A 243,127-nucleotide genomic window follows, 5' to 3' on the forward strand; every position below is an offset into this window, starting at 1 on the left:
TAATTTTTGAACATGGTTTATAGTGTTTTGAGTTAATTATACAACTATTATCAAACCAAACAATCTTATTTATTCACTTCAGAAGGTTTTATTACATTGTTGGTCTTCTTACCATTCAATTGTACAATAAACTCTTTTCAACTTCGCATTCTATAGGTCTCTTATTTATCCTCTTACTCTTGTTAAGTAAAGAAACACTCTTTTTCTTTTAATTTAATTGCAGCTAACAAAGTCAAACCTTAGTGATAGTTTTTTCAGCTAATTATTCCTCTTATAAACTTTTACGCCGTACCAACGAATGGAAATCAAATAAACATCAAGGTTTACGAAGGATGCTTTGTCTCATAATGGTGCAAATGTATCAATTATCAGGTGTTAATGCCACAAATGCTGACAACGGGGTGACTTTACAACCCAAGAATGTGGCCCAACTGGCTGCTCTGGAATGTTCACCATGGATTCAGGTACATAAATAATAACCGTTTTGTTGCATACTCCGGATGATAACTTCTTTCTTGACTACCTCTTGTATGTGACCAGTTGCAGCGCTCCTAAGCAGACGAGTCCAGAAATCGACATTCCAGTCCACAAAGACATTGTTAAACATTCCGGTGGACCTTATCTTTGTACCTTTTTGAGGCATGCATCTACCAACAGCATTTTAATTGGTGAAACAACGGCATAAAATAGCACAACTAACTACCGACACCATATCAGAACTATTCTCCTAAGCTATATATGGTTCCCCTAAATGCTCAAATTAAGATCAGTTGGAAAAAAAACCCTGCAATCCCGCAAACCCGCAACCAGGACGCTCCCTAAATCTAAATCTCTTTTGTCAGCATTAATTGATACATCATGTACCTGTTTGTCGGTGTGCGACAAAGTGTGGCATCGCTGTGAAACCGCACAGTACAACAACAAGGTGCTAACAGCAAAACAATAGCAGTCAAATTTGGTCGTCCTCAACAAGTCCCCCCGGCTTGGTCGTGCAGGCTTTGATGGAGAGGCCCATGCCCATGCCCCTGCCAAACTCCAAAACTTGAGCAGCAAAAGGCAACGCTTTACACACTACGTCCGTACGTACGTCGTCCGATACAATGTGCGCTTTGTCGGATCATCATCAGCCGGTAATGGCAAGTGGGAACCCACAGCAAAACCCACTCCGAGGAAGAGAAGGAACCATCGAGTGCGAACATCAACACCGAGATTCTAAGATAACAACTATCACATTCCTTACATCGTCTTTCGGGATGGGTCGTTTTGGGAAGGCTTTCGGATGGTCCACACCATCGGGCTCGGTCGTTGGACATGCTCGATCTCTTTCTTGCACCCTCGCCCGCTTGCATCCACTTGCGCTTGGGTAATCGGTTTGTATATTTATATGCAAACTCTTGCCATCTTCTCAAACGGCTTTGCAACCGGCTGGGCAACCACAGCTCACAGTGGCTCCACTTTCAAGCACAAGGAAGCTCTGACTTTTCCCATGCAGAAACACGGGGAGAGTTCGGGGGGAGTTTTGCAAATCTGAAAGGAAAACGTTTTCATTTTCGGACGACACCTACGACCGGCGGTGACGACGACGACGACGACGGTGATGATAATGATGATGATGCTGAACTCCGAGCTCTGTACACACTACGGCTTGGAAGTAGCTCAACTTTTTCACCTTTCACCATCTGGTCTGACCCTCGTGTTCGATTTCTGTTATGGTATGGTGCTGCTGCTTCGTTTGCTGCCTTTGAAGAACGGAAGAACTTTGCACCTTGACCGCATGCTCTTCGCCGTCGTCGTCGTCGTCGTTTACCGAGCAAATCGTTTTACCATTCAGCAACAACTTCATTTGGGTCAAATGGAGCACGAGAACGGAGCGTATGCATCTGTATGCTAAGAATGGCCCCGGAAACCGCCGGCCGACTGGTGAGATTGACTCCTTCGCTTCCTCTTCAAGGTTGAAGCCTTCCTTCTCCTGAACCGAACCATTTAAGAAGCGTAGCATCTTGCCCGCAAGGCTTGCCGGGCATTCCAGGCGTGTGCAGTGTGTCTGCTACAATCGTAGAAAGTGGAAGATTATTTAGAAAGCTATCTTTATCAAGCGTATCATCATCATCATCATGCTCATCATGTGTAGCACTATCAGCAGCAAGGCAACCATCATCAACACCGCTCGGTAATCGTGCAGATTGTCGGTCGGTTGTATGGATTGCAGCGAGGTGTTTGCATTTTATGAGACGGACCCGATCGTGCCTTCAGGGCAGACGGTGATGTTTATGACACAAAATGGTTCAATTAAAATGTGTAACCTTGTTTGGGTATTGAGGCAACATTAGCATGCATTACGTGTGGTTGCTGGTGCCTCTATCAACTGTCTTAATCGTTTGCGTTTCTGGAAATGGTTGCTGTGCAAGTCGCAATCTTTGTTTTCACCTCACATTAAGTTCTGGTTCGCCTTCACCACAAACCCATTAACGTTAGCGTGGCTTAAAATGAAACTCATTTTTAACCCGCTTTTCCCCTTTCTTATCCTCTGCATCCCAAAAGCCGTAGTAAGGAGAAATTATTTCTATCTTTAGTTTATATCAATAGAAGAAATATTAAAATCCCGCGGCACACTCCCCGCACTCTACGATGTTCGACACCGTCTACCGTTAGCCCTCGAAAGCCCCTGCCCGTAAGTACCGTAGTCACATAAAAATTATCTCTCACAGTGAAATGGTGATGATGATGATGATGATGATGGTGGGGGTGAGGGAAGTGTGCAGTGCGGTGCGGTGTATGTTCTCCTTACACCGAAAAGGGGTTTGTTTTATTGATGCGTACGTTTGATACAACGCCGTATTTCATTGCGTTACTTCGTTATGCTCCCATTCGCTGGCTGCAGTTAACGCTTTTTAATAGCCCGTCGTCATGCTGTTTGCTAGGATTTGTTCGTTTATGTGAGTCGATGGAGGGTTTTTTTTTTGTTGTACGAACGCGTGCTTTTCCGTACTCTCTGTACGGTTGATTGTAAATGCAGCTCACTCGTAGTCTGTGCGAAGAATAATTCAAATATTAAAACATACATGTTTTTGGGGTCGTTTCTCCGGTTTTGTTTGAAATCTATCGAACAGGAAGTTTTACATTCGCATAGAATGTAGTAGAACTTTCGATGAAATGATTTTTGGGTATAGAAAAGCCTTTCAATCTGTCTTTCATTCTCAATTTAAACCTTGAAACTTCAGACTCAATACTTCTTGGAGCTTTTGATTTTATTGATCATCTTCAATCTTCATGTTGAGACTACAAATAGAAACAGAGTTCCTGTATGATGTCATCGCATTGTTATAAGCTTCAGTCATTCTTTCCTGCTACAGCTTAATGTAAGTAATATTGCCTTTTTTCCTAATTTAAGGCTTAATATATGTGTGAGATATTGAAGATGCTTCAGAAAATCTTATTAAATAGATTTATCTTCTTTAACAGTTTATTTCTTATCGTTTACCTCAACTTATCTGCTTAAACGAGATATCGCAATCGCACCTTTATGATCCTATACCAGATAACTTTACAACTCCAAAATACAATCATCTTCAGATTCCGGTTCAACACCTCCATCCAAGCACTTGAAACAATTACAAACCTCTGTAGCAAACTTCACCCGCAAAAGAAAACACTGTTCCTGCCTAATCGTGGTCAACGATCGGCTGATCGTTGCCGTCCCAACTAACGACTCATCATCCGTAACAAAGCAGCTGCGGATGTGGCTAATTCGTTCGGTTTCTAATCCGTTTTCTACACCACCTAACCTCGCGTGGCTGTAGAAACAATGAACAATCCCCTCCGCCTCCGGGGGCGCGCAGCATTAGAATCAAACATTACGCACATATTATTATTACGTTTCCGTAACGGGCCGACGTAGTTCTGTTCTGTGGTGTTTTTTTTTCTCTTCTGGCCCCCGCGCACCATACTGCAATTGCTCGCGTGAAGTACACGGCGAAAGGAAAATAAATAATTTTCATAAAAAATGAGCTCACCACCAGCACCACCAAGTTCGGTTCGGCTGTTTCCTTTGGCTCGAGTCGAAGGGAAAAGAGGGGGCAATTTCTGTGAGAGCCGAGAGGGGAACCGAAAGGTGCGCGCACACACAAACACGTTCACAACTAGAAATAAAACAAGAAATTACGATCACAGCACTGCTTTTGCGCAAATCAAGCAGCCGGATTGTTTTCCGGTGAATGGCGGCTGGCGGTGATTATGTGCGCTGTGTTCATGTGGCTGAGGATCGGCCCGTTCGATCGGTATGTTTATGTTTATGTATTAAAACAATTCATCTGCTGGACCATCATTAGCCAGGCCGGGTTTTCCGTACGACTCCTAATGTCCTGCGCGTTCGTGGCGTTGAGTTGCATTTCTTCGAATCCAAAACGGATTCTGGTCATACACGGTACAGTCGGCATTTGGTTCGATCGATTGTAATAATACTTTGTATGCTGGGCAGCTTTTTTGCTCCTTTTATGGCATTGCCATTCCTGCATTAAGCATAGTATTTTAATAAATTATATTTCCCTCGCCCTATACTTAAGACACTTTCAATCGAACGCATTTCATCAACGCCGGAAGCTTCTGGTGCTGTTCGGTGCGCTGGCCATTCTTTCGGGGCAGCAGAATTCGGGGCAGCCTCAGACCTCTCCGTCAGGGCACGCAGGCATCATTAAAAATGTTGCAAAAATTGTAGGTCCTTTTTCGTCCCACACCGAACAGCAGCACCGCCGACCGTTCGCGCTCCAATTTCGATCGCTGCCACTGTGCCGGGGCTTTTGCATTTTATGCCTCCACTTGCAGGAAAAGGGAAGTGATCACGCACCAGGCAGGCTGCTTTTTCGCTGCGCTGGACGCTACTCCGACAGCGTTAGTAACGGCGGTTTTTGGCGGTAAAATTTGCAGCTCCCCCTTGTGCGATTGCGCAGCCTTTTCCGCTTGGAGAGTCGATTGACCAGCACATTGATTGAATGATTACCTTCAACCGGACACTGTGCAGCAGTGAAAATGAACGACCTCTTCGACCGTGTTCCGAAGCTGGCTACCGAATTTGACCGCCCACTCGGACCTTCTTCCCCCTCTAGGTTCAAGTTGCGTTCGGTACTTTTTTGCGCGCTACCTGCTTATTTCGGTAGTTCCGTTTTGAGGCGTCCTGCCTGTCCCCACTCTCTTCCCGTTCCGTTCCCGAAGGATCCGAGGGTTGGCTTGTTCCGCAAAGACCTCGAATAAATTGTTTCCGCTCCCGGGGTACCTAATTTAGATGAATTAAACGAAGAAATTGTATCGGTTGTTGAGTTTTTGGAATTTTACCCACTCGTCCCTTTACGCTCGTGTCATTCGAGAGGGGGAAGAGTGGCGGGAAGGGTCTAATGTGACCCTCCCGGCTTCTCTCTCTCTCTCCCTCCCATTCAATCATTGGAATGTGTGATCATGTAGAAAATCTATGCCTTCGGCGAGGGGCACAGATTCTTAACCCCAACGATGAAAGGCAAAATAATCGCCCACCACACATATAAACGCCCCCAGAAAGAGCGGAGGAACGAACGAAGGAACGCGCACAAAAACTAATCACCAACCTGCCCAGGAGAGACGAAAGGAGACGACGGCTAATGAACGAGCGCTCGGCAGGGGCATCTACGTCTAAAGGGACAAAGCAAGTGAGAGAAGTGTACAAGAAAAGACGTAACACAAGCACGTAAGACAAAGTACACTTAGTGTCAAAATATTGAATAGTTATTGAAAGCACGGTCGATTCGCTGGTACGATCAAGCAGCGGCCATGGTCGTGGTTGGCCGATGGAGAGCAAAAGAAATTGCTGGAAAACTAGCAAATCCTCCCAATGGAGGCTCATTAATGTTAATAAAGATTTAGCGAGCGCGACCAGACAAATCAACGCATGCAAAGGGTAGCGAGATGAAGCAAGGGAGAGACAGAGACATGGAAACTGGCACAACCGGCATGGGAAGGTGGCCCAAGGTGGGGTAGGGATGAAAGATCAATAAGATCGTAACGCTGGGACAGGAATCGGAAGTGAATCGGAAGTTCACGGTGATTATTTCAATTTTTCGATTTTATTACCCATTTTCCCATGGGACGGAGGCTGTGTGTGCTGATTTGGTGCTGGGAGAGCGCGTTTGCTGGCGCGGGCTACCGGTTGAAAGGCAGTCCAATGAAGCAGGGGGTCATCAACGTGAGAGTTTTGGCTGAATTTGAGTGTGGTGAAATTTAGGAAAAATAGTAAAACATTTTAGATTAAATTAATTTTATTTTTTAGATTGATGTTCATTAAACCACTTTAATATAAATCTGTTTTGTCTAAATGAATACAAACTAAGGAATTTTAATACATCTATAATACTTATAGACAGTGCTGCAAAATTTCACCTTCAATGTCATAAAAAATCTGATGAGAAAAATCAATCACATAAAAAAATGACTGAAACGAAATCCATCCACAACTATTGGCATGAGCAATACATGCTTAGTGACATTTTTATGACCATCGCTTGACCAGTCACTTTGTCATGACTTTTTTTTACTGTGATCAGTGGTACAAAATGTCACGGACACAGTCATGACAAATTCCGGCTGAAACAAAATAATGACTGACCAAGAGTAGGTTGCACAAAATGTCACCAAGCATGTGATTGGTCCACAAACTGTACGAGTCTCAACTCAGATCATCTCAGTTGTGTAGTCATGAATGTTGGTGACTGAAACAGTGTCATTTGGCAGCACTGTTCACAGTCAGAAAAAAAACATGATTATGTTTGCGCCGGCATTAAACTCAGCTTGTCAATCAGAGTATCGGGTTTGACTACTGCACTCGCATGCCGCATGTTCGGCATGTCATGACGCACTTTCATTGTGTATCAGCAATGAGCATCAATCAACCACGGATATGTTAATCTTGACAATTTGCAGCACTGGTTATAGGGCAGAGCAATTATCTAATGGATGATTGGATTGCTAGTATAAAGGAAAAAGTATAAATACACTGGTTATGCAAGACTGTCATGTAAATCTAGCATCATGATCATGAGCCAGCGGTTATGCCAGCCATTCAAATCGACGATAGTTTGCTAGACTTTTTGATGTTTTACAGCAGTTCAATTCGCAGCAAAATGAAGGAAAATTGGGTAATAAATGCATTTATTGATTTTGAAATATTTTTTTAATATGATCGTGTAATAATATTGTCAAAAATGTCATTCAAACGACTTGTGGTAAAGTCTTAAATTGCTATGCAACACTCATGTATCTAATTGAACCTAAAAATGAAAAAAAAAACCTAAAAACTTCAACCATTTCGCAGTTGCAGCAACAGCACAATAGGTGGAATGATATAAATGAACTTCATTGATTTGTACACAAAATGTAATATAAGATATAAGATGTAACGTCGTTTTCGATTGGCATAAACTGCGATCATCTGTCCCAAAAGCCACGGAGGGAGTGCTAGAGAGTGAAATTGATTCCTGCTCAAGTAAAGAAATGGAAAACTGAGAAACAATGCATCAGAGTATTGATTTCTAAAATAAAGCTTAATTTTTGTCTTTATGTGAGGCTATTTGTACAGTTCCTCAAATTTTTGTCATCCATTATATCGGCAGCAATTTTATTCCAATTGCATTTTTCAATCGAAAACAGTTCAATTCATAGCAATTTGCATAACTCACCAACGATCAAAGCTGTTCCATTCCATGTGCCCTAACGTGTGACCCCATTCTTTTCCCTTATTTTTTGTTCACCCGTCTTTTAAAAACGAAAAGCCGCCTAAACGCCGAATCCGCTCAACCCCATCCACCCCCCCCCCCCCCTAGCAAAGACAGATGATTAATGTTTTCTTTAAAATTTACATCAATATTTTTACGGCTCGACTAGTTCACCTTCAACCGCAAGCTCCTCTTCCCTCTTCTCTCCCCCCACACTCAGTGTTTTTCGAGCGAAGACCGTTGCCAACATGCCCGCACGGTAGTAGATTCCTGGAAAAGAAAATAAACACACTTTTCTTTCCAAAACCATCCTGGCTGTGTGTGTGTGTTTGGGGTGGCTTCCGTTTGTCGTTTTGTTTTTGTGTTCTTTAGCCGGGAGTACGGGAGTAGTGTGAAGTCGAGCCGGTGCTGCTAACGATGCACTTCCAGTGAGAAGAGTGCTACATGCAAGGGGGACCATCTCTGCCCCAGCATGGAACCGTGGAAAATGGAAAAGTTTTTAACAATCTGGTTCGATCGAAATGGTTGTTTTTTTTTTTTTGCACATCGATTATGAAGGAAAAAGATGAGAAAAAAAACGCATCAAATGCCTCATCATCGTACCTCACCAACTGTACAGTGTCTAGTGGTGATAGCAAGAGCAGAAAATTCAAACAAAATTTTGCTTTTGCTACCAACAGAGAGGAGCAAATGATTTCCATGTCATAAAAAAAAGATTCAGACACAACATTCCAATCGATCGTTACGCGATCGTTCAACACTTCCCAGCGGGGACACGAAACACGGCAGGAGCAATACCATGAAGCAATGTCCCCTCCACTCCACTCCTCAACCAGTGTGTTCGCACGTTCCTATGATTATTTCAAATGAAAAATCGATTTTCCATCCATTTTCTTACGGCCAACGAAGTAGAATAATAACATCAAGAAAGCGCGAGCACACGGTACAAAACGCAACCGGCAGCCGCGGTGAGCACAGAAAAATATCAAAGGCTAATTAATTGTGTTGATATAAACAATAACGGAGCATATTGCCGGCATGCGGTGCACGGCTCGGTTCGCGCTCGGCCGGCCCGCGGGAATGGTCCCGGCTGGCTACTGCTGCTTTTCTGTGTGCGCGCTGGTTAATATCGTTGGTGCCGGTAGCAACAGGAAGTCGACGGGTCGAAGAGCGAGATCGCGACCACTGCTGAACCACTGCACGTAGAAGAAGCAATTCCGACCGCGCATTGAGGATGACGGTTGGATGTCCATCCGTGGTGATTGTGCTGCTGCTGACGAAACATCAAGCAGTACCAACGCACCAAAAAATGACCTCCCCAGGATGTTTCCCGACGCTGGAGCAAGGCGCAGAAGGAACGGGAAGAAAGGTATTGGGGAGCCGAAAGAAGGAGGAAAGAAAACGAATATTACCAAACGTAATTGCTGCCAACGTGACCGCTCGCGGCCGGTGGTAGTTTTCTGAGGGATAAATATTTGATTATAGACCCCGTTGCTCAGCGAGCTGGGTGGTGGGGAGGAACTGCAAACAGTTGGTACTGTGGGTAGTCGCGATCGGTGCCCTGTCTTTCCCGTTTCTTTCCTTCCTGTGACTGAAAACCGTGCCAGCTCACCTAAATCTAAATATCCTTTCCCGCCTTTCACGGCTGGGAGTCGGTTTCCATAATTCACCAATCAATTTGCAATTAATAAATCAAACTTTAAAGTGAATATTCAATCGTTCCCGCTACCGAACGGGGGTCCCAGCTTGAAGGCAATGCACCATCGCCGATCGATTTGATGGAGTGATTTCAACAGTGTGCCGTTTGGGGTCCCTGCGAAGTTCAAACCGCAAATAATTTTATGTTAACGCACTGTCAGCTAGTGGTAACGTTTGGGCATGAACGACTTAATAACTGTTTCCGAGGTTCCCTATGCGCTCGTGCGGTCGTAAAAGAGGTGCAGGTGAAAGGAGTCCCACGAGCTGTCATACGGCTCGCGCTGACCGGGTGCATGTCAAAACGATTCACAATATTTTGTAATGACAATGTGAATTTTTAAAAACGTTCAGTTAATTGTTGCTTCCCCGCACAGGTAGCAAGGCCCGAATGGCTCAATGAATCGTTGAATGAATGCTGATCGCTACTTCCAGCGAGTTGAATCCGGTTCGAAGGACTAAAAGTTTCTGACGATACAGCGCTCTTTACGATCTTTTTCTTCAAGCTCCTTTTTGTATGTCTCTTTTGACGTCACTTTCCAGACATCTAAGCTGATAAATGCAATCAATTACACACTAATATCGGTGTTTTTAACCTACCAATATCGAAAACATTGCTTCCCCATCGCTAAAATTAAACTTGCCAGCCGGGCAATTAAATTGCTCAAACAATCATTCGCCCGCTGATGGGAATACATAAAATATCTCCATCATAAGCATCGAATGCAAACACGCAACCTCGCAATCGCACTCCGAAATGAGGCCGTCGAAGTTGTCGAACTGCAGGTCGGATGGGGCCGTTCAGTTTTATTCTATCCGCGATCATGTATCACTAAACCATTATCCGTTGCTCATTAAAAACAAACGATTGTATCGATCATACTTGCTCAGCGGCGGTGGCAGTTCTCAGAAGAAAACCCTTCCCCCAGTCTTCAACTCCCTCTCCCCCATTAAAATGATGTGAAAATCCTTGTCAATAATTGCTATCGACCCTCCCTTTGCCCCAAATGCGGCATTGAGGTATTGAGCAGCGTGATTGTGTGATTCGTCCATCGCATAATTACGATGTAACGAGCGCTGCTGGAATGAAATGCAAATAACAGCAAGTGCAATTAAAAGGTAAAATAAAATTCTATTGAAATTGAAAAATAAGTTATAAAAATGCTTCGTAATTGATCTAAAAACATGATTAGATGTGAAGTAAAGAAAAGGTATTCTTCAATCTTTGTATTAAAATTGTAATTTGATCAACCAAAAAAAGCGTCTTCTTTTCCCTTTTCTAACCAATCCGTTGAGAAAGAAGCTTTTCGATCGAAATCACCCTTCTCCCCAGCACAGAAAAAAGCCCACCCCTTGGCAAGCGCATCGCCAGCCGCGAAGGAGATACGCTTCCGCTGCAACGCACGCAAAACAGTGCGTATCGTTCGTTGCATATGTACTTGCTCGTGCAGCGCCTACTTATGCCCGCCGCCGGCCAAGTGCGTGTGTTTCTTTTTCTTGCCATTTCGCACGGCTGTGCGTCACTTTCTTCCTCTTCGCCCACGGGGGCATGGTGCTTTCTTTTCTTCCCACCTAGGTCCAACGCTAGGTGTGTTCTTTCTGCCGCGTTCGGTTCGGCCTGCACGGCTTTTTCGCACAAAGGCACCGCCTTCTCACCGGCGAACCCGAAACCCTGAATGGCGTGTGCGCTGCTCTCCATGCTGTTTTTTTTTTTGCTTTGTTTCTTTTCTTTCAATTTTTGCCCATTTTTGCACAGCACACGGTTCGGCTCGGGTCTTTGTGTGTGGGGGGGATAGGTGAACGAGAAACCATCGCGCTCGGCTATCGCATTGTGTGTGGCGGGTCCACCCCACCATCGCCGATAATGGTGGGGAAAGGAAGCTTTGATCGACACGCACCCGGCATCGAATGGTGCTTTCCGATTGGGGCAACGCGCTGCCGTGTGTATGGTGTGCCTGCTCTATCCACCGGCCAGCAGCGGCAAGCGTGCGAACGAGATGGAACGTGCGAGTACGCGGGCCATGCTTTTTGGCCCTGCGTGATGGAGGGGAAATAGTATTCCATCATCAGCGTCATCATCATCATCACCCTCACTGCCGTCATCGGGTAGTTTGTTCCGGGCGTTCGCGCGTGAAGAGAGCGAGAATGCGAAAAAGAGAGCGAAATACGGCGGTTTGTTTTGACAGCTTGGCTCTCTCGCTCTCCCTGCCCACAGGTGTGGGGTGTGTTTTGTTGTTGGTGTTGTTGTTGCTGCGCCCAACAGGCAACCATGTGTTTGATTCAAAATCTTTCGCTCTCTCCGCTAGGTACCGCGTGGTGGTGTAGATAAGGTAAATAAGGGAGAGAGAGAACGTGCGAGCTATTGCACGCACACGCACTCAGCAGCGGACTTTTCGAGCAGTTTCCACTCTCCCCCGGCGAATGATTGATATCTGTTTTTTTGTGGGCAACTGTCATTATTTATTTTATGCAGTTTTGTTGCTTGCTTCTCCTTATGTTTTATGTGGATTAAATGATATAATGTTGCAAGGATGCTTGTTCCATGGTTTTACTAATTTATTTAATTTATTTTATATCTTTATTCAAAATTGCTTGTTTTCTTTCAATTGATTGTTCAAAAAGAAGCATCTAAAAGAAGCGCACGTTACTTTTGAGAAGTAAAACGAAGTTATGCACTTTTATAACATTTTAATTTACATTTTAACAAAATAACACTTAAATAACACTTCTACAGCGAGTTACAAAAGATTATTAATAATTAATATACAGCTGCAACGATATTAAAAAAAAACTAGTTACACCAACCCATCATCTTCCAGCCGAGCATCTTTCCCAATTCAAATGTATCCAATTCTCACTGCCACCCTCTCCCGCGCAAACAACCAAACCGAGAAAGGAGAGCGAGCAGCGTGCTCACCAACACGAGGCCAGCACACCGTCGGGTTTTCGAGCAGTTTCGGTCCCACAGCATAGCAAACGTGTACGGCGTGCCGGTTTCTGGTTTGTTTTTGAAGCACGGTCCCCTCCTCCCACCCCAGCAGCAACCCGTCATCATCATCGCCATCATCATCGCCATCATCATCGCCGAGGCCGCGCTGGTACACAGCGGCAGCAGCAGCAGCAGCAAAACACGCACACGGGACTGCACACCAATCGAGAGAGCGGCCGCCGTAGCAGAATCGTTTGAAATGCCGTAGCGTACGGACGGTGCCCACGACACGAGCGAGCGACCGATTTCTGCTGCCCGACAGCGACCAATGTTCCGCGCGCGCAATCGCAACTTCTCCCGCCCTTTAACACGTGTGCGTTTGTGTGTATGTGTGTGCCAGTGAGTGTGTGTGTGTGTATGCAGTTTCTTAACTGTGCAGCAGGCGTCTCCGCGACAACAACGCTCGGGGTTTAGTCTTCTCGTCATCCGCGACACACAACTCCCACGGCTGCACGCGGCGCGTAAGTGCAACACGGCAGCTTCCGCGCGCGCCGCAAGTTCCCTATTTGCGTAATCCCGGGTGTAAGTGTGTGTGTGTGAATGTGTGTGTGCTTGTAAGCAGGCGTTGGAGGATTGTTGTGCTACCGGAAGTTGTCACAGTGGTACATGGGGATGTGTGTGTGTGTGATGTGCCTGTGAAGAATGTCGTTTGATCGTGGTGGGTTCGGTGGGTGGGTTTTGGTTACTTTTTCCCCCCTGTTTTCGTGAACGATCCCACAAGTGACACAGACTCGGTGCAAAACTGCACACACTACGACGGTGTGACGCTCCGGAACGGAGCGGCATGGCAAGTGGGGCCGGGACCGAGAGGTTCTTGTGTAATAATTATTAAAACGTCATCAAGCGCAAGATGTTGTACGCTGACAAATACCCCCCGCTCGGTAATGCTCGTCATTGCCACAGGTCTGTGGACTGGCGTGTGTGTGTGTCGGTGTGTGTGTGTGTGCACAGTAAATGTGAAACCGTTTAAGTCTCGTTTCGCCAAGAACACAGTGACGGCGACGAGCTTGCGGTGTGTTTTGCTTGGACCGTTTTTTTTCCTGTATATGTTTTGCTGCTGCTTGTTGCCGGTTTGAGAAATAGAGAGCAAATCTCCAGCCAACACTGGCAGGCGAACAAGTTAATTTATCTTCCTCTGGCGCACGGCGCAAACAGGTGCTTCCCCCGGCGTCTCCGATCGGGCCAACGTTTAATGAGCCAATCGTGAGCAGTTTGAGTGATTTGGAGCCAGCAATGGAGGGTTTTTGTGTGTGTGTGTGGTAGATTATTTAAATAATACAAATTTGCGACGCTGGAAAGGCAACGGCAAAGCAAAGTACTTGTTGATGGGGCGTCTGTTGGCATCATCAGTATTTTTATATAAAGATATTAAGAGGCACTTTTGTCACTGTGCAACACTTTGCCTCTTAGCGAATTCATGCTAAATGTGGTGCAATATGAAAAGAAGCAAAAAACTTCAAATTGCATAAAATATTCCCCACATTAGCCAACAACACCCTCAGTTGGGGCATTTTATTACATTCCACTCCCACAATTCTCAAAGTGTATGGCGCTCGTATTCAAATTTAGTCACACTTGACAATGCTTTAGAGAGGGAAAGAAAAGGGACAAAACAAAAAACAACTCCAATTAAAAACACCTCAAGTGCGGTCGGAAAGCCCACCGAGCATTAGCGCATTAACCGCATCTGGCGGGTTGTGTGCTGACTGTGATTATTTGACGACGAAAGCCCGAGCAAAGAGGTTGAGACCCCCGGAACGACCGGAAAGAAAGCGTTAGAAAAATGAACGGGAAAGGTAGAGGGAAGAGCCACAAACAAAACCCCTCGGACCAAAATACCAACAAAAAGGCAAAAAAAAAAACCGTAAGAAATCGAAAATAAGCAGCAAAACAGTCAGGCAAGGGCAAGGGCGAGTCGGAAACAGAACAAACTAAATCCGCACGCAGATGCGGAAACGAAGAATTAGGGAATAAAACAAGGCGAGAGAAAAAAAAAAAACAACCGACCAACACACGGGAGCAGTGGGCCACAAAATTGGAGGAAATGATGGAACCATGCTTAAGCATACACACACACACACACTGTGGTTGAGTCACGGACAATGGGGGAGGGAAAACGGGAGGCCTCAATTGCCTCACAAATGGTGTTTCTATAAGACAATTTAAGGTGTCCCCTGCCTTCCCTGTCAAAGCTCAGCTATTTTTTTATAATCGTGATTTCTTGTGGTCTATTTCTTATTTACTTCGCTCGTTTTTTTTTTGGGGAAAGAGACCTCTCCAGGCCTCACCAATTGCTTTGGTGCCGGACCGGTGAGTGAGCCGGAAAAGTGAGACATTAAAACGCGATTAACTGTCCAACGACATTTTTGGACAGCACATGAACACATTTCCGCGCTCGTACACTTCCAACTCCAAGAGCATTCAAGGTTCAGTTCATTTTGGAGGAAGGAGTTTGAAGCATTAAAGACCTCAAGGGTTACACATCAGAGTAGGCTAGAATGATCACAGACACTTGCTGCACTTTGCTGCTACAAATCAAGACCTAATCGAACCTCTAATTGACTGTCAAAAGCGGACATCTGCTTATGTGTGTGTGTGTGTGTTGTGTTGATGATAAACGAACAGTGGTTGTCGATAAGACTTACCCTCTATCCCACAAATTCACCGGCTAGCACGTGGTTTTGTTGTTAGAAGTCTCAGTGTGTGTGTGTGTGTCTGTGTGTGCCAGTGTGAGAGATTTCGAGAGTTACTGTGGGACGAAACACGGACTCAGCAGATGTGTCGAAAACGAAACTCACCGAAGACTCGCCGAAGACTCCGAGGCTCCGAGACGGCAAAGGATGTCTTGGTGCGCGCTCTCGGAACATCACTCTACGGGGCGGTGTATGCATGTGTGTTTGTGATGGTGGATGGGTGGTTTTCTCGCACAGGCACAGGACCAACGTGTTTTCGGGCTGACTTTTTGGATGATTGCGCTTTTCCCCAATTTCCCCATAGCATGCTCGAAGTAGTCGAAGAAATCCATCTCATGCATTTTTAATGCTCGTTTGGTAATGTTTGTGCAAAAAAAGCAAGCTTATGCATACTTTATTTCCATCCCTCCAAAAGCACAGGTACGCACAGCACAGTTAGGCCGTGGTGACAAACTTTAGCGTTTGGCAATCGTTCGTGTATCAGAGTTGGAGAACAAAAGGTGCGAAAAAAAGTTTAAACATAAAACTAAAGCAGAGAAGCAGAGAGTGTGTGTGTGTGTGTTTGTATGTGAGTGGAAAAAAGTGTATGTGTGTGTGTTGATCTTGAATTGAAGTGTCAAGCATGTGTCGGGAGAGGAAAGATACTGTGCGCATGCAGTTCTGTGGCGCATTTTCGCGCGTATCGCCGGTGTACAAACGTTAATTTTGAGTGTGCGTGAACGTTAAGGTGACGTAGTGAGCCTAATTTTTGTGAGGTTATAAAGCGCATCAATACACTCTCCGGCATCAAGTGAAGCTCTAAAGAGATCTAAACACAATCCAAGCAGGCGGCTCGAGCACCGTGTCCCGCTCGTGCAGCACTCCGACCAGCCGCGATGCCATCGGACACACCGCCCCCGTCCGCAACATCGGTGTCCCATCCGTCACCAGCGTCGAGCCATCACGATCCGAACGATCCGAACGCCCCGCCCAGGGACCCGGTGGACCGATCGGGCACGGGGACGCCCGGCCCCTCGGACCACCCGACCGGTGGTCACCTCGGTCACCATCAACCGCCGTCGAGCTCGTCCTCGTCCAGCTCGTCCTCGTCGTCCTCCAGCACGTCCTCGTCGCTCTCATCCCTCTCCCTGAAGCGCTCGCTGGAGGAACCACTGACCACGGCGAAACCGTCGCCCCCCTGCTCGCCCCTCACGATGGATCATCATCATCAGCACAAGGCCGCCCGCCAGTCGCGAGCCGCAAGCCCGGCCGGACGTTCCACCCAGCAACAGGCGAGCCCAGGCGCCCCCGGAACCGGCGGCTCTTCCTCCGGTGGTGGTGGCGGTGGACAGCAGTTCTGTCTGCGCTGGAACAACTACCAGACCAACCTGACGAGCGTGTTCGATCAGCTGCTGCAGAGCGAATCGTTCGTCGACGTCACGCTCGCCTGCGACGGCCAGTCGATGAAGGCGCACAAGATGGTGCTGTCCGCCTGCAGCCCCTACTTCCAGACGCTGTTCTTCGACAACCCCTGCCAGCACCCGATCGTGATCATGCGCGACGTTAGCTGGGCCGAGCTGAAGGCGATCGTGGAGTTTATGTACAAGGGCGAGATCAACGTGAGCCAGGACCAGATCGGGCCGCTGCTGAAGGTGGCCGAGATGCTGAAGATACGCGGGCTGGCCGACGTGAGCGGCGATGCGGGCGAGCCGACGGGCAGCCGGGCCGAGCGGGAAGCGGCCGGAAGTCGTGGCCCCGAGGAGCTGGATCGCGAGGAGCACGGCAAGCTGCTGAACCCGCTGGCGATCGTCGGAAGCTCGCTGCTCGCCAACGGTGCGGCTTCGGCAGCAATGGCGGGCGGCAATGGGGCGAACAGTACGGCCACGAGCGGCTCGGCCGCCGTGCAGGCGGCAGCGGCGGCTGCGGCCGCGAAGAAGCAGCGGGCGGGCCGCGACCGCGACACGACCAAAGAGCACCGGATGGACGCACGGCTGAGCGAGTTCGCGCGCGACCTTTCGCGGGCCGATCCGCACATCTCGTCGCGCGACATTAGCAGCGTGGCGGCGGCAGCGGCGGCGGCTGCCGCGGCCGCTGCCGGGCTGGCGGTAGGCGAGTGGCCGCTCGGTGCGGCCGGGCTAGAGGCGGCCGCAGCGGCCGCCGTTCAGGCCTCCACGCCCAAGAGCGCCCGCAAGCGCCGGTGGCCCTCGGGCGAGCGGAGCAGCATCGGCAGTCCGGCTGACAGTACGCCGGACCAGCTGGAGGTACCGTCGCCGATACCGCCCACCCCGTCCAGCCTGGCACAGTCGACTGGTGGAGGCGGAGGTGGTGGTGGTGGTGGCGGCGGCGGCGGTGGAGGAGGAAGTGGTGGTGGTGGTGGCGGTGGGTCGAGCAATTCGCTCGCATCGTTCCCGCTGCCACCGGCACTGGATACGGCCGCGATGGCGATGTCGTCGCTGTCGTCCTCGATCGCGAACCATCCGGACGACATGGAGATCAAGCCGGGCATCGCGGAGATGATACGCGAGGAAGAAAGGGTAAGTTTGCGGGGCAATTTCAGTAAGGACTGGGTGCGTTGAAGAAACTGAAGTCCATTTTCGGTTGTTTTCCATTGGAGTTTGCCCTCAATTTTCTCACTTTTCACACAAATGTCCACCTCAACCTTACAGCAAGCTCAAACTCAATATTTGCTCCAAGAATAAAACATACTTCCCCGTGCACCAGCGTAATGCCATCGATTGCTGGTGGGGTGGGGGCCTTCTACCTTTTAAGTAGAATTTATTCGCCTGCTTCCTTCCCTCGCTTCACAATCCACTACCACCACCCGGCCAAGCACTTAGGGTCGGATGGAAACTAGCTCAAGCACTAGCACTAGCACCCTCCCACCACCAGACGCTTAACTTATGACAGTCGTCGGGAGCAATATGTGGCCGCGATGAAAACTGCCATTAGAACTGGGAACTCGGTCCTCATTCTTCCTCCCTGCGGCACTCCGGGGTCTGCTTGGGTGGCGAGGGTGCATTTCAACCATCCGGTCCTATTTCTGGCTTTATTCTTGAGGCTATATTTCATTTAAAAATAGCAGCCACTGTGTCGTTTGCCCGTCTGTGTGTGTGGTTGCTGGAAGTATGTACCTTGTGCTCTTGCCAGCGGATGCAACTCGGGCAATGAATGTAGTTTTGCGGTGCGAGGGCTGTGACCACCAACGCTCACTCAACTCGATCGATCGGGACTTTGCAATTGGTCCCGGGGGCAGTGATTTGATTAATTCTAAATGTGCTACTTTAACAAGTCTTTATAAGGCCGCGCTGGAGAAGTTGACCTATATCCATCTTTGGGGGGGAATAGGAGATAGGATATTAGAATGCATCAATTCAATGTAGTGCCATGAAGCGCATGCAATTCTTGATGTCAATTCCCATTTTTTCGCTGAAGTGCAGTGCACCAAGCACGAAGACGATCATGATGAAGATCATGCCCCAGGGATGATTTCTTCTTTCCGTTTCGGAGAGCATATGTTCTTTCATTTCTAAACAAAACAAGCGGCCTTTAGAGTTCAGAGTTTCATTCTGAAAAAGGGTTAAAGGTGTGTGTAAAACGTGGGGGAAGCTAAAAGCAAAGTGGCTCGCCGCTCCATTTAAGGGTTGGAGAATGAAAGAGACGAGCCGGCGCGTAGGCTGGATGGAGGAGGGAAATTAAATATATATAATATTAGTGTGCTGAGTGTGTGTGTGTGTGAGAGTGCGTTTTTCTTCTATGTTTTCCTGTGTTCTTGCATCCTCTTTGCCCTTTCCCCGCTCCCATCCCATTGGCGTTAGCGAGAAAGTGAAACGAGAGCGTTAAACCGTGCGGAACACTTATGGGCAAACGGCAGCGCGACACAAAACAACACCCACGACCGCGTGTTGTGACGAGCCGCGTCTCTCTCTCTCTCTCTTGTGCGCGCGATGCAGACCAATATCAATAACGTCTTACGCCGAAGGGGGGGAGACCATTACACGCTTGCTTTAAACAATATCCGCGCTCCGTACCACAGCCCTCCAGCGTGCCATCAAACCCCGCGAAGCCGCATACGCAACGAAAAGAAAACTGTCCCGGTTGGAGTGGGAGCACGCACATTAAAATAAATAAAATGTGTACATTTCTACTTTATGCTCTTGCCCTGTCGTCTCTCCGTCCGGCCTTCCCGCCTCCACCCCCCAGAGGCTCCGACGAGCGGCCTCGTAAAAAATCATAAAAATAATAACACTAATATAAATACTCCGCCGTTTGTAGTGGCGCAAAGCCGGAGTCGCGCTCCGGTCTTTGGCTGTGGAGAAGATGTGAAGCTCCATGAAGGGAAACAGGGAGTGGAAAGAGAACCACACACACACAAACACACACGCGCGCGCGCAGTTTGGCGAATGAACCAAATACAGGGTGACGTAGCGTTGTCTTGCGGTTAAATTGTATTTTATTAACTTATCGTACAATAACTTTGGTGATTAAAACAACTCCGACAGCGAGGGACAAGCTGTGAGGGGGAAGAAATCGAAAGATTTGGTTCAAACTATATTCTGTTATCACACTGTTACGTTGTTTTTTTTCGGTGGTTTATGCAAATCGGTTGGAAGATATTCAACTTTCAGTTTCCTTATCTTTTTGCGACAAAGTGATAAATTTGCTCTTAATCTGTTCCAAATCCGTTGATTGTGCCGTAATGTTAGTAGTTCTCTAATTTACGCCTTTTCTGTTCGCTAAAATGTGGATTTTAACAGTACACGGGCAGTAATGTTCCTTGCGGTGTCCAAAGTCTCGTATCAGTGCGACGAATATGGTGTTTTTTGCATTAAGAGTTTATTTTTAAACAGTTTTTTTTATCTTTTACGCATCTCAATGTACCAAATAGTTGAACAATCGGAATCGTAACGGTTGCTGACCAAAAACCCTCGCACTTTAAATGTAAATATCAAGGTTAGCGGTGTATTCAATCATCTCGACGATGTCAGACTTTTGTTGTGATGGTTTAAAGGATAAAGCTTTTACTTCAATTTTTCAGAATTGAATACTTTATAACACAAATAAATGTTATTACTTATGAACACTTATCCATAAAAGGTATAAATGCAACGAATTATCTAAAATTCCTTAAAATTGAGCTGTTTTGACCACACATTTTTGGCAGTTTTGACGATGAATTTCGATCAATTCATCAAAAATAAACTAAGACAATACTTGTTCATATTTCATTCTTTATAAAATACCGTCAAAGGCGAGCTTACATACAGGAAATTAAAATATTAAAAATATTTCCTCCTCTGAAAGTAAACACTCTCCGATGCACCCTGTTTTCTAACCGATGTCAGAAGCCCAGAACCTAAAACCCACAAATAGAGAACCCAATTCTTCGGAACCGCTCCCCGTTCGACCTACCACCCCTGTTTCCATCCGCTCGTGGGCCGATCTTTTGCTTTTTGGGTTCTGTTTGGGTTCGATTTTGTTTTTGCGCCCGGTTTGGAAGAGCGACCGAGCAGAATGGCGCGCGCGATCGGTGTTCGAAGTGTTGGTAGGAAGTGCTCGTTAGTGTGCGGAGCTGGTGGAACTGCTCAGCTGCTCGTGAGAAGTGGAAGGCAGCTTGGGTTGTGTACGCGACGATAAAAATATATAAATTATAATTTATTATTATAACAGCAAAAAGGCGCTCTCGTTCCCCGTTTGCTTGCAGCGAGCGAGCATCAGAATTTTTGCTCAACTTTGCGTGCAGAAGGAACGCGCGGAGAAGGGTGGAAGAAATCAGTAATACGAGGAGGGAAGGAAAAGGGGAGAGGAAGCGCGCCGATGGGGTGTAATAAAATGTATGAGGTTATTAATGAAAATGCCTACGAAAGTAAGTGCTCTTATGCTGTTTTCTTGTTTCGCTGGCTGTGGCTCGCCCGGCCCGGCACAGTGTGGCAGCTTCTGCTGGAATATACTTCTTTCTATTCTGCTCCAGCACTAGACAAGCGCGTCCCTTATCGCCGCGTCTTCTTTGCTCTTCTTTGCCTGCTCTTCCGGCTTTGCTTTCAACTTCATTTATTACACTTATATTATTCTCCCTCCTCTCTCGCGTCTTTTCTTCCCAACCATCTTTCTCGGCCCCACGGCCTAAGTACACACAGAAAGTCGTTTCTTGCGTTTTAACCAGCCCCGCTCCTTCGCTTCACCGCTTCACCGAGCGGGGTCGATTGTCAATATGTATGTATGCTTTGTAACATACTTTCTGTGTCAAGATCTAGATCTGCTGATGGGTATCGCGCGCACCAGCTCCAGCGCAACCGACGCGCAACAGCGCAACCGACGACGCACGCGGTACTGCACCGCTGACTGGTGGGTCTTTTGGTGACGGCAGGTGGTGGTGAGGTGGCAAACAACAAACGGCAAAAAACAACAACAAAAGTGCGACTCATAACGGGGGTGACCGTTTTTCTTTTATTTTTATTTGCCTACCCCACTCCCTTTCCTTCCCTCTTGCCACGTGTGATCCACGAGCATTTTTTTTGGTTCCGGTGGTGGAGTGCACAGACAAATGCGACAAGTGAAAATGAGTGTCGAGTTGGGCTGGAGAAGTGGAAAACTTTAACGCAGCGAGGGTGGCACATCATGTGCACTGCTGACAACTTGCTCCCCAATGCGAGGAGGAAGAAGAGAAGAGCTTCCAAAAAAAAACAATGACATTAGCACGCATCGTTTCGTTTCGCACGCGCGTGTGACGATCGTGTTTTATATTTATATTTTATATAAATTGTATCTCCTCACAGAGTTCGCCGAAGCGACTTTACACTGTTTAGTTTTATGTTTGTTTCCTTTTTTTACGGTTGTGATTCGGGTAATGCCGTTTGTTCGGTTACATTACTGAACGACAACGCTTTGCCCAAGAGATGTCATTAGGCGATAGGGCGATGGCGAGAAAAATGAGTCACATAAAAGCCTACCTCCTAGAGCGATGTTGTGGCGAAGCATTCGGGTTGTGGGTCGGGGTTCAAAATTGCTACATTTAATTTGTCTCTTTATTGTGTTTGCCGAGCGAAAAATGTGGTTTGGTCCCGTTAGCTGAATGCGTGCGTTCAGTGGTGTGACAGTGGAATTCAAACGGAATCGTTTGGTGTTTGTTTAACCTTTTCTTTTAAATGTTTGATGCTTTCAACAATCAATACACAAGCTTTTTTGAAGCATTCATCAGGAAATGGGATAAATAAAATAAACATCCAACTCGAGGCTGTAGTAAAACTAGCAAACATCTGATCAATCATAGTCGGAGTCCCTCTTGCATCACTACGGTCGTTTTGTGCCATTCTTTGCCAGCACACTCAACCCACCACTTGCTACAGTTTGTACAGCATTGCATGCCCAGAAGCAAAAAAAAAAAATAATAATAATTTGACCGGCACTTTACAATAACACCGTATCGCGCTCCTACCGAAGGAAAATTTACAAACTGTCTGCACAAATATTGACAAGCCGCCAGTACGCAAGGTGGACGCTGTGTGTGTGTTTGTGTGTGTGTTTGTTCAGTTTTTGTGCACCATCTCTTCAAGGGTCCACCGATCGAGGTCAGCATTTTGGTTTGTATATTTTCTGTGCTTTTGAGGGGGGGGGGTGAGGCTGCCATATTCGATTATTTTCTTTATCACCACCGACGAATTATTATATTCGCCTTAACCGACACATGCGCAACAGGTGAAACCAAACAGGCGGGACGTTGATGAACGTCTCCCGGCCCCTGGCGCAAGAGGGGGAATGCGGTGCGCGTGGGAGAATGGTAACTGTTCGATGTAATAATTGAGCATAATTCGTAGATAAGATAAAATAATTGAACAACTTCACTTTTCAACCGGCACCGGCACACGATTGTCGCCGGGATGATACCGCTCGAGGTTTTGAAATGTATATTAAACCACACAACAGCATATAATAAATTTTGGAACTCGTTGGCCTCACTTGTAACCCTTTACTGGGGTGGTGGCATTTGCCCTTGGTTACAAGCTATTTTTTTTTTAAATTTTATTGTACTTATTGTGAGCTGCAAATGTAGTGCCGGTGTCACAGTCAACAGGTTTATTGCCGTTTGAAACGTTCCAGAATGTCGAGTGTCGGGCCACGCCACACACAGCATACACACACACACTCACAAGCCTTATCAAAAATGTTGTAAAATAATTGCCCCGGCGTGCTATTACACGGCGAGCCGTGGTGTTGATGCTTAAATAGAAATAAATATATTATATCAATTCACGCCGGCCCGTTCGAGGCCATCGCCAGAGAGGTTCATCGGCACCGAACGAAAGCCAGAGGGAAAGAGAGGAAGCAAGGGATGGACACACAAAAGGGCATCATTGTGTTCGCTATCGTTTCCATACCCCATGATCACATGCTTGTGCGCGTGTGTGTGTGTTTTGGGGCGGCACAAAATGTATAAAAATTTGATAAGCGACAATTAAATTCCATTCTTTAATCAATTTATTTTTTATGGTCTTTTTTCTTTCCCCCCATTTCTCTGTGTTCATTGTTGTACTGTTGTCAGTTTGTTTGGTGTCGCAAGATGAGCACGATTCGGTTGGCGATATAAACGCGGTCACGCTAGAGACAAACGATTTGCTTGTGGAGAGCCCCACAATTGGTATACGGAGAGGAGTGCATGACAGGGGTGGAAGCAATGACGTCTTTTTAATCAGGCCGTGACTATGGGGAGTTTCGGCTTTGTTTGTTTTTTTTTTTTCTTCCCAAGATTGACCCCATGAACAAAACTGGAGAGCGCTTACGAAAGTGACACTGTTTCGGCAAAAAGGTTCGGTGGATCACAGGGAGTGTGATGGGATTGAATTGGTTGTAAAACGGTTCTGCCGAGGCAATTGGTTAATCATTGATCGTTTGTGCGAGATAAAGGCAGGCGAGAAGAAGGAGGCACGGAGTGTAAAATGATAAGCGGACAAGAGGTGATCAATAAAATTATTTATTTCGGATAGGAGTGTCCGAAACTGCCCACTGGGACTCAATTTGGGCCTACCACATCTCCTCTGTTCTCGTGGACGGCCTAAAAAGACTTTACGGGCTGGGTCGTCCGTTTCTAAGTGTACACTATGACCAGCCCACCGGAGCCTGGTGAGCTTGATACGCTGAACGACAGTGAGGTCGTCGTACATCTCGTCGTTATAGCGGCTCCTCCATTGTCCTTCCACACATACGGGGCCAAGTATCCTTCTGAGCATCTTCCTTGCGAACGCGGCGAAGAGGGTTTCGTCAGATTTGGACAGTGTCCATATCTCAGAGGCGTATGTGACTAGCGGTACTATATAGGTACTATATAGTCCCAGCTTCGTACGGTGCGATAGGTTCTTTGAGGTGATCTAATTTTTCAGGCTGTAGAATGACCGGTTGGCATCCAGCATCCTTGCGCGCAACTCCAATAGCTTCCATGCTATTCTCGTTGCTGACCTTTGACCCAAGATAGGTGAATTCTGGGACGACTTCAAAAGTGCGTTCACCTATCTGCACGTCACGTCCACGTAGATTCTGATTATTTATTGGTAGGCCCGCTGATGTTGTCACCATTAGTTTGGTCTTTGTCTCGTTTATCTGCAATCCGAGTTTCTCAGCTGTCCGCTAGATCCCTTGGTAGGCTTCTGCTATATAGGAGAGCTGCAGACCAATGATGTCTTTATCATCAGCGATTGCCAGGCTCAATAGTTAGAGTTATCAACTACTCCATAATATTCAAAGACATATTACAACGACATCTTCATTATTTTGTTCCGCATTTGCTTTGTTTTAAAGGTATTTAAATTGTTTATGATAATCTTAAAAAATGGTTAGACATGCAGTAGTAGCTTGTTCATCAAGTATACGAAACAAGCAAGCAAATCTATAAGCAAAAAAAGCAATAAGCAAAATTGTACTTCCTGTACAGCATGATTTTGGACCAAAATAGTAATAGCAACAAATTTTCAGCAACTTCATGGTCAGAAATCGTATACAACTGCTAATAGGAATCAAATGAAGCTTAAGTAAATACGTTTAAGTATTAGCATCATTCATGTTTTGCAAAACAATCCTTGCCATTGGATCTGCTTGACACTGTTTTGTTTAGAAAAGCAAGAAATTCAATGAATCTATAATCAGTTGGTAGACTTCTAAGAAAGGGTATTCAATCTTGTGTCTTGTGCAATGCTTGTTATTCTGAAGTAAATAGAAGGATGACATGGAATGATGTGGTCAGAAATAAATCGCAAGCATTGACTTAGAAGAGTAATCAATGTATTTAAGATGTATTAAAAATACTGAAACACAACTGTAAAAAACAACTTCGATACTTCAAAACTCGAGCCAAACTCCAGTAGTATAAACATGTTGTTAATGTGCCGTATGCTGAATACTTGAATACTAATGTTGAATGTTTTAAATGTCAAAATGCACCATTTGATTGGACATTAGAGTGAACGAGATAAATTCTCTGGTAAACAGATTAACGAACAGTTCACAAGACTAAACATGAATGAAATCTCTTTAAATTGTAGGAAATCAACAAAAACCACAACTCTTTTTGTTTCTTTCTCTTGCACTCCAAATACGCACTCCAAAATCAGAAGCTCGCTTGCCGACGGCTTTTCTATGTGTATATTTTTTTACAACAATTTTTACTTGCCAGGCGTTACTCAATTCTGTGGCGATTGTGTTTTATTTTTAAAGCCACAAGTAAATTTTGCTCCGTCATTCTGCTCGGCCCGGTTTCGAGTTGGAATTGTGTGTTTTTTTTTTCGAGTGTATAGTATTATGCCCACCTAATCTTGCCACTCGTAAATCAGTAGCTTTATTTGGTGACAGGTTTCGGTTCAGATCGCTTCGTCGTTTATTTGATTCGTTTGCTTTTCTACTTTCCAAAAAATGTGGAAGATTATTAACGATTGTTTTAAACATTTCCCCCGTTCGCCCAAACTGTTGCTCAGTTGATTATCAGCTCACATAGTTATTTTTTATAAAGCTTTTTTTTCTCTTTTTTTTCGTGTCTGTTAGTTTCAAGGATAGGTGCTCAATTAGTGCTGAGGGTAGAGCGATGATTGCAAGTAATAGGGAGAAAATGAAGGAATTGATTTCCTGTGGATTTTTTGGTTTTTTGGAATGGAATTTTGGAATTGCCGAACAAAAACACACACCCCACATGGATGGCAGTGCCACCAAATGCCAAATGCGGTAGAGGTCAGTTTTTGTGAGAGGTCAGTTATGGCGATAATGTTATCAACACGAAGAAGCAAACACTGCAAAAGGGGGCCCGAAACTAAGCAGAAATTCATCCAATTCTCGCTGTGCAGCAACAGACACTGACGTACAAACAAACGATTTATATGTTTTTTTTTGTTATTGTTGTGTGAGTGTATAATAGCCTCGTTGCATAAGCCACGGTAGCGAACGATGCGATCGATGTTTTGTGTTATTATATTAGTTATTTTTTATCACCTTGATAAGTGAGGCTGTTGTACGTGTGTGTCTGTGTGTGTTTGTGTGTGTAGCGAGCAAACCAACTCGTCGAATCGGCCGGTGTCGAGGTCTAAGCGTAACTATAATTATTGCCCTAGCTCGAGCTCGTAATGGGTCGGGTATTGTCTATATTTGGAAAAATGAATAGCGTTGGTTGTACAATGTCGGCTGATTCCATTTGGCGGCTGAAGGTTTGCTTTTAATCGTTATTTGCCGTATGAATCATGTACAATTGTGCATGGTTGTTCGAGAGTGTTCTTAACTTCAGGGCTTAGCTTGCACTGCTTGGGGGAAGTTGGCATGATTTCATTTCAAATAAAAAAAAACTATTTGCAAATTATCCATAAGTATAATTTAGTTTCATTTTATCTCCAATGCTGCTCAGTAATTAACATGAAACCCGAAAAGCTTTGTATGACCTCCTATGCACCTTTATTTTACAGGCTGACGGCTAAGCATTTTTGACAGTGCGCATAAATGTTTGTCCCCACGGTGTGTTTTATGTCTGAAAGCGTGTGTTCCAAAATTATTAAGCTTAATTAAGGCAATGAAGAATTTTATTAATGTAACTTAGAATTCTAATTGTTACGCCGATTTTTGAAGTTTTAATGGAGTAAAAAAAAGGTTAGTTTCAATGCACAGAGCTGAAAACAACGTCTTGAAAAATTAATCACATTTAAATGTCTTTTTTCATTACTACAACAACAACAAAACAAACAAATTTTTAGTCATTCAGTATATTTGTAATGTTAAATCGTAATGAATCCTATTAGAGTCAAACATTGTTGATTTTTAGACAAATACAGATGCGTTATAGACAAAAATTGATGCCTAGAAGTCAAAATTTAGGCGGCAACGACTGTAGCGTATGATCCAAGATCTAAGGTGTAACTATTTTTTTGTAAAAACATTGTTCTTACAAGCTCAATGTAGCTTCTTGTCGCTAAAATTGTGCTCCAGTTTTAAGCGGAGAGGAAAATATTTTTTTTCTATTCGCCCGCACAGTGTGACTAACCGCTAAACCAATGAAAAAAAAAAAAAAACAAAAGAAACTGCATACCGAAAGGTGGAGGTAAAATAATTAGTTTTTTTACATAGTACATGTGTGTACCGGGGCACACACACTGACACCCACAGTACGGTCCAAATGAACCACCTATTACGTCGTTATTATTCGGTGCAGGAATGGGCAAGGGGGAAATGGCGGGCTGAAATGGCGAACACAGAAACTGCGCCCTACCAACCACCGAAACCGTATCAACAAACAACGACCGGGGTGGGGCGACTGTGGGAGCAGACCATTGAAAAGTACAAAAACATAAATAAAATGAGAAATAATTGTGCTTACAATGCAACACAATGCTGGTGGAGAGTGGGATGAAGGCAGATGGAAGGGAGATGTAAATGTTACCAAAGAGTGAGTGAGTGCGGGAATGATCATTGTAACAACAACAAAAAACGGGTTATCAGGGGAAAAGAAAAGCCTATTCACATCGATTGCCAACCATCAATGGTTTGCAATGAAAAAGCGATAATCACACACAGCGCCTAGAGAGCGCCTCGGCCAAGCTCTTTTATAATAAAGTCGTTGCTGATGGCGATCGTTACACATACACACACACGCCCCTGCATTGCATGCACCTGCCCTGGTTGCACGGTGCAATCTGTCGATGGCACTGAAGAACAATAACTGCATTATTCAAATACCGAATACCGTACATGTTTGTGTGTGTTGGAGGAATAAGTTGTGCCTTGCTCTCTTGCGCCTCCTTTCAATTTCTAAGCGTGGCCCTACTGCTGCACTGTCTACGCGCTCGTTCTTTTGCAATTACCCAGCCGGCCGCTTCTACCTCCAACATCCAGCAACATTTGCTTTGTGTGGACGCGTAGAGAGCTGGTGAAGGTGTTGGTGGGTGGTGGTGGTAGTGCTGGCACACAATAAAGCGCTTAGTTGTAAACAAAATTAATACTTTATTATTAATAATAACACATGCTCCCTTTGCTCGCGCTTCTGAGTCAGTGCAGTGGTACGTGAGCAAACCAGATCGTCGGCAAATAATAAATACACGATCGCGCGAGCTGATTACTAGCGGCTGCGGCTACCCGGCCACGCAAAACGAGCGGTGGTAGGTGGACCATGGGGGGGTTCATAGTTCGGCTGCACTTTGCACATTGTGTGTGTGTGTATAATGCAACTGCAATTGCTGCTGCTGCACGAAACCCGATCGAGAGAAAGAGAGATGCAATCGAATCGTTCATTTATTACCATTTTTTGTTGCTTTTATTTTGCCGTGTTTGTATATATGTGTGTGTGTGTGCTCGTTGTGGCCGCTATTACCTTCACAATCATTTGCACACGCTTCACCCGTCACCGGCAGAGAGGGGGCCTAGGGAGTCGCTGAGGGATGGCAATCGCAAGGGGTGAGCTGACTCTTTGATTCTTTATTATAAAGCGTGTGGTTTGCCCCTATTGTGTATCACGTGTCGTCACGTGGTGCATTGTGCAAGCAATTCTCGGAAGAAAGAACACTCTTAAAGGGGGAGGGGGGGGGGGGCTTCATGAGCCGTCCTTACCGTGCAAAACGACGGGAAGCAGGCACCGTGGTGTTGTTTATTTATTTGAAGAATCAACGATTCCCAAAGCCATGAAACCTTCAAAATGGCACGTTCTAATTGCTCGCTCATCACATCACATTTCTCTATTTATTGAAATGCAACTGTCACGAAGTGGGGCTGTCTTTCCACCCATCCCCTTCCAACTCTCCCCCTCCAGTTTTCCACACGTTACACATACGATCGACGAAACGTGTTTAGTAAGTTTTCTTTATTCAGAAAACTTCTTCACCCTGCCACGGTGAGGAGATTCTGGTGAACCGTTTTTGTCACGTTACTGGCCACCGCTTTGTTGCCACCTTTGGAGCGTTTTGACATTGATTTGCTCCACCCAAAACATGCTTTTGTGTCACTTGGCCCCCTTTTACGTAAGCTTGATTACACACACACACACACACACACTGCAGTCCGAGCTTCAAAAGAGTTTGTTTTAGTGTGCCGTTTTGCTGCAACCCATGTGGAATGGCAACTGCAGCTCGTCTGCATGACTTTTAGGGCAAATGGGGGCTACAACGGGTCGACTAGTAGGTAGGAGAGCGTGCGGGAAGCGGGAAGTTGTTTTGCAAATCAAATTAAGCTGGCTTTATATTTCATCGAGTCGTTTAATATTTGATTATTGCACAACAAAAGGCCGGATGCATATATGATAAGTGGAGTGAGCTTTTTATTTCCTCCTCTGTCCGCTGCTGTTTGTTTGCGGTGCCACTCTAGCAGAGCAAATTATGCAAATCATTTTCAAGGTTGCAGTTTTGCTGCATCTATTAATTTGCGGTGCGGTGGAAGTGGTGACAAGAGGAGCTATTCAGTAAAAATACATTTTTTTGATATTAAAATGTTACCTAAACATTACACATTTGCCTCAAATCTCTGTCCCCGAAAGACACCGTACCCCTTTCACAAATTGGTACCAAATCCGGTACCTTCGTTTAGTGTCCCCGCCAACGCCATCGTTGGTGGGAAAATCGATTTTTAATGAGCCATGAACATGCACGCTTGTGCCGTGAAGCCGAAGAGCCGCACAGCCGTGAACCGACTGGGAGGTAAATGGGCCTGCCCAATCTTGCTCTCATAATCCTTTGCCACTGTGCCCGACTGTGTAGACGAGTGTCCTGGTTTCCTGTGTTTTCCCTTGCCGGGAAGTGGGCAGCGAACATTAACTCCGCTCGGGGAAAGCTGTCGCCTGGAAGGTGCAGTAAGCGACCTGGGTGGGACAGCTTTATGCGCCTGCCTGCCTGACCGTTCGGGCAACACTCAGGCAACGGTCCAGTCCAAACCGTGTGCGCCTGGTGGGTATTTATTTGTATTGAATTTTATCTAACAAATTAATGAGGAGAAATATCGTGTTTGTGCCGCCAGATCGCCATTTCACTGAAAGAGAGAGAGAGAGAGGAAGAGAGAGCGTCTAGTGCCGGTAAATAATTATGCAAATTGTATATTTTCCAAGCTTACGGATAGGTCTCAATAACGCCGGGGTCAGAGATTTTAACTCCCGGTCGCGCCAAAAGGATTTCCTCCAACGAGAAGGTACGAACCGGCCCAGAAACCAAGGTCCCTCTTAACAGCCCGTGCCTAACTGTGAGGATATCGGTGAGGCTTACAAAACACTGCTGCCTCCATTTACACCGACACCAATGTGTCCCACTCATCCTTTCTCCCCTCCCCTCCCGATTGGTCCTGTGCTGCAGGTTCGATTTCCGCGACCAATGTCTGACACCGGTACATGCTCTTTCTAGCTCGGCAAAATCTCGCGCCACACTGGAACGCGGTGAGCTCCCTGTCGTTTTTCCTGTTATTTTTTTTTGGCGCGAAAAACCTCCCACTTCACCCCGTTGTTTGAGCCCGAGATGAAGCATCCACCCCCTTTTGCAACCGTATTGGTGAGAGTTGCTGTGTGTGTGTGTGTGTCCTTGTTTTGGGCGGGAGAGCTTCGATGATGATGATGACTGAGCGCGCTCGCCAGGAGGACAAGCGCACTTGGGTGCCGCTCGAAACGAAGGAGAAAGGATGGTGGCATATTTTCCCGCCACTTTTCACCATCACCGGAGCAAACCGGACTGACCGGCTGGTACGGTTACCCGTCCCTCCTGGGAGCCCTCCCTTTAACCGGTTGCCTTCCAATCGGCGATTTACAGAGCGAACAGCGAGCGCCGTCGCCGCCGGTTTTTGCAACATTGGCCGACATAAATTGTGCAGGATTAGTACATAAAAGATTCAACCGTGCCGCCTCGAGCGTGCTTCGTTCGTTTCCCCCCCCCCCTCCATTCCGTTTGTCGGTGTGTGTATGTGCGAAGGGCCACGTGGCTTTGTATGTAGTGGAAAGGTTTGCGCGATCCTGTGCTTTTTTTGTGTGTGTCTGTTTGGGGACGCCTTTGAATGGTTTCAACGATTTACAGCGAGCGGGTGGAAGGTATGATGTGCGCTGACGGGGAGGATATTCATTGGAAGAGCATTCGCTGAAATGTTTATGTAGACGGCGGGCTTTCGCGTTCGTTCAAGCAAGGATATGGATATGTTGGACGGTTGTATTGGTAATGTTTCTTTTATTGCATGTAAATGGTGTAAGCATACAACATATTTAGAACTGAAAGATTATAATTAGGAAAATACTAAAAAAAGAGTATAGAGTTTTATAACCGATACATAATGATCATTATTTCTCATTAATAATGTAACCTGACAAAACATGTAAAGAAAAGGGGGAAAACAAAAAGGCAACTATACAATGAAATAATTTAAACATTCTTCGAAATGAGCAGAACAAAATGATAAATCTTTAAAAAATATATTAATTTTATAGTTATGGGGGCAAAGAGTAACGAATTAAGTAAAAGACATAAAATTCAAAATAAAAAAAATGCTAACGGATGAAAAAACCGTTCTAAAAATAGAAAAAAATATATGAAAATGTTACATTAAGGAGTGTTTAAATTATTAAGTAAAATTTAAGCTCACATTTGAACATGTTTAAACAATTTGCTTCTATGAGGAATCAATACAGAGTCAAAGTAAAACAAGCAAAACATTCATGGGAGGAAAGTATATAAAGATAAAAATCAAGCAAATCGTAGCAACGCGCCTTATCTTACTATCCAAAAAATCAAAAACCGACTTCATTGAGCATTTGTGTCGAACAACACACCCATACACACACCTATACACAGACCGCAAAAGTACGAAGCGAGAAGGTTAGATTGAAATTACTATTTGGATACCGTGCATAATGTATAACATATTATCCATCCCATTTTCAGTCCGACGTGCTCTCTTCCTTGCTCGCTGCCAGTACAGCCCGTTCGAATCGAACGATCGTTACGAAGCTCTCGAAGCATACGGGGAAGCAAGGGGTACGCAGGGGCAGTGTTGGAGCAATAAAATATTCATACTATTTGCTCCCATTCCTCGCCCCCGCTCCGCTCAAAGGAACCCTTGGAGAAGCCACGGAGTCATAGCCGTACATCGTTAGCTTGTCAGGGCAGGGAGTGGCATGGATTGGAACCGTTCCAAACACTCGCTTCCCCCGGAACCTTAATGCAGCTCCCACTTGCCGGATGTTACTGTTGGCTTCAGCGTTAAGGATATTTACGCCTTTTTGGCGTAAAGTCGGGAAAATCGGAACAGCATTCATGGGCCAAAGTAAGTGCAACTGCAACACCTTGGGTTCATTTGAAAATTGGTTCCCCTGCTGCCCTCCTGGAATGTGAAATGGGTCGGTCTAGGCTGCCAATATACCCGATTGCGTGGCTTTCCTCCATCACTCTCGCGTCAAACGGTAGCAGGAACCACTTGAAACATTTGGCGGTGGTTAAATTTGGCGAGCCGGGAGCCAACATGATTGACGTTAAATTAACCAATAATTCATCACTTCATCCACTGGCTCTTGCTTGCCGGTGCACGGGCGGTGCAGGTTTTTCCCTTTTTTAAATATTTTATACATTCTGAATGAATAATTTCCAAAGGCTTTCTTCCCACCCACGGGCAGGCGCAGACCTCATACTGTAGCTCTCTTTTGCTCTCTCTCTGTTTCATCGGAATCGATTCACGCGCGAGCCTGCCTTTCATCCCGTTCCTTTTGAGCGTTACTTTTCAAATTTGACCTCTTTTTCGCTTTCGCTTGTTCGCACCGCCTTTCCCTGACTTCAGAGGAAAGAAAAGCGCGCGAAGGAGCAGCAAAAAAGCACACTCCCAGGCGCCTTTATTTTGCCAACCGAGCGAAATACATCTTCCCACTGACAGGCTGCGCCTGGCGAGCGTTCGTTAAACATTGATGGTGGTGTAATATTTATGCTCCTCCTGCACTGGCGCTCCTCTCCTCGCCCTGCTCATAAGCTTCCCTGGTGGCAGTTGGCTTTTCGTTCACCGCTTGCTGTGCTCCTACGAAAGAAAAAAGGTGAGCTAACTTGAAGTGTTTCCTGCAAACTTTCAGCTTCCTCGCGCCACGGCTTGCCGGGGCAGAGCGCGTCGCAAAACACACTGACACTTTGGCATTATAACAACAACAGCAAAAACGCACACACAAAAAAAAGCTTCATCTCATGCATACATATAAGCCAGTCACGGGTCGCAGCTGAACCGCCCTGCTTAGCCGCGCAAGAAAAAGCTGTAAACGGGACGAGAAACGAACAAAATGTCTCACCAGCATGAGCGCTCGCGCTCACACCAACAACCTTGGCTTCCGCCGTCCTTTCATGTACGTTCCCTCCTGTTCAAGTACATTCCCGTTTGCGAGATGGGTTGATGGAGGGGGGTTATGAACTCACACCCTGGTGCTACTGCTGCAACGGGGAACGCCGTTGTGCCGAGCACTGTGTTTCTAAAATAATATTTAATATTTAGAGCAGTATAAATATTAAATGAAAATGTTGCTGCTTGCTAAAATTATATGTGCATACCACCGTGCGCCTTCCGTTTCGCGAGCGTTGCCAGGAACCGTTGCGATGGAAAGCCTTTTTCCCGGCTGCTACTTTGTAAGTTGAACAGCTTGTCTCTGTGTGTGTGTGTGTGTGTGTGTATGAGCGTTTTTTTTCCTGGTGCTTTTTGTTAGTCATTCTTCGCCTGTAAAAATCGCGGAAAACACACCCGCAAGTAAAGCCACGGTACGGGCAAGTCCTTGGACTGGTTTTGACGAGGCCGCTCCGGGCCGGAACAAAGAAAAAAAAAGTCACACGTTGGTGTTAGGCTTTCTTGATGCATGCTTTATTACTCGCGTCTTGTGCTCGGGTATCATATGCATGGCTTTGCCGAATCCTGTCACCAATTTGAAGCAAAAAAGGGACGCGGGATGGCAAATTTTGAGAAAATGGTGTCATAAGTTTGATGCAGTTTTTTTTATAATAATGACAGCGTGGCGAAGAGTAAAATGTCCCTTTGTAGCGCTGCTTAAGATAAAATTTTGCTCCAGCATTTATCTTTGCTTTCTCAAGTAACCAACACTAACAACAGCTGTGAAGTTGATTAAAAAAAAAATAATGCAATTTTAATAGTTATACTTTGTGGAAATATCTAACATTTCTTTGTTTTCTTATGCCATACAGAAAAATTTTGAATGTGTAGGGAAAAGTTAATAAATAATAAAGTTTAATTTAGCAGTTATATTGACATTTTCACGTCTCTTCTATACGAGAGGGCTGCTAGTACCATGACAAGATCTTGGTCTGGTGCAACGCAACACGTTAGTTCGAATCTCGAAATCGTCTTTCATCGATCGTGCAACAATAATAAAGCTTTTCTTTATACAGTGAACGGCGTTTGGAGTGTTGAAAGAATACTTCTTCTTGTGCTGCGTGAATATGTTAAGTGTTTTCCTTGAACAGGCAAATTAAAGTATTAAACATTACAGTTCATGTTGAAAAATCCCAACCACTCACTCGATTGGTGACTATTTTATCGCAAAAGCTGTTTTGTCAATATTAACCCACTGACAGCGCTGCAGATGCGTATATATGACACTGGATGTTGCAAAAAAGTCCAGTAAAAAATCAACATCCCGAATGCATTCCTCTCAGACTTTCGCTTGCATTCGAGCTGTAGGATGCACCGGTTATTGGGGGGTTGGTCGGGCCAAATCAGTTGAAAAATCGAACAGAGCGCGGGACAAGAGGGGAGGTCAGCACATGATGACGTGTGTCGTCAGCTGCATCAGTGCGTGTGTATATACGTGCACGTCCTACTATATAGTAACGGTGTAGCACACTTGTTGATTGTCCTGCTGTCCATTGATGCAGACGGCCGCCACAGCAGCCAGTGTGCGTGTGTGTGTATGGGTCAGTCAGCATGGATGAAAACATGATTCGCGCGCGCGGTAAATATGTGCACTGGAAGCACCATCCCCGAGAGAGTGGGGGTGAGGCTGCACGACATCGCCATCAACCAATCCCCCCTTTTTACCAGCGCTTGTGGCGTGGGAATGTAGCGCGAGCAAAAGTACAATCCTGCACATAATCATCGTTCGGCTTCCGGTTTTTCCACCCACTCCACCCACCCGGTGCAGTGTGCATGTGTGTGTGTGTGTGCGCGCACGGGTTGAGTGTTTGGTTTGCCACAAATAAGCCACCACCGTTCGAAGGTGTGCAGCGATGCAACGGGCTGCAAATCGTGCCATTTTCCATGTCAATGAAGGTTAAATGCGTGTGTGTGTGTGTGTGCAAACAAAACACAAAAACGCCAAACGAACCTATGTGCGTTTGTAGCGGAGGTGTTGGGTGTGTGTGGCAACGGTTGCAATGCATTTGTGTGTTTTTTTTTTATGTTCTATTCATCCTGAAGCATCCTCGTGCAGTCGCGATGATTTTTTTTCACCCGTTTGCTGCGTGTGATGCGTGAAACCGGGTGCGGCTAGTTAGTGACGAATGAGTTAGCGCTGTAGTGGAAAACTCTCTCCGACACACAAACACACACCGGCACGCGGGTGGGTGAGTGAGCTGTTGTATGTAATTGTAGTTTCGCGTGCACCGGTGCGCCGGATGGATGGCATGCGGTTTGTAATTGTTTTAATATTGCTGTTGATTGCTTTATTAGACCAATGCATGATGCATCTTTTACCCGCTGGGAGACAATGCGCACTACAATGTAATCGTATCGCTCCCGTGCTGTTTTACATGTAAAGGAAGTGGATTCATCATTTGTGATTTGCACATTGCACATTTTGTTAGTAATTATACGATGCCCCTTGCTAGAACGGTCGCTTGCAGCGTTTCCCGCGGGTGTTTGACTGGATTAACTGGTTGCGTTTCGAGCTGGCAGCAATTACTTTTAAATAATATTTTCCATATTTTGAAGCAGCATCGACTAAACACTTCAGGAAAGGTTGTTGCTGCATCAGAAAAACGATGATTATGTTTGCGATCTGTTGGAATCATTTTTTTTACTGCTAGGCTTTACAAAAAAGTCTATTTATTTAAATTTAATTTCAAGAGAACCTCAATTTTCCTATTTTTTTATACCTGGACGACGTCACTATTAGGAGCAAGTCTCCGAAACGCATACTTATCTTCCAAAAGCAAAAACTGCAAGCGCCTTAATATTTCCCCTAGCATTTACCCTTTCATATTTACGATTCTTAATTACCGACAGTATAAGCGAAGCTTTACGATCCATGCCTTGCTATTTTTGATCCAAGCATGAAAGCTAAGCACACATCAGGCCCAAGTACCAACGCATCGGTGCCGTTTAGTCTAGTTAAAATCGCTGTTAACATAATCCACACCACTCTATTATGATTCTTAGCCACAAAGGGCTTCGTCGCAAACCATCCGTGTAAGCACATTGAAAGGCTTTCGTTGCGGATCAGTGCCGAAAAGCGGAGAGCGTTGCAACGTCTTCCCAAAAGTTTTTCCCACGGCTTTAGTGCATCCCGGGCAGTAGTGGGGGGGGGGGGGAGAACTGCATGGCGAATAGCTTTTAGCACAAAACCCGGCCCGGAAATCATCATTCACGCACAAATCATCTCTCCCCGGTCGCAAGCAAGCCAGGGGATGGAAGTGTAGCTGCCATACAGCCCGGGGGGGTGAGCCGGAGGTTGGCCGTACCGGCTTTGAGATGAATGGAAATATGTTAAGCTATCCGAGGCTGCAGGCAGCACGAGGGCATGGCACGGGGGTGAGAAACGTTGTCAAAGCATACGCACACACATTCAAATCGGGAGGAAGTGCATTCTGGATGAGGAATTTATGTTTGGGCAAGGATAATATTTCGTGACATGCCTGAGCGAGCGCTCTGGAGTGCGCTTCAAGTAGTCTGCACACAAACAAACACACACACGCAGGACATCTTCCACGTCATGCCTGTTGGCAAATGAGGACAGCGAAGGGGGAGAGGTCGGCCACCACTACACACACATAAGTTAATTAATTCACTATATTCATTATTTAATTAGGCCCGAGACCCGATAAGTAAAGGAAATACTTTGTCATTTAGCTATTATCTTAATAAATGAGAAATGTGCCCCGGGTGGACTTTGGTGCTGCGCGGTGACGGACCGGGATTACGGCGTATCTTCGATCTCAAAGCAAAGGATCTGTGCAGGAGGGTAGCAGGTGGTTATGATGAAGAGGTAGAACTACAAACAGCTCTGACGTAGGCGTTTGTGTCCTCATTTCCGAACCCGGTGGACTACAAAAGCGTTCCCTGCTAGACGTTCTAGTGTGTGTGTGTGTGTGTGTCTTTGTGTGTGGAATGGTGGATTGAGTTTGATGCTTGCCGGGTTGCGAATAATGCGCCCACAAATCTAATAAGGATGCATTTTACAGCGGCAAATGGGATAAGGCAGGGCATGGAATGGGTTGGAATTGAGAGGCTGCTTGCCAGATTAAGTTGTTTGTGGAGCAGCTACATTTACACAATTACACACACACACAATGAAACAAATCAATTGTCATGCATAAGTAAAGTACAATAACTCTAATTCACTGTCTTCCGTTTCGTTGCAGGTATGTACAAGATAGAGGCAGATGTTGGGTTACATTCTTGGAGTTCTTGGAGTTTATGGTGTAGTAAGTAAGGCTTATGTTTACGTTATATTTTGCTGTGATTCTAACGAATCAAACTCTTGTTTAATAGGTTTTATAAAAGCTCACAAAATCACTGAAAATGTATACCAAATATTAAATTCATGGAAAAAAAAAACATTTACCTTCATTGGAGGACATTTCATGGCGGTGATCCCTGGACCAATTTCGAGGGCGCCATAATCGAAAGCAAAAGCTGGGAAAGCACCATGGAGGAATTTGTCGATTGTTACTTTCCTCCTAAATCTCACTTATGATGGTGCCCCATCCTGCCCGTCCCCCATTCGCCCCCCCCATATTAGCTCGAATCGTGCACTTGCTCGAGCGGTGCCGTTGAAAATCATGAAAATGGAAAATCATACCCTCCATCCTCGTATCGCATCACGCTGGATGCACCCGCACAAGGAACGACTGTTCGGTCGTTGCGTTCTTTTTTTGTTGGACAAGCTCATCCCCCCTCGGCACACGGGTAAGATCCGAATGAGTGGATATGAACGAGAGGGCATCACCATTTGCCGAATCTCATACCGGCAACACCCACAGACACATTTGGGTGCTTTTTGCACATTTCGAGTGTGCAGTGTGCCGTTCCTTAGCCGGGTGCTGCTGCTGCTGCTGCTTAATTTCGATTTGCAAACTTCCCTTCCCCTCAAAACCCCATCCCCCGTCCCCAGAACGAAGGCATAAAATATTTGTTTTCTCGGGCGCACGAGCGAGGGGAAGGGAGTAGAGTGTCGAAATAGTTCCAGGTTTTGCAAAACAGTGCTTTCGAATGCATTTTCGCGAACGTTACGCGCGTTGCATCCTGTTTGTGCTCTTGGATCGAGATGCATCGCGATTTGGCAAAGCCTGACCCGGAATGCACAGGATCTCCTATCTCTCCATCCTTCTCACTCCGTATGCCCGGGGTTATCCTATGGGTGGGATTGAGATGGGAGCGAAGCGCACAACGTGCCTCGTGGCTGCCACAATTTACGTGCATCTACAATCCCCCTTAAAATGCATATGCAGCGTCGGTCGTTAGGGTACAGGCCTCCCAAAACCCGTTCGTTGGTGTCTTTGTTTTTCCCGTACCGCCCGGAGCCGACTTGGACTGGGGTTGTCCGAAGCCGAAAATGTTTCCCAACTTCTCCCTTTTCCTCCAGCATTTTCGGTGTACTCGTCCACGTGTATGTGTGTGTGTGTGTTGGTGCAACTGGAATTGAGCTACCAGCGAGCTTACCACAAAGACATTTTACATCCAAGCGCAAGCCCTAGCGAAGAACGGTAGCGCCCTAGCGATGACCTCGACGACGGTGATGACGATGATAGGTGCGTACGGTGTGCATGTGTGTGTATGATTTGAGCTTGGAGTGGTGAGCGAACGTCCAAACCTATCTTGCAGCGTGGGCCCACACAGTTCGGCTCTTTTCAATTTATCTTCCAGCAGAAACGGTCCGGGCCGGCATAGCCGACCGAACGATGGTTCCCCCGATTTGCGCCGAAAAGATCCAGATGGAATGATCTGTGTCTCCGGGTGCCGGGTCGGTAGCCGGTTGGTGGCCGGCCTTAAAACTGCATACGCACGAATGTACGAATGCCCTGCTGTGTTCCGCTGCCAGAGGTGCAGCAGGCTGGCAGGAAACCGAACGACGAATACCGGACGACGAGTGGCCATCGTGGTGCAGAAGAAGCGCATCCGGCGATGAGCCACGGGTGCTCAGCACTTCGATCCCGCCCGATGGCGGATGATTCACCGTACGTAGCAGTACTACGGGACACGGAATTTATATAAAATTTATCATTCGAGATTTCGATTTCGCATGCCCCCGTATGCCCCGGTGTGTCGCAGCCTGCTGAAAGGGTCTGCTCTCCGTACCTCGCGCATTCGTACCGGAATGTGAGGAAGAGGGTGTGTGCGAGTAGGAGTGGGGTATTTATTTTGTTTTGTCTTTGATAACCAAACAATACATCTCTATTGCCAGCGAGCCCGCCGTACAGTTAGCCGGACGGTTCGTCGTCGCTGTCGTCGTCGTCGTCGCCGTCATTGGATTGCGTTCGATTGGTAGAGATGTGAAACTTTTCCTGCATTTCACAGGCGGTGGCGGCTGGCGTAATTGGGATATATACATGGGACCAGTCCAATGGAAGACAGACGGGAGAGAGTGAGAGCAACCGCAACAGTCCGGGAACAGCACGGCCTAAATCCAAACCGTTGCAGCGCTGGGTTGCATTTCATCTGAGATTCAGGAACGGTCAGGAAAGAGGCAACGGTCCTAAGGTACTCTACCCCGTTTTCGCTTCAGAGTCTGAGGGGCGAATTATCCACCCAGCCCGGGGAGAGTCGTACACGGGCCTGCGTGTGTGTGTGTGTTCCCGGGGATAGGATGCAAACGAAGCGCTGGCAACGCATCTGAGCGCATTTATAAATAAATAAATAAAACCGGCAACCTTTTCGCAACCGTTCGTTCGTCCTTCGCTTTGGCAAAGGCTTTGCTGTGGCCTTTGGGGCGGTGTTTGAACTGTGTGCGTGCGTGAGCGCGAGAATAGGAGCTTTCATTTCGGGAAAGGGGGAGAGGGTTTATCCGGCGAACGGGCAAAGGATATGCAGCTCATCTTGCTCTTTCAGCAATGGAGTTTTCGCCCTCAAAAAAGCGAAGAATTGAATGGAATTGGATATTGGAATATGCCGATTCTAGGGATCATATTCAAATAGACGGATGCGTTTTTGTATGAAAACGTATTAACAGGACTTTGAAGTTGTTCCAGAAGTTCGGTGAAGAATTTTGTAAATCCTGCTCAATATTTGATACGAACAGGCTGCTCCGAAGTTGTCCCTCGCTACAAACACTGGTTTTGAATTATTTCACTTTTGCGGAGCCAACAAATCCCGAAGATGTTTAACAATCGCTTTCCAATAGAGCAATTCTATCATGTTGCATCTTCTTTCTCCATTAAATAAAATCCAATAAAATTATCCTGAAGGGTACTACTGCTCCCTTTCGATTAAAAATATGAATTTCTTTCCTGTACCCAAGAGAAAAACTCTGTGCAATTGATGCAGCAGTATGGTGTCTGTACTGCCCGAGAGTCTGATGAATTATTTAATTATACAAAGAAATCCTTGTGCGTGTGCTAAAAAAAAACTATCATCCAAAGTCTCAACTAGCTCTCCGACATTTCCCAGGCAAGATAAAGTTTTCTGAAATATTCATAGCTCAAACATAATTCTTCTAACAGGCCCTGCTGCTGGAGCATTTGGGCATTGGGAACAGCAAATAAATAAATGAGTAAAAGAACAGCTCAGACGCTTGCTCCACTGGTCCCTTCTGTTTGGAGTTAACCGAGGGAGTGTTCCGATGCGTTGTAGAAAAACGCACCGAGAACTAATTCTTGATCCCACTGGACGTGGGACTCCAAGACCGGAGTTGTCACAACTCGAGTTGGTTGCCGGGACACAGATACATACACATTTCTTTTGCAGTTTTTGCAGACAGCGCAAGAAGAGTTGTCTGCTAGTTCTTGGACTGAAATCCTCTTAAAATCAAACTCCGGTCCCGATATTCGCATTTTACGCTTACCTGGCCTGTGCATTTCGGGAAGCCGGTGGAAGACTTCATTGATTTTGCAGCCTGGTACCTCAAGCAGTCCCGGGTTTGCTATTGAAAAATTAATCAAGAATTCTATTTTCTTTCAATTAAAAAATCCACCTCTACGATGCGTTCACTCTCTCTCTCTCCCGTCTGCAAAGCAAACACTGCGTTCCGGTTCTAGGAGTTCCGCAATAATCATGGAGCCGCAGCCGTTCCGGACGCACTCAGTCACATTTCAATCACGGCGGCTCAGGCGGGGATAGTCTCATTGCCCTCACCGTCCTGAAACAAAAGACCTGCAGCAGCAGTACACACAAAAATCCATCGTCATGTGTGCGAGTGTGCGAGTGTGTGTGTGCCGTATTTGATTTGCTGCCCACCTTGCCCACACATGGAGTTGTGCAATGCCCTAGCCGAAAAAACGGGAACGGGGGAATCACTGGGAAATCGAACCGTACAAATCCTTCAACCCGAAATTGTGCTTGTGTACACCATCCGTTCGCTTCCAAGATACTGGACTCCGGTGCAATGCACCTACGGGAGGGAAGGTGAAGCTGAAGGATATTTATTTTGGATGCAGTTGCCCGGGTGCGGGTTTTTCTTTCCCGAAATCCCGGGAAGCGGGACCGAAATGCACGACGGCTGCCTGTGCGTATTTGGTCTGCATCTGATTCGGACGGGCAGCCGGGCAAACCTCGAAGTAGCATTTCCTATTTCCGAGATGCACCCTAGAGTTGCCGTCGACAACCTACCCACCTGCCCGATTTTCCCTCGGCCGACAGCTGGGCAAAAGATATTGACGAATGTTCCGATTGAAGCACGTCACTCGGCCATCGTTCGCGCCGTTCGGACGAGGCTGGAGATGGAGATCCGGTGCATAAAAGGCCTAGTCCCTAATATCCATCTTGCCGCTGCCGGTGCTCGGAGCGGAATGCCCTTTATTGTGGCAGTGTACGGCAGAAGAATGTTCGCGTCTGCGTTTTCCCAATTTCCACCCCGAGGGAAGAGCCGGGGGTAAACCACACGCATGCACGCATTTCGGAAAGAATCGATCGTTTTCGACAAGGCTTCTCGTGCCTGGACGCTGGCCGGACGCGAAGCACCAACGCACAAAAGCGGCCTCCTTGTACGGTTGCATCGAGGTGCATGGGAGACTATCCCCGGCCGGAAAAGTTGGTCTAAATTAAAAGAACCCGGTGCCCGGTGCTCGGGTGCGGATGACGTTGGTGGAGTGATGTCCTAAGTCCTAACGCGGTGCTAACGCAACGATGGCCGGGGCATGTCGGCATGGTGGTGGAGGAGTTTCTTCTGATTGACCTGTTCCTTTCCGGTGATTGCAAATCGGGAGGATGGGAAGCGAACCAGCATTGAGCTTGTTGTGAATTCGTAATATCGCAGGATGTTTCTCTGTGTACTGTCGAGTGCAGCCGGCACACCGCCGCCCCCTGTTTCTCGGAGTTCAATATAATCCAGGCTCTTTCTTTGGGTCTTTCTGCTCGTTGTCCAGGAAAAACCTCGCCAGGATCCCGAGCGAAGAATTATGCTAGTACCGGTGCACTGCCAACCGGTGCGTGTGGTGTTCGGTGGTGATATTTTTTACCAACCAATGTTGTTTTGTACCTTTCCCGGGCTACATTTCATTACGCGACTTGACCAGACTACTGGCTTCAGCAATCCTCCTGCCTCTCTGTCGGGTTTTTGGGGGAACATCTGCATGTGATGCACTGGCGCAAACCCTCCCGGACCCCTTTTTTTGCCATCGGAGACAGTGTCCACAGTCTTGCTGCGTGATGTTTACGTGCTCAACTCACTCTTCTAATGCGCACGGTGCGCATCGCCAAGGCAAAGGATCGCCCCACGAGGGTGCATCAAAACCGCGAAATTCTTGCTTCACTGACCGGGGCACTGTTGATGGCGTCGTCGTCGGCGTCGCCATGTTTGCTGCGTTTTCTCTTGTGTGTGATGTTCCCGATGCTGGCGCCACCGGGTGGGAGGGTTCTCCTCACCGTACGGAAGCAGTGAAAGCCGCCTAAACAGTGTCCGATGATGTTTCTCTACCATCGGTGCGTGCAAATACACACACACACATGTACACTTTTCGGTGCGGCGACCGCTTAGTAGCATGTTATTTGAACTGGCCTGGACATGCTGGAAGGTGCCGTTTCTTTCCGACCTTCTTTTGGGCAGGGCTGGCATTGCGGTCGTTCGGCCGGCTCGATATTGTTGTGGCCGATGGCACTGGATTGGATTACGAGTGTTGTTGGCTGAAGATGAAAGCAAGAGCAGGAGCCGTCGTGTTCTGCCGTCGAGGCGGAAGACATGCCAGTGCACGACCATCGCGCACACTTGCACACTTGCAGCTGCAGCTGGACGGTGCGAGCCATGTTTCTCAGCGATCCGTGCGCGTAGATGGTTTAGAAAATTGGTCCATTCTTTTGAAATTTCGGATGTACGCGAACTAATCGGTGTTGGGTGCGTTTTTTTTTTTTTGTGCTTCTTGTTTTTGTTTTAGTATTGGTGCGAATGGAAAAAGGGCGCTGTATCGGTTGTGGTTAGGGACAATACTGCAGCAGGAGAATTCGCTGCGTTCGGCGTTTTATGGTTCGTTTGAAGATTTTGTAGCTCGCAGGAAAGGCTTTGATTATTTCTTTGATAGTTGGATACGGATGAAGAGGCGCTGGATACGGATGAAAACCCATTTTATATTTGATCAAATGCGTTAGTTTTCATAAAGCTTTAAAATACACTAGTTGTATACTTAAGATTAGAGGAATATGAAAATTTAAGTTTTATAACAAATACTAAAAGTCTTTATAAACGAGTTCAGAGGTCAAAGATCAAACATAAATTGAACGAAACTTAACGAATCCCAATAGCTTTCCTGTTGACCTGAACAAGAGTTACCAATAAATGAGATTTGTCTGCAAAAAAACGACAATTCAACATGTGCAGATAGATGTACATTCAATCAACATTCAAATCTACCTCGTTCTGTAGCATTCCAATAGGCATGTCCGTACAGTTATGATAGCGAAAAGATTGACGGTTCAAAACGAAAAGCATCCAAAGTGCTATTCATTTCGAAAAAGATTCACACATTCCAGTGAATCGCATTTCTTCCACCCGGTTTATGAATAAGTGAAGGGATGGTTTCGCTTTTTTGAAATCAAACCCGTACGCACGTTCACCGAAGTTCACATACAAAAAGAAAAGGGAATGTAAAAGGTATTTTTGGCGGTTGTTTTAGAGCAGCTTTACATTACATCGTATCGGATAAATTACCCTGACAAGTACGGGTGGGCATGGGGCATTTGCTTACCGGGAAAACACGTACCACACCGTACCGTTGCTGTACCGCAAAGCGCTGGACACGATGCGGTATAAACAGCGGGAAGAAGGTACGACGTTACGACTTCGGTACGAACATACTAGGAGAGCTAGTTCGCAGACTCGTCTCACCATCGGTGATGATGAGAATCGATGATGCGTCTGGATACGCGAGCATCGCCGCGATTGCATACGGCCGCACACACGTGTGTTGTTGTGCATCTCCAGCGAATGGGGCGTTTTTGCAGCGGGCAACACGATCGATGGTTCTTGTTGGATTGGTTATTTAGAGCATTGGAGCTTGGCTTTATTTCACCGCGCCAGTGTACGGGCGATTTGAGCTGGGGGTGAAATATTTATGCAAATGCATCAAAGAGCACCTAGAGCAGTTCGGGAATTTTTTCCAATGCTTCCAAGCAGTCTTGAGGTAGTGTGGGTGGTGATAAATTCCATCCTAAAATGACGTCAGAAAGAAATGGAATTTTCATTAGCTTCTCCCAGAAATCCCCATCACTCTTGTTTGACTATATTGATGAAAATGTTAGATTTTCGCCATTTCAGGGTTAACTTACCTTAGTCAACTTAAAAGTCAAAAGGACTTTTGTTTTTCATATTTTGTGCTGCAGCTAAAAAAAGCCCACCCTGAAACACCATTTCTGTGCGCGGTTGCTGTTGCTGACTGTGGTTCTTTTGGTGCGCATCTTCAACGCATTTCGCACTTGTGCAACCCCAAACGCCAGAGAAGCAAACGATCAAACCTTGCTCCTGGTTGGTCCTGCCGCGGTCCAAAGCGAAAGTCTGCTGTGTGCACATTTCTTCCCGTTTGTGTATGCCTCCCTCCCCGTACCAAACAAGCCTAAAACACAATAGCCAACCGGCCACCACAAAGCACAAAATTAGAGACGGCCCTAGCTTCCGTGCTATTTGGTCCGCTTTTTTTTTGTGTGTGTGCTGTTGCTCACCGTACGTTCCTTGTCTCAGTTCGCATGATGTGCGTAACGCCTGCGGGCACTTTTGGATATGCCATACTCCCACTGCCAGTTCGAGGATCCCACTCCGTCCTTCGTTGGTTAGATTCCGGCGATTCGGTACGCAATTCGCGCCCCGATACCGAGCGAGCCGTGATTGTTTTCGCGTGCAAGTGAATCTCGACCGTGGAGCACGCTCGCTGCAGGAGGGGAGGAGGTCTTTTTTTTTTTCGGTGGCCCGAATTCTCGTACATCACATCAAGTGAGCACCATCTGGTGCAGTTTGCAGCACCCGACCCCTCTGTACCACCGTCACCGCCGCGAAGAAAGCAAAGGCACGAACGGACTCTACGGACGGAGTGGAGTCGTCCGGCCTGTTGCAAATTTAATGAGATTGAATTTTAGATTTTCGTCATCCAATTTAGATTTCTGGTGCAAAATCTCGCGGACCGCTAGAGCTTCCACGCACGCAGATGAGCACGCGGTGAAGATGGCACACTGATGAGCACACTCCAAAAAACCCGGGGGCGTGGAGGGGAAAAAAATGCAGATGAAATCTGGAAACATGAGATGAAAATGTGATTTGATAGAATGCAAACGAAAAGGGCCTGGACATACGGTATAGGAGCAATCTTGACATGTTTTAATGTCCTGCAGAAAGCCTGAGAGCTGATAATTTCAATAAAATGGATTGTCTGTTAACAAGTTGTAAATATAATGTATGATACAAGAGCAATTAGTTTAAAAAATAAGACTTCCAAGGTAGTATGGGATATTGCATCTGTACATAATTCCACACAATTTCAAAGTACAACCTCGTATCGCCTCCTATCCGCATCGTTATGCACCTCTTGATGTATCTAAATGCATCAACTCGTGGAACACAAACGTGCTGTCAGTGCCCTTGATGCTGCTTACAAAATATTCGAGAAAACTGTACCCCCAAACACAACGCTCGATGAAAAGGATACGCCACAAGAGTTGTACCACTCATCACAGCTGCGTATGTAGTGGCTGCTGTACGCATACTCCCGGGGAAACAAAAGATTAATGTAACTATTCATGATGATCGCGAACGAATGTAGATTTTCCCCCCTTTGTGGAGGAGGAGCAGGGTGACCATCAACCATCATCGTCATCTACCATGCTCTGTCTCTATCTCTCTCTCTCTCTCTTCATGCGTTCCAAACGCTTCCGGGCGCTGCAGCAAGACAACAGAGGCCGGAGAAATTTCGGACGTTTTTGTGCCAACTTTCCCCCACACCAAAAACTCCCCCGGGGTGTCGTCGTCAAACATGTGCTTGTTTGGAATTGAAGCCTTTTTAGACAGGTCGGTAACGGTGCCTGTGTAAATGAAAAAGGGAGAGAGAGAGAGAGAGAGAGCGTAGTGGATAGGTTTTTGGGGCGGCGGCAGAGGCTATCGGTTCGTAACATCGTAGGCACTGCTGCATTCTATTTCTATTCGTCGCATGATTATTTGATGACGAATTTGATTCAATATCCTTCAGCCGAATATTGTGTGTGTGAGAGTGCATTCAGCCGGTGAACCCACTCAATGTATAGGACCGGCCCCTCGGTGTCCTTTCTTCCCACTCCCACCCATAGATCGCTCGATTCGTTATCGAACCGCTCGAAGGGTGCTCACCGTAGGCCGTTTGCTTGCCAGAAAGCTTGGCATTCTCCATTCTCTCCAAAAAGGCTTTCGGGCGCCCATTCGGACAAGGATCATCTAATTCTTCTCGTAACCAGCGGTGCCCATGGCACCCAACAAAAGGACAGCTACTGATCCGACCGTCTGAAGCACCACAACACGCATAGACGCGACTCAGTTTTGGGCTGTTGTTAGGAGCACGGCTCTGGGGAGGATTTATTTTGTTTTAAATAAACATGGAATTATAAATTTGCACATTTAGGAGTTATAAAACACGCCCGTGTTTTGATGCAATATACATCTCCGGACGGTGGCGCTGCCGGGCGTTGTTTGGCGGTCGTAGGCACAGCACAGCGCACTGGTCTTGTAGCTGCATTTTACCAGCATTCTGCAGCCGGGCAAAACCGGCCCTTCACCGTTTGGTTTCTGCTGGCTGTATTCTATGCACCATGGGTTTATCTTGCTGTTTGGCACGGTTGGGTTGGGAGGTTTTTTGTGCGGGAGTGCGTGCGTGGGATGAGAGTTACGGTTCTGTACTGTTCGTTCGCTCGTCCTCGCAGCCTCATGGCTGCATCATCAGGCTGGCTCATCCTCATCGACGAGACGTTGTCGTCACATCGCAGGGGCCAACTTGGTCATCACGCTCCTTATTTACAGCAGCCAGGACTAGCGAGCTATGGTTGTAGTGGGCGCTAGAAGCAGGGATCGTGGAAGAATTCATCACCAGTAGTTTCTATGAGCCCGAGCGAGCCGCTTCCTTCTGGTGTGTGTGTGTGTGTGTCTGTATGTGGAGGAGCTAACTCAACCAGACATGATGCCCATCAGTGTGCAGATGTTAAATGTTTGTAAAACATTTTTTTGCCCTCTCCGTTGTTGCTGGGTCTATTCACCCCAAAACGCCATATGGAATCTGCGAGCATATTTCGCAAGGAGGTTGTGCATTATAAAAGTGCATCTTCCGGTGCATGTGCCGGGTCAGTTTCATTTTCTGTTCGTGGATCGTAAATTCGTGCATTTGCTAACATTTCCCCTTTGTTGGATGAAAGGGTTTGTGGTGAGATTCGCTGAATGCTTCGCTTTTAGACATTTGAAAAGGCGTTGAAGTGGCATACCTGAGTTAGAGTTCGGATATTCATAATAGGCTTCACATTGCCAGTAGTGTATAGTTAGGCTTTTACAAACAAAGAATCGAGTTTGAAAATATTTTCCTAATAGAAAAATCGTATCTTACTCATTTTGAATGCGATTTCCAGTTGATATCACATCTAGTTGGATCTAGTTGGATTTAGGGAACTGTATTAGTCGGGACCATTCAGGCGTTTTTATCTATATTTTTTCGTTTAATGCTCGTATCTCTGTCATGAATTTATAAATAACGATCAAAAGTGACTGGAAGATATTTTTTTTTCTTAAACTCATTTCAATCACGCATAATCTAACGATTGATAACGTCACTGGAGCTTTCTGTTATACGCCATGCAGAAAACAAAACACAAAGCGCAACAAACACGCAAATGTAAACATTTTTATTGCCTTTTGCGATATCATCGAGCTCATCTAACATACGACTACAACATTATAATCAATCGAATCGTATTGTTGGAAATGAAATTATGCAGCAATTATTAGGAATTCAACTAAAATCCTTTCCGAGGCTCGTTACATTTGGATTGCAAACGTCTCATTACCATAGCAACTCAAATACCATAGAAAATAATTAAATAACTTTGTTTTTTATATGTGTGCAGCGTGAATAATACATCTGAGATGCTATCGCAAACATTTTTTACAGTTATTATTTTTAATTAAAAGCTTGTAAATATATTTATTACTCGTATAATTGGTTGTTTTAAATGGAATTATATTTTGTTTCTTACAAGCTCTAGCAATTCAAACCCCTCCCTTCAGGGGATGTTTTTAACTTCCTTCCACCAAAATGCCTACGATTGATTAGTAAAGCTGAATGGATTCCACTGAAACTAACGAAATACTTGCCTGCCCTTTCTCCCGTACCAAACGCGAATAGCTCCTCCCGCAGGTTTGCCCTCCCGCCGATTATCGGTCCAAACTATTCGCGCTAACCTTCCGCGGTGCGAGCGAGCCCACGAAAGCCATTACCAGCAGCCCCCACGGTTTGCCATCACAGTAAAATGCGCTAATAATAACGAAAGGTGCGCGCACACACACTGCAAAAGGGCACAACCCTTTTGTGGCTCCCAGTGCCGATTGTGCTTCGTTACAAAATTACATTCCACTGGTTAGTTTGTGCCGTTTTTTTTCCACTACTATGCCCTTCCCGTCTATACTCATTATAAACTGCAGCGCAGCAACAAAAGGGCTGCAATTACACCTACTGCACAAGGGAAGGGTGGGGTGAAGGGGAAAAGGAACGGTTGGCGCGGTGTGCATTCCCCGGTGTGTTGCATGATGCAACGTAGGCAGGAATGGGATGTTTCTTCTGATAGAAAAACAGGGTCGGAAATGCCATGTGGTGGGGAGTTTTGTTTCGTAACGCGTAACGTAACGCTAGAATGTAACGTTTTAGCTCCATCACTGTGATGATTTTTCTCTATTTGGTTATACGATTATCATTGGATCATACATAAAAGTTCTCCCCAAATAAAGAAGGTGCTAAAACACGAACTCTCTTTACTCATATCACACGGTCGCTCTTCATTGCCGCCTTGTTGCCTAAATTGGAAACAATTTTGTTCAACGGGCGCAACGACACGGTTTTGTCTGTGTCTTCAATCAATTTGAATCCACGCTTACGATAAGGTTCACCCACCCACTGCATTCATGCTAATTCCCATTTCCAACCCGGCCACCGAACACATTTTTACTCGATCCATCCATCCATCCATCAAACTGCACTTCTGCTTCTCACTGTTTCCCACTCCCACAGCACGCCTCCTCCCCATTAGCGTGCGATAGTTTAAAGTAACACAAACACACACAGACACGAAAGGGCACTTTGGCTCAACGACACTCACATAAAATCGGCCCCACGGCCCTCCAACGACCAACGGCCAGCTGTGTGACTCCACACAGGGCTCAAGACAGAAATTAATTATTTGTTTAATTTATATCATCCGGAATTAATTTATCACAATCATCGTCGAACCGGGCCGGGGGTGGGATGCAGCTGGTTCCTCCTTCGCTTCGGCAGCCGGACAAGGAACGGGGAAAAACTATAAGCAAAGCAAACACGGCACCAACTGCTGTGTCGTTGGTGTGCGATTGAAATGTTTCGCCACTGCTACTGCTGCTCACGGGGATAGACTGAAGAAGATTCTCATAAAAGGCTGGACCGACGAAAGACGAAACGTAAAAGAACGCAAGTCGTGCGAAGAGCAAGAAGGTGAAGGTTGTTGTGACGGGTTCGAAATGGGGGAAAAAACACACACACAGAGTAAAACAAAGTGATGGAAAATGGATCGCTGTACATCATGCTGGGGGTAGCGCTCCCAACTGATTGTATTTACTTTTTGGTTCCAAATTAGGGTTAATGATCTTTTGGAGAGAAGAGGTTGATGTTCAAAAAGTGGGATAGTATTTATTGGCATTTCTATTAATTTAATTATGTATAACAAAAAATGGAACACGTATTGTCACACCCTTGGCGCGAATAATCGAACCGAGTTGAGGGAAAACGAGCAATGCCTAAAGTTTATTAGTGATCTCTTCATTGTCACATTTTCCAACACCTTTCCGTTGCATCGTCTCAAACGAACTGCTCTCCGGAGCTCTGTCTCTCTCTCTCTCTCTCTCTCTTTATTGAAAATTTATAACTTCATTCTTTCCGGAGTACGGCGCGATTGCGACAGCCGTTTCATTGGTGAAGTTTTCGGGACGAAGAAAATGAGCCTGGATGTCGGGTTGGGAAATTTCACCTTCCCGAGTGCATCAGCAAGCAAGCAAGCAACGTACCTGCCCCGTACGGGGCGGTGCATCGATAAATAGATAATTAGAATAGTTTGATTAAAATTTCGTACCCACCGGTGTGTGGTCCAACTCAATGACAATGGCACCGGTGCGTGAAAGGCGACCGTCCTCCCAATTTGTCGCGATCGTCACGGGCACGCGAAAATGCACTCCTAATGTAGAGGCCGCACTGCTGAAATTGCGACGCATCGGACACATTGACGCATCGGGTTTTGATCGGAATGATGATGGCTTGTTACCGGTGGAGGCTCTTCTTTTTTTGTGTATGCTACTGCTGCTTAGAGCTCGCAGCAGCGCTTTGGTGGTCCTTTTCTCATTCTTGTGTGGTTCGGAGAGGAACATAAAAATGTCCAAAAACCCGAGCGCCACACTAGACAGCTAGCCCTTGTAGGGCAGTTGATTTCTTATTTATTAGAACATCAGATGACGGACGGGAACTTCATTTAGATTTATGTTTCGTTTTTCCCTCTGTCCGAGCCAAAACCCGGGCCGCAAAGGACGTTTGCGTGCGTTTCGCTAAATTCGCTCTGCGCTGTGGCGGCACTGTTGTAGGCAACGTTCCGTACTGCATAGACCGGTCCTCTGTCATCGGAAAGGTGCGCAAATCATCAAAGTGATGCAAACCCGAGAGTGTCCCCGTTTTTCCTCACAAAACGCTCCCTCCGTCCACTGTTCCTCTTTCGCTAATACTAGTTGCTAGTGCTACCCTTGCGATTGGGGCCGAAACATGACGGCGGATGGCCGGTACGGTCTAGGAGCCCGGCTACGGCTACACGGACCTGCTGCAATGTGCATTGCGCTTGAATCGTCGCGATCGCGAAGAAGAGTGACGAAGATGATGAGCCCCGGGGGCGCAAGAGAGAGAGAGAGTCATTGAGTTCCGGAATGCATTTCGGGTCTAAAGTGGCCACACGGACACCCATTCACGGACACAGCACGTGTTTGAGTGGGCAAATGGGGGAGGGTATAAACATTCATTTCCACCTCATTTACTTTGTCGTTTTTGGAGCGCATTGCGATGGGAAAATTAGACGCGCAATGTTGGCTGCGTTTTTGCGAGAGCAAATTTCAGCCACACGTACACAATGTATTTGAGCTATGCTGTGAAAACATTATTGGCGTTTGAGTGTGTTTTATTATGCTTATGATGTTTAAATTTTGAATGATTTTATTTGGATTAAACATCACGAAGAATTGTGGAAATAAATGTCACAAATCGACGCTTTGTTTTAAACATTGAAAATAATACATTTTGCTTTTGATATAAAAGTATACAAACTGTGTCTAGTTGTAAGTTTTCCATACAATTGATAGACCACAAACAGCAAACAAACTATTCATAAGCTCATCATGCATCCAGCCGCTCTACATTTGATTATCATATTTTAGTTCATTTCCAACCAATTACATCGGACAGATCAACTGTTCTCACCTGTTACGCACCTTTACGATGGAAAGAGCTGCGAGAAACCTAGAACGAGACACCGATCCAGAGAGAGAGAGAGAGAGAGAACGAGAGAAATAGTCACATTGTGTGCCAAATTACACCCACCCATCAACTCCCACGCGTATCGTTCGCAAGTGCTCGAAAGTGTAAAATGCGCGCCACGGTGTCCACCACGATCGCCTCGGATCGTTCCACCCTCTTTCGGAACCGGCCGTTCGCGCTGCATCCCATCCCGTATCCCGTGATGGCTAATAATGCATAAAATTGCTAACAACGTTTTCATCGTTCGGTTTTCTTGTGCGCTCCAAAAAAGCGTTCCCCTTCTCGGGGCCCTTTTTCGAGTGCGCGAAAACCGTGTAAGACAGGGCAACCGTGGCAGAGTCGGGCCGACTCCTGGCTCTTGGCTCGCAATCCCCCGGTGGACGATAGTAAACGTCCGGCCCCGTAGTGTTGATGGTGTGTTACATAGCGATGGACAGAAATTATGCTCAAACACACACACACACACGCATGCAACAAACTGCTTCATCCGAGTTTGGTTGGCGGTGCAACGACGATCGGAATTAGATTTTCCATCCAAATGAACGCACAGACACACCAACAGAAGCATTGAGTGCAGCCTGCCCCATCGTGACATATCTTTCACCCGACATCCGGTGTAATACTTTTTCACCAATCGACCTGTGCTCGTTGCCGTCGGATGCACTTTTCCGTCCCATCTTTCCGTGTTTCGTTTGTTTTTCAGCCCAAACACCAACCAACATATCGGTACGCACCTTTTGGAAAGCGGGGTGGACCCCTCTTGGGAGGAGAACAGTGCACTTCCAAGCCAACTCCACTCTCAGATACACACACACACACATGCACACAAACATCTCGGGTGGAGAAGTTTTATCATTACGTTTTTGAAATTGCATTTTGCATAATTGATGGGCAAAGCGTACCGTAACCGAAAGGTATATACACACCGTACGCAGCCCCAGAAACGCAGCGACCAAAGCCTACTACACACCGGTGAAAGAGGTCAACACACACACACACACACACGCACAAAAGGTTTGGATGCAGTGCAGCAGGGTGGTGTTGGTGGTGAACGAATTAGGATGCTTGTTTGCTCGTAGGATGTGCCTGTTTTAAATATTTTATTGTGAAGTTTGTCTTTTTCCAAAGGAAGGGGCCTTTTTTAAATGTATAGAAAAAAGTGGGGATGGGGTGGGAGGAGGATAGCGGGTGCCAGGTGCAGTTTGGAGAGTGTGTGTTTGTATGCAAAACACATTTGCACATTCGGAAAGATGCACAGGATTGGATGTGGCCTTAAAAACAGGCTCCCAAAATCTGGCCGACTTACTTTTGGGAGTTACTAAATTGTCTGCCAGAAGAATACCTATGTCACACATTGGAGGTATTTCATTGTTCTAGAAAGAGACTGATCGGCTTCTTCCAGTTCCATCATTTCCTGGTTGCAATATGAATTGACATGCAATGTTAATTCCGCCCATTGAAGCCACTCGTCAGCCCGATAATTACATCTGTTCTAAAATTCCCAAAACCAGGACATGTGTGAAGCTTCTTTTCGGCTTCATTATTACACCAAACATGGCCTTATTCCTGCGCATATGTGCCTACACTTCCTCGGTGCCTTGGCACGCACACGTGTAACTGTTTTGGCACGACTCGAGTCCGTGTGTTTGCCCATTGCCCCGATTCGAGCTGTTTGTGCACCGCCCTCCGCATTCGGTTCGAGTGTATGTAATTTAATATTTGTTATTTCGACTCGGCACTGGATCAACGATCTGAGAGGCTGAACTCGCGCGCCCGAATCGTACAAAAATTAAATCCAAACAAAGCTGCTCCCAAGACGGGACTGGCCGTAATTGGGAAGGGGCGGAGCGGTATGATTGACGTGCCCAGTCAAAACACACACAGGCCGCAAACCACGCGCACAAACCTGCACAGTGCGTGCGCCCGCGCTCGATGGTTGATGGAAATTATGTTGCGAATTTTATGCGGCACATTCCACGCGGCCTATTACTGTGGCCGATGAGGAAGTGAAGATCGATTTCTAGAACCACAAAACCGTTCCGTGCGCGCCGCAAAGGAATGCTGCGAACCGGTGGAAACCTTCCCAAGTGGCCCTCTTGAACTGGCCGGTAAAAGATGCACCCGAATAGGCGGCCGCGCGCGAGCACTCGCGTTTTGTCCAGTGCGTCGGTACGAGTGGCGGTGAATGCGGGAAAAGAAGTTGCATAAAATCTAAAACCAACATTTTGCCACAGCCACCGTAACCGTGCCTGGTGGAGTGGGGCTCGCTTCGCCCACGGGCAGCCGATCGTAAATAAATATTTGCTAATGTTTATTGTTATTATAAATTTGAATACATGTTTCAACTGCATTCGGTACTGTTTCCATACTCATCATCCACATCCACAGTGACCGGGGGCATTATTATTGTTTTGCGGAAATCGTTTTTTGTTCCACCTCTCTCCCTCTCTCTTCCCCGCACGGGCTTCGCGAACGCATTGAAGTATGCGAAAATAGTACGTAAACACACACACACATATGGGGCCGAACTGTTGCTAAGAAGGCGGATAGCACAATAGCACGGTTCGCAACATTGCGGAAGTTGAACCGGCAGCATATGTTGGGTATGCTGTTTTTGTGCAACATACACACACACACGTGCACGCACACATTACAGTCAGTCGCCGCGGTATACGGCCACGATAGTCGATTAGTTGAGTGACTGGAAAACAATGCACAGCCAAAGAACACAATTGACCACAGCATAAAGGGGAAAACCTGACATGGTAGCTACCCCTTTTGCTCCTGCTCCTTCTGCTGCTGATGATGGAACGCAGTAAATGGGTGCAAAAATTGACCGCTACTGGTGCAGGGCTTCGTTCCGTGGGTTCAGCGTGTTGGAGTGAGGAAATGTAAGGAAGCAATCAACAGCAAATGGTACAATGTTTGGCATTTTAGTCAATGCTTTGGAGTCATATAGAGAGCATAATAGCTCTTTGAGGGAGGGTACCAGTGCAACATTGTACAAGAGATTCTTAAAAATTCTTAGTTTTTTTTTTTAATATTTTTACACATTTTGTTACATCAATTACATGTAATCTCTAGACCTATTGAATGTCCTATTTAATGGCATTATGGCACCAACATGAATTCTTCCAATTAAAATGTCTAAAACACTACGAAATCATTGATATTTTCAACTCCAAAAATGTGTCCCACCATTTGATTGCGTTGTTTCTATGAGAAGCTTCAAACATGAAGATTCAAAGGAAGTTTATCTTGCAAACATAAGTCCACTTTCTGTAATAAAATCATGTTCTTTAGAATCCACAATGCTCAGATACCTGGAACTTCAAAAACTTTTGTCGTTCTCTTATGCAGCAGAGAATAACCTTTGACCTGTTAAACCTTGGATTGCGTATCTCAATCTTTTGTGCCTAGGACACTATGCTTCTACAAAAACATGTTTAAACCATATGATAACAAGAGATTAGGCTCAAGGTGTTTGTAGGATCCCAACGTTTCAGACACGAAGCGACCAATTCCAATGTAAAACTAAACTGTTTTTGCCATTTCAATAGTGCTGCTTCGGTTTCTGTTAAAATAGAAATTTTCCCTCGATCGGGTATTTCCTTCACGCAAAGTTAAACTTCCAACCACAACAACAAGGTGGGATGTTACAACATCACCAATAAATAGTACACCGCAATAGAATTCCCCCACTCCACCCCAGGGAGCCCAGCAGCAGCAGCAGCAACACTAGAAGATCATAAACAATAATAAAGAAATAAATCACAACCACCCAACCGTAGCCGAGAGCCCCGGAGAGCAAGCGAACGGACTAGTTTAGAGGCAGCAACTCTCAGGCCATCTGAGACAGAGTACGATAAAGTAGTTTGTGAATTGTTTTTTTTTTTCGTTCGCGAAGGTTTTCTTGAAATATTGAAAAAAAACCCCTACAAGACAGCAACGTTTCAATATAATAAAAACACACCACAAACCGGTACCCCCGGTAGCCGCAAGTACTTATGCCACCAGTTTTGATATATCCATTTCTAATGCCATCCGTTAGGAGCAGCAGCGTCCACGAAAGTTGTGACTAAATGGCGCTTCTTTTTCCACACAGCTTCGCTACGGAAGGTTACCTTGTTGATAAAACCTTCCCGGTGAATGGATCGGCCCGGATGAAGATTTATGGTACAGTGACGAGCATAAATAGTATTGTACGGCGATGTGCAATGTGACGTTTGGTTCTTTTCTTTTTTTTTTTTTTGCGCTACGACGTGGAACCAGCAGTCCCCCGTGAATTGCAGCCGCAATCGTGTCTTCCGGCCTGGGGGGCGGGGGACATGGAGAGATTTACAACCGAAAGTACCGCAGCATAATCGAGCCATTTAAGAGCGCAGCAACGTTAAAGTGATGCCAACAATTTTACATCACCCGGTGGTAGGGCTGGATATTGTAAACGATCTTTACGCGTACGTTGTACGATCAAACAGCCACCAACTTCTTGGCCGGTGTGCCCACACCTTACTATGTATCACGCTTCCCACCTCTCTAACGTGCGCTACCGCAGGATCATTTGTTACGCGCATCAGCATAACGCAAATTATCCACCCCGATCGTTCCGTGGTGCATGCACCACCGACCGATCGATTCGTGTTTCTCTGTTGTGCTGTTTTTTTTTTTATTGCACCACAGCATGATCATGCCGGCGACGTCTGGCGACGTCTGCAGCGACCGAAGGCAAACACAAAGCAGCACCCCAAAAGCTACTGGAGTTTTGTTTTTTCAAGCGCAGTTGCAACGATCATCTTGTGCCAGGACTGTTAATGGAATCAGAGGAGAGAGAAGAAGGTATCATTTTCTTACTCTCGACCTTTGGGAATCAAACAAACCGCCCGTGTCTCGGTTCTTTTTTGTGTTGCTGCACACTTCTAAGATGCGTTACCGCAGAACCAGCCAGCACAGAGAGGAAGTGCAAAGGTAGTGTTTATGTGCTTATACGTAATTTACCTATCGATCGAAGGCCGGTTTGCGCCGGCTGATACGCCGCCAGAGGACCTGTCTGATTCTGGCGAAAATCTTTCGGGATTTTTTGTGCGTCTGTCAGTCGGGTCGATCGGCAGCAGCCTCAAGATGGCCCAGAATTCTCGAGACTGGTTTACTTAAAAAAAGATGCAAGATCGCTGACCTTGAGATTGATTAACCACCGGACCCCGGTATGCAAATTGCCAAACGGTGGTTTGCCCTTCCAGGCAACAAGTTTCGGGAAAAAGGGATCGACCACTTGATCATTATAATACAGCGAGATAGTATTTTGCGCCTCATTTCTCGCTGTCTCTGTCGTTCTTTCCCTCTCTCTCTCTCTCGTTGAACCATTGCAGAACCAAAGCGCGATCGAACCGATCGGGTATCATTATGCTTGATATCGATACTTCCAACATACACAGTAACAGTGACCCCGGAGCCTCGGTTTTTTTTCCAGTGAAAATGCACCCAGAAGCCCGTAGGTTATCATTTTTATTAATTTACTTCGTGCTACCGAAATGCGCAAACGGCTGTCGGGGATTTTTTCTTCCACTCTTTCCCCTGTCCGGGAAGCGAATTGATGATGTGTTTGCAAGCGTTCGTATATTTTTTGTGGACGAGTTTGTGGAGTTTGAATTTAAATTCGCTCACTTTTGCTTTACTTATCGCTTCCGTGCAAGAAGAAGTGCAAGTGAATCTCAAAGGGGGCTTTCTAATTGCCGCGGGGCATGTTTTTTGCCGTTCAGAATCGTGTGAATCCTTGGAGCATTTCAGGGTGGGATTAGGTGCTGACGGCATCATCACGCACAATTTGTGTGGAGTTTTATAATATTACATCATATTCTTTGATTGTTGGTAATAAAGAAGCTCCTTCTGCATTTCTGGAATCATTCTGGCGGCCGAATGGAAATACGAGTAACTATTGCAGTTACAAAATGAGTTCATTGGGACGGCAAAGTTAAGCCGCGAAGAATTATAAAATTTTAAATGATGATATTATTTTTTTAAGTTTTGAAACGCATTTTTGCTTAGAAAGATAGGTACATCGTTTCCTACTTTCTTTCTAAGTTTCTAACTTAACTTTACAAGTACAAATAACAGTTCTGCTAGATCATGTATTTTATCGTAAACAACCTCATCTCATAAAAACCCTTTGACAACATTAGATTTTGCAAAGAGATCGATAATGGGGCCCTTTCCGTTTTAAGTTGGTAGGCTGAAATTTCAGCCTGTCAGCTGTTTGCATTGTATAGCAGTTTTCGAGCAGCTATCTAAGTCAGTATAATATACTGGTGGGCTTATCCCAAGGTGTATGAATTTAGCAGGCTAATTTTTATCGCTTCTGTTTCTGAATGAAGATTTTAAGAGTTTTTTGTGTATTTTCCAAGCCTCCAGAAAGATTGTTTGACCAAAAGTTTTCACCCGTTCTGTCAAAAAGTTATGTTCAAATTTCGTTATAAAAACATGCTATGAGACCACCTGAACTAAATACACTTTGATTCTGGATTCCATCACCAGATCTCTTTAATGCACCTCGGGATAAATGTAAACACCACCTTGTTTAGCCATTTTTCGAGCAGGTTCTCGAATCTAATTCTAGCTTTGAGGCTAGAATAATCTTGACTGCAAAATTGCAGGTTAGTTTTATGTATGTTTTTGTATGGAGTGTTTACATGATTTCAGCCTCCAACTGTCGAACTCCATACAAAAAGCTGACTAGAATCGTAAAGGGTCCCAATAAGTTTAAAATATCGAGCTCTGCAGCAAGTAATCTATGAATACAAGTATGTATTGCTCTTCAGTAATTAAATCTGCTCTTTTCGTACTGAACCAAGGATTCACTCAACCCTGTGAATACATCGTACCATTTCTGTATTGTTGAGGGAACAAAATTATCGATTTTCTGGCCACGAATGCTGCATCCCGTAACGCGCCTCGTTTCTCACTTCACTAAACAACATTTTTGTTTTAAAATTTTCATTTGCTCGTACATTAATTTTCATCCCATCCTCAACTGGCAACCTACGGCAAAGGTACCGGGGTGCGACTCAGCTTCAAATAAAACTAAAACCTGCAGCACTCTCTTTTCGATCCGCCAGTCTGGCCGTTTCATTTCACTTCCCTGCAATACCTGGTTTGTGTGCGTGGGTGTGTGCGCTCGCTCAGTGCGATGGGTTTGTCTTTTTCTGTTGTTTTGCAATAGCGAGCAAGAAACAGAAGAAAAAATACAGCCCTGAGCCCCTCGATACGACGCATCGACCTATTATCCTGTGCGGAAAGGTGCCCTGGCGGAGAAAAACGCCTATCCATCTATCTATAGTTGCTCATCAATTCTCCGCCAAAAAAATAAAAGCAAAACAAAAACGCAAACCGAATCGCACGAGACTAGACACACACGCGGGCTCCGGTACCATGCACTCCCTTGCACACACACCGACTATAAACTCTTTTCCTATATTTTTTTCCTGCCCAAGCTTTCAATGTGTCCCTTCAGGTTTGATCATGTTCCTTGCAGCCCGGTTCCTTTCCCTTGCAAGCCATTGCGACCGTTTGCCCAAATAAAGCAACAAGGCAGTGCAGCCTCCAACTACACTGTCCCGCATTTCGCATATCGCAAAAGGATTGCCCGCACACACACATACAGACACACATACAAAGAGTGCAAAATAGAACAGGGAATGGCAAAATTTGGTGCAGAAAAATCGCAACCAGCAGTGAAGCAGAAGATAGATACGCGAGTGAAATGGGGTCTAAAAAATGGATCCGTTCTCTCGTGCGCGTTGCGAAATGAGGCCCTTCCAGCAGCAACGGAACCAAACAACACAAAAAAAAGTTGCCAAAAAACGCAACAAAATCGGGAAATATCCTTCCCTTCGCCTATTTCCCGATGAGTCTTTACCCATCATCACACTCCACACGCCAGGCCAGGAACTATGCGGAGGTGGGTTTGGGCATGTAAGCAAATGCAATGAGGAAAAGATCCACAAACGAACGGTGGGGCATTTTTTTTAAACACGAGAAGGGTGAACACACACACATAAAGAGTGATTTCTCTTCGTTTTTTTCACCGCTCATAGATAAAAAAAATTCGAATACTTCCGACTACTCAACCCTTTCCTCGCGGGCGATAGAAAATCTCCCCATTGTGCAGTTCGTTATGAAACGAGCGCTGCCTGCGCGCACGTCCTGCCAGCCGTTATATTATATTAAATATCATTCGGCGGAGAATTCGCGGGATCTTCCGCACCAGGCGCTCTCGCGGACAATAGAAGATAAAATGAATCTCCGCATACACACACACACACACACATTGGCTGATTTGGACAGGGAGAGTCTGGAGCGTTCGCGGAAAATCGAGCATTAACGGGAGGAAACGGAAAGAACAGAACCATTGCACCGTGTCCCAGCAAAAAATGAAAAAAAGCCAACCAAAGCGATTGCATTTGTTTGTTTTCCCTTTTTTGGTGTGTCGCCTGTGTGCGCCCTGTGCGGTCCACAGCATTTTTCCCCCCCGCCCGAAGAGTACTGGCGTGCTAACAGGGGGCCAGTAAAACCCCCCGACGAAATTGGGATGTATCGTGAATCTTTCCCCGCTTCCCTTTCGCTAAACGCACGCGACAGAAACAGAAATTCATCCTTCTCCGATAATTGTCGCTGTCGGTGTGGACTGATGATGATTTCGACCGGCTCCGGAGCTGCAGAAATGTTTCTAATGCGGACGATGGGTTACATGTGGGGATGGGGATTACCAACAAAACTAAAAAAACAAACATGACAAGAGGAACAGCGAACGTACCCCCCTCGAGCAGAGCGTCATACTATCGCCATTGAAACATTTCAATTTTGAGTTGAAAATATTTTCGGCAAAATGGGTTCGTTTTTCGTTGTTCTTATACTTTTGCGTAGCTGGTGAATTTTTAAATGGCACCAACCTCTGGTTTGCTCATTGGGATGATAGTAGCAGGAAAAGTTGTTGTGTTGCTCATTGTCGTTTTTAGATTATGCTGCAGCAAGGTTTGTTGGTTTAGTTTTGTTTTCCAGTGTACTTTAGGCAAAATTTATTCAATTTCTGATGATTTTGACTAAATCTTAGATAAAAAGCGACCATAATTTTAATTTCTGGACATTTTGTACCTATTTCCAACCATCAAGATAAACTTCATAATAAATTGTTTTAGCCTCACGATAAAATCAACGACTTATTTCATATTTTTTTACTAATATTTAGCTAATTTTGATCTCAATCTGATTTCATTTTCTTTTCTTTTAGATTTACAAGACTTATAACACTTACTAATAAAACATATTAATTAAAAAGAATCATTTTGATGAATTGTTGTATACGTATTACGTATTGTATTCAATGTATTGTTGTTTACGATCGCAGTGACGTAAAAGCTACTTTTAGTCCTTCGAACCGGATTTTGTCTCGCCTGTTCCGTCACATAGACAGGCAAAACGAAACCTATTTTAAAGATTTTTCTGCTCATCCCAGCTAAGAAATGGAATGTATTTTGCATCACACCTGCAATCGATCGTCGATTTCTAAACCATGCTCCTGTGTGCCTCCCTGAACGTCATCGACCACATTGTTGTTTCAATTTTCCCGTTCAGCAAAACGGTAGGCAAACTGGAGGCTGCAAATAAAACCCAGCCAACGGCCGGTCATGTCTACCCAGCAACACCGGAACCATTGCCTCGAACAGGCCACATTGCAGCAGCGGGTGTTCAATGTTTCCCCCTCCCCTGCCTTCGAGACATGTAAAACGAAATAAAAACTATGGGCACTGAAAGGTGGCTGCGCTCTTACTACGCAAGGGGCTCTGCAGGAATTCATGGACGAATACACTTGCCCGCTCTTTCACTCCCGTACGGTGCTTCGTCTCCCTCCCAAAGGATGGCTTGGGCAAACAGACCCGAGCGAAAAGCGAATCCTGTCACCCACATAACACTTTTTAATTTCTATCCACCTTCCTTCACCTTCCTCGAGGACGGCGGCGCGCTCGGGGTAACGGAGAACGGGTTTGGTGGGCGCGCACGCGAGTGCCCACTGGCCCGGCCCTTATGCTGTACCGTGATTTTTTCTACCGCACGCTGAGTGGAATGGACAGTTTATTTTTTGGCGCAAAGTCGTGTGCTCTTCGTGAGTGAGAGGGTTGCGTGTGTTTTTTTTTTTTGTTTTCGTTTTATCACACAGGGCAAGGCACGTTGTAACCGTGCGCGTTTGTAATGCTCGCTCCGCCGTTCGAACCCCCGGCCAAAATACCGAAAAAAGGAGCCACAAAAATACGCGTACGAGGGAACGCTCGCGGCCAAAGGAGCCGGTTCCCGCAAACCGTCGGTGGATGCCGAATCAGCACGACAGGACACACGATACACAACGTTTTGCTCCTCCAACGACCGTACGGTACGGTTGTGTTTGATTCTATTTTCTATCGCGATCCGCAGCCTGTGGCCAACGGCAATCGGCGGCGTTCCACAATCTTCCCACAATCCCGCCCGCCACGAAGTGCCATCTTAATGCCCGTCCCTGTTCGCTGTGCCAAAGCAAAACCAAAAACGAAACAATTTTGCAAGCAGCCAGTATCAACCAAAATCACACCAAAAAAAAAAGCACAAGTCTAAAAACCGAACCGATCACCTCAGAAAAAGTCACCAACGTACGGGAAAGCGTCGGTACCGGGCGTCTCCACGGTACAGCAAAGCGTACTGCGGAGCGTATTGGCCGTTGTTGTGTGTTTATTTCCCAGCTCCCGACTGTACAATGTAGTTTCGGGCGCGTATGAGATGATCCTGCCGAATCCATTCCTTCTAAAAAAAAAATGAAAATGTTACTCCAAAAGCATTTACAAGCTCCTGATGGTAATGCTTTTGTTTATTTTTGGAGGTGCATTTTCCTTTTTTTTTTTTGCAGTGCCTTTAACTCCTTCTCTTCCGCGTGTGTGTTCGCCGTCAAATCGCAGGTACCTATAGCACCGCTCTGTGTTGAAAGAAAACTGTTCCGGGTAGGACTGTTCCGAATCAAAGCCAACGCAAAACGCAACACTCAGCACGCGGAACGGTCGAACGAGTGACTCCTTTGGTATTGGGACTTGGTTTTTTTTTATTTTTTTTTGTTACAACATTTCAACCCATTGGCCGTTGGTGCGAGGCGCATGGAACGTTGTGTGGAAAGTGGAAAATCGCGTTTTTAATTTTTACGAATTTTATACCAGTCTACTGCCGCGGGTTGAACGAGCGAAGGCGTAAGAGAGAGAGAGAGTTAGCCAATGCGTGTACTGCGTGCGTGTGTGTGTGTGTGTGTGCGCTTGGCCTGTGCTGTCGTTTGCTAAACAGGACGCATGCATCGCTGTACGAACGTTACACCGTTGGTACGGCAAATGAGCTTCATGCTGGACGTGTTGGGTTGGGGAATCATGATTTCGTGCAATAAGCAGCAGCAATTCTCTGCAGCAAGAAGCTGACGATGCTGTGACTCATGTCAGAGGCTACAGGGGAGAGTCGAAACGGATATGAAATTTGAATTAAAATCTTGCTTCTAACAACGGAGCATGTACGTATATGGATGTTATTTTGGTGTTTTTTTTTGATGATGGAAATGTTTGATGTTGTAACAAGCATTGGCGAAACAACCATAACAAATGATACGGTGACAGGGACTTTCAAGCGTGGATTTTTGTGCTAAAAAAATGGGGTGCAAACAGGGGTAAAACTGATTCAGGTGTTTTTTTTTTTGTATCGCATTGAGTTTTTAAATTTATAATACATTTTCCAAAGATTTTGATTTGGAGCATTTATTTTTAATAACATATTTTTTCGTAGGTACCATCTACAGTTTTTTTTGTAAAAAGTCACATTATGCTATTGGTAGCCCTCAGAAGAAGAGAGAAAACACGAAATATTGATTTTCAAGAACTCGAACATTGTTCACTATATCTGGCAACAAAGTCAGAGAGATAATAAACTCTAGTACATGATTTTAAGTTTAGTATGAATGCAGGACTGCAACATCTCCATCGATTTTAACTCAAAAATCCATTCATAAATGACTTTCTTTCAATACCCTTACTAAAGACCTTACTTAATTTCTTATTAAAAACTAGCAAACAATAAACACTTATTAATCTGAATCTATATCCCTTTTCCTTTCCTTACAGGTGAGTGTCAATGCATACCATACATCGCTTCAAAATGGCACACGATCGGTAAGATATTAAAAGGAAATTATGCTCAACCACCAGGAGCAGTCCCGTCCTTTCGCCCATCTTGCCACAACCATGGTAGGAATAAATATAACATTCTACACATGAAAAAAGGGATCCTGATTTATGATTCCCCTGCCAGTCCAATGCCAGCTCAAAATGATATTTCCCTCCCAACCGAGCGAGACAGCACGGCCCGAAACCTATAACCCATAATTAAATTCATCGATATTATCGCCCGTACTCCTACCGGCGTAGCAGTGCCGATCACAATGGCACACCACCAAAAAACCCCGGGTGCTCCCGCTGCCGTAACTACTTCTGCAACAATCAATGGCAATTATCAGTCCCTTTGCCTAGAGAGCCGACTACGACTGTCCCACAAAACTGCATCAGGATGTAGCCCGTGCACACGCAGACACAGACGTGAAGTTCCATTTATTTCTTCCACCGAAACAACATCTCCCAAAACATCCAACCCCGGTCCGGGCTAGGTCGTTTGTCAAAATTGACACCACTTGTACGGAGGGTGCCCCTTAGTAGTCTCAAAACACCCGCCGGCCGCCCAACAAAGTGCCCTTCGAGGTAAGGGTTTGGGGCTCTCGGGTGACTGATTGTGTGTGTGCGAGAGAGAGAGAGAGATTGTCCGGGTCCGGTCTCAAAACAAGTCGTGCCGAAGAATGTACGCGGCCACTATACGAGTGTAGACAGCAAAGAACATGCGAGACGTAACCGAATGACGAATGCAAACTCCGACTGCGGACGGTTACTCTGGTGCACTCTGGTGCACTGGGCTGCTAACATTAAGCGTCCCCTGCACATCCCACCACAACCGGAAGCGATGCGTTACGACGTGTACCAAAATTAGAAGCACACATATACATAGACGCACAGAAAACACAGCAAACTGTCACCAGAGTTGCATCGAGCGGTACGCAAAATTGTCCAAAACCCGGGAGCCCGGGAGCGGGAAATAAAATATATAAAATATAATTCAATTTTAAAACCTACTACGCTGCAAGCGTTCTCGTTCTTGCAGGTCCGATCGGCGAACGGAGAACGATGACGGACCCGCACACATTCCGAAACGGTTTTCGAAGGGTTTTTGGGCCGGTTTCGAAACGAAGGAAAAACAAACCATCGTGGGCAGGGGGGGGGGGCGGAGGAGCGAACAGTTGACAAGTTTCATCAAAATTCATGCCCATCCTTTTTGGGACGTGCCCATTGGTGGTGTACACGCACACAAGGGCTCATCTTCTTGGAGTGTGTGTCTGGTGCAGCACCTACCACTGGATGTGTCTGTGCGCTCAGGATAACTTCATCCCAGAGCGTCCACCTCGGATGATGCAAACGAACTCGTCCTCGGACGCTTGCAATCGGGAAAGGCCCAACACTCCCCTCCCGCACCACTGGCGGGCTGGATGGATGCATACAATTCGTCAGTTTCTGCATTTCACTCGATGCATCATCATTCCGACTGTTCCGTCCGGCCAATCGTGATCGTTTTCTGTGTCTGTGTCCGGCGTCGTATGTGCAGTACGTTTTTTTTTTTTTTTGGTGGACCCACTTCTTCTCTACTACTCACTCAGTGCATCGCCACCTGCACGGGAAGGTTCCCGTTGTGCCGAGTTGTGCAGGCCCGCTGCCTGAAGTGTTGCATCCGAGCCGAGCAGGACTCGGTATAGTCATCACGCATAGGCGCCGAGGGACAGACTTTGGGATGTGTTGTAGCAATTTACTGAATTCTTTTTTCCACTCTTTGGACACACTCCCGCCAGTCCGCCGGCCCGGGCCCGCACTGGACGGAGAGGCCTATTTTTCTTGCACAGACACAATTACACCTATCCATTGCACCTTTCCGGCACTGTGCTGGATGCTCAGGTGTACAGCAGCGAGCACGAAGAAGCAAGGGCCCGGCAAGAACCGGCAACGATGTGCGCTAGTGCAAGTGCAATATCATCCCCCCCTGAGTGGCCATTTGCCGAGGTACGAGTGAACGTGGGGAAGCGACCGAATGAACGGTCTGTCAACACGGCCTGGACGGGAAGTTCTGGCTGCACCCAGCGGGGCCCGTATATCGTCATATTTTGCGTGATGGATAAAGGACCGTTTCATCCGTTTCTGGGCGAAAGATAGACGTCACGTCGGTGACGTAGGTTCGCAAAAATGGAAGGAAATTTATACACCATACCTTTGCCTCCTCCACCCTCCTCCACTCCCGGGCTTCAGGTATCGCATTACGTCGCCGGACGTCTGGGTGCATTCTGCGTCCTCCGTTTTTTTTTTTTGTATGCAGATGTCGCATCACCCGTTCGCACCTCTCGCGTCCGAAGGAAAGCGGCAACCGGAACGCGCACCGGGACAGTGCGGAAACTTCCGCTCCATCATCCCGGTCAGTTGGTCCACGGTGAAGTGGATGAATTTCTCCAATTGGCTGGCGCGTACATGATCTGAGCAATTTCCCTTTCGGATGCACCGACGACGGAACAGATGTGATATAGTTTGGAGCGTTTTTTTTTTTTGGTTGTTTCGTTCATTGGCAGAGTGTGCGCTTTTTTGTTGTTGTGTCACGCAAGCGGAATTGAATATATTTTCCCGACGGCTGCCTTCTTCCCGAAGCCGAAGAGGATACACCCGCGTGGTTCGATGAGTTGTCGTGAAGGTCTGTCGGTGGGACTTTGGAGAGTCGCTAGTCGTGAGGAGAGTGAGAGAGTGTTTGAACAGCGCTACAGGGCGCCTGAATGTTTGTGTCCAGTTATAGAATTTCCGCGAGCATGTTGTCATTCGCGATGTTGAGGACTGGTTCGCTTAATTGACTTTGTTGCGCGCACACACACACCCCGGCGTTGTGAGTTGAGTGCATGGATCGATTTTTACGTCTGAATCGGATGAAATGAAGAAGAAAAAAGAACATCACATCGGTTTGATTGCGTATCGGGGGGTGTTCGGTGTGTAGTCGCGACAATTTTTTTAATTTTAAGTCGAAATGTTCCATACTTTGAGAACTTCTTGCATTTGAACGTATCAAAAATTAAGAATCGGTTTGAAAACATTCCAACAAACGTTATAATTATCAGACATTTATCTTTGCCTTTTTTTTGCTCCCTGCAGCACATTCAGACATTTATTTGCGAACTTGCTTCCGTTTGTTGCGACCTACATTATCGCCGCCCGCCGAAAGAAATCGCACAATACGCTACATACATTCGCTTCAACCTCATTACCATACGTCAGCCGGATAATGGCAAGCCCCGAAAGCCCACAAATCATTGTACAGTTGTCCTCCTCCCGCAGAAAGGCGGGTTATCAACGCCGCATCGTCGCGAACTGTTGAACAAGACATAAATCATGGCTTCCTTCGCTTTGCTCCACTGTTCGACGTTGGACATTTCAAAACATTTCCACCCCGTATATGTGTAAGTCCCGCCGTCTCCATTCAGTCTCTTCTGTTACTCTCTCCTTCTCTCTCTTTCATTCGTTCTATCGCTCTTGCTGGGAGGCGACACTTTCTGGACATTTAGTCGCTTGGAATTACAACCGTTCGGCGAAGAAACAAAACACACCACCAACGAGCTGCAAGCTGAATGTACACACACACACACACACACACACACACACACACACACACACACACACACACACACACACACACACACACACACACACACACACACACACACACACACACACACACACAAACATCCCCTTGGTACGCTGGGCTAAAAGTAGTGCCGGGGTGGAAGTCGCTTCGCAGACGGGGCGGGCAGGCAGCATCGAAACATCAATAATTACTGGGTTTTAATATTTAATTTATTTTATCGAAATGCCGGGAATGCTATGCCACTCGTCCACCACAGCCATTGCATGGTGGCTTGTGACACGTGTGTGTGTGTGTGTGTGTTTGCCCTGCGTGCGACATAATGCCGGGTCGAGACGCCTGGCTGGGGTTAAGGCGATATAAAGGGTTTGCCTCACGGCGGCCTTGGCATTTGTCCGGACGAGCGCGTTAAGGGCCGGTAGGAGGAAGCGAGATAAAAGCAAAGAAGCAGGGTCCGTCCTTCCGCACGGTCGACGGGGCGCGCGCGAGGCTGTAATTTAGCTGGCAGCGGCACCGACTAGCGACAACGGCTAGCGACACTGGGACTGGTGTATATTATTACAAATATATTTTATTGTATTATTATATGAATAATAAATAATACCGCCCCGCCGCACCCGCGCGCGCACGACAGTGTATTCATAATCATAAAATATGAATGAACCGCGGGTGCGGCCCTCGACCGTTCTCCTCGATGTGTTCCGTTGTCTCTCCTTGCTCGGTAGCTCGATTCGAATTTTATCGATCAGATCCGGAGTCTTCCGTCCCATTTTAGTGCTGGCGAAGCAGCGCTTTGGTTGACTCTAAGGCCACTGTTTGTGTGTACTGGACGGTACTGAAGTACCACCACTTCACGGGAAAAGAAAGGCACAAACGAGACACCAACGGAAAGATATTTCTCTATCACCTGTGAAGGGGGGAATGGAATAGCAACTGACCCCTATTACTAGCAATAACAGAAGCCCTATCATTTACCAGGCTTCATAGCGCAACATTACAAACGAATCGAAAAGCGAGGAACAAAGTATCGATTTGTATCAGCAGTAATTATCCGTCTATTTACTATGCTGAGAGAAATTGACGTTAACAAAAAAAAACAGTCGCTTAATAATTTCGCTCCGTAAATAACTTTATTTTTTAATTTAACTCTAAACTACAGCTTAATCTCGTTCAGCTTGAAACAGGCTGCAAATGAAAAATGCACAACCAAACACGAACACACAGCACAGCACGACGTACGAGCAGCGTGTAATCACGCCAAAGACTATGTCGGTCCTTCCGCACCTACCAAGACCGCGCCATTGTGCCATGTGCAAACCGAAATGGAAAATTGTGTCCATCAGCGGCAAATGATGATGGCGAATGGTGCTGATGAGACTTGATGGCCGTATTCTAACGGGCCTGCCCGTGCATTCGCTCCAACGATCGCTCGATGCGCTACTTGTGCTTGTGATTTTGTTTTGCGCCTTTTTTTTCCAGCTCTCCCCTGTTTCCCCATGCTTAAATTAATTTATATCTCATAAAAATATAATTAAATTACATACTACCAAGAGGGGTGGTCGACATTCGCTTTCACCAAACGTTCACCACGACGGCCGTGTTGCTAGCAGGATGAGGGAAAAAGAACATGTAGTTTTGTAATTTTCTTTTCCACTATTCCAGGGAAGGCATTTATTTTTTCTAATTTCTTTCCAAGATTATGATTGTTGCAAAATATCATTTACAAAGTAATTTCCCCTCTACATACACACACATACACATTAAAGTGAAATAAAATTAAAACTAGCTAACTATTCCCCTTCCTGGCGGCGGCGGTGTTTGTGTGTGCAATGTACGTGAGGAAAAGTTTAGCACAAAATGCCAAATTATTCAAACCCTTTGCGTGGATTGATTTGCGCTAATTTTGTGCACTGCTGAGCCGGCGGCTTGTGATAGTTTGCACTAAATTGCAGCAACTTTTGTGCGGGCGCGCGCGATTATAATCGGTAGCACAAAAGGCTAATATGTGCACGTATCGAACCAGTGCCTTGTGCTTGCGTTTACTTACAATCACAAACTTTTCTCATTTCCACACATGCGGAGAGCGTGCAATCGATTGAACCATTGGAAAACCATCGGTCGGAAAAAGCGCGGTGGCCGTCGTCGTCTGGCCTTTGCTGCAAACGCAATAAGGGGGGTCCAGGTCCAGGGTTTCGTTACATCGGTAAAACGCACCGACCTCGGTGTGCTGGTTGGCTTGGTGAGGCTAGGAAAGAGCTTAGCCACGCACCTTATCTACAACATTTCTGGTGGAAAGGTTCGAGTTGGAGGTTTTTTTTTTTTTTTGGATGGGAGGATAAGTTCCGTTTGCCTGTGCCGATGTTCTAAAATTTTCAATCGAAAGCAAGCAACGCCAAACCGTAGCTCGCAACCGGGGTTGGGGTGAATGGGTAATAAAATAAACATTTATTTGCTTCCAACCCATCGGGCTCGGAAAATGTTGCGCCCCCTTACCAGTGCGCCCGTCCACGCGAGATTCTTGTACGCAAAACACGCAACGGTACGCTCGCGCAATGGACGAAGGACGAAACGAAAGGATACACACGCCTGGTACGTTCGCCGCCCGGTGCTGCAACATTGTTATTACGCAATGCAAATGCATTACGATCGTGTGAGTGCATCTCGAACCAAAACGGTGGGCTTTAGTTGTTGTTTTCCTTTTTTTGGAGGGTGGAAAATCATACCCCGGGAGGAAAGTTTTACAATAAAAGAGGCACACCAACGCTCCTTCCAGCCTTCATTATCCTGCGCCGCAGATGCGTAATGACCAGAATAGAAGGAGGAGGGAGTGAGCCGCCGATACAGGCCAATTTCGGAGCGCGCCAGCAAGCTAATCGAATTGCATCGAAGGCAAACAACCCAACAACACCCGAGCTAAAAGTGCTCTTCTTCTACTGCTCCTCCTGACCATGCCTGTGTGCCTGCACGAGGGAAGCGAAGAAGAAACCTGAACCTTCCGTACAGTTGCGTGCTAATCAAACATATTTTATTTCACCCCGGCCGGGCCGGGAACACATTCTAGCGCGGCTTGTAGGCTTCATAAGGCACGGGGATGATGGCGCCCACCAGCCCACCCCAAACGTGGGCTCGTTTCGTCGGCCTACAGCACCCGCGTGCCATCTCCTGTGGTGTGGTTTTTATTTGTGTTTTACAAATTGCTCTCGCCCGCCCGGATCGGATAATAAATGAAGTTTTACGCTTCGAGCGCGCCCGCCGTAACAATGAGTGCGGAAGCAAATGCAGCCCATCGAGCGCGTGTGTGTGTGATCAGTGCTATCTAATAATATCTTTTTCCCAATTTATGGCTGGATCCAGTCTGTCTGTGCCCCATGCACGGTGAAGCTTTCGCTTTGCGGCGAGCTTTGAATGGGGGGTTGTATTCTGGTTCTTTTGCAAAAGGCGAACCATTTTCCTTTTTCCCTTCACTTTCCTGCGCATACATTTGATTCGGCCCCTCGCTTGGCAGATGCATTGGGGTTAGAATAGGGGCACATGGGGAGTATGGGAGTTTTGCACCGCACAGCAACAAGAATGCACATTGCAGTTCGGTTCGCTTCTTCGGCTGTGGTGAAAAATGTGCAAAAATGGCACGTTTGTAAATGGGCCGTACACATGCGAAAGAACAGCAGACTTAGCGCCCGCAGGACACGATACAAAATGGTGAAAATATTAGAGACCAATTAGCTCGGCCCCAAACGATCCTAATTGGAGGTTTTCAGGTGGAAATTGAGAATGGAACGATTGTTTTTAAGGTTGGATGTTCTTGTGATGTACCAACTGTTGGGTGTGCACGATTAGAGCTAGAAGTTTGGGGAGAGTATTATTCTAGCCTTCGAACAGCTAAAATCCAGCCAATTTTGGGGTGGATTAATCCATCATAACATAAATAAACGATCAAAAACTATTTTGCATCCCCAGAAAGCAATACTTGCAACGAGAAGGCAACACATGAGCTGTTGAATGAGCTTCCCTTTTGCTTCCTCAACGAGAGCAAAAGAGAGGGCGAAAAATAATCTTCCCAAAAGGAAATCCCCTCACACCAAAACCTAGCGGGTGTCAGTATGCATCCTCCGGAAACCATCCCGTGCCACGTGCAACATGTGGCAGTGTGTTAAACCGATGTTTTCCCCACCCGCCGTCCCGATCGACACACTCGACTTATGCTTTTGGAAAATTTCTAATGGATGTTTCTTCGGTCCTCTCCCCGGGAAACAGCAGACGTCCGTTTGGGCAAGAAAAACATATCCAACAGTAGGGATAGAAGGTGGAAGGAAGGTGTGGCGAATATTTTCACACCCTTCGCTTGGTACACACGCCCCCAAACGTAGCGGTGAGGACGGACATTTTTCCACAAATCTCCCGAGTGCTGCCGAAAAATTGCCCCCTCGAAAACCGAAAGGAATGGCTTGAGGGAAAATTTAATACCAAAACATTCTCCTCTGCTTCTTCTTGTCTTGCCCATTTCCTTTCGATCCTGTTTTTTTGGGAGCGGTCGTCCCGGAAAGCATGGAGTATGTGTGTGATGGCTCGGGGCAAATGGTTGGTTGAATTTCTGTGGGTTCCGCAACGATCCTACCCGCCCAACATTCCAATCCAGCACGTGGTCTTATTGCCCTTGAAAGCGGGATACTACTCAACGCCACTGATGAGCCTGTATGTGTGTCTGCCTCTGTGTCTGTGTTGCTAGCTGTGTGGTTTAGCAGGATCTATCATCTCCGACGACCGGAAAGATATCCACCCGGGAGGAACCAAGCGTGAGTGGAGCGTGTGTGAAAGAAAAACTTTTCCCTTCTGTGCATTTTCCTTTTGTGCTCTGTCGTGCGGCCTGTCCGATGCTGGCACGCTCTAGTATCTTTCGTTTGCGACCAACGAACGTTGGTCCTTCCTAACGGATCTAAGCTAAACCGTCGTCATCACCGTCGTCGTCATCGGCAGTTTAATCGTGCGCCGTGCAGCACACGCTCCACAACAGTAAGACACAACTTTGGAAGCTTTATAAATGCCGGGAAGGCGTTATGCCGAGTTAATCCGTGCCCCGGACCGAGGGTTGTGTGTGTGTGCGAGGTTAATGTACAGAATAGAGGAACAGAAACGGGTCATGTTTTCTTTGCCAGTGGAGAAGGAGGTGTGTTGATAGCGTGAGATACGCTCAACCCACTCGCCCGCACCTTTGGGCTGCGGTTGGTTGGGATTCCCTTTTCCCCCGAACGGGTAGATTGTTTTGAGAAGATTGTAGCACTTCTCGGGCCGGCTCGGGTTGTCGGAATCGGTACCCTTCGATGGGACCGACCGATTAGCAGGAGGCGGTTGCAAAAACAATCACAAACCACCCAACGTTTGCCTTTGCTTCGGGGGTGGATTGCATGAATGGATGGCAATTATCATCCTGAGATCCTGAGCAGACAGGTTCAACAGGATGGTCGAGTGGAGCTGCTCTTTGTAGGAAGGTGACAACGCGACGGTTTTGAAATAAAGGCTATTGAAAAATATAGATTTTAGAGGATTTTAAACATTGATTTATTTAACAAATATATGTCTGAAATACAGTTCAAGATGGATCTGAGGTTCATCAGGAATCCAAACTATTCTAGAATTTACAATCAGGCTTATTCTATTCTTGCAATCGACATTTGATGTAAGACGTCGTATTGGTTTGGAATTAAGAGTAAAGAGTGTTTCAGAGACACCGTCGATAGAACATCGTCAAGTCGTAGAACAAAATTTTTCGGAATTCTAAGTATGAGATGCATCAGGAGCACTATTTGAGAAGATTGGACTTTCCTACAATATAAGCTCTGTACGATAAAGTAGCATCGTATCGGGTTAGAAGATCAACTTTTTAGAAAATTGGTATTAAGATGAGTCTTATGAAGCCGTCATCCCAAAGATGATTTTGAAATACTTTGAGGTCATTAAACTTAATATTCCAATATTCCAGAAAGAGACAAAAATTAGACATCAGTGACATCAGACTTTTGGGCACCTCAAAACAACCTTTGTGATGGATTATTAATTCACGAGCACTCATACAATGTAACTTATTTGATTATTACACTATTACCGACACCAGCACCTCCCACAGACAACAACACAGACACACCCAAGAAGTCACCCCTTTGATCCTTTGCGCTCGCAGGAAGCAACTTCGGGGAAAAAAGCAATTTTAAGCTCACTCACCATTCTGCTTCCGTTTGCTATCGTTTGCTTCCTGCAATGCAAAATTTGAATAGTTTTGGGCATGTAATTTGGTGCGCAATTTGTTTCTCCCTATCCACCCGCTTTGTAGCAGCCGCTGTTGCTTGCATGTGCGAACGCTAGTGTCTGTCTTGACGCCTATTAGAGCGTTCGCGCCTGCAGACTCCCGCACTCCGGCACACAAAAGTGTTCTTCAAATTAATTTTATACAATTATACCGTATGCTTGCCAGGGCAAAAGAAAGGAGTGATATGTTGTTACACATACGCCGGAAAAAAGTTTAAACATACATTATCAATCGTGCAGATGGGCTGCCAACAGCAAGGACTGAAGGCAAAACAAAATATGAAAGGCACAACACGCAGGGCATACGGAGGGGGCAAAAAGAAAGCAGTAGCTTTGATTATTGTCTGTAGGCAGCGTTGAAACACAGATCCAGAACGGTAGACTATGCCCCGCAAACCACCCAACTACCCTTCCACCCCATAATGGATGCATAATTTTGAAAACATGAATCCCCGCACACGTAATGCATTCGTGCACGAAGGCAGAACAAAATATTCATACATATGTCTCCGGTGTTTGGGGTTTAATGGCGTTTTTTTTTCCTAATGCCAAGAACTTCCTGCCACCTCCCACCGGCAGGCGCGGCAGGCAAGGTAAAGGGGTAAGGTGTAAAAAAACTAACCGAAACAATCGCACGCAAAACGTTAGGATGTCCGGGGTTGAAGGTATTTGAATTTGAAAAAAATCCTCCACCCAGGAGTGTAACATTTGCTAATGTGCCAAATGTAACAAACATCACCCAACAACGACGGCGAGGGGAAAGAGAGAGGGAAACAAAACACCCGCTCTATGTGACACTCCACCCTCACATGTGTGCACGAGGGTGACGGGGATGGGTCCCCTGGGGGAGTCAGTGCATTTTTGTTTCATTACATATGCTCGCTGCATACATTGCCTATAAATCGCCGCTTCGCGTACATATCAGATGCAAAAGTCGAGATGCAAATCTCGAGCGTCTGAGAGGGGGAAGGCACAGGGTTTGCGCCTGTCTGGAGTGGTATATTTTGTGCATGTGTGTGTGTCCGTGTCCGTGTGATGTGGGCTTTTTAGGCTTGATTTAACCGGCACAATATGGATTCGCGCTCGACGGGCTGTATGATGTACGACGGCTGTACAATCTGGAGCGTTTCTTTCATCATCAACGAGACGCTCGAGTCTCCATAACACCCTGACACTTTCGCACCTTACCCCCCCGTAACCGCCGTGGTGCTAGTCTCGCTCCGTGCGCCCACTATTGTCACTTGGGCCGATGGCTTTCTTTCGCGCGCCCAAACCCCGGCTCCCCACAGGCTCCCGGGGATATATTGTTCCGATTTATGCACTCCCGGTTCGCGTTCCCCGTCTGCCAGCTAGTTTATGTTTATTCATTATGATTTATGTGCAAAGCATCGGAATAGATAAGTAATTTCCACACATACACACACACATGGCAATGGGGATGGCCGACGACGACGACGACAACGGATGCTTCCCCTTGCCTCCGTGGTGCGGTGCGATACCGTCATTTTGATAAGGCAAGTGAAGTGGATCGTTGTAGTTGCGAAACTCCTCCGAGACGTTCTGTCTGCTACGGTTGTTTGGGTTCCTTTGCACGGTTAATACATGTGTGCTTCAATTATTACAGCGATGTTGTATTTATTCTGCCGACGAATCTAAAACATCTGTATCGATGGACTAACAGGCAGTATTTAATATATTTTTAAGTATCTCCTTCGCTTGTTCAATAAGTGTGAAGTAAATGAGTAATAAATGAGATAATTCTTGCAAGTGTAACAAGCAGTATGGTTCATACCTTCGATAAAACATCACAAGATGAGTCAGAATTTGATGACGAAGAATCAGAGGATTATTTTGATAACGTTTTTAGCTTTGAATAAGATACGAGCTATGGACACTCCAGTGGTGCAGCTGTCAACTCGCACGACTTAACATGGATTGGATTCAAGCCCCGTATGGACCATACCCAATCGACATTTTCGAGCACGAATAACCGGGAATTCGAGCAAATTCCCTTAAACTGGAGCTTTAAAGTTCCCTTAAACTGCACCAATTTAAAGGGAATTTACAAAAAGTCCTGTAAAATCAACTGTGATACGGCTTTTTCGTTTATTTTTTCTAGATTCGATCGGAAATGATGTTTCCTATCGTTATAGTGGGTCATGTAGCCATTTTATACTCAAATAATATCGATTTTTTTATAAAATAACGTCACAAAAAATTCGCTTTTGTTTTTTTTTTCAAATACCAAAGCTCTGAATGTAAAATGAACTCAACGGCATCATCCATCGATAGAAGGAAGCTTTATTTACGAACACACCAAATCTGCTTTCAACCAAGCGCTTTCAATACACTTGATCACACACAAATCCACAATTTCAGGCGTATCGAGTACTAATCGTGCAGATATGGAAAAACAATTTCGAGAAAATGTCACTTGGGTAGTAAAGACTGGCTATTTCGCTGCAAGGTGCTTCATAAAACTTCACTTCTTGGTTAAATTCTTCCAAACGGTTTGCTTCCAATATGAAGTTTTATGAAGATAATAGAATTTCATAATACAATCTACTCTCTTCGTGGACTTTATTGCCATGTTCTGAGGTTTTTTTTTGAAACAACTTATAAACTTTATGGAACAATGATGTCACGACATGTTAAATTACATAAATACGCAGAGTTTAGTTTGTCTGAAACTAATATCCATTGGAGAATACCATAATCTATCGTTTATGCTCTATATTTCAGCTTGATTTTACTACATAGATGCAATAACCCATTAGGACTACCTCCAATCCTTGCTTCAGCTGACAAATGCGGCTAAATAAATGAATAGACATCACATTGGATGGATTGGACGTCTCAGACAGCTAATGACAGGCTTCAGATACAATAATATTCTTCTTTTTCTTCTCGTTACAAGCCAAACGAGATCAGATTAGATCAAATTGGAATCCATCACCAGTGAAACATAGAAATGCGAACTTAACAACACAAATTAGTCATCAAACAACCTGTTACTTGATTATGTGACGTTGTTCCTTGTATTCTCACCCATGTATTGATCGCATCACACTTTTAAGCAAATCTTCTAGTACAATCATCCTCGCTTCTTGAACATATTGCAATCACATAAAGATCACAAATGCCCCACCTAATACAATGTGTCGCTGTAAAATCATCTTCATCCTCACCAATCACCTTTACCAACACTGCACTTTGACGTTGTTTACCTGTATACCTCTTGCCTGTATATGCATCATCACAACCACCAGCACCACCACCGACGTCCCGATTATCATTCTTCTTCGCCCCGTGTGCGTGCATTGCAAATCAGCGCCGGAATCGTCTAATTGAATATGTAGGAAATTATAATTTAAATGACGGTTAAATTAGCGTACCTCGCACTGCTCGGAGATATACCCGGTGCTGCCCGGTTCCTTGATGCGTCAACGTGCGGACCGCGCCACTTTGATCGCGGGCCTCCACCACAAGCGTAGAGGCGGGGGATCTGTCGTCTTGCGCTGCGATACACAAATTAGTACACATTAGCGCAAAGCGGCAGAGCGGCCATGGATCAGTCAGGCTGGTGTGGCAGGTTCCCCGCAAACACGGGTGGAACTGCAAGCGAGATACAAAAGCCACCGAATGTCTAGCCACGGCTTGATCGCTTAATAAATCATCATCTCACAATCTCTTCATTTCGATAATATGACCAAAACGGCCCAACGTGCCCATTTCGGCAGGGAGATGATGACGATGGTTCACAACGGTGACAGTGGAAAGGAGGAGGGGTATGGTTAGGGTATGGGACTCTAACGACCATTTCACGTGCCCTTTCCAACAGCTTTCTCGTTATCGCCCTCCCCCCCAAAATCGTTGTGTCTGCGATGCGATGCGACCGTAATCGAATAAATGGACACGATTCGCGCGAATCTTTCGAAGCTGAGGCGGCGGGTTGTGGGTGGCGAAAAGGGATTTGCCCCACGAATGCGGACGAGTGCATCCTAAGTGCGTCGGATTAATGGATGTCAATACATCACCGAATGCGTGTGCCTGTGCCTGTGTGTGTGGGTACAGGCTGAAGCACCAAAATGTGCAGTCGGAGAGCCACCCCTCGTACCCCGAAAACCTCAATAATTGGTCACCATCGAGGGGGCAATTATGGCACTTATTGGTGCGCGGAATGTTGGCAAAACCCGTGTGCCCGTCCCGGTTGGAAACAGTTTCATTTCAATCTTCAAAACGCTCGATTGACCAACTTGACGTCTCTATTGCAATCGTTATTCGCGCATGATAATTAAAATAAAACATTGAAACAGAGATAGAGAAGAGGTGGCGGGGGGGGGGGGAGGGAAACAGCCAACACAAGCACAGACACAGGCAAAAGAGCACTCCAGTACTGGCCACTCGTATTAGTACGGCGTTGTAAAGCTCATGTTGCACACATGTTACACCTTTCTACACCTCTGGGTAACGGGGTTTTAATCAACGGTGCAATCGACCGTACTGTGAGTGTACCTCTCTGCTGTGAGTGTGTGCGTGCGTGCGTGTGTGCCTGTGTTTCTATGTGCCACTTCACACATTTTTATGTTTTTGGCTCCCCATACTACCCCGTACCCCGCTTTTGGTTTGCAAGCAAAGAACACACATTTTTGTACAGAAATATTTGCCCGGCCAGAAAAAGACAGGCAGAGTGGGTCTGCATAAGTAATGAGCTCACAGTCGCTGCGTGTGTGTGTGTGTGTGTGCATTTTCGTACTTTACCACCTTCTTTCTTTTTTGTTTGCGAACACAGTCCCTCTTATACCTCATATCTTTGGCTCAATTTTTGCACCAACATCACCACCGCTACTGCCGTGTGAAAACATACGCTCGATAATGCATCGATTTACATAAGAAATTGATCCAATTGCGCAAACAGTCGAACAGCGAATGGGAGGAGTAGTAGTAGTAGCAGTAATAGTTGCGCTCTCGGTTGTAACAGTGGAAACCCGCCTCATCCCATACCCCAGCGCACCGACCCGCACGTTCGAGACGAGCCGAACGAATCGGACCAGACCATCCTTGGACTGTGTGGTGTGAAACAAACAGAAAGAAAAAGGGTTTGGCCTTTCCATCAAATGCAGGGTGGCCCAGGAGGGGATAATATGCCACTGTAGAGTGGGTTTGTGGGTGTGTGTGTGTGTGAGAGAGAGAGAGAGAGAGAGAGAGAGAGAGAGATAAAGAGAGAGAGAGGGATGGCTACGTCAGCAATGTACGGTTAAAAATATAACGATGATTACGATTTCGTAGGCAGTGCTGGCTTAAGGTTATTTTTTAATAATTAAAAGCTTATTTTAAACTTACTTTTCCACTTTCCCAGACCTTTCGCATAAAGAAGCTAGTGTGAAACACAGTTTTGTTTATTTCAACAACAAATTTGCACACAAAATGAGACATTTAATGCAATTGATTTAAATCGAAAAAGCAAACTAAACGCGCAATGTGCTCAATTTTCAGAAAACAGGAGCTTTTGCATGCTTTTTCGTTGCCGTTATTAACCTACCGGATGGAAAACTCGAATTATTTCCCAAAACACACACACACGATCGGTCCGGAAAAGGTGAGGAAATTGTTGCCGAAGGATTTCCAACTGTTTCCAACTTTGTAGCACCGCTCGTCGCGAGACCAACTGCGCAAGCAATTGGGTACATGTGTGTGGTGCAAACTGACATTTTCCGCTCCACAAGCTTTTTCCCACAAGCTTTTCTCCAGCTCGGGCTCTTCATGCGGGGCAAATATCCACCCGAAACCCGGCGCACCGTGGCCGATGCGAGCATTACTGATTGGCAATTTGCACTTCTAATATTTTACTCATTGATTGGGTTTTACCGGTACCGACAACGGGCAGCCCGGGTGGAAGGATATTGCACACTAATATAAATATACTGGCACGGGTGCACCCAGCCCTAACTCTCTCTCTCTCACACACACACACACACACACACACAGTATGAGGGTGGCATAAAACAGCATCAATCAGCGCTGGCAGGCGGAAAAGCACAACTTATTGGTTTTGTGCAAAGGCGGGCTGTGGTAGTGTGGCGAACGTTCGCAGTCCACGGCGGCCGTTTCCAATCCGGGAGTTTTTTGATTTCCACCGCGCCCCGCCGTTACCAAGCTCCATCCCAGAAATCCCGTAAGGGTGTAAGAACCGGGTGACGAATACATCTATATATATTTGGTGTAATTCTATTAAACCTTGTCTGCCTAGGCTGGCTGGCGGGTGAGCACGGCCGCGCCTGATGACGCTGATACGATTTGTGCCCAATTGACGGCTCGAGTGATTAGTTTTGTGCAGTTAACTCAATTCTATATATTGACAGTGGGATTTTTGTCTGCGTATCGTACAAACATATCCACATACAAACATATCCGGTTGCACTAAGAGAGCGAGAGAGAGAAAAAAGGGATACTGTTTTTATCGTGCAAATTACTTTCAAAGTATACTTTCAGGCGAAACTGCTTGCGTATTGCGCAGGTTGATTGATTACTTTCACTTCCTTTTTCCCATAAACTCCCCCCCCCCCCCAATTCACCAACGGGGATATTAACGCTTTTGGGGAGCAAAATTCCGTACCGGCAGCAGTGTAAATTGGTCGGATGTTGGAGCAGGGTTGAATTAAATTGTCGCAATGGTGTCGCACGGTGGTGGAGCGAGTTCAAAACCGGCCAAGGCTTATGCTTCGGTGTATACACACTCAACCCACACGCTTTGGTTTACACGATGCAGACGATGATTGAAGTGAACTGTTTGCCGTGGGTCAAATATGAAGTGTTTGTTACCCTGAGTGTATGCTTGATGCAACAGTTCATTAGACCAGATGCAACGTGAATTGAATTTAGCGAATTAATCGCATAAGTATTGCTTCCTCACGACGTAACAGTCCATTGCGTTTCTAGTGTAAAATAGGATATTTATAATGCACCATTTACTTGCATAAACTAATGCTTACTTATTTTATTTCTTATTGCAGGTAAGAATCTTCAACTTAAACCGCTTTAAACTGCCTAAGAGCTTCGAAGAAATGTCTTCAACGCTGCTAAGTAGAAACAAAATCTCCTTTTTTAAATATGTCCTTTAAATTACTTTCATGACGATTTCACTCTTGATTGCACACTACCACACTCACTCACCCGCCCCACCGTACTGTGGAGATACATATAATTGCCGCTTGCTGGGTGTTGACTTAGAAATCCTCTTCTCTTCCGCTCGGTACAAACGGCCAACTGAAAAAAAAGGATTGCCAGTGAAAAGTAGGCAAGGAAAAGTAGAAGCAAAAACTGTATTACAATCCTGCTTCCCTTACTGGTAGCAGGGTGGGGCAAACAAGTGCCAGCAGGAGGGGGTGTGATGCCAGCGGATGGATGCAACGGGCAGCCATGTTGTGACCATAAACAATGTAGGAAAAATAAATCATTCATGCAGCCATTTCTGCCAGCCGACACTTTTCTCGTTCGGCACACATCCTCCCTCCTGCTCCGCACACGCACGTACAAACGGTTGCTTTTTAGGTTAGCCAAGCGCAATGGAGAGAGGAGGAGGACTGGTGCGACTGTTTCTTTGCAGATCTAGCCCTTCTAGGAGGGACATTTCTTTAAGGAGTTGACGAAAGTTGTGAGATGATTTCTTTTAAAAAATAAGTGTTGTAAATTTGGAAAAACCTTAAAACTTTATATCAAGTGGACGCTTCAACAGTAGCGCTCGTTGGCGGTATTCAATTTATGATCATTTGTTATTATTTTCATTCCCTTTTTTCCCACTTGCGTGGATGAAACATTCATGCATCATAAAACTTGTAATACTCTCGGGTTCTATACATTCAAAAATAACAACTAGCATGCAACAGTACGTACCCAGTAATTTTCTTCGACTCAACTTTCCTATCAGCTCGCCCCGCCCGGGTAAGCTGCATAAAATGTACACCCCGCCTGCCTGGAAGCAAACGTGGAGTGAGGGAACAAAAATAAAATCATAAATATTAGATGACGATGAATATGGAGCAGACGTTAGTTTTTTTTACACGGCGAATGAGGAAGGAGGAGAAAAGGAAGAAGCAATACCTGCCCTTCTCATCCTTGTGGCTGTGCCAAGTATTGGTCATTGGAATACTCCATTTGCCCGGGATGCCAGGGAGTAAGATAAAACGAAGCAAGCACGCCAGGGAAGGCAAGTGGGAAGATAAAACAGGATTTAATATTTATAAACAAACTAAGGCGCACATTTATATCGCACCAAATGACAAGGCACGGCCATGTTTTTTTTTTTTCACCTTTTGCGCGTTCGAAAGTATCCACGCGTATGAAGCATCCGTGCAACTTATTTCACTCCCGTCAGCGACGGTCCTTTTCCTTTTGCAGCCTGCTAATCGACAAGTAGCCGCCACTGTTCATTGCTGCTGTCCAGATCCGTCCGTCTGGCAAAGAGATTTGCGGGCTTTGGCTGGGAAGTCGACGGACAGGTGCGTCTCGTTCGTCCGTGCTGGGTAGTTGAGGCTGTAAATCCTCGCTTAATCTTGCTCCGTTTCACGGTACACCCAAAGAACGAAACAATCAACTGTGAAACAGTTTTTGTGGAGCGCTAGCTGACACGTTGTACTGACTCTTCGGATGCTTACGATAAACCATAATTAGCTGTGTAAATATTTTCGCACAATTAACCCTTGCATTTTCAATTTATATCCGTGGCTCTGCCGGGTTTCTATTAAGCGCTTCCGCTAGAATGGACGATAGTGTTCAGTGGCTGGTGTGTCTTTAACATTGTCCAGTTGCTGGACACTGGACACAACACAGTGATTGCAAGGAATGTTTACTTTAAAAAAACATGTCGCTTTGTAAGGCTAAAGCTCGCGATTTTGAAAACCGATCCATATCAGACAAAACTAAACCTTTAATCAATTACACCCGTGGATAGCAGAAGCGCACAAAATGACGACTCTTACCCATCTTTTATCGATTCTAGCAACGCTGGCTTTCACATGCTTGCATAATGTATGTAACGACCCCGTGCGAGTCGTCAGCAAGCCCCCGCTAGCGAAGACTTGCTGATCAAATTTTTACCACACTGAGACATTTTTAGTGAATTATTACACACTTGCCAAGGCTGCCTTCCGTGCATATCTTTCGTGTCACTTTGTGCCTTCAAAGACGGCAAAGTACCGCGAAGAAAGGAACGATGTGCATCGTCCAGCAGTTCCAAGCAGATCCTGCCGGCACGGAATTCCAGCAAACGTTCCACCGGTCGCAGCGATTGAATTCGAATTGCATCAAAATAATAATAAGTCATGCTGCACAGTCTGCAACCTCGACTCTACGTGCGTGTGTGTGGATCGCAATGACTTTATTGAGTGAATAATTAACCACCCCGTGCAGCTAGGGGCTTTCAATTTACTGCGATTGTTTAAATGACAATCCCGAACACGCGCGGTTTGAAAAAAAAAGGCCTGAAAAGCCCCTTTTGCAGGAAGAGGACAGCTCGCACCAGCCCAGTTGACAGTAAGTCGTGTAATTTGTGGATTGCAGTTCGATGGATATACATTTTTCAATAGGACCTCCGATTGCACCAGTCCTCCGCGTCATTCGACACGGACCTTCGTGGAGTTAAATCAGAGCCGTTGCTGGATTATTATTTTATGCCAGCAGAAAACCAAATGCTTTACACACATTATGCTTTGACCTGCCACTCACCCGGCGGTGTAGTGAAGCGTTTAATGACGGTGGTTTCGTTTCGCCGCCGAAGAGTGATACAATTTTTACGTTAATAATTTCTGACCGATTGTTAGCTGGCAGATCGGAGGAAGAATGGGCTGTTACAGAGCGCGGGTAAATTATTGATATCGCTGCAACATTGATCAGGAATCGATTAGGCTAGTGGAGGTTGAATGTAAGAATATTTCGTTTTTTTTACAAATAAGTTCATAATTGTCTTTCGACTGGAACGTGGAATCGTTAGAAAGAATTCAATTTCTTGAAGAAAGTTGCTACTGCACACAGTGATACAATCAACTTGAAGCAACCAATAACAACGTTAGTAGAAGAGGATGCTTCCTTGCCTAGAATGATCGATTCATACGGTCCAACAAGCAGCTGGGTAGCCTCCACCGTCTGGTTGACCTTGTAGCGAGACGCCGTCCCTACCAAGAACACACGAACTTCTCCATCACCTATCGAATCGTGCAGATCGTGCAGATCAACTACGGCCATCTGATTGCCCAGATTAATCAAGACAATGAAGAACGCACTTCGATCCTCCTTCAGATATCGCACAAACCCATACACTTGCTCCGTTAACGCGCGTGATCGGAACGCACCTTCCCGAAACACGCGATCGCGCCTCAGCTTGATCGCTTCCGTGTATACCTGATAGTGACTCCGATCGCTTTCCAGTTGCTTGCGAAGGTTCGACTGCCGATAGTAAGGATACACCGGCAGCCAGGTTCGGTTCGCCGTCGAAAACCCGGCATTATGCGTATCGTCCCACTGGAACGGAGTTCGCTGCGGGTCGCGCGACTTCCACTTGTACAGCTCCGGCCCAACGTTACAGCCCTGCGGGTCCAAGCTGTCCTCCCAGGCCATGTCTCGGTAGTCGACCATACCGATCTCCTCCCCGTTGTACGTGACAGCAACACCGGGCAGTGTCATCAGCAGCACATTCATCGCATCAATCCGTTCCTCGCCGTAGCGACTGCCAACGCGTGGCTGATCGTGATTCCCAAGCACCCAGTTCGTCACCTTCCCGCGGGGCAGGTTTTCCAGCCACCGATCGATGACGTACTTGAAGTCGCGCGCATTCGAATCTCCGTTCAGCTCACCCAACAGCACAAAGTTAAACGGGAAGTGTGCCCGCTGCTCCGACCCATCGTCCGACTGGTAGAACCGCAGCACCATATCCATGCTGGTGTAGGCCTCCGTTAGCATGATTCTGGAAGAAGATAGAGACTTTTGTTGTTCCAAACAGCTTCCTCACAAAAGGTGTCAAAATCACACTACACACGTACATCGCATCCGAGCCCGTCTGCTCCACAAACTCGTCTATCACCTTCCTCCAGTGGCCGATGACGTCGTATGTTTCCAGCTGTAGAAATATTATCACACTTTGTTTAGTAACTTTCTAGAACCGTTTCCATCTCGCAGATGCTCAACAACCGCACGTACCAGATTGTTTGTGTAGATGTGATGCGTGTAGCCGTAGCTCAATGGATCGCTCGGATCGTTGATCGGTTCGTCACGAAACAGTGCATCCTCGAACATGTGGTTGATGGCGTCCACCCGAAACCCGGACGCTCCACGCTCCATCCAGAAGCGCAGGATATTATCGAACTCCTCGATCACCCTCGGGTTGCGATAGTTCAGATCCGGCTGGCCCACTTCGAACTGATGCAGATAGTACTCCTGCCGTATTTCGCTCCACTCCCAAGCCGAACCATAAAACACGGAGTTCTGTAACTCCGCGAAAAAAAACATGTTTTAATTTCTGGAGATACATAACTATTGAACGAGACGAGACTTGCCCAATTGTTTGGGACATCCGGACGTGCCTGCCCAGGGACGGGCCGCCCCGGATGCCACACGTAATAGTCCCGGTACGGTTCCACACCCAACTCCGACTGCACGAACCACCAGTGCTCATTGCTCGAGTGGTTCGGCACAAAGTCGAGCACAATCTTGAGCCCCAGCTTGCGTGCTTCGCCGAACAGTTCCTCCAGATCGCCGTTCGTACCGAACAGTGGATCAACCTGCAGGAAATCGCTCACATCGTACCCAAAGTCTCGCTGGGGTGACTGGAAGATTGGACTCAGCCACGTCGCATCGATGCCGGTGTCTTTGAGGTACTGGAGCTTCGCCGTCACACCCCGGATGTCGCCCACTCCATTGCCGTCGGTGTCGTAGAACGAGCGTGGATAGATCTGGTACAGTACGGCCGTCTTCCACCAGTCGGTGTCGGTTTGGTTTTGCCCCCTGGTGCTGGACGCAAGGAAACCAACCGTGCAAGCGACTGCTAGTAAACACTTCCAACCGGACATGTCCTACAGGTACTTTGGCTAGCAAATAACTGAGCCACTTGTTTAGAGACATCGTTAGCTAATCATTATTCTGCTTGCTGTTGGAATCGAACAGATGAAAGACGCAGAACACAGCGATTAGATTATTTAAGGCGCCGTGTGTGTTTCTGGGAGGAGCAGGCATCAATGCGCTTTTGCGCAACCAATAACAATAACATCGCATCTTCTTAATGCCAGTCGATAGCATTCTTATCATTTCAACTCTCTCCTATCAAGATGTCATTAAATTTGTTAACTAAATGTGACAGTGGTTGGCTGTTAGATAAGATATAGTTCAACTGTATGCCGTCTTACCACCTGAAAACCAGCTCCAAAGAAGAGCAGATTGCTACTATCGCTTACTCTCTATACGAGTCGTAGTCGGTTCGCTAGAATGCGTTACCCACTTCTTCTTCTCTCCCCCACCCGGCACAAATGTGGTGCAATTGAATGCGAAAATTGCCCGTTTGTGCATCGTAGATGCGTGCGTGCGTTGCACACAAAAGCGCACCAATGCGAAACTGCAACGGAGCGGTTGCGAAAGGGAAGCGATGCAAACAATCGAAGAAGAGAAATAAAAAACCTCCCACCGAAAGCATACCGCATTTCGTGTGCTGTCTATTTCACCAGAGTCCCTTCGCTACCGGGGGCTACCGCGCCGTTACCTACCGTTCCCGGTGTGCAGCTTTTTCGCTCTGTTTTATCCAATTTCCATCTCGCTAGCTTATTGAGTTTACCGTCGATACAATAAAAACAAATCTTTCTCTCTCTCTCTCTCTCCTCCGAGCTTTCCTCGCTTTGCTCCCTTTGCATCGCCCCCTTCCCGAATCGGTCGCGAACACAATTAAGAGAGGGATTTTATTTGGTCTGATAATTTGTTTAATTGTTTTATAATTGATATGATTAATTTTAAATACACGCACCGTACGAGTAGTATGAGGGATTGTTCCTTTTTTTTGTTGCTGTGGCGTACGTACGTTACCTCTTTCGCTACGAATGATAGGAGCCTTTTTGCCGTTATGTAGCATATCGATTCGTACACGCGTGTGTGTGTGTGTGTTCAGATTTTTTTTTCGTTTGCTTGATAATGAAAGAGAAACAAAACATACTAAAATAACACCACAATCGATGTACGATCCATTAGATAAGCTACAGCCGCTGCAAATCATCCTACCCGAAAAAAAAACCCTCAACTGCACTCTGAAATATGTACCACTTTCCCTCCCTACCACAATATTTGCTTTTCTTTCCCCCCCCCCCCCCACCCCACACTCTGTAGCTCGATTTCGCAGTTATTTAGTTCGATTGCATCCCCGAGCATCGGGTTTGTGCAAATATTGGTATTCGCGCGTTCGGAGTAATAAAATTGTTAAATTTAGAGCACCACGCTTCACGGCGGGGTGCCGCTGGGATTGGCATCCAACGCGCTCCTTCAGTGCAATTGATCGGTTGAGTTGAGTGCCACTGTTTTGTCTTTCGATGGCGTTTCTTTTTTTTTTGTCTGCATTTTCCTATTGCGTCGCCGTTTCGGCACAGAGTATATCTCCATATGGAAATTATGATGCTAGGCAAAGCCTCCCCCTTTCGAGCCAAATTTTTATTGCCCACTGACGCACTGGCGGGAAAAGGCGCAGCGGCTTGAAGTGTTCTTGCGGCGCAGAGCGGGGATGAAGCGTTCGGAAGGAATTTCCTTCTTGTCTTGGGTCGGGTTTTTTTGCTTGTAGCCGTTTAGCCGAACGTTACACGCGGTAACGATCGAGCCCCCCGCCACCCCTGTTCAAGTAGCCCCTTTTCAAGCATGGTTAGGCGTGCGGTGGGTAATTAAAACTATGCTCATCCGCTGCACCACCACCACTCTCCAACATCCACCATTTCTTTCAATGCTTTAGTGCTCTCTGGCAGCAGCAAAAAAGCGACGATTTCTACATGACTTTTAAGACACTCATTTAATAGTTGTATTGATCGATGTGTGCTGTGTGCTGTATTGCTGTCTTGCTGGCTGCACACTACTGGCACTACCAGCTTTGCCGAAACGACTTCATCACGACTCTGCCTTCCCTGCCCTGTGTGTGTGTGTGTGGGATTGGGTAAACGTGGCAGGGAGCCAGGGGCTCGTCTTTACTAACCGTCCTGCAGTCGCCGGAGCTAAGGAAAACTCTCCAATCGTAACGAAATTGGCAGCACTTAATTGAGGGTTTCATTGACACGGAATCAAACCGGCGATGCTTGCTCTCTCTCGCTCTCTCTCTCGCTCTGTTGTGTCTGTGTGCAATATTATATTCTCTACTGAATCGAATCGAACGTTTCTTTGCCACTTTTTCCTACCGATTTAGCAAGAAGCACCACCGCTCGGGGGAAGGAAAGGATCTTCGTGACGGTTTCTGGGCTGTGCCAAGTACCAAGTGTTTGCCGAGGAAAGTGTGTGTGTGTGTGTGTGTTTTCTTAGCTACTTGTGCGGCACTGGTACACTGTAAATACCGGCCACATCCTCTTTAAACAATGGCGAATGGAAAAGACACAGTTATAACTTAATTTCCATACACAAACTTCTTGCACTGTGATACGGGTACAACGGGTGGATTAGTTTGGAAGGGTTTGTTGTGCACTACAGACCAGAGCCGATCCAACGGAAACAATCGGAAAACGTTGCAAAACTTCATCACAGCATCAAGCGTCTGTGATGGCTTTAGTGCGTCTTCTGTTCCCCAACAAGGGTTTATTTGCGATGCTTTGCCCTCCTTTTTTCTCACTCAATCTGCTCTGTCGATGCTATTTTTAGTGAGAAGAATGAATATTTGCTTTTCTGTGTACTGTGTTGAGCAGTGGGAAAGGGCGCCCTCTTTAGTCTGGTTTAGTTGAAGGACGATGAGCAGCGTATAACGGTGTTAATGATTCAGTAAAACATTGATCGAGCAAATCGTTTGACAACACCTGCAGCGGATGTGGAGTTTGTGTTGTGCTCGAAGTAGATCCGTTGAACAGTTGATTAATTGCAAGTTCAGAAATATTCGACAGTATAATATTATGCTTTTATGCAAATTTCTTCCACCTGAACTCTATGTGCAGGTATTTCCGGATAGCTTTCTACAAAAAGTTTTAGCTTTTAATTCAGAAGGAGTGGCATGAATTTAGAAAAACTTCCTTATACGATCGAAGAAAACTATTTCCGGAGCAAAACTGCTGTTTTCTAGCTTTGAAATGCTATGCTGAATACTGAAATGCTTTGCTCGTAATGCACCATAAATCTAACCACAATCACTTGTACCCCATAATACACATCATTATAGTAAGTAGCCGTGTTCCTATATCCATCATACCAAAACGTGCAAAACATCCTCCCTTTTTCCTTTCATCATAATTCATCTGTAGTCCGCAAAGTTCCTCTTATCGCAACCAAAATTCGTAACAATCTCCTTTTGGTACGATCAGCCCCACTCTCAACCAGTCTTTGAATTATCCTTGAATTGAGTTATTTTAACTCTAGCCGCAGGAAGAATTTGAAACGGAAGTTCCACCAAACGGAACACACCGAACCGAAAAAGGATACCATTTGTGCCCCCCAAAAACACACTACTTTCGCAGCCACGATTGGTCTCTGATTGTTGGGTTTGAACGTTTTTTCCAGGCAAATAGGCAGCCTGCTAGAGGAAGCGTTTACATCATCATTTGCGAGGCCAAAGTATAATTTGGCTCGCCATTTTGGAGCAACCTCGGGGGCAAGGGTTTTACTCCCAATTTACCATAGTCAAGTGGCTCAATCGCTTCCCACTCCTTGAAGGCGTGCAAATATTCCCAAAACGGTCAAACGGTTGACGAATGTTACTCGCAAACCATGTCGAAAAACATGTATCGTACAAGTGGTTTTTGCTGCTGTTTTTCCTACCATTTTCACCGACACCGGAGGTAATGATTGAATATTATGCAAATGATCGGAAGTGGCCCCAACCAACAACCCCGTTCTTTTGCAGCCGTTTCTGCGGTTCAGCTCGATTGAATTTAGCCGCTCAGACGGTTCTCAAATTCGCGATCCTATCTTTGGTCGAGTTTTGATTTTTGCATACTGTACCGATTTGGACCACCGAAAACGGATGGCCAAATACGATAGCTCACTCAATCCGGCGACTATTATTTATGTAGCTTTATTGCTTTACTCCCAACCCTTATTAAAAAAACAGGGAAGTCAACACTCCAACTCCATTGCACACAGAGTCCGTACAATGTTGCTGAGGGTTTTATTATTGCGAGCCACATGCTCTACTGCTTTGCTGGCGACTGCAACATTGCAAACTTTCTACCGTAATTTAACTATAGACAAAATCATTAAATCTTATAATGCTGGGTACGGAAAGGGAGCAGCCGGGGAAATGTTGCAAAGTTTTGTGCTCTGCCGGAACTCGTGCAAGGAGTTGAAAATAAAGAAACAATGCCATAACAATGACGCCAAACTGTCGCGCTGCCGGAACGTGTGCTACGCGTGGTTATATGCAACGGGAACGTTTTAATTTTGTTTTCTAATATATTTTTTGTTTTAAAACAAAGCATTCGATTTAATTTCCACTATTTCCCAGAGCAACGTTATGGCTGCGATATTTGCCGTCCAGAAACGGTGTTGTTTGCTAATGCAAATGAATCACATTCTCTAATTACCTTCATGAATATGTCTTAATGCGCTCGTTTGCATTGTGCAATGCATTCTCTCCTTCTCGCACACTCACTCGTTCTCATAATAATGCAAGCTGATTGGAAACCATTAAGCGATAATTTGGCGCGTCGATTTTCTCCACTTCCCAATCGTTCGTTCTTAAGCTCCAGAGCACGCCTGCAAAAACGCTTTATCCTCGCCTCGCTGTTCGTGAATATGAGTTTGGTTTGGTCCAGGGGCTCACGCATGAGTCAAAAAGCCCCCGATGCTCCCCCTTCAGTACTTCCCCCTGCCATCCCTGGATTTCAATTTTTCAATCAATTAAACCCGTGCCCGTGCAAACACAAGGGGGGAAAACACGCTATGCAGCACGCACCGAACAGCGAAACGCCCTTCCGGGCAAAGGTGAACACCGCCCCGGAAAAACAATGCAAAGTGGATGGTCAACCACGACCCCCAAAAACCGTGGTTCAATCGCACTAATTCGCGACCAAAGCGCGTCCACGTAGCCCCCCCCCCCCTTTGTGCCCGCCCGCCCCCTCCTTCGATGTGTCAAAACAGCTTCCCATCCGGTCGCGCGACGGAATCGTGGCTGCACTATAGGGCACTACCACCACAACCACTACCAGAGGTGTATGTCTGTCTCAGCAGAGGAGTGGGGGGGGGGAGGGCAGGTTGCGGTGACGGTGTGAAAACACTCCATACTTTCCCTTTCCGGTGTCGGAGCCCGGAACAACCCCCCGGGGAGGAAATTGTTTAGTATGTAGCATACGAAGGGCGGCACACAAACAACAACAGTGTATTGACGGTGTTTATCACACATTAAAAACAAATAGTTTTCCCTGTCGGTTGAAGGGTGGAGTGCAAGGGGGGGGGGGAGGAAGGAGGAGAAGTTGAAGGAGTGTTAGAGATTGGTGTATCAAATTGTATGTCATGTGTCTCCGGTGCTTTGTTTGGGTAAAAGGTGGCCAAAAGAGAGGCTCGCCAGGCGAATGTTTCAAACTGAGGTTGGTTTTTTACGTGACTTTTGTTATCCTAAGCAGGGCTACAAAATGACACTGTCAATGTCATAAAAAACTATGCACTCAATTTTGATAATCAGAGGTGATGCTCAAGCGGTCGGTGTGACCAGTATATACTTGGTGCCATTTTAGCAACCAACGCTTGGACAGCCACTTTTTGATGACTTTTTATTACTGTGATCTATTCTGCAAAATGTCACTGACATAGTCATGACAAATTCGGACTGAAAAAAAATCATGTCAGCGTCACGAGCTCCACTGTGATGATCATAGATGAGACTCAAACAGTTGGTGTGACCATCACATGCTTGGTGACATTTTGTTCAACCAACTCTGTGTCAGTCACTTGATTGTGACATTTTCTGTCGCTTATCATCATCGGTCGGTCATGCGAGATATGCGGTCAGATGGTCTTAAGCAACAAAATGAGCATGCTTTCTCGCTCTGTCCGCTTTGATGGTCTGTTGGGTAAAATGATAAAGCATTTGAGTGAGAAACTCGCCTAGCATGTCCCAATAATGTCGTGATTATCAAAGGGAGAAAATCTGATGACCGAGTAAGTGACCAAAAGTTAAGGGCTACAAAAAATGTCACCAAGCATGTGATTGATCCTCCATCGGTTTGAGGCTCACCCCAGATCATTACGGTTGTGTGCGTGAGTTTACTTGAACTTCGTTTCAGTCATGTCAAGTGTTCGGGACACTAAAACAGTGACTTTTGACAGCACTGTTCACAGTCAGAAAGAGTCATGACTAGGCTTGCGACTGCATTAAGCTCAGCTTGTCAGTCAGAGTATCGTGCTGGACTCAAGCATTCGCATGTCGCATTCAGCATGCCATGACGCACTTTCATTGATTATCAGCAATACAAATCAAGCTACCATGGACATGTTTAATGTTTTCAGTGCTGATCATCGCGAGATGCTCATGACATATTGACAGCACGGATTCTAAGGAAACAGAGATTAAAATATATGATGTTTTATGGTTAATTAACCACAATTTGTGTCATTGAATATAGACTACAGTGTATAATATTCCTCATATCTTTAAACAAACCTTGGCTCACAAATTGGTTTCATTCCATCAACGTCATCTGATGAAAAAGCGTCCACAAAATCACACCAAAAACGCGCCAAAAAAAACTGCTTTACTTCCATTCTGCGCCACAAATAAAGCCACCCACCCTGCCCACGCCGGCCCAATCCCGAAATGCAGCCGTGCAGTTGCAAGCTGCATCCTCCAAAATGCAAGCCCCGACGAGTTTTAGCTACCATCGCTCGCTGCTGCTTGGGGGATGCATGCTTTATCTTTAATTTTAATTAGGCCAAGAGCCTCTCGACACTGTGCATCGAGCTGTGTGGAGCCATGTCAGCCGAACCGCGGTCCAACGGCGGCGATGTTAAGGATGGAGGCATTTTCAACCATTTTTCTGCTGCTCTTCCTAGCTTTTGATGCATATTATTTGTAGCTACTACCACTACTACTGCTACTATTATTATTATGTTTTTCAATGAGCGCGTCAGGCGCGTCCGTTGTGTGTGTGTGTGTGTGTGTGTGGTTGTCGCGTCGTTTCATTTCCCTCCCTGCTCTGGCAGAGCTCAGGCCTCTTACAGCACACTTAGACGGGAGACGAGCCCGAGCGAGCCAAGAGAGAGAGAGAGAGAGAGAGAGAGAGAGAGAGAGAGAGAGAGAGTGAGAGAGAGAGAGAGAGAGAGAGAGAGAGCAGGCGGGTCGGTGGCAAATCCAGCTTCTATATATATTTTATTCATTTTCCTACCCACTTATCATTTGCAACCGACCACCCATGCATCCCTTCCGCCCTCCTCTCCCACACTGCAAGTGCATCACGGAGAGGCATCGTCATCATCATCGTCGTCGCGCGTGAATGTGGTTTGGCTGAAAAGATGAAACGAAGAAAAATGCGCTCAAAAAATGTGGCACACACTCAAGCACACTCTTTACAACCGGGAGGGGAAGGCGGGTTGTTTTCCACAGTGCATGCAAAAAAAAGGAATAAAATCACTCGCTTTCAGCCCGTTTTCCCCTGTGGCCAATTCGGCTGTGGGTGGGTGGTGCATTTTTACGACTCCTCTCCGTCCGGGGTGTGGGTTGCACATTTTGGAGTGGGCTGTAAAATCGTTCCCTATTTTTTGCAATCACATACAAAATTATCGCTCATTGCTACTCCCTTTTTTCGTGGCTCCCTTCCCACCGAGGGCAGTGGGAGTAGACGACAGCAAAACATAGTGAAGGCTCCAAAATAGATAGCAGCAGCATTGGAGGAAAAGTGAACGAAAAAATGCATCATCGATCCCGTGTTTTTTTTTTCACTCCACGTAAAATTCGCATTGTGCTACATTCTAGCGCAGGGACCGCGAAAAGAAAGGGCAAATAAAATGATATTCACGGTGAAGGGGTTAGTGGTGGTCGGTTCCAGTTTTTGGCTTTGATTTTTTTTGTGACAGTTTTGTGATGCATTTTAAGTTTGTTTTTACTTTTGTTTGATTTGTTTTGCTCCGTGCACCACTTCACGCCTAGCCGGGGCGAGGGTATAATTTGATACAACCAATTATGCGATGCAATGTTAGGGGACGAAATGCAAAATGGCATTAAACGAGTCTGTTTGCTCAGTATGACACATTAGTTGTGGGAGAAATAGGGAATTTTATTTTAAGGCTATTTTTAAAGGAATTAAGGTTATTTTCAGCACAAAATGATCACTTTACCTATGCTTAAACGCAAATAATTAGCAGTATGTATGAGGCAAAGGCGTACTTTATCCCAAACAAGCCACTTATCCACCCGACACAGTTATTCTATGTAGATTTCACACATTTTTAAGCGATTAAGCACCCAACCAACACCACTCTGAAAGGTATGGAGTACGTGTAAAGAGAAAGACATGAGCATAATGAGAGTAAATCTATGAAATACACACACACACACACACACACACACACACACACACACACACACACACACCTGACAGGAGATGAAAAAGCGACTGAGCGATGATAATTAAAGGGAGGGTTGGAGCGTCATCATATCTTTTACAATCAGTGTGTTTTTTTATGGAACATCTACGCAGTTTAAACTGTACTGAAGTTTTTAAAGAAAATTTAATAATAGTTTTTATTATGATAAATTCTTTTTTTTCCTTCTGAATTATATTTTTTCTGTTTGCCCTTTGCCCGACCCCATCCTCCATTTGATGCACCTTGTTAGCCAACCGTAGAAGCTGTCAGAAGCCGGCTACAATATCCACCAGTGTCGCCCACTGAAGGCCAGGAAATGACCAGTTGAAAGAGGATGTAATCGAACGGTTCAATAATTGGCCATTATATTTATAGATTATTCTTTTTCTTTCTTTCTTTCTTTTTTGTCGGACCAAGCAAGTGACCAGTTTGAAGTCGACGAGTTCATTTCCTTATAAGAAACCAATTACACTTTCCCCCTCCGCAAGCCCAGCACAACTCAAGTGAACATAGCCTCGCTCTCTCTATTCCTCTGTTTTGAGTATGGAAAATGTATGGAAATGATTTTCCTCCGTGCAACTGCTTTACTTGCCAGCTAGACAAAACCTTTGTTCGCGCTGCACAACACACAAGCACAAACCAAAAAGAAAAAAAAAGCGCACACGCGGAAAAGCGTTCGACAATTTGATCACAGCAAAACACAGAAAGAAATGTATTCATTATTTAATTATCGCTACCTACCTGCCTGCCCGACGGTGCTGGCTAGAGAAAACAGGATGCCAGCAGCCTCTGCCCGCTCCTAAGACTCACGTCCCGTCCCGGAGTGATGGAATGGGCCTGACTGACTGACTCAAAATAGCGTAGCAAGAGCTAGATGACCAGCATTGCCCAGAGACAAGACACGACGGAGGTGGAAATAAAACAAAAAAAAATCACCAGTCATAGGAAATTATTATATAATGAACGTCTGAACCGGAAAACGGTGATGCGGTCGGCTAGAACCATCGCTAGAGACCCTTAGGTCGGGCACACGATGCCGGAATTGGAATTGTTGCCGCAAACGCGCTCCGCCATTAATCGTCTTATTTTATTATTATTATATTTCTCGTTCGTTCTTGGCCGTTTGCTGGGATTGCACAAAACAAATGCGATGTTGTGGGGGGCTTTCTTGGTACGAGAAATTTGTGTTTTATATTAACCTTTGCGCGGTGATGTTTGGCTCGGAGTCTTTCATCGTTGAGCGGTCTTTTTTAACAATAGGAGCTATTTGTGAATTATTTTATTCCAACGTCTTTCAGCAGAATGAATTGTGGAGTGATTTAAAGCATAACAAACCTCCTCTTTGGAATCATTTTTCATTTCAAGTTTGGAGAAAAAATACTAAATTATCATTCCTCATGATGAATATTGTACTACGTTGATTTGTTATATATTTTCTCTACCTTACAATCCTCCAAAATCCCTTTCCTTTCTTCTAGAATAAATGTTTTACGGCCTTCTAGGCAAACATGCACCAATCTATCCCCAACTATCCCAGCCCAAACAACTCGCAGTGCATCGCGTTGACCCGGAAACTTGCATATATTAATAGGTGTGCAAGAATTTCCTCTATGCTACTTTCCCTCTCCACTTTCCACCTCTTTCCATACGGATTGACCTTGCGAGCCGGGCCGGTTTGCCGGTTCTATTAAATAAAAATTCTCTCCAGCACACTTTCAAACACAGCACAGCGGGTCGCGATGCATCCGAAATTGCATTCGTCTTGCGCGGCGGGAAGCACCTTGGGAAGGAAATTAGCTTTTCGATCAAACACGGCGTTAAAATGTGCACACTCTCGACACAAAACACGACACATTTCCACCCCCCGCCAGGTACCTCAAACGGAAGCCTAAAATAACGAAAAGCAAAGAGAATAGCGCGTTTCGTTCCGTTATCAGTCAAGGCGTGGCTTGCAAGAAGTCTGTCTTGGGCCGCTCAAAAATGCATTTATTTTATTTTATATGCAGTTGCAGTTTGCCCACCTTCGCCTTACCTTGGTCTGCTGGTGGTGTGGGTTAGAAGAAAAAGTGCAACTGCTTTGGGGGGGGGGGGGGGGGAGATCGGCAAGACAGAAGACGTGTCGTGTCTTTCACCTGCAGGTCCCAAAACGCAAAGCCCATCATGAATGGGGCGACATGACGTGTAATAAGAAATTCTACATTGCTTTCCTGTCAGAATTGTGCTCGTGCTGCCACTTTAGTTTCACTTGCAGTCGCAACGGTGCAACGGTGCAAGCCCCGGCCAATGCCACGGTATGACACAATATATTATTCCCTCGCGCCTAAACAAAAAGAAAGGTGCATTTGTGTGTTTGGTGTTTTGTCAGCTGGAGAATGCTGCAGCTGCAGCTGCGATTGCAATTGCATCGAGGCGTTCGAAGACAATAGAATAAGGAGTTTTTGTCAATATTTTGTCAGGGAGTTCAACGGGACACTTAGTGTGCAAAGTGGAGGAAGTGCATTGACACAAACATTCGGTTGCATTTATATCGCACAACAAATAATTGATTTTAAATTCTTTTTAAGTGTATCGCAATCGCAACTTCCAAGCTCGCAGCATAAAAACAAAGGTCGAACAAATGTGGAAAACACTGTTTGCAACAAATTAACTTTTAATTGCAAATCTCAACGCAATTCAAATAGCAAACTACCGGATTCAACTACCTTTTCCCCCTTGCGTACCACGCCGTACAGTACTCGAAGCGCGATGATCTCAGGGCACAATACGGCCGCGATTGGGGCCTTATTTTGCAACAAAAGGGCATTCGGCACTGCCCAAACCCCCCCCCCCCCTTTCCAGCAATCCCGGCTGCATAATTGCTCGCAATGGGTTACGGCCCATTATGATTAATTAAAAGCTTCATAATTATCATCATCAGTGTTACCCAAATTGATGGCGCAAAGCGTGAGCCCGTGCTCTCATGGTCCAGCAGCAGCAGCAGCAGCAGCACCAACAGCTCCATGGGCCCTCACCGATTGTTTACATCATACACTGGGTGATGTTTATGTCTTGGATGGGGTTTTTTTTGTATTATTTGCCTCTTTTTTGTGTTTAAACATACCATCCCTTCCCATCCCCTTTGCATCGCTAGCAGCGGGAGCAGAACCGTTGCACTTCCTGCGGTTAAAATACGTTTGCCGGAAATGAGGTCGATTTAGGGGTTAATGTTGAATTGAAACTCATTCCAACCGTTTGTGCGATTGTACACATACACTCGCCACACAATGTTGTTGTTGATTGTTGATGGCCTTTTACTCACTGCTTTCTTTCTTTCTTTCTTTTCCCCCTTTTTTTTTGTTTTGCTCTCGTTACAGGTAAGGCCAGGAAGATTAAAAGTATTCAGCCCAGCTGGAAACAATTTTCAACAAATTTGCCGTTTTTGGAACCCCTCTAGGACGGGGGGGGCGGAAGAGGGGCTTGAGGACGCTCAAGATGAGTAATCTACTTTGCTACGAGCCTGTTTATTATTATTATTATTCTCAACGGTTAGCCTCGTACCGCTGCGCATGTGAAGCAGCAAATATGAAACCGACGACGCATGCACATAAAAGTGCATCAAAGCATAATTGTGTTTTTTTTTTATGTCCAATGCATGGTTCCGTGCCCCTTCTCCATCCGCACCACTATCACCACCGGGCAGCGGCAGAGCAAATTTCATGTGAAAGTCACCGTACAATAAGCCATAAAACCCGGTTCGGTTGGTGCGCAATACCGTTGCATGGCACATAATCTTCCCCCGGGGCGTAAAGAGAAGGTTTTCTTAGAGTTTAGATACCCAAAAATTAAAACGCCATCCCACAAACTATCCCATTCCGCTCGCGTCATTTGTTCGCGGGGTCATAAAAACGCACTTTTTTTACGCTTAACGGCCGAACCATTTATTGCACTGCCCGGTGCGCTAAGGGATGGGGATAACAAAACGTGTCCCAGTGTCTCTAAAAACTAAAACTTTATGAAGCGAAAAGTAATACCTTTTTTGCGCACAACTTAAATTAACATTACTTTAAGGAATTTCGAACAACAACAAGAACAACAAATGACCGTTTTACAAATGCTCACTGCACGAACAAATTTAATTACTTTATTTGTTTGCTGCTGGGCTGTGATTTAGAAAACTCCGGGCGCCGGCGTAGAACCTCTCAACAAGGGAGTTGTTTTTTTTTTTTTTGTTTTGTTTTGAGCGTAAGGGGTAAACAGACTGAGCACATTTCAATTTTATGATCGGTAAACTTTAATTGCGCAGCGTCAATTTGTTAACGCTCCTCACGCACGGGAGGGTTGCAGCGCGCCGTGTCCAAACCCCATGATGGCCATCATGGGCCGGCAAGCCGAAACGTTTTTCCGCCGCACGGGCCACGATATCATGGGTTTTGAAAAAAAAAACAAAAAAAACAAAAAAAAAACATCAAGAAAATATATAAACCATTAAAATTAGGAAACGTTAAGTACGCGCAGGAATACTAATGCACTCTGTCCTCCGTCATCATCGGCAGAGTGTGCACTGTGAAATTGTTGAGAATGATGATGATGGTCGTTAAAAATGGAAGCATTTTTTCATGTTGTACCAAACAAGCGTGGTGATTGTGTTTGATTAAAATGCATCAAATTTCCCCAGTAGAGAGCGATTCGGTTTTACTGCGGATGTCTGAAGTAATTGTAATGAAAAATGGCTTACACGATGTACTTGTACAAAATACGTAAACTCCAAGCTGTACCTGTTAAACCACATCATAAAAGGAACCAACGTCATTGTTTGCCCTTTACGCTCTTCTCCTGTGCCGATTCACTTTTACTTTCTCCTCATCTTCTCCCACAACTTCCCAGCGGAAGCACAGCAATATTAATAAGCCAACATTAAGAAAAGAAATAGTTCACAAAATAACATACCGTTGGCTCGTACATACCTTTAATAAGATAACAGTAAACCTTCAAAAGGGAACAAATCCCGGGATGGAACACCAATTACAACTTCCCGGACCCTCCCGGCGCTCTGTCCTCCCGACAGCCCGCAGGCAGGTCGGTCGGTAAACTTCAAGTGCGTATGTAACTCCCCACCCGCTCGCGTCGCGTCTGATTACCCCCCCGGACCCGGTTGGAATTGCAATTCCACGTCTCCAGTAAATGTCAGCAGATTCTTGCTTCATTTCCGGAACTGAAAATTCAGACATGACAGATGGAGGGTATGAGAGTATGAATGAAAGGCAGAGAGCGAGAGAGCCAAATTCGATAATTTTTCACCCCGAATTGGGCCCGGCCGCGGGCTGCCTATTACGCGGGCATCATTAAGCCGGCGAAGGTGGTCAAAGGCCGATTCCGGGGGTCTCATTTGTCGAGGCGAAGATTGTCGAGTCATCGTTGTTTATGTTTGCCCGGTCCGGTGTGTGAGCTGGAAATTCGTCTTCCGAGACAAGCCGTCCGTTCGTCGGAAGTTGTAATCGGGGTCGGCATTACCTAGGCTCCGTGTGTGTGTACGTGTGTGTGTGTATGGCCCTTTTTGCGCAGGCACTGTGGGTTTGAGAGGTCAGGTCAGCAGACGATGAAAGGTAGCAGCTTCCGAAGGCAACGTGTGTGTGTTTTTACGGGGTCCAACGGAGCGTCTTGGACAATGTTTTAAGCAGAGGCCGAAACAGACTCTTTTCTATTTTATGATTGGCTTCTAGCTTAACGGGAGACCAGTGTTCCTATTTTTCCGTATTTTTTTCTTTTTTATTTATTTATGGTCCAAAACAATATGATATAATATTAGAGCAAACAAAAAACACCGGAAATGGTCATTATATTTCTCATTTATGATCGTTTTCCTTCCGATCAGTTACGAACAAGATGATCATATTTTAATTAACGAACAAGAGTTTTACATCACAGCATCAGAAAAATAAAACACACATCAAAAGAGAAAAAAGAAATAATTAATAAAAACAAGAAATTTTCCTTTTGCAAAACGAGCATTAACAAATCAAAGCATCTCAATCAAAATTGTAATTAATACACCACCAAAGCATTATTTCGTAGCCTAAAATTGGGCAAACAGCTGGAAAACATCCCACGATTTTGCGGATTTATTGTAAAGCTGTCACATTCATCCGTATCCTTTACCTTGGTGTGCCATCAACAATAATGTTAATTTTACCTGTTAACTTGACACAAGACAAGATGTTTACCCTTGTTGACTATTTTATTTCGTTTCAAGAAAACCTCTTTCCTATCGTTTAATGTAAGCATACCTCCCATAACGAAGCTGCGAGCTGGAGAGGCGAAAAAAAAACACACAATTTCAACATGTTTATTCCGAACCCAAAATCGTTCCTCAACTAAATCTTCAAAATCTCCGCTCATCTACAACGGCACAAAAAAAAACGGTTAGATCTTGTCATCATCATCATCATCATCATTGCCGTCACTATTACCGTCACCATCAAACGGTCAGTTCGGTTGTGGTCGTGCCGTTCGGCCGGCATGGATCAGAAGTAAATTCCCTTGGCCCCGTCCCGGGCCGCTACACCGTAAAACTCCCCCAAAAGCGAAAAAAGACCATCTCGATTGTTTATCTTTCACGATCCGCGAGTTTTCGATCCCCACGTTGTGTTTCTTCCCCAAATGTTTTGTTTGTTTGTTTTTTTTTTGTTCTGTGTGCTAAAGTCGCACCGCGACCGGAGAGCACAAAAAGCGACACCGCGCCCCAAAACGCGGTCCGGTCCACCCTTAATGGAAGAAGTTATTTGAATAATTTACCAATAATAATGACGATTATTGTTATTGAAATATTAAAACAAAATCTGCTGCGGGAGCGCACACGAATGGGAGGTAGGAAGGTTTCCGTTCACTTCAATAACTGAGTGGCAAAAGCACCGTCAAGGCAGGGCAAGTAGATCCGTCGGCGTCTTCAACAATGCGTTCCATTTTCGGTGCCCTTCTCCCTCTCTCTCTCCTCTCGACGACAAGCCTTTCTTGCACACTGCTTCACTTCACGGCCCGCGTTGCGGTCTCTTTTAATGTACTCTATCTTTTTTTTCTGTAATTTTGTACCGTAAAGTTGTCGCCGGCAATGGTTTCCTCCAGTGCCTTCCCACAACGACCGCTTTTGGGACGTTTTTGGAGGGCCCACTTGCGCAAGTTTAGCTTTTATTATTTCCCTGAGCTTAATCTAAAATGATACTCTGTTTTTTCTGTTCATTTTGGTTGATGGTTTGCTTTCGTTTGCTCACCGAACATTAACTTATTGTTTGCGTGAGCGGACTGACACCATTTGAAGGTGCGTACAGGCGGTGGTGAGTGGTTGCTTCAATTCAGTTACGGGTTTGAGTGTAGAAATTGAGTGGAAACCAGTGAAACAGACATCGATACTGACACTTTTCTTTCCTCTAAAGAGAAATTCAGTAATGATTTTTTACACTCTCAAACAAAGACCTATACTTCGACATGTTGAGTAGTAACTTTAATATAAAACACACAAAAGTGACTACAATTTAGTGAGAGAACAAGAGATAAAAAAAGTACAAAAATCCTCCTCGTTTGTCTTTTCCGTTTAACACAGCCAGCAAAGACATACTCTTCGCCCTCCATCAAAAGACACTACACAATGGCCGTACATAGGATGTAGACCGAATCCTTCACCACCGTATGCCACCCATATCCCGGACACACTCTTGTCGCTTTATATGAGAAAGAGAGAAGAAGCGTCAAGCGCGTTGACGTGTCGAAGTGGTTCATCATGTGCATCACCCTGGAACAATCATAATGCACGCGTTAAGACGAGGTGTAACTTTTTCCTCTTCCAAATAGCAGCTACTCACCTTTTCTGGCACCCTTTTCTGCTGGGCATGCTTGCACATACACACTCGCACACAAGAGAAGGTGACAAAGAGCGATTATCAACAAATGGATGGTTTTGTCTGAAGGAAACGAGCAAACCAGGGGAGAGGTGGGGAGAGGGTGGCGTATGGAGTGTACATGTGTAGTACACAAACGACACCGTGTAAAGGATGTGCAACGTTTGTGAAATGTGAAGAGTTAATCCCGTAAGTCTGACAAGACCTGGAGGGGAGCAGCCAAATGCAAACCAAATGTATTCATATCGGTGGTCGGAAAAGGTGATATGTTTAAAGACCTTTTCGGTTGTACAACAGAATACAATACAGGCACTCTTTAAGGAGACGGCTTTTACAACTTCGAGTAGCATCACGAAATTGACTAAACATGTTGTTGGAGTAACCAAGAAGCAGAGAGTTAAAATAAAACCTCCAGTTACGACAGATTTAAATATTTGTGAGATCTGTATTTCAATTGACCGTCTTAAAAGATTTAAATAATTAAATTCCATATCCAGATTCAAGAAGTTTGACTTAGAAACTTAAGAACCTACCTTGGACATTGATAACATGACGAGATCATCAAAACGATTATATAATGGACACAATTCAACTTGAAATAATTATATAAAGCTTCATTCAAATCGTACGTCATTCCCTTTTTGGCTGTGCTCCAAATGTGCCTATTTACATACCACATTAAACAGATGCATTAGCACCTTGATCAATAATATGCTAGACTCGCGTGACACACACCGAGCGAAGTGAACTCTTCCGAAAACCGAAAGACAAACAACAGTCCCAGCCACGCCAACTTTCTCCGGCAATAATTTAATATGAAACACCTATAATTATGCATCCGTTCTTAATTACCAACACACGAGAGGTTGCTGGCCGATTCGACGCGAAGCAAACGTTACACCAAACCCATGCTGCACCTCTTTTTTTTTCCTTCTATTTCGTTTGTAAATGCGCTAAATGATGTGTTAAACCACGGTCGACACGCGCGTTCGTTCTCGTTCTCCACTGCTGTTTGGAATTTAGTGACGCTTTTTTTTCGTGACGGTGTTCGGATGTTCTTAAAGTTACACCGTTTCCAAGTGTATTAGCTGTCCCCTTTTTTTGCTTTTCAAGCTTGTTTTTCTTGTTCAAAATCACAACACACGTAAACCCGCTCGAGATTTGCCATTTTGTCTGCTGCAGAAGGGAGGAGATTCCTTGTGAACGACACTAGCTGTACATCCCTTAGGGGATGATACGCCCCGCCAATGGTAATGATGCTGATGAAGCTCATGATACTGACGATGATGCTGATGATGAGGTTAACAGTGTGTTCGGAAGCAGTCGCGAACGAGAGCAAACCACCAATCGACCAGCTAGACTCAGTCTCAGCCTCTGCTCCATATCCGTACCAAGTGCAGCGTAGCGTTCGTCGCGTAGCGACTTCACGAAGGCATCAGCATCTCGGGACTCGCTCACACACATACCCCATAATACCCATACTGGCAGGATCTTATCGCATAACCGCAATCGGTTAGTGGCCGTTGTCAGTCAGTCAGGCCTGAAGGGATTTGCTTCTCACTTGCATTGCTCTCGCTGACACCGTAGCACCTTACCACGCTGTCCCGTCCAGCGAAAGAGTGAGAGAGAGCGCGGGGAGGTCAAGAAGCAGCTCGGTAAGAAGAACGCCAGCACATTTTATTATGTATAAGGATCGCAGGGCGTCCCAGAATGGCAGAAAGGCAACACGACCCTTAGCGTACGGAACCTGTTGCCCTGTGTTGCGCTTCGTTCGCACGTTTCGTTTCGGGCACTAAGGCAAAGGCGCCCGTGCGATTCGCACGGAACGGAGTTTGGGAGTGCACGTTCAAAGCACCCGCTGTGTACCGGTGTGTGTACGTGTGCGCGCTACCAAGACTAGACGTTGGCTAGACATCGTGACGTTGGCAAATGAACCGGCTGGGGATTCCAACACGGGCTGGGATTGCTTTACACAATTGCTTACGATTGGGAGGACTCGTTTTGGGGGTGATGCTCCATTTTGTAGGGTTGTTTTTGGCTTTCTTATTTCGGTGTAAGTGTCCAACGACCACTCACATAATGTTGAGCAACTCCTTTGCCCTTTCTGCTTTAAGAATCGTAAAGATTTGAGCGCTCAACTCTTTACACCTCGATTGCGCCACATTAGACAACCGTGTGTATGTGTATATTTAGTTGTATTTTTCTTACCTTTTTAAAACGAAGTATTTGTTCATACGGTAACCGTCTGCCACGCCAGAATCAGTCTACTCCTAAGCACAGGCAAAAGCAAAGTCTGGCCCGTCTCAACCCAATCTCACCACAACTTTTTTTTTGTGTGATCAAAACACCGCTTAAGTAATCGAAGAGCGCAGTCTGATGTCTTTGTCTCTTTCGCTACCCTCTCCCCAAAAAAAAGCAATATTTATGTCTCCTCCAATATATTACTATTTGCTTAGGTGTGTCTGGGCAAACAGCATTCCAACCGGCAGGATGATACCAATCTTTACACTACAATTCCATTGAAATTTATAAGTCTCCGGCACAATAACAAACAACCGATGGTCTGTCATCGCGATAACGAAAACAATCAGCTCTGTCAATAATACCTTAAACGTGTGCGTTATCCTTCATCGCACCATAAACTATCTTTAAGGAAATTCAACCAATATACTCCACCAACACATACCACCTATCGCACACACTGGTTTGGCGAGCGGCATTAATGCAGTAGAGCAACAGGTTTATGCAACATTGCAACGGCGGCTCAAAAACCCGCTCTCGAAAAGTCAATTGAAGCGGAATATTTTATGACACCCCGGGTAACGGGAACCGGGTGGCAATCGTGCCGCAAATCATAATCGACAATCAGACCATCGGGGCCAGTCCGTGCATGTCCCGGGTATGTGGGGTTTTGCGCTACGGTTTACCGGGCGAAGGGAGCGAAGATAACATTAATTGTGATTTTGATTTTCATCACCGTAATTCCGGTTTCTGTAAAACTGAAGCTCCCGGCACACGGGGTGGCGATTATTATTTTCACATTTACCAGTGCACGGTACATAAATCATACTTAGCATCATATGCGTACGGTTGCGCGCTTCTACTGGAGGATGCGGTGGGATGTTCCCACATTTGAGCGTCCGATGTATGGACAGAAGACAGAAGCATCCTCCAGCAGGCTTAAGGTTGTGGTGCATCTTTATCAGACTACATTCCTTACCACAATCTGCACACACACACACACACACACACACACACACACACACACACACACACACACCACACACACACACACACACACACACACACACACACACACACACACACACACACACACACACACACACACACACACACACACACACACACACACCACACACACACACACACACACACACACACACACACACCACACACACACACACACACACACACACACACACACACACACACACACACACACACACACACACACACACACACACACACACACACACACACACACACACACACACACACACACACACACACACACACACTGGCACTTTTCTGTGCCCTTCTGTGCACTACTATGTGAGCAAAACATTGCAATGACCAATTTTTCGGTAAAGGTACAGGAAATTGAATCACGACTGCCCCAAAAACTGTACTTTTGGTCATACGCTTACGAGAAGAAAAAAAACACAGAAGCGAAATAAATAGTGCAGTTCAATGTGCGATAATTTGATTGACAAAATCGAAAGCATTTTGCCTCGTGCAACCCCCAACCAATCGAACTAGCAGCATTGGTCAATTTCCTGTTTCCACTGTACGATAAACAAGGCTTAAAATAGACTAGCTAGACGCAGCCCTTTTGCTTTCCCAGGGAAATGCTTTGCAATTGATAGTGTATTTTATTCACGTAAATAATTCACCATTTGTAACTTATTAGCTTGCTGTACGTTGTTAGTACGAAGATATCTAGGAGGAGCGTTAAAAAAAACATCCCCAACCGGATGCATACAAGCACACAAACAACGGACAATATGACCGGTGGTTCGGTTAGACCCACTTTCCATCGCCCTCACACTGGCACCTCGCTGACCTCGTTCTAATTATATTTCGCTAATGATTACAATAAATTATCGTCAATCGTTTGCCGAAGCGTTTGCCACGACGACGATGCACAAACACAAAACGGCGAAGCTGCATCCATTGTCCGGCACATGTAAGGGCGGCCCTTCAGCCTCCGCTCAGCACAGCGCTGCAGTTTATGTGCATATTTAATAGGAAAAGTTTCAACAATGGTATAATAAATGTATTCCGCTCAACCCGCGCGCCTCTTGTCGTCAGCCCCGCTTGTCGTCAGGTGGATGCAAAATCGCGCGAAAACGCCGACCCCGTACGCTCTCCGCATTTCGAAGACAAACAATGAGCTTATAAATATTAGATAATGTAATGTACCGCTACCACCATCGTCGTCGTCGTGGTCGTCACCCGGCACCATTCTAATCGCTGCTGCAAAGGTGGATCCACACCGGACACCGGGTCGGGTCTTAAATCCTACCCTTCCTACCCTCCCTCCTACACCTTGCGCGAATGGGCCAATTTTCTTCAAACGCAACCGCAGCCATTTGTCAAGTGTTCGAACCGGTGAAGCCTTCTTTGGCCGGTGTGTGGCCACCTGTTTGTCTTCACCGGTGCCGGCCGCCCTTTTAGATGCTGCTGCAACATTGGCTTCCCTTCGGCTCGTTGGTGTGTGTGTGTCTGTGTGTTTGTCGCTGTGGAGGGAAGGGAGACAAATATTGTCCGAGTGCAGCCCCGTTTTCTGTTCAGCTGCTTAATGATGTGTTTATAGGGAGATTGTTTTACAATAAATTTACATACAACGCATTTGCATGGATGCCTGGCTTCCCGTACTCTGGGACTGCATATGGTGCGGCGGAGAAGGGGAGAAGAAGGTGTGATGGTTGTGAGTTGCGTCACTTTGAGACGGCGACGAGTGCAGAGTCTTCTGGAATTGCCGGTACGGTACACGGTTCGCTTTTTCGCTCCATCCATCAGTAACGAGTGAGTGATTTTAAAGAATCGATCAGTTTTACACGAAACTCCATCCAACGAACCATAAAAGGGAATAGGAAAAGAAGGGAAGAAGATGGTCATTCTGCTGAGAAACAAAACCAGTTTATTAGATCGCTGGTTGGTTAAGGTTAAGATTTTTAAGGTTTAGGGTTTTTATTGAGTTTTAATAATAAATCTAAAAAATATGCCAAAAATTCGTTACAATACGAATTTAGTTCGTAAAAGAAGTATGTTCTTTTCAAACCATTTAGAACCTTACGAAGAATTCTGGAAGATGTAAAATTCTTGAGAACCATTCACTAATGAGCTTCTACCACGTTTATACCATAAATTTCCAACACTCCTGTCTCAATTTCACTGTATGGATTTGAATGTTTGACTCCGAAACATTAAAGATATTTTAAAAATAATTAACATAAATTTTTACCTTTTGTTTTGTCTGGAATTGTTTGAAACACTTCAAAGAAAATTGTTTTATTTTGTGGCATTTGCATCACACAACGATGCTTCAAAAAAACCCACCCAGCACAGTACTACAATAAAAAAACTGTAAATTATTTAAAAAGCTTGTTTTTGCACAAACTAAAACAAATCAAACCAATCCCGTTCGCTGCTGAAAGGAAATGTATACCTTCCATTCACTAAATTCCCCCACCGACAGTGGAAACTAACCTCTCCTCCCTTAAAACACGGTGAAAAGCTCAGAACGGCAATGGAAAAACAAAAACTACACCGGGGGAAAAAAACGAAGGAAATTAAAAGGAGAAAAAGAGAGGCTAGAAAAGAAAACTAGTTAAAATGTATATAAAAATGCACAAATAAAACCTAACCAACTTGTGCAGGCGACGCGGACAGGCCCGACCCTGGGTAGGGAAGTAGTGAATAAGAAATGACTTTCATTTATCATTGATACGCCGTGGCACAAACATGCATTCCTAACCATATTCTGTGCACTGAAGAGAGTGCTTTTTTCGCCACCACCACCCGCCCACTCACCCACCCACCAGGAAAAGTGCTTCTCCGACGAGCAGCGTTGGAAAATGTTGTACACGGTGTGGCGGTACGGGACGGTGCAGTACCAACAAATAAATCATACATATAACGTGCTGTACTCTGTACTTGTGTAAAATAAAATACGAATGTCCTGGCGTAACCATTTTTTTCTTCCTTTTTCTCTCTCTCTGCAACGTGTGTGTGTGTGTTGGCGTCTGCTATTCATTTTATCCAACGGCGACGAACATGCAACCGCGCTTGGAAAAAGGTATGATTTGGATATGTCAAAAGAAGGCCTCTCTCGTACTCGAATTCCCCGCGCTCGAATCGAACCCAGCCGACCGGCCAACGTAGAGAAGTATACGTGTGTGTGTTTGGAGTGGTTTTGTAATCATTTTCATATCAACTCACACCGTTAGACTCTCACTGGCCCCCCACGCCACAGCACGTGGAGAGACATCTCGCCACACATTGCTCGCCCAGGACACGGGCACGGTTGTTCGAGCTAATTCTGCACCGTTTCGGCAAAACCAATCAAGCAGGAAAACGCCGGCCGAAAGAACGAGCTGTAGAACGAGCCACACCCTCAATGCCACACCACCCCGGCGGGGTTTGCCATTTGTGTGCGCCGCTGTTTGCTGTGCTGTGAAAAGACTTTTCATTAATCATTCATCAAAACATATTTAAAAACATTTTTCCCGCTGAAATATGCAGCGTCCCGTACGTACGAATCGTACCTACCCCCGTACCACTTGACCACTTGCGCTTTCCCCTTTGCGCGGAGCAGGCGGCGGCCTAATGCAGCAGCGAGAAGGACCTTGCTCCTTCTCCAAAACCGATAGGCCTCGGCTCAACGCGCTCGGCGTTCACTTTATGTGAAGTTCGCGGAGTTCGAGCGTTTCGATCGTTCGGTGTTTTGCGCTGACTGCCATGGCAGGAAAGAAGTCCTATATGTATTACGCAGCCAGTGCCTCCCCCCCTCCCCCCCCCAGCATACCGGTTGTTAGAAATGCTAGAAATACGACCACAGCGACACGGTCGCTGAATCGCGCAACGAAACGAGCGAAAGCGTGCCTCCGCCGCAGGTCTATCTGCGTCTCTACGATGTTCGCTGATTTTCTGGTCAAAAACAACGTAAAAATGTTGTTCCCATCCAACCCCCCCCCCCCCCCACTCACTCTTCCCCTTTTGCTGCGAAGACAACAAACGGCATCGGGAATGAACGGTATCGATAGGGAGCTGGAGAACGCCCCGGAAGTTGGACGATGCTGGCACGATGCTGAACGCCGGACGATGCACGATTTTGCGATGTGTTCGTTCATAATTAATAACATGCCACTGAAAATTGCAACCGATGCCTACACACACACACACACACTCAGACGCACAGCCCGTATCTGCCTGAATCATTTGATACGTTGCCGAATCGATCGATCGCAAAAGGAATTTTGAAACGGGGGAATAGGATATTGCCAAGGTTACAGAAAGGTAATACCTATTATTTAATTCATCATCTTCTACACAGCCTATTGGGGTCGAATGTTACAATTTGTTTTTTATTTAAAAAAGGCGATATGTTTACAATTTAAATACAGTAAAAGAAAATCGATGATGTTATTTTGTTACAAAAATACCGGTAAAAAGTGTGGACAGGCAATATTTAATTCATCGCACGTGCCCTAACCTCACGAAGGGCAGCCTTTGCATTTACCTTCGTGATTAAATAATGCACTTCATTGGGTGTGTGTGAGAGTTTTTTTGTATACTCCCTTTCTTCCTTACATCTATAAATGTATGCATCTTGGTCGGTTTCTTCAGAACTGGTGGTGCAAAGGGCGCAAAAACCCAACTCCTTGGCGCCCTTCCTGCACTGAAGCTCCGGCACGGGCACGGGAAAGGGCTTCCGTTTTGAGTTTAAGGTACACTTTCTGCTATCTTTTTCGTGTGGCTGCCATCTTTTGCACCATGAGGAGGGAAGTGAAAGGATGCGCTGCGCACAAATGAGGGGGCGTATTAATAAAATATCCGGTTAGGATTAATTATGGATGCGTTGTTCGATGGTTTTGCCCGATTCAGCCGCTCGTACAGCCGCCGGGCGAAGCGCTGGTGTAAAGCGGGCAGAAGGGTTTGCAGAGAAAGTTGAAGCAAAGGAAAAGAAAAACATAAAGTATTCATGATTTTGCGCCCAACGGATCAAGTGTATAGGAGAAGGAAGTTCTATGCAGCTTGCTCATCAATTTTTACAAAATAGAGTAAGAAAAATGAATTATTTATGCGCTTCATTTTTTATGCTAAAATTGTATTTTCTTTACAAATTCAAACCGAATAAGACGTAACGGAAGCGTCGGTTCGCTCCTACTTACAACTAAGCGACGTTCATTTATTTACCACTTTAAACTGCCATTTCGATCGAACGGCGGACCAGTGACCTTATTTATGCTCCGGTTTTGCGTCAAACTAAGACGCTTCTGCCGTCCCGGCGTTCCAGCTCCTGTCTGGGGAAGACGCACAAAGTCATAACCGAGGCAGCCATTAGTTGATTTGTGTCATCCGTGCGCATGCAATGGTAATGGTGTAATTATTAATTTAATTTCAATTATCATTCGAAATGGAAACGGAAGGCTCCCAGTCGCTCCTCCCGGGCAGCAGTTCGCTAATTGTTCGCCCACTTCACCCGGAAGCCGGAAGAAACGTAAACCGTAACGACAGTGTTACGACAATGTTCAGGTAATAATAATGCCTTCATCGCACGGGCCGCCCAACCGCCCAGAGAGGGGTAAGAAAAGGGGCTTTGAAAATGAGCAAATTGTGACTGTTTATGCAAACGGTCCGGGAGCCGGCGGAGGCCGATGTCCTTAAGAAATCCTCAAACGGGTTGGAACGCATCTTGAACCTGTTCTCGGAACACCCCGCCGTCCATCCTACATTTCGGTGGCCTGATGATGATCACTTCAGTCAGTCAGTCAGTCAGTCCATTGAATTTCCATCCCGGCACGACGAGGTCGATGAGTGTCGCTCCTGCGGATGGTCTTTAATTTCAATAAATGTGTCAATTAACAGCCATCCGCAATTGGCCGGACATTACAAACAGCGAACCGGGCAATTCGAGGGATGGGTGCAAGAGTGCACGCGAGCTGGAGCTTCTGTTTTGATGTGCGTGCATGTGTTTGTGTGGATTATGGTAAAACAGACGGCATCTTGGGTCATGCAAGAAGTGAAATAATTGTCAGTACCATCGACAATTTGAATATCGATTTCCATGACGGATGTGAAATAGATGTAACAACTTCCGATAGTTATTAAAGGAAATACAAATTTCTGTTGAAAATCTCTAGAATCCGGTTTGAATGAAAAGTAAACAGCGTTTCCTGGTCATCATCCTTGCTAAAGGCTACGTCTTTGTATGTAATTGGCGAATATCTTCATATTTTCCAGCTCACATCGACCTTTTTCCTCTCCAGGACATTCCTCTCGCTTTAGCACTGTATGCAAATCGTCTTGTCGAAGGCATTTATTAGACATAAAAAATGTAGGAATGAAGAAATGAGAGAAGCGAAAGAGACGGTCTAATTTAAAACAGTCAAATGCAAGTGCAGCAACGGAACTGCAAGCAAAACCGTTGCATTGAAGTGGCCTGTTTGTTTGTTTGTTTGTTTGTTTCCTTTTTTTTCCCACAAAAGTTCGTCAAATTCTATTCGGCTGCATTTTTGAAAACGGAAAACTTTAAGGCCCTCTTCTGCGCTGCATTGACCGAGTGCAGACGGTTGCATTTTCTGTAGCACCGGGACAAAAAATTGGACGAGGGGAGGAAAAATGGCATTAAAACATACAGACACATACACAAAAAAACAGTACACCCAACAAACAGTAGAGTCATATTTAACGATACAAGTCACGTTCGGTGCGTTCAAGGCTCGTTGGTGACCAGCAGTAGGTCCTATGCAGCAAGCAATGTTTCCCAAGTGCAAGGGTTTAAGCTGGCGGGCATTTGTCTGCTCCAATATTGCACTGTTGTGTGCTATGGGAACATTAGTCACCTGCAATTAGATGAAATTAATTTTATTGCACGGTTATTTAAATTTGTTATTTTTTTCTCGAAAAATAAAACGCTTGTTTGCACTTTACGACCGAAAAATCGTGCAATTAATTTTAAAGAAAAGGTTAATTTGCAATGCGAAGTTAAAAACCAAGAGATTGACAAAAATAACCCAAAACGGGTTATAATTGTTACCTTTCACGACAAAAGCTCTTTCGCGGTGTAAATACTATCACTATGCACTTCATTACTGTAACTCCCATTTCAAACAGGCAGTAAATGCAACAGCAAAACTACAACCACACTACACATGCCTGTTTATTGGCAAGCGGACCAATCGTATCGAACAGTAATGCATAAACAATCCCCAAAAATAAGCCCCCGCCTCGGCGATAGTAGGCCGTGCATACATTATTGGTGTTTCCCTTTTAATTGACCTCTCGTGCGTACTGCGCCGAGCGCAAACGCAAGCGCAGAAGGGCAGAACAACACATCAGGTTTGCTCGCAGGCAAACCGCCCGAAGCGGAAAGCAAGGCGAATAAAATATAATATTATATTTGCCCCACTTTGGCACTCGTTTTGGAACGTTGGTTTTTTTATTTTCTTTTAATCTTTGGAATCTGCATTCCATTGCACACTGGAGGAAATAAATTCGCTGTCACAATTCGAACAACCTCGGGAGGCGTGACTCTCCTCGCAGCGTATTTTTTGCAGCATGTGCAACCATTCCAGCCTCCGAAAATATACGAGCATTTTTGGGGTTTTTTTTCGTTGTTCCCTTTCGCAGCAGCGATGTGGCGGAGGGTAGCAATTCAGAAAACAATATTTAATATGACATCATTGCCAAAGTCACACATGCACTGCCCGCACTGCTACGTGCAAAGGTGCGGAAATAAACAAAACGACACCACAAACACAAGGCAAAAGTTCGACGAATGAGTGAAAGATTGTACAATTATGTCGTCTTTTGACAATTGTGGACCATCGTGCCAACAAGAGAAGGACACGTATGTTGAAGAGCCGATCGTTGCTTTGTTGTTACGAGGACGATCTTCTCAAACCCGCGCTGTAGAAGCCCCTTTTACTTTCGTGCTAAATGTGTGCGACAGTAAATTATACCCAAAGAACCGCAGCCGAAGTGCATAGTTGAGGATGAGTTCTACCCACAAAAAAAAAACAATGCAACTTCTACAGAAGGAGGTCTTCGGGCATGATAAATCATCAGGATCGAAGATAAATGGTAGATCGGGAGAAGCGGCAACAAATTGGAGCGAAAGCACCAGGCAACGAAACATTTGAAGCAGAGCGGCAGATGAGAGATGATAATAATAATAATGCTTTTCGATTGCATAAAACCTGCACAAATCTGCATCGGGTGCAGTGCAGTGCAGTGGTGGTTCAACAGAACCCGGAGAACAGCTCCTCGATCCCGGCAGGTGCCAGCGATACCACCAACACAAAAACTGGGAGTATCAGGTGGTTGGTTGGCAGACCCATTTGGGCTACTGGCGGGCTGAGAAGCCAGTACCGAAAGCACAGACACAGCGTTGGAACGCGCAGCGATGTAATTATGTACGGAGACTGCACACTGTGTAGCAGCACTGGTGCTGCCCCAAAAAAGGAAATGCTTTTTTGTTGTCGGATTTTATTACGTTTATTATGATAATTACTTTTGGATTATTTTATTATTTATAGTGCGCGGGTAACGGTTTGCGAAGCACGGTGGAGGCCGTCTGGGTACACGGTTCAACGAAAGATACGAAAGTCGAACAGACCAAGCATGTAATTTAGTTTAGTTTTGTGTTTAAGGCAAATTTAACAAAACATTGCTGCTCTACCGGGAAGAATCTCTAAACACCCGGACTGATGTATGTTCTGTCTCTTTATACTTCCAGGCTAAACTGTTGGAAAACTCCCAAGCATGGTTAGGAGCGTCTACGTCATCAATTGCTGGTAAGTTACACAATGCTTCTAGATATTGGATCTGTAAAACTAAGGTCAGGTCGAGCTAGACTACTTTTTCAGAACTGCTCTGTAAGTTCTCTGGCCAAGTGACTCCTTTTGAAAACCTTCAACAGAGGCCATAGTAATTATACTTGTTACCTAGAATGAGCCTCTGTTTGAACTGATAGGATGATACTGCTCCAAATTTGGTTTGTTACTTCACAGTAATGAACAAGGCATCAATATAAGCGAATTGATCTTAATCGATAGACATTCCAACAAAGCAAACGTGGCGTTCTTTAACGTTTTGAAACGACTCATCGCTCTCACAGATAACTACAATGACTTCATCAAAAGCGTTGAGGTGTCGGTCAAATTCCCACAGGCTACTAGTTCGTTTCAGTTAATATTTATGATCTATTGCAAACCAAGTATGAGCCTTGTGGATATCGATTTTTATCACTTATCAACACAAATGTAAGGCACAGCTGCTGGTATAACAATCCGGTCAAAATACAGGAACAGTTCTGGCAGTTTCCATTTCTGCCAAACTAGTCTATCGCCCATCTCAAAACCTCTCCAACAAATTGGATTAAATCGTACGGATCAAATGCGATTTTACTACAGGATAACCGCCTACAAAGAAAGAACGAAACAGAAGCGAAACCACACACGGAAGATATACTAGTAACTCTTTCTAAAAGTGAAAAACGAACACACAGCTACCTGACCGGCCAGATCCAGTAAATGCCACCACTACAAAGTCCCACCAATCCGCGAGATCTTCCTCTCGATACGGAAACGCCGGTAGTACAACGTGAACTCATCATGCTCACCGACCCTCGAAAATAGAGCCTAGGACGACCATGGGCATTGCATGAAAGGATTGCCGATTCGCGGCTTCCCATTTTTATGTTCCCCCACTGTACGCTGCTCGAGCGTATGTATCGGACCATCGAGTGTCTTTGTATGTATGCACTCCAGAAATCCCCTCCCCCGGACCCAAACGGTGAGGTGGCTCTGTTGCAGAGGATTTAATTAAAAAATCTATCTGTGTGGTGTGTGTGTGTGTGTGTGTGTGTGTGTGTGGTGTGTGTGTGTGTGTGTGTGTGTGTGTGTGTGTGTGTGTTGTGTGTGTGTGTGTGTGTGTGTGTGTGTGTGTGTGTGTGTGTGTGTGTGTGTGTGTTTGAGTGGGGCAAGGTACGATACGATAGAGATTCTGGCGAATGTGTACACATTATCAACGGCTGTTCGTTTTCATTCTGCTGCCGAGCCGTGCTCCCTTGCTGCTGCATTTTTTACATACCCAAGCCTCTTGTAGATGTGTATATATTTGAAATAATTTTTACTCTACTTTTTATTTGTAAACTTCGACGACCGGCTTTGGAGCTCACGAGATGAATGCTTCTGGGTCACCATTTTCCGTGCGCAGCTTCAAATCATTTTTCTGTTCATTGGAGCTCGCAGTGATACATAGTACATAGCAGAGCATGATGAACATGATGATGATGATGATGATGATGGGTATCGAAACTTAGCTCTCATGAGATAATGAAATTGAAGTATACCTTGTGTCGTAATAAAGATTTCACAGTTCTTCACAGCAAAGAAAAAGTATTGTAATATGTAATCTATATACCAAAACCATCCTACAAAGGCAGCAAAGATTGACTTTAGTTTTCAATCCATCCAACATTTGCAAAAACGCGTTCGCAAGATCAAAAAACCGACAAAAAAAGTTCATTTGTTTTTGCTCCCCCTGGCTCCCATTTCCTTTCGACATCCTTCGACGAGCACGGACAGCACCGATCCGGACTAATCTTCCTTTGGGGCGTGCGTTTGGAAAAAGTGCCCGTGTGCGTGTGCGCTGCCCAGAGAAGGTTACCTCGAGCTTTTCCTCGTTTTTTTGTAGTGTTTACTGTTTTGTCACTTTCCATGTGCTTCCCGCTTTGTGCTTCCATTATGTGCATCCTTCCGGTACGCTGCATCTTAATTGCTATTTCCTTACACGCACCGGGCACCAAGCAGCAGCAGCAGCAGCACCATCGCCAGCAAAGCAACGTAAAGTAAGACTGACGTCGAACGTCCGATACCCCGATGCCCGTTTCCGAAAGTGGCGTTGCAGGTGGCTGCCACAACGCCAAAGCAACAGCAAAAAAACGCATCTCACTTATGCCGAAGGTTAACGACGCATATGCTGTGCGTATCTCTGGTCTGTAAGCTCAACAGCTCGATAGAAAAAAAACATTGCTAAAACGTCACACATCCCGACACCCAACGATTCGAGGCGATGGACACATTTCACTTACAGGCAGGGCACACACAGAGAGAGAAGCCCGTGAACATACCGCAGCTAGTGCAGCGTTTTTCCGATTGAAATGACGTAACGTGTAAATAGTGGGTGGTGCGGGAAGGAGGCTATGGTAGTGCCCAGCTTTCAATTTCAGCATCCCATCGCACGCATAGAAACTGCCATGCCAAGGCCTAAGGCCCATCTGACACTGGCAAACAGGATTTGCCGAGACGCATCTGCGCGACCGTTCCCACCGGTACGCCGCGTCTGTAATCCAGGATATGCGTGTGTATGTTGCCATGCCATCTCGGTGCTTTTTGCACGTGTGCGTGGCATTAGAAGATGGAGGATAAAAAAAAGTGCACCCGACAAACCCTAGCCCCCACGTAGGCCTAGCGGCAAGGCAAAAGGGCGGCAGAAAAAATGTAAAACCTTTTGCACATATTTGCATCTTTGCCGTTGCTTTCTTTTTTGAAAGCCCATCACACCGAGTGAACGGCCACACAAAAAGCGATACATTTTCCACCACAACTGGGGAATGAAATGTCTCCACTTCGTAAGGCAACTGTCTATCTTTATCTGCTGCTATGCTCTGGTTTAGATAGTTCGATTTTCTTTTTTGTGTCTTCTGTTTGTGCCGATCATCCATTTGGGTTGCCTTTTTTTCCTTGTTCTCGGCAGCCATTTCTCGCCTCACTGCAACACAAATTGGAAGTGTGTTTCTTTCATCTTGCTATTGATTTTGCAAGGGGAAGGGAAACTACTCACTTTCTTTGTTTTAGTTGCACACAAAATGCTTCATTTTTGAGCATTATTTTTTTCGAGATGATTTAAATCAAAATTAAACACATTGCAATAAAAAAAGCGTTTTTAATTTTGTTGAAAAAAAAAGGTGGCATTTGCCGTCCACAACAATGGCTATAATTAATTGTAAAATGTTCCTTTGCATCTACTCCAGCAGTAGTAACGGTGATGAGAGCAGAAAATAAAGCAGTAGTAGAAGAGCGAGAGAGAGAGAAAAAACAAGCGAATTAAAATGGAACATTTGTTAAATAACAAAACTTTTGCTCCCGGAGGACTGGTTGGTTCTTAATTTTTGCTGTTTTTTTTGTGTGTTGTTGTTCCTATTGCCCCCTCTCTGTCTCTCTCTCTCTCTCTCTCTCTTTCACTCCATTTCTGTTCTATTTTCTCACTGCACAAACAAACGAAAGGAACAAACGAACGAACAACAGAAGGAAAAAGCAAAGGAAAAACTCCAAAACTCATTTACCAAACCATACCACCGGGGTTGGTGTAGATGATTTTCGATTTTTCCGCGACCCGTTTCACCGAAAAACCGAATCCCTGCCGAACCGGTCGGAGTTGGATGGGGTGGGGGGTGGGTGGAGGATGGGCAATAGAGTAAAAAAAGGCGGTGAAGGAGGGTGAAAGGAGCCAACCCTCCTCGAGTGCTCCTAGCCTATGGACGCTATTTCGCGGGACGCTCACGGCTCGCGTTTGTTAATTTACGCTGCCATCATTTTTAGCGCAGGGGGAACAATTAAAAATATGTACGGGGCAGAGGAAAAGCATTAGTAGGGGGGAGGGGCGTAAGAAAAAGGCAGGTTAAAAATATTATACACACAAAAAAATACTAAGAGGGACTTGCAATAAATATTTGATTAATTAGATTTTTTCGTCGCCCGGTGTTCGCCGCCGCCTCCGTTCGCGTAAAAGTAAAGCGTTTTTCTTTTCGGGCCACAATTCTTTGCCATTTGTTCCAACGGGGAAGGGGCGAACGTTTTCCTCGTTTTTTTTTCCTCCGGGTTTGCCCTTTTTCCATCACTCATTACATTTATTTCTACCTCCCTCTCTCTCTCTCTCTCGCAGTCTTTCTATAAGTGTATGTAGGCGTAAAAATAGGTATAATTTCGAGCCCATGCATTCATATTTCCCTCGCACAGGGAAGCAGCAAAAAAGCAAAAAAAAGAACCTCACACAAAATTAAACAAATCTTCCTGCTCTCGCTTGTTGATGGTCGCGCCCGATCGGGATTGCTATGCTGGAGCACCCAAAAATAAAAATTAGAACAAACGTAGCCGTGGCGCGGCTACATTCCGGCCCGCGCAGAATGAGTAAAGTCCGCTTCATTTTGCACCACCACCACCATCGCCCCGAAAAGCCAGCAGTAAGCTTTTCATACAAAACAATATATAATATTGCTTGTGCGAAAAAATTCTTCCCCCTCGATTACCTCCCTCGAGAACGGGTGGAGAGGGGTGGACCCAAAACGGAACGGAACGGAGGATGGAAAATTACCTTTCCACAGTATGAGCTACGGTCGCGGCGGAACGGTTGCTGCTGCTGCTGCTGCTGGATGCTGCTGGTGGGCGATGATTGTGATTGAAATGGAGGAGAGCAGGAGAAGGAGGAAGCTCTCAAGTGGGTGAAAGAGAAGGAGGTATTGGGGAAGGGGCGGAGGGGGTGCACTGTATCGGTATCATGATTGCGCGCGTAGCCCGGTTTCATTATGTTTAATTTATTGATTGAGTTTGTGCTCAGCTCATTTCGCGGATACGAACACTCCTGCAAAGGAATGGCACAAAGAGAGGAGAATAGAGGGGTGGTGTATGATGGAGAGCGGGAGGTTTTGTAATATTTTTTGTTCCTATTCTTGTAGCGCTTCTAGTGCTATTATCGAGTGCTTCTCGTTGTTGTTCACTGTATGGCAGCATGAAACTGCAGCAAATTCGGCTCCAAAACAAGAGGGAATATTTCTATGTGTGTAAAATCGTTGCTAAATGTATACAGGATTTTTCAGGGGTTGTCGTAGTAGTGGGACACTTCCTGGACTCATTCTTATAGAAAGTGAACTTCATATCATGAAGATTGGACTCCATGGCATCCTTTTTGGACAGGCTACTTGGAAATTCCGATTGGATTTGTCCACTATCTGTCCACTGTAGAGTTCAATTCCTATTGCATTAAGTTCATTTCGCGTCAGAAAGAGTCAATAAAGTGTTCCAAAACTATCAGAACTCCTGATAAAACCCTGTAAAAAAGAAACATGCTTTATTTAAAACTAAGATAATATACTCCATCAAAGACAGGATTTTATTAACAAAATCCTTGTAAGCGCTCAATTCACCATTCCACTTCGCCCATTGCACCTCAAAACGCACCTTGGCACACACTTGCACCATGCCGGAAGTGCATCGACCCCACCCCCGACGAGCACTGCTGGAGTCGATCGGGAAGTTGCACTGGGCGATAAATGAAATAAACATCCAATTTGGAATGCAAATGGGCTGGAAAATGATATAGATTAAATTTGTCGAACTGTGCGATCGGCGCGGATTCACTTCCGCCGCCACTTTCAACACATTTGGGTTGCCACTGGACCACCCAACACTTAGCTGAGGGGGGGGGTGTGGATTGACCAGAAAAAAAAAAGAAAACTCTCGTCCCGTGTCACCGTAATTACCGTGACATTTAATGACAAATTATCCGCACAATCGGTGGTTGGAGGCGTTAAATCCAACGACATCCACCAAGCTGTTGCTGTTTCTGCGAGCGTTACAGTGAACAAATGTTGGTGAAAAATCCCAAACCTTACACAAAGAAGCTAAATTTCATTAAATTATTAATATTGCATAAAATATTAACACACTTTCCCCCCACATATTGGCGCGAACAGAAAAAAAAAACAGAAACCAAAACGGCAAACCGAGTGCGCGCACAAAATACAAAAGATTTCCGAAGCCGGTCGCGATCACAAAGAAAACCAATCTCTTCCCGTCCAACCTACCGCCCCACAAACACGTACACACACACCAGTTAACACCCAAGCAACCTCTCCTGTCTTCTCTCCACCACACCTCAGGGTTGATATATATTTGTAATATATTTTTCATCATTTTCTTTTATGTTTTCCGCGCCGTTTTGCCGCCCGGTTCTTTGCCGGTTTTCCTGTGCCCTCTGCATTCGGAAATTATTTCTTGTAAACAAAAACGGCCGCGCCCGTGTGCCGCGCCGGGCCGCCACGGGAAAAGTTGAAAAGAATGGAAAAACTTTGCCATATTCCACCACCCCGCCCCTCCCTGCTGTCCCTCTGCTCTGCTGCCCAATTGTTCCGGCGCGTTTACGCTGGGGAAGGCAGCGTGTGGGTGTGAGATCCGTTCGTTTCCCTCGTAAATAATACACACACACACACACATGCACGCATACACGTGTACACCCATGCAACCAGCCGGTTTTCGTAAAATGCATCCGTGTATATAAATTTCCACACTTGTGTTTTTCTCTCTCTCTCGCTCTCGCTCTCTCTTTGTTGCGAAGGAAACAGGATGCTGAGGGAAAGCGCCGAGCACGGGGGCGAGCATTTTCCGCGTATTTGCCCCCCTCCCAGCTTTTCATCCACACATAGTTTTTTCGCTTTGTTCTTGTTTTGTGCTCCGGCCGGCGTTTCGGTGTTTTGTTCTTACACTTCCCTAGCCCCCCCAACCCCACCCCCACTCTCCAACACAATGAGTTGGCCCACGTGTTTATCTGTTTTTCTTATTTTATTTCTTTCCGTCTTCTTCGGCGGTCCTCTCCCGTTCCACTGGACCACTGGAACACAGGGGGGCTGTTGAGGAGAGGGGTGGGAGGACATATTTTTCGTCCCACAAGAAAAAAAAAATCCCCACTTCTACCCCGTTTGATTGCATTGCATCCGCGGTCGCGAGCGACAGGAAAGGGCCTCATCTTAGCACGCCCGCGCTGTAAGTTATTTTCGGTCTTAGTTTTTCCCCCCTGCTCACCCCAAAGTCCGCTTCTTCGCTCCACTGTTTCAAGGACTCTCTTGTTCTCCCTCTCTCTGTCTTTCTTTTCGTCTGGCCAGATTCGACTGCCATGCCTGTGGAAGGAAGGACCGTGAAGGGTGATAAAAACGATCTTTTTTCATATTTTTACGCTTCGCTCATTGTCTTTGCGCCTTCCCATTCGTCTTGCGCTTTTGTCGCAACGGTAATCTCTGCCGATGTATGTGTGTGTGTGTGTGTATGTGTGCTATCTCTTTCTTTATTTTTAATTTTTCCTTTGTCCAAGCCGTGCTGCCGCCCTTCGCCGCCGTTTTGTCTCCGTCGCCGCCGAGCAACGAAGAAAGCCTTGTGCGACTTTAACTTTGATGTAACACGCGGCAGAGTAATTATTTACATTCATTCCCTTCCCCCAACCACCAGCCCTGCCCGTTCTCCTCCTCCTCCTCTTCCCTCTCCTTCTTCTTCTTCTGCCATCAATTGTCATTTCAAAATTACTTTCATCTCGTTTCACCGCTTTTTCCGCTGTCGCACGCCGTGGTTCGTGTATTGCGCTCTCGCCTTGAAAGTAAAGCTTCAGAAGCAATGCTTTCCGTCCCTCGCCCACCCCACCCGAGGGCTACTCATTTCCCTTTTCCCACTTTCAATCGGTAAGTTCCAGTCGTCATCCAGCATCCGTTAGTTACACTTATGCTGCTTCTTGCCACCCTTTGCGCCCTCGCCAACGATCCTCGCAATGATCGCGCACTGAAGAACGGAGTGAGAGAGAGAGACCGTGCCGTGTTGACGCGTGTTATGTTGTTTCCCGCGTATTGTTCAAGGTGTAACAAGACCACCCTTCCCTCTCCTCCCCTTCAGAGACAGTCGTCTTACCGAAATCGTCTTCTTACCTGCTGCAATGCAGCCGCATCCACTGCACTCTGAGATGCACGCGCCAAGCCGCAGAGGCATGCAAGTACGTTAGAGTTTGGTGAACTTTTTCCCACTCAGCCCGCCCCTTCCTGTCCCACTGTCACCCCGTTTTCCGAGGAACGTTTTACGGCCCCTTTACACTGCACTGCACACTGTGAAGATGCTCTGTACGGGAAGTGAAGTCGGCACAGGCCCGGTGTGGTACCGTTGGTACGAAACAAAACCGAAACGAGAGCAACGATTCAACGCGAAAAATAGCACATTTTTACACTCATCGCCAGGTTTTTTTGTTGTTGCTGTTACCTTCCACCATCTTTCACCACCTTTTCACCCTCACATTTGCGATAATGTGTATCGCTTGTTTGCCCTCTCTCGCACAGGACAACATTGTCTTGTCTTGTGTGTTGGCAGGTGGTTGGAAAAGTCGATCCAGATGCAATCGTGTACGTGTTTTGCCAGTATGCTTGAAGAATTAATTTCTTACTCCAGTTAAAGCATCGCAACATTGTAATTAACAGCAAATATTCTACTCAAACCAGATGTACAGCTTGCTTTAAAAACTCTTCTGCTCAATGATTTCCTGTAAATTGCGATCCTTTTTTTCAGCGCTCCCGTGTACCACTTTTCATCAAACTTTTCACTTCCCTTTTGCTGTTTCTCTCTCTCTCTCTCCTTCGAACGACTTCTCTTGCCCTTCGCGGAAATGCTCGGCCCAAGCGCCGATCCATTTCATTTAAATTTTTCATTTTTCATTAATCAATTATTAATATTAAGTCTTTCTGCACTTTCTTTGCGCTCGCGTTCGCTCTCTCACTGTCCCTTTTTCCATTCCTTGCCCCAGGAACCAAACGGCCGAAGGGAAACTGTTTACCCGATTTCTTGGACAGGACCTTTGCGAAAGGAAAATCGGTGCCATTTTGCCTCTCGCACGTCTCGTGGAGTGTAAACTTTGCACTCTGGTCACCTTACCTCCCCAGATGTCTGGTTGATTTGTTCTTTTGTCGCGTTTTACGGTGGTTTTTTTTTTATTCGCCCCTTACGGCTGACGTTTTACAGTGTTCCATTTACATTGAGGGAGGGCTGCCTTTTTTTTCATTCCTTTTTTGCTTTTGTGTAGATATTTTATTTCATTTAAAATCATTCTTCTCTTTACCGAGCCAAGATTAACCTTTGCCGTTGTATGCGACATTTCCGCTTCGCCTACTTTCGTTCAACGGCTGAGGGTGCTGATTTTCCGCTCTTTTTTTTTTTTTAGCTTTACATTTTCTTTTCCTGTGTACTCCGCCACTTACATTTTTCGCTTTATTTCTTATATATATATATATAATAAATGTATGTACTTATTATTTAACACTCTATTTACACCAGCCTGCTCACTGCTGCACCTTCGTTATGGATAATTTTGCGCCATTTTTTTGTTTTGCTCTCTTTTCCTCTCCTGTACAATTATTGTCCTTTTTTGCCTTGTTTTGAGCAGTGCGGCTCCATTTTTACAATTTTACTTTTAATTAAATATTAATGAAAATTAAAATGAACCAAAGCGAACGGGCAAGAAGTGATGAATGATGATGGGCTCTCGCTCACTCGAACCACTTCCCAAGAACACGCCACCGTTTTACCGTCATCGTCGTCATCATCATCATCATCATCTTTGTTAGGGCAAACTCCGACCCGTCCTGGCCTGACCTGACCCGTGCCTACCGCCATACTCCAACCTTCAACCTTCATTGCCGTAATTTTTCATTTTTATTTTCAATTCCGGGACCCGGCCCGGTGTAGCCGGGCCTTAGGAGTTCGTATGAAAAACAAAAAAACTCGGTCGTGTTTGGTGGAACTTAAAATACCGAGAGAGAGAGAGAGAGAGAAAGCCTCATTCCAATACGCCACGGTGAAATAATTGCCAGCAATCGAATGTGCCGATTGATTCATTTGTCAAGTAATTAACATTTTTGTCTTTACGAACAAAACGCTCCAGAAGTTCCAGAATCGGTTTGTTTTACCAATCCACTGTGTACTGTGTGTGTGTTTCAGCCCTTCGATCGATGTAGGGATTGGTGCGGTAAATAAGTAAATCGACTTTACACGGCGCACCCTCTACCCCGGCCCAATCGCAAACCGATTCGAGTCGATACGTGGAAACAAATCACCGGGCGCGCGTAATTACTGCATAAGGATATAAAGGGGTTTTAATTGATTTTCCAATAGCCGGTCTCGTGCCCGCGTGTGTGGGGATAGAAAAACCGGGAAAACAAACCCAATCCGAATGCGCACACGCGATCGAAACATTTGCCACAATTAATGGCAGTAAATATTGCAGCGAAACGATGCGAGGACTCTCGGGAGCGGCATCGTGTTGGCCGCGGGCGGGTTTCACTGTAAAATGCATTCGTTTTCTTGTCATTGTTTGTTTTGCCTCTTACTTTTGGCTTCATTTTGAAATCGATTGGAAATCTATTTTGGTTTCAAAACAACAAAAAGCAGCGAACAAAATTCTACCATCGATTGTCGACGGTGCCCTGTTTGGCCGATTATCTTGATTCAATCTGTCTCGAATCGGGGCCTTTCAATCTGGAGTGTTTGTCAAAGAGGGAAATCTATTTCAAATTTCATTGTAGTTTTTTTTCTTCCCCAAACATTCTTCAAAGTAACGCTTCCGATTGATTAATCAATATCATATATTTTAAAACTTCAGTTCAAACAGCCGCCAGTTTTCGCTCCCAATTTTGCCAATAAAGAAGTGTAACCTGCCCGCGTAACACCTGTTGCTTTTGTACGCGCATTTCCTTTCATATTTTTTTCATCCTTCCCACACACACACACACAACGTTTGAGCGGCATTTTTCCACACCTTTCGCGGCAATAAAATCTTTGGCTCAATTTTTGTTAAAATAAATTCCCTGCTTTCGACACCGAAACTAATCCACCTGCTGCTGCTGCCGTCCGACCATCGATTGTTTATCGACCGGAAAATAAATCACCCGATCAAAAGAATCTTTTCTTCTTATTTTTTTTTCCTTGCTGCCACCCACGTCCCCGGGAGAAGAACAAAAATTCTATTGAAGTGTTTCGTACGGGAGGTTTTTTGGTTTTGCTCTCCCTCCCCTACAAAACCACGACGCAACACGCCCCGGGCGGGTCCTGCATCACCGAAGGTTTACATTACCCTTTGATGCGTGCGTTGATCAGCACCTTTGATCGCTTTGAAGCGCTGTTTGCGCGGGATGGATGGGTGAGGCGATTTGAAGGCTGGTTCGAATTCGATTCGACGGGTGGCACGATCACTTCAACAAGCACTCCAACGATCACACACGCGCAGCACTCGACAGTACGGTTGGCGGTGAGAGCTCTCACTGGTTTTTTTATTTGTTTTTTGCTTTTCCTTTCCTTTGGCTTTCTTAATGGAAAACCCCTTCAATTGCGAAGGACGCTCCAGCCGGGCCGGGGCAACATATTTTGCACAAGCAGCAATAACAAAATAACCATCATATTGAACCGTAGCTACAACAAAAAAGGCAAACGATCTTAAAGCAAACGCAACGGGAACGACGGGGCGTTTGAATTTGTTTGCTTAAAATTTCAACATTTATCTCCAATGAGCACACACACACAGATTTTGTCTACACCCTCAGAAGATGCTGATGCTGAGCTGATTGTTTTGCGACCGCTTTTGTGCATGCATGTGTGTGTGTGTGCTTGCGCACGGTCTAAGTGTGGTGCGCGCATTCCAGCTGACCGCGGAACCGCGCAACGCGGTTTCGCGCGCATTCAGCGCTGTTATTTATTTAATTTTTATTAATACGTTTATTTAAATGTGTACCGTGAGTGGGGGGAACCGTTACTGCGCCACCCTTTCGGTGTACGGTGCGCCACAGCCACAAACGAAATTAACCCTTCAGATGGTGGGAGTTTTTAAACTTCGCCGAGACGGGTGAAATAAATTCCAAAATCTCCCTCCCCCCGAAAATAGGTAATTAAATATAGTTCACAACTACCTTTACTACCGGCAGTAAACACACACCGACACAAATCATGAAGATAAATATGGTAAAGTTTGCAGATAGAGCTCGTGTGGGCCTTCAGGAGTTTAGCAGTTGATGGTGATGGTGGAGTATTAAAATTATTCAGACACACACACACACACAGGCACACAGTGTCCGTGCCGTCTGAGCGAGCGAGCGAGAGAGAGAGATAGTGAGCAGAAATTATTATTTCTGCCTTATTTATGATCGCAATAAGAGCAGTTGTAATAACAATAACGATCATATATTTGGCTTTATGCGCTCCGTCCATTACCCGGGTGATCTCTTCTCCGGGCTTCCCTGGGTTTCCCTCTCCCCCCCCCCCTCCCCTCCCGTGAAATTCAAACTCGAAACGAAAAAAAAGAAGAAAAAATTATATTTTTGCACCGATCCTCATGCACGGTCTGTGTTGCCTCATCGTTTCACTTACTCTTTCATTTTTATTAAGCAGTCATTAACCTCCACGACGATTCGAAATAGAGAAGTGTGCAAAAGGGGATGGAAAACAAAAACCAAACAAAAAAAACAACAACAAGATTATTATAAAAATACCAAAACACCACACAGTCGAAACGGAATGGGAGAGCGAAAAAATAAAACAAACTCGAAACACACCACCAGAGCACAAAGAAAGAAATAACGTCGAAATCATTGGCCACCTTCTCCTGCCTCCCTTCCCCTTTCTTTGCCGTCTCATTCGTCCATGGAATTGCTCACACACACACGCACAAACACCCGAAACGGCAAGAGCAGCCGTTGGTAATGAGCATGAGGAGGTATATTTATTTCTATCTGTTAGAGATTACCGAAGCATTAACGATATAGCGCTTAATTGCAAACGCGCAAACAAATGCGTTCCATTGCAATCGCGACCGTTGGGATGGGAAAGCGGAGGGGGGGGGAGGGGAAGCAGCAAAGGAAGGAGAGCCAAAGAGCGTTGAAATTTAAAATGAAAAGCGAAATAGAAGGCAAAACTTCATAAAACACACGAGACAGACAAGCGTACAGACACACACACTCGTTCCGATCAGCGTTTGGGAGGGAGGGAAGGGGGGTGATGTGCAGATAAACAGAAGGTATCATAAAATAAGATGATTTTTGGGGTGGGGGGGGGAGATGCTCGTTATGATAATATCATCCCCCGTGTGGGGGAAACAAAAGGAAGGAAGGAAATTAGAGCGCACGGTAAGGTGGAGGATGGAGGATAAATGAAGGAGTAAAAAAGCTTTTACCACCGCCACGGCCCTGCCCTGCCACCCCCCACGGCTGTCGGTCCGGGTTTTCGGTCGCCGATCTTGCATTACGTGGATCGCTCGCAGTACGGTGTGCGGGTGGCACGAGGATCGTGTCACGAAGGTGGAAGCGGCACTTTAGTTGGGGTTACGATCGGTTCGTGAAGATCTTTCTCTAATCTGGGGCAAGTTGAACGATTGTGCGTCCTATGGGATCTGAAAACAAAAAAAATGCTTTTCCGAACGATCATCATTAAGATCGTCGCAATTTATACGAAGCAGTGTGATAGAATGTTATTTTCACCTCTTTTTTGCTGTGTAAATCAAAGCAATTTTCGTCAGATTTTCACTGTCGTTTTTTTGACTTTCTCTTTGTGTTGTCAATACCTTCAAAAAACGGGGTAAAAATACATTTTTTCGTACAGTTAAAGCTATTTTATATTCAAAAAAGAAAAATAAGTGTTTAAACTACCGTAATAAGTTCATGTTTGTGCAAGAGTTCAAATAAGGAACAGCATGAGAAGCGTTTTTAAATTTAGTCCTTCGAACCGGATCACGAGCAGATTGGTACGCAATCAAACAACCAAGGCATTAAATTGGCAATCTGTTTGTTTGAAATGTTTTTATTTAATTGCTATTTTTAAAACCCTTTTTTGCACGATCTTATCATGCAAACTCTTCTACACAGCATGTTCAAAAATCTTCCTTAAACCCCCTTTCGTTGATCCCTTTTTCTACAAAACCTTGCAGCGCATCGCCTTCTCCTGCAGTCGGCTGCGCAATAGTGCAATATTTAATTACTCCGCGTGCTCTCATCCCCTCGACCGATTTGCACTCCCTGGCTGCACTATCGCGCACCGTGTTGCCTATTAAGTTTACATGTTTTGCTGCCCATCAAATCAAATCAAATCTGGCCGCAAATCGAACGCCCGCAGCCAGAAACAGAACTATCAAGCGGCTACGTGACCGGTGATGATGTGATGGTGATGATCGTTCAGTTGCACCCGGTTGCACTGATAAGCGACCAACGTGCTCCTCCACTCACACTCGCGACGCTGTTTTGTAAGCTGTGAACTGTAGTAGGTTGCAAAAAAAAAAAAAAACAGAACAAAAAAGTATGTAGTTAAAACGACCCCAACAAAAATAACACAGCACTGTGGCGCTGTGCGCTATAAATAATAACTATTTGCAATTAATTTGCTACACGTGATCTATTCGGTGCAGAGCAGCCCCTTTGGGTTGCACCTATGTTCCATACCTTCAACTTGAACACACACACACACACGCATACAGACAAGGGCAGTGTTGTCGCAGAGGGCTGTGATAGTCCAACTGGTCCACACGCCCTTACACATATGCCCTTCCACAATTAATAACGCCCATGCATAGGTAACACGCATTTCATATATTTTCCTATTGGACATAAATCCCATTTAAAGTAGAATCCAGTTGGAATAGTGCCAACTCAACATGAATTAAATAAGAAAGAGTATGAATCGCTAACGGAGCACCTAGGCTACTGATAAGAACACCCCAGAATTTACCAACAAATCGGGTCGGAATTCTGGTGTAACTAACCAAATTCTTCCACCAAGTTTTTGGTGAGCAGTGCTGTTATTGGGAAGTTCGATTCTCATTAAGAGTGGCAAGACCTCTTTGGCAAATTCCGTAGTTAGCAAGGCGGAAGTTTACATCGGGATGCCAGCCTTTTTCAAGGATTTTGCTCGGGAGTGCTGCTCCCTCACTTAATACAGTCCATGAGACGGATTAGGCCTTAGAAACATACAGTAATGATATTTAAATATCGCGCTGTCGCAATATCTGGCACGCGTTGTACAAACATTGCCCACCAGCTTCATCAAAACGCTCAAACGCCAAATCAGGAAGGAAAATATTTATAACATTGTTCACAGCAAACAAAAGCGATTTGATAACTAAACGGTAATAATAGAACGAAAACGGGGTTCGAAGCGACTTCGATGAGTGACGATCGCGTAATGGAAACGATCGTTACAAACTCCCTTTCCCGCCTTGCACTCCCATGTGTTGAGCGCTGTAACGTTCGCTCGAACCCACACGCAAAGCATTAACTACCGCATTGTCAACGGAGATGAAAGAAAGAAAAAAAACGAGGTGAGAAATTACCTTCGCATCGGTATTCGATATTAGTTGCGCGCGTGTGTGTGTGAGTGTGTGGTTTTCCTCCAAGCACTACTAGCTGCGTTACGTCGTCAGGGCCTATTTTTGCCCTTATGTGTGAGTATGTGAGGTTGTGTTGTTTTTTTCCTCCTCTTTCCAAAGAGACTCCCTCGCACTCCCCTCACCCACAAGATGAGTGTTCATTTAACGATAATTGCTATATTGTTTATTATATGTAATTTAGTGTACGAAAAAGATAGCGAACCGTGATCGTGCGCGCCGATAGAAAGAGCTAGGGGCCGCAAAAGAGCGAAGGGAAGCTGGTGGTCGGTGGTGTTTTTGTGGTTTGAAGCATTCAGCATTCCACCGCACGTTGTTCAAATATGACACATTCGCGCTTATTCCGGCCCCAGCAAGCCTACGTACAGCCCGGCACACACGGCACGGCCATAAAGATACACGCGGGAATACGCGGGGACCGTGGAGGCATGGTAGGAGGTACAAAAAAAACGGGATGACTTTGGCGGCGTGCTCGTAAATGTTTGCCGCCCCAGCTGGTGTGCATTAGGGAGCAGTTTCGGTGGGGTGAAGAAGGCCGCCCTGCTGCCCTGGTCTTGTTTCGCTTTTTTTCTAGGCAATCTTTCTAAAAGCGGCAAAATTAAATGGTAAACAACATATAAACACATCGCACACACACACGCACACATTTTCACACAGAAAAAAAACATACACACATGATGATGAAGGGTTGCGAGAGGAAAAAAAGAAACCCCGCTGCACACAATACAATACACAATAGGGTAAAGAGTGTGTGTGCGCGCGAGCGCGCTTTTGGAGGTGGAAAACTCCAAAGTAATTTTCCACCGCCCGACCGACTGTGTTGTCCCGCGTCTGTCCCTTGGTGCACGTTGTTCGAGACACACACACACACACAGCACACACCAACTGCATCCAGCCGGTGGTAAAAGAGATGGCGTAAAAGGTATGCTGCTGCATTTGGATGGGACTTCACAATTGAGCTTAGTAGTAGCAGAAAAAAGCAATGCGTCATCGGCGTGCACGTTCACGTGTGTGTGTGTGCGAGTAAGTGTTAGTGCCCTGCCAACCACGTGGCGATGATGAATTTTTATTCATGCTTTTAATGAGTAATGGTGGTGTGAAGATAAAAGAAACCGTTTTATTTTACCACCACCCGAAGCCCCGTTTGGCCGCTTTGGCCCGTTCGGGTTGACTTTTTGCTTGAAAGTTCAGCAAGCAGGCGGTAAAGGAAGGACTGAGGGCGGGAAAGAAACTTGTCGGATATGTTATAGCAATACACACAAACCCACACATGCAATCACGCTTGCTGTAAAATATGTGTAAATTCACGGCCTTTCTCTCGTTGACCTCATCGCCGCTCGTTCGTACCACACTGATTAACCTTTCTTTTAATTTCCCACATTCCACTCCCCATCTGCCCACCAATGCCCTCCATTGCTCCAACTGTTCGGAGCGATCTACAGTGACCCTTGGAGCGGATGCCGACCCAAAGCAGGGTGGCGGGTAGGTGAAGGCAAACAAAAACGATCGTGCAATATGTTTGCGTTGACATGTTACATAAACAGACAAGATGTTGCTTTTGTGTCTGATTATTACATTTGCTTGCGCAGTTTTCTTTTCGCTGTTGCTGTGTTGCTCTTTCTTTCTCTCGCTTTCTCTCTCTCTCTCTCACACTCATTTCAACCCTCTGCATCTTTTCATATCGCACGATGAGTTCAAAGAAAGCTGCATGTGTGGAAATAAAACCTCCCCACGAAGAGGCCCGTGTACGGCATACGATGCGCCGACATTGATACACCGGGCCCGACAGTGGAGTCAAAGAAACGGATGGAAAGAAACAGTGTCTGAAATTGGAGCATCTTTTTCCTGTGTCAGGTTGAAGCGTGTTGTATTTATGACGCGTGTCCATCGCAAGCAAGCAAAACCGCACACTGGTTGGGATGATTGTTTGAAGGCTGAAGGCTTTTGTTGGGGAAGGTTTAACAGAATTGTTGCAAGGAATTGTGGTCTAGAGATATAGCAATACCTATGCAGCGGTAGCAAAGTCGATATGTTTATGGATTTTGATGTCAAGGTAGTGGAAAAAGAAGAAGGATGTGGAATATAGTAAGTAGTTCAATCGCCTCTACAATATGCCTCCTATTACGAATCAATGATATCTTATCCTAACATGTGTTCACCTACCTACAGACATTCAGAGTAGCAGGAATATAACATATTTGGCTTATGGTACAGTTCAGGAGATTCTGGATTTCTGTTTCTGAAGTTCTAAACAAGAATAGAACTTCGATCGATTTTAAGCATCTCGTCAAGAAGAATCATTCTTAGCGCCTCCTGCCAAAGAATGACAACTTCGTTCGGGGAAGCTCTCCACTCGTTTCCATATCCCTAGAAACTTATTGAAACGTTTGGTCTATGTTTCTTACGGGATCATGCCATACGAGAAGAAGGTGCTCTGAAAGATTTGTTGATATAATCGCGTTACTACAATGACACCAGACATTGCCCAACTCGTCAAATATCAGTAAGCTACTTGAGGATCTGTATGATGTATTAATCGGTTCTTCTGTTTACGCGAGTATGAGCCATATTCCGAGGGAAAAGCGTCAGAATTTGTCTATAATCAGAATCTCGAAAAGATTGAAGTCATTGAAGTCTTCAAATTGAACAAGCAATTAACTAGTTTCAAAATCCCCAAGTAAAATTTTGCCTACATTGATTGATTTTGTATATCTTTCTTAAACCGATATACTAGAATGAGAAAGCCTGCGAAAGTAACCCTTTAAAATAAACCTGGAATTTTCTATTTTCGATTCTTAGAATCGATATTCACCTCCCCAAATCTTCACTAAAGCTTGCGCACACAAGTCATGCGCCCAAATGGTACATGCAGTTAGTACTTTAAATCTTCTTTCTAAAAATGACCAAACGAATTGTCCTCCATTAAACCCCCACGCCTAACTAAACAGTAGCTATCAACTTCTACTATCAATGGGGAACACATGTTTGCAAGCCTTACTAGCCGATGGGCAATTTATTTATTTAAAACCAATTTAACCAACCCACCCAACAACAACAACAACAACAAAAAACAGGAGCAAAGCCGGAACAAACACTGACAGGCGTAATCGACACTAAATCCTCCATAATTTCCCACTTGTTGCACCGGTGCAGCAGCCGCAGCAGCAGCACGCCATCCCGAACAACAAAAAACCCTGTCCCCCCTCCTCTCAAAAAGGCTCACATCCTTCCCCCCCCCCCACCAGGTTTCCCCCAAAGCTGCCGACTACCCGAACTACCGAAAACGCGTACACGCTGGTATGTAAATGATTATCCGATAATCGTATCAATCCACACATCCCACGGCGCGGACCGCGTTCATGGGGAGAAAGTGAGAGAAATTGCCAATCGGTCAGCATCGACACCCAACCACCACCGTTTGTCGCACCGTGTGTGTGTGTGTGTGCTTGTGTGTTTGAAGCGGCAAAATGCACAACACAGATAAACACACAGAAACTCACAGCAAAAAGGAAAAAAAGACTACACACCCACTCGACTCCCACACACCGCGAGTGTGTGAAAACGTAAACGCACAGTCAAATAAACACTACTCCCCTCCTTCCTTCCCCCCCCTCCCTCTCCTTTCTCCTTTCCACCCACCTCATTGTGGTCCACCCCAAAGTGGCCAGATTGTGGCACAAATTATGATGCAACGATGGATGGGAAAACGTGCGAAACGTGCGCAGATTTTTGTATGTTTTTCCCACCCAACATCCCCACAGACACACACACACACACACGCTGGGTGGTGTATATTTGTCGAAGTGCATCAATGCACCATCCCACCCTCCCCGGCTGGGTGGTTGGGTGGGATGCAAATTGAATGAAAATCATGCCACGTGCCCACGGCCACCGAATTGATGATGCTGCCGCTGTTGCTGCCTGACGCGATTTATGAGGTTACGGGGCAAATTTCGCACATACACACACACACACACACACACACACACACATCGCTGGCTCTACTCTTTCTCTCCGAATATACATCGGCCAGCCCAGCTGGGGAAAAGGTAACAACTCACTCACTCACACCGAACGTAACGCCGAATGTGCGCCGATGCCGCACAACAACAGAAAAAAAAGGTGACGGAATCATTGCAAACGGTCAACCGGGTATTCGCACCCCGCCCGCGACCCCTACCACCCCACATACCACATTCGGGCGCATGCAGATGCATCTGGTGCATCATTCACCGCAAGAATGGCGGGATGGGGGTGTTGATTGGGAATTTCGGGAGTGAATTATGGTGCACGGTGGCTGGGTATTGCAAGTCGCGTTTTGGTTTGGGTGGACGCACGCCAAACGGGGGATTAAAGCTCACAGGCAAATAGGTGGTGTCGATGCGATTTTATCTCGTGCTCGATTTGGGCGTTTGACCGCAGCCACCGCCTGGCCCGTACAATGCGGATGAATTGGTGTTAATTAAACTTTGCGGGTACAACAGCAGAAAAGGCAAAAACCGGCCCTTAGTTTGGTGGGTTAGTCGTATTAGTTTGATTTTGGAACTGGTTGGAAGTAATTTGTTGACGTGTTAAGGGTGGAATATGGATTTAGAACTCTTCGAGGCTCTGTTGAAATGTATCGAAAAATAAGGTTTAAACTTAAAGCCCCAAATCTTTGTGGGAAATAAAAGTCTAGAAGGCTTTACTCTGTTCAAGCCACAATTTTTCATAAATTTGAGGCATTTTTTGTTAAAGAAAATAGTACAAAGGTAACATATTTTCCCCCAAAAATAGATAGCATGAAGTTGCAAAAGTGTTTTGCAATTACTTCAACAAAAAACAACCCCCTCAAACAACTTCAATATTCAGTAACGACATCAACAGGCTGGACCCATTCCGTCCAACCGACCATCGTTTATCAATGGACCGGTCTGTTTGCGGACAAGTCATCTATTCCACTTTAATTCTTCGAGCAATTTCAAACCCTCCCTCCTATCAAGTCGATCGATGGCCAAAAAATCGCCCAATCGACAGGACAGCGAACAGAGCAACGTATTCACGTCGGGGGGTTTGCTTTCCCCCTTCACTCGCTAAAACACACTCCAACATGAAGTGCAAAGCTTCAGCAAGCTCTCTCTCTCGCGACCAGCTCGTAACATGCCAAACATTCTGCTTTGCTGAGGAGGAGTGGAGGGAAGGGAAAGAATTGTGTCATAAAAAAAGCCCAACCCAACTGCACCTCTCAGCCGAAAGCCCCACGCGAAACGTCAACCTCCTCCTAGTGACGACAGCCGATAAAGCTACAGCGAGTTAGGATAGTGCAGAAACAAAGCCAAAAAAAGGAAGCTGCAAATGGACCTGTTTCCCGGTCCTGTGCTTTTCTTTTTTCTATGTTCTATGTGGTATCGGCAAACAACAAGCTTTCAACACCACAAACACACACACACACACGTACATGCAGTGTTGTGGTGTTGCGGTTACAAGCTCGTCTGTTTTTTTTTTCATCTAAATTCTGGAGATCGATCGTGGTGGAGCTGGAGCTGGAGCAGGAGTGCATCGTTGCACTTTGACACGTTCGCAAGTACGCGGGCATGAGGCGCGAGCACGTTGTGTGTTCAATTTCGGCCGTACACATTGTCAGCGCATTCGTTAGGGCCGCCCAAATCGAGAAAAAAACCGATACCGATGGATGCAAAAGTGCACACTTGAGCGCAGTGTGGCCAAATAAACAACAAAGAATGTGACCATGGTACATTGGTCCACGCTGGAAAGGGGCTGCAGTCCGTTGGGAAGGATGGGATGCTAAATTGGGCGCCAATTAGTGCGACTGGGCAGTGTGATTCATGCTGTATTTGTGTTGCTTTCTTTAAATATTTGCATCAATTGTTTATATTTGTGAGTATTTATTACTATTTTTTTCTAAATTTTAATGATTTCAGAATGTAAATATGCAGTTGAAGGAACGTTACCATAACAAGAAGCTGCCTACAAATCTACCCCAAAACTGCCTTGTTCGCTTCACTAATATGACTCAATTATCGCTTTAAATCTTGCTCAATGCGAGCTTCATCAACCAGTCTTTTCTCTACCAAACACAACATTCCAATTTCGGCTAGCACAAATGAAAATCGATTTCCATCGATAAACAACAGCCCTTTTAGTGCCTACAAAAAAGCACAGATCAAAATTCACCCAAGCTTAATCGGTAGCTTGACAGCTCGGTGCCACCGGGTGTGCCGACCCACCACCGTCTAATCTGCCATCAATTTAATTTGCTTTAGTCAGTCAGCAGTCTGACTGGCCAGACTCGTTCCTGCCCCGCTTTAGCGTGCTTGGCACGTGCCACACTCGCCAACAGTTGCCACATGGTCGGGTGCGTAAATGAATAATGTGGCACGCATGCACCAGGGCTCGACGGGAGGCAAAACCCCTGTGTGCGAAACATGTGTTACCTGTCAAGTCGCAATTCATTCCACGCTGGTTTGAGTTGGTGTTTGATTCTTGTGCTTTTTTTTTATTTCCTTCCCATTTGTTTTTGCTTTGTTTCCCCCACGTTCCGTTTTGAGGGATCGGTTGAGTGCGCATTTCTTGTGGGCAGTAGCAAGAAGTAGTAGCAGTAAGCTATACGGTAGCTTTTGCAATGTCAGACTGCTTACAGCTCGCACGCTCTCTCTCTCTCTTTCTCGCGCTCTCTGTGAAGCATCCCACACGTCATCCCGACCCCCCCCCCCCCCCCTGGACGTTCCCTAGCCTACTAAGATAATCAATCACTCGGCCGGTGCATCGCGCTAGCACAACAAAAGCAGATCATGCAATCCGGAACAAAAAACTGCATCAGCGCAAAACTGGCAGCAAGAGACGAACCCGACAGCGTGCGGCAAGCAGATATACGATATAATACGCCATTCTAATGCGAGGTGACGGAGGGTATAGGTAGCAGTAGGTGGGGGTAGATACACTTTGTTACATCTCCCCCATCCCTCTCTCTAACAAACGCGCTGCGACGCGATGGCATTCACCAGCGCCGTACACAAAGTAACATTGTCATTACTATATTCATAATATTAATTATTTACGTCATTCTGCACGCAATATTTATTTGCCTCGCTGTGGGGGGCTGTGGTTGGAGAGTGGCGGGGCGGCCCTTCGTACGTAACAAGCGTCCTTCCCTTACCCACTTACCCGGCCAAAGCCACCCTCCTCCCCGACCGATGACTTCTCCACTGCACGCGAACTGTTACTTATGAAAGAGAAATAGAAGTACACAATGTACACACACACATAGAGAGGGCACGCACACGTGTACTAAAACCACAGGTCTGTGTGTGTGTTTGGGTTGAATTGCACCATCTAAATGCCATGGTGTACATTAGGGCACCCATACACGGGGGCAAAAGGGCTGCCTGGGATGTTGTCAAACGGTCCGGTTTGATGGCAAGAAATGACGCAGCCAGCAAGCGGTAGACACGGCACAAGGTTTCCATATTTTTATATATATATATTTAATATACCAGCCCGTGCCGTATTGCTTCCTACTGGGTTGAATTTCCCCAGAGCAATGAGAGAGAGAGCGAGAAAGAAACATGAAATCATAAAATTACATCACCTCACAATGCGGCTATAGGTGGCGTGCAGTTGCCTTCTGTTTGTGCCGTCGACACAGTCCACACACGATCACACGATAATGACTGCTTTGCGAATGCATCAATTTGTCTGGTTGGAAGCTATTTTTTTATTTTTCCTATTGTAAGCACACATACCTGTGTATGCCAGTGTGTGTGTGTATATGTATGAAAGAGAGTGTTTGAGAAGCAGTTTAATAGTAATCACAACGAGCTTAATCACAGACGACTTAGATGCTTGGGTTCCATTTTTCATGCCGCTTCACAAGCATTGCTGAGGAACTGCGACACGAGGTGAACGATTGAGATTTAAAAGTTATCTAGGTTTAAATGATTTCACAAATTAAACAAGAAAATCGAAATTAGAAAAATTCATGTTTGAACATCCCTTGCACTTGGAGCGTGCTTGCTTTACATAAACATGTTCCTGCTCAATGCGCGGTCCGGCTGGTATGTTGTGAAGATCACCTATTGGACTTAACGAAAAAAACAGGGCGCTCATACAGCTGACCCTGACGATACAGAGAGAAAGAGAGAAGAAGAGAGAGCTCGATCGAACGATGCGCCGCCGCACAATGTAGCAATTAGAGATAATAATTGATTACAGTTGAAGGAATATAAATAATGTCGAGAGAAATGATGCGATACATCCATCTTCGTGCCGTGCCCCGTGTGGTACGCCCAAGGAAAACGAGATGCAACATACCCATACATCTGTGTATGTTTATGTGTGTGTATGTGTGCTGTGTGTGCTGTGTGAGCTTTGTTATGGGGCTGGTTTTTCCCCCTTTTCGCATTCGCAAAAGGCATGCAAAGAAGCGCAGCGAACATCGAGAAGCGAAACCATTTAATGATGCGGTGTGCGGTTCGGGGTGAATCCGACACACACACAGCCCGAAACCACCACCACCTTCCTGCACACTTGTTTTTTTGCAAGGGCAACCGACGAACACTGCGAGGGCTGCGCTAATGGGAGAACGCTTTACATCACTCATCCAGCCGCCCGATGACAGGCTCGTGTGGAAGGTGTTTGGTGTGTTTGATTATATTGCCCCCCTTTGGTGTGTGTGTTTTCCCGCCCTCCAGCAGCCTTCTTCTGCTCTTTATTCTTCGCGATAGGAACGATGGGCCCTACACACTCAGGGCATTTTCCCAGCGATTCAGGGCCTTTTTTCGATGGCTGGTTAATTATTGGCTTTACAGCGAACCAAAAGGTTCTATCGGAAGGAACAGTCCGAGAGAATAGGGTCAGCTGAGCTCGCTCTAAAACAATGCTAACTACCATTTGATAAAGGTTAAAAGTAAAGTAAAGTAAAAGTATAAATTAAAAAAAAACAAATGACTCGCTGACGGATGCATCTCACATAGTAGACAAGATTGCGTCAAAAAACTGCCCCACAAAACGCTCGCAGGAAATGGAATCAATCTCCTGTTCTTAAATACATTTTGCACCACACACACTGACCTAGCACACCGAAACAGCTCCATAAACGAATCATAAATCTAGTATTTTCCCATTGAAAAAAGGACAGCTGTTCAATTCGGCGAGCAAGTACCCTTTTTGTTGACCACAACCAATCGAAAGGTGTCCAGCTGGCTGTCAAATATAAATCCTCTACCCCTAAAGGGCAATGAGTGCGTTTAGGTGTGTGAGCAAAGATCAACATATAACACACACACACACACACACACACACAGACACACACAGAGGGGAGGCAAAGGGGAAAGGTCCCTATGTTTGCCCACCACACGGAGAATAAAGTTCGACAGCCGGGGAAATTGTTATCCGCTTTTCGCAGTACCGCAACGACCGACTGTGGCTGTGTGACACGTTTGCACATTAAATTGTGCAATTATTAATGCTGCAGCAGCAGCAGCAACGGATGCAGTAAAAGGTGGAGTGCGAATGAGAGAGAGAGAGAGAGAGAGAGAGAGAGAGTATGAATAAAGCAGGAGCATAATCGGTACTCACTGGAGATTGGGTTGAGTTTAGTATTTTGTTGCTAAACAAATTAACAATAAATCAGAAATCAAATCCAACACTCAATATTACTCAATTACTCGTGGAAACACTCGCCAAAATGACTCCCCAACGTAACCTCAAAGCTCCCTAAAGCCACAGCAAGGTCCACTTCCCACAGGCTGGCCTTACCAGGTCCTGCCAAGGCTGGTGGTTTGCGGTTTTTGTGGCCATCTCCATCTCCATCGTCCTTAGACGGAACAGGGACTTGAAGAATGAAGCCGTTTGACACTCCCTAGCACCCTTCAAACCTACACACATTTAGCATTTAATCTCGCTCTCGAAAGTTCACCGGAATGCACCTTCCAGAGTTTAACTACACATTCACACAATGCAAACGAACAAATGTCATACAACCGAGATAAAGAGAGAGAGAGAGAGAGTGGAAGGTCCTGCTCCCTTGTCATGTTTTATGGTGAATTTTAAAATATCACTGCTTTTATCCCCCTCCCCCTCCCCCTTTTTTTATTGGGGACATGGCATAAGAATCGGTCAAAAACATTGACCACAGTTATTGTGTTGCGACTTCAAAACAAAACCCAAAAGACAGTCGAAAAATGCCCGCAAATAAAAAGTGCACCTTTTCTATAATGCAGCGCGTAGTCCACGGAAAAAGCCTGCCACAAAGCCAAACAATATCCACACACACACACACACACACGCTGGTTGACGGGCCCAATTTTTGGCTGGTCCGTTGCGTGTGAGGCAAGAAGGCCGCAATATTTCGGGCAATTATAATTTCATGACTTTAATTCGGCTAATGTGTCAAAAAAGCACCGGATCACTTAAGAGCCGCACGTTTGGGGCGTTTGGGGCGTGGGGGTTCCCCCCAAAACCATGAAAAACGGTTGAAAACCCCCCAAAACGATTGACGTGGGAGAGTGGCGTTTCTGCTGCCCCGGCATTCGTTTTCATTTGTTTTATTCATTGATTAATCGTTTGTGTATGTTGTGATTCGTTTCGAGTCTATTATTTCCATTTTCTTTTTGCTCGATAAATATATCGGTCTTTTGACAGGCGATTGATTTTTTTCTTTTGTTGTTTTTATGTCACTGTCTTTTTTATCGTTCGTTTTTGCTTTTGCGTGTTTTGTTTCTCATTTGAGGATTTTTATCATATTTTTTTTTCTCCTTTCGTTTTGTGTTGTTTACTGCTACATTCGTCATATTTAATAAAGTTCTGATGGGTTGGTTTTGTTCTCTTCTTTTACTGTTACTTTTCTTGTTCGCTTTTGATTGACTTTTAATTAAACGCTGCTTTCTTATTCTATCTTTTAATTTGGAGATCATCATACAACTTTTTTTTGTATATTTTTTACTAAATATTTACACCTCTTCTCGCATCGCTATTGGTCCTATCTTTTGCACTAATTATACATTATCGTTCTTCTTCTTTCTCCCCTATTCAAACCCAACAGCAGAAAGTTACCAATACCAGCTTCAGTCGATGTGGCAGAAGTGCTGGAACAGCCAGAACCTGATCCACCATCTGCGCTTTCGCGAGCGCGGCCCGCTAAAGTCCTGGCGCCCGGAAACGATGGCCGAAGCGATCTTCAGCGTGCTGAAGGAGGGCCTGTCGCTGTCTCAGGCGGCCCGCAAGTACGACATCCCCTACCCGACGTTCGTGCTGTACGCGAACCGGGTGCACAACATGCTCGGTCCGTCGATCGACGGCGGTACGGATCTGCGGCCGAAGGGTCGCGGTCGACCGCAGCGCATCCTGCTCGGCATCTGGCCGGACGACCACATCAAGGGCGTCATCAAGAGTGTCGTCTTTCGCGATGCCAAAGAGATGAAGGAGGAGCCGATGATGTACGGCCGACACTCTGTAAGTAGCGCCAACACCATGGGGGTACGTTCAATTCGCGGATTTTTTTGTTTTGTGAAGTGACGCACGCACGCACGTACACGCTCGTCCTCTGTCTCTTTTCTTTTTACGGGGGGAATGGTTGCACATGAAATTGTTTAAATTTGCAATGAAAATTAAAAAAATACATTTTCTTAAATTACTAATTGCAACACAAATCACTACAGTTGAGGTTCTTTTCACATTATCTTTCTTTCTTTCTATCCTTCTTTCTCGTCATACAGAGTTTTCCAATATCAATATTATTTTTCATTGCTTGCAAGATGTTTTTCAACACATTTCAAATGTTGTATTTGCATCAAAAAAATTTTATCAATTCTCTGGCAAGATTTTCAACACATCGCAAGCTGGATTGAGTTCTACAGTTCTTTGTGATGTGTTGAAAATCTTGTGGAAGAATGGAAATTTTAGTATGATGCAATTACAACACGCGCCAGGTGTTGTAAAACATCTGACAAGCAGTGCGAGATGTTTTTCAACAACTGTCTAAAGTTGTATTTTCATCACAATACATTGTTCTGTACTTCCACATGATTTTCAACACGACTCAAGCTGGGTTGAGTTTGACAGTTCTTTGGGATGTGTTGAACTAAAATTTAGATTGTGATGTCTATACAATATGTGACTGCTGTTGAAAAACATCTTGCAAGCGGTGAGCAATGATGTGCACCTTCAAAAGTGCGTTAGAAAACCCTGTAATGCTGATCACACTAGAGAGTAAAATCGTTTCACGAGTCTTATTTCTTACACGAGGTTTTTTCTAATTTAATTTTTCTATAATTTAAAGATAGTTTTTATTGCTTAAAACACAATTTTGTTATTTCATGTTTTCCTTTTCGTTCATATGATTTTCAACACATTTGCTAGGTTTACATTGTTTTTATTATTTTATTTTATTATTTATTACTATACGAAAATCTGTCTGATTGAATTTGAAAAGTGGCTTATAAACGCTTCAATTCTAATTGGTGATTGGAATTCGTTAACCTCTATTGGAACTAATGCTTATTGTACACTCTCAACATTAATTGGATTATCTACTAAGCTTCAAGTTAAGTGCTCTTGCTGCTCTCGTTGCGTTTGAGCCGCCAACCACAAAGGCGGCCAGCAGCTGACCATTCCCCCCTTTCCGTTGCGCTGATCTTTATCCATTTATACGTTCTTTTTTTAGTAATTTATCGAATCCTTCCAGCCTTTTCCCTTTCAAGACAACCCCCTGAGCTACGGACCGACCGCACCGAACGGTCAGCTACCCTCCGTGGCGACCGGCACCAACGTCCCGGACGGCATGTCGCAGGACGCGCTGACAGCCGCCACCGTGGCCGCCGTCCGCCAGCAGATGTGCAATATGGTCGCGGCCGCCCAGCACCACCCGGACGCCGCCAATCTCGTGGCGGCGGCCGGCTTCAACCTACCGTCCCACTGTGGCACACCGCCCAACCTGAGCATGCATCCGGCAGCGGCAGCGGCCGCCGCCGCCGCAGCCGCCGCCTCGAACGCATCCGCCGCCGGTGGACCGAGCGGGGGCGGCGGCGGCGGTGGCTCGAGCGGTGCCATCCCGCTCCCGAAGATGGGCTCACCGGCCGTCCCGTCGACCGGGCACGGTAACAACAATGGTGGCTCGGGCGCCGGCATTCAGATGCCGCGCCTGGGCTCGCCCGCCGGGTCGAGCGGGCTGGCGAAGGAGCACGAGCTGCAGCATCACGGCGGCGGCGGCGGCGGCAGCGGAGGGCTTGGTGGTGGATCCGGGGGCGGTATATCCCGGGCGACACCGCCCGGTGCCCGGGACCGTGCGATGACGGCCCGCTCCAATCTGGCCGCCAGCGAGACGGGCCGCAGCAGCAGTTCCGCCGGCAGCATCCATCGATCGTCACCTTCCAGCAGTGCCGGCTCGTCCCTGAACCACCAGCACCCGGCCCATCTGTCCCATCCGCACCATCAGCAGCAGCATCACCACCAGCACCAGCACCACCACCAGCCGCACCACGGACATGCGCACCATCTGCCGCACCACAACCCCCTGTCCCATCTGGTGGGTGCGGGCGGCGCGTCGGGCGCCCTCAGCATAACGAAGCTCGGTTCGCCCGGCTCGGCGCACGACCTACGCATCAGCAACAGCCCCGACGAGAGCCCGCTCGCCTCCCCGATCGGGCTGGCGATGGAACCGGCCGTCAATCTGGCGCTCGGGGCCGGCGGCACCCAGCCCGGGCCCGAGGATGTGCGGCTGCACGTGCCGCCCCCGTACGGCAGCAAGCCGCCGTCCCGGGGCGGTGGAGCACCGTCCGCCGGCTACGCCAGCAACTCGTCCCCACCGCGACCCGAGCACCTGTTCCAGGATCAGGACATTGCGGCGCTGGTAGCGACGACGCGGGCCGCCTGCCCACCGTCCCGCGTGCCCGACTACAAGGACACGGCGGTACGGCCACCGGCCTCAATCAAGGTGGAACCGCTGACCGAGTGTCGGGGCGATTAAACCGGCACCATGACGCACACAGGCACTCGGGCACACAAGCACACATACATCCACCAGCACCCCGCACCGCTATCCCACCCCGAACTGGGCGCCATCGGTGGCTCCCTCTATCGGTCGGTCTTTTAAGTTTAGACAATTTTTAATATGTGATATATTTAAGCGGAAGAGCGCTCGGGCGAGAGTTCCCACAAGTCTTCTCCCTGGTGCAGTGGCGTCGCGAGTGGGTCATAACGGAACCCCCCCATTGTCCTGCTCGCCCCATTTCGCTTCCACGTGTAGGCATTAAATGTAGTTGTGAGCATATATACATATACACTATACACAGTATTTATTTGGACAGTTTCCCATCGCTGGGGGGGAAACAACTGCAACTTACAAACATGGGGGACATGCTTCCAACATTTTGTGTTTGTGTGTGTGTATGCGTGTGGCAGATGGTGTATGGGAGGAGCACAGCAATGAGCCAAGAGATAAAAAATGAAGAACAAAATCACCCTCCCAGATAAGAGTTTGTGTGCAATAAGGAGTGGTGGGAAAAGCTCGGCGAACGACTATTGGGAGCGAAAAAGAGACAAAAGGCAAGGAACACCATGAGAAAGAGAGGCACAGATAGAAAGCACACGATTGGCAAAACATGTAAAATGGAATCTTACATTCCAAACTGTCATCAATCTTATCGCAAAACGGTCGAAAAGAACTGCCGTGTCCTAAGCGCTAACGTAGCCGGAAAAGGAACGGAACAGTCCTTTGGAAAGGTGAAAAAGAGAGAGAGGGAGAAAGAAAATGATAATTTAAAAAAATTGAAACCATTACAACGTAAAAGGGGCAAAAGATTTAAAATTGCATCATGACTTCTAACTAATGTGTGTACAAAACAAAACAAAACAAACAAACGGTATTGAAAGTTTCAACAACAAAAGCATACAAATAGAGAGCAAGCGACACCTGCACGCCTGCATTCTCGCTGGTTGTGGTAAAACTCAAACCCAAACCCTCTGAAAAGGTGTGATCGGCTTTGTAAGATCACCGAATTGTGCGTTGAGGAGCGATTTGAATTGCATACCTTGCAGGCGGAAGAGAGCAAAATTTAAAACAAAAATAAAAACATGAGCTAGGGACTATTTTGTACACGGGCGAACACATTTATAATGCCAAACTTTCGGACCTTACAAATAAAACAAAGTAAAAGGGGGAGATAAAGAAAGGGAAAAACAAAAATCTCTACCAGTACTTTCGGCTACCTTATCAATGGACGGAGATGAAGCGAAACTGAAACAAACAAACAAACAAATAGTTTAGCAAAAAGGACAAAACAGAGTAACACATTGCTATACAACAAAGAAGAAAGATGAGAGAGATGAATAGAAAGAGAGAGAGAGAGAGAGAGAGAGAGAGAGAAAGTAAGAGAACAACAATCCAACCTTTTAGGCCTTTTAGATTGAAGCATTTTTCTGCCGAGTGAGCTGAAGCAATCCTCGCAAAAAAAAAATGGAACGAATGGAACATGGAACGAATACGTTGTTTAGTTAATTGAATTTTGCGTTCCCAATTTTACGTTGCACTACGACCGTGTGCACAAAACTGCTACCACCAGGTTCGTTGTGGTGAAAAAAAAAATATAGCAAACCGGCACCAGCAAACCGGACCGAAGAAAAACCCACTACAAAAGCACAAACAAGAAGGAAAAATGGAAGGAATTAAACAAACAGGCACGATCTGCAGCAAGTTTTTGGCAGAGAACTAGCGACAAAACCAAAACTGCTGCAAAACTACTAAACAAGCCAAGGAACGAACGCTCCTCTTTTCGGACGGAACCCCTTAAAGTATCACGGATCTCTGCCCGGACGCCCCTACTCCTCTTAAAAAGGCAAAGCATGTTACCATTTTTTGGCAAACCAAAAAAAAAAACATAAAACAATTTTCGGCGAAAAGGTGAAAACGTTTAGGCAAAAGTAGGAACAAAGTAGCGAAAATTTATTACAACAAAAATACAAGCAACCTTTCGGCCTATGTGTTCAAAAAAGTGAAGAAACATGAGAAAAAAACAAGAAGTAGAAGAAAACAAAGTAATAAAAATCGCAAAAAAATGGCGAACAAAACCCTGTTTTTGGCTAGGAGAGAGTAACAAAATTTTATGCAAAATTTAACAAAATTATTAACGCGAAAAGAATGATACAAAATTATAGTAGCAGAAAAGAGATATATTTAACAAAATTGCGTACGGTGCAGGTGAGCGCTTAAAGGAAACACAAATCGTACCAAAAAACGATACAAGGAGTGTAAGACAGGAATAAAAAACACGGCGAAGAAAAAACAAGTAGTAGTAGGCCTTTGGACAAAAAGCGCAGTGAAAAGAGCGGGAAAGAAAACGAAAGAGACAAAGAGACAAAAGTGCCTTCCACTTCCCTTTACGAAGCGTGTAACAGAAAGCGAGAGAGAGCGAGAGAAAAAAGAGAGAAAGAAAACAGAAACAAAAAACCACAAATCTATAAACCAACCGGGTGAAACTACGGTGAACTGAACACGGTGAAGAAAGTGAAAGAAAGCAAACCAATAATACCACAATGGCGAAACACGAGTGGCTGGTGTAGTTGTTAGTTTTATAGTGAGTAAACTGGTGCAGGAGAATACAAAAATTGTTACAACACTTTTCGGCAAACCGGTAAATCTATGTATCAAAATCAAAGTCAGATATAGAGTGTATTCGTTTCGTTTTTCTGTTGGTTGTTCCAGTGCACTGTACGAGGACAGTGAGATGTGTGAGAGAGAGTTAGGGAGAAGAAAAGAATGAGAGATCTTTTAAAAAATTATAAAATCATACTCAAGCAATGGGAAAAGATGTACTCTAGGAAGGCGTACGTGAGACAAAGTTTGCTTCAGTAACCGTTCAGACCAAAATTTTAAAAGTCAAAATTAAAGAAAAAAGATGTTTTAAGGCATTTATGTTACCCCCAAAAAACATCCAGCTCTGTGGAAAAACAAATGAGGAAAAACTGTGAAAAAAACAAACAAAATCCCAACAATAGTCATCATGTTTTGCAACATTTGCTAAAACAACCCCCCTAAACAAGGATGCAACAATTGAAAAAGAAACTATTATTTGCCGGAGTCTAGCCGTTTCAGACCCTACAACAACCAACAACGTGTGAATAAGTAAGCGATCATTCCATTACCTATGCTCATGGCACGATCGTACAGACACCATCCCCCGAACCCGATTACGTTGTACCAGCGAAACAAGCAAATCAACGCTTAAGTTTACAACGCTAGCCGCATTGAGTCTCTAGCACGTACGCATACGCAACCTTTTATCGCATTACGAGTATGCGCCGGTATACGACAAAGCAGAACAAAAACCAAAAATTATCACATAGGACACATACACAGATACGTCACATGAGAGAGCAAAGCCCGGTACAGCAAGCAAAAAAAGAACCTTTCTTTCTGCAACATAAAAACAGAACAACAATAACCAACAATAGTTTACGCATTATGGATGTCAACCCCCGCTCTCCGCTCTTTGAATGATCTCATATAGGAAATGTGAATGAATTACATCCACCCAGCTGTTTCGATACGAATCCAGCAGTCCTCCCCCCGCTGACGACAGTGCAGGGGGTGGAGCATGTTCAAACAAATAGCAACAAAACACAAGCAAATCAGAATAATAATCACCCAACCTCCCCTCAAACAGCTCAGCAAGAAAAAAAGGGAATATTAGCTAAACTTCATAAATGTATGTGTAAAATGGAATAGAAATACTTAACAAACAAAAGAAAACAAATACAAACACAAACACAAACACACAACAATGGATGAGAAAAGATGAAAAGAAAGGTGTCAAGACAAGAACAAGAAGCATGAAAACCATAACAGCACAACTGTGTAGCTGTTGAAAGACGCAAAAATGAGAGTAGAAAAAGGAGCAAATAATTGTGACATGAAAGATAGTAAATGATCGTAACTGAGCGATCGAGACCATCGCTGTGCGCATGTACTACTAACCTACATAACGAAGAAAAAGAAAAAGAAGAAGAAAAACAAAACAATCATCAACAGGACTTGGTTGTGTGAGCGCATTTCAACGCAATCGCTTATCGTGTTTGATAATTTATCGCTTTTTTCTGTACATTCTCTCGTGTTTTTTTTTTTATTTGGTGGCCATTTTCAGCCTGCTATGATTGAGTGTCTCAAAGGAGGATAAGTGACCACTAAGCAGCAGCAGCCCCAAACAAACCAAACTTTCGCCACTAGAGGGCGTTTGTTTGGCGCGCAAAAGCAAAAACTATAAACAACCACACATACACACACACATACAAATATAGCAAAACTACAGAAACGTGAATAAACGTTGATACAAATCAAAGCCCGATCGTGCGATAGTACATAGCAGTGTAATGTAGCCGATGTAATTGCTATTTGTTTAGGTTAATTTAAATGAATTATCACACGTTCGCTACCAACTACCCGCAAAACATCACAGACACACACACACACCGCGCCCCCTTACACTACAGGCACAGACAGGCTGTATGGGTTTATCTTTGCAATGGAAAGCTAGCCACGTAGAACGACGTTCGATCGTCGCCGTGCAATTTATAGTGAAAAAAGAACGACTAAAAATATTAAACAATCTTGTGTAATTTAAAAAACAAAAACATTTAAAGCTATCCCCATCCCAAACCATTTCACCATCTCCACCACTACCATGCTCTAATTCCCAATCAATGTACAAATGTAGTCCAAAAACTAAGCCACCCCACCCTCTAAATCCAACCTTCCATCGGCGAGGCTTAACTGGTTGAATGAAGCTCTACCAATTATTTTATTTGTTTAGTGTATAATTTAATGTGCATTTCTCTGTTCTTGATTTTTGCACTGTAACGCATAAGGACAGTGAAAGAAAGCGGCTAGATATATATACATGTATGTTCTGTGTTGTTACTATTTTCTAGAGATGATTTACGACTTTTAACACACAACAAACACGCGCACCGATACGCACTTTAAATGCCTCTCAAGAGTCTTGGTGGTGAGGTGAGGAAAATGGGAATCATGTTTCTTTTTTTGTTTTAATATTATTATTACTGAAAGGATCGACTCCTACTTATCTTAATAGCAGAGTTTATTTATTATACATCGCAATAATTTGCTTTAGTAATACTGTAGCGACTATTTTTACTACAACTACTACTACTAGTACTATTACTACCACTACTACAGCTACTTTTATTACTAGGGGGAAAAAGAGTTAGACGGTAATGGCAAATGTATACCGATATAGTTAATAGTACGCGTTGTGCAAAGGAAATACGTGAGCAAGAGAGTGAAGAAAAGCGATTGAACTGTTTCAGAATTTAACGCGCAAAACGATAAAACAATTCGAACCAATCCTACCAATCCCAAGCAAAACGGATGTTTAGAAGCGATAGCCATTCATCCTTGATAACTGTACATGGATCCCATAGCCTTCCTTGGGCGCGCGCGTTGACGGCAGCATGGTTTGCTGCAGTGTGCGGAAGATTAATTTATACAAGTGTCTGTTGAATTTTATTTTCTATTGCCTAAGTTATTATGTATTTTTTATGAGCTATCATTTAAGTGCACATTTTTATACTGTACGTGCATGGGGGTAGAAAGAGAGTGGAAACGGCAGCTGTATGCGTAACAAAGTCGTTGTTATAACGAAGCGAAAGGGAAAGAGAGAGAAAGAGAGAAAAATCCAGATCCCGATGGGTAGTACTATTTTTATGCATGCGCGCAAAAAAATAATAAAAACAAAAATACGCAATCTTACCTAATTATTGATTTGAAGCAGTGGCTGAAAATGGTACACCCGACAACCCATGGTATGAGAGCAGGCTAGGAACAGTGGGACATACCTACAGTACTAATCGATCATCATTGTGAACGATGGATGTAGTACAGCACATCCACAACAAATACACATACACAGCAGCTCCAGCAGCAAAACCACAATCAAATAAAATAACTACACTCTCATCTGGCTAAACAAATGAGATGGAAACGAATAAAGCAAAAGAAGTAAAAAAAAAACAGCAAAACAAAACGAACACAGGAAAATCGTATCATGCTGCTAAACATCCACACCGAAAGCAAAACAAACAAACAAAAAAAAAACAGTTTATCATAATCATTAGTTGGCTATTTGTCACAGTGTACCAATTTATTCGATATAAAATATAGTTTAAAAAATGCAAAAAACTCATGGTTGTTGCTGTTTTGAGATTGAGAAACTGCGGTTGGAGATGGAGAAAAGCGTGCAAGGGTAGGTAGTTCTCTTAGTTTTTCGATATTTTAATCATTAATACATTTAAAATGTCACCTAATGGAGCTTTTCAATCAAAATTAACTGTTATTAGTATTTTGAAATGTCCTTTTTTGTTTTTTTTTTCTCGAATAATCTATATAAGTTTCTCTTGGGCTGCCGTATCGATTCTTTGAAGCGACAAACGGGCTGCCAATACACGCAACGTAGAGTTCAATGTTGTACGCATGTGTACTACAAAGGGCTTTGTTACCAGTAAATAAACATCAACATTTAACTGTGAACCGCTAGTCGGGTACCACAGATCGATTTTAATATTTAATCTGTTTCATTTCACACTTCTCAAATTACTTCCAATTACTATTCAATTTATATCTCATTATCGCTCGTTAAAAGCTGAAAGGATCCCGATGGCAATAGCGCTGCACGAAACGACCGAGAACGTCACCTCTGCCGACTGTGCATGTCAAACGCTTTGTTTACGTTTCCGTACTTCCCAGGAAGCAGTTTCATGTAGTGATATTAATTGATGTTATGTATTGAATAGATGTGGTAACATGTTATACTTGCTTGTATCCTTAAATCAATCACTATTTTGTAAAAAAAAACTGGTTAAATATGCCCATTTTTCGTGCTATTAACATTTGAACCCCCCAGCGCCAACCGCACATGGCAGCCGCCCGCGCTGACAGGCGGCTCGATACGAGCGGCTGTCAAACAACTGTCTGCCGGAATCTGCTACCTGGGCGCACACCTCGCGCTCCCACCCTTCCCCACTGACTTTCACCATTTTATTTGCCAACGAAAAAAATAGATCGCCAAGAGTGGAAGTGGACTTGTGCAAAAGAGAATCGCTCTGCGTCGTGTTTCGCGTCCTTTACGGAATTTTACCCGGCCCGGACTACCGGAAACCGAACTTCCACTCCAGTGCAGCAGGTACACCGTCCCTTTTTGCAGTGTTTTTTTTTGCAGGGCTGTGTTGTGGTGTGTTCTCCGTGCGGCCACAATCGCACGGGCTGAGAGCGGAGGCAACAAAAGAAAAGCACAAGAAAAAAGACCCCGAGTGCAACCAACCACCACCGATGTCGAACAATGTACGGCGCCGCAGCAGCAGCAGCACCACCACCAGTGTGACTCATGCGGCGGTCGAGAATGTTGATGTGAAAAATCGCGACAAATTGTCCTCCTGCCTGGTTGCTGGCCACTGAACCAGCGGTTGCATATTAACCTCCGATTTTGCCGTCGTAGCAAGTGAACGTCACAGCGAGACACGAGAGGTTGTGCACCAATGTGCTGTCCGGATGCGATAAGCACAAGTCATCATCCTTGCTTTTTGTTCTGGTCCGGTGCTACTGCTGCTGCTGCATTGAAATGTACGTGTGCCGCCGTGTGTCGATTGCATAGTTATGCTCGTGAAGTGCTCCTGTACCTCCCGGTGCAAAGTCGCATATTGATCGCAGCAGCCGAGGCTGTTGAACTGCTGCTATTCCTTTGCTCCGGCTGGCACTGCCTTTTCTTACACGGAAAGGGACCCCCACCCTTCCCCCTGGGGATCGATTTTCGTACACAGGGGGAAGAACCAAGGTCAGGCCATCGGTTCGGTAACCACCGTCGAGTCCATGTCCACCGTAATCACCCACCCGTCTACACGCATTTCGACTGTATGTGTGCGTGTGTGTATGTGATTTGAGGCACGGAAGAAGAAAAAAAACAACTCCCACGCATCCACCCAGCCCTCCCAACCAAAAAACAAAAAGGGACATAGCAGAAAAAACACTCGCGAGAAGCAACAGGAACGGAACGCAGCATCGGAATTGGCTTCTCTGATATGCTAAAATTACACCCCGGCCACGCGGATCGGGGGCTGATCGGGTGGCACATCACACCCTCCACACACACACACATACACACGTCTGCCATAAATCGGAGAAGAAGCGCGTAGTATTTTTGTGTTGTTTTCTTTTTAAAGTTTACCTTCCCTTCTAACACCCCGCAGTCCTACAACGTTGTCTATTTTCTATTTTCTAGCATCGGCACCACGAACACATCGCTACCGGGTGGTTTCTGTGTGTCGTTCCGACACCTCTTATCACTCGCGTCGGTCGAACGTCGTCACTAGTGCGTAAGTGTGTATGTGTGTGTGTGTACGTGTGCGGTGTGCTGAAACGAGTTGTGCTTTTGTGCTGCTGGGTTTGAGCTGTTCTGCTAGCTGGTCTACCACTGCCGGAAGTGGCAATAGTTTGCTTTTTTGGTGCTTACCCAGTGCATGACGACCGAGTCGACGCCCCCCCTTTTGGAACAAAGCAATCCTTGAAAGGCAAACTAGTGCACACACGAACCCTGTGCGAGCGTCGGGAAGAGAAGTTCTGGGTGTGCAGAAGAATAGGGATTAGCATTCGGCAACAAATCACTGTGTCTGTGTCCTGTGTGTCTAGTTGTGCGTGTGTTCATATCATCTCCGGACAAAAGTGCCGAAAACAAATTAGTTTAGACAACAATTTAGTGTTTCTGCTGGCTGGCTCTGAAGGGTTTCGTGGGGATTGTGTACACGTGCGCGAGATATCTGTGATCTTTGTTCAGGTTAGTCGTGCTATGGTGGCACGAACCCGAGGGCACTAGCAGCAATCATTCAGCTTTTGCTTTAATCTTGTGGTTTCACAATTCTAGCAGACCACTAACCCGTACGCGTACGCTACTTTTCTCCATCGGTCCATCAGCCGTCGCGTCCGTGGGGGAAGGGCGGCCGGTTTTGTTCTGGTTGGCTGAATTGCTTAACAACCGAGCAACAAGCGTGAAACAGCCTACTACTGCTGCTGGTGGGGCCTAACTGGGAGCTGGGAGGAATATTTTTCCTGTAACACAATCCTAGCGCCGGGGAATGCATTTATCTCGGTCCACGGTGTGATTACAACAATGTTGACTGTTTGCCATGCCTTCCAGGCGTTAATTGGATGGATGCGAACTGGTCCATCGATCGCCGCCACACAGAGAATAGATTTCTCAAATATGTTGCCAAATTAAAGCAGCTTAATTAGAGCTTACTTAGAGATGGCACACGCGTTACACACTCTTTGTGTAATGTGGTACTTTTCCTTATCACAACTAATCGACACCCTAATTGTCACACACAGGGCCGCATACTCCTTTCACACACGTTTTCTGCCCCCTCCCAAACCGGGCTGTGTGCGTGTGTGTTGATTGATAAAAATATGAATTGGCCTCTCGTCGTCCCATCCCATTCTTCCTTGACGTCAGTGACAGAACTACGCCGAAGTACGCGAACACAAACAAGCACAAACAATTGTGAGCCCTCCCCCCCCCCCCCCCCTTTTTGCATCCCATTCAGAGTTTTCTCCGCGTAAGTGTGGGAGGGGAGAGTGGAGCGAGAGAACCCAGTTGAAGGAGGAGGCATCGCGTTAAGTTACGTTATCTTTTGTCACGGTCACCTGCATCAATGCTCGGCTGTCAAAAGAGAGAACAGTGTGATCCAGGGGGGGGGGGGGCGTATTTTCCGGCGGTACGGCTATTTTCCATTTAGCGATTGCTGTTTGGGCAATATCAAATCGAAGAACGGGATGAAGATGCCAGCAAAGTATGGCCCATCGCGGCCGCTGCATGCACAACTGAACGGACAAATCAAAATTCTAACGACGCAACTTGGTGCTATCACGCGAGTCATGTAGTGTGACAGTGGACGAGCTGTTCCACTACTACCCCACCCCCTGTGGGAAGAGGCTAATGAATTTGCCTACCCGTCCCGCCAGTGTCGATGGGGTGGATTGTGACGACCTGGGCTGTGCTGGGCCCCGGTCCGGGTGAGGGAGAGAATGGTCTTTGGGTTAAAAATAAAAGATTTGTACCGACTTTCGACAGAGTTCCGTTTTGACTCGGGCCACAATCGATGAGCCGCATTGAGTGGGGCCGGTCGCGCATTCCCTGTGCGGTTTCGTTCGTGTACGTTTGCTGTTTGAGAGCGTGTTTCGGGGCAATTTTCATCGATTTATTTCATTTACTGTATTAGCGGTTCGATTTTAACGATTCCCTATAGCAAAACGAAACTAATATAAGCTCTTTTCTATCGTTTCGTTACAGTGCTGTGTTATCTAGGTCGGCTCGTAGCGCAAAAGGAAGTGTTGCATCCACACTGTACCATGTTAACGAAATCGCACTAGGAAAAGTTGTGTTTCAACCCCGAAACCGTGTACAGCCTCAACGCAAGCTAGCACAACCACCAACCACCGAGCATTAACGCTTCATTTGTCCTTCCACTGTGATTGTGGACACTCCGTGGTGCAAGCCGTGCACGAGAGGCATGCAAGACTAATACAGCGAGCAGAAGGAGTGCACACTTTGTGTCCTTGTGTGTGTGATAAAGACGGTTCCGAACCACCCTCCCCCCCTCCGGGTGCTTGTTGTTGTTGTTCACGCGTTACCCCCCAGCGCGCTGTGCTCTATCACCGTCATACCCCGTAGCACCAGGTACGTACAGTAAGCGGCCGGGAGCTTGCCTTAACTGAATCCCGCAACCTGCAATCGCCGATTGGCCGATTGCCATCTGCTCCGTCAAAATACGATACAAACGAGGCATCATGTTTTGGGACTCGCTCAGTATGCAGTCCGATATCGACGCACTGCTTAGCAAAGAGGTAAGAGCGGGCTGTTGCTGTTGGCCAGGGGGAAGTTGTTAATGCTATGCTTTATTTCCCCTCCACTTACCAGGGTGTAACCCTTGCCGAGGTGCTGGACTACGAAAACGTTCTACAAGAATGTAAAAGCCAGAATCCCAAGCTGATACAATAGTGAGTAGGAGCACTGAGCCCTTCTGTTCCTGAGCACGAATGACATTGTTTGTTTTTCTTCCCCTCCCATCCTGTCCGCAGCTTAAATCGCACCGAAAACTTCGATGCGCTGATCGATCTCATCATACAGGAGCCGGCCGCCGATTTGGACGACAATATACGCTTCATGCATTCCAACATGGCGTGCGAAATACTGACCAGCGATGTGCCGTCCTTCAAAACGCACCTCGTCGAGAACCAGAACTTCCTGAACAAGCTGTACAGCTTCCTGGTGAAGGAGCCGCCGCTCAACCCGCTGCTGACCTCGTTCTTCTGCAAAACGTTCGGCATGCTGATCGCGAAGCAGAACGAGCAGGACTACTTCTCCTACAAATCTGTGTGCCTGCAAGTATTAGAGTTTATCAAGTCGAAGAAAGGTTTCCTGCCGTCGATGCTGAAGCACTTTGGCAACCAGGTCGTCAGCGATCTGCTGCTCTCCCACATCACCGACATCGAGGATGCCGAGCTCAAGTCCGAACTGTTGGAGGTATGAGGCGGCAAATGCGCTGTGTGTGTGTGTGCTTGGTGCTAATGATTTTGTCCAATTTTGCCCTCCCAACAGTGGCTGAACGAGCAGAAGCTGGTGGCCGAAATCATTGCCTTACTCAAGCAGCCGGGCCAGGACCAGAAGCATTACAATGCTTCCCAGTTCCTCATCGAGCTCATCAAGATCAGCCGGTGTAAGCGCCAGAACGAGCAGCAGGACAAAGGTGTGTATGCAATGACAATAATGGATGTGTGAACATCCCCTTTCGTGTGTTTGCTCCAGAAGTGAACGTTGATTTTTGCAAATTTTGAAACGTTTGCCTAAAGACTTGTTTTCCCCCTTAGGTTTGGGTTTGTTTCTAATTTTTGTGTTCCATTCCATTTCATTGTGTGATTCATATACCACCCTCCCTTTGCGAATCACGTCAAACAAACCCACATAGCATTGTTTTATGCTTGTGCTTGTGGCATATTTTGATTTACTTAGCTTTGGCATTTAAAAAGAATACGTTTTCTTACAGACAAAGCAGCTTGGTTAGGCTTGTCTATTTTTTTTGTTATTTTCCTTTAATATTATTTTTCAATTATTCGCTTTCCCATAAACAACACGCACCTACACTACTACACAATTGCATTTCTTTTAAAACTTCACTGTTTTCTTTCTTTTTCTCTCTCTCTCTCTCTCTCTTCTCCCACTGTCTTTCGCACACGAAACTTCCCCCACGCGCGGTTTGTTGTTAAACTAAACCAAACCCTCCCGCCCGCCGCCCCGAAAAATCAAATCCAAAAATGCCACAACAACACAACAATAATGCACACACCTCCGCCCCCACCCACCACCAATCGTCCCATCTCTTCAATGGTGAATGATGCGCTTGATGCATCCGCACTGCGTGCTGTAACCTAACCGACCGAAAATAACTGTATGAAACCCCCAAAATTGCGTGTATGTGTGTGTGTGTTCTTTCATCGGCATTTACCTGTTGCCTTAGAAGGGACGTTCCGACTGCAAAGTACTTGTAAGCGGATCGACAATCTGAAATCCAAAATTCTCCCTAACGAACTGAAAACGATTTTCAACTTCAACCTAAGCAGTACCATTCCATCGATTCTGGGCAAGATTTCGTCTCGCTTTCAAGGTAATATACAATGTACCACAACCCACCCCGTACACACTCACACACACACACAGTCAACCCTCCAGTTTCCGTTTCGTTTTTTTTTTTGTTTTTTTTTGTTCTTTTTCTGCATCGTTTGGTCGAATTGTTGCAACATATTTTGCCGATTTCGGCCGATTCCTTGGCACACAACACACAAACACACACAATTCCCTAGTTACTTTAAACTTTGAACCAGCAGCGCACGGCCTTTACATGTGTGTGAGGAGTGTGTATTAGCTAACACAGGTGGTTTTTTGAGTTTGATTTCTTACATTTTATTTGGACTGTTTGGACCATTTTGCACACACAATCGCGCTGTACTCGCAAAGATGTTCCTTATCCTTCTTCAGGTTGTTTCGCTTTTCTTTGTTGCGTTTATGTTTTTGTTTTGTTTTTTGTTTGTTTTGTGTGTTTGTTGTTTTAGGTTCAGTCTTATTTTCCCTTCGTCCTGCTCGTTGCTGACTTCAATTCATTTTTATTTCACTCGTACACTTGCATCATTGCCACGAAAATCCCACAGAAGATCTTTAAACAGCACTCGTTTGTTGCCATATCCTGTCGTGCGTTGCACGTTTGAAAGTTCTTCTGATTGGATTTTACCTACACAACACCATCTGCGGATGATCGTTCTTCCCTGTTTTCCCTGCCCTCCATGCCGTGAAACGCGCACTAAACGGTTATGTTACTTTATTTTCTTTCTTAAACTTATTTTCCAGTTACCTCGGACCCGATTCTAGACACACTGGAAAGTGAAGAAACAACGAAACAGCTGCTCGACATCATTCTCGAAGCAAATGGCGAAGAAAGTGCAATCATTGCCGGAATTCAAATCATCTTAAGACTGCTAGAAAACACGATAATGTGAGTACCAAGGGGCCCTCACGGGCTGCTTGGGAACGCAGTTCTTATACCGTTTTTTTTTTTTTTTATTTAACCTAATCCCGCTACAGCCAGGAACCGGTCTCGGATACGGCACTGCAAATTGTGATCGATGCGGAGAAGGAGCACCACGATCTGGTCGTGGCGCATCTGGCCAGCGTTATCAAGCTGCGCGTTGCCGACCTTGTCGCGATCCTCAAGAACCCGCCTGCGGTAAGCACTACTCCTACCCCCTTCCACCTTCTCCCCACCCTGCTAGGCTCGGTATATTGATATTGTGTGTGTATGTGTGTTCGATTACCACAGAAACCGGACATAGTTACCACCTTCGGCACACTGTCACCACCGCTGGGCAACGTGAGACTTCAGATTTGCTATCTATTTACAGTATTAATAGAGACGGAAAACAAAGAACTTATTGCCGCGTAAGTCGCCCTTGTGGAACGGGCCACAATTCTGGTTCTCTTGCACTAAACCACACACTCACTCTCGCTTTCGCTCCCGTTCTCAATTTGCAGGATTTGTGAAACGGACTATTTCGACACCTTGCTCAACCTCTTCGAGCAATACATTTGGAACAACTTCCTTCACGGGCGTGTTAAAGTTTGCATCAACTATGCCGTCGCGTCGTTCGACCAGGGCGACGGCAGCAGCGGCGAGGGTGATAACAAACTCGCCATCTCGAGCCTGCAGCGATATGTAAGTGGTGTGGAGCGGATGGTATTGATTTGCGGTTAAATGGCTTACCTTTCCTTTCACGAATTTCGGTTTTTGTCCCATTTTTTCCCCGTTGGCCGGCCAGATCATAACGGATTTTCAGCTGGCACCGAAACTGTTGAAACTATTTGTAGATGCCGTAACACCCAACGAAAGCTTGTGCGTTAAACAATTAGGGTATACGGGCCATCTCATCGAGATGTGCGATACGCTTATGACCTCCGTAAACCTTTCGAAGGAATTCCGCGGTATGGTACACGCGACGCTTACGGATGAGGAGCAGATGTCGAATTGGACTTGTTATATGGAATCCGATGATAGTCAGTTGTTAAATCGCCTAGGCAGGCAGAAGAAGTTTTTGGTAAGTCTGCAACCGCTCGTAAAAACGATGCGATGTGCGTGTGTTGACTAATTGAGTAATGCCACATGTTGTTTCAATCCACCCGACGACATCCCCCGACAGGCTGGTCAGGATCCGTATCGTATCTGCTCACTGTAAGTATTATCTTGCGCCCCTTCCATAAGCTTTTGGAGCTGCCTGGTTGGGAGGAGGAACTTTGCGCGACTCCTGAACCCTCATCGTCCATTAAGAGTATCCTTTTTCTTCGCTTCCTTTTTTTATTTCGTTGCGGCCCATTTGCGCGTTGCGAACCGGCAGAGAGCGAGAACCGCTGGGCGAGATGATGCCGTTCGATACTCCGCCAAGCAAGGTGGAAATGGACCAGCTGCTGGAATGCATCAACAATGCGTTCAACAATTTTGACTTCGCGGACGAGCTAAACGCATCGGAGGGCACCTCGGACCGGTGGGACGATTTTGGCGACTCGGCCGCCCAGATCCTGACCCTGCCGAACAGCCGGCCCCCAACCAACCTGGACAGCCTTGCCGGGGACGATCCGTTCGGCATGCAGAGCGCCATGTTCGGCGAGCGGGCAAAGACGCACGACGACGACGATGGCGACGATGGCGAGGATGGCGATCCGTTTGCACCGTTACAGTCGGCGACCGGTGGTGGTGCGCAGGACAACGACGACGACCACCACGCCTCCAAACATATGCTGCTGGGCGACGACGGTTTGCTGTGAGTTGCACCGACGACGACACACTTGTGGGTTGCCCCCTTTACTTACTGATCGCTTTTCATCCCCTTCCCTTTCAGTGGCCAGAAGTCGGACTTTGATTTCGGCGCGCTGGCATCGTCCGGGCTGGTCGACAGCGAGAGCAACAGTGACGTGCCGCTGACCGGTGGCATGAATCACAACATTTTGAAGTTTCTGCAGGCGGTCAACGAAACGGGCCCACCGTCGGCGGCCCTGCTCGAGGACAACTTTGCCGATTTCGAGTCGGCGCTCGGTGCGGTGGGCAATGCCGCAATGACAACTACTGCCGCCGCCAGCAGCAATCCATCCTTCGGTGGCCTTTCCCTGTCCGCAGCGACGTCCGGCGACGGTACGATGCTCGATCCGGCCGGCGCTGCTGCAGCGTTCGATGCGGCCAGTGCGCTGTTCGACTTTGAAAATGCAGACATCTTTAACGCGAACTCGATACCGCCAACCGTGGACCTAGCCACGCCCAGTGGGGGAGAGGTCGGAAAAGTGCCCGAAAGCGTACAACAGGACCCATTCCTGGAGGCGGCAGAAAAATCAACCGATGCAAAGGACGCACAGGAAGTGAGGTAAGCATAATACAGGGTTTGCGAATCATACAATGGAACCGGTTAGTTGAATCGTGCAAGCACACTGTGTAAGTTTGCAATGTTATTGTCGCGGTTGTTAAAAATTGTTAAAAATTGTCAACACAGTGTAACACTTTTTGGCGACACTTTCTATCTCTCAAACCGTCCTTATTTTAGCACGAATGTATGGCTTACTTCAATTGTAATGTCGCGAAGCGCGAGCATTGCCTTTCTGTGAAAAAATCACAAACCCGCGATAATCTCGGTTGCCTCTGATTTTGTTCTAAAACTTAGAAGTTGTTTTAGAACAAAGAGCTCGCAGAAATTTTGTCGCGGTACAAAAGTTGGTCGTCTAGAAGTAGTGTAAGGCAAATGTTCTTCAAGCCGCATATGCGATTTCGTAGCCGAAATTCTCAATGCTGAATGTTTGGATCCAAGTCTATAAACGATTCTAAACAACCAAACACTTTTCAGGGCCAATTGTACATTTTGTGCTCAAAACTTAGTTTAACTATACATTTCTTTCTCATGAACGTGGCATCGAGTAGTTTTTTTCAGTATTTCATCGCTTAAAAATGACCACAATTTGAAATCTGGTCTCTCTTGACCCTCTTGATTTCGTCGCACATGATTTCGTCGTAATTTCGGGCACTGATCTTGTTGTAAATGATAATTTCACGATAATTCTATCTTTTCTTGATATTCATCAACTTTTTTAAGTACTATATTACAAACAAACGATGTTAAAATGACCGAAAATGGTTTCCAATCACTGCATGCACAACAACTAAAACCACAATGCATGCTGCGATGAAACTATAGAAACTTTTTCATCCAGCTGTCAAAACTTTCCCACACTTTTTGATCAAATGTTCTGGACGACTCGACCTCTGTATTATATAGACTTTGGTTTGGATGACAATTCACAAAAATATTGGTCAAAGGATGCCATGTTTTTTCCGCGGTTTCTGGGATACTGCATAGCATCACCTTCATTAGTTTTCCTCAACATGAATATCTCTCTAAACTAACGGTCCCTTGAAGATTCACCTCAGAGAGATTTCACTGTATACATTTAAGTAAGTAAGCAACCGAATAGGGGAATTTTACTAGCATACTTGTGGAGCTGTCATCAGACTGTGGGTGCCGCTGTAAACTTCTTAAAACATTTTAGTTGATTTTACTGATTTATAATGTTTCATAATGACTCCGCGCCAGGATTTATTCAGGTTATCATGTATCCATCTGTTTTCACGAGAATCTCTAGAAATGATGTTTTTTTTATAGAAATCACCCACAGTATGCTTGCAAAATTCCCCTTTTCGGTTGCAACACTCCATTACAAAATTGCAAACTTCCAGAGTATGCTTGCAGGATTTATTTAATAGATTGCAACATTCGCTTTACTGGTTGAACTATTCCTTGATTCGATATGATATGATTGATATGGTTGATATGATTCGAAACCCTGTAATGGCGAGGTGTGCGTGTAGTATTAGATTGAAAGGAATGTAATGTTTTTCTTTTCTCTCTATTCGCTCTCCTAGTGACAGCAACGTGAATGGTAAAGTAGTCGATAGCACACAAACAGTAGCCGATGTGCCGACCGCTGTATCTTCCGATAATGAAACCATGGCAGCCGCGGACAGTGCCGTCGAACGAAAGGAAGCTGGTGGTAGCACAGAGGAGAAAGCAGTTAGTCCAGCCACTTGCACCGACGTCGAAAAGTCCGAAGCGGCAAATGGAGATGAAAGCACTAGCAGCAGCAGCAGCAGCAGCAGCATGACCCCGAAGGAGGAGGCAAGCAACAGTGCTGCAAGCTCCTCGACCGCAGCAGCAGCAGCGCCTGCACCAGCAACAGTGCCAGAATCCGCACCAGCATCGGTAGAGGAGACTGCCGCCAGCACGGCAGCACCCGCCGTTGAGGCGACAGCAGCTACCAGCGACAGCAGCAGCAGCTCCGCGGCCGATGCGAGCGATACAAGCGGCTCAACGGATAATTGAGGGTGTCCGCCGCCGTGTCGTTGCCAACGGGATCCCCCACCATCGCCACACCGACGCCAAACGCACGCGCACCAGACCGAAACGGCCGCCCAGCCAAAGCAGCGTCATCGACGCCGCCGTCAGAGACGGCGACAACCTGTACAGCATGCTGCTGCTGCACCGAACCTAAACGGTACTACTACTACCGTGCACTGCTAATCCACATAATCACAGCGACACACACACACACTGGAGAAGATCCGAGCATGACGACGATATGTGTGCGTGTGTGTGTGTGTGTGTGCGCGCACGTGTTTGTTTGCACATCGACGAATTGCATCTTTCCCGGTAGATGAGAGGAGAAAAATGCGCGATTTGGGAGGTTTGTTTATATGGTATGGTATAAGAGCTTATATGATAATCATGTGTGTTTTAAAGTATCACATGCATCCAGGAGATAGTCATTTGTGCGAGGGCGACCATACACGAGTTAGACAAGCAAAGCCTAGAGCATATTGACGCGCATTGCGTGTCTCACACAGCAATTGCAAAGCGGTTTGCAATTTTTGCAGCAAAAGCATTTCGAGGAAAGGCGGGAGAAAGAAAGAGATAATCAGATAATGTTCTACACAAGAATTTAGCAATCTTACTACTTTCAGGGTTTTTTTTTTCGTTTGGTTGGAAGCTTCCGCCATCTCAAACTTTAAATAATCAAGTGTTTTCTGTATAGGTTCTTTTTTTTGTAGTTTTGGAAATGTTTTACGTTCCGTGATCATCAGTCATGCCTTAAGTAAATGTGATCCATTATATGGTACCGTAATAGTAAACCGAGAAGAAAAGAAACTAAACAAAAAACACACCCAAAACTCTAAACGTTACCTCACGTTAGTGCAACATGCTCTTTTACCCTCGCTTCGGTAGAAAAGAAATACCCTCCAGCAAACAAGCCCCATGCGTGGACGGACCAACGGTTCCCACATCGCCCCACACACTGGACCCGACCACAACGACTTGCCGTAGTTCTTGCCACGTGCTGCCGCAGTAACGCGCGCGCACCATTTTTGCAAATTCAAGCACATACACACATAGACACTTGCCTAAGAAGTAGCTCCTATTTTGCCACCGTAATGAAAATGATCATAACCACCTTTGTGTGTGTTAGTGTGTGTGTGTTTCACTATAGAAACTCGAGCAATAATCAGTTCAAAGAAGGAAACAAAAAGTGAGCTTAAAAACCGATTGATTTGTGTAAGACGTTTGATTACATCGAGACATACCCTCCTCACATACACACACACACACACACTCATACTAGCTTACCTACTAGCTTGCAGCGTAATGTATGTTGCGAGGGAAGAGAGAGAGAGAGAGAGAAAACAACAACAACCTAATACGACAATTTAAGTGCTGCAGAGCACACACAGACAGCACAGACAGGGGGTGAAGCACAAATATCTCTTTTACACGTTTCACGCAGTGTTCGTACGATAGCTAAATTACAACAAGAAGGCAATGGCGCAAAAACCACGTACACCCGCTGCTGCTGTACTTCCAAAGCGACTGCTGATCTTAATTCAATCCCCCGTAATGGCAAGCGAGGAGTAGAAAGTGCGAGCCAAGAGGGAAGAGCGCGGGGGGTTATACGATTGTAGTAACAGCTCCTCCGGCAAGGGAGCGTGGCAAAAGTCGATTAGTAATACTGTGACACGGTTAGCATAAAAAAGTTATCAAATTGTGCTGTGAAACTATAGTAAAAATTTGCTTTTCAACTAATTCATATGGGCTGGTGGTAGTAGTAGGATGTGCGAGAAAATGTTTGCAAGGAATTACTCATACATACACACACACACAAAACCCCAAACAAAAATAACAGTTTATTGTTTTGAATTGCGATTGCAATTTGAAAAAAAAACGTCTTTTGATAATGACGAAACGGTTACGATCGGGACACACGTTTTAAAATCAAGCAGGTGTAGTGTAGCAGTGTTTGTTAATTCAATGCGGTAAATTAAATTGAAATCATACGGAACATAAACAAACTTCGCATCAATTCATCGACCGACCTGTCCCCCTGCATTGTTTCAGTTAGTTCGTCGATAAAATGCCTTGTTTGTCTGGTACGGTTTGCGTCGGTGGCGGTGTAGTGAGGGTGTACCGATAACGATGGCTCAACACGTGTGTTAGCAGCAGCGGTAACAAAAAGAAGAGAGAAAGAGAGAGAGAGAGAGAGAGAGAAAGCAATCAAAAAAACAATGTACGCAAACCAAAACTAAAACTATTGATGTCATATCAACACAAACAAAAAAGGGAAAACAAACAAACGATAGTTACTCAAGGATGTAACATATTATTGTAAGTAAGGTATAGATAGAGACTGGGGAAAAGGTAGAGAAACCCTCTCACATGTAGTAATAGCTTGAACGCGCGTGTGTGTGTGTGTTTGTGTTTTTAGGTATAGGAAACACACCAGTAACATGTCTTGTCTTATTAGCAAAGAATGGGTCTAAAAATGAAATTGTTTTCATCAACAGGGATTGCTTTTTTTTCGTTGCCTCTGTTGTTGGTTTTCCTTTTGTCGCAAATCATAATGAGCGTACAATTAAAAAGGATAAAAGGAAAAGCTGTAGAAAAAGCAACTTTCGCGTTCGGGAAAGTTCTTTATTGTGCTTAATTGAATGGCACATACCCACTCACGCACAGATGCAGGTGATTATTTAAGAAAACACTTGCAAGTAATTACATACCACGCACTACTGTTCCCCCCTCATACCGTCGTGTGGTGTGGTGTAGGTAGTCCGTCGCCCATATCATTATGCTCATTATGGTCGATCGTTACCGTACCCTGCATACAATAGAAAGCGACAATAATAAGGTGCTGCTGCCTCTACGTCTGGCAGATTGGCTGTCCTGTTTTCTGCTTTTGCACCATTTTCCCGCCCAATCTGCCCACCCCACGATGGAGCTTTGTTAACCACTTTTGTTGTAGCAGTCTGTTAAGTTTGATTATGTTTTCTGTTCGTTGTATGTATCGGATAAATCAAAGGAAGCACACAATTGCACTAAAACTAAATGTATAAAACCCCTGCTGCTGCTGCTGCTGCTGCTACTACTACTACTCTACTACTCTAGACGCTCACACACAGTAAGATGCAAGCGGAACGCGCTTTAATCGTACACGTCCATAATTCGGGTTGTGGCTTGGTTTAGCTGTAGCCACGTTTAGCCACGTATTTCCAACGAAGGTAGACGCATTATAGCAATACAAACAGGAGAATGTGCGACTGTACGTTGGATTGTCCAGTTTGTGCGGCGCAAAAGATTGAGTTTAGATTGAGTTTAGAGTAAAGCAGAGAAGAAAAACATAGCAATCGAACGTTTTGGATCTGTCTTTCATTTTCGCTATAACTAAAGCAAGAAACGGTTAGAAACGGAAAGCACGGGAAGAAGATATCAACCGCGAAACGAACTATAGAACAAAATTCGTCCAGTCATATAGAGATTTTACAATATTATTATTACTAGTACTTCAATTGTTGCAAATCGTATCGTAGCCGCGAACGCCGAGAAGGCCACCACCATTCTCGCATATCTCCCCATAATCTCGTTCCTCACGTTGATCACGGGGAAAGAGAAGCAGCAGAATGCAGTAGTGTGGCCCATTTGATGGTGGCGTAACGGCGTAGTGTGTTCATGATTTTTACCCTTCATTTGTCAAACCAAGTGCCCCGATTGCGAAGCAAAGGAAAGTCAAACCAAAATGGTAGCTACTATCAATTAACGAGAACCGGAAAAACATAAGCAAAAAAGAGAAAGAGAAGAAAATAATGTGAACTGCGAGCGTCACACAAATGGCTGGTATAATAGTGTAAATTGTAACAGGCTCCTTTAGCTCTAGTTGTAGCTCGCCCAAGATCGGTCCCCCCCCAGGAATATATAAAAGTAATTAATGGTGTTAATAGAAAGAACTACTTGGCCTCCTCTGGTGTGTGAGTGTGTGTGTGTGTGTACGTGTCTGTGTGCGTCAAAGAAGCAAAAGCAAGTAAATGAACAAGGAAAAAGTACATATATACACTTATATACAGATATATATTAAAGTGAACTATTGATATTTACATTATGAAAAATGGAGAAGAAGCAGAAGAAGAAGAAGAAGAAGCAAACAGTACTGGGTCTTCCGAGGGAACATCATTTCGCACACACTCACACGCAAAAGTCTGTGTCTTTTAAGCTGGTATAACATAAACACATAAAAAAACAAAAACAAAAGGAAACAATTGTTGCAAAGACATACCGTTTAACCGTAGAGAGTGCACGTGTACGGACGGACACCGCTTTCGAAAGGGGTTGAGAATGCACGCAATAATACGCTATTACTCCCTTTTCAATTCTCTCCTTGGTGGTACCGTGTATTATTAACTGTCTTAGACTATGTCTGTGTGTGTGTGTGTGTGGGTGGGTGGTGCGAGCGTGTGTGTGTGTGTGTGTGTATAGATAAGATTAAGCAAATTCCAAGTCGCGAAAATATCTCATTCCTAAATGGCGGCATTTGGAGTTGGTAGTTGCTGCTGCATGGACACAATTTGCTGACGCAAAGGAGGACCAAACACGTGCTCGTTTCGATTTTCCCTTTATGCTACTAGCACCACCACAACCACCACTACTACCACTACTACTATTATTACTACTTTTGACTGCAGCAACAGCAGCACACCGGTTTTGCAGACAAAACACACACCAAAACATTCTCACGAACCAAACGTACAAAACTTGGGGACAGAACCATACATTCACACTTGCCCACATTCATTCACGAACGACACATTCAGGCAAGGCATTGCACCGAAATGCGGACACTAATTGTATATGCTTTCAACTTAGTACTAGCATGTACAAAGCGTATCATATTGATGAGGATATAATCACACATACACACACTCGCCAACCCACCCATCCACACTCGCAGAAACACCTCAACCGAGGAAGAAACTTAACTGAAAATTCAACGAGAAAATGCCAATGAAGAAACAAAACAAACAAAAACATGCCACAAGTTTAGACGCTTTAGGTGGTTTTTTTACACGATTGTTCCTAATTGTATGTGTGGCCTGACTCCATCCACCCCCCCCCCCCCAAAACGCAACAGACTGCTCCCTGCATATGTGTAATCCACGGAATGCTATTGCACTCGTTGGTGCGGTGGCGGCGACGACGACTGCGGCAATGTTGGAGCGCATTTGAATCTTTCTCTACCCTGTGCCAGTAAACGTACTGAAAACGTGCAATTTTGTCTTATGCTGTTTATCTCCCGCTACCACTGTTGTATGCATATCTCGCCAACTTCACACACCGTTTGGCCACCAACCATGGGTTTGTTGAATGCATTTGCTAGCCCACCCAACACCCATCTTCCTCAGCCAACGCAGAACAAATTGCTCAAAGTGTGTGCGTGTGTGTGCGCAATTTTGTCTCGTTTTGTTTTTAGAACACGAGTTTCAGCCGCGTTTCACGGTGCTGTCCCTCCAAAAACAGGGTTGAAGAAAAGTGCTAAAGCCTAGTTGTGTGAGTGTAAAGAATGCATTAGATATACTATTATAATGAAAGAAAGAAGAAAAAAAGCTGGATAGAAAGTGTGTGTTTTGTGTGCGTGTGTGTGTATATGCTAAAAGAAGATACACAAAAGGATAGTGAATGTGTAAAGTGAAGGAAAGAAAACCAAAACAGCACGGTGTTCCAATCGGGATAGCAGAAGGATAAATATGAAAAGAGCTTGTTTGTTTTGTTTGGGAAATGACTAGAAGGCAAGCGTTGAAACACGTTGAAAACTGTGCTAAAATAAGCCTTATACCAAATTGCTTACCCATTTATTTCTCTATTGTGTTTGTTCGACAAAGAACGCAAAAGAAAAGTCTTTTAAAGAAAAAAAAACCCCCCAAGAGACTTGTAAGAAATACTAAAAAACATTGGAAAACAGGAGCAAAAGAAGCAAAGCAGAATGCAAACCTCGAAAAAGAGTTTCTTTTTGGTAGCGCACAACGTAACACATAACATAATTCATCAATGCACGAAAGTGATCGAGAACGTATCGTAATAATAAAAAATAGAGAAACAGAGAAGATAAGAAAAAAACACGAAAAAACACAAGCAACAAAAAAAAACACACAAACACACACACACCTAAAGTTACTGGAAAATAATAGCAAACGAAGAGAAGCAATATTTGCAATCTGAACAATGAAGATAAAAAATAGTAAAAAGTAATACTACTAGCCAGAATGATAAGCGAAACATATTAGCAAAGGATAGGTGGAAGAACAGAAAGCGCGAAAGTGAAGGTGAGTATAGAAAAGTAAAATATTACACCCAAGAAAGAAAATGCAAAAATAAAACAAACAAAAAAAGAAGAAACAAACAAAAAACCTAACTTACACACCATTTTACACTCAAGAAGGAAACTCCCGATGGAAACTGAAACCAACCAAGAGACAATGATTAAAACAAGCAAAGTAGATAAAAAAAAACAAACAAACAAGTAAACGTAAACACAGACACACTCTCACACCCATACCGATAAAAGAAAAGACAATGAAACAATGTATGATAAAAAAAAGAAACGCAAAGTAAGAAGCAGAAGGAACGGGGACTCGAAATCATTTTCTGTTTTGATAGAAGAAAGCGAACACTCCGAAGAGAGAAGCAAACAAGAGAAGGAGGGGGAAAAACATGTGTTTAGAAAATCATAATTGTGCTCATTGGATGATGCGTTTTCCTCCCAAATACCCATGGGTGCCTGTTGCAGAGAGAGAGACAGAGTGAAAGAGAGTACGAGAGGGAGAGCGTAATTTGTGTAAGGGGAGCGAAAGAATGAATTAGAACAAGCGAGATGAAGAAGTGTGGTGGATGTGTGGAAGAAAAAAAACCAGAAAAAAAGGAATCTGTGGTGGTACCGGTGCCTCTTTGTTGTGTAGAACCGCTGGGGGAATTAGAGTGGGAGTGTTTTCCTTCATTTCTTTTTTTATATAAATATAATAAACAGACTTTGGTAACACAAGAAGATGTATGTTAGTTGGCAGCGTGTGTGTGTGTGTGTGTGAGGATGAATGTGTGAGTCTCTCTGTATGTGTATGCTCCATGTGTATCCTTTCCAAGAAGGCAGTGAAACGTAAAGGAACTTAGGACGAAGAGTTGCCAAAGGGGCGCTAAGTGTTGTGATCGGTCGATCGCAATTTGCATCACCCTTCGATCCAGTATCTCCACTACGAGAAGACCTTAACAAACACCGTCCTGTCATGAGGCGGCAACCACGACAAGAACACTCCCATCTTGAAAGTGAAACGAGCGACACAAACCTAAGTGCTTTTCGTTAAACTATTACACTATGCAGCAGACAAGAAGGCTGAAGGTAGTGTTTGAGTGAAGATATGCGCGTGTTCAAGTCTGTGCGATGTGTGTGTGTGTGTTTGAGGTTACAGGGGTATGTTAGTTTTTTAGTACTATTTTCTTACACTATTTTTTGGCATTACTTTGTACGTAAGCGATGAGCGAGGATCGACGAAGAACGGACGAAGAACTGGCAGGGAAGGGTGGGAAAGGGAAAACAATGCAGGAAAAATAAATTACACGGTGAGGAAGAAATTTGCTTTGGAAATGTTTGTCTAAAAAAGCAAGAAGAAGAAGAAGAAGAAGAAATAAAACGACAAATATAAACAGAACAGAAATAGTATCTATTAAACGGTGGCACCCACCCTTTGGGTTGGTGTCTGTCTGATTGTACCTTCCATTCCATCCCAAATCCCAAACTATTGGACATCCTGAGATACGGGATATGTAGGTTCTTACTTCCACTTACATTTGGTTTAGTAGATCGTGCTGTCTTAATCATGTACCCTTTGCTCAGATAACTCAGGACACACAGGGCACAGGATCGTGTGTCGTATCAAAGCTCGATCTGTTTCCTATTTTTTGCATTCTTCACATCTCCTAAATCTCTTGGAATTTTTGGAGTCAATTGTTGCTACGATACCGCTGAACAAAGTGTCCCTAAGCCACCGTCTATCAGTTTTTCGACGCTAGAAAACGTATCCTATATTACAGTACTCATCCCGAAGCTCAAAATTTCCGCCGTACACTAATACAAAATCGTTAAGGAAATAGAAACGACAAGTACATTATCTTCGCAGAATGATCATTTTCCAATTTCAGGATTATGTTCATATCTCTGAAGCAACATAGTGACTAAAAACCAGCTTCATGGCCATCCAATATGATGGCTCTTGACCTCTTGGGCACGCTCGGAACAACAGCTGCCGTGGGAAGTACGCAGTAAGCAGCATTAACACATACCATGACAGAGACTGGTAATAAGTGCAATCAGCAATCATCAAGTGAATAATAAGAAGGGTGGCTCGGAAGGACATCGTTATCTTATGGCATTTTACACTCCCATTTAAAGGGGCCTCACCCATCATCAAGAAGACCGCGATCGATGACCAGATGATAGCGATGTTAAGCAAACTTAACGTTCCGAATAATACAAAAGCATCATTACCTAAAAAAGTCACTAAAAGTCGTAGAATTTGGTCGAAGAGATCTGAAGACATGTTATCCGTTAACCTTCAAGATTTATCATCTTTACATGTCTGCTGTTTACATTTTCCATACATTCAGCAAAACAAGCTTTTACACTCATAAAATCACGTTACACCCATTCTTCTTCCCTCGCCCCACCAAACTCCCCCTCCGTACCCCCGAGGTGTACTAGCGTGTTTGTGCGGTATACGATCACCTTCAATTTCGCGATCATCCAACACGTTACAACGGCCCCCAGCCAACCAACCAACCAACAAACGAAACCGGTTTCGTCTATTCGGGGCCACCACGCTTCAAGTCGGAAGAGCATGGCATCGACGATCCCGGAAACCATCGCGCAACGCATTGGCGAAACAAAACAAAAAAGATCCACCAGGAAGATCCTATCCACGCGAAGATGATACTAAGTGAAGCGCCTCCCAGCTGGACGTGTGTGCGCGCGCCGTCAGTCGACCAGACCGTTCGTATAGATTTCGAGTCTTCCAGCCGATGGGGCACAGGGGTATTTTGTGTGCTTTATTTTGCGGTAAGATGAGACGAATTCATTACCAGCAGGGGTAGGCCCGTACGGATGAGATCATACTCGTTGGCAACGTGCGTTGTTTTACATGCCCGTTTTCGTTGCAATCAAGCGTGCCGAATGTGTTGGAAAGTCACTGGGAGTGAACATTGAACCGCTCCTTCCAAGGTGGCGTTGCGGGTAAATCGATCGGCAGGGTGGATTCAGACCGCTGACAACCCGTTTTAACAACAATGACTGCTATGATGATCGATCAATTTACTGATCTTTTTTTTTTTTGTTCCACAAATTGCGAGCAGTGTCTAACAACTGGAACTTATTGGTAAACGTGTTTTATTCATTTTAAAGTGTTTTAGCCCAACTAAGGAAGGTATAGAGGCAAGGTGCAAAGACCAGAAAACAGAAATTGGAACAAACTTCAAAACGCCGTAAAAACTTTCGCCTTAGCCTGGCAGGTCCAAAGCTGGCCCCGTAAGGCCCGCGCGAATCGTTGTAAAGCGAAGAAAGCATTTCGCCCCACAACACACACACAAACACACACCTCGATCATGCACCTCGCTCATGCCGAAAAAGTGCTCCGGCAATCGCACCTCGCGATCCATTCACGGTCATACGTGGCTCGGATTTGTTGATACAGGTTAGTTTTGTGTTGGTCCTTCGTGCCCGATCCCCGTGATGGTGTTTGGCGGAAACATTTCAATTATTTCCACCGCTAACCTCCTCCCCTAAGGTGGTGTTGGCGTTAGGGTGAGCTGATACTACCAACCACATTTCCACATCAAACTCCATTCGATCGTGCAGTAATGAAGCCACAAACCGTTATTAGGAGTTTGTGTGCGTAGGTGCGTGTGTGTGTGTGGGTGTGTGTGTGTCTGAGTGTGGCAGGCTCCCCCACGGAAGACGCGTTCGAGACCTGCCTTCCCCTGTCCGCGGGCTGGCTGGCGGCATGGAATGTGGTGAATGGTCAGTGGATGGTCCAGGGTAGGATGGGTGACCGAAATTTCCCTTCCACCTGAAGAATTCGGTACACGTACCGTGCGGACACGATCGATGTCGAGCGATGAAGAGAAGGTGGTGGAGATGAGAGTCGGTGGAAGGGGGGCCAGTGTTGCGAAGCTACCCAACCAGTTCGCTCGCTCGCTCGCTTGCGTCGAGTGGCGGGCGCGCTGGCGAAGAAGAAAGCCGCCCAGTACGGTGCAGGTGTTCGAATCGAGCGGTCGGTCACGTGTGCTTCTCCGCTGCTGCTGCTGCTGCTGTCCAGTGTGCGTGGCGTCCAAGAGTGCTTGTTTGCTGAGATCGAGGTCGCCGTGTGAAGCCGTTGAGTGTGTTGAGTGACTCTAGGTGTGTGCTCCCGGAAGTGTTTGTGTTTGAGCGAATAGCAGGATCTAGTGTCCGCGTGTACAGACACACACACACACACACACACACAGAGGCCAAATGGCTATGAGTAAAGTGATACGACTGTGCGGTCGCCATCTTAGGCACTGGTCCAGTCAGCCGTCCCGTACAGCGACCACCGTGTCCGGTGCGTTCGTCACATCGCCAGAGGTTCGTCGCCTGAGCACCGGTGATCTGCTGCAGGAAAAGTTGGCCACCAAGAGCGTGCAGCGACATGACTGGAATCGGGCCGTCAGCGAGGCGGAGAAGATCGTCGGCTATCCGACCTCCTTCCTCAGCCTCCGGTGGCTGCTGAGCGACGAGATCGCGAACGTGGCGCTGCATCTGCGGAAGCTGGTCGGCAGCAATCATCCGTTGCTGAAAGCTGCCAAGTAAGAGATACAACTGGCCACAACGTGGATGGCAGTCGTGCTAAAACTCGCTCTCTCTCTCTCTCTTTTTAAATATCTCTACCGAAATGAATTGTTGATCACGATCACTGACCAAGCGGTCGCTCCCAGACACCCGCTTTTCTTTGCTTAAGCTCAAGCTGGCAGTGGTTGGCACGGATTGGGAAACAAAGTCGGGTCATACCGTTACGACACTGGAAAACAAAACCTCGCGCGTTCCGTACGACTGCGACTTCGGTTTCGGTACAGTTGGTGGAAGCTGGGCTGTGTGTGTGTGTGGGGCTCGTGCTTTCGAAAAAACCGGTCCCGTAGTAAAAAGCTGCCCACCTCACCCGAAAACGGTTCGCGTTCGTGTTTGATGTCACTTTCGTTCAGGTGGGGTAGAGATGATGTGGCGCGGTACCACACCATCATCGACGGATCGAACAGACAGCAGGGATGGTGAAAATAATGGACCCCCTGCCGAATGGAGTGTGTTTTACGGGGATGGTGAGACATTGGTTGGCTTGATGGAAATTAGCGACGAGTTTCGGTGCGATCGTCTCTTCAGTCGATCGAACGAATGAAAAAGTTTGGTGACCTTTTAAGATAAACAAGTCTAGCCACTTCGGTTCGTCAAGTTGTTATGCAAACCTGTTACATTCTCTGCGGCCTGATGCCTGATGTCCGGGAGGATCAGGGACTGAGATGTTTCCACTATGCACAGATACATAAGGATCGGCACTGAGATAGTCTTGGTGGTCTATTGGACCGTGGTGTGTCATGTTCTACAAAGCCTAACAAGGCTCAATTTCCGTTTTGAGATGAAGAAGAGGAAGAAGACATATTCCAATTCTTAAGACAAGTGTTACAAAAGGTTCGCTCAAAGCCCCATAGCAAAGGTTGTAGTTCCCAAACTGGCAGACAACTACTCTCTTTTTGGTGTAAGTTCCCAATGGTCCCAATGTGTTGCTCAACTCTTGCGAGATGTTTTTCAACAGCTGTCATACATTCGTGACATCTGTGCTGTTGAAACACGATTCGTGAGCGTTGAATAATGCAATCAACACTGGAAGATGAGCTGGATAATGAAGTAAGAGGAGGTGGATAAGGCTTCCTCGCTAATGTTGAGAACATGATTTTTCCTCTTTCATGCCTTAACTACTACCTTTTCTACTTTTTGGTGATTTTTGATGAGATAGGTTAATAGTTTATTTTTCCATTTGTTTTAAGTTAATTTAAAAAATTCATTGATGAATATATTAACTCTCTTGGTGTGCATTTCATTCTTCTTTTCACAACTTATATCATAACTCCTAATGAATTTTTTAAAAACAAAAATCAAATTTTAAACTTTCTTTTCATGCACAAGTAGAGGTGGTTAAAGTATGTTTTTTTCCTAATTCCAACCATGATTCTCAACAACACTTTAATGAGGTTTTAATTGATATTTTGAGAGTTCAAGTTTTTCGCTTTAAGAAGTGTTAATGACTACCAGTGGATTCAAATTAGTCCCTTTTAATGAACTCGCAATAAGTTCTTCATTATCCAACCATGACCGTGAATTATGATGGACTAATTTTCTTGCTTTATCACCATTATTGAACACAAGTTTTCCTGTTTTTCTACATTGCAACATCAGTTTTTGCTGCTGACTTCTTCATTAGCTGTCCACGTCTCCTTTTTGCCATTGTAACCAATACAGCTGTTTTTTTGTTACAGCTATTAATCATCTCCAATCTTGCCAGCGTTGTTTTTGCCACAAAGTTTCACCACGCACACAAAAAAAAAGCAACAACAGCACAACAGTGTCTTTAGCGGTGTACTGTGTGGAGAATATAAATTTCTTCGTTAAGCTACCACTTCCACAAGGACAGCCAACCAAGGTGTGGAGCGCTTTAGAAAGCGTTTACTGATGATGCCCCGTCATCGGTGGTGCGTTGCGCGATCTCACACGGCCATCGCAGGGGGCCTTGTCTGTTTGGTATGCAAAGCCAGCAGTTCCTGATCTGCGGTAGATAATAGAGAGATAGATAAAGAGAGCGAAGGAGAGAAAGAGAGAGAGAGAAAGAGAGAGAGAGAGAGAGAGAGAGAGAGAGAGAGAGAGGGAGAGAGAGAGAAACCAGCAACATCCTCACCAACCTTGGCCTTTGTTCAGCTCCGTGTAAAAGCTTAATTACGGATCAGGTTTCCTTCTGCATTCATTAATTCACACACTCTTCCTGCTAATTGTCTCCCCCCAGAACGCTGATCTACAACGACAAAAATCAGCAGGCATGGGGACTGATCGTGCTGCTCGTATCGAAGGCGGCCGGCCACCTAGACAACATCCCCGACATGGAGCAGGACAAGAGTGCCGGCGTGCTACACTCCCAGCGCGCTCTGGCCGAGGTGACGGAGATGATCCGGACCTCGCACCTGGTCCACCAGGGCATGCTGAACCTGCAGTCGTACGACAATGCAGGCAACGATCTGAGCGGCGACAGTGACATGATCTTCGGCAACAAGATCGCCCTGCTCGGTGGGGACTATCTGCTGGCGAACGCTTCTCAGCAGGTGGCCACATTAAGGTAGGTTGTTTGGGTGCTTAATTATAGAAACCAAAGAATCAAAGCTAAGCGTCGGTATCTTCCCTTGCAAACTCGCAGAAACCAGGACCTGAACATGCTCATCTCGTCCGCGTTCCGCGATCTGGCCGAGTCGAACTTTATCGGCGAGCGGGACGAACAGAACAATCCACTGCCGACCAAACCGGGCACCCAGCTGAAGGAGCTGGCGACCGATTTGAACAGTCTGGAAGATTTGGGCTTCGGCGATCTGGAGGACAACACCGAACCGATGAAGATTGACGGGGTGGTGGGGCATCCGGAGAAGGAGTGGTCGCTCCGGCACGTGCTCGGCGGGGGCAGTCTGCTGGGGAAGGCCTGCATGGCCGCCCTGATGCTCGGTGGCCATCCGAAGCCGCTCCAGAAGCAGGGCTACGTGTTCGGCAAGCATCTGGCGCTGGCCTGGCAAGCATGCATCGATATGCAGCCGTTCCTGCTGCCGACGCTGCCGTTGGGTAAGGAAGAGATCGATTGGAATGTAATGGATTTGAAGGTAATTAATATTTTATTTTCAATTTGCTTGATACAGGTGCACAGTTCAGTCTGGTGTCCGCTCCGGTACTGTTCCACCTGGAGCATGACGTTGCGCTGTACGAGGAGATCGAGAAGGGCAGCCGATCGATCCACAACATCGACTACACCAAAGTGCACCAGGCGGTCCTGAACGGACCGGGGCTGGAGAGGACAAAGATCCTGCAGCGCAAGCACAGCCTGGTGGCGTTGAAGGTGCTGGACGAGCTGCCGTCCACCGACGCCCGGACAGCGCTGCAGAACATCATCATAGCCATGCAGGAGCTGTAGAGGCGGGCGTGCATGAGAGAAAGAGGAAGATGTACAGTACACCGTAAGTTAAGGTTTAGGAAACATACAGTCCAAAGTTGATGCAACCAGCGCCTCCTTGCCACACTACCACCATCACTCGATAACGATCACGATTTCTTCAACAAGAAGGAATCTCTCTCTTCAAATCTACCCCAAACGGTAAGTTGAGTCACACTTGCAACGATCTTCCGGTACAACAACCACAATTCAAACTTTGCTTCTCTTGCAGCACGCTAGATGGCGCCCCTAACGCACCCGTTTGTAGCCGCCGCCGCTTTCAAACCGCCGCAACTCGGGCCGGCGGCTGAAACCGCTCTCTTCACTGACAGCTGTCAGGCCGGGTTGAAAACAACAATAACAGCCGTGAGCGCACCGAAATTCGCATGCCGTGTAAAGAAAAGGTGGGGAAGCAAGGCTACGATTACGTTATCGGCGTGAATTAATCCGGCGATTGTGTGTGCTTTTGCCTGGAGTACGCATTACGCGTGGTTCGTTCCAAAGTGCTAGTGTGTGAAGTGTTTTTTTTTCTTATTTCCCGAAAGTGTGCTCGTGTTTAATATGCAAAAATTCAACCCTCAAAAGCTGAATCTCAATTAACCCGAAAGCCAATTGCGTGTTCTTGATATTTTGATAAGCAGTGTTTGTGAATGCAAAAGTTGTGCAAGAAGGCATTGCGCCTGGAAAGAATCGGTGAACGAAGAATGAAAAGTGCAGTGTTAAGCCTGTGTGCCTCGCGGATTCCACTTTCACGATGAAGAAAAAGTGCAATCCGTCTTACAAAGTGCAGCAGGGAGAGAACAGTTACATCATCAGATCGTTTGTTTTTGCTCTCTTGTGTTGCCCCCGGCCGCGCTAAAAGGGGTCGATCAGCTGGTGCTGCGCCGCATGCAGAAAACCTGTTTCTTCCGGTCAATTGTCCGTTCCTGGCGAAAGGATAAAAGCTGAACAGTTCGCCTGCCATCTCGCCAGTGTCTGACGTCGTTCGCGTGGATCAACATCTTCCGGTTGAACCCGTCCCGTCCCGTGCAAAAATAGAGAAAAAAAATATATATTGTGTTCAACAGTAGTCGCCCAGGGCCGCCTGTTGCATTCAGAGCTGTTCCAACCTGGAAGAGTGATTGTTTGAGGCGCGAAGTGAAGTTGAATTGATTTGAAAAAAGTTTCACTTTTTTCTATTTCCCCCGCCGGTGCCGGGGTGCAGAAGGGAGAAGTTCGGGCGACGAATTGTCCGCGCTTGGTTGAGCAGAGCAGCCGGTGAAAGCCGTAGAGTGGCGTGTGTAGCTAATCACAAAAAAACAGCACCGCCCAGACCCCGTGAGCGTGAAAGGCGGCTGGTGTACGTGATTGTTGGGCGACTGTTAAGATGAGCACGAAGCGTACGTACGCCCGTGGCCGCTGCTGAACTCCCCGCGCAGTTCGCATTGTGTACCGATCGCACCAGAAGAAAGGCACCACTCTGTGCTCTGTGCCACTTTCGCACACAAGGTACAGAAATACGTTACACCCGTTACAACGCCAGTGCAAAACCGGATTGCTGGATCGCGATAGTACGCTTGATAGTTGATAATTCTGTTCCATCGTATATCGGAATTTTCCGGTCCCAAAAAATGTCCCTCGCAAGGATTTACGGCATGCAGACCCTTCTGCGGACAGCACATTTGCGAAAGAGTGTGGTGAAAGTGTGCGGCGCGAGTGGCCCTTCGGCGTTACCCTGGCTGGACAGTGTCTCCAGGCGAAGTATTCTGACCGGTGGCGGTGCAAGCCACGAAAAGCTAGCCCCGAAACCGGTGCCAAAACACGACTGGAACCGGGCCGTCAGTGAGGCGGAGAAGATCGTCGGCTATCCGACCTCGTTCCTGAGCCTTCGGTGGCTGCTGAGCGACGAGATTGCGAACGTAGCGCTACATCTGCGGAAGCTGGTCGGGAGCAATCATCCCCTGCTAAGGACGGCGAAGTAAGTAGTTGGAGCATTTGGCGTTTAAGCTGAAGGGAAGCATCTTTTTTCCTGATCTTGTCAAATTCTTGTACACGCGCTAACGTCACTAAACCGGTTCTGAACGTTTCCATTCCGAATTTCACTTAAAATAAGCTCCTAAAATTGGGAATTAATATGAGACGGGTGGTTAAAAGAATCCACGATTGACGTCACAAGAGCTAGTGATTAATGCGTATTGGCATCAGATCGCTAGCCGATTGGAAAAAAATGACGCAAATTAGTGACATTTAAAGTTTGGGGATTTTCTTTTCCAATTTCAAATCTTTAGCTGTTTTAATAGTTTGCGCAAGCTGTACAACCATATCGTATTTGCTTCTTAACACCAAGATAGAACTAGCGGGATCTAATGTGGAAACTTTTTCCTTATTGTTTAACTCACAACACACATTTTGATCGCGGTGTTTGGCATTCCTCTCGTTACATTTACTGGGGAAAGGTAAATTATTTGCTTTTTTTGTATTTTTGTATAAAAATATTGAAATTAAACGTTTTTAAATATTTAATGTTGCCAAACGCCAATGATTTGTAACACAAATTGGCATAAAGTTAAACAATTTCTATCGTACAGCCTTGCCGAACGCCTAAAGGTATGCAATGTGATATATGTGTTTTTTTATTTGTGCAATTTTGTTTTAATTTCTTCTTAAAATCTATTTTTCTGATCAAAAATATTTCTCTGAAAAGCTTGAAAACAATTAAGTGCGACATTGAAAGGGAAAACAATAAAAAATCAATTCAATGTGTTATGCTTTCGCGAATTAATTTTATTACATTAGATTGCATACTGTTAGGCGCTTAGCAACAGATGACATTGCTGTGAAAGTCTAGAACGTTACGTTGCCGTTACGCGTAACGCCTGTGGATCTGAAACCCAAGCAGCATTTTAACCGCTCGCTTGTTTTATTTGGCATTAATGGGAATCTGCAAGAATGAGGAGTTGCTTTAATTGTATTGTCAAGAAAAATATGTAATCCATCGCATAATATGACATTAACTTACGCATTACCTAAAACAATCCATTTCCCTTCCAGAATGCTCATCTTCAACGGCAAAAACAACATGCAAGCGTGGGGACTGATCGTGCTGCTCGTCTCGAAAGCCGTTGGTCACGCCCCGACCGTACCCGATCTGGAGCAGGACAAAAGTGCGGGCGTGCTACAGTCCCAGCGGGGGCTGGCGGAAATTACGGAAATGATCCGTACCGCCCAGCTCGTCCACCAAGGGCTGGTCAATCTGCAGTCGCTGGACGAAGCCGGCAACGAGCTGGGCAGCGATAGCGATACCATCTTCGGCAACAAGATCGCCCTGCTGAGCGGGGACTATCTGCTTGGCAATGCTTGCCTTCAGCTGGCCGGGCTCCGCAATCAACCGCTGATCGAGCTCATCTCATCGGCCGTGCGTGATTTGGCGGAGTCGAACTTTATCGGCGAACGCGATCAACAGAACAATCCGCTTCCTTCCTGCCCACTGGACTGTCCGGGCATGGCAGCCGGCGGTGGGGACAGTGAGCTCGAAGGGGATGTATGCTTTGGCGACTCGATGAACAATACGCAACCGCTCAGCTTGGAGGGCGTTATGGGCAATCCGGAGAGGGAGTGGGCCCTGCGGCATATCCTCGGTGCGGGCAGTTTGCTGGGCAAAAGCTGCCAGGGTGCGATGATGCTGGCCGAGCAGTCGGAAGCATTGCAGCGGCGCGGTTACATGTTCGGCAAGCATCTGTCCCTTGCGTGGCAGGCCTGTATCGATCTGGAACCGTTCGGCTGTGATCATCTTCCACCCGGTAAGAGAATTAACTCGCTGCAATCTCACAAAAAGACATCTTAATCATTTCAAATTGTTACTTTTCTTTCAGGCGTTCGATTCAGTCTGGTGTCGGCACCGGTTCTCTTCCATCTCGCGCACGATCCGTCACTGTACGAAGAGATACAGAAGGGACGCGAGTCGGTAGACAACATTGACTTCGTGAAGGTACATGCAGCGGTGCTGAAGGGCCCAGGACCCGAGCGGACGCGTGTACTGCAGAAAAAGCACAGTGAGGCCGCACTGGAGGTGCTGAACGATCTGCCACCCTCGGACGCACGAACGGCACTGCAAAACATTATCCTGGCCATGCAGGACATCTAGCGGACGATGCCGGTAGGCATCTATCGAGCGGCGAGCTCCTACACATCACGACTCACGCCCATTCAGAGCTCTTTTCGTCCCCGTCGGTGAAGCTTCAAAGGAGCGAAGCGATTAGGCGAAGCGAGATACCGTTGGAAAAGAGTTAACTGGTAAGTGGCGGTAGAAAGGGCAGTTTCGATCGACGCTAAATGACTGGTTAGCACTGGAAGCTAAGCATGCTCTACACAGCAAAACGTACCATTCCGTCCAGAGTGTGAACTTTTTTTATGATTATGGTAGATAGGGGAAGGTTTGCGAGAAAGAGAGGATGAGAGAGAGAAAAACGGCATCTAGTGTAATGAGAGGAAACTACTTTCGAGTAAAGTAACGCATAAAGGGAACGGTTCAAACGGTTTCATCGACCACGCAGGAGTTCTATAAATATTACCAGCAAGGTAACACTACCTACGCGTTAGGTGCGTTAGTAGAGAGATAAATAGGAAATGTTAGTAGTGCACACTGACACACACATCGACGCACATCACCGAATCAATCGCACAATCCTTGTACAGAGCTAGTAAATTTGGTAAAAAAAACTCCTTTCGACGATCATCATTATCAGTCCTTCATAGGTATAGGTCGTCATAGCTTCAATTACACTCGTTAAAAGAACGGTTCGAAAGACCCGCTAACCAAGCAGATTGTTTTAGGCGCTAAGGACAAACCCCTTACTCGTAGGCTGGCGGACTTTACACTAAGCGTTAACACTGGGTGTGGTTGTGTTTTGTTACTAGGTGAGGTTATGTAGTTTTGCTTTTCCCTTGTTACTCTCGCCGGCCGGCCAGTAATGGCTTTCCCCCGTTTGCCGTTGCTGTATGTACACGTCTTTCCGTTATCATGTAGTTAAAGTATTTAATGAACTCACCTGTTGTTTGCAAAAAAGATATAAAACTCAAAACAAACCCCCAACGTGCCAGTTCGTGTTCGGTTTATTCTTTTTTTTTTCGGATGACATATTTAACGTTGACTATTTCACTGTTTGTCTCCCGACGTTGACCACCGGCCACGACCGGATACTCTTCTGACTCATCACTTCTGACAGAGATGGCAGCGCGTTGTAGCAGCGTTGTTCTGAGTAAGAACAAAATAAAACAACTTTTTAAATGGTAACTAATGAGCATTTTGCTTCCTTCTTTGAGCTTACTTACTTACTTTCCTATCCGGCGCTACAACCGCTTTGCGGTCTTGGCCTGCCTCAGGAGTGTCCGAAACCGCTCACGGTCTCGCGCCTTCGTCTGCCAGTCCGTTATCACGGCCTTAAGGGCGGACGCCTCCACGCCATCTTGCCACCTCAATTTGGGCCTACCACGCCTCCTCTGTCCTTGTGGACGGCCTAAAAAGACTTTACGGGCTGGGTCGTCCGTTTTCATGCGTACAACATGGCCAGCCCATCGGAGTCTGGCGAGCTTGATACGCTGCACGACAGTGAGGTCGCCGTACATCTCGTATAGCTCGTCATTATAGCGGCTCCTCCATTGTCCTTCCACAAATACGAGGCCAAGTATCCTTCTGAGCATCTTCCTCTCGAACGCGGCTAAGAGGGTGTTGTGGGCAGCCGTGCCGATCCCTGGATTTGCCGTGGCAGTTGCGCTGCCACCGGTCAACGTCCAGGAGGACGACAGTGTGTACACGCACACTGTCGCACACACTAAGTGCGTAAGGCTTAGTGTGTGCCGAGCGCCGAGCAGAGTGTGCACGAAGGCCGATCGAGCAGGAGCTCACGGCAGGGGCGCTCGGTGCGGCTGGCGCACGGCCTACGTTGTAAAGTGTTGTACATTTTAACGTGTTTGTATTTCGTGTATCAGTATTTACTATGTACTTTATACGTGTTTAAATAAAACATAAGCAGTTCATAACGCTACAGAAACAACTTCTATGTATTTATATACATAGAATGTCTATATATTTTATATAAACCAATGTTATTCGATGCTATCTGCTTCTATTAACAAATATTAATTCAATCAGTGCAGTGTAAATTAATCCATACGAAATTTCAAAAGCCGATTAAACTTGTAAGTTTTGTTTTGGCATCAAAATTTCATTCGCGTTGCAACAAATTTCTGATTTATTTCTTTATTTAGAAGCATAAAATGGGAATATTGATTAATTTTAGTGACAAAATCCCTTAACCTTTTAATGAAAAAGGAACTGTATAGCGGGCTACTTAAGTTGACCGTTGTTATTTTAGTAGAAGAATAGTTTTACACATTCAGTAAACTATTATTTAGCATTGTTTCAATTGAAACTGTGTGATTACTGCATAAAAAATATATTACACAATATTCAATGAATACTTTCAAGTGAACTATATATGAAGTAAGCAACTGAAAAAAGCGTAACCATGGCAGGTCATCTTGAACCTGCGTTCCACGTTCCGTTCTTTTTCTCCAAATTGGCAGGTTCGTTCCGTTCCTCAATTTTCGGAACTATTCACATCACTAATCCGATCAAATGATCCGGATCACCTGTATGAATGAACCGGAACTGAGCCGATCATTAAAAAGATCCGTTTTTAACACCACTACCCCGGACCCAAGAAAACTGCACTACTGGCAGACGGCAAGTAAATTTCTTTCGGCAATCAGGTGTTGTTGTATTTACACATATTTTCGTTATAATATAGTAAACTATTTAATGAAACATCTGTTGTTTGCAGAAGAGCTACAAAACTTAACAAACGAGCGACTTTCGTCCGTTCCGGACGACAATTGCGGCCTTCGACTATCAACTGTTTGGCTCCCGGCGTCCACCACCGACCGAAGCACCTCTCCTCTGCCGCACCTCCCCCTCCTCATCCTCCTCCTCCTCCTCCTCGGAGGTCGTCGACTGGTCGATGATTTGCGTGCTATTGTGCCTTGCCTGCAGATGGCGCTGCAAATCCCTGCGCCGGGCCAGCTTCTTCCCGCACAGGCTGCACTCATACAGCGACCCATCGTGCTGCCGGTGCAGCCGGATGTGTTTGTTCAGATTGCTCGGATCGCCGAACGGGCGCAAACAGTACTGGCACTTGAGCGGCTTAAACCCGGTGTGCGTGCGGATGTGTATCTTTAGCCCGTACTTGCGCGAGTACAGCTTGCCGCAGTAGATGCACACGTGGCCCTGCTTCGACGAGCCCATGTTGCTGACGATCGTTTCGAGGTGCGCCGCGGTGACGAGATGGGTAGCGCCCGCCGTCGGTTCGTCCGCGGCCACCGCCGCCCGCTCCACTGCTGGGGCGGGCGCATGATGCAGCCTCCGATGGGTTGCCGGGGGTGGCGACAGGTGATGGTCCAGCTTGACGACGTGCGCGCTCAGCACGGGCCGGAAGGCGGAATTGCGCCACGGCTGGAAGTCGTACAGGGGCGCGAAGGGGGCACCGTAGCGTGCCGCAAGGGCTTGGTGCAGCCGGTGCCACAGGATCGCCAGCGGCTCGCGGTTGCAGCTGGTCGCGAGATGGATTTTCAGCGGGTTCGGATACTCGTACGACTTCTGGCAGAGGTGGCACACGTAGCAGTTTTGACCTGGGTGGGTAAGCGAATCGGAAGATTGCATTTAAACTTCTTACTAATGAATCGTTTCTTCGTTTGTTTTTTTCCTTCCTCCAGCTACTTACGTTGAATGTTGACCGGCGTCAGGAAGGGGATTTGCATGTGCGCTATCACATCCTCGGAGAACCACAGCTTCAACTCCTCCCCGTTGCCGACGTCGGCGGTCAGTCTTATGCGCAGCAGCTGCGTCGCGGTCAGCTCCAGCAGTGCGTTAAAGCTGCGCACATCACTCGCCAGCCTGATCGTGCGTATCCAGTTGGAGCTTTTCATGCCACCGGTCGACTCGTTCGTCGTGAGCAGCCCGGTGGAGGACGATTTGCGTATCAGCGTGGTGCGGGCGGCCGACGAAGCAGCACCGTGGGCGGTATGGTGGCCCACCCGCAGGCACACTTCCTCCGGGGTGTAGCCCTTCGACACGGAATCGATCGGCAGGAATCCGAGCGCACAGACGGACGTGGAAGGAGATGGAGCACGTCGAGGGATCGGGGCCGAGGTGGATGACTGGGAGGACAGATCGGCATAGCCCTCGTACCCATCGTTGGACATTGGCTCGGGGCTAACGTTGCTAAGGTGCAGATCGATCTCCGGCCGGAACTTGCGCACGAACGGGGGCGATCCGTCGGCAGTCGGCGTTGTGGCGAACGTCGTTGAGGGGAACATGTTGGCACCAGTTGAACAGACACTTGCACTACTGAATTTAGCACACGACAGACAGCAATATGTTCTTCAAGTTTATTGTAAGTAACACCACCACATCTCGCTCTTCACGCAATCACACGCAATCACACTCACCAAGAATCCTTTCAATCTTTCCCAAACAGGATGCGACAACCTCTCATCGCCACGTGCCGACTCGGTCTGCAGCACGGCACCACCCCGGTCGGGATATTTTATATCGGGCCAGGATTACACAGGACACACACACACATGTACAGACGAACGCCTGGTGATTCGTGCCGGAATCAGGTGGTGCGCTCGCACGGCTTATCCTCTCGGGGTGGTTGCGGCCGGTGTGGCCTAGCTTTTTTGCTGCCGGCAAGTGTGGTGGTGGTGATGTGTCCCGAATGCTGTATCCTGGTTGCTGTCCTGGATTTCGTCCGTCTTGCCCTCCGCAACACTTACCAACACCACCAACTCACTGAAAGCACCCGGAACGAACCGATCACGAACTCGGGACTAACGCGTCGGCGAGGGGAAACTAATACGAAGTCACTCACTCAGGCAGTAAGTGGTCCTGTTTTAGGGGACAGCAGATGAACGGGAGGGAGCGAAAACAGCATCCCGCAGCAGCAGCAGCAGCAGCAGCAGGAGGTGGGTTCGAGTGTGTGCGACAAGTGCTAAAAATCTCACGACATTCCGAAGGGTCACGCGCGCGCCGCTCGCCCTCTTTTTGCACGCCACATAATAGTTTTTAAATGAATTGATAAAGATCAGCCCAAAAGCCCTTCCTCTCCTCACCCTGGCTGCAGTCAGTCCGTCGGGGTGCTGTGTAAATGATCCTGTGTCCACAGGGAAGGTGGGATGGGAAGGGAGGGACGGTGGATTATCGCTCGCCTTGTCGTCGCACCCCATCGATTGTCGGCGTCCTGCTGCGGTTAATCGACGACATGCGCGCCCTCAAACGCTCTCTAAATGCACTACAATGCCTGATCCCTTCTCCTTCCCCTTCGGCACAAGCCGTCAGAATCATATGTTTTTCTTCCAACCAAAAAAGAGAACCTGTGGCGCAACCTGTGGCCCAGTGCCCAGTTTTCCCTGCCCGCCAACTCCCGGTTGCATTTTGACGACCGAGCAGCAGGGCGGAGGGTGAGACTAAAAGCCAGTCAGTCAGGTCGGGTTCCGTGCGTTCCGGGATTTTCGGGGTTGTTTTCCTTGTATGGTGGCTCCGATCGGTTGTACCACCCTTCTACAGTTCAAAGGGGTTTGTGCCCGTGCTGTACCCCTTTTTTTCAATCAAAATGGAAAAGGGGTTTTTTTGTGTTGGTTCGGTTGGTTGGTTCGGTTTTGTTTACATTGCATTACGATTCAATTAGGAAGTGCGACGACTCCTCTGTGCGCCGGCAGTGGATTCTATGTGTATGGGTGTGTGTGTGTGTTTTTGCTGCTTTTATTGAGCGGGTTTGGGACTGAAAGGGGTTTGGATGTTTGATTTTTTAAAAGGACATTAGAGGGAGATAGATTAATGGGTCGAGTGGGTATGTTTTGTGAGGGGATTATTATTACATTCCTCTAGGGAGGAGAAATTAAGAATTGCAGCAACCAACAGAAGCAACAAAAAAAAACACATTAAACAATAAAACAATTCATTCGACAAGAATCAATATTCCTTCGGGAATAAAGTGCTTAGCAAGTTGGTTAAATGTTACCTGTTCAACTATTGGACCATGAGCTGATTGCTTTATGATTCATGTTTGTTTAAAGCTATGTTATGTTTTGGCCCTTCGAGCTGGATGAAAAGATCTTTGGGTTGTCAGAGACTTTGAATCGCAACAACGAAAACTTATAACAATTGTAAAGGGGGTGAAGGTTGGAACTTACACTTAAGTTGATTGTAGAACCTTAAGAAGCATCTTGTAATTTACTTATTATTTTGAATTCGTTTTTTGTTTTCAATTTTTATCTGTAACAAACACTTTCAACGGACGCCTCAATCTATTATTTATACATTTTGAAGAAATAACGCCTGAATGTATGCAATCAGTAGGTGTTTAGTATTGTTTTTGCCAAAAATAAATTTAATTGTAAATAGAAAATGTTAAAAGTAAAGTATAAACACACATTGCCCCTTGCCGGTCTTTTATATGCGCCTGAAGGTATGCAACGCCAAAAGTAAACATAAACTATATTATTGAAAAAATCATATAAAAAAAGAAATGTTAGCGCAGCAAAAGTTTATCATATAACGAAGGGTGAAGGGGAAATGTGTATTATTTAATAAAATTAAAAAAAAATAGAAAATAATTTAAATTTTTAAATTACCCTCCAAAACACCATTAAAACCAGAACCACCGCTACAACCATACATTCGAACCCGCACTGCTCGTACCATATCATGCTGGACACCGTATCATGCACGCCAATCTATGTTGGCCATGTTCACGTCACAGCCGTGTCAAAGCAAAATTAGATATATGGCGATAAAAAAAAGGTTCCAAAAGCAAGAGAGAGATAAAACACTCTCCACTGCACTATCAGCTCGTGTGCCACGTGATTCATCTTCTTCTGCGGCTATCCTATCGCCAGCAAAAAAAAAGTAAGGAGGGCGGGTAGGGAGAGAAGGGCGATTGCAAACCACATTTGTGCGTGTTCGAAGCGATCATAATTGTTTCGTCACATACGGTTTCGTTTTCCCCTCGCTAGGCAAATTGATGCATTGGCTTAATAATAGAAAATCAACTGACCCTAATGAAAGAATACACACACCGCGAGAGGGACGGAGACTGCAGCCGCAGCATCAGCAGTTGTAGAAGCAAAAAACAACACACACACTCACCCCCTTAAAAATAAGAACACGAACACGGAGGGAAAAGCGTGAAAAGCTCAAATATTATCACTACATTTGCGTTTCGGTGGAGCGAATGTGTTTTTCGGCATTGTTTTCCCTTTCTACTGCTTTCGGTGTAATCGGTTTCCTGCATGCTTGTCTGTCCCGCTTCTGCACGTCTCATTTTCCGCACAACCTTAACAAGCAAGCGAAGTATGGAAGGGGAAACCCCAAAGCCTACTACTGCCTGCCGTGAAGCTGCAAATGCAAGTCAAACCCACATGCAAGTGTGTGCCTGCAGGAAGGGTGCGGTGCGCTGTGTGACGCAGCAGGATGATGCCTTTTTCTTGTTCGACCTCATTTTTTGCCTTTGCGCGAAACCAAGAACAACCCTCCTTAGCAGAAAGTGGAGGGGCGGAGAATATGGTAGCGCACCATGCCGACCAGATATAATCTACAGGGCCAATACCAATACATGGCCGCGACCCGCTCCGCGATGGCCAATCGAACGAAGCGAGGGGAGTGGAATGCTTCGCAAATATCCGAAGGGCTAGTAGGGATGCCGATGGGATGAATGAATGCGAATGAATGGAATGATTGAGTAATGTACAGCAACTACACAGGCACAGGGCGAGGAGTGATTTCAATGCCCGCCAAAGGGAGGAGCTTATGCGTGTGAGGGCGAAATTGCGATTAATTAAGCAATGGGGCTGCGATAACGTTCATTAGGTTATGTTTTGTGCAGGGAGCCGTTTTGCACCGCTATCTGCACAGTTTTATCAATGCTAAAAGGTGCATTAATTCATTCGGAAGTTGAGGGACATGATTTGCCGGACGAAACGATTGATAACATACGCAAATCATGCTGTGAAGTGTACACGTGTTTTTCCTTCTCTTGATGACTATAATGAGCCAGAGTGTTGTGTTCGCTCAATCTACAACTTCAATTCGGCGAGTAGTTGTATTAGACTTTTTTATAGTGTAAGAACACCCACAAAAACTTTTAAAACAATGGTAGAATGTCACATGCTGGTCCCTGAGATACGTGGTACCTTTTAGGCACGGATTCTGAGAAAGTTGACAGCTTGATTAAATTGTACTGATTTAATACGTCTATTTTTAAATGTAAAATTAGATTACTGTGATAAAATGTTCAAGACTATTTAAAAAGAAATCACATTGTTATCTTGCGTCAGAATTGTATTAAAAATCAATTTAAGAGCTAAAAACCACCACTTCAAACAAAGTAACACGAAAATTAGTTATGTTTTGGCTGCTGAGAGCTGAATTTATCGTTTTACATATATAAACTCGAATATAAACTATTACTACAATAACTACTACTAATGCTTCTTCTACTATTACTACTTATATTTATTATAATAATCATAATTATTATTTTCATGTATTTTAAGAAATTTAAAAACAGTATTCTTATAATTATTTTTCTTATCTTAATTATTCTTAATCTGATGCATCTTCTTGTTTTGCTTCTACTATTAATACTAGGACTATCCTCACTACCATCGCCACTGCTACTACTACTACTACTTCTTCTTTTGGGCTCTACAACCATTGTCGGTCTAGGCCTACCTGTCCGTACCACTTATGGGGTTGGCTTTCAATGACTTATTGATTTCCCCCCATAACAGGATAGACAGTCCTACGGAATGGCGACATGGGCTATTTGGGACTTGAAACCATGACGGGCATGTTGTTAAGTCGTACGAGTTGACGACTGTACCATGAGACCAGCACTACTACTACTACTACTACTACTACTACTACTACTACTACTACTACTACTTATTATTTATTAAATTATTCTCATTCATCTTTTTTTTTCTTTTTCTGCCTCTTTTTCGTCTGTATCTTCTTCTTCTTCTTCTTCTTCTTCTTCTTCTTCTTCTTCTTCTTCTTCTTCTTCTTATTATTATTATTATTTTTCTTCTTCTTCTTCATCATATTCTTCTTCTTTTTCTTCTTGTTCTTCTTCTTGTGTATGCTGAAGATTTGAAGTAATCATTGCAAATACATTTAAATTGAACACTGTAAATTCGGTGATTTTTATGGCGGTGTTATGCTTCATGAATAACAAGCAAAATTAGAAGTTTAAAGTATGCCAAACATCGAACAAACAGGACTTTTGATTTACTTTTGATAACGATTGAGACTCGCAACACGTAGTGAGCACAAGAAAATTCCTTAAACTCCTTCATTCGTGCTAATGAAGTGAAACTGCTGAGGAACAGCTCAATAGAAGGAGCATGAATTCATATCCTTTCTTTGAAATTACCTCCCCAAAGCTACAATTGCGGTCTCGCTGAGGGTTGAGGTTTTAGAGCTACGTCATTGAATTTTTACCGAGCATTGAAATCTACGGGACCAAAACTAACTAGCAAACAATATGACCCTAGCACAAAAAAAGCACTATTAAATTAACTCAAACACCACCGAAACAAATGCATTATGCACCGACTGCGCCAAAAAACGCCAAAGACTTGTCTCACTTGTGTCTGCCAAAAAATATTAATAATAATCCTAAATCATAACCTCCAACCCCGGCCAGGGGAAACGCATAGAAACATCTTCCCCCGTTTGCCACCGACCAACAGCACCAAGCAAAGACAAGCGAACGAGGAGAGGATTTTAATGTTTGATGTTCCTCTATTAGAACGAGATTAGTGATGGACAAGCGCGGGACAAGCGAACGGAAGACAGGGATGGCATTGCGAAAGACAATTTGTCATGCCCGTTGCTGCGGATGGCATGGGGTTGTACAAAAGAGGGTGAAAAGAGCGCACGTGCACATGACACACCACCACCACCATCATCATTGGGAAACGTTCCGGCGATGACAACCTGCTGCACCACCCTGAACAGAAAAACACCCCATTTGGTTGGTTGATTTTCGGACCCGAAACAGCTAATGTTAGACAATGGCGGTGACGCAGACGTTTTGGTTTAAAAAAATACAACGGAGGTTTCCTTTTTTTTTATTCGAATTTAGGTACTCTAGATCGGCATCTCTCTCTCTCTCTCTCTCCGTTGCCCTGCAGCAGTTCTCCTGTGCGGCAACACCAAGAAGAAGCGCGATCGCTAATAGATCACAATTTGTTCATAGCCCTGCGGCGGGGTTGGGTGGTTGTTGGGTGGTAGTGGCGCAGTGTTTTTCACCACTCTCACGCACAGCCACACGCGGCGGTACACTTTAGTAGTGCTTGTAGGTCGGCTGCGGTGCGTAGTGTGGCTGCGGCTCCTCGTGGTGGGCGGGCTGGCTGGCGGCCTTGGCGTACGCATCGACCAGCTCCTGCGGGACTGGGGGCGGCGTCGGGATGTGCGAGCCCTTCGCCTGGAAACCGTGCTCATCGGCGACGTAGCTCAGGGACACTGGGTGACCGTGCGGGTCGGTGTACGAGAAGGAACCGTGGGCAACCTGCACCTCATGGTCCTTGCTGCCACCGTTCTTCACGAAACCCTGCTCCTGGGCGGCGATACCGTTCGCCGACTCGTACCCGAACTTGTAGCTACCGTCGTGGCCGTGGTACGACTCACTGTGCACGATCTTGATCGGGGCACCGGTCGGCTGGTGGTGATAGTCACCGATAGCACTCGCCACCGCAAACACTGCGAACAGGGCTACGAACTGTGTGGGGAGGAAAAGCAACGTTTAGACACTCACAACACTGGATCTAGACACTCAAGACAATGTCCAAGGGTTGCATTCTAGGGCACACACAAACACACACCACATCACCACATCACTTACCATCTTCATCTTGGTGCTGGTGCTGGAGGTTGGAGACTGCTGAGCTGCAAGAGTAGAGCTGGTTTGGCTTTGGATGCAAACTGTGCACTGACGTACCATCGGAACGGTTCGATAGTTATTTATACCGGACCGGGTCGTCACTCAGAAGCCACTGTCAGAAGCTTCGGGCTCCTGGGCTCTACAAGGGGGGGGAGGGCAAACAAAAAGCCCACCATATGTGTTTTTTTTTTCGGGGAGTAAGAGAAGAAAATCAAAAACCCGAAACCTCACATGCCAACTCGGAGCTCATATGTGAAATTCGGAGGCAGAGAGAGAGAGAGAAAGAGACAGAGGGATCGAAAGTAAGACAATCGATCGAGCCACGCTAACGAAACGAAGCGAATCAGCGAATGTCCAAAAATAATAGGAACAACGGCCAGCACCTCCCCAACCCAAGTGGCCAATTTTCGGGGGTGGACAGCCGGAGCGGGGAAAGCTGGTAGGAAAAAGCTGCTCCGTGGGGCTCTCCTTGGGGCATCCAGAGGCCTCGCGGCACGAAGCCAACGGCCACTTGGAACGAAATTGAAAGTTATTATTTTACAAAAGACTTTCGTCGGGTCGACGTGAGCGACGTGAGGACCGACCCGCAAGGGGTTGGTGGTGTGCGAATTTTTTTTTTTCAATTAATTTTTCCACTCTGCACCCATTTTCGTTCGGTCGTCGTGTTGCGCCAGTGGACATGATGAGGGGGTTTGGCGAGCCCGGGATCGAATAGAATCTAGAGCAGCTTCAAGTTGATCGGTTTTTTTTTCTGTCTATATCTGAACGATCGTACCACTTCGAAGGGATTTTTTTGCACGCCACTAACATGGCTTTTGGCAAATTTTCTTGATGATGTCACACCGGAGACTACAATCGATTTATTTATAAAACGGTCTAGACTTAAACCTTCGATCAGTGAGCCTATATTTTAGAGCTTTTGAGCTAAAAATAGTAAACTCATGCAAAGATCGACTCTGTACATAGTAGGCCTTCCGAGGGCATAGCAACACACAATGGATATGCAAAAGTCTTTCGTCCGTCTAGCGTGCCACTTGCAAACGCCATGGTTACGAAAAGCACGTTCGACCTGCAGAAAATGATCGCCTGCAGCGGCAAACGAAGAAGATGAAACCGAAATCGGGCAAAAAACAAGATCACGCACAAGACAGCAAACCAAGCAAGCAAAAAAAAGTAATTATATTGAAAAAACAAATACGCCCGCAGCAAGCTATTATCGGGTGTGCGGGAGGAGTTTATGAAATCAGTTTGCAATTTGGAAGCCCGTCGCAGTTTGTGTAGGTGAATTGCGGGTGCGGGTCTGTGTGGCCTTGTGAGATGGGGTCAGTTTCTGTTGCAAAAAAAAAAAAAAAATCGATCGTAACAAAATTGTTTGAATTTTGAACAAGCGAATTTGTGTTCGACAAAGCGTAATTTTATTGTATTGTTGTTATGGGGAAGTGTTACTACAGTTGACTAGTACGATCCTGAATGTTTATTGAAAAAGTTATATCCACTCTTGTAGATATCTTCAAATTAATACGCCCTAAAAATGAATTTTAGAGCGAAGTTAACTAATATTATGAGTGACTGAGCTTATCATTGATAGTCTATTTCTGTCAATGTTAAATGATTTCTTATTACAAACAATAGCGAAACCGCACCACGAAGGGACCACAGTATCCATTTTTATTAATATCTAAGATAAATTGAAAGATATCTTGAAATCATCATAAACGGGTCTCACCAGAGCAAGTTATGTGGATTTTGAAGACTTTTAAAGATTCTCGTGTCAAATAGCTTTAAAACGTTGCAGTCCCGTTAAAGGAACGTTAAAATATGAACATTTACAAAATTTATTCAATTATTAACTTTCATCTTCTTCTTATTTGGCCAGTTAGAATATTCTGTATCCGTTATGTCTTTGAATATTTGTATATTTGAAGTTAAAATTTGTCCCCCAATTAGGCTTAAAAACGTCTTATGATTAATCATACTTATCAATCCAATCGAAAATATTACAGCCTAACCACTTACAAGAGAACAGAAATTAGCATTTCTAGCGGTCTGGGAATGGAATACAAAACCAAGAAATTAAAACATTTAAAGGATGCTGGAATTGCGGATGAGGTTACAAAACTTTACACGTGAAATGTTATAGTCGAACCTATCAGAGACTTCATTAAAGCTTCTAAAAACTCTCACCAATGGCTCATTTTGACCAAAACTAGATACGCGGCTCGTAATAGACAAAGGAGGACAAACTGGTAGGCAACGTGACGGCACGTAAAATTGTATGTGTCTTGCGATTTAACAACGTGAATGATCCATACAAAACGTCACAATTTAGTAGAATTTAGAGGCCAAACGATACATCATAATCATCAAAAGATGAAACCGTTACTTAACGAGACGAAGATTAAGGTATAGAAGAAAGCGTTGAGAGCATTGATGATGTATCAACATTTGACTAGACATTAGATGGTCAATTCCGGCCCGCTATAAGAAGCCGCAAGGAGGTAAGGTAAATACAGGGTTTTCGATGAAACTATTGACATGTTCAGCGAGTATGTTGTTGATTCGTTTGAGCAGGCGTTGACATGTTCGGCAGTACTATTGTGCTGTTACTTTCGTACCCCCTGCACTGCAGCTTGGATCATTCCCCTCAGAAGGTAGACAAACGGTTATGGAAAAAATGCCCCGGGGTTAATTAATGTATGTATCAAATAGCTTGCGGAATGACTATTTACCAATTTTAGAAAAGCAAAGAATGACAAATTAAACGCTATGGCATAGGGTGTAAAACAAAACAAATAACAGCTCAATAAAGTATTTCCAAACATATGTCAACATCGTCTCTAGTATCTTTCAACAACTCAATATTTTTGCTGAACGAATCAATCAATATTGCTTGAACGACTCACCAACTTGCTGAACATGTCAATAATATTATCTAAAACCTTGTTATTGATTTGTTATGTCCCATTTAATGATTTATTAATTTTTGAGTTAATTTTTGTAAAATCGACCTTGAAGAGATTTGAACCCATTACCTTGTATATGAATATGCAGACACATGACACGACACCACGAGACTGTCATCGTTATTGATATGCAATTAGGAGTACAGTAGGTGACCGCAAACTGGATGGGTTTTACCGGAGTTTTTTTTAACTGGAAGTTCGCTAACTGGAGTGATTTTCAGTTAAAAAACACATACATTTCAAAACATGAAATATCCGGAATCAAGCGAAGCGAAAATCATAGCTAATGTGCATTTTTCTCACAAATTTTAACTCTCAGTTAGCGGTCACCTACTGTACTGTTTTCTCCCATCCATTGTCAGATTACATGGAATTCTCACAATTAAACAAAACTATTCAAATTCGGTACTCATGGTACAGTCGTCAACTCGTACGACTTAATAACATGCCCGTCATGGGTTCAAGCCCCAAATAGACCGTGCCGCCATACGTAGGACTGACTATCCTGCTATGGGGGGAAATCAATAAGTCACTGAAAGCCAACCCCACAAGTGGGTTGGCAGGCCTAGACCGGCATCGGTTGTTGAGCCAAAGAAGAAGAAGATTCAAATTCGGTAATTTCAGACACGTTCATGAATACTATTAGAATATTCTTTTACGTTATAAATCCTTCATGTACCTAAAAGCGCTTGACATTACTTTCCTTTCCATTAAAAAACGCACAATTTTAGGATTGCAATTTTTCATCCACCTTCCATCACGAATGTGGGCCTAACGTGGATGCACGCGATGGAAGAAACACGTGATTTTCCAAAATTGCCAACGGGTGAAAGTCTCTCTCTCTCACCAACGCTCACGCTTTCAGTTCTTGTTCTTATTCGTCCGTGACTTCTCTCCCTGTAATAGATCAATTTCCATGCACACCGTAGCCCCGTACGCGTATATCAATCAAACGGATTTAATTGCCTTCTTCTGCACTGCCTTTGACTCTTACTCTACTTCCTCCTTCATCGCGTGTGCCATCGTGCCAGCGTTCACTCTTTTGCTTCCCCGTTGTTACGATCGCGATCGATGCCCGTTTCAATAGTGCGCGCAGCAGTTTAATGTTTACACAATTTCCATGGACCTCTCCCCACAGACAAAGTGGAAGCGAATTGCTTGCACATTGCAACGTACACCCCAAAAAAACTTGTTGCCCGAGAGTAGTTCCGCAGCATCGCTCGCATAACATCGTACATTTATCAGTACCCGCCGACCGCTCTTAATATCCTCGCTCGTGTGCGAGAGTGAAACACATGGCGGAATCATCGGAAAGACGAAAAACCAACACGGGGCAGCATCCGGGGCAGCAGCCTGACCAAGCGGGCGCCAGTGTTTGGGGTGGCCTCCGGTATAAAAAGAACTACCCGAATTCGGAAGGCCATCAGTGCAGTCGCAGCAACCGTCAAGTCAGCTTCACCAAGCAGCAGTTTCAAGCAGCGCCCCCATTACAACCATGAAGATGGTAAGTGAAGTCGGACTGCTTCCTGGAAGGATTTCAGGCTTTTAAAGGCATTCCCGTTGCGTCCCGTTACAGTTCATTACCGCCTCGCTGGGAGTGTTGCTGGTGGCAAGCCTGGCCGCCGCCGACCAGTACCATCATGCGCCGGAGTACGATCACGCCCCGGCCAAGCAGATCCCGATCGTGCACAGCGAATCGTACAGCAGCCACGACGGTAGCTACAAGTTTGCGTACGAATCGGGCAACGGCATTACCGCCCAGGAGGAAGGCTTCGTGAAGAACGCGGGCAACAAGGACCACGAGGTGCAGGTCGCTCACGGTTCGTACTCGTACACCGATCCCCATGGTGTCCCGGTCTCGCTGAGCTACGTGGCCGATGAGAACGGTTTCCAGGTGCAGGGCTCGCACGTCCCGACGCCGCCCCCAGTCCCGAAGGAGCTGGTCGATGCGTACGCCAAGGCCGCCAGCCAGCCCCAGAGCCACGACGAGCCGGAATACGCTCAGCCCGCCCAGCAGCACGGATACAGTGCCTACTAAGGGGTGGCAAGAAAGAGAGAGAAAGAGAGAGAGAGGCTAGTGCTGTAGCACCTGGTAAAAGCAGTAGTGGCTAGTGAACAGCAGGACAGTGGAGCTGTTAATCTCAATACCAACACTGACTGACTTCGGGGTCATCGATAACTTCGGGTGCTCCGATCGTTTTATTTTGCTGATGTGTAACCCAAAACCTATAGTATGTGATATATAAAACAATTTTAAAGAAAACCTAAATACTTTTGTGTGTTTTTATTTGGTATTTACATGTATGGAACAGGGTTTAAATATTACACAAAACTTACAGGTGTATGCTGTATTCAGCTAATAATCCTCTAATCTCTGTTACATATCTCCTTCACTCATCGGGGACTGCCTTCACTTGCCAATTCCCTCTTTGTGACATTACATAAATGATTGCAGTAATTTAAAATAAATGAAAAAACGCCACATATTTCGTGAATGTGCGACCAAAATTATACCAATTTTCTTAACAAAAAAAAAAAACACATATCGCCACTGTTGCTGCTTGTGACAGGGGCGCATCTGGCGTGACGCAATTGATCATGTGTGTGTGTATGTCTGTGTGGCACTGTTCGTGATAATTGAAATCGAGAGTAGATTTGGTCGAATTTAGGTCTCGACTTTAGATAGAAAATTGGAGAAAAATAATCCACTCACCTGAAAGTGGAGCTTCCATGCATGCCACCAGCAAAAGGTAAGAAAGATGCAGATGCATTAGCATTACGTGTGTTTGAAAGACGAGTGGTCCGTATTGATGGATGCATTTGTGCTGTTGGACGCTAATGACGGTTGTTTCTGTGCAGATGCACTTTATTTAGAGTGGAAGATTGGGTGCTATTTACAGCGAACGAGAGAAAGAGGGAAAGTGTTGCGAAGGTTGAGAAAAATGCATACCAAAAAGTAGAAATTGGCATTTTGACCAACTGGCTACAATAGTGAATGATGTTGCCTTAAGAAGAAAAAAATACTCGTAAAATAATGCATTTCTTCATAATTTCTAATCATTTTAAATAAATTCAAAGTCAATCTAAGCATATTTTATTCAAAAAGCACCAAACACACCGTACAACCCAGGAAATCGATTGCGTTTGCGGGGCATAATCTTTCAATTCATCGTCGAAATCTTTACCGAAGCGTTTAATTGCTTCTTTCTTTGATTGATCACGCGGTCACAAACCCATCCCCTTGTGGCCATCACCGAGGGACCATCAAAAAAGGAAATGGCAATGATGGCACAGTGAAAATGGGCTGCTCCAAGTATTGTTTTAATAGCACCACCCAAGTTCGACAGGCCTTCCGCCTGTCGCACCGTGTGTTAAATGCTTGCATTTGATTGAAAAGTTACCACCGCAACGAGACAGCTGGCAGTATAAACACTGGACTGCCGCACGACTTCTGGTGAGGTAGATGGCGTGAAGGGGAGAGTTAATCGTTACAGAGACGCGGGGTTTTCCTCTCCACTTCTCTGTCTCCGGAAGTTTGGCTGCTGCTGCTGCTGCCGATGGCGTTGATGGCGTGATGGATGGCGTTCGTTGCTTAGTGGCCGGTGAAGTCTCTGCTTTTTTGTTTTGGGCTGCCCGTTGTTTGATGTTGCTAATGTTTATACTTTCGCCGGCGAGCGTGTTGGTTTATTGTTATTATTTTCATATCATCAACCACTGCAACAACGCGATCGATGAAAGATTACCTCATCGAAGCAGAGGGTGGCACGAGAAGACGAAAAGCTGCCGTACTGCTTGCTTTGTGTTAGCTTTGCATTCACAGATAGGGGCTACAAATATAAGTAGCAAATGTTCCTCAATAAACTAAATAAATATCTAGATAAGCAATGCAACTTGCTGGGATTTGTGTTACTAAATTAAGCGCTATTCATACTTCACCACACAGAACGGAGCAAATCGTTCCACTTGTCTGTAGATTGTGATAAAATCATCCGCACAAAACCATGTGCAGTTTTTCCCTAATAAAACTACAGGGAAAGGGAAATCATTTCCTATTCATTCGGTATCCTTTTGTCAAATAGTTTTCCTCCTTCCCCCTTTTCATTGCTACGGTGTGCCGATAGCGATCGGATAGCAAGTGCGTGAAAAACACATCAAAATTACTTCGCAGCCATGTAAAAAAATACCACTCCGAAATAGGGGTTAAAAACAACCCAGCCCAAGACTTGCACCCAATCCTTCGAGTGCTTTATTAGCAAACCAAATTCAGGAGCAAACAAAATGCAAGAAAAAAAAAAACAACAAATCTCTCCCGTGCGCTTATCCCGCGTTCTGCTTCTTGCGCTTTAAAGAGGGAAAGCGTTTAGATTTGCATCGCTTTTCGCTGGATTTGGAACGGAGCAAGCAAAAGGGGGAGAAGAAAGATTCCAACCCTTGCCAACCAAACCAGGAAGCACCAGGAACCAGACACCAACCTACATCTACACCCAAACCCGGAACATCCCGACGCACCACATGCGCCAGTTCCCAGACCCGCGTTTTGCGCACCAAGGGCCGGTACGCGAATGGTTTTTAGCGCACTCAGCAAACAACGCAGCGCAGCAGAGGGAAGCATCTATCCACCCGCAGGCGCACGCAGGTTACGGCGGGGACGCAGCGTCCGGTGCGTCTAGCTAAAGTGCCCGCTGAGAACCGATCATATGTTTTTGCGCACTGCTACAACAAATCGCTTTCACCTCATCCGCTTCGTTTGCTTCCATGAGTGATGCTCTGCGCAGGGGAGAATGTAGAGAGCAAGAGGGGTGAAGCATTTTGCAGCAAGCATCAACCCACTGCCCTTCGCACTAGTCCGCACTAGTGGTGTTTATTTTAGAACCGAGACGAACATGCAGGTGTTGCCGTGCCTAAATCCTTCAAATGCTAAAACCACCATGCCATGCGTTCCCTGCTCAACTTCACGTCCCCTTCGTTGGTGCTGCGTATGCTTGCGAGGCAGCCGGTGCAGCCGGTCCGTCCCCTGGTGCACGCGGCTTGCAATAATAGAACGATTTTCCCGCTCACCCTTCGCGGTGCGCTGTGATTGAATGTTTGCACAGGATGCGTAAGGGTGAGCAAAACCCGAACAGCACGCTGTGCTGGACGCAAACTAACTATCGTTCTGCTTTCGTACCACCACCGTCGACCAGAGCGGTATCGATACCTCTTCGCACTCGGGTCGGACGGGCAGGATCCGGGTGGACCGGTCGTTCAGTTGGTTCGGGTTTGTTGGTGTTACAACATACATTTAGGGGTTTTTGGCCAGCAGTCACAGCCGCGCTTCTGGACAGCAAAAGTTAATTCCCCGTAACCACACGCGCACGGATGCGGAGGGAGCCAAAAATTCATCATCCGCTCTCGGAGCCGGACGGACAGGCGTGCATAAATTACATTGAGGCGCCCCTCTCTCTCTCTCTCTCTCTCTCTCTCTCTCTCTTTTAGGGCTACATACAGAGTATGATTGTTTAATTTTTTAATATGATTGTGCTGCGCTTAATTAAATTTAATGGAATATTAATTTAAAACAAATGAGGGAAGTGGGGTTCGTCGCTTGCACCAGCGTTGTTGGTGTTTGTTCGCCGTAGGTTGCTAAGATTGGGCTGCGGTTTGGGCAGAACGCCTTAAGATAGGCAACCGGCAGTACACTCTCACTTTCAACCGTATCCACCTGCAGCGTGAGCTGAATGAAAGCGAAAGTGAGCTGTACAATCAAATAAGGGCGATGTGGTTCGTGTGTAAGGAAAAACGATTGCCCAATTTTGAACGAATATAATAAAAGTATTGAATAGAATTGCCCAATAATCTCAAATTGTTAATAGATTCAAATATTTTCTTGGCTCTAATCCTTCAACTACACAAATTATTGCTTAAACCAGTAAAAACTAAGCTGACCTTTTACCTTTTCGACATAAAACACATGTTAGACAAGATCATGTTTATCAGTATCGTTTGCATCTAACCTCTTCTTGAACAGGTAACCCAACGCATATGATACGAACTCAAATTTAAATATTTACCCATCCATCAATAGACAAAACCTGAAGCTGCTGCTTGCTGCTATAGCCTAGCATAGTGCGATGAGTGGTCAGCGCTGTATTCATCATCATCTTCGCAACAACAACAACGAACACCGGTGGCAATCCCTCCGCAATCAAGCATTTAAAAGAGAAAAAAAACCTCAACCCTGTGACCCTTTTACCCGCTGACCCACCGGCGGCGCAACATCTGGGACCACTCGGGATCGGGGCTGCTCTCGCATGATTGAACACTTACACCGAACCCCCCTCTACACAGTATAATCTTATCAAACGCAACGGGGAAACAATCGCGCAAAGAAGTGGTGAAGTGTGAGACGACCAGTGGCCAGTAGCAAACAAATTATGATGCTCGCGCTCGCGAAGAAGCATCACCCGAAAAGCCGCGTTAGCGTCGGACTGAAGAGTCGAGCTCGAGGATAACTGGTTGGTTTCTTGCAATTTTCCACTTGAAATGCGGTGCGCGCACGTGAGATGCGCGCGAGTTCGACCGATAGAGGCCGTGCGATCGTTTGACATTTAAACTTTGTGGCCAGCGAGCACGACACGGCGACCGGTCGCGCACATCCGAGCATCGATCACACGCCGACGGCGTGGTGTGGATAAGTGTGAAGTGTTTTGCCACGGTGTTTGATAGTTTGCTTCCCTTTTGGTTTAATTGATGTTATTTATTGGTTTGCTGGAAGGTGGTTTTCTCCTTGGGGTGTTGACATTCGGGCTAATGCTTTCCTGTGTTTACAAATAATCAATAATCAATTATTAATCGCTCCATTAAAAGGGGAATGTTATGTCAACTTTAAGATTCGTGATCGTTTTGATACGGTAGTGAAGCTATTCGGAAATAAATTGCATTCCTTCAGCGCAACGGATGTCACTTTTTAACATGATTCACTGGGTGCACAACGTGCCTTTTGTGCATATCATTTGCATGATCACTCACTGGCACAGCCCAATGTTCATTATTGTCGCCAGCACGTGTGCCTCAACATCAAACACAGCACAGTCGGATTAGGTTGTAAATGAGAAGATCCACTTTATTCAATGAAGACATTCACGTTTTGCCTTTAAACACATTCCTTCTTATCAATTCAATCCGTTAAGTAGCGGCACACAGCAGTCCATCGAAGAATCATTCAAATGTTAAAGTTGACTGCTGTGTTCTGCTGACTGCCGAGACATATTTTGACATAAAAATGATGAAAAATACCAGTTTTTTTTTGTTGCTATAAATGCAAATCTTTCTGCCATAGCTAACACAGCGAACATACTCGTGCAAGTAGATTTGTACAATTCGTTTGACCTGTTTTATTGTTTTTCCATGATTTTCTCCCCAAGATATCCCACTAAAGCTTAACCCGTACAACCCTTTACAGCTGCTTCACCATCGGACGGTAACCGTTCTCGTCGGCGGTGTAGGTGACAAGGTAGCGCTTGCCATCGTTGTCGGTGTACTCGTACGAGCCGCTGACCGAGATTGCCTGCACATCCGGATCGGCGGCCGATGCCTTCAGCTCAGCCATTTCCTCGCGCTTCTGCCCATCCGACTGTTCGTAGCTGTGCGATTAAGTATAAGGGTTGGACTTCAAATCGGAAACACTTGGCCCGTTCGGGATGCTTACTTGAACTTGTAGCTTCCATCGACGTTCATCTCTTTATCCTCGGATACGATGGACGTATCTTCTGCGAGACACAGACCCAGCAGGCATACAAAGGCAAACACAGCGACCTGTAATGAGGGCACACGATTATTACATCCACACACGGGGATCTTGGAGACCATTTTACGATGAAATTTCAACTTACAAATTTCATGTTGAAGCAGTTTTAGAACAAACGTTCAGAGACACTACCAAAAGAACGCAGGGATTACGTTAAGTCAAAGCGATAACACTGTGGACGACTGACATTCGAACCCTTCCAAGGCGCGCTTTTATATGCGAATTTGGCGTGCCCCGAAATCTCTCTCTGCCATTCCTCGGGAATCGCTGGGTAGGGGGTTAAGGCACCATAGAACCACGGCCCATGTCTCCACAATCCACGGTTTGGGTCATTTATTGTCACCATCATCATCAACAACGCTATTGAATTGAACCCAGATGATGATCAAACTCGATTCTTCCCTAACCTACTCCCCAAACGCAGGACTTTCTGGTTGAACTGTTTACCAAGTTCTTCTCTCCCTCCCGAGCTCATTTTATGATCATTTCATTTCCCTTTTCAATACACTATTCGCTTTGCCTCCGAAGCGAAATGAAATAAAAAGTATCATCGTCTGGCATCATCGTGCGGTATCATCATCTCGAGCCGAGCCCCAGCCACAGGCTTAATGTTCCACCTCGGTGTGGATGATATGAAGATGAGCCAAATCTTTCGCGACCCACGAACATGCTCCTCCCCCCCCCCTCACTAATCCTCTTGTGTCTGACAGTAGACATTGAAAATTCGGCCGACCCGGTCAAGGATGTGGCTCGCTAATTTACGACCCTGCGCAAAGTTCAAAGTGCGTGGAATTAGAATTTCTAATGGATATCGCTACGCCTTTCGGCCGAGTGGCTGGGATGACAGAGTCTCGTATGCAAGGACCGTGTTCTGGCGCCTACGTCATGCCGTTCGGGTTTGCCGGTTGCTCTGAAACTCATCAATTTGCCGTAGACCGTAAAATTGAGTGTTATCGTTGGGTTGGAATTCGTGCATGGGGACAGGTTTAAGTGGTACCGGTTTGAGCGCTCCAGCGAGTATCTGGAGGAGCCATTCGCACATCATTACATCAGTGCAGGCGGGTTGGTTATTTGGCTAGTAAAGAATAGACATCGATCAGCTTAATGTCTAGCCTTCTTTGTGTACATTTGTGATCAGGTTGAATGAAATTGATTATGTTCTTCATAATTTATAGGACTTTTTGCGAATAATTTGATGCTATCACAACAGATACTCAATAACAGTCCATTAAAGGTTGTGGAATGCCATCTAGACTGAAACTTGTCTAAATACGGGAGTGAAATTTTGAGATATCATAGATCACAAACACAGTCCTCAAGTGTATGAACTGACATCATATCCGTCATGGGTTCAAATCTTGAAAGGATCGAATGCTAGAATAAAATACCGCAGATAGAAAAGCCCATGACTCGTGTAGGCCTAGACATCAGATATTTCCAAGCTCGACGGACATTAAAACTGGAAGAGTTTGATTTTACAACTACTGAATGGATGTTATTACCTGTATAGTCTAATCCTTAGTTGAAATGAGCAACTCTCCGTACGGGGTTGTTTCGGATCATTCAAGATTCAGTTTTGAAACGACCGTTAAATTGATTACGCTTTAATTAATTCACCCATAATTTTGATCATATCAGTCTCTTAATTTTTACACATTGATTATTCATTTCTTAATCCTTTGTATTCAAGGCAACACCTAACAAAGTCATTCAAATATTCTAAGTAGAATTGTTATTTGTTAATCATCCCTCGATAAGCCAAAAAATATACCCTAAATTAATATAACTTTTTGCAGTGAAAGTGACTTTGTTTGCATGATTCTTCCCCTTGTTGATCGCATGTTGTTCTTCCAAGCGCACCAAAGATGCATTAAATCCTACCAAATTAGCATAACCAAGATGTTGAGCAAAAACAGGAAGCTTGTGTGTTTGCCAATAATTCCCACCACAATCCAGTGTATGCACCGTTCTAGCAGCTCTTTCCTGTGCTCACTAACGAGAATCTTCTTTGTCGCGACCTTGGGACAACAAGAATCCTCCACACGCATACATAAAGAGAACGAATCTGCGAACGATAACAGACAGCTAATAGATGTGCAAAAAAAAAAAACATAACCCGACCGGCGCCATAAACCGATCTGGTTCACTCATTAACCCGCAGAACCGGACTGCCACCGGTCTACCGGTATGATAAATCAAAAGCCTTGAAAACGAGGTTCATCTTCTTCCACGTTCAGCCTTGCTCCAAAACACCTACACCAAACAAAAGTGATGGAGAAGGGGGTTTAAAGAAACTAAACACACATGTCTCGCCAAAATCGAACGTCACCGGGAGAGGAAAAAACAAGTTCATGTTTAGGAGGCTGCTACCAATACTGCTACTACTACTACTACTACTACTACTACCGCTGGGTGTTTCTGCTGCACCGGTAGAGATCCATCTTCGACCACGTACGAGACAGTGCTGAAAGGTTAGGTGGCCCATTATCTGAATTCCGTCTAGTTCTTTAGTGGCGGGCACATTCCACACGGTACAGAAGTGTTTCGTTAGTTTTCGTCGAAATATGTCTTGTTTTCCCCTCTCTTCTTCTTCGCTGACTGATATCGATAGAGGCTGGAGCTGTAAAGCTATGCAAAAAAAAAGTTATAACACACAGACACATACGATCAGGCGAGGATCACGCCGGAATCTGTATCAGTTTGGTGCGGAATTTGAATTAATGTAAGGTCAGCTAGTGTGGCTGGTTTGCTAGTGGTTCGTGTTGAGCCTTACCGCAGGTCGGAAGATGTCCAGCGGATATATAACCCAGTGGGACCGGCTAACCAGTACATTGTACCATCGAGCATCGTCGTGAAGAGATCCAAGCAAAAGCTTTCTTTAAACAAACAACAATGAAGTGCCTGGTGAGTGGTAGAATGTAACGAAAGTGCTATAACCTAGGAGCAAGTGCTTTGCAAGCGGGAATCATTGGAGAAAGTGGTTGAATTGTAGCGAGCCCACGACATGTAGACTGTCGTTCTTTCCAATTGTTCCCGTTGTTGACTAAGTTGAATGCTTTATCAAACTTCATTCCCAACATATTGCAAATCAGAAAACGATCAGGCTGCAAAATTCATCTAAGGATCTTTCAAGACGATCGTCATAGCGTCATCTCCAGCTGGTTGGCAAATTCTCTCGCTTAACCGCCCAGCATCAAGTTGACAGATTGCAGCGTATAAATATTATGATAGCCTCTTATACCATAGATAAAGCTTAGCTTGCGTGAAAAAGAATTCACAAGGTCACGATGGGATTAAACATTTTAACCGAAAACAGAAATGAAATAATACCACACGAGACAATGTTGTGATCGTTGCTTTGCTTTATGTGCCCAAACATGTCATCCTCTTAGAGGTTTCGCCTATTGCTGTCTCCTTGCGTGTGGTGTTGATCGCTATCCAAAGCGATCGATTTTCATTGCCAATTAAGCAGATCGCAGACGGTTCAACTGTGCAAAACCAGGAAGCCGGTCACACTTCCGCCTTCAGTTTAGAACTCTCGCCTTAATCTTTTATTCCCTTCCCCTTCTAGATCGTTCTCGCTGCCCTGATTGCCGTTGCGGCCTGTGCGCCCCAGGGTGACATCGCGCTGCGCAACCTGGACATTGACCATGCCGGCCTGGTGGACGGTTCGTACAGCTTCAGCTACGACCAGACGGACGACCACAAGCGCGAAGAGTCGGCCGTGCTGAAGACGGTGAAGAACTTCGACAACGAGGATGTGCCAGCGCTCACCATCACCGGCCAGTACGAGTTCACCGATCCGGACGGCAAGCGCTACCTGGTCAAGTATACGGCCGATGAGAACGGATTCAACCCGACGATCACCGAGGCCTAAGCGCGGCGCACTGTACCACCATTTCCGTTGTCGGTGTTTGTCGTGCCTGGTGCTGGTTTCTTCCTAGAAGATCGCCACCGTTCGCCGACCGTACTCAAAGTATTGCACGGCGAACGTTAAAACAAGTTGATGTTGAAGTAGCAGCCGACACAAACACACAAATCCAGTGAAGAGAGTTTGTAAAATTGATGTAAAATAATACAAAAAAGTATAAAAATTCACAAAAAAAAACGCTTCGTTGTGTCTAACCATTTCTTCGGGGCAGTTTGGAGGCGTCTTTGTCTCTGAGAGAGAAGTATTGCTGGAGGCATCATTCTATCTTTCTAAAGACATCACGAAAACACGACCTTCAAAGAGAGCTGCCAGATATGGGGACCTCTTCGGGGTGACGAAAAGGCATAATATCATCATCATGATCAACGGGAAGCACCACCACAACACACTGTGCGCGACCCTCAGCGCCCGGCTTGACCAACAATGCTCACCGCCACAAATATCACCATCGATCATCCTCGAACGCGCCCGAACACTCACGCGCTCGAGTGTTTGATAATTTGAGGTTGATTTGTTTGCCTCCTTTGGCTAGCAATCGGCACCGATCGACCACCGGCGTCTGGCGCGGATGAGGGTTTAACTACGCACGCGCCCCATCTGTTTAACCTATGCACATGTACTGCCTCCACTCGGTTGGCGATCGTGGCCGTATTGTAGACGGAGGGGTTGGCGTTCTTTTTTTGTGTTTGATGTGCTCTCGCGGACTTATAGCAAGGGGTCGTCTTACGCCATCATGCCGTTGACGTCGTGCCGATAGTGTCATGCGTGTTATGCAGCAGCTCTAGCCTAGCTGTTAGATGCGTTTCCTATTCTCACACTCACTCCTCGGGAGGGTGTAACTGCCTACCGCGCGTGTGTGTATGTCGCCATTGCTGAGGATGCAATTTTGATGATGAATGGCAAATCGAATGATATGTATAAAACCGTACAGTGCCATCGCCGAAAATAAGAGACCTTGGGGGAAAATTGATGCACAGCGGAAGATTATTGGAGAAGCGAACGATCGCCACCACGATGGGGCGCGTCGTGAGCGCGTGGTAATTGATTGTTGCCGATAATGAGATGTGTGCCGTTCTCACATCGCTTCACGCTTATCTTACCGCCATGCTTTTTTTTATTGGGAGGTTTTTGGTGGAATGTTGCAAAGGTCACACCACGGGGACGAGCACGATCGAAGAAAGACTTGAGATGAGAAACGGAAGAAGTAAAAACGATGAGCGTACTCACCCCCGAAACGGACACAGTAATCATGATTGAAGTTGTTCAATTATTGCTCGCCGCAACGTTGTGTGACTTTTAGTAGCTTTTTTTTGCATAGCGTATATGTTGGATGTTTGAGACAGAAGCCGGCTACCGGCCCGGCGTTCGGTCATTACTCTTGTACCGGTTGGAGCCTTTTTTTTTTTGCACATTGCGGAAGGCGTTAATTTTTAAACAAGCGCGTCTTCGACGTAATCCTTCCCGGCGAGCTGCAGCATGTATCGATGTGACAAGCTTCTTTTTTTGGCATTCTGTTTTGTTTCTTTTTTCATGGTCAGCTTTTGCAAGGGAGACGATAGTTGCTGACCAAAAAAAAAAAAAAAAAAAAAAACTGTCCCCAAACAAGCAAGGTTCTCCGCAAGGTAGTTTATTTAATTGACAAACATTTTTCACAAACGCTTCAAAGATAAACAATTAAAACCGCACACACACACACACACACGTATGCTAACGAGAAGCTTGTTGATAAATTGGCAGTTTTAGCTGCCGTAAAGCTGGGGAAGGTTAAATGTCGTAGATTGCAGCGATGGGAATTATGCATCGAATCGATGCAGGTGCATCGGGGGCCGGTTGTTGCGATTAGTAGTTTTAAATAAACGATTAAAAACTAACGAACGAATATATGTTCGAAGGGAAAGATTATGTTGTTGTTGTGAGGGAGAGAGCAAGAGAGAGAGAGAGAGAGAGAGAGAGAGAGAGAGAGAGAGAGAGAGCAAGATGTGGTCACCTACATGCTAATTTGTAAATGTGCATAATGCACTTAAAGCTAAGCGGGCGAGCAATTGCACGCTCCAGCTGCAGTTGCTCAATCGATTGATGCTTTTATACTAATGAGAATGAGTTTGGAGTTATGTTTGTTAATTTTTACTCTTAATTTACTTGAAGGACAATACATTTAATTAATAAGAAAAGGAATTTTGGGCCTGTAATGTTTCTATACAATTTGCATTTTCCAAGTAGTTAATAGAACCAAATTTTGAGCATTATATCATTTGGAGTTGCAGAATAGGTTTATTTGTTTAATAAATTAACAGAGGTATTTTTACTTTTGTTATTGTAATTGTAATAATTAAACAAAAACAATAAAGAACATAAAAAAATACATTTATTGTAATTGCAGCAATTGATTCGATGTGCTTTTAAATTGTCAAATCCATTGTTCCGTTTTTGGCTATTAATTACGCAACGGGGACAACTACATCGACTCCTCGTTTGCAGTCATAGCAGTTCCTGACGCTAAAACAAAAGCGACTGACCTACATGAATGGGTAGTCTTAGTTTTATAGCTTTTCTTTTAAAATTTCTGTGTGATTTTGCACCTTCACCATCGTTCACTCCCGTGCGATTGAACCCTTTCTTCTTCGGCTACTGTAAACGATCGTCCTCCAACTTTTGACACCCCTCAAACAGACCGATCTTCCCTCATGACACTCCTCCCCCCATTCTTATACCACATGTGTGGCAACAATCGGCCCATACCCGGTGTCCGTGTACGTGCTCATCTTCCCTGCGATCAAACACCGTTCGCTCCCACCGTTCATCAGCGGTGCGGTACCGCGTGCAATGCTCCTTCCCATCGCAACCACACAAAACACATGCAAAACAAGCATAAACTCCCAGCATCGGTAGTGGTGGTGGTGATAAATTGCGGCCATCGGGGACGGTATCGTCACCTTAAAGCTGCCTGCTACCCCCATCCCATCCCGATTGCCTTTCTTTTTACGGCCGGTGCCTTTGCGCTGACCAGCCATTGCGCCCGGTGGCAGTATAAAAGGAGCCGCGCAGCATCTTGGACGCTTATTATTCTGTCCGCGCGGTACGGCAATCGTGTCCAGCACACACCCTGTGGTCGTCCTGTGATCAGCGAGTGAGATTTTGCGCCCAACAGTGCTCCCGTACTCCCGGCACTCCAGGAAACGTTTTATTACAGCCGTTGGATTATTTCCCCGTGCGGTGTGTCCGTGTGTATCGTCAAACCGTCAGCATGAAGCACGTGGTGAGTTTCAACGTGACGATTGGGGCAGATGAAGCTCTAAGTACGGTGTAGGCGTTACGTGCAAAAGTGAACAAAAGACGATTGATGTTGATGTTGAAGTGCTGTGGGTGCTGGAATGTCTTTTTTGTTTGCACCTGAAGGTTGTGTAGTATGGGGTGGCGACAGAAATGGCTGACATTTTCGGTGGTGTTGCGTTGGACAAGTGTTGCTTATCTTTAACATCAAAAATATGACTACGAACGAGGATATGGTGGTATATTAGCTCATAGACTGCCTCAAGAGATCCATTGGAGTGTGACGAACTGGTTACTAAACGTGGAGAAATTATGAAATTTGAACTAAATAAGTCATTTTCATTCAAATGAGCTCAACATTAGATAAAGAATTTATTTCAATTACAATGTTGAAACGTACAATGTTTAAATTATTGTTTTCAGTCTAAAAACTGTTCTTAGGTGCTCTCAAGGCAACTCTAGATCAAGAAAGGTTGCAGCGCTCAATAGAACAAAAACAAAAGAGGGAAAGCTTAGTGAACTATTTAATAACTACTCTGGTTAAATATGAGTCACAATCAATGCGATTGAAATTTATGTATTAATACATGTCTCACTCGCGAACATTAAAGAATATTTACTAAAGGTTCCTAAAATGTTCAACAATGGTTCTTTTCTAACGCATCCTGCCCACGGGTTCTGCCGCGGGGTCAACATAAATCAGCATTATCAGAACAACATTAGGCACTCGCGGGAACATCGCTGGTTCCGACCAGTTCGGCACAAATGTCACACAAGATTACGTCGCTAAAGATGTCCAACTAATGCCCACGCAAAGGCGTAAATCCGCGCCGTAAAAATGTTCTAGAAATATGAACTGCTCATCGACACTATCTTCATTTCATTCTTGTTCATTCATTCCCTCCGGTTAGATTGTTATTTTCGCTGCCCTGGCCGTGTTCTGTGCCGTCAAGGCGCAGGATGAGGTGCAAGTCATAAGCTTTAACAACGACAACAACGTCGATGGAAGCTACCAATTTGCGTAAGTTTCAACCCATGCTTTCGCATGAAATTTATCCCTTTTCGATTGTTTTTGTTTTGAGGTGGTAACTAATGCGATTTTCGTTAATCTTTGAACCGTCTAACAAATGGTCGTACGCACAGCTACGAACAGAGCGATGGCCAAAAGCGGGAGGAAAAGGGTGAGCTGAAGCCGGTGGAAGGATCCGACGAGCCAGCCCTGTCCGTGACCGGCTCGTACGAGTATACCGACTCCAATGGACAGCGATACCGGGTGGACTATGTTGCTGACGAGCGAGGATACCGCCCGACGGTGACCAAGCTGTAAGATGCGGAGACGGTACAACCTCCCCATCACAAGCACAAGCACAAACACTCAGTGAGATTCAAATGCCACAAACAGTATGTAAAAAAAAGTGAATAAAGTTGTGAACAATATACTCTTTATATCTGCTTCTCTTATTGCACTACCAAAAGAAGTAGGAATCAATGAAAGAAACCACATTGGTCCGTTTATTTTAAAACACAAGCATGCAGAGCCTTTCATCCCGAAAGTATGCAATGCTAAACGTAACGCATATTCAGTAGTGATGGGAAAAAACATGTTTTTTCGAAATCGGCTCCGGTATTTGTCGGCTCCGGAATCGGCTCCGGAATCGGAATCGGCTTTGGAATTGGAATTGGCTCTGGAATCGGCATTGGCTCTGAATTTGGAATCGGCTCCGGAATCAGAATCGTCTCTGAAATTAGAATAGGCTCCGAAATCAGACGCGGCTTCGCAACGGAGTCGATTTTGGCACCTTCATAAGAATAGGCGTTTGGGTCCAATGATACTACGTATTGATAGCCGCAAAGAATCCAAATTTACTTGTAAACTGTGCATTCTCATGGAGATTCCCGGACTGATTTCGCTTCCTAAACATCTTGTTTCAATTCAAGAACTATTTCTCATTCTGGAGCTAATTCCTTTTCTGGAGTCAATCCTGATTCCGTTACCGGGACAAATTGCGATTCGCAATCCAGAATAAGCTAAGGAATCGAATCCGGATTAGGAATCGATTGCAGCATCCTAGTGACTTCGGAATAGAGTCCGAACACGGAATCGGAATCGGGCAGGTCCGATTCCGTGCTCCCACCACTAATATTCAGCATTCCGTAAGTTCGTCGCTTGATGTCACCCGAAGTCTTTCGTTTAGATTTCCGTTCTCATCAGCAGATGACGCCTCTGTCTCGATCGCCTAAAGTGCCATCTGTTGATTGCAACCGAAACTAATACGAAACTTCAACATTGAGCAAAGCTTTAAATGCTTTTGCTATAGTTGTAATTAAATACTCATTGAGGTTTTATTTTTTGTGCTTGTCTATTTTAATATCCATCATTTTTCGCATGCTGGTGTGCGCTTAGGTACCTTTTACTACAAAAACAGCCAATCAACAAGCGATGAACGCAAACAGGGTAAGTGATCTTGAACTTTTGTCCTTCATTTACAGAGTCAGCGTACTCAGCGATGTAGATTGTGATTTCCTTCCTTTGTAAACATTAAAATATCATATGCTCAGATCATTTCTAGCTGAAGCACTCGTTTATTGCATTCCATAAGATTTTTATATAATATTTGTTTCACCTTTTGCTTCACTCGTCTGGTCAACCAACCAGCGAAAGCAACACCGTATTGGAGATGCCTGCCGGGGGAGGCTTCTCTACGATGCGATACCCATTCTCGTCCGCCTCGTAGCTGTACTCGTACGTTTGGCCATCGGTTCCGATGAAGCGATACACTCCCGTCACACGCAAAATGCCCGTCTCGGGGTCGATGGTTCCTTGCTCCTCGCGGAACTGACCATCCTTTGTTTTGTAGGAAAAGCTGTACCCATTTTCGTCGCGCACATTTTCGAAGTAAACGAGCTCCGGATCCTGCTCTCGTACAGGGGCGGCAACGGCCACGGTCACGGTCAGTGCAACTGTCACTGCCGCTATGATCCACGATTTCGGATGCTTAAGCAAGAGAAAGGAAAAAACGAGATCACCAAATATTGTGCACGCTCGCTTGATAAGAAAACCGTGTTGTCGCTTACCATCGCTACTGGAGTCCGTCGTTATCCGTCCGTCCTGTTCGCAACAGCGATAAGTCAATACTAAAAGATTCAACAACCGGCTGCTGCGCTGGGATGCGCTGACGGTCGTCGGCTTCTTCGTTTCTTGTGGTGAATGGTGCCAAAGATGATACGCATTACGCCGATCAAGGTTATGCTTGTTATGATAGGTGGTACAAAGACATGCACATGTATTTATAAGTTAACACAATTTTACTTACGCACATGCTAGACTTTTTTGTAATATTCTGCAATCCATAGGTTCGTCGTTTGATAGCGATAGAAGTCTTTTGATTTGATTTTGTTTTGTATCCGTAGATGATAGCCGTTAATCGAAATTAATATGAAACATAATGTTTGAACAACGTTTTAGTTTGCCTTTTCAAATTAAATCATCGAATATAAACATATAAAGGTTCCTCGAAGCATAGGTTATTCACTTACCGACTTATAGTTTTTCAGCTAATGTTCATTGTAACGTAATAAGTTTTATTGTTTTTATCATTATTCGTTTGCCGTTGTGCCGTAGGTTTGGCTATAAAAATCGCCTACCTGTAAGCTATTAAGGGAAACGAGCTAAACGAACTTGAACTTTTGCTTTGTGTTGAGTCTTGTAGGCTTTAGACACAGCTTTTAGATAAATTTTAGACACTTTAGACTACACTCATTTTTCCTAGTTTATTTCTCCATAAAGCACATTGATAATCATTTTTAGCGGTTATCTTCTTCACACCCTAACCGACGAGCGAAAGTAACACAGTATTGGAGATGCCGGGAGCGCCCGGCAGCGGTGGCTTACCAACGATGCGATACCCGTTCTCGTCCGCCTCGTAGTACACCTCGTACGTTTCACCGTCGGTACCGATGTACTTATACGATCCTGTCACACGCAAAATGCCCGACTCGGGATCAATGTATCCCTGCTCCCGGCGGCTCTGGCCATCCTTCGTTTTGTAGGAATAAAAGTATCCTTGATCATCACGCACGTTGTCATAGTATAGTATGTCGGGTTCCTCTTCTCCAACGGGCGCTGCCAGGATTGCGGTTACGGTCAGTGCAACTGCCACCGTTATTAAGATCCACTGGTAGGAACGCTTAAACGAAGATCAAATTTTAATGAAAGATTACACCTTTTTGAGCACGCACTCGACAAACAAACTGCGTATCTTACCATCGCTGCTTGAGTCCGTCCTATCTGCAACAGCGATACATCAACACTAAAACATTTCGGTCTTTAGCATCTGCGTGCCTGTCAAGGTTATGTTTGCCGGCGATACAAAGACAAACACATGCGCTTATAACTTAAGCCAAGCGTACGCTGTAAATATTGGTGAGCTACTTATCAAACGTGTTTCAACTATTTAGCTCGGGAATAACCCTCATTCCGGTGCATCGCTGAATGTTGCTGATGTCTCCATCCACGTTCTCCAGTGAAAAGATGCCACTTCAAGGCCGTTCAGTCGTGGCAAAAGATAAAAAGAAAACCGGGTGAATCTTTCTAAAAATAATTTCAGCATTTTGGACTGTCAGTTTGACTAGATCTTCCCAGCGAGCAAGGTTGGACCGGGTGCTCGCTCTGTAGATTTGGTAGAATTTTGGCTGCCTTTTCCTGTAAAAAGAGAAAACATGAAGAATCAGGTTAGAGAGCCATAAAAAAAACACATAAATACGAGCATTACAACGTTCTTTTCTGCCTCACAGATTTGTTTCCTTCTTTTACTCGTACCCCTTTCGCGCGGTGTCGGCGGTGCACCGGCCCAAGGAGTTGATCCAAATTTGCAGAGCTTCTACCACGAGGCGGACGACGAGGAGCAAATGTTTTCGTAAGCACCACTATCGGCACTGTCTTGGTAAACCGCCCAAAAGCAACTCCTTCGTTTCCCGTGTCCACATTCTTCCAGCTACAAAACGAACGACGGCCAATCACGCGAGGAAACGGTCTCCTGGGATAAAGACACGGGCAAGATTGTCATCTCCGGGTGGTATCGATACCTCGGGCCGGACGGTGTCCTCTACACCGTGCAGTACGTGGCGGACGAAAACGGGTTTCAGCCGCTCGGCGCCCATCTGCCCGGTGCCGATCCGAATCCAGACCTGTACACCATTTCTACCCCGTTCGCGGGTGGAATCTCGAAAACCGTGCTCCTCTCGCTGGTTGGATAAACGGCCGACACAGGCCGTGGGCGGTGCGGTTGAAAATTGGCGTAAAATTCAGCGCTTTCCGGTTTTTGCGCTTTTGATTGCTGTTTTGTATAAAAAAGTAAAAATTGTACTGTGGGCAGGATACATCCCCACTCATGCCACTGCTTGCGAATGAAAATCAATAAAAATTATCGCTACACCGCTGACCAAACGGGCGTACCAGACAAACTTTAACGTTTTGACACCGTGTGTAGCCGTGGTTTTGGACGTTATGTGTTAGTCAAACCTTTGCGACGCTAGAAACAGGTTGTACGCTTTTTATGTTGCGCGTGTTGTAGCTTAATTCCCCATCCATCATGTATCGGGTGAGTGTTTGATTTATGCGCTAGAAAACCAGCTAGTTTGAAGAGTTTTTTTTTAAATATCGAAACATTTTAGTATTGTGTGTGTCTTCTTGCCTTTTTCCTTGCATCAACGGTACTGACCGACGCCCGACCGGCGATGGAGAAAGACCACAACTTCCACTACTATGAGATAATAAGCACTGAAAATGGGCAATTGTTTTCGTACGTGTTTCGTTCCACATTACTAAAACAAAGAAGAAACTATTTGATTAACCACTTATTCCCTATTTTGCATTTTTAAAGCTACAAAACGAAGGACAATCAGTGGCGCGATGAAACGGTTGAGACCGATCACAACACCGGCAAGCTGGTCATCTCGGGCTGGTACCGCTACGTCGGGCCCGATGGCGTCACCTACCAGGTCAAGTACGTGGCGGACGAGAATGGCTACCGGCCGCTCGGGATGCATCTGCCCGGGGCCGATCTGTCCGATCCGAACGCATTCAGCGTGCTTACGCCACTCGTCGATAGTGGCGTTTCGCGAACAGTGCTTCTATCCCTAGTCGGCTGACATCAGCAAACGGCGCGATATAAATTACAATTTTGTGCGTGTGCTATTTTAAATGCGGTTAAATTATGGAAATCCTATCTTTAGTAGTTCGGTAAGATTAGCAACGTGGTATTGATTGTATTAAAATTTGAAGACAAAAAATGAAACACGAAACACGTCGGAACAAAGACGAACAGCATTGTGGAACCTGTCCCTGTCAGTAGCATAACCGATCACCGTGCAGCGTGCGTTGATTTGTGAGTTCGCTTGCTGGAATCATAGCCCGATTAACATCTCCTAGGATCGTTCGAAGGCAACGACCTTGCTGAAACGGCTCTTCGGGGGCCTCTTCGCTTCTCGGGCCTGGGCTACGAGCGACGCACTAATCAAGCGCTATCGCACCCATCGGCGAGCATCGGTTTTTGCTAGCTTTTGCGCAGAAGCTTGGAAGCTGCGTAGACGTGCTGAGGGTGCCGACGAGTGTGGTTGGTGTTTTTTTTTGTGAAGAAAAAGATCGGAAACAAAGGAGAAAAGCAGTTTTATTTGTTTGTAGGGAAGGATTCTAGGAAAGAAAATGCGTGCGGTAAGAATGTTGTTCGTTCGATTGCGGTCATGAGCTCAATGTTAAAAACCTTCTTTTTTCCCTGCTTCCATGTGGTAGATTTGTGTGCTTCTTTGTTTGTTTGTAACGATTCTTCCTGTTGCTATTGGAGCTCCAATAGGCGACGATCTAGTTAGCTACGAGAACGTGCATACCGATAATGGATATCGGTTCTCGTAAGTGCATCTTGCGTTAGTTGAACTTCAAGCATTTCTTCGATAAAAAAAATCAACCATCTATTTCCAGCTACGAAACAAAGGATGGACAGGCACGGGAAGAGGTCGGTACGATCGACCCGAGCACGGGGGTGCTGACGGTGACGGGTTGGTACAGCTACCGCACGCCAGATGGCGCCACGCAGCGTGTTGATTTTGTTGCGGATGAAAATGGCTATCGAATCGTTGACCAACCGCCAAACGTTGTGGCACAATTCATACCGATGGTTGTTGCTGGTTCACCTATCGATAAGACGGTGTTGCTATCGCTTGTCGGATAGGGAATTACTTTTCTTGGAACGTTGCAGGAAAAACAATTAATTTTTAATAGCAATATGTTACAACACAGAAGCTAACAATTGTCAAACAATAGATAGAAATAAGTAATAGTTCGCTTTAAATAGATTATCAAAGAGGCTGAAGCTAGGGTTGTTTTCGATAAGAAGTTATGATATCAGCTTATCATATGGATAATTATTCATAATATTTAATACGCATGACATCACAAATGTGTGAATAAATTTAATTAAAAAAAATATCAAGACCCTCTTAACGGATATTTTGAAAGGTTCGTCGCTTGTTTCCGTCAGGAGTCTTTTGATTATAGTTTTGAAATAGTGGCAGTAGTTTTGCATGACCTAGTCTGGAAGTTTCATGAATTATTCAATAATTTAACATTTGTGTTTTCTTCTATCCATTTCAAAAATGATATAATTACAGAAACTCTTCTTAAGCTGCTTAATACGATTAGCAATACCATAAGGCTATTATTCAAAATTTGAGGATAGCAAAAACGAAGAACGTTGCAAAAAAAGGGGGAACGACCAACATTAAGCAACCTGTCCCTCTCAGTAGCAATAACGATCATCGTGCAATTGAGCGTTACCTCGCGAGATCGTCTGCCGGGATCATTGAAACGTACCCACCGAACCTCTCTTAAGATTGGTCCGAAGGTAATGACCTTTCTGGCATGGCTTGGGGGATCTTCGCGTCTCGCCTGGGACGCATTAATCATTTGTGAATCTGACCCCTCGGTGGGCATCAGTTTCGCTAGATTTTGCAAAAGCTTTGAAGCTGTGTAGACGTGTGAAAGGTGCTGACGAGTGTGGTTTATGTTAGCGCAGTGCGAAATTTGTGAGTGATATTAGAAGAGTTTGGGAGCTTGCTTATACTGCACAGGAAGGATTCTAGTGAAGAAAATGCGTGTGGTAAGAATGTTGTTGATTTGATTGAGCTAAAACTGGAAAATAATATTACATTCTTTCCTATTTCCAACTTGCTTTCTGACAGATTTATGTGTTTCTTATCGTGTGTGCCACGTTAACTTCTTTTATAATTGGAGCTCCAATAGGTGACGATCTAGTCAGCTACGAAAACGTGCAAATCGAGGATGGATATCGTTTCTCGTAAGTGTCCATTAACTTCAATTGAATTTCAGAATCATATTTCCAGACTGATAAATAAAAATTCCCTTGTTTTTAGCTACGAAACAAAGGATGGACAGGCACGGGAAGAGGTCGGTACGATCGACCCAAGCACGGGCGTGTTGCGCGTGACGGGTTGGTACAGCTACTACACACCAGATGGCGTTATGCATCGTGTTGATTTTGTTGCGGATGAAAATGGCTATCGAGTCGAAAGCAAACCGTCGTCCGTTGAGGAAGAATTCACACCAAACGTTGAAGCTGGTCCTATCGATAGGACGGTGCTGCTATCACTTGTTGGATAGGGATATCTTATAATCTGAATTTAATTGAAACATTGCTACAAATGCTATTGATATTATCAACGACAGGCAACATCTGCAACGAAAATGCTATTAGCTCAGTATGATAAAAAAGCGTCAAAAATGCATTAGATAAAATTAGATCACTTTCATCGGGTTGTTAAAGAGGCTAAACATTCAGGGCTGTTTTTAGGTACAGGTATTTAAAATATCAATCAATAAGGGTAAAAGGTTAGCAGAATAAACGGGTAAATAAAATTGCATAAAGTACCATGTGATGCTTAACTGCAATTGTTTTATTTTTTGCAATTTAGTTGAAGCACTTTCGTTGAAGTTACTTGCTGCTATGTTTGTTTTTATTTTTCATTTTCTCTCCACTTTGGTGTCTTATTTATATTTAAACCAAAACCCTGGGAATGATCTTAAACCCGGCAGTTCTATCCCATCAGCAACGACAGGAAAGCTTTCATCCTTAAATCTGCATCGCGTGCGTTTCTTGTCACCGTCCGTGCCCGATAGCCCTTCTTGCCGCTCGTATACATAACCATCACCATCGTGCCGTCCTTATTCTTGTACCCATACTGGCCCATCAACATCAGCTCCTGCTCGGGCGTGCCAACGTTCACCAGCATACCGACTTCCTCCCTAAACTGTCCATCACTCGTTTCGTACCTTTTGTGAGACAGAAAGCAGAAGCAAATGCAATACACTCCACCAGCAACAAGCTTCAAGCACTTCGCGATCACTCACTTAAACCGATACATTTCCTGTCCGTGGACACTTTCGTAGCTGAGCAGCTCGGTATCCTGATCCGCATCCGACAACTCCATCGGAGCACACTTTGATACAGCTAGCAGCGTGCCAAACGATACTACCACGCCGATAAGGTTCATGATGAGCACTGGGCATCAAACTATGTCCTACAGCTTCTTAAAACTACCATTTTGGACATCGTTTTGCCTAACAAAGGTGTGATTGAGTGGTTGCGGGGGGGGATAAGTTTGGAATAAGTTAAACAACATCGAAACACAAAGGTTTGAAGTGACAGCTCAAGGAGTACACGGGGATTTAGGCATGGCCACGGTATAGGGTGCACACACGAGCGCACGGTGGATGAGATGAGCTTCGATCAACGCTGATGAGAACACATCAAACACTGATGGCTCTATTAGTAGAAGGTGTGGTTTTGGAGAACACAGCATAGAGCAGTCTAAAACGTCTTCATTAAAATGCTTGCAGCGAACAAAAAAAGGAAGATGCAGTGAAGCATTGTTCCTCCCAAGAGCACTTCAGCCCAACAACTCTTCACCAAACACTGCACCAAAGGTTGTTGTGGTTCGCCAAAGGCGTAACGCAAAGGCTCCTTCCATACGTTTTGCTCGGAACACATTGGGAACGTTTGTTCGGAGTGAACTGGTTTCCAAGCTACCTTTCAACCTCGAACCGCGCACGCCTGCTACGATAATATGCTAATCGGTTTTGCTGGTTCGCTGTTAATTTTAACTCCGATTTGATAAGAGCGCGATGCGTGTCAGCATCACTTCCGTTACATAAGCATTGCTTCTGTCTGGCTGCAGACGCAAGGAGGCGCCAAGCAATTATGTTGCGATAGATAATCATTCACGAGCAAACAAACAAACCACAAAACGGATGCAAATAAGAGTCGGATGGAGAGAAAAGTGTATGGAATATTGTGGATCTGCTGGAACTTGTAGAACGTTCCCGCTTTCAAGCTTATGCAATGTGATATGATGTTATCCAAACAAGCGCAGTACGATTGCATTCCAGTGACCTCATTTTATGGCCTCCTATCATGCTAATCCCTCTTACCTTTTGGGTTGGATGCACAGCCCACTCGAAGGGTTGCCGCCGTCAGTTCAGCCCAGCTGATCGGGCGAGGACCAACATTTAGATTACAGCTGACCGATTAAATGCCGTCCGAGATGAGCCCGCTCCCTCCCAAATGTGCTCACAAACACAAACAAACACTGGCGCTTCCCTCCCACGTGCTACGGCCCAGCTAGATAAGGTTGCAGCAGCACGCCGGGAAGGCCACCAACAGTCAAGATGCCTCCCCGCCAAAGAAACACCAAAATGCAAGCGTGCCCGTGGACATCGCCATAAAATTGAACCGTAAAACTTGCCTCACCTCACGCATCTTACCCACGCATCATACACAACAAACAGTTTTGGGGTGTTTTTTTTTTTTTGGCTTGGTTTGCTCAGAGTGTGTCCCCGAAAAAAAAAACCACTCACACACAGAGATACCAACTAACCGAGCTTCGAAAGAAAGGTGACAGAGAGCAGAAAAACAAAATCTCCTTCCCCCCAAGCCAAACGAGCGCATCGCACCTACGATGGGAGGGATGTAGGTCGAAGGAGATGTAAAATACCGTCACACAAACGCAAACACGAACGGGCTCAGGCTCCAAAATATGCGATCTCCGTCGGCGAGCGCGAGATGATCGGCGATGTGACGCCAGGAGGTCAATTCGGAGGTGACCGGTGTCTCGGCGGCGCCCGCTGATGCACGCTGACATAATCGATGATGCATCGCCAAGCAAAGCAACTAGTAGATGATGATGATAATGATGATGATGGTGACGCTCAAGTTGGTGATTATCTCGATCGCGATGTTCACCAGCAAGCACCGTCCTTCCCATTTAGCTCGACCCAATGTCAACCAAGGCTGTGCTAAAAGTTCCCTTTGAAAAAAAAAAACGGTCCCAAAAAACAGTCCGAATTCCCAGAAGCCCTCTTTTTGGCTTCCCTTTTTCGTTCAGGCTGCCTTCAAATCGATGGCCTGAAACTCTCAGATATCTAATCATTCTAGCTTCAATGCTTAAATTCGGGGATTTTTGTCAAACCCCCCCCCCCCCACACCATCCAAACCTTCCCCATTTGAGAACGTTTGCACAAAAGGAACATCGGGCACGGTGAGTTGTCGGCGACCAAACGCTTTTGTAGCGCGGTAATACCGTGCATAAATTACTACTAAAATGTGACTTATGTGTAAGCACGCAAGCGTTCGCGTTGCCATGGATTTTGTTGTTGTTGGTGGAGGTAGTAGCAGGGAAGGGTAAGATCGAGGGATGCTAGCCCGATGCTGCGGTAACACTATGCGGAGAAAGATGAAGAAGATACTTTCAAGGTTAACCAGAAAGTGGCTGGCTGGCTGGCTGCTGCTGCTGGTGAATGGTGCGCATGGTGCGGGGTCGTGATTGGACCACTTTTCGATCATCCCCCTCCGAGGTTTCCATTCCCCACAGGTGACGCGGGGAGGATGATAAACGAGAAAAGGGTGGGGCTGCGCATGGAAGATGATCAAGAAAATCGTCAACGAGCGGTTGGCTTCGTAGCCTTCGAACAGTTTTCACTATCACTAACATCACACGCACAAACACGGTAAAGTACTAGAAAGACACATACGCACACACACACATCCATGTGTAGATTCTTCTTCTTTCTTCCCGGGGTAGCTTAGCGGTTTGGGACGGAATGTCTCACGGCGGCCCGATGCTTTCATTAGCATATCCGTGGTGTGTTTCTTTTTCTTGTGTGTGGTTTCGTTTTCGGTTTGTTCGATTGGATTTTGCATCATATTTCTAGCTCGCGCTCGTGTGCCGTAAGTTGCGACGGTTACAGTCAACTGTAGAGAGAGGGCATCAGTCGATTTTGTTGTAAAATATTACACTCCTGCAAAACACGTTTCCTGCGAAGTCAGTCCCCCAAAAGAGCTACTCCAATAGTTCACCCACCTTATCGGTCATCATTACCGACCAATAAATTGCTTTGTTTTGGCGACAAATCCCAACGGTTGTCCAATTGTGGCTCTGACATTTGCATGTCATCTTTTGGTTAGAATCTTTTCGTCCGTAGCAATGAAGAGGCCTCGCAAACAGGCGCAAAAAAGGGCATGTGAACCTACCCTGCGAGATGCATCCACTAACGGCAGCACATCAAAGAGGGACCATAAATCATTACATATTTACTGCCGACGTGCGTGCGTGCGTGCGTCCTGAGAGTGCTACTGGCACTTCGTTTCGTTGTTCAATGTACCGTTTTTTCGCTGTGGCTTTTGGTGGCGGGGTAAAGTCGGGTAAGTGATACAGTAAACAGAAGGTTTTTTGCCGTCCCATCGTTTTTGCTACGCTACGAAGCACAGAGGTAGAGAAGGCTGCCTCGCTTGAGAGCGAAAGATGGTAGTCCAGCGAAACAGACTCCAATCTCAAGTGCCTTGCCTCGAGTCTACACCGCAACGGCGACGAGACATTGAAAGCAAAAGTGATCTTTCTTCCACTGCTCAATGCGATCGCTTTGCCCCAGACCTCGGACCAGTTTTTTTTTTTTTTTTGTTGCTTGCTCTCCAGCAGCATTCTGTGGTTCTAACCGGATGCGCGTACGCCTACCTAGCGAGTCAAATTTCAAACCCGATCTAATGCGTTGAACATCATCCTCACCGTACTGTCGCAGACGAGGTCCTCACTCGTTCTCGTCAACCGGGTACGAGAATAAACCTTCACGCTTTACCGTATTACCGGTTTGCGGAAGACGCAGCACAGTACAGTACTAGCAACTTACAGGCTAGCAAAGACTCATGCTTTCCACGTGATATGATCGATGTAATTGATCGACTGATCGAATGACACACTGCCACTGTCTCGCTGAAAGCGAATCGCGTTCTGGAGTTGGAGGCATGGGCGAACCCCCGGAGGGCAACCGCAGGACCGTTATCAAGCTAAAGTGTGGTGTGTGCATCCTAATTACTGCTGAGGGGAAGCTGACAAGTTATGACAGTTTGTTGAAGAACACCGAGAGCGTATAAAAGAAGATGCTAGTTGCATTGTTCCCCGTTAGTTACGGTAGCTAAGTGGTTGCAGACGGATCCCTGAAGTTGTAGTACATCAGTTCAAAGATATATTAGAAAACACAGTTACTTCAAGATGAAGATGGTACACAATTTTGTTTTCATCAGTTCCCAATCAACTTTGAATTAACGTCCAAAACGTCTGTCTGTTTATAGCTATTAGGAGCAATCGCTTTGACACTGGTGATTAGTGCATTTGCTGCCCCGCTGGATGACTCCCGAAATGCCGAGATCTTGCGGTACAGCAGCGAAAACATTGGAATTGATGGGTATCGATTCGAGTAAGTTGTGCTAGATTTGTCTGGGATGGTGTCTGGCTCATAAAAAGGGACTCTAATCTCATCGACACAGGTTCGCCACAAGCGACGGCACAAGCCGAACGGAGGAGGCTGAGCTACGTAATCCCGGCACGGATAATGAGGCGATCGCCGTACGAGGATCCTACTCCTACACCGGGCCCGACGGAACGGTGTACGTGATCAACTACGTTGCGGACGAGAACGGATTCCAGCCGGAAGGTGCACATATTCCCAAGTAGTTTCATTCAAACTCATTCAAACTCCAAATCATCCTTATCCAGAAGCCAAATTATAGTGACAAATTCTTTTGTGGGAGAACCTATCGGGTTTTAATGCATTTTACCGTAAAAAAGTCAAGAACAAGTCATCACTGTCTTTAGTTTCTCGAATTCCTCCCATCTACGATCAGTTTGCTGATGCGATCATGTTTGATTTAAAAAATAAAAAGCAAAAAAATAACTCGAAGAAGAAGAAGATCCTCGATACCTTGAAAGTCGAAAATTGATGCAACACTGGTTCAGTTCTATCTGGAGGCGCTCCTATTCTACCGGTTTTTTTTACAGATATTCAAACTCTCCTTTCATATTCAACCAAACCCGACATCCGTGTTGCGTCCGTGCTCTTGGACCGGTTCTGCCTAAGCTTATGCATGGAAAATGCACATAAAATTCTCCTTTCGGACGCATTTTTCTGTACCCCCTATCAAGAGAAAAGACTGCAACGAATGGTGTGACAAAATGTGCAAAACCAATCATTGGAAACTGAGCCACTTTTTTGTAGGTGGATTATAGCATTCTGTTCCACCCTGTGCCTGATTTCAGTATAAAAGCGATCACACCTGTGACATCGTTCTTTAGTAACGTTCTTGCCTTTGCAACTGTCAACGACGCATCCCGTTCGAACATCAACAGATTGAAGTAATTCACCCGAAAGAACATCCAAATCTGTTTCTGCGTGAAAATGAAGTGTGCATTGATCTGTGTGGCTCTGTGCGTTGCCGCGGTCGTGGCCATCCCCGTCCCGGACCAGAACGCCGAAACGCTCAAGTACGACAACAACATCAACGGTGTCGACGGGTACAGCTATCAGTACGAGACGAGCAACGGCATCTCGGCGCAGGAAGCGGGCGAGCTGAAGGCGGTCGGTGATGCGTCCGCCCTGGCCGTGCGTGGATCCTACACGTATACGGCCGCCGACGGACAGGTTTACACGGTGACGTACATTGCGGACGAGAACGGATTCCAGCCGGAAGGCGAACATCTGCCGAAGGAGTAGAGCGGAACGAATGGCGTACTCGAGATGTAAATAAATGGTTGGAAATTGTACCAAAACATGTTTTGAATCCCGGTTTATGAGCTGAAAGATATGCCAGTTACAGTTGAATGGTGACAAATGGTGATCAAATTGCCTCCAAATTGCTTCTGATTGCGTAATTTGTAAATATTGAATATTCCAAAAACATTGAATCGATTGTCCAGTAGCCTCAAAAGTGACAAAAGATTCAATTTTGAAATGATCCACTCACACACACACACCTCTTTTGGCATTGCTAATTTATTGCCGCGATTTTTAACAACCTCTTTTCTGCCAAAATGCGTTGACCCTCTCATTGACCCGCCAATTGGTGGCGTGTGGGCCAGATTGAACTTCTTTCACTGGACGAGGAGGAGCGAAGGGAAATCGCGATTCATTCAGAAACACACAATCCAATTCATACCGATCGGATGTCGGTACGACGGGTGTAAACTTGACATTCACCCGACGGTTCTTTCCTTCTTAGTGCAAGCAAGGCACGGATACTACAGGCCACCATTCCCTCCTCCCGAAAAGGGGGTACACGATTGCACGACACCAAGGGAGGAACACGATCGCCGCACAAGCCGCCTGAAGGTCGTAATCGTACAGTGTTTGCAGGGAACTGTTTGATTTCGAGTATAAAAAGCTGGTCCCGCACTCTCGGACAGCATCAGTTGCATCCTCAAACTCTGCAGTGTACTACAACCCCTAAAGCCTACGAGCCCAAGCACCGAAGCATCTTCAAGCATGCAGACCTCCATCGTTATCCTGCTGTTCGCCGGCCTGCTAGCGCTCGGCTATGCCGCACCGCGCCCTGGCGCCGAGGAAAAGGACGCCCAGCTGCTGAAGTACGAGAACGACCACAACGGCATCGACGGGTACAACTTCCAGTTCGACACGAGCAACGGCATCCAGCGCCAGGAGCAGGCCCAGCTGAAGCAGTTCGACGATGAAAATGCGGCCCTGGTTGTGCGCGGCTCGTACTCGTTCACCGGTGACGATGGGCAGGTGTACACGGTGAACTACGTTGCGGACGAGAACGGTTTCCAGCCGGAAGCTCCCCATCTGCCGAAGTAAGGCAAACGGGGTTTGGTTGGCTGGGTGTTTGTGTGTTAGTGCAAACTTTTTGCAATTGGCCCATATAGGTTAAAAATTTGTTTTTTCTTCTTCCGTTTTGTTAATTAAAGAACGATGGTTCATTTGAGTAAAACTGGGTGTGCTGAAATGATTCTATTGATAGAAGATTTTGAGAAAAATGCTAAGAGTTATTTTGGAATTTTTTTAGGCTTTCAAGCCTAACTTTTCAGCGTTTGAGGTCGTAACAAAAGTGCTTCTCACTACTAGAAATTCGAATGAATGAGACGACACAAACATCACATAAGTTGTTCTAAATGAAATACAGTGGAGTCTCTTAAGTCGTGGAGCGCATTTTTTTCCCATATAAATTGTCATTTTTAGTTAACAATTTACATCCATTACATGTCGTGCTAAGAAAGATAATTCTTTAAATGAACAGGAGAGGACCCAAAAAGTACTTCATAATTCCTATTCCTAAGAGGTTTATATTGAAGAATCTCCGAATCTGAGAATCTCCTATTTCAATCCCAAAGGATGCAGTAGTGTTGTCTTCTCCTTCATCTTATAACTCTGTAAGCGTAATAATCTTATTTGAACCACCGAACCAAAGAGCTAGTCCTCCATAGTCCGACCCAGTATGGTCCTGATAGAAAACCATTAAAATTAAGTTTTGTGACAATCTTTTCATTTCTGATTGCAACATCCTAACGCAAGTTCAAGGTCTTGAAGATCACACAGCTATTAGTTATTAAAGTCAAAAAGATTACATGGAGGTGTAAAAGTTCCCAAAATTAAGAACTAGGACGAAAACTTCAGATTCGCTGTTTTGGAAGTGCCGCCATTACTTAAAAATAATAAAAAGAAGCCACTGCTATACTCCAAAAATCATGGGAATGAGAGTAGCTTTTAATTCTACTGTAAGCCAAAGTTCAACGATCTCTACTGAAAGCTTTATCCTCACTACCTGATCTGAATCTCAATGAAATTGGTCGGCTGGACAGCACAAAACCATACCATACCGTACCACGATCACGAGATAGTCCACCCGATAGTGCAGCATTTGACTCCCAAACAATGCACATGACGGCTCACGTCATGGTCTTTGGTTGCGGTCCGAAACCCAACGGCTCTAGACCACCACCATCTTATTATTCCGTGCACAAATGTGAAGCCATATTCATAATCTTGCTACTTTTTTATGGACCTCAAAATCATTAGCCCTGTTTGTACACAAACTGCGACCAACTCCCCGGGGGAGCACTATTAAACATCCTTTCGGAAGCAACCTCAAGATTTTGGAGCAACATACAGAGAAACAACAACAAGTGATTAAAAGAACCTCCGAATGGGTGCTTCGCACCCGTCCGAAATCGATCATTCTCTTCCCCCGGCGCACACCGGCCGGACCGGACCGGACAAAGCAGGCCTCGACATTTGCGCTACCTACTCGAAACCGTCTCGCGCAGCATGCCGCATGCGTTTGCTTCACGGCCGGTCGCTCCAATTCAAACGCCACTGACATTTCCGTTTGCAAAGCCCGGCGAGCCCGAACACACTTGATATTGATTTATCCGGTCTTCCCTGCCACAGCAGATAAAGCATGCATCCTGGCATTGAAATTTTCCGCCAATTTTTGGTATCTGTGTGTGTCGGAACCGTTTTGCAGTTTGCACCGCCCGCCCCATCTCCATTCTTCCGCGGCCTGAAGCAACGGAAGGGCTTCTAACTTTGTGCTGGAAACATTCAAAAACCAACAAAAGACAGATGGAACATGAACAGACACACAAACGTGTAGCCTAGTCTTGGCACCGCGAATGATGGTGACACCGGGCAGCCCGCTCTGCTCACTCATCATCGAAACCGGTTCAAAATTTTTATTTAGGGTGTGGGTCACATAAAAATTTGAATTCGCCCAGGCGCGTGTGTCGGGCCCGGTCGAATTAGAGACCGAAGCGGGTGTCGTACCCCTCCCTCTTCATCACTTATCTCGAAGAAAAAAGATGGGTCTGGGATCGCCTGTTGTGTGTGCGTGTGTGTGTGTGTGTGTGTGTGTGTGTGTGTGTGTGTTCCCACTCCCGCACCTTACTTTTTTTCTGTTTGATGCGCGCTGTGCCTTACTCCTTCGTGCCGTGCCGTGCGGGAAGACAGCGTCAGCGTCGCCGGATTGCAAAACTATCCCGCGAGCCCGGGTGGTTCACGGGTAAGGGAGATGACAACCCTCCCCCCCCCACCTCCCTCTGCCTAAAAGATCGTCGTCACACGAGCACACGCGCGACCACACGCACCTCCCGCCAAAGATTGGGTGAATGTGATTAGTATAAATAGAAACGCAAACCGCCACACTGCTGTCAGTTGTCTAACGTAGCGCCAGCAAGCCACTGTATTTCGTTACCATCCTGCAGTAAATAGTGCAAAAAAAACTCCCTCCTTCCACCATGAAATTCGCCGTCGTGTTTGCCGCCGTTCTGGCCGTCGCTCTTGCCGCACCCGCCGACGAGCGGGACGCTCAGGTGCTGAAGTACGAGAACGATAACCTGGGTGTCGATGGATACAACTTCCAGTGAGTGTCTTTCACGCAGTGCATTACAGTGACAGTGATCATCGTTGGTGCATTTTGTTCCCGAGTGGTTGGTTTGTGCTCGTGTTGCTGTGTCGCTCACCTTCTGTTGTGCTTTCCATCGCAGGTACGAAACCAGCAACAACATTAACCGCGCCGAGACGGCCGAGCTGAAGAACTTCGGAGACGATGTGGCCGCCCTGGTCGTCCGCGGCTCGTACTCGTACACCGGCCCCGATGGACAGGTCTACACCGTGAACTACGTCGCCGACGAGAACGGTTTCCAGCCGGAAGCTCCCCATATCCCGCGCCTGTAAGGAGGGAAACTAAACAAAGGATCTCTCTTTCTCTCGCTCTCCTTTTCCTTCTGTCTCGCGCTCTATTTCCCAAACGCTTCTCTGTTATTAGCTTGTTAAGGTTAATGAAACATTCTGCGAGCAACAGTACACCACCACCTTCACCCAATAAAAGCTGTGACCTGAGCTGTGTTTTTTCAACGACAGCCCAATGAAAAAACCAGTACACTATTTTACAAAAAAAAATATAAACCCTACCATGTGTCTTTCTTATTTCTGGTCTTCCTTCCCGAGGGTGTTTTGTCGATCGCATCGAATTATCGAGCTGCAAACCTGAGATGCAGTTCTGTTCCTTCTTCATTGTAAATGATCATCATCACTTTTATTAAGCACCTCGTTGGCGCACAAGGTGCCCATTGGCGCCCATCTTCATTTCCCATCGGGTCTTGGCAGGTTTAATACCCGCTCCCTGGGAAGTCCGTCAACTGCACATTATACGACCCTAATTTGCTCGATTATTACACCTTGTGCCGGAGAGAAAAGAAGAAGATGCTTTGCACCTCAGTAGATGATCTGCTTGAAGTTTTGTTGTCCCATTCTTCGCAAGCGCGTTTGTCCTTCAGCTCCGATTCTCCACCGAAACCAACCAACCAACCAACCAACCTACCCCATTGACCTTACACCCTGCGCCGGATAAAGATGTCGCCGGATGAAGCGTCGTTCGTGCTCTCTACATGCTTCTTCTGGGAGGTTTGCTTTGGATTCGCTCCCTAGTCAGGTTAAAGATCCTCCCCAGGCCCGCCCGCCCGGGTGTCAGGTCGGGGGGAAAAAAGATGCGCCGGACCACCGTGGCAAACCGTTTTGCTCGCATGCAAAGTGCCCAATAATTATCTGCAATGCTTGAAGGCGCGCTTGACCATATTTCGTCCCCCTTCGGGTGCAGTCCACTCGGGAGGTCGTCTTTGGTAGCTGCGTAACGATCGGCCGCAGCCTTCGCACTGGTCGTAAATTTTTCCACTCGCGTAAGGAAATACCCACTTTGCGGCAGCTCATTGCGGCGCCCAAGATTGATGGAAGATGTCACCCCGCGCAAGATGTTTAACGGGGCGCGCGTATAACGAGCCAAGATGCTCGCAGCACTGACAAAATTAGGACGCCGGTTGGTCGGCGTTCCGTGAATTCAATCGTAAAGTAGAGTAAATGGTGCTGCCAGCCCACCGCGAGTGCAAAGAAACATCTGTGCCCACCCCTCTTCCCATCTGTGTTTGCTGGCGTCTGTGTCTGCTGACGCTACTTGAAGTTCGGGAAAGGCAAGCGTACTCACGGCAGTGTTGATGCCGTACCTGGAGGGATGCAGTCGAATGGAAATTAAATTATCATACCCACGCAGATTGTGCTGTTGCTAAGGCTGTTGCTTTCATTGCCTCCAAAACTCAAGCTCATTTCGATTTCGCACCAACGACGCTGCTTTAAAATAAAGGTTTGCAACGCGTCGTCACTAAAAGGTGCTATTTTTAAACTAATATTTCCGAAATTAACCACCAACCGTTGAAGGATTTTGAACCGATCCGACTCCGGCTCGTTTTGAAGGACGCTCACTTTTGATGCGCCACAAACACCACATCATCATCGTAATCATCTGCATGATGCTATCAGGCTCTCCTCCGAGAGAGAGAGAGAAAAGCGGTGGCGTTTCATCTCCGCGTCTCCGTGAATGTTATTCCAATCGAGCTCCGTAAAAGGAAGAAGTCGTTGTCGTTAATTCGCTATAGGTGGTAATGTTGGCAAGCGTACCGGCTGGATGCCATTACTGTGTTGGACATGTTTTTTTTTTTTTTACGCAGAGGACGCAGTTTTGTTACCAAGCATTATGTTTCACAGATGTCGTTTTACGCTTGAAGCTAGCAACATTTTACTACTTCTGGTTTCCTCTATCTGAAATACCATACCAAGTGCTTATAAGACATTTACAGTCGGTCGTCAAAGTCTGATTGCAAACGAACGATTTTTCAAATTTGAAATCCCTGTTTGCTTTCTAACACGCGTCACCGTTCACTACCAAAGTCGCCTAAATGTATGCAATCGGCTGTTTGTTCGTTCTCTTTCACTGCAACCGTTTGAAACGCTTTTCAACTGGCTTTGCTTGCACAGCAATCACTTTGTCAAGCCGCTTCAGCTTAGAAAAAAAAAATGGAAAGGGGAAGAAAATGATGTCAACTACGAATTACATGCCAATTGTGGGCCATAAATTTCTTAACCACAGACATTGCAGCCCACATAGCATTGATGATTCAGCAGCATCCTAGCGGCGGGTGAGGATCACGCACGCTGGCCGGTTTTATTATGGATTGTGCACACAGCGATTACATTTGTTGCTGCCTTCAATTCAATGAGGCAAAAAACCCTCTCTTCGTCATTCTTTGGACGCCTCTAACGAGTGTACGAGACCGGAAGCTGAATGCATGCTGAGGTGTTGCTTTAGCGCGAGTGGAGATAGGGCAACAAGAAGGTGTAAGATGTGGCACGTACTTTCCGACACAGCTCCAAGAAATGATCACAGCTTCAAGTAGGAGGGGGAGACGGAGCACTCGAACCAAAGGCCTCAAGTGAGCTGTTGACCACGGTGAAGATCGTGTCGCTTGCATGGGAACTTCCAAACTACACCGACCAGGAATTGCATTGAGACTTCAAATTTTGTCAACCAAACATACCTTCAGCGTGTCGTCGCGGCGAAGGTCAACACACCGAACAAATATCCTCGAGCGAGTGCGCAATATGAGCCCGCTTGTTGGTGGGAGGGCGCGATATTCTTGACGCAGTGGGCCCGCGTGCCCCACGCGCTTTGATGAGTACACGGCAATCAAAATATTAGCCCAGTAAGCTGCGCCCGGTCGCGCAGGTTGCTTTGGGCGCGCGAGGCCCCCCCTTTTCGAGCAACCGGTTTCGTATTGCGGCGGGAAGCTTTCGTGTGCTGTTTTGGCACAACCCCCTCGACGGTGTGGCCAATGAAAGTGAAGGTGAAGATGAGTGCTACAACTGCTCATATGCTGTTTAATGGTATCTTAAGCAGTACTACCCTGTAGCCGAAACTGTGGCACTGAAGGTTACAGCGCGCTCTTTTTCACGCACAGACAAAAAACGAAGTTCTGGTGTGTATTTCTCTAGAATCAATCTTTTCCGCCCAATCGAACCACACGACACCAAACCTGATACTGACATTAAGCAGAAAGAAAATCGACATCTATTTACCATAATCAACCACTTATCTAAAACGGCTCCAAAAGTCATCACCTCTGGTGGTGTTGGAAGAAGGGGGAAAAAACGCCCGAAACCTCACTCTCGCCAGCTTGCGATCAGCTTTCAAGCGCGTGTGTGTGTGCGGTTCCGCAAAAGGTGCCATGTCCGGCAGACGGGCACAAACTGGTTTAGATTTATAATCAGCCGATGGTCGCCCTGCTGCGATTTGATATCTTTCTTCACTTGTACGCTCGTTTGCATAAACGTGGAAAGGATGGAGTTTTGCACCCAGAACGGTATGACAAACGATTCGCTTTCGCCTTCTTTTTTTTAAGAATTTTGTTTTATGTTTTTTAGGATAATTTCTGAATCGCATGTCGAATGATTGAAGGTGTCTCGGAGGGCGACAGTGTTGACTTTATGGTACAAAAATGAAAATTTTGCACTCTGTGAAGAGTCCAAAGAAATCAACCCCTAACGTCTAGAACTAGTTAGAACCTTTGGAACAGGTTTGTCACGCATCCTCCTCCCGAGCCGCTTCTGTGATCTCCACAGATCATCTAACGCCTATCGATAGCTGAACGATCGAGGCCCAAGATTTGGGTAATTTGTTTCACCGTCACAGCAGCAGCCGCAGCAGAACAACGTTCGATCTAATCTTCCAAATGCGTCGTTTCGTTTGCAACGGAGTGACCGTTGAATATATTCACAAAACCGGCACCGGATCGATCGTTTCGTATGTATCTCTAGTTTGGCGAGGAGACGGAAGGGTTCTATTTTTAAGAAACTCTTCATCTTCCCATGCATTTGATAACAAAAAACAAACAAACTGTTGTGATGTAACTGCTTATTGGCTGCATTATTTAAATAACGCAACATAAACAAAGCTGATATCAAATTTAAATGTATCCACACGGACCCAGAACGAAGAACCGGACCGGCTCTTATCGCCCAGCATTAATACGATGACCTTTTCGCGGACGACTCCGCTCCTGGCCGGCATGATGTATTAATAAGCGATGTTAATTCTCACACACACACACACGCACACACGAGTGAAACCCACAACTAAAGTGTTCTCTGTCCCGAAACGGAGCGAAGCTCCAAATAAGGATCGGATTGCTTGCTTTTAGGTTTTGCTTTATTTTTGGGCGGACAAATCACCTTTTTTTTTCGATCTTTGCAAAAGCCACCTGTGTGCTGCGAGTGTCGTGTAGAACGAGAGAGAGAGGTAGAGGTAGAGGAGTGACCGCACCAAAAAAAAAAAGATCGTCGGTGTCCCCGTGGTCGTCCCGATGGGGTCATAACTTTAATTTCGGCTAATGCTTATGCTAATGAGAAGCGATTTTATCAATGAAACGGAACGTGTCACCGGGTGCAGGAGGCAAGAGGGGATAGTATGGGGAAAGTCCACCGACGACCACGACGACGATGATTGCATTCGTTTTTTGTGAACTGGATCGTTTTGTAGACATTGTGGCCCCAACAGCTTGTGGAGCAGGCTGTGGCCTGCAAAAGGTTGGAACCAGTGTTGCCAGATTTGAACGTGCGAATCCAGCGACACTTGCGTAGTTCACCGAAAAGGCGTACAACGCCAACAGCAAACCACCACCTTTCGGGGGGCAAAGGTTTGGATGAGGACAGCCGAAAACAAAAGTAAGCACGAAAAGAAAAAGAGCTCCGGAACGAAAACAGGAAAAACAGGACACACTCGAGACCGCCCCATGCGAATCGGCCCGAATGTGCGTTTTGTGGCAGATTCGGGCGATGTCGTTCTGGGTGAAATAAAATTGCGGCTGCTGTTGCTGCTGCTGCTGACACTGGAAGTTCTGGCAGAACCAAATTTGCATAAGATATGGGAGAGCTAGAGCCCCCGGCCCGGGCAGGAAGGTATATAAAGCCGGCCGGTGCATGGCGTGGTTCAGCAAGTTGTGTTCCCAGCCTTCGACCAGTACGGTTCACGCCCGGTCCCAGTTTTCCCTGCTTAGAAGAAGTCGAACCGCCGCCCCAAAACCCAAACACCATGAAGACTCTGATTGTGCTTGCGCTGATCGCGATCGTGGCCGTTGCCGCCGACCAGAACGCCAAGGTACTGCGCTACGAGAACGTCCAGGAAGGTGATGCAAGCTACAAGTTTGCGTGAGTATTGCACAACCATTGATCATCATGTTTCCTTGGCAGTAAGTGGCCGAGCAGTCCTTAATGAGTGAGCATTTCGTATTTCCCATTCCCAGGTTCGAGTCGGACGATGGTATCGCGCGCCAGGAGCAGGGTGAGCTGAAGACTGAGGAGGAAGGCATGAACGTGCAGGGTAACTTCAAGTTCGTCGCCGACGACGGCAAGGAGTACGTGGTGCAGTACGTTGCCGACAGCCAGGGCTTCCATCCCGAGGGCGATCACATCCCGAAGGAGTACGTCGAGAATGTGCCGAGCCTGTAAGGAGGTCGGGTTTGTGCTAAGGCGAGAGAGAGAGTTAGAGATTAGAACGTGATAACAAAAGCCTATCATATGGAACAAAACAAATAAAGACCGTTGTACTGTTGTTCTGTTTTTGAGGGCAACGAAAACGTATGGACGATTGGTTGATCTACAGCTACAGACTTACAAGATGACAAAATGGCTCAAATTGATGGCAGAAAAGTGTGATTAACGTTTTAGATTTAATCAAGATTGCACCATGTTGACTGTGGATTTTCATAGAATTCAGGAGAAGGCTTACTATGTGCAGTAGCTCTTCCCAACTTTCGTATGTTAGGATCCTTGAATTATATGCAGTTTAACATTCAGATTCTGATATGATCAGATCTGGGACGGTCAACTAACCTTCATCAAGCTCGTCTTGGTTTCTTGTCATGTATAGACCGTTCCCTCTAGCAAGGACTGACAATGCGGGATTGTAGTTCTAAATACGGCTCGGAATAGGTCTACCTACATAGGATAGCACGAAATAGAAGAGGAAGATTCACATAAAGGTTATGGTACTGTTCTTTTCATATATACATATATTAGGATCTCCCCAAGATCTTCTTTGTCCCTAGCTTGTTGGTTGTGGTTAATGTTGTCTTTGTTATTCAGATTTGTTGAACTCCTCAAGGCTTTCTTACAATTATTTAGCTAAACTCATAGTCATACCTAACTATGAGTATGACTATGAGTTTAGTTAAATAATTGAAAGAAAGCCTTGGAGAGTTCAAAACATCTGCATAACATGTTAACTGACTTTTCAGCCAAATTCCAATCAACTCCTCCAAAGATGAATTCTATCATTTCAACAAGTTCCTGAAACTACCGCCACACTGCGCACATTCTACCTACGTCATACAAGCAAACCATGTACGTTAGGAGATATTTGCACGAGCTTTGAACTTCCGCCGCGGCCTGTGTTTGTTTGCCGAACAGCTCTTCCTGGATTGACGACATTCAGTATTTTGGCACATTTTACGGAACACGTTTTCTGTACCAGCAAGATGCAGATGATGTTACTCCAATACACCGAGACACGGTTTGAGCAAATATGGCTAATTCAATGCAGCACAGATTGTGAACCTAATATTTGATGTTGCAGTGTTGCGGAATGTCAAGTTCAACCAGTGTTTGGCAGTCAGTTGGCTTTGTCCCTCTTTCAGACTGTGTACACAGACAGAAACAGATGTTCATCAGGATGTCCTTATGAACAGCAGATATCTGCTATAATTTTGAAAACCACTCTTTTGATGGCTCTACTAATAATGCTATAATCTTAATTATAAAATCATTTCTGACATTCAAACAATTCCATCTCCTCCCCGTATTAGAGCTCCATTCAATCGTTGTATCAACAACTTCCTGGCTCGGTTTCGGTTTTTGATGTTTAATTCGCACAAATTTTGCCAAACATCCTTGCCCCTATCGCACGGAATGATATAATTAAATCGCATGTCTTATTACTTCCTTTCGTCGGGCCAATAATTACCTGGGCCGAGAACCAATCACCAAGTCAAACACAATCAAAAACTACCTGTGCGATCGGGCTATCCGATTCGGAGCGTTTCGTTCTCGAAATAAAACGACGATGAGAGCACAGCGGCTCCCGGCCGATTCGCTCCTAGCCATCTCGCCGCTACCAGGGTGTGGGGTGGAGCCAGCAGGAAGAAGACAGATTGGACCCGAGTGAGGGTCCTTCCCTCACTGGCCAAAATTTGAATCACAAATTTGGCGGACCTTGAACGCGGTCTAGGTTTTTTGAAGTCTCCCATGGAGAGTGTGGGTCTCCGCGCCTTCCGCGCCTTGTGTGTGTGTGTGTGTGTGCTAGGATCTTGAGAGATTTCTGTTGTAGCACCCGGCTCCTCCCTATTGGGCTGATTCTTTCTTCGTTGGACGCTACAGAACAGGTTCGGTGCTGTAAAATTGTTCGCCTTTTTTTTTGTTTGTTATTTAATCATGAGCCATGATCATCATCGCAGCCAAACATAGATGTGATGTTAATTTTAACATTTGAATATGATCTAAAATTAACCTCCGCACACACATACACACACACACACATGTCCCGATCTGAAATGTGTGCGAGCATGCGAGGACCGGTCTGTACCAGTAAGGAGGAAGATGCAGCATTAATTTGTTTCGTAAAAGTCGCTCCAATCACACACAAACACAACCCTGATCGTCCTAAGTTCTAGTGTCCAACAGACTCTTCCTAACCGGTTCGGAGCCGGAGGGCGCGGTTGTGCAGAGAGCTGAGAACCGAACACGCAAACGATACGACCATGTTGGGAAGACAAACATTAGGACCAGTTTTCCCTTTCGTTCGTTTCCGGTTCCACATGTGGGGGGGGGGGGGGGTTTTTTTTCTGCGCTTCTCTCGAATCGTATCGAAAATGAAACCCTTCTGCTGTAACTCCTAAAACCGATGACTCTGTAACGATGAATGCCTATCGGAAAAGGCCATCAACTATCGGGACCACCGAACTACTTTTTAGGCTGCGAGGTGGGGCAACCGCCCGACGATCATGTGAAGAAGTCGTGGTGCGGGATTTTAAGGTCGCCGAAGGGCTGCAACGGGCGAAAGAGCCACACGTGCACATCCCACCGGCCGGGTTGGACCCCATGATGGATGCCGTTGATAAGCGGAGGTTAGCCACCAGTTGATTCAAGGTCAGCGCAGAGGAGAAAAATCAGGCTCGATGATAAGAGCGAACCCTCCGCGACAGACATCAGCGCGTATGCAACTTCGAGACAACGTTCGATGGCGCGTATGTGTGTGTGTGTGTATGTGGTGCGAGATGCGTCAATTTATGCTAATCGGATTAAGCGATTCAAAGTCGGGGTGGTCAGTGTTTTTGGACGGGCAGACAGGTGGAACTGGAGAGACCGGCCCATCATGCTGCCGCAGCCGCTGTAAAATATCGCCATCTTAGTCCGGGCGGCAGATAATCTTCAAACGCTAGTTAACAAATATCGACTTAAAGTAGCTTAGTGAGCCTATTTTACACCACCGCATTAGAACATGTATGCACAACGAACAAAAAAATTCGCAAAGTTTTTGCTTTTCCCGATGCGTTTTGCTTTTCTTCTTAATGCGCACCATCCAAACTCGCACACCTGTCGGCGGCGCGTACGAGTGCTTTCGGGAGGGCAACAAAAGCGTTTCTCTTAATCTGGTTCTTAGCGGCGTGAACGATCGCTTTCGATCTTCTCTTGAGAATGACGTTTCGCTGCTAGATCAAAGAGCTTTACCAATATAGTTAAATGACTTTTTAAAAGCTTTCAATATAGATGAAGAGCTGTGCGATAAATATATTAATTATTGCTGTGCTTTAATTGCACTCCAAAATCCTGTCATACAAAGTAAAAGAAACTTCGTTCCACAATTCGCTCTAACCACACATCACGTTTAAACCAATTTTATAACCTCATTGTTTTCTTCAACCCCTCCCGAACAATAAACTTTTGCCAATCCATAATGACTCGCCGGCTTGATCATGAACTTTCGTTGATGAAGATGATGTTTACCGTTCGCAAATATTGCTGCAAATTAATGAGCGTTAGTGACATTTGGAAATAGTTGACCCTCCCTCTCGCTCCCACTCTTGCGAACCCTCCTGCTGCCATGCGAACAATAAAAATATCATCCCGTCGCTAATGCCGCTACCAACCTCATCTCAGCAAGTCTAGCAGACGAGTCTAGCAAGATCACGCACCGCTTCATTGACACCTTGTGATTCGACACAGCACCCAACAGCCTCCCAGCCCGCAACATTCCGTAATCAAAAAATTTACACCAGTTTTATGAAGCTTAGATCGTTTTTAAAGCTCCTCTACCCCGGTCGGGAAACAAAACGCACAAAAGTTGCCGGGCAGTTGTGCGATGACAGCATATTGGCAGGGCCTGGAAAGTACCGCCCGAGAGCGAGATGGATAGAACGTCGTATGAAGATTCACCCGTCCGTGCTTGCACAGACGCCGGATTACACGTACGGATGATTGTATTTAAATTTCTACAATACAAAGCCCACCCCTATATACATATACATACACACAAGACCACAAAGACGATTCCGGTAGAGCACACACACTCAAAAAAATGGCTTACTGCTCATCCCTCCCCGGCACGTTGCACGTTATCGAGCGCGCCTCCACCAGGATAAAGCGGCGGCAGCATCCGCGACGACGACGGCGAATGCTTTGGGTCGGACGTGTATAAAAGAGGTTTGCAGATCGGTTATCGGCATCAGTTGTCGCTTGTCCATCTAATCAGTTATCACTGCTTCGCGGAGCCACGTTCTCGCACAGCCGTACACTCAAGTACTCTCACAAACCCCTCCCCAAAACTCACAATGAAAACCATCATTGCTTTCGCTTTCGTCGTCGCCCTGGCCCTGGCCGCCCCGCTCGATGACTCCAAGAACGCCCAGATCCTGAAGTACGAGAACGACAACATCGGTGTCGATGGATACAAGTTTGCGTAAGTGTGGTTTTCGCCATCGCGACAACGGAGTTTGGTCAGTGAATAGGAAAGATTTCAACAGGCGCGCTAAGCGACCTACCACCCCCTCGGTGTTCGTCCGTGTGGAAGTGATAGGTTTTAGTTGGTTTGCTCTCTTCTGTTTTTTTTTTGTGCGTGAATACGTTAATTGCTTACGGCATACGAACGAGATTGAAGAGTGTGAAGCAACCGTGCGCACGGTCTCAAATCTGCACCAATTGCGCTCTCGGCTCACGGTTTGTTTGTTCATTATATGAGCGGTTGCATTCACGGTTACTGCTACGGCTCGGAGTCAGTGTTTGTTTTATCATTTTGTCATCAGCCGACCGTGCGTCTGCCGGAGGCACCATTGAGCAACCCGCAGTCGTAGTTGATCTCGACCACACCCATATCAATGTTGATCTTTCTATTTCACGACCAACAAAACAGACAGCATTTTTTCTCTAACTTAAACGCGTTCTTCTTTCCACAGTTTCGAGACCAGCGATGGCCACCAGCGCCAGGAGCAGGCGGAGCTGAAGAAGCTGGGCGATGATGTGGAGGCCCTGGTCGTCCGTGGCTCGTACTCGTTCACCGGTGATGATGGTCAGGTGTACACCGTCAACTACGTCGCCGACGAGAACGGATTCCAGCCGGAGGGTGCCCATCTGCCAACGGTTTAAGTCGTCAGCAGGCCCAGCCGCAGGCCCTACCAAGCCACCAAACAACGCCAAACAAAGTCTTTAAAAAACAGGAGCACCATATTTCCATTCGCTAGCGATGGACTTTGGGTGCACCAGAACACCACACGACCCGTGAAACCGAGACGAACAGTAACATAACATCGGTGAGGACGCCGTCCGTTTTGTCGCGGGGATGTAGTTTTTGAACTTTTCTGCACGCTATCGAACACACTTTCAACGCACTCCAACGAATCCCTTTCGTTCTCGAACGATTTTTGTGTACATTTTTGCGTTTAAAGTATCGTTTTTTTTTACTCTACATAATCTCCTTACTTGTTAAGTGAAATCCTCACCGAAAATACAGCACACAAGTTACCAGCAGGACAAACAATGCCGCTTAGAGTCACCAGGGTCTAGAGGCCAACGATGCTTCGGGCAATGGCATGCACTCACACACACACACATAGCAACGTAAAATACTCACACACTGAGCAGACGTAGTGCTCGCGATTGTACAATTTGCCATACCGAGCTGTTTGTAATGACAGTTTACCGAAATACATCTATTGGGGAGAAACAATTCGTGTAGAAAATGCAACAGTCTTTCTTTTTTCCGAAAACAAAAACAAACAAACCTTCGAGATTCGTTGAAATATTCTCCACCTCGCTGCAATCATTAGGAGTTAAACGATGTCGGAACCTGGTCGAAAATACCTGTTATGATAAACACACCGAAAGGTTGCTTTTTTTTCAAGCCAAACCGAGCCCTTCTTCACGCAGCAATTAACCTCCGCCTAAATTAACATCATTCACTCATTGCTCAATGTTCAGTGTGTGGAAATTTAAATTTAATGGCCCAAAAGACACCACACACATACACCAGGGAACCCTTTTGCCAGCCACCCCTGGAACGAATAATTAATATCATTCACATCTAAACCCTCTCTCTCTCGCTCTCCCCAAGAAAGGCCACTCCACGCTCGTTCACCCTCGAAGCGGGGTTGAACTTTATTCTACAGCGAATTTCCATAAATCGTTATCAAAATAACTTTATGAGCAAGGGTTGTGAAGCTTTTCGTGGAGCCTACCCCGCACCAGGGTCGTGTGATACGGAATCGTGCCTCGGTTCGTTAAGATGCGTGTGCTGGGGGGTTGATTTTTCCGTTTTTAGTTCAAGGTAAGGCAAGGCCATCAAACGATCGATCGCCTTGGCGGGGTTAAAGGATTTACTGTGCCGCAGCTGCAGCTGCTAATGAGATGCAGTTTAACCCGCTTTTGGCCCATCTTTAGGCGTCAGCGTGGCTAGCAATAAGGGGGAATATGATTTAGGACTTGTGGAATGTGTCGCCACGCTCTGGGAGCACTTAATCGGTGCGAGAATCGGTGAGGTGTGATGGAAAATATTGCATCAGGATGTCCGAGCTTGTTGAATTAATGTAAAGAGCCTTTTACGGATGGTTTTGATTTAAACTTGCATAAAATATTGGATTACAATTTAGGATGGCTACTTTTCAATGGGACATGGCTTCAAATAGAAATAAGTAATCTTGATGGCCGATGTGGTACTACAGTCGAGAACTCGTACGTCTTAACAACATGCCCGTCATGGGTTGAAGCCCCAAATGAATTGGTTCCCCATTCGTAAGACTAATTATTCTATGTAAGTCCAGTGAAAGCCTAGCCCAATAGTGGTACATGCAGGCCTTGACCGACAACGGTTGTTGTGCCAAAGAAGAAGAAGAATCTTAATGGTATTAAACACCTTTTAAACACTTAAAAATCTATATAACATGTTACTCAAAATAAAATGGCTAGGAATCATGTGATGTAATTATTTTAAATGACATGCGTAAGATAGTATAATCCTATGCTATATTATGGAACAGAGTATACGGTATTATATTGTGCAACACAAGTTAAAGTGACAACATAGTTTATTTGCTTTACAAAACCTCTGATGCACGTTAAGTATTATTTTAATTTGAAATGATTTTCGAAGCTCAAAAGCTTTCCCGCTACCCGAGCTTTTTCGAACTCGGCGCTTTAGTGAAGCTTTCAATAAGCCATGTAACGCTACGTAACGCTCGATCAAAAGCTTCAGTGTTGATCATCGCATTTCAGATACTGCTTAGATCATTCGCTTATGAAGACATCAATACTAAACGTTACAATAATCGATGAAACGGCTCCTCCTTCCAATAGACATTTCTCACGCTGTTCACCTTGCGGTACCATATTGTTGCATAAATAACGCACTGAATGATCATTGCCTGATCACATAGCCGGTGACACATGATCGATGGGCTAGTTAAATTGTTAAGCCGCTTCATTTTGTCAAACAAGTAATGATCATTTATCAGCGCAGGCCGTGTTTTCTTTGCATAAGCTGTCTTCGGTGCAATTTATCGTGAAGAATATGCACCAACCCCACCCAGCGCACCAGCGAGACTGGTTTTTTTTCTGGCTCCTTTTCGGAATGCATCTTGCAAACATGATTTGCGTATCAAAATAGGTAACTACAACCGACATCACACGCCTGTCACGCCATAAAACGGCACAAGTTTTGGCCCCAAAATTTTACCAAACCGGAGGGCAATAAATGTGCCGTTTGATGGCTCAACTTGTTTCATTGATCGCACAGCTTAACGATGTACCAAATCTTGGATCTGGTATGCT

General features: G+C 45.7%; 23 protein-coding genes across 47 annotated transcripts; 16 read left to right on the top strand and 7 right to left on the bottom strand.

The window, feature by feature from the left end:
- Positions 1-12,600: 12,600 nt before the first annotated feature.
- On the top strand, positions 12,601-151,334 carry LOC121591672 (protein bric-a-brac 1-like). Of its 15 annotated transcripts, none has more exons than XM_041912417.1 (5): positions 12,601-12,939; positions 15,526-17,623; positions 115,823-115,880; positions 142,346-142,779; positions 143,987-151,334. In XM_041912417.1, exons 2-5 carry the CDS (start codon positions 15,986-15,988, stop codon positions 145,265-145,267), a joined length of 3,411 nt encoding a protein of 1,136 aa, XP_041768351.1. In that variant the 5' UTR covers positions 12,601-12,939; positions 15,526-15,985; the 3' UTR covers positions 145,268-151,334. The 15 variants fall into 15 exon arrangements, with proteins under 15 accessions (XP_041768351.1, XP_041768364.1, XP_041768352.1 ...); XM_041912430.1 differs by having other exon boundaries at positions 142,346-142,755; XM_041912418.1 differs by having other exon boundaries at positions 15,531-17,623.
- On the bottom strand, positions 85,164-87,354 carry LOC121591673 (maltase 2-like). Its single transcript, XM_041912433.1, has 4 exons — positions 86,797-87,354; positions 86,441-86,725; positions 86,284-86,360; positions 85,164-86,207 (listed from the first exon to the last, which is right to left on the bottom strand). The coding sequence occupies exons 1-4, from the start codon at positions 87,307-87,309 to the stop codon at positions 85,235-85,237; spliced, it is 1,848 nt and encodes a 615-aa protein (XP_041768367.1). The 5' UTR covers positions 87,310-87,354; the 3' UTR covers positions 85,164-85,234.
- Positions 151,335-152,307: 973 nt separating the features above from the next.
- LOC121594057 (serine/threonine-protein phosphatase 6 regulatory subunit 3) lies at positions 152,308-171,009 on the top strand. Of its 10 annotated transcripts, none has more exons than XM_041916937.1 (15): positions 152,308-152,492; positions 153,585-153,678; positions 155,649-156,202; positions 156,276-156,355; positions 156,437-156,881; positions 156,957-157,104; positions 158,757-158,901; positions 158,991-159,132; positions 159,226-159,344; positions 159,438-159,618; positions 159,722-159,997; positions 160,100-160,131; positions 160,295-160,717; positions 160,796-161,311; positions 162,859-171,009. In XM_041916937.1, the coding sequence occupies exons 3-15, from the start codon at positions 156,146-156,148 to the stop codon at positions 163,313-163,315; spliced, it is 3,021 nt and encodes a 1,006-aa protein (XP_041772871.1). In that variant the 5' UTR covers positions 152,308-152,492; positions 153,585-153,678; positions 155,649-156,145; the 3' UTR covers positions 163,316-171,009. The 10 variants fall into 10 exon arrangements, with proteins under 10 accessions (XP_041772871.1, XP_041772869.1, XP_041772874.1 ...); XM_041916938.1 differs by lacking the exon at positions 152,308-152,492 and adding an exon at positions 153,123-153,140; XM_041916935.1 differs by lacking the exon at positions 153,585-153,678.
- A 1,847-nt stretch (positions 171,010-172,856) lies between these two features.
- LOC121594059 (all trans-polyprenyl-diphosphate synthase PDSS2-like) lies at positions 172,857-178,614 on the top strand. Its single transcript, XM_041916948.1, has 5 exons — positions 172,857-174,169; positions 176,410-176,736; positions 176,815-177,227; positions 177,302-177,753; positions 177,824-178,614. The coding sequence occupies exons 1-4, from the start codon at positions 173,838-173,840 to the stop codon at positions 177,571-177,573; spliced, it is 1,344 nt and encodes a 447-aa protein (XP_041772882.1). The 5' UTR covers positions 172,857-173,837; the 3' UTR covers positions 177,574-177,753; positions 177,824-178,614.
- Positions 178,615-178,903: 289 nt separating this feature from the next.
- LOC121594058 (all trans-polyprenyl-diphosphate synthase PDSS2-like) lies at positions 178,904-182,662 on the top strand. The gene is made up of 3 exons (XM_041916947.1): positions 178,904-179,548; positions 180,622-181,370; positions 181,443-182,662. Exons 1-3 carry the CDS (start codon positions 179,202-179,204, stop codon positions 181,712-181,714), a joined length of 1,368 nt encoding a protein of 455 aa, XP_041772881.1. The 5' UTR covers positions 178,904-179,201; the 3' UTR covers positions 181,715-182,662.
- A 1,818-nt stretch (positions 182,663-184,480) lies between these two features.
- LOC121592345 (PR domain zinc finger protein 13) lies at positions 184,481-186,130 on the bottom strand. Its single transcript, XM_041913745.1, has 2 exons — positions 185,349-186,130; positions 184,481-185,256 (listed from the first exon to the last, which is right to left on the bottom strand). Exons 1-2 carry the CDS (start codon positions 185,941-185,943, stop codon positions 184,481-184,483), a joined length of 1,371 nt encoding a protein of 456 aa, XP_041769679.1. The 5' UTR covers positions 185,944-186,130.
- A 5,610-nt stretch (positions 186,131-191,740) lies between these two features.
- LOC121592936 (endocuticle structural glycoprotein SgAbd-2-like) lies at positions 191,741-192,618 on the bottom strand. The gene is made up of 2 exons (XM_041914873.1): positions 192,537-192,618; positions 191,741-192,413 (listed from the first exon to the last, which is right to left on the bottom strand). The coding sequence occupies exons 1-2, from the start codon at positions 192,543-192,545 to the stop codon at positions 191,979-191,981; spliced, it is 444 nt and encodes a 147-aa protein (XP_041770807.1). The 5' UTR covers positions 192,546-192,618; the 3' UTR covers positions 191,741-191,978.
- Positions 192,619-196,966: 4,348 nt separating this feature from the next.
- On the top strand, positions 196,967-197,801 carry LOC121593101 (endocuticle structural glycoprotein SgAbd-2). The gene is made up of 2 exons (XM_041915171.1): positions 196,967-197,042; positions 197,115-197,801. Exons 1-2 carry the CDS (start codon positions 197,034-197,036, stop codon positions 197,574-197,576), a joined length of 471 nt encoding a protein of 156 aa, XP_041771105.1. The 5' UTR covers positions 196,967-197,033; the 3' UTR covers positions 197,577-197,801.
- Positions 197,802-202,883: 5,082 nt separating this feature from the next.
- Positions 202,884-203,522, bottom strand: LOC121593032 (endocuticle structural glycoprotein SgAbd-3-like). The gene is made up of 3 exons (XM_041915061.1): positions 203,410-203,522; positions 203,226-203,332; positions 202,884-203,160 (listed from the first exon to the last, which is right to left on the bottom strand). The coding sequence occupies exons 1-3, from the start codon at positions 203,416-203,418 to the stop codon at positions 202,974-202,976; spliced, it is 303 nt and encodes a 100-aa protein (XP_041770995.1). The 5' UTR covers positions 203,419-203,522; the 3' UTR covers positions 202,884-202,973.
- A 2,600-nt stretch (positions 203,523-206,122) lies between these two features.
- On the top strand, positions 206,123-207,424 carry LOC121592775 (larval cuticle protein 16/17-like). Its single transcript, XM_041914560.1, has 2 exons — positions 206,123-206,228; positions 206,896-207,424. Exons 1-2 carry the CDS (start codon positions 206,217-206,219, stop codon positions 207,199-207,201), a joined length of 318 nt encoding a protein of 105 aa, XP_041770494.1. The 5' UTR covers positions 206,123-206,216; the 3' UTR covers positions 207,202-207,424.
- A 2,873-nt stretch (positions 207,425-210,297) lies between these two features.
- Positions 210,298-211,971, top strand: LOC121593206 (endocuticle structural glycoprotein ABD-5-like). Its single transcript, XM_041915394.1, has 3 exons — positions 210,298-210,511; positions 211,437-211,546; positions 211,669-211,971. The coding sequence occupies exons 1-3, from the start codon at positions 210,500-210,502 to the stop codon at positions 211,850-211,852; spliced, it is 306 nt and encodes a 101-aa protein (XP_041771328.1). The 5' UTR covers positions 210,298-210,499; the 3' UTR covers positions 211,853-211,971.
- Positions 211,972-213,087: 1,116 nt separating this feature from the next.
- LOC121593205 (endocuticle structural glycoprotein ABD-5-like) lies at positions 213,088-214,182 on the bottom strand. Its single transcript, XM_041915393.1, has 2 exons — positions 213,601-214,182; positions 213,088-213,520 (listed from the first exon to the last, which is right to left on the bottom strand). Exons 1-2 carry the CDS (start codon positions 213,601-213,603, stop codon positions 213,170-213,172), a joined length of 354 nt encoding a protein of 117 aa, XP_041771327.1. The 5' UTR covers positions 213,604-214,182; the 3' UTR covers positions 213,088-213,169.
- Positions 214,183-214,282: 100 nt separating this feature from the next.
- LOC121593204 (endocuticle structural glycoprotein ABD-5-like) lies at positions 214,283-215,129 on the bottom strand. The gene is made up of 2 exons (XM_041915391.1): positions 214,790-215,129; positions 214,283-214,712 (listed from the first exon to the last, which is right to left on the bottom strand). The coding sequence occupies exons 1-2, from the start codon at positions 214,790-214,792 to the stop codon at positions 214,353-214,355; spliced, it is 363 nt and encodes a 120-aa protein (XP_041771325.1). The 5' UTR covers positions 214,793-215,129; the 3' UTR covers positions 214,283-214,352.
- A 12-nt stretch (positions 215,130-215,141) lies between these two features.
- On the top strand, positions 215,142-215,983 carry LOC121593201 (larval cuticle protein 65Ag1-like). Its single transcript, XM_041915387.1, has 3 exons — positions 215,142-215,256; positions 215,320-215,441; positions 215,520-215,983. The coding sequence occupies exons 1-3, from the start codon at positions 215,245-215,247 to the stop codon at positions 215,779-215,781; spliced, it is 396 nt and encodes a 131-aa protein (XP_041771321.1). The 5' UTR covers positions 215,142-215,244; the 3' UTR covers positions 215,782-215,983.
- Positions 215,984-216,035: 52 nt separating this feature from the next.
- Positions 216,036-216,833, top strand: LOC121593200 (cuticle protein CP14.6-like). The gene is made up of 3 exons (XM_041915386.1): positions 216,036-216,125; positions 216,199-216,326; positions 216,408-216,833. The coding sequence occupies exons 1-3, from the start codon at positions 216,117-216,119 to the stop codon at positions 216,673-216,675; spliced, it is 405 nt and encodes a 134-aa protein (XP_041771320.1). The 5' UTR covers positions 216,036-216,116; the 3' UTR covers positions 216,676-216,833.
- On the top strand, positions 216,697-219,327 carry LOC121593203 (larval cuticle protein 65Ag1-like). Of its 2 annotated transcripts, XM_041915390.1 has the most exons (5): positions 216,939-217,237; positions 217,316-217,431; positions 217,502-218,678; positions 218,761-218,876; positions 218,953-219,327. In XM_041915390.1, the coding sequence occupies exons 3-5, from the start codon at positions 218,670-218,672 to the stop codon at positions 219,197-219,199; spliced, it is 372 nt and encodes a 123-aa protein (XP_041771324.1). In that variant the 5' UTR covers positions 216,939-217,237; positions 217,316-217,431; positions 217,502-218,669; the 3' UTR covers positions 219,200-219,327. The 2 variants fall into 2 exon arrangements, with proteins under 2 accessions (XP_041771323.1, XP_041771324.1); XM_041915389.1 differs by lacking the exons at positions 218,761-218,876; positions 218,953-219,327 and having other exon boundaries at positions 216,697-217,237; positions 217,502-218,674.
- A 132-nt stretch (positions 219,328-219,459) lies between these two features.
- Positions 219,460-220,595, bottom strand: LOC121593202 (endocuticle structural glycoprotein ABD-5-like). The gene is made up of 2 exons (XM_041915388.1): positions 219,947-220,595; positions 219,460-219,868 (listed from the first exon to the last, which is right to left on the bottom strand). The coding sequence occupies exons 1-2, from the start codon at positions 220,087-220,089 to the stop codon at positions 219,634-219,636; spliced, it is 378 nt and encodes a 125-aa protein (XP_041771322.1). The 5' UTR covers positions 220,090-220,595; the 3' UTR covers positions 219,460-219,633.
- Positions 220,596-223,646: 3,051 nt separating this feature from the next.
- LOC121593842 (flexible cuticle protein 12-like) lies at positions 223,647-224,924 on the top strand. Its single transcript, XM_041916556.1, has 3 exons — positions 223,647-224,148; positions 224,220-224,344; positions 224,415-224,924. Exons 1-3 carry the CDS (start codon positions 224,140-224,142, stop codon positions 224,599-224,601), a joined length of 321 nt encoding a protein of 106 aa, XP_041772490.1. The 5' UTR covers positions 223,647-224,139; the 3' UTR covers positions 224,602-224,924.
- A 278-nt stretch (positions 224,925-225,202) lies between these two features.
- Positions 225,203-225,687, top strand: LOC121593844 (flexible cuticle protein 12-like). The gene has a single exon (XM_041916559.1). The coding sequence runs from the start codon at positions 225,323-225,325 to the stop codon at positions 225,635-225,637; it is 315 nt and encodes a 104-aa protein (XP_041772493.1). The 5' UTR covers positions 225,203-225,322; the 3' UTR covers positions 225,638-225,687.
- An 87-nt stretch (positions 225,688-225,774) lies between these two features.
- Positions 225,775-226,860, top strand: LOC121593841 (endocuticle structural glycoprotein ABD-5-like). Its single transcript, XM_041916555.1, has one exon. It carries the CDS (start codon positions 226,406-226,408, stop codon positions 226,733-226,735), a length of 330 nt encoding a protein of 109 aa, XP_041772489.1. The 5' UTR covers positions 225,775-226,405; the 3' UTR covers positions 226,736-226,860.
- Positions 226,861-229,081: 2,221 nt separating this feature from the next.
- Positions 229,082-229,615, top strand: LOC121593843 (flexible cuticle protein 12-like). Its single transcript, XM_041916558.1, has 2 exons — positions 229,082-229,295; positions 229,420-229,615. Exons 1-2 carry the CDS (start codon positions 229,171-229,173, stop codon positions 229,607-229,609), a joined length of 315 nt encoding a protein of 104 aa, XP_041772492.1. The 5' UTR covers positions 229,082-229,170; the 3' UTR covers positions 229,610-229,615.
- Positions 229,616-234,735: 5,120 nt separating this feature from the next.
- Positions 234,736-235,393, top strand: LOC121592576 (flexible cuticle protein 12-like). Its single transcript, XM_041914162.1, has 2 exons — positions 234,736-234,964; positions 235,060-235,393. Exons 1-2 carry the CDS (start codon positions 234,849-234,851, stop codon positions 235,262-235,264), a joined length of 321 nt encoding a protein of 106 aa, XP_041770096.1. The 5' UTR covers positions 234,736-234,848; the 3' UTR covers positions 235,265-235,393.
- A 4,123-nt stretch (positions 235,394-239,516) lies between these two features.
- On the top strand, positions 239,517-241,031 carry LOC121593848 (flexible cuticle protein 12-like). Its single transcript, XM_041916584.1, has 2 exons — positions 239,517-239,768; positions 240,262-241,031. Exons 1-2 carry the CDS (start codon positions 239,641-239,643, stop codon positions 240,449-240,451), a joined length of 318 nt encoding a protein of 105 aa, XP_041772518.1. The 5' UTR covers positions 239,517-239,640; the 3' UTR covers positions 240,452-241,031.
- The last annotated feature ends 2,096 nt before the right edge of the window (positions 241,032-243,127 follow it).

This window comes from Anopheles merus, chromosome 2L (genome assembly GCF_017562075.2).
Source record: "Anopheles merus strain MAF chromosome 2L, AmerM5.1, whole genome shotgun sequence".
Classification (NCBI taxonomy): Eukaryota; Metazoa; Arthropoda; class Insecta; order Diptera; family Culicidae; genus Anopheles; species Anopheles merus.

Bases quoted from the DNA above. Each gene is read 5' to 3' on its own strand.
- LOC121591672 (XM_041912417.1), top strand. From the start codon at position 15,986: ATGCCATCGGACACACCGCCCCCGTCCGCAACATCGGTGTCCCATCCG. The intron at 115,881-142,345 runs GTAAGTTACACA...CAAACCCAACAG, and splicing joins GTCTACGTCATCAATTGCTG to CAGAAAGTTACCAATACCAG. The intron at 142,780-143,986 runs GTACGTTCAATT...GAATCCTTCCAG, and splicing joins GTAGCGCCAACACCATGGGG to CCTTTTCCCTTTCAAGACAA.
- LOC121591673 (XM_041912433.1), bottom strand. From the start codon at position 87,309: ATGTCCGGTTGGAAGTGTTTACTAGCAGTCGCTTGCACGGTTGGTTTC. The intron at 86,726-86,796 runs GCAAGTCTCGTC...GCGGAGTTACAG, and splicing joins CGGATGTCCCAAACAATTGG to AACTCCGTGTTTTATGGTTC. The intron at 86,361-86,440 runs GTACGTGCGGTT...ATATTTCTACAG, and splicing joins ACATCTACACAAACAATCTG to CTGGAAACATACGACGTCAT.
- LOC121594057 (XM_041916937.1), top strand. From the start codon at position 156,146: ATGTTTTGGGACTCGCTCAGTATGCAGTCCGATATCGACGCACTGCTT. The intron at 156,203-156,275 runs GTAAGAGCGGGC...TCCACTTACCAG, and splicing joins ACGCACTGCTTAGCAAAGAG to GGTGTAACCCTTGCCGAGGT. The intron at 161,312-162,858 runs GTAAGCATAATA...TCGCTCTCCTAG, and splicing joins AAGGACGCACAGGAAGTGAG to TGACAGCAACGTGAATGGTA.
- LOC121594059 (XM_041916948.1), top strand. From the start codon at position 173,838: ATGGCTATGAGTAAAGTGATACGACTGTGCGGTCGCCATCTTAGGCAC. The intron at 176,737-176,814 runs GTAGGTTGTTTG...GCAAACTCGCAG, and splicing joins CAGCAGGTGGCCACATTAAG to AAACCAGGACCTGAACATGC. The intron at 177,228-177,301 runs GTAAGGAAGAGA...TGCTTGATACAG, and splicing joins GCTGCCGACGCTGCCGTTGG to GTGCACAGTTCAGTCTGGTG.
- LOC121594058 (XM_041916947.1), top strand. From the start codon at position 179,202: ATGTCCCTCGCAAGGATTTACGGCATGCAGACCCTTCTGCGGACAGCA. The intron at 179,549-180,621 runs GTAAGTAGTTGG...TTTCCCTTCCAG, and splicing joins CCCCTGCTAAGGACGGCGAA to AATGCTCATCTTCAACGGCA. The intron at 181,371-181,442 runs GTAAGAGAATTA...CTTTTCTTTCAG, and splicing joins CTGTGATCATCTTCCACCCG to GCGTTCGATTCAGTCTGGTG.
- LOC121592345 (XM_041913745.1), bottom strand. From the start codon at position 185,943: ATGTTCCCCTCAACGACGTTCGCCACAACGCCGACTGCCGACGGATCG. The intron at 185,257-185,348 runs GTAAGTAGCTGG...TTACCCACCCAG, and splicing joins GACGCCGGTCAACATTCAAC to GTCAAAACTGCTACGTGTGC.
- LOC121593032 (XM_041915061.1), bottom strand. The intron at 203,161-203,225 runs GTAAGCATCCCG...TTAATCGCACAG, and splicing joins GATGGAAGCTACAAGTTCAA to CTACGAACAGTCGGATGGGC.
- LOC121593206 (XM_041915394.1), top strand. The intron at 211,547-211,668 runs GTAAGTTTCAAC...TCGTACGCACAG, and splicing joins GATGGAAGCTACCAATTTGC to CTACGAACAGAGCGATGGCC.
- LOC121593201 (XM_041915387.1), top strand. The intron at 215,442-215,519 runs GTAAGCACCACT...ACATTCTTCCAG, and splicing joins GACGAGGAGCAAATGTTTTC to CTACAAAACGAACGACGGCC.
- LOC121593200 (XM_041915386.1), top strand. The intron at 216,327-216,407 runs GTACGTGTTTCG...GCATTTTTAAAG, and splicing joins GAAAATGGGCAATTGTTTTC to CTACAAAACGAAGGACAATC.
- LOC121593203 (XM_041915389.1), top strand. The intron at 217,432-217,501 runs GTAAGTGCATCT...ATCTATTTCCAG, and splicing joins GATAATGGATATCGGTTCTC to CTACGAAACAAAGGATGGAC.
- LOC121593202 (XM_041915388.1), bottom strand. From the start codon at position 220,089: ATGAACCTTATCGGCGTGGTAGTATCGTTTGGCACGCTGCTAGCTGTA. The intron at 219,869-219,946 runs GTGAGTGATCGC...GTCTCACAAAAG, and splicing joins CAGGAAATGTATCGGTTTAA to GTACGAAACGAGTGATGGAC.
- LOC121593842 (XM_041916556.1), top strand. The intron at 224,345-224,414 runs GTAAGTTGTGCT...TCATCGACACAG, and splicing joins ATTGATGGGTATCGATTCGA to GTTCGCCACAAGCGACGGCA.
- LOC121593844 (XM_041916559.1), top strand. From the start codon at position 225,323: ATGAAGTGTGCATTGATCTGTGTGGCTCTGTGCGTTGCCGCGGTCGTG.
- LOC121593841 (XM_041916555.1), top strand. From the start codon at position 226,406: ATGCAGACCTCCATCGTTATCCTGCTGTTCGCCGGCCTGCTAGCGCTC.
- LOC121593843 (XM_041916558.1), top strand. From the start codon at position 229,171: ATGAAATTCGCCGTCGTGTTTGCCGCCGTTCTGGCCGTCGCTCTTGCC. The intron at 229,296-229,419 runs GTGAGTGTCTTT...TTTCCATCGCAG, and splicing joins GTCGATGGATACAACTTCCA to GTACGAAACCAGCAACAACA.
- LOC121592576 (XM_041914162.1), top strand. From the start codon at position 234,849: ATGAAGACTCTGATTGTGCTTGCGCTGATCGCGATCGTGGCCGTTGCC. The intron at 234,965-235,059 runs GTGAGTATTGCA...TCCCATTCCCAG, and splicing joins GATGCAAGCTACAAGTTTGC to GTTCGAGTCGGACGATGGTA.
- LOC121593848 (XM_041916584.1), top strand. From the start codon at position 239,641: ATGAAAACCATCATTGCTTTCGCTTTCGTCGTCGCCCTGGCCCTGGCC. The intron at 239,769-240,261 runs GTAAGTGTGGTT...TTCTTTCCACAG, and splicing joins GTCGATGGATACAAGTTTGC to TTTCGAGACCAGCGATGGCC.